This window comes from Hemiscyllium ocellatum, chromosome 9, assembly GCF_020745735.1.
Source record: "Hemiscyllium ocellatum isolate sHemOce1 chromosome 9, sHemOce1.pat.X.cur, whole genome shotgun sequence".
Taxonomy (NCBI): Eukaryota; Metazoa; Chordata; class Chondrichthyes; order Orectolobiformes; family Hemiscylliidae; genus Hemiscyllium; species Hemiscyllium ocellatum.
Window position 1 is genome coordinate 104506753 of NC_083409.1, and position 256922 is coordinate 104763674.

Sequence of the window (256922 nt, forward strand, 5' to 3'; positions counted from 1 at the left end):
AACACAGAAGATCTGGTAATTTGTTTCCCTGCTGTTTGTAGGAACTTGCTGTATGCCAATCAGCTGTCACTGCAACATTACAGCAGGGATATACTTCAAAACCACTTGCACTTATGTTGAGGTTTCACATGTACTAGAAAGACAGTCACTTTTGTAGAAACAAGTCCCCTGGTGGTGGCTAGTCCAGCTGCTAGGAAGCAGATCAGGGAACACTGTTCTTTGAAAAGTGCCATGGGCTCTCCTGCATCCTCCTGAGAGGACAAATAGGTCTCTTTCTGTCTCTTCTGAAAGACTGCACCTCCAACAGTGCAACACAGCCATCCCTCAGCACTGCACTGAAGCGACAACCGACATGATGACAGCAACTAAAAACATATTGCTATGGAGAAACTCAGCAGGTTTGGCAGCTGCTGGGGAGAAGATTTGAGTTAATGTTTGTATTCTAAAGTCCAAAGTCAGAAATTTGTTGATTAGCTCAGTTTCTCTCTCCTCTGATCCTATCAGGCCTGTTAAGTTTCTCTAGTACATTCTGATTTTATTTTGGATTTCCAGCATCTACATATTATGCAGAAAACTCAATGCAATAGCATTTTAATCCATAATAGAGTCATGGAGATATACAGTCCAACCCATCCATGCTGACCAGATATCCCAACCCAATCTAGTCCCACCTACCAGCACCCTCCAAACCCTTTTTATTCAAATACCCATCCAAATACCTTTTAAATGTTGTAATTGTACCAGCCTCCACCACATCCTCTGGCAGCTCATTCCACACACGTAGCACCCTCTGCGTGAAAAGGTTGCCCTTTAGGTCTCTTTTATATCTTTCCCCTCTCACCCTAAACCTATGCCCTCTAGTTCTGGACTGCCCCCACCCCAGGTAAAAGACCTTGTCTGCTTATCCCCTCATGCCCCTCATAATTTTGTAAATCTCTATAAGGTCACCCCTCAGTCTCCGATGCTCCAGGGAAAACAACCTCAACCTATTCAGCCTCTCCCTATAGCTCAAACCCTCCAACCCTGGCAACATCCTTGTAAATCTTTTCTGAACCCTTTCAAGTTTCACAACATCGTTCCGATAGGAAGGAGAGCAGAACTGCATGCAATATTCCAACAGTGGCCTAACCAATGTCCTGTACAGCTGCAAATGACCTCCCAACTCCTGTACTCAATGCTCTGACCAATAAAGGAAAGCATACCAAACGCCTTCTTCACGATCCTATCTACCTGCGACTCCACTTTCAAGGAGCTATGAACCTGCACTCCAAGGTCTCTTTGTTCAGCAACACTCCCCAGGACCTTACCATTCAGTGTATAAGTCCTGCTAAGATTTGCCTTCCCAAAATGCAGCACCTCGCCTTTATCTGAATTAAACTCCACCTCTGCATTGAGGTTGCTATCCATTGAGCCACGGTTGACACACAGGAAAATTGTAGGAATTGATACTTCTGCATCCAACTTCTCCAATAGGAAAATATCTTACCTGATATTCTTACTAATATGGCACCTATTCCTTTTAATGAACAACCCATTTCACAGAGTTTCAGAATATTTCAATAACACAGTGAACACTTTCAATTCTAAGTTCGCATTGTGTTGCTATGAGTGGCTGCTAGAGCCTTATGTTCTGATTAAGTCAGCAATTAGGCACTGGATAAGATCATAAACTGAGAGCCAAGGCTCAAACTCTGAGCATTTCAGAATCTAGTTTTACAAGCTGGTAATCTGAAACTGATTGAACTGACTGTGCTGAGGCTGAATCATTAAAGAATCTTTATTGTAAGGCTTTTCTTTTAGTTGGTTCCAAATTATCTGCCTCGCACTTCACATTTACTTGATAGATCCGAGTATAAGAACTGACACCCTATAATTGATGGCTGATCAAGGTTTCTATATCGTATTGGTGTAATCGATAAATGGATAGAGCATCGATTTGTGAGCACTGACCTTGTAAGAGTGGTTCTGGTCTTGGTTGAAATGAGCGATTGCTGTGGAAGATTGGCTACAGCATCAGTCAGAACCTCAGGACATTCAACAGCATATTATAACAAATAAAACACTTCTCAAGTGTAGTCACTGCTACCTTGGAAGATAGTGGCGTCATGATAATATCATTCAATAAGTAATCCCAAAGACAGACGAATGCCTTGAGGCTGTGGGCATGAATCCCACCACCGCAACTGGTTGGAATTTGAATACGAATTAATAAATCTGGAATATAAAGTTAACCTCAGTGATGATGACCATGAAACGATCATTGATTGGCCGTCCAGGACAAAGTAGCTGCTTGATTGGCACTTCACCCACAACCAGCCACTCCCTCCACCATCAACGTTCAGTAGCAGCAGTGTGTACGATCTACAAGATGCACTGCAGAAATTCACCAAAGATTTCAGACAGCACCTTCCAAACCAACAAGCACTTCCATCTTGAAGGACAAGGGAAGAAGATACATGGGAACACCACTGCCTTCAAGTTCCCCTCCAAGCCACTCACCATCCTGACATGGAAATATATCGGTGTTCCTTCAGTGTTGCTGGCTCAAACTCCTGGAATTCCCTCCCTAACATCATTGCTGGATGGCAGTGGCTCAAGAAGGCAGCTCAGCGCCACTTTCTTAAGGGCAACTAGGGATGGACAATAAATGCTGGCTCAGCCACCTATGCCCACATCCCAGAAATGAATTAATTAAAAAAAACATCAGATTCACTAATGGTCTTTGGGGAAGGAAATCTGCCACTATTACCTCAGCGATGGCCACTTAAGTGCCTTCTGAGATGGCACGACAAGCCATTCTGTTCAAAGGCAATTAGAGATGGACAGCATCCCATGATAAAGAGGCCAGAGGAAAATGTGGCATCCAGTTGCACATAGGAAGATCCTTCTGACCAGAAGTGATCATGACCAGTTTACCTGTCTTAGTGATGTTTGTTAATGAATAATCATTGTCCAAAAAAAACCTCTCTAGCTGTTCTTCAAAATAGAGCCACAGGATTGTTTATGGACAAAGAAACCGCAGATGCTGGATTCCAAGGTAGACAAGCGGGAGGCTGGAAGAGCCAGGGAACATCAGGAGGTGGATGTTTCATTATGTCCAGCTGAGAAGTGGATGGGTGTTAGTTTAATGTCTTATCCAAAAGCTTGCGCCATCAACAGAGCAGCACTCCTTCAGTTTGTACTGAAGTATCAACAGGTTGTTAAACTCAAATTGAGGATTATCAGATCAGCCATGATCACATTGAAAGGTAGAGAAGACTCAATGGGATGAATGGGCTACTTCTGCTCCTGTATCTTATGGTCTAATGGTCTAATCCCTGAGTTGAACACAAACTCACAATTTTCAGAGGTGAGAGTGCCCACACTGAGCAACAATGAAAATTTACTGATTCACATCCATTATGGGCACTACCCTCCTAGAGCCCATGATAACTGAAATTGTTCTCAGGTGCTACCCCTTTCCCTTTCAAATCTGCTGTCATCTTTGATACCCTCAAAAACAACTCATAGCTCTGTCTTGGAAAAACAGCACCCAATCTCAATTTCCTCTCCAAAATCCGTAAGTTCAGAGTTGCCCTGTCAAAATCCATGATCTTACTTCCCACAACACTATATTTGAATCTCTCCAATCAGATTCCCATACCAGTCTTTGAATCTCACGGCAAATTCTGTGTCCTAGCCTCCAACACCATCCCTATCCTTGATAACTCTCTGGAATCCTTGTTCAGCCATTGGTGTCAGAATAGACTCTGAGATGAGCTCTCCATATTTTCATGCCATCTATCTATTTCCACCTTCATCATGTTGGTATATTTGCTGCTGAAACTTCATCCGCACCTTTGTGTGTACTAGCCTTGACCACCTTGGCTCAGTGGTCAGCACTGCTGCCTCATAGTGCTAGGGACCTGGGTTCAATTCCAGCCTCGGGTGACTGTCTGTATAGAGTTTGCCCATTCTCCTTGTGTCTGTGAGGGTTTCATCCCACGGTCCATAGATGAATTGGTCATGCTAAATTATTCAGAGATGTGTGGGTTAGGTGCATTAATCAGGGATAAATGTAGAGTAATAGGGTAGGGGAATGGGTCTGGATGGGTTACTTTTCAGAGGGTTAGTATGGACTTGTTGGGCTGAAGGGCCTGTTTCTACACTGTAGGGATTCTATATTCCAAGGCCCATCTGGCTGGCTCCCAGTCGTCCATCTTTGTAACTTTGAGCCCAGCCAAAGTTGAACTCTCTAGATCCTAATTTGCACTGAGTCCCATTCTTCCACCATCTCTGCACACGCTGACCTGAGTTGCCTCGTGATCTAGTCCATGGCTTAATTTTAAAATTCTCGTCCATTCATGCAAACCCCTTCTCCATGGTCTCACTGTAATCTCTTCCGTCCCTTGAGCATTCAAGAGCTCAGTAATTCTCCAATTCACTTCTCATGCATGTACACAAATTTATTCAATCCAGCTGAGAAAAGTTTGGTTAGACCACATTTGGAGAATTGCGTGCAGTTCTGGTTGCCATAATATAGGAAGGATATGGAACTTATGCCCAGGGTGCAAATGAGGTTGATCAGGATGTTGCCTGGATTGGAGTGTATTAGCTCCAAAGAGAGATTGGACAAACTTGGATTGTTTTTACGAGAACATAGGAGGCTGAGGATAGCAGTATATAAAATGATGAGAGGTATGGATAGGTTGGATAGTCAGACTCTTTTTTTTTCCCAGGTGTAAATGTCAAATACTAGGGGGCATAAGGTGAGAGGGTAAGGTTTAAAGGAGATGTGCGAGGCAAGTGTTTTAGGCAGAGGATCGTAGGCGCCTGGAATGTGCTTCCAAGTGGTAGAAGCAGTTATGATTGCAAAGTTTAAGAGGCTTTAAGAGAGACACATGAACAGTAGGGAATAGAGGGATATGGACCATGTGCAGGCAGATGGGATTAGTATAGAATGGCATCATGGTTGGCATTGACGTGGTGGGCTGAAGGGCCTATTCCTGTGCTGTACTATGTTCTATCATTGCTGACTCTGCCTTCAACTGCCTGGCTCCAGAGTTCTGGAATTCCCTTTCCAACTTCATAAATTTCTCCTCCTTTAAAATGTACCTACGTTTTAAGTGAAACTTTTGATCATCTGTCTGAATTCTTCTTTACGTGGTTTTGAACCTGGTTTTGTTTGTTAACACACTTGTGACAACATCTTGGTCCATTTTACTATGGTGAAAGTGTTAAATAAATGCAAGTTGTTGTTGTGAAAGCATCAAACTTCTCCAATCCTCAACTAGCAAGTATTTTTAGAATTTTAAAAAAACTCTTTTTTTTGTATTTAGTTAATTTGCTCTTGTTAATAAGATGTCAAAGTGTAGACTACTTTATAGTAGAAAGAATGTTACACCATAAATTCAGCAGAGGGATAGCCTAGTGACATATTAACCCAGAGACCCAGGTAATACTCTGGGTTAGGGTTTAAATTGAGCCAGGTTCAAATCCTGCCTTAGCAGATGGTGGAATGCAAATTCAATTTTAAAAATCCAGAATGATGCGTCTGGTGATGAAGCTGCTGATTATCAGGAAAAGCTGTCCAGTTCACTAATGCTCTTTAGGGAAGGAAACTGCTGTCCTACATGTGACACCAGACCACTGCAATGTATTTGACTCTTAACTGCCCTCTGGGCAATTAAGGATTGGCAATAGTTAGGAAGGCAAATGCACTAGTCAGGAGTTAGAAAGGCAAATGCAATGATGGCATTTACTTTGAGAGGACTTGAATTTTGAGAAGATTTGTAGCTCAGGTTGAGTTTCTGGATGTAGGTTTGCTCGCTGAGCTGGAAGGTTCATTTTCTGATGTTTCATCACCATACTAGGTAACGTCTTCAGTGAGCCTCCGGACAAAGCACTGCTGACGTTTCCTGCTTTCTATTTATATGTTTGGGTTTCTTTGGGTTGGTGATGTCATTTCCTGTGGTGATGTCATTTCCTATGGTGATGCCATTTCCTCAGGAGGTGGTAAATGGTGTCCAAATCAATGTGTTTGTTGATAGAGTAATGGGTCTATCTGACTAGTCCTGGAACATTAGAATTGTTTTCTCTGGCTTGTCTCCTTCCTTACAATGCTCATTAAAACCTTCCACTTTTGACCAATAGTCACTCACCCTAATAGCCTTCAGGGCTGGTAACAAGTTATCACCAAAAATGCCCTTGTGAAGTACCTTGGAACATCTTACTACTGTCACTATGTCAATGTAACTTGTAATTAAAAGATGATGTGAAAATGGGACATATTTACATTTGTTTCTAAAGCCATTTTGGTGATTGCTGTGGATGCAAAGATTAGATGGATTGGAGGAGCAAATTACTACAGATGCTGGAATCTGTACTGAAACCACAAAATGCTGGAGATCCAAGCAGGACAGACAACATCCATGGAGAAAAAGCAAGGTAACACTTTGAGTTTAGATGACTCTATCCCAGGATTGACCATGCTAAATTGAAGCATCCATAGATGTGCAGGTCAGGTGGGTCGACTATGAAAAATCTGTGGTTACGGGGATAGATTGGGATGCTCTTCGGAGGGTCAGTGCAAACTCAGTGGGCCAAATGGCCTCTATCTGCATTTTAGTGATTTGATGATTCAAAGATGTGGGAGTTTTCCCGGGCAGCCATAGTACAGAAGGCAACAGCAAACCACATTGCCATGCTTGATTATGGTTGAAAAGTATGGTTCGACCCTGATCTCCAGCATCTGCAGTCCTGACTTTCTCCAAGTGTAATCATAGACCAACTTAAATCATGGATGCTCACAGTTGCCAATGCCCTCTTAAGGCATAGTACTTGAAGAGACAGAAAAGGAATTATTGTAGCAGAGAGATTCTGGCGTTTTGTTTTGTCGGTACATCTCTGGCTCAGTTAAAGGAGAGAGAAATATGTGCACTTTGGGAAACAGACAATTGGTGAGCAATTTGTTTTGAATTGACCTAGATACAGTGACATTGGGAGATACATCTGCAACTTGCAGCTGCCAGGAAAGAAAAAATCATCTTGAAAAGGTCTCTAATTGCAAAGTTGGCTAAAAAACACAATGATAAACTTGACAATCTAGATGTTGTACTCCACGTTTCTGATCTAGAAGATAGGACAGAGACAACAAAATGCTGACTTCAATTAACCCTGAACTAACCTGGGAATTCTTCAATAATAGTGAAGCTACCAAATCAGAACTGAAAAATATCACACACAACTGCTCTGTTGACCTAGTTACTTTGACAGGAGTAATATCTTCAATAGGGGAGAAGTTACACTTAAATTCTTTCAGTATGCATCCAATACCATTCAAAGGACTTATTTTGCAGACAAATGCAACAAAGGAACTCAATGCAATCCCCTCATGATCATAAAAGTTATCAGAATTAATTTATGATACAGAAAATAACAGGAACCTCCTAGTGCATACTACTTAAAATATTCAAAATATCATGGAGAGCCAAGATATTAATGTGTTGCTTTGAAAATGGAAAACTCTCAGGGAATGATGGATGAACTAAACGGAACAAACTGGAAAATGTTACTGGAAGATTTCACAGTTGCGCAGAAATGCTTCGGGTTTAAACTGTGATGTTATAAGCACGTACAACCTACAGCAACTTTTTCTAAACCAATAATTCCCAAAACAGAAAAACAGGACAACAGAAGAAGGCATCACAGTCTGTACAAAGTTTACGGGAGAAATGGGGAGAAAGACCTTTCGGATGAGAATAAGAATTTGCTGAGCTGGGTTAAAAAGACAGATAGAAATGCAACAAATGGTCAAGAGATGAGAGCGGCCAAAGGCATTTTAAAAAATCTTCTAACAGTGCAATAAATAAAGAACAAGTAAAGCCAGAGTTGGGTGTTAGAGAAAGTTAAATCAAAGTCAAGAACTATTCATAAGAAAGAATAACATTAAGGTACCCAATTTCTCCTGTGAAACAAATATCGCTGATAATGTTAAAGTTGATGTTACAGATTGTATGTGCAGATGATTGGACGTTGACTGATATGGTCTCAGTTGTGTTGCAGGTTAATATCCCATTGTGATTTACAGTGTGGGATATGATTATGATTCTGAGGAGTTAATGTTGAGCTGTGTTGAACTCTACCCAACTCCCTATGAAGCATAGAACTCTTGCCTCTACCCAGACTGTGTCTTTGAACGGAGGCAAGAGTTCTATGCTTCATAGGGAACAGATGTATTCTGCACAGCTCCTGAAGACTCTTAGCAATTATGTCTTGTACTTTAATTTGTACTTATCACTGTCATCTAACAATCCAACTTGTTAATGAAAACAAGTGAGTCTTCATCATAGAATCCCTACTTTATGGAAACAGGCCATTCATCCCATCAGGACCACACTGCCCCTCCAAAGAGCATCCTGGCCAGACCCACCCCTCTACCCTATCCCTGCAACCCTGCATTCCCACAGCCAATCCTCCTAACCTGCATATCTTTGGACTGATGTGGAGATGCCAGTATTGGAATGGGGTGGACAAGGTTAGAAGTCACGCGACACCAGATTATAGTCCAACAGGTTTATTTCAAATCTCAAGCTTCTGGAGTATTAGGTGAAGATTTCAAATAAGTCTGTTGGACTATAACCTGGTGTTGTGTGACTTCTGACCTCACGTTTGCACTGTGGGAGGAAACTAGAACACTTGGAGGAAATCCACACAGAAACAGGGAGAGCACAGGAACTCCACGCAGCCAGTCACCCGAGGCTGGAATTGAACTGAGGTGCTGTGAGACAGCGGTGCTAACCACAAGTCACTGTACCGCTCAATAGATCCACCAATGTTCTAACCTCTGCCACTGTTACTTAGACAGGCCCTAGTATAAACAAAGGAGAACTGATGGAAGTAACAACCACAAACAACCACACCTTGTAACCCATTTGAAAGAGAGGACACATACCACAAGACACCAACAGTGACCATCAGGCCAATATGAATGAGAGCAGTAACATATATTTGAATTTCACACAGAGGCACCTACTTTCAGGAGGGAATGCCAGAAGAATTTTTTTTGGGGTTTATCACTTTGAAAGCACTGCCACTTTAAAAAGGTACCGACAGTCAATCAGCAACTGAAATGCAATTACCAATAAGAGTGCTCAGTGTCAGTGTAGAAGCAGGGAAAAAAAACCAAACTCTCATCAAGAGGTTGGTAAGAGGTGCAGGAGGAAGAATGTGGCCGAGAAAAAGAAAGAATCAAAGCAGTTACACTGAGAAAGAAAACAGAGGCCTGAGTGAAGGAGGTTCTTGAGCATGAAGAGAATGGTTTGTAAGTTAAATATTCCATGGGAAAAGGGGAGAACTTTGCAAAATAAATGGTGCAAAGACCAGAACTAGAAAGCAAGGTAGTGTAAACAATCCTCAAGAATTTAGCACAGAGTGTAAAAGGACTGACCGAGAAATACTGTACCGATTCTACCAAGGTCGAAAGTAGTTGCATTTACATCATCACTAATGAATTCAGGAATACAAGTTTTCAGTTTTGAAATGATACAGATTTGTAACGACTTTACTGTAATAGGCAATGAAAGGAGAACTGAGTCACTGGTATGGAATAACAAAGCCTCACAGGAACAAGCAATGCCCAGCATGAAAAAAATAATGCTGCATCTATTGGTCCAGGAATACAGAAACTTCACTATTGTTGAAAGCCCCTATGTTGTCAAAGCTATTTTTCTTGCCCTCATCAGAACAATTCATGAGAATATCAGTTGAAGGGGAAACAATTAAACACTGAAACAATGCAATATATCCACATGTTCTTTGTGCCCTGCAAACAAGATTCTGTGCCTCAATATATATAAAAGCCATATTTGTCCAAAGTGGAAATAGTTTCAGGGCCACAGGGAAAAGGGCACACTAGACCCTTCTACAAGAGTCAGCATAAATAAAATGGGCCAAATGGTTTCCTGCTGTTTTGTCATAATTCTATGACGTGCAACTTCTGCCTCTCAATCAGGATGAAGTCCCGCCTCAGAGCTCTATCCCACCAATCTGTTTGATCCATAGTTCACCAGTCCCAGGCGTGTCAAAAGCTTCATTAGACAGATCTAGGGCACAATGTGGTACCCAGAGTTCACCTCCTGGGAGTTTCAGGAGAGGGTAGAGGCTGAGGACCACAAGACAGAGCAGAAGGGGGAATGCGATTGGGAATGGGAATGTTCAGGCACAGCCCACTGATGCAGGGGAAGCACCTGCAAGTTTCAGACTTTATGGGCGGTGCCAATGTTTAAAAAGAGGCACCATTTCCCTCCTGAAGAACTGAACTTCTTCAGGCTCCTTTTGTCCTCCCATCAGCCTCTGAATTGAGGCTGAGCCAGAAACTGGCTCTTTATTGGTCATAGATTGGCTACTTAAGGACCTCAGCTGGGGTCATTAGGGAAGGTGAAATAGCCTAGGCCTCACACACCCCACCATAACGTTGAGGAGAGGTCATGAGCAATTGGCAGCCAGATGTGAAGGAAGGCCGTTTGAGGAACTTTGCAAACCAATCCCTTTCTGCAAGTCTACTGGAACATAACATTTTGCTTTCAAGTGCCTTCAATTGATCTTGAAACTCAAAGGCTTCTAAGAGGATGAAATACTACCAGCTGAGCCATGGCCATGGGATATAGTGCAGGTATGATGGGTTGATTGGCCCCGTTCTGTGCCATAATAATCCTGGGATGTAAAGTCAGAAGACAAGACCGGAACAGGCAGCACAAGGTGATGGCCTCCTGGAATCTCGATGGTGTACCCAGCTGTTATACCATCAGCCTCAGGATTTCCCCACACCTGGTGTAAGGTAAACAGCTGCCAAAAGTTTCAGGGAGTCAGACTTTGTTAAATCACACTTCAGGGGGCCTACAGAAGGGGAATTACAACTGTCTCCATCGTAACAAGTACCGTCAGTGAATAATCAAGTTCTGCTTGGCTTAGGTTTGGGCAGTGTAGTCACATCTGGGTTTGATAAGCCTCTCCATAACAGTAATCCCACCTAGAATCAGGAGCATTATGAAAGTTAAATAGGTTAGATTCCTCAAAATAACATCTCTTGCAAATATTCTTCTGCCCTCACAGATTTCGATGTTGGCAATTGTTTCAAATTGTTCCTTATAAATAGGGTATAGCTATGCTAGTGGATGAATAATTTAGATAGAGTGATTTACAATCGCTCTGTGGGTGTCTGAGGTGTTTGAAAAGTTCACATAAAAATATCTGGACATTATAAGGCTGTTGGATTGTTGTAAAACTAGTCCAACACCTCCACAAATGACCTGGAGGGCAAGAAATCTGCCATCCTAACCTGATCTGTCCTAGATGTGAGTTCAGTTCCAATGAACTACTTGGCAAGGCACTTCACCATCTCCATGAACTGCAACAGTTCAAAAAGGACAATTCAGGATGGTCAATAAATGTCAGTCAAGGTGACATCCTGAAGATGAATTTTAAAAATGTTACTTCAATACTCTACGTGAAGCATTTTGCGATGTCATATGCACTTATGTAATTACAAATATAGCTAACTAAAAAATGTTAATATAGCAATTATTAAGTAGGCGATTAGGGATAATTAGTTCATTAATTCACTGATCTTTGCTAGTAATTGCACAATGTTTAGCATTGTTTGGGATTCCTCAGTTACTGAAGCAGTCTATGTCCACATGCAGTAAGACCTGGACAAAACCCAGGCTTGGACTAATAAATGGCAAGTAACACGTTCTGCACACATGTTCCAGGCAGTTCCCACCTTCAACAAGAAAGAATCTAACCATTACCCCTGATGTTTGATGGCATTACCATTGCTGAAACCTTCCACTATCAACATCCTGAAGGCTACCATTAACCAGCAACTGAATTGGATCTGTTCTGTAAACGCATTGGCTACAAAATTGGATCAAAGGCTAGGAATCCTGTAGTAAGTAACTTACCTCCTGACTCCCCAGAGTCTGTCCACTATCTACAAGGCACAAGTAAGGAGTGTGATAGAATACCCACCACTTTTCCCTGGATGAATGCAACACCAAAAACACTCGAGAAGCTCAGCACCATCCCAGGTTCATTGCTAATCCCGTTGATAAGCACCACATCCACCACTTTCAACATGCATTCCCTCAACTAACACACATTGGAGCAATGTTTGCCATCAACAAGATGTGAGCAAACGTCCTTCAACAGCACTTTCCAAATCCTTAACCTCTACCATCTTGAAGGAAATGGGCAGCAGATACACAGGAACACCACGTCCGAGCCAAATACTATTCTGACTTGGAAACATCATTACTTCAGGATTGCTGGGTCAAAATCCTGGAATTCCCTACCTAAGAGCACACTAAGTGTCCCCTAAACCCCAAGGACTGTTGTGTTTTAAGAAGGTGGCTCTCCCACATCTTTTGCAGGGCAGTTAGAGATGGGTAATAAATGCTGACTTAGCCAGAAACACACAAGTTACATGTATGAATAAATTGGAAACATAGACTGGGTAGGTCTAAAGGGGGAATGGGTGGGACTGGTATGTGGAAGGAGCAGTAAGACTGAGTCGTTAAAAAATTCTATCCATAATGAAAGGTGTCTTTGATTTTTATTTCACTGGCTGATTTGGATCCAAATTGGCAAAATACACTGATGGGGCAGTGTGGACTGAAATTGTGGTTGTGTAGAATTCCATACTTCCACACTTGTGAACAGATGTGGGTGAACGTTATTCTTGTGTTAATAATCTAGAATCGAAAAGTATGGTGCTGGAAAAACACAGCCAGTCAGGCAGCACCTGAGGAGCAGGATAGTCAACATTTGGAGGAACTCTTCATTCCTGATGAAGAGCTTATGCTCAAAACGTCGACCCCCCTGCTCCTCAGATGCTGCCTGATCTGCTGTGCTTTTCCAGCACCACACTCTTCGACTCTGATCTCCAGCATCTGCAGTCCTCACTTCCTCCTTAATAATCTAGAAGTTAGGAAGTGATGTTCATGGGTTGGCAGATGAATGTTTGTTCCTGGTACCACACTTTCTTGGCCACCATATCCTTGCTATTACTAAGATTGCTGAATTGTTGAATATAGCCTGTCTCCACTCCGTTCTAGCTCTTCTCCCACAGCAACCTTTATTCTTGCCTTTGCTACTTCCAGACTTGACTTTTCAATGCACTCCTGACCAGCCTTCCAATTTCCAGCCTTCAACTCAAGTTTCAACTCAACCCTCTTATTACCCACAAGCAGACTAACACCAACTCTAGTTCACCCATCACCCTCTCTTCCCCAATCCCATTACCACTGCACTACTTTGTCTCCCATTCCAGCAACACCTTGGTTTAAAAATTCTGATCCTAGTGTTTCAGTTTCTCCACTGGGTCACCCTGTCCTATCTCTACAACGTCCTTCAACTCTACCATCGTGTAATCCTCCAGTTCTGGTCTCTTACACATCTCCAACCCTCCACTATTGGCGCTAATGCCCTTCAGCTGCCAATTCTAATATCTTGCTGGTGGATTTTACATTATTACACACGCATGAAGCATTTTAGCATGCTAAATATGACATAGGAATGCTGCTATTACTGAATAAATTGACATTTTTTTGTTGTTTTGTAATTGCCAGTTTAGAAAAAAGTTGAATGAAACTTATAGCTCCCTGGTGAATTCTCCACGGCAACACCTCAGTCAGTCAAAATCAATTTGCCAAAAAATTAGCACTATTTTTGCTTGTAGTATAAATTGTCGTTTCCTTTGAAACTTGGCATTCTTGCATCTGTCCTGATGAGTGTGAGATGAAAAGGTCAGACAGTATGCCTCCTTCTTCAAGCAACATTCAAGTTCTGCACTTCCAAAAGGCAGGTTGCTATTATGTTTATGTGTATGAACACTATCTAAGTTTATATACCCTGCATCAAATCAGTAAACAACATTGTTGGATGAACCCAATGACTAATTGTGTGTAAGTGTTACCAACAGCGCTCTCACCATCAGTCAGGATGTGAAAAAGTCTTCACCAAAATCTTATAATACCTTTGCACAAAGCAACCAGAGGAATTCTTACTCATTACATTGGGTATTCTGAAATAACACGCATATTGCAAACAAACTTTAACCACATATTAATCAATCCAAACTTGCATCCCCATTCTAAGTGATTAAAGACTGAACAGCAATGTAGGTTTGTTCTGCATATCAGATCAGTTTTAGGACACTTTGATCTTTTATGATAAATTCTGTGTCCTGTGATGCTGCCCCATTAACTTCTTGATGAAGGAAGCAGTGCTCCAAAAGCTTGTACTTTCAAATAAACCTGTTGGACGATAACCTGGTGTTGTGTGATTTTTATCTACTGTAGTCTAGAAATTGTTAATATTGATACTGATGGGTCAGCACATTAATGTGTTGCGATGACATTTCACCTCATACTATTTTAACACAGATTTTGAAAACATCTTTCATGAAGGTGGGCATCACTGGCATGGCCAGTATTTATTTCCCATCCCTAAATGCCCTTTGAGGAGTTGAACCATTTTAGATTCCTGAAGAAGGGCTTATACCCAAAACGTCGAATTTCCTGTTCCTTGGATGCTGCCTGACCTGCTGCACTTTTCCAGCAACACATTTTCAGCTCTGATCTCCAGCATCTGCTGTCCTCACTTTCTCCTCAACCATTTTAGATAGCCTGACTTTCTATTGACACGTAGAATTGAACAATCTGTATAATTGTGACTCAGTGTTCAGAGTTCTGTTGGGTACTTGTGTGCACCTTAAACATTAAAGTACAGTACCTGCTCGGTCACTTCTGAATTTTATATCCATTGGGCATGCAGTTCATTCAAGCACTTTTGCAGATTACCCCAACGAATTAGGGGCATGAAGATTCCTAGCCAATAAAGGTTTGCCTTCTGCCAACCTCATAGTCATATAATGTGATGATAATGGAGTTGTTGATTAAATATAGCAATCAATCTCGATCAATGAGTCCACATTGATCCAGACATGGCATAAGGAGCTGCTCAATCATAGAGGAGATGGCACTGTTGTCCTTCGAGAGGAGTTGAGTGGAGATTTGATTGAGATATTCCAAATCATGCGGGATCTGGATAAAGGAGTTGAAACATTTCCCTCCAATGGAAAGCTGAAAAACAAATGGAACAGGCCTGAACAATGCCCATCTACTATAGAAACATTTGAACAACAGGTAAAGCTGTCTCATGCTGCTACTTGGCAAAAAATCCGCAAGTGTTTTCTTCAAAAATGCTTTGCCGACCTCACTAGTGAATGAAGTGGTCCTTTAGTTTCATTGCTGGTGTGTTGACAGATATGTAAACCAATGACCAGCAGACCATATGCAACAGCATGCCATTTGACCATTCTCAGCAGGAAGCATGCTGATGGCGTTCAACCAGCCTATGTTTGCAAACCTCAGAACAGAAAATCTACTATTGAATGTGATTCTGTCACTGGACACCATTTATTAACTAATCTGGGCTCTACTGTGAATTAGACAGGAAACCACATTGTGATTCATGTTCGGGTTTGCAATGGGATGCATTTATATGGGCTAGAAGCTTCATATACCAACACACAGAGGCTATGAAAACTGCCAATTTCTGCTGCATTCTCATTGCAACATCCTGGCTAATCACCATCAAGCTGTTTGGTCTGTGAATTAAAATTGAGTTAACTGCCAGTCAGAACTCCCTTCCTGTGCTATATAACTGCTGTCTCTTTTTTTCAAGTCTATCGATATAGTCCTGTTGAGTGCAAGAACAAGTTTTGACTTCTTGTTTCCTTTTGGCAGTACTTAAGTTCTGCACCATCAAAAATATTTTTTTAATTAAAAAGTCTTAGGAGACATGGGAAGAAACATTTTTCATTCAGCGAGGGTTTGGGAATGTACAACCTGAGACTGTGGTGCAGCTCTGGTGAAATTGAGGCATTCACTGGAGAGTTGGCTAATTGGACAGCATTGTGGCTCAGTGGTTAGCACTGCTGTCTTACTGCTGGGTTCACTTCCAGCCTCAGGTGACTGTCTGTGTGGAGTTTGCACATTGTCCCCGTGTGGGTTTCCCCTGTGTGCTCAAGTTTCGTCCTACAGTCCAAAGATGTGAAGGTTTAGATGGATTCGTCACATTAAATTGCCCATAGTGTCCAGGGATGTATAGGTTAAGTGGATTAGCCATGGGAAGTGTGAGGTTACAAAGACAGGGTGGGTCTGGGGTGTTCTTTGGAGAGCAGGTGTGGAGTTGTTGGGCTAAGTAGTCTGTTTTCACACTATAGGGATTTTATTCAATTACCTGAAAATGAACAAGATGCAGGGCTAAGGACTGGAGGGAGAAGAGTGGATGAAAGTGTAGTCGCAGGTAGATAGGATAGTGAAGAATGCGTTTGGTATGGTTTCCTTTATTGGTCAGAGTATTGAGTACGGCGTTGGGAGGTCATGTTGCAGCTTTACAGGACATTGGTTAGGCCACTGTTGGAATATTGCCTGCAATTCTGGTCTCCTTCCTATCGGAAAGATGTTGTGAAACTTGAAAGGGTTCAGAAAAGATTTACAAGGATGTTGCCAGGGTTGGAGGATTTGAGTTACAGGAAGAGGCTGAACAGGCTGGGGCTGCTTTCCCTGGACCATCGGAGGCTGAGGGGTGACCTTATAGTGGTTTACAAAATTATGAGGGGCATGGATCGGATAAATAGACAAAGTCTTTTCTGTGGGGTGCGGAAGTCCAGAACTAGAGGGCATAGGTTTAGGGTGAGAGGGGAAAGATATAAAAGAGACCTAAGGGGCAACCTTTTCACGCAGAGGGTGGTACATGTATGGAATGAACAGCCAGAGGATGTGGTGGAGGCTGGTACAATTGCAACATTTAATAGGTATTTGGATGGGTATATGACTAGGAAGGGCTTGGAAAGATATGGGCCGGGTGCTGGCAGGTGGGACTAGATTAGGTTGGGATATCTGGTCGGCATGGGCGGGTTGGACTGTAGGGTCTGTTTCAGTGCTGTACATCTTGATGACTCTATAATTGCTTCTTCAGACAATGGACTGAATGGCCACCTTCTGTGCTTTAACAATTCTCCAAATGATCGCTTTCTCCCAATCACCTGACATTCAACATGTGCCATGTTCCAACTCATTCACTGATGGGGTAACTTTGACGTTGAATGATAGCGTAAGCTGAAATTATCAGTCTGCTCACCTTAAACATCTCTCCACACTTCAATTTTCATTGACTGCTAGAGAATAAAAAATCATGAGAGGCACTTAAAGGACTATTGAGCTAAAATCACCCATTTTATAATCTCTGCCAAAGGAAAAACTTTCCACTGTGCTGCATTAACATCTGCGAGATATTTACCTTAAATCGAGATACAATCAACTGAACCGTATAAATTTCTTGCGGCTACTGCTTAACTGTTGGTCATTGACCCATCTAAAATACATAGCCCCATCTCGAAACACTTAGCAATTGTGTGATAAATCCTCTGCTATTATATGGAGCCACTACTAAGCTGTAGGCAGATTTTAGTCTACCATTATAGAGTCTTATTGTACAAAACAAGGCCATTCAGCCCATCAATTCTCAGGAAAAGTCATGATTCAGTCCTGCTCCCATTGCTCTTTCCCATAGCCATTGAATGTTTTCTTTTTTAAGTATTTGCCCAATTACATTTTGGAAATTACCACTGAATCAACTTCCACCAATTTCAGGCAGCTTACCATAAATCATAATACCACAAGTTGTGACGGGTATCTTATAATCCATTCGAGGATTCAGAATTGCTGTAAAAACATACACTTTTACATGCATGCCTCGGTCCAGAGCTATCAGGGACCCTCCCATATTCCTTCCATCATACTTGTTTTCAAGAGTGTGATGCTGGAAGAGGTAGTATCTGAGGAGCAGGAGAATTGTCATTTGGAGCATAAGCCCTTCATCAGGAGTGAGACTTCTTTCTTGATGAAGGGCTTATGCACGAAATGTCTATTCTCCTGCTCCTCGGATGCTGCCTAACCTGCTGTGCTTTTCCAACACCAATTCTTGACTCTGATTTCCAGCATCTGCAGTGCTCACTTTTATCATACTCAGCTTAGATTAGATTAGCCCTTTGGCCCAACAAGTCCACACTGACCGCCGAAGCGCAACCCACTCAGGCCCCTACATTTACCCCTTCACCTAACACTACAGGCAATTTAGCATGGCCAGTTCACCTGACCTGCACATTTTTGGACTGTGGGAGGAAACCGGAGCAAGCCCACGCAGAGAATGTGCAAACTCCACACAGACAGTCGTCTGAGGCAGGAATTGAACCTGGGTGTCTGGTACTGTGAGGCAGCAGTGCTAACTGCTGTGCCACCATGCCGCCCACTAGCTTGTCATGTTGAGGTTGTACCGGACATTGGTGAGGCCTCTTTTGGAGTGCTGTGTCCAGTTCTGGTCACCCGGTTATGGGAAGGATATCATTAAGCTCGAGAGGGTTTGGAAAGGATTTACCAGGATGTTGACAGGAATGGAGGATTTGAGTTATAAGGAGTGGCTGGATAGGCTGGGACCTTTTTCACTGGATCGTAGAAGGTTGAGAGGTCCCCTTATAGAGGTTTATAAAATCATGGGGGGTATAGATAAGGTGACTTGCAGGTGTCCTTTCCATAGGGTGAGGGATTTCAAGACTATTTCAAGGCATATTTTGAAGGTGAGAGGTTTAAAAAGGATGCAAGGGGTAACTTTTTTACGCAGAGACTGGTTCATGTGTGGAATGAACTTCCAGAGGAAGTGACGGATGTGTGTACAGTTGGAACATTTAAAAGACATTTGAACAAGTTCCTGCATAAGAATTGTTTGGAACGATATGGGCCAACTGCAGGTAGATTGGACTGGCTTGTTTGGGAATATGGTCAGTGTGGACTGATTGCACCAAAGGGTCTGCTTCTGTGCTATATATGCACAGTGTATGACTCTATAACTCTATACAACTGACCAGGAACCTCTCCTGCCATCACTGATTGCTCTTGGTGCATGTCGGAAGGATTTGCAGGTCGACGGTCAAGCTAGTGGGTGGCACGGTGGCACAGTAGTTAGCACTGCTGCCTCACAGCGCCTGAGACCCGGTTTCAATTCCCGCCTCAGGCGACTGTCTGTGTAGAGTTTGCACGTTCTGCGTGGGTTTCCTCTGGGTGCTCCGGTTTCCTCCCGCAGTCCAAAGATGTGCGGGTCAGGTGAATTGGTCATGCTAAATTGCCCGTAGTGTTAGGTAAGGGGCAAATGTAGGGGTATGGGTGGGTTGCGCTTCGGTGTGGACTTGTTGGGCCGAAGGGCCTGTTTCCACATTGTAAGTAATCTAATCTAATCTGTTTGTCCAGGTTACTTTCAAGTTTTTGAGTGTAACTCCAATGGGAGCACCTGGCTCAGAAGCAGGGACACTACCCATTGCAAAACAAAATGACGTGCAGCTATTCACGAAAACAAAGACCAAAGTATTGCCACTAAACATCAAGCATCAGTGCCAAGTAAAAAGTGTTGGAGAAACTCAGCAGGTCTGGCAACATCTGAGGCCAGAGAAATAGAGTTAACATTTCAAGTCCGGTATTCTTCTGAACAAATCTGGATTTCAGATTTCCAGCATTCATAGTATTTTGCTTTCATCTAAGCAATGAAGTTTATAAAATCAAGAGGGACGTGGATAGGATAAATAGTCAAGGTCTTTTCCCCAGGAAAGAGGAGTCCAGAACTAGAAGGCATAGGTTTAAGGTGAGAGGGGAAAGATTTAAAAGGGACCTAAGGGGCAACTTTATGTTGCATGTATGTATGTAATGAGCTGCCAGAGGACGTGATGGAGTCTGATACAATTACAACATTTAAAAGGCATATGGATGGGTATAGGAATGGGAAAGGGTTGGAGGGAAATGGATCAAATGCTGGCAAACGGGATGAGATTAATTTGGAATATCTGGTCAGCATGGATGAATTGGACCGATCTGGATGACTCTATGACTCTACCACTATCAATTTTGGTGGCTGACGTTAATCAAATGTTTAATGAAGGGTAATACTCTGACTGAAGCAGATGCAAGTCCTATTCCTGAACCCTGAAAACACGCTCCAGACTAACAGGCCAGTGCAGTACTGAGGGAATGCTGCGCTGTTGAAGTGAGGTCTTTGTAGATAAAACATTCTCAGAGTAAGAGATCCCACAAATCTGCCTTGAACAAGTGTTGAGGGAAATTCTACCTGGTAACCTGGCCTCTCCAATCACCTTGAACAAAAATAGATCATCTCATCACTCCCATCTAACTGTTTATGGGAGCTCCCGTCTTTGCTAAAAATAGTCATGTTGTCCCAGAGGGCTGTCCTTTCTGTCCTTGGAGAGAGACTGCTGGGGATAAATTTAACCTGAGAGTCATCACACCTCAGGGGAAAGGAGGGGAGGCAAGGACTGACATAATCTTAGTCAATAGCAGGAATTGAGCCTGTGTGTTGGTGTTGCTCTACATTGACAACTGAGTCATCCAGCAAACCAGCTCCAAAGGTAAAGTTACACAAGAACATAAGAAATAGGAGCAGCAGGAAGTGATGGTCTAGTGATACTATCACCGGACTGTTAATCCTGTGACCCAGATAATGTTCTGGGGACCCAGGTTCAATGGTGGAATTTGAATTTTTTTTTAAATCTGGAATTAAGAGTCTAAAGATGACCATGAATCCATTGTCCATTGTTGGGAAAAATCCATCTGGTTCACTGGTGTCCTTCAGGGAAGGAAGCTGCCATCCTTGCCTGGTCTGGCCTATATTTGACTCCAGGTTCACAGCAAAGTGGTTGACTCTTACCTGCCCTCTGGGCAATAAATGCTGCCGAGTTAGTGATACCCTCAACGCATAAAGGAGTAAAGGAGTTGATCACCTGGCCCCTCAAGCCTGCTCTGTCACTCAATAAGATCAAGGCTGGTCTTTTTGTGGTCTCAGCTCCACTGACCTGCCCACTCACCATAACCATTAATTCCTTTACTGTTCAAAAATCTATCTATCTTTGCCTTAAATATATTCAACAAGATAGCCTCAACTGCTTCACTAGGCAACATCCAAGGAGCAGCAAAATCGACATTTCGGTCAAAAGCCCTTCATCAGGAATAAAGGCAGAGAGCCTGAAGCCTCGAGAGATAAGCTAGAGGAGGGTGGGGGTGGGGAGAAAGTAGCATAGAGTACAATGGGTGAGTGGGGGAGGGGATGAAGGTGATAGGTCAGGGAGGAGAGGGTGGAGTGGATAGGTGGAAAAGGAGATAGGCAGGTCGGACAAGTCTGGACAAGTCATGGGGACAGTGCTGAGCTGGAAGTTTGGAACTAGGGTGAGGTGGGGAAAGGGGAAATGAGGAAACTGGTGAAGTCCACATTGATGCCCTGGGGTTGAAGTATTCCGAGGCAGAAGATGAGGCGTTCTTCCTCCAGGCATCTGGTGGTGAGGGAGTGGCGGTGAAGGAGGCCCAGGACCTCCATGTCCTCAGCAGAGTGGGAAGGGCAGTTGAAATGTTGGGCCACGGGCCAGTGTGGTTGATTGGTGTGGGTGTCCCGGAGATGTTCCCTAAAGCGCTCTGCTAAGAGGCGCCCAGTCTCCCCAATGCAGAGGAGACCACATCGGGAGCAACGGATACAATAAATGATATTGGTGGATGTGCAGGTAAAACTTTGATGGATGTGGAAGGCTCCTTTAGGGCCTTGGATAGAGGTGAGGGAGGAGGTGTGGGAACAGGTTTTACAGTTCCTGCGGTGGCAGAGGAAGGTGCCAGGATGGGAGGGTGAGTCGTAGGGGGGTTGTATTGGACTCCATCACGTCCTCTGGCAGCTCATTACATACATTCATGCAACATAAAGTTGCCCCTCAGGCCCCTTTTAACCCCAGGGCATCAGTGTGGACTTCAACAGTTTCCTCATTTCCCCTTCCCCCACCTCACCCTAGTTCCAAACTTCCAGCTCAGCACTGTCCCCATGACTTGTCCTACCTGCCTATCTCCTTTTCCACCTATCCACTCCACCCTCCTCCCTGACCTATCACCTTCATCCCCTCTCCCACTCACCCATTGTACTCTATGCTATTTTCTCCCCACCCCCACCCTCCTCTAGCTTATCTCTCCACACTTCAGGCTCTCTGCCTTTATTCCTGATGAAGGGCTTTTGCCCGAAACGTCGATTTCGCTGCTCCTTGGATGCTGCCTGAACTGCTGTGCTCTTCCAGCACCACTGATCCAGAATCTGGTTTCCAGCATCTGCAGTCATTGTTTTTACCTTGTTGCTTCACTAGGCAAGAAATTCCACAGGTTTACAATCCTTCACATGAAGAAGTTCCTCCTCAAGTGCTGCACTTGGAATATTGTGTGCAGTTCTGGTCGCCCCATTCCAGGAAGGATGTGGAAGCATTGGAAAAGGTGCAGAGGAGATTTACCAGGATGTTGCCTGGTCTGGAGGGAAGGTCTTATGAGGAAAGGCTGAAAGACCTGAACCTGTTCTCATTGGCAAGAAGAAGGCTAAGAGGGGATTTGATAGAGACATACAAGATGATCAGAGGATTAGATAGGGTAGACAGTGTAAGTCTTTTTCCTTGGATGTTGACATCAGCGTGTACAAGGGGCCATAACTACAAATTGAGGGGTGACAGATTTAAGACAGATGTCAGAGGCAGATTTGTTACTCAGAGAATAGTAAGGCATGGAATGCCCTGCCTGCCAATGTAATTAACTCAGCCACATTAGGGAAGTTTAAATAATCCTTGAATAAGCACTTGGATGATGATGGGATAGTGTAGGGGAATGGGCTTAGATTAGTTCATTGCAACATTGAGGGCTGAAGGGCCTGTTCTGTGCTGTATGATTCTATGTTCTATATTCAACTCAGTTTTAAATCTACTCCCCCTTATTTTGAGGCTATGCCCCTCCCCTCCCCCGTTCTAGATTCACTCACCTTTGGAAACATCCTCCCTGCTTCTACCTTATCTATTCCCTTCGTAACTGTATATGTTTCTATAAGATTCCCCTCTCATTCTTCTAAACTCCAATGAGTACAGCCCCAGGCTATTCAATCTCTTTTCATAAGCCAACCCTCTCAACTCCGAAGTCAGCCTAGTGAACCTCCTCTGCCCTCCTCTACTATTCCTAACAAGCCATAAAGCTGCTCTCCAATAGAGTCATACAGCTCAGAAGCAGACCCTTCGATCTAACCAGTCCACGCTGAACATAATCTCAACCTAAACTAGTCCCACCTGCCTACTCCTGGCCCGTATCCCTCCAAACCTTTCCTATTCATGGATTCATCCAAATGCCTTTTAAACATTGTAATTGTACCCACATCCACCCCTTCCTCAGGAAGTTCATTCCACACATGCGTAAAAATTTTGCCCCTCATAACTTTTTAAAATCTCTCTCCTCTCACCTTAAAAATGTGCCCCCAGTCTGGAAGTCCCTCATCCTCGGGAAAAGACAATTACTATTATCTCTATCTATACCCATTGCATTTGGAGGTGCCAGTGCTGGACTGGGGGTGGACAAAGTTAAAAATCAGTTGAAAATGTGTTGCTGGTTAAAGCACAGCAGGTCAGGCAGCATCCAAGGAATAGGAAATTCGACGTTTCGGGCATAAGCCCTTCATCAGGAATGAGGAGAGGGTGCCAGGCAGGCAGGCAGGTTAAAAATCACACAACACCAGGTTATAGTCCAACAGGTTTATTTGGAAGCACTAGCTTTCGGAGACGCTGCTCCTTCATCAGGTGGTTGTGGAGTATAAGATCGTAAGGCACAGAATTTATAGCAAAAGTTTACAGTGTGATGTAACTGAAATTATATATTGCAAAAACCCCTGGATTGTTTGTTAAATCTCTCATCCTTGAGAATGACCAGTTCGTTCACACGTAAATCCCAGAACCTTTTTAAAAGATGATGTGAACTTTAACAAGAGGTGTCATGTCATCTCAGATAATGCCCTTATGATTTTCTAACCCTCTATAAGGTCACCCCTCAATCTCCTATAATCCAGAAAAAAAAATCCCAGCCTACCCAGCCTTTCTTCATAACTCCAACCTTCTATACCCTGCAACATCCTGTTAAATCTGAACCCTCTCCAGCTTAATCAAACCCTGTCACTGGAGACAGCTGGGGGTTTAACCTGAGGGTCACCACTTCTCAGGGGAGGGGGGTGGGGGGGTCCAGGAGTCAGCAATCCCCAGGACAAGAGTGACCACAATCCAGCAATCTTGAATTGGCTGTGAGGTTGCTCCGAAGGACGCTACACAAATGCAGGTTCTTCGCAACCACGAGTGTGACAGGGGGACGGTGGTGTGATTCCATTGGATTTATGAATTTCTCCTCCCATGAGGCAGTAATCCGAGCTGGGTCCGGTGGCATCGTTGGAGGGAGGGGATGGTAGGAAGTTGAGCAATTGAGCGACCATGTGCTAGCGAATATATTTCAGGCGACAGCTGGAGGAGCTATGCCCCGGATTGCCTGGAATGCGGTAGACGGTGAGCGAACGGGACTTTTATGGAAACTTGCTACGGGGGAGACGTAATTTTACCCAAACGGCATTGAGCCTGGTCAAGTGGTGGTTCCAGTCCGGTCCATGTAGCAGCTTCGCTCCCCTTTTGTTGTGAGAACTTCCGCGGATTAACCAGCTCCTACAGAAGACCCATCCCTGAGAGGTTCCAAACTCATCCCCGGAGCAAGGTAAAGTCATTTTCAAAGCAGCGGGAGAAACTGGGGCTCTGTAATGCAGAGTGTGAGAGAGGTGATGGAATAAGCATTAAAAAGGCAGTTCACACATCTGTGTGTGTGTGTGTGTGCTGGGGGGGGAGGGTATGGTCCTGAGGGGTGGTTACAATGAGTGGGTGAGTGAGGATAGAAATCTCCTTGGGTTCTGTCTGGAGGAGTCTGTATTCCCCTGTCCCTCAGTGTGGAAGGGGAGAGAGCTGCAGCCCCAGTATCTAGCCCGCAGTGCCTGGACTGTACACCCTCTCACTCACAGTCTCACACTCAGTCACAGACACGCACTCATTCACACACACACACCATCAGACACACAGTCACAGTATGAAATACACACAGGAAGAGCGACACACTCACAGACACACATGCAGTCAGAGACACACGCACACACACACATATCAGAGACACACACAGAGGTACACCCACGGTCAGAGACACACTCACAGGCAGGGAGACACACTCAGACACAGACACACACCCATAAAAATGCACCCACTCCAGTCAAAGATACATATACACAGACTGACATACACACAGAGCCCCACATGCAGTCACACGCAAACACATGGAGACACGAAGAAACGTACACGCAGACATTGATACACGCAGACACACTGAGACACACGCAGACACACTGAGATACACTGAGACACACAGACACACACACACTGAGATACACGCAGACACGGATACACTCAGACACGGATACACAGACACAGTGAGATACACACAGATACGGATACACAGACACACTGAGACACACACAGACACACTGAGATACACACAGATACGGATACACAGACAAACTGAGACACACTCAGATACGGATACACACAGAGACACACTCAGACACGGATACACAGACACACTGAGATACACACAGACACACTGAGACACACTCAGATACGGATACACACTGAGACACACTCAGACACGGATACACAGAAACACTGAGATACACACAGACACACTGAGACACGCTCAGACACGGATACACACAGAAACAACAAAGACACAACTTTCTGCAGACATCCGCACAGTCAGGAACAGACGATACGAGGCACACGGGAATACACACACACTCAGAGAGCCGCACTTTATTTGAAAATTCTCATCTCTCGTCAGCAGCCCCACCGATCTGGTGTGTGGCACTTTGGAAACCTGCTGGGAGGGGTTAAAGTCCGGTCTTGAGGTTTCACCTCATTCCCCCCCCCCCCCAGTCTCTGTTTTGAAGGGAATCCGACGAGTTTCAGGGTTGGAGGTTGCTGCCCGCTCTGTCCCATGTTTGGTTAGTGAGTTTCCCCGGTCACTGATTGACAGCTCCACAACTCTCCTTCCCCAAGTCTCATGGAACGGCTTCGTTTATTGTACAAGCTATCTTTGACTGAGTCTGCTCACTCCGAAGTGAGTCGCTCAATTTGAGCTTTGCAAAATGAATGAAAAACGTGCATTTATGTAGCACCCTTCATGTCCCAAACAGTATTAGGGTCAATTAAGGTTTTATTTTGAGCTGTTTTCAGTGTTATAATGTGGTACTCCACAAGTTCCCATTAACTAACACCATGTTATCCTAACCTGATCATCTGTTTTTAGTTTAATGATTCTGGTTAAGAGATGGAAGTTAGCTAGGATACCCCACATTCCCACCCCCCACCCCATTCTCCTTTCATGCGAGGCCATGGAGAAGACAGGACCTTGATTTAACATCCCATTTCAGAGTGAGCACTTCCGACAATGTGGTACCCCCTCAGTGTGCCAGACTGGGTGATGTGCCCAGAGGCAGGGCACTGGCAACCCAGCCAAGTAAATGTGAAGACAGAAACATACAATCCAAGTGCGGATTGGTTTCGTTTTAATGTCTTTCTCGAATATCAGAGCTATTTTTGGCTGACTGGTTTCTGAAGATGTTTTGAAGTAACCGGAATGTGAATTAGCTTTATTGTTACATGTACTCAACTGAGTATGTGAAAAGTTTACAAGTCGCGCTAAGCCATCTTAGCTACAAAGGTTACTAAGTGCAGTTTCACTAGTTACAGAACTTACAAAAATGGGGAAGTTAAGAAGTCCAGCATTGCGGGGTTTCAGAACAAATTATAAACCAGAGAAAAGAAAAACATTCAGAAGAACAGTCTTCCAACCCGGTATATGCTGGCACCCAGCCTCCTGTCCGCACTGGGCTGTGACTGGAGACTGTACTGGGCTTTACCTCAGGGTTCACAAGGCCAAGGGGTAAAGGGAGGAGAAGAAACAAATGCAATAACTATCAGCAGAGGGAAAGTGCTAGGGAGACTCATGGGGCTGAAGCTTGATAAATCCCGTGGACCTGATGGGAGGTTTCCCAGAATATTAAAGGAGCACTGACTCCCACAACTACTTCAAGTACACCTCCTCTCACCCACCTTCCTGCAAACATGCTATCCCATGTTCTCAAGTCCCCCGCTTCCATTGCATCTGCTCCCAGGATGAGGCATTCTATTCCAGGACATCCCAGTATCCTCCTATTTGAGGGACCATTGTTTCTCCCTCTTGGTAATTAAGAATGCCTTCAAATGCATTTCCTCCATCTCTCGCACTTCTGCCCTCAAACCCCCTCCCCAAAACAACAATAAGGATCGTCCCCTTAGTCCTCACATACCACCCCATCGACCTCCGAATCCAACGCATCATCCGCCAACGTTTCAGTCGACTACAACCAACAAAATGATATTTCCTTCTCCGCCCCTTTCAGCAGGGACTGTTCACTCTGCGATTCCCTCATCAACTCCATACACCCCACCAACTTCTCCCCCACACCTTTCCCTGCAACTGCAAGAGGTGCAATGCTTGTCCCCCCACCTCCCCTCTCACCTCCGTCCAAGGCCCCAAACAATCCTTCCAGGTCCATCAGAGATTCACCTGCACTTCATCCAACCTAATCCGTTGTATCAGTTGCCCCCGATGTGTTCTCTATATCGAGGAGACCAAACGCAGACTCGGGGACAGATTTGTGGAGCATCTGTGCTCTGCACACACCAACCAACCCGCCCTTCTGGTTGCAATCCATTTTAATTTCGGGGCGGCACGGTGGCACAGTGGTTAGCACTGCTGCCTCACAGCGCCAGGGACCTGGGTTCAATTCCCGCCTCAGGCGACTGACTGTGTGGAGTTTGCACGTTCTCCCCGTGTCTGCGTGGGTTTCCTCCGGGTGCTCCGGTTTCCTCCCACCCTCCAAAGATGTGCGGGTCAGGTGAATTGGTCATGCTAAATTGCCCGTAGTGTTAGGTAAGGGGTATATGTAGGGGTATGGGTGGGTTGCGCTTCGGCGGGTCGGTGTGGACTTGTTGGGCCGAAGGGCCTGTTTCCACACTGTAAATCTAATCTAATCTAAAAAAAATCTAATCTAATTCCCCTCCCACCCAGCCACTGGTGACATATCCATCCTTGGCCTCCTCCACTGTCAGAGTGAGGCCAAACGGAAACTGGAGGAAATATACCTGATATTTCCCTTTGGGAGCTTAGGAACCAATGGCCTCAAAATCAACCTTACCAGCTTCAAAATCCCTCCAACCCCAGCCTTATCCCATGTCCAGCCCTCCCCCTGCTCCTTGTCTCCCTGACCTGACCTGTCCCATCTTCCTATTCACCTCTCCGTTCGACCCTTCCCACTGACCAATCACTATAACCCCCTACCTGCATCCACCTATCATCATCCTACCTACCCTTACCCCAGCCCCACCCCCCCCCCCCCCCCACCTCCCATTTACATCTGGGCTCCCTTCCCTTCCCCAGTGTTGACAAAGGGTTTAGGCTGAAACGTTGACTTACTTGCTCCTCGGCTGCTGTCTGACCTGCTGTGCTTTTCCAGCTCCACATCTATTGACTCTTACCTGTACCTGCAGTCCTTACTGTCTCCTAACTACAGCGAGAGTGGATACACGGGTAATAGTCTTCCAGGAATCCTTAGATTCTGGAAGAGTCCCAGATGACTGGAAAATTCCAGTGTAACACCTCTATTTATAAAGGGAAGGATGCAAAAAGCAGATAACAATGGACCAGTTAGCTTATTATGCTATTGTATAAATATTAAGAGCTGAAAGTATGTTGCTGGAAAAGCGCAGCAGGTCAGGCAGCATCCAAGGGACACGGGATTCGACGTTTTGGGCATAAGCCCTTCATCAGGAAGGGCTTATGCCCGAAATGTCGAATCTCCTGTCCCTTGGATGCTGCCTGACCTGCTGCGCTTTTCCAGCAACACACTTTCAGCTCTGATCTCCAGCATCTGCAGTCCTCACTTTCTCCTATAAATATTAAGAGTTCATTATAAAAGGTGTAAATGACAGAGCGTTTAAAAATACAGCTTGCTCTGCGAGTGCACATTTCGTTAGTGGAAATTCACTGATTAACGAATTGGGCACACAGTTTCTAACATGCAAACTTTTAAAACGTGTGTTGGCTGTAATGCAATTACATCTCTAACACCTTAAGCGCTATTGCTAAAGCACAATTTGTCAAAACACGGGGTTGGACAAGAATGCAGCCGTCACGTTATTGAAGAACTATCTCTACATAATATTACCAAGCAGAGTCAGCATGGCTTCACCAAACAGAGGAGGAATCATGCCTGACACATTTACTAGAATTCTTTGAGGAGGTAATAAGTAGGTTACATAAAGGAGAAGGAGTTGATTTAATATATTTAGATTTTCAGAAGGTGTTTGATAAGGTACTGCACATTAGTGACTTAATATGACAACAGCCATTATGTTGGAGACGGTGCATTAGGAAGGAGAGAGGATTGGTTATCTAATAGAAGGAAGAGAGTTGAGACAAGGGAGGCATTTTCAGGATGGCAACCTGGAATAGTGGACTCCCACAGGGGTCAGAGCTAGGTCACAATTGTGTACAATATATATTAATGACTTGGATGAGGTAAGTGATTATTGTTGTCTTATTTGCAATGATAAAAACAAGTGGAATGCAAGTGATTAGGATAACACAGGTTCTGCAGAGGGATGTAGACAGATTAGGTGAATGGGTAGAAGTCTTAGCTAGTGGAATATAATGTGGAAAAATGTGAAGTTATGCACTTTGACGGGAAGAATAGAGACACTGAATATTATTTAAGTGGAGAAAGACTGCAGACAGCTACAGAATGAAGGGATTTTGAAATCTTTGTGGATGAATCACAATAAGCTAACACTCAGGTCCAGTATGTAATAGGAAAGGTAAATGAAATATTGGCCTTCATTTCAATGGCAATAGAGGACAAAAAATTGCCAAAACAAGTCAAACCAGAGGTGGAAAACTATCAGCAGTTTTGCCCCTTATCTGAGGAAGACTATCTTGGCAATGGAGACAGTTCAGAGAAGGTTCACTGGGCTGATATGAGGTATAGAGGGACTGTCTTACGAAGAGAGATGGAGAGAGGTTGGCCCTGGACTCATTGGAATATGGAAGAATGAAAGGCAACTTTATTGAAACATAAAACATTCTTAAGGGACTTGACAGGGTGGATGCAGAATTGTTCTTTCCTCTTGTGGGGAAGTCTAGGACTAGACGGCATAATAAAGCATTGTCCATTTAAGACAGAGATGAGGAGGAATTTCTTCTCTGAGAGGGCTGTGAACCTGCGGAATTGTGTACCACGGAGAGGGCTGCCAAGGCTGGATCATTAAGAATACTCAAGGCTGAGTTAGATAGATTTTTAATCAGTGAGATAATCCAGGGTTAAGGGGAAACAGCAGGAAAGTGGAGTTGAGGATTATCAGATCAGCCGTGATCTCAGTGAATGGCAGACCAGGCTTGATGGGCTGAACGGCCTACTTTTTCTCCGACCTATTATGGACCTGGGAAACTAGATTTTGGTGAAAAGTCCTGATCATTTTCTTTGAAGTGGTTCTGGGTTAAGACTCCTGAGAAGGCAGTCCATCAGATCTCACCAGGTTTTTTAGTTGAAGCTGTGCTGCTTATAGCCTTTTGATGTACAAAATTGTTCTAACAACAACTTGGACTTGTTCGGCACCTGTTAATACGAACATACAAAACCGGCATGGAGGGAAAGGCTAGCTTGTCCATCCAACCTGTCCCTGTTCCGGAGCCATTGTGGCTAAATTCTTTCCATTCATTGGTTCCCACACATCCACTCCACTGTTGTACCTCCTCAGGTTCCAGCTCATAATCAAAAACAATGAGGAAAGCCAGGCTTGATAAAGAGGGTAAATTACTCTGCAAATTCTTCTTCAACTTCCTCAGGGAATCAGGACTTGACCTATGGATCAGATGTTACCTTTAACATAGAGGGGATAATCCAAGGTACTACATAGGAACATTATCAAAGATAATTTCACTGGTTCCATAGTGAGGTAGGTGACTAAGTGTTTGGTTTAAACTGTAGCAAAATGAGAGAGCGGTTGGATGGTGGAGTTGTTAATGGTGGGAATTCAAAACCTTTTGACCTGGATGGCATAGCCACCAGTAATGGGCTGAAGGATGCTGAAGATGTACTGAGGTTAGATTTGAAGAAATGTTGCAACCCTTGGGAGGGTTGCAGGTCTACAGGAGGTTACAGAATCAAGGGGAGGCCACAAAGCGAATTGAACATTGAGGGAAGAATTTTAAACCTGAGGTCTCACCGGACTGAAAGCACAGGGGGATGGGACAATGAGACCTGGCCCAGTGAGGATTGGGACTGACTCAGGTCTACAGACAGTGAAGTCTGGAGAGAGTAAAAACATAGTTATGGTGAAAAGAGGCAAAATAGAGACAAGAGATTGGAGGGAGGAATGAGCGCTTAGCAGTGGAGGGAAATTTTCGGAAGGTGTGCATGAAATCATAGTAATTCTTGGGAGATGCCTCAGGAAAATTTCTGTCATAATCTCTGTGATATAAATAGATGCTCTGAATATTTTATTAGCTGACCAACAGTGACATCCGTCATTGCATAGAAAAAGAGAAACAACTGAGGTGCAATTACTTGTAATACACAGTTGTTACCAGTACAGTTACTTGAAGTACATTGAGGAGCGCAGGAGGGAATGCCAGGTGCAGCACTAGGCATACCTGAAAATGAGGTGCCAACCTGGTGAAGCTACCAAACAGGACTATTTCCGTGCCAAACAGCATTAGCAACTGATTGTTAGAGATCAGATCTAAGCTCTGCAGACCTACCACATCAGTTGTGAATGGTGGCGGACAATTAAACAACTCACTGGAGGAGGAGGCTCCACAAATATCCCCATCCTCAACGATGGAGGAACCGAACACATCAGTGCGAAAGATAAGGCTGAAGCATTCACAATAATCTATCTCAGTCTCCTCCAGTGGTCCCCAGCATCATACATAACAGGATTCACCCAGTTCGATTCACTCCATGTGATATCAAGAAATGATTGGAGACACTGGATACTGCAAAAGCTTTGGTTCCTGACAATATTCAAGCAATAGTACTGAAGACTTCTGCACCAGAACTTGCTGCTCCCCTAGCTAAGCTATTCCAGTACAGTTACGACACTGGCATCTATCTGATAATGGGGAAATTTGCCCAGTTATGTCCTGTACATAAAACAGTAGGGCAAATCCAACACAATGAATTACTGCCTTATCAGTCTCCTATCGATCATCAGTAAACTGATGAAGGGTGTCATCATCAGTGCAATTAACATAGAACATTACAGTGCAGTACAGACCCTTCAGCCCTCGATGTTGTGCTGATTAAGCAGCACCTACTCAGCAGTAACCTGCTCAGTGATGCCCTGTTTGGGTTCTGCCAGGGCCACTCAGCTCCTGACCTCATTACAGCCTTGGTTCAAACATGGACAAAAGAGCTGAATTCCCGAGGGGAGATTGACAGCCCTGACATCAAGGCTACATTTGACCGAGTGTGGCATTAAGGAGTCCTTGCAAAACTGGCTGTTGCTGGTCAATCATCTCTGCTCCAGGACATTTCCCAGGAGTTCCTCTGGGTAGTGTTTTCTCTTAGCCATCTTCAGCTTATTCATCAATGACCTTCCCTCCATGAGGATGTTTGATGATAATTACACAATGTTCAGCACCGTTCATGATTCCTCAGAGACTGAAGTAGCCTGTGTCCAAAAGCAGCAAGTCCTGGACAATATCCAGCTGCCAAAAAGTGGCAAGTAATATTCACAACACACAAGTGCCAAAAAATGACCATCTCCGACAAGAGAGAATCAAATAGTCACCCCTTGCCAATTCATTGGCTTTACCATTACTAAATCCCACTATCAATATCCTGGTGGTTATCATTGATAAGAAGCTGAACTGCATCTAGAAATATGACAGTTAGTAACTCATCTCCTGACTTCCCAAAGCCTGTCCATTATCTACAAGTTGTAAGTCATGCATGTGATTGAATACTCCTGACTTGCCTGGATGGGTGCAGCTCCAACAACAGTCAAGGAGTTTGACACCATCCAGGACAAAGCAGCCCACTTGATTGTCTCCACATGATGAACATCCATTTCCTCCATCACCAATGCTCAGTAGCAGCAATGTGTACCATCTACAAGATGAACTACAGACGTTCATCAAGGGTCCTTGGACAGCACCTTTCAAACCCCCGACCACTTCCACCTGGAAGGACAAGGGCAGCAGGTACATGAGGGCACCACCACACAAACATTTCTCTCCAAGCCACTAACCTTCCTGAATTGGAAATATATCAGCTTTCCTTCACTGTCGCTGTCAAAATCCTGAAATTCCCCCCCTAATGGCTTTGTGGGTCAACCCAAGCAGCAGTTCAAGAAGGCAGCTCACCCCCACCTTCTCAAGGGCCAACTAGGGATGGGCAATAAATACTGGCCCAACCAGTGACACCCACATCCCATAAACAAATTTTAAAACATATTTATAGTGACAAAAGAATTGAAGGTATGTCCATAGAAAGGAATGTGGAAAGAAGTAAGTGGTATTTGTAAATAGGTGTGCCAGAGAAAAGATGGTCTCCACTGAGGTATAATAAAGGAATTACTCAGGACATATTGGAGTAAAGAATGACCAGAGTCTTGGTACTGGTTAGTTAGAAAGCTAATTGTAAAGAGCAAGATAGGTCCAAAAATGAAATCTGTCCAGTACTGTACATCTAGAGGTATAGAGTCATACAGTATAGAAACAGACTGTTTCATCCAACTCTTCCATGTTGACCACGTTTCCCAAATTGTACTAGCCCCACTTGCTTGCATTTGGCCCATATCCCTCTAAACCTTTCCTATTCATGTACCTGTCCAAACATTTTTTAAATGTTATAACTGTACCTGCATCTACACTTTGTGTACCTGTTCATTCCATGTACGCACCACCCTCTAAGTGAAAAAAATTACCCTTAGGTCCCTTCTAAATCTTTCTCCCCTCACCTTAAAAATATGCTCTCTAGGTTTGAACTCCCTGACCCCAGGGAAAAGACTTTGCTATTCATTTTATCAATGCCCTTCATAATTTTATAAACTTCCATAAGGTCACCCCTAAACATCCTACACTCCAGTGAAAAAACAGCCCAGCCTCTCCTTATAACTCAAACCCTCCAGCCCTGGCAACATGCTTGTAAATCCCTTCTGAACCCTCTCCAACCACCATTTTCCTGCCATCTTATGTTCACAGCTGAAAATGTGTTGCTGGAAAAGTGCAGCAGGTCAGGCAACATCCAAGGAACAGGAAATTCAACGTTTCGGGCATAAGCCCTTCTTCAGGAAGGGCTTATGCCTGAAACGTCGAATTTCCGATTCCTGAAGAAGGGCTTATGCCCAAAACGTCGAATTTCCTGTTCCGTGGATGCTGTCTGACCTGTTGCGCTTTTCCAGCAACACATTTTCAGCTCTGATCTCCAGCATCTGCAGACCTCACTTTCTCCTCGAAGATCTTATGTTCACACCCAAATCTACAGTTCCAGTGATTGAAAGCTTTCCCATTTATTAATGAAAGCATATCTTCTGCCAGTCTCATAACTTCAAAAGTAGATCGGCAGTTTTTGGCACCAAATTCTTAAGAACATTATTGTTCCTTTGCACCCACAAGTTATATGAGTAGACAATGAATGTGAAGTTTACTTGTCCCAGTAAGCTGGTTTGTTTGAACCTTCTGTGATGTACAACACTGTTTTAATCTGGACCAGGCTGTTCATTTATAAGTGCAAATTTTAGCGTGTTGCCCAAAGTTTGTTTTGCAACAGAGCAGTGCTTTTCACTGTTCCTTTGCAGATCCTTTTGCAAAATTTGTTTAACTTTTATGTTGAACAGAAACACTGTGCATTAAAGACTGTCACCGCTCATCAAACACAAGTCAGTCACCAAAAGATTTGCGTTTTGAGGTCCCTCTTGCAAAGCTCAACTTGAAAAAAAATGAGGAACTGGCATTCACATAGCAACTATCACACTTGGTAAAAATAAACTACTGCAGACGTTGGACATCTGAGCAGTAGTGGGAGAATCTCAGCAGGTCTGGCAGCATCTGTAGAGAGAGAGAGAGAAACAGAGTTAATGTTTTGGGTCCAGTGACTATTTTTCAGAACTAGTATTTACATAGCAACGATCACACACTTTGAGATGTGCCAAGGAGGTTGCTTTATAGGCAAATATGGCAGCCATTTTGTGCACAGCATAGTTCCACAAAATGACTGGGTAATCTGTTATTGGTGGATTGATTTGAGGTATAAATGTTGGCCAGATAATTCTCTGTGATAAAAACCAAAGTAACTGCGGATGCTGGAAATCAGAAACAAAAACAGAAATTGCTGGAAAAGCTCAGCAGGTCTGGCAGCATCTGTGCAGAGAAATCGGATTGAGTGGCCCTTCCTCAGAACTTAAACTCTCCATTTTTGATGTTGGTCAGGACGCCAGGGAGAGTTTCTCTGCTGTTCTTCCAATTGTATTGTCTGGTCTTTGGGCAAGAAACTCCCATCAGGCAGTGCTGCACTCCCCTGGTACTATGTAGTCGATGTTAGTCCTGAGTTCTGTGTAGAAGACTCTGATTTGGAGCTCCACAGAGTTGAGGCAACCTTTAATTGATCTGAATGACCTGCTGATTCAAGGTATAATTGCAGATCTGTGCATACATTAGCTTATCTCAAGGGCTGGCACACAGACCAGAGTTGGATTTAGTGGAAAAGGGGAAGGGATTCCCACTGACATCTGATGGACAGTAAACCTACTCGGATGTCAATTGAGGACATGATTGCAGTGGACTGTGATGCCTTTCCAGTCAAGTAAGCTGCTGAAACACAACGCCTAGGCTCATAGATACATAAAAGTCACGAGGAAGGGGTAGAAATGGGTGGGGGGTACGGGAGGAGCTCTGAGGACTGATTCTATAACCAAAAAACCCGAGGAGAAGTGGGGGTTGGTATGTTATTTTTCATTCTCAGGATGGGGGCATCATTGTCCAGGTCAGTATTTATTGCCCATCCCTAATTGCCCCCAGGACTTTTAAGAGTCAATCACATTGCTGTGGGTCTGGAGTCACATGTAGGCCAGACCAGGTAAGGATGGCAGTTTTCTTCCCTAAAGGACATTAGTGAACCCGATGAGTTTTTCCTGACAAGTGATAATGATTTCATGGTCATCATTAGACACCTAATTCCAGATTTTTTTATCAAATTTAAATTCCACCATCTGCCGTGGTGGGATTCAAATCCTGGTCTTTCTGGCTTGATAGTTTAGCGATAATACCATAAGGCCATCATCTGCCCATTGCTAATCACAAAGTGATGGACCTTTTGCCAAAATGTTGAATGTTCCAGCTAAACTTTAATCTGATGTGTCTGGGAAGAGACTCCAACAACCATTTTTAATTCACTGATGGGATATATTGGCTTGGCCAGCATTTATTACCTATCCCTAATTGCCCACATTGCTGTGGGTCTGGAGTCACATGTAGGCCAGACCAGGTAAGGACAGTTCTGGGGAAAGGTCACTGGACTCAAAACGTTAACTCTGTTTCTCTCTCCACAGATGTTGCCCGAGCTGCTGAGTTTCTCCAGCAATTTCTGTTTTTGGTCCTTTCAGATCTCTAGCAACCGCCGTTCTTTGTTTTATTATAAGGATGGTAAATTTCCTTCCCTAAAGGACATTATTGGAGCAGATGGTTTTTTAAAAGTAACTAACAATGGTCACATGGTTACCATTAGACCAGATTTTAACTGAGTTCCAGTTTCAGCATCTGGGATCAAATTCATGTCTCCACCACATTAGGATAAAGGCAAAACACCATGGATGCTGGGAAATCTGAAACACAGAGAACGTTGGGGAAGCTCAACAGATCTGGCAGCATTCAAGGAGAGAAAACAAAGTTAATGTTTCAAATCCAGTTCAGATCCAATTTGACTAAGAGCTGAACTGAAGAAGAGTTGTATCAGACTCAAAGGTGTTTCTCCCTCCAAACTCTCCACCAGACCTACTGAGTTTCTCCAGTATTCTCTGTATTTGTCTCCAAAACATTAGCCTGGAGTTCCGGGTTACCATTACATCACCAGCTCACATTTAACTTACACTTGTCTAGTGCCCCCCAATGTAGTAAAACATCCCAAAATGCTGCTCGGGTATATAATCAGACAGCATTTGTTACTGGGCCATTTTAGGAGATAGCAGGATGGTTGAATGAATTCCTATGCTAAAGAGAAAGGTTTTGAGGAGCATATGAAAGGAGGAAGGTAGAGAGCTGGTGGGACATTGAGAGAGAATTCCAGATCTGAGGGCTGAAGCAGCTCAAAGCAGGGTCACCAATGGAAGGGAGAAAGAAATTGGGCATGTTCAGAATTGGAGGAACACAGAGTTCTTGGTGGCTTGTAGGGCTGGCCGAGGTTACAAACATCAGCAGGGCCGAGCCAATAGAGGAACATTCACAAGAGGGCAAGAATTTTAATGTTTAAGTATCACTGGACAAGGAGCCAAAATGTGAAACAAATGTTACGTTCCTGAAAACAAACATTTGTAAATAATCTGCTGACGTCTTATGACTTTGCTGCTCATTTAAGTTGACTGGTGTCATGAGAGAAATGAATAGCAGCAATGTCAGGTCCCAATCTGTACCAGGGTCAACATTCCTATCAGACACATGTCACTGCCCTTCTCTATCAGCTTTCCAGAATAGTCTGTGTGTCTGAATATAATTCTGTTAGACACGATCAGTTAACTGACATGTCAGGAAATCTTGACTTTCAGCTGTGCACGTTACTCTGATGTTTTATTGACGTGAAGCCCGTAATCATTTTAAATTGAGTTCATGTTCTGATTAAAAGTAAATCTAAAGGGAATATCAATCTGCGCTGGTAATAGGGTACTTCAGATAGATTCCAGACCATCGGTTTTTCTAACAAGGCACTCAGATGTTAGGAGAATTAGACCTTGTGTGTAAAGGACAGCATTGTTCAGGATGTAATTGAACTAGTTGGCTGGTCTGAATTAGAAGTTGTTTTTTATTTTCAGTAGTTTCACAGAGTTAGAAACTTTCCCAAATGGATTGAAAAGTTAACCTCTTGAACCTGTCTTATGCTTTATCATAGGGCTTTTGCCCGAAACATCGATTTTCCTGCTCCTTGGATGCTGCTTGACCTGCTGTGCTTTTCCATCACCGCTCTAATCCAGAGTTATGCACTATTGTACCCTATCTCCATTTACATGCCAGGGTTCTGTAACTCTCAAATCATGAAACAAGATTTGTTAATCTTATAGAGTCATACGGAAACAGACCCTTCAGCCCAACTCGTCCACACCAACCAGAAATCACAACCTGACCTCGTCTCATTTGATAACATTTGGCCCATATCCCTCCAAACCCTTCATATTCATATATCCATCTGGATACCTTGTGAATGTTGTAGATAATTCCTCTGTCAGCTCATTCCATACAAGCACCCACCTCTGGGTGAAAGTTACCCCTCGGGTCCCTTTCCTTTCTCACCTTAAACCTATGCCATCTTTTGGACTTACCCACCCAAGGAAAAAGACCTTGGCTTTTCACTCTATCCATGCCCCTCATGATTTTATAAATCTCTGTAAGGTCACTCCTCAGCCTCTGATACTCCAAGAGAAAAGCCCCAGCTTATTCAGCCTCTCGCTATACCTCAAACCCTCCAACCCTGGCAACATCCTTGTAAATCTTATCTGCACCCTCTCAAGTTTAACAACATTCTTCCTATAGAATGGCAACTAGACTTTTAGCCTTCTAAAAGTGGCCTCACTAATGCCCTGTACAGCCACAACAAGACCTTGCAATTCCTACACTCAGTGTTCTGACCAATGAAGTAGAGTGTACCAAACACCTTCTTCACCAGGAGAAAGTGAGGACTGCAGATGCTGGAGATCAGAGTTGAAAGTGCGGTGCTAGAAAAGCACAGCAGGTCAGGCAGTGTCTGAGGAGCAGGAGAATCTACGTTTCAGGCATAAGCCTTTCTTCAATTTCTGATGAAGGGCTTATGCCCGAAACGCCAATTCTCCTGCTCCTCAGATCTGCCTGACCTGCTGTGCTTTTCCAGTACCACTCTTGACCTTCTTCACCAAACTGTCTACCTGCGACTCCACTTTCAAAGAACTACGAGCCTGCACCCCTGGGTCTCTTTATTTGGCAACACTCCCTAGGGCCCTACCATTCATTTTTTATAACTCCTGCCCTGGTTTGCCTTTCCAAATTGCAAAACCTCACATTTATCTAAATTAAACTCCTCAGACCATTGGCTCACCCGATCAAGGTCTGTTTGTAATCTGAGGTAACGTTCTTCGCTGTCCACTATACCTCCAATTTTAGTGTCATCTGCAAATTTTCTAACCAAGCCTATATTCACATCCAAATCATTGCCATTTATATAAATAACAAAAAGCGTGGACCCAGCACTTCATTGTCACCTAACACCCAGTCTCAATACCTTTTTCACAGCATTGCTATGACACAGAAGGCCATTTAGCCCATCGTGCCTGTACCAGCTTTATAAATGAACAGTCCGCCTGGTGTCATTCTCTTGCACTTTCCCTGTAACCCTCCACATTCATTTTTTTTCAGATTAGCTTTTGAAAGCCTCACTTTGAGCTTGCTTCCACCACACTCTGAAGCAGCGCTTTCTAAATCACAACCAAATTTCAATGAGAAACAATTCTCCTCTTATCATCTTTGTTTCTTTTGCAAATAATCTGTGCCTTTTGGGTTCTTAATCCTTTGACACATGTGAACAGTTTCTCCTTATTGACTGTCCAAACCTTTTGTGATGTTAAACCCTTCATGGAGGCTCAGGACAGAATGAGTCCTTTAACATTCCTTGAAGAAAGAATTTAAATTTTCACTCATCTTTGTAGGAAGTCCTTCCTGAAATTACCTTGAATGAACTTCCTCCGCCAGAGGTTAATAATTTGATTCTATTTTGCCCTGTCATAAATAGAATAAGCACCTTCTTCACTGGGAGAAAGTGAGGACTGCAGGGTATATATGCAGAAGTTTATCTCAACTTGATCTATCATTTGGGTAACTTGATCGATCTCACATTTTAAATATCACATCGGCTAAAATTGCTAAGCTATATTTGAAACATAAACGTAAGAAAAAGCGATTCACTTTCTGTTGGTTCCCTGATTTCTGATAAGTTGCACTCCTGTCTCACTTGGATGAACAGGAGCTAGAAATTTATAAGCATCCACCTATCGATAGGAATATTGACCAGTAATCTGCCCCCAGTAGAGCTGAAAATGTACTTCCTAGATCATAATCTGTTGTGTGGAACTTTAGAGAGTCAGACTGGTTAAACTGATCTTGGTGCATGAATCAGAGAAAGTCAATGCGCAGCTTCAGCAAGTAATCAGGAAAGCGAATAAAATGTTATGGTTTATTGCAAGAGTAGGGAGGCTATGCTTTGGAAACATCAATTTTCCTGCTCCTCGGATGCTGCCTGACATGCTGTGCTTTTCCAGCACCACTCTAATCTAGACTCTGGTTTCTAGCATCTGCAGTCCTCACTTTCGCCTATGCTTTGGATATGCAGACCATTGGTGAGACTGTATCTGGAATACTGTGTACAGAACTGGTCAGCGTACTTACAGAAGGATATCAACGCAATGGAAGCAGTCCAGAGAAGGTTTACTAGATCAATTTATGCAATGAGTGTGTTTCCTTATGAGGAAAGTTTAGGCCTGTATCCTCTGGAGGTTAGAAGATTCAGAGATGACTTAAGTAAAACATATCAGATCCTGAGGGGACTTGACCAGGGGATGTCAAAGGGGTGTTTCATTTTGTGGAAGAATCTAGAATTAGGGTCATAGTTTAAAAAAAGAAGGTGATTATTTAAAATAACGATGAGTATTTTGGCTGGTCAGGGGCAAGTAACATTTGCGCCACCTAAGTGCTGGACAATGACAATCTTCAACCATTTCTTCTTGACATTCAATAACCATCATTGACTCCCCACTGTCAACACCCTGGTGGTGACCATGGACCAGAACATTAATTCAACTGGCCATATAAATCCTATGCCTACAAGAACATGTCAGAGGCTGAGAATTCTGGTGAAAGTAATTTCCCAAAGTTCTGCAAAGTGCAAGTCAGGGATGTGATACTTCTTTGAATGAGAGCAATTTCAACAACACTCAAGGAGCTTGACGTCTGACAAGACGTAACAGTCCTCTTCATTCACCTTCTTAAACTCCTCCCCTGGCAAATACATACACTGTAAAAACTTGTCAAGAGGCTTCCAGTGGCACCTTCCAGATCCAAAAACTTTATTGACTGGAAGAACAAGGACAGCAAATACATGGGAACACCATTGCCTGCAAGTTCCCCTCCAAGGCATACACCTTCCTGACTTGAAAATATATCGCTGAATATAGTTTCCTGGTCTGAATTGTGAAACAATATGGGTGTACCTACACCACATTGGCAGCAATGTTTGATAAAATGCCTTATGAAGATCTTTGTAAGGGCAATTAGGGATGAACAACAAATCCTGGCCTTGCCTGCGATGCCTCCATCTCATGAACAGCTTAGAAAATGAAAGAACTGTAGAGTTAACACTGGCCAAAAATACAAAGGAGGATAGTAAAGCTTTTTTTGGGTATGTGAAATGGAAAAAAATGGTTAAGACTAAAATTGGGCCCTTGAAGACAAAAACAGGGGAATATATTATGGGGAACAAAGAAATGGCAGAAGACTTGTATTGGTTCTTCAGCTTTGTGTTCACTGGGGAAGACACAAGCATTCTCCCAGAGGTAACAGTGGCTGAAGGACCTGAACTGAAGGGAATTTATATTTGCCAGGAATTGGTGTTGGAGAGACTGTTAGGTCTGAAGGCTGATAAGTCCTCAGGACCTGATGGTCTACATCCCAGGATACTGAAGGAGGTGGCTGTAGAAATCGGGGATGCATTGGTGATTATTTTCCAGAGTTTGATAGATTCGGGATCAGTTCCTGTGGATTGGAGGGTGGCTAATGTTGTGCCACTTTTTAAGAAAGGAGCGAGAGAGAAAGCAGGAAATTATAGACCAGTTAGTCTGACCTCAGTGGTGGGAAAGATGCTGGAGTCTATTATAAAGGATGAAATTACGATGCATCTGGATGGCGGTAACAGGATAGGTCAGAGTCAGCATGGATTTATGAAGGGGAAATCATGCTTGACTAATGGTCTGGAATTTTTTGAAGATGTAACTCTGAAGATGGACGAGGGAGATCCAGTAGATGTAGTGTACCTGGACTTTCAGAAAACCTTTGATAAAGTCCCACATAGGAGGTTAGTGAGCAAAGTTAGGGTGCATGGTACTGGGGGCAAAGTACTGACTTGGATTGAAAATTGGTTGGCTGACAGGAAACAAAGAGTAGTGATAAACGGCTCCTTTCGGAATGGCAGGCAGTGACCAGTGGGGTACCGCAGGGATCAGTGCTGGGACCACAGCTTTTTACAATATATATTAATGATATAGAAGATGGTATTAATAGTAACATTAGCAAATTTGCTGATGATACAAAGCTGGGTGGCAGGGTGAAATGTAAGGAGGATGTTAGGAGATTACAGGGTGACCTGGACAGGTTAGGTGAGTGGACAGATGCATGGCAGATGCAGTTTAATGTGGATAAATGTATGGTTATCCACTTTGGTGGCAAAAACAGGAAGGCAGATTACTACCTAAATGGAGTCAAGTTAGGTAAAAGGGCAGTACAAAGAAACCTGGGTGTTCTTGTACACCAGTCAATGAAGGCAAGCATGCAAGTACAGCAGGTAGTGAAGAAAGCTAATAGCATGCTGGCCGTCATAACAAGAGGGATTGAGTATAAAAGCAAAGAGGTTCTTCTGCAGCTATACAGGGTCCTGGTGAGACCTCACCTGGAATATTGTGTGCAGTTCTGGTCTCCAAATTTGAGGAAAGACATTCTGGCTATGGAGGGAGTGCAGCGTAGGTTCACGAGGTCAATTCCTGGAATGGCGGGACTATCTTATGTTGAAAGATTGGAGCGACTGGGCTTATATACCCTTGAGTTTAGAAGACTGAGAGGGGATCTGATTGAGATGTATAAGATTATTAAAGGATTGGACACTCTGGAGGCAGGAAACATTTTTCCGCTGATGGGCGAATCCCGAACCAGAGGACACAGCTTAAAAATAAGGGGTAGACCATTTAGGACAGAGGTGAGGAGAAACTTCTTCACCCAGAGAGTGGTGGGAGTTTGGAATGCTCTGCCCAGAAGGCAGTGGAGGCCCAGTCTCTGGATTCATTTAAGAAAGAGCTGGATAGAGCTCTCAAGGATAGTGGAGTCAAGGGTTATGGAGATAAGGCAGGAACTGATTGAGGATGATCAGCCATGATCATAATGAATGGTGGTGCAGGCTTGAAGGGCAGAATGGCCTACTCCTGCACCTATTGTCTATTATGTGCAGATATGATTGCATTAGGAGCAGTTCAGACTAGATTCACTTGACTCATTCCTGGAATGAAGGATTTATCTTATGAAGAAAGACTGAACAGGTTGGCCCTGCACCATTGGAGTTTAGAAAAATGAGAGATAATTTTATTGAAATATAACCTGAGGGGACTTGACAGGGCGGGTACTATTTTCTCTTTTGGGGGAAGACTAGGACTCGGGGAAACAGCTTGAGAGTAAGGCATCTGCCCTTTAAGATGAAGATGAGGAGAATCATTTCTGTCCGAGACCAGAAAGATAGGAGCAGAAACCAGCCATTCAATCCACCAAATCTGTTCCTCCATTCAATGAGATTATGGCTGACCATATCGTTTTCAAGTCCACATTCCTATGTTTTCCCCACAAACCTTGATTTCCTTCCTGATTAAAAATCAGGCCACCTCACCCTTAAATATACTTAAAGCCCCATCCTCAATAATCATTTTGTGGCAAAGACTTCCACAGATTTGGGTTGTTTATCCGTGGAATTCTGTTACCCAGCAATCAATAGGGGCTGAGCGACTCATTGATTTTATTTGAGCTTGAGTTAGAGTTTTGATAGTCTTGGATTATGGGGAGGGGGTAGACAGATGAGAGTGGAGTTGAGACCAGAACTAAATGTCTGACAGAGAAAGTCAAACTGATACACCATGTCTGCACCCCCCTCCCCCCCTCCAAACCCCTAATGTCTGTGTCTAATGACTCTACACCAGTCATCTCTCTCAGGTCTGGTTGGATATAGCAACTTTCACATTTAATGTCTAGACACTGTAATTATCCCTTGCAGCAGCCACGTATTTGGTATCTGATGATGGAACAGTGAGGCAACGACCCTCTTGAACAGTATTAACTCTTGAGTGCCTTTAACATCAGGTGAACACTTCAGTGTTCAAGAACTGTGAGGTGATTTTCCCCCCTTCAGGGACCTGGTGATGCTAGGCCTCAGTACTTTCCCTGTCGCTTGCTTCCTCAGTGCTCAGCAACTCTGGGATAGATCTGGGTCAAATTAATTGCAATCCAGTGTGCCAGGCTAGAAAAGAATTTGTGTCCAGGTTAGTTGAGAGCTACAATTATTTTGCTTTAGTTTAGATTGGCTGACTGATACTTTGTACTGAGACTTGCAAGATTCATTAAGTTGGTGAAATTGCCTCTCTGTGTCAATGTCATGGTTGACAGTCCATAACACCATAAGATAAAGGAGCAAAATTATGACATTCAATTCATTATTTCTCTATTTTCTAACTTATTCCTGCATTTTGCAATACTGGACTTTTTATCTCTTTATTTTTCCCTAAGATCTTGTACTGAAGGACTGTAGCTAGGTATCTTTATACCTAAGATTAGATTACTTACAGTGTGGAAACAGGCCCTTCGGCCCAACAAGTCCACACCGACCTGCCGAAGCGCAACCCACCCATACCCCTACATTTACCCCTTACCTAACACTACGGGCAATTTAGCATGGCCAATTCACCTGACCCGCACATCTTTGGACTGTGGGAGGAAGCCGGAGCACACCCACGCAGACACGGGGAGAACGTGCAAACTCCACACAGTCAGTCGCCTGAGTCGGGAATTGAACCCGGGTCTCAGGCGCTGTGAGGCAGCAGTGCTAACCACTGTGCTAAGATGACACTATAAGTGAGAATTTGTAAACTTTCATTGTATTCACCTGAGAATGTGTGACAATAAAGCTCATTTAACCATTTAACCCCATTCAGCCCATTGAGTCTGCTCTGCCATTCCATCATGACTGACATATTTCTCAACCCCATTCTCCTGCCTTCTTTCCATAACCTTTTCTCTTACTAATCAAGAACCTATCTATCTCTGTCTTAAATACAGCCTCCACAGCCCTCTGTAGCAATGATAGAGGTTATATAGGTGAGTGTATAAGATCGTGATCTAGCCATGATGCTCCAGCCATTGGGAGTGGTGGACATAAGCAAATTACTGCGGATGCTGGAATCTGAAACCAAAAGAGAAAATGCTGGAAAATCTCAGCAGGTCTGGCAGCATCTGTAAGGAGAGAAAAGAGCTGACGTTTCGAGTCTAACTGACCCTTTGTCAAAGCTTTGTCAAAACGTCAGCTCTTTTCTCTCCGTACAGATGCTGCCAGACCCTGCTGAGATTTTCCAGCATTTTCTCTTTTGGTTTCTGGAGTGTTAGACAGGCTGGAAGGGCTTGCTGCTCGCTTTTATTTCTTTATGCACGCTGTGATATTCAGACTTGATGCTGACACCGTAGTTCAAGGTTTTAGTTTAGTAAAAGCAAAATACTGCAGATACTGGAGAAACACAGCAATTCTGGCAGCATGGGCAGGTGATAGCCTTGTGGTATTATCACTAGACTATTAACCCAGGTAACCAGGCAATGTTCTGGGGCTGGAAGTTCAAATCTTACCATGGCAGATGGTAAAACCTAAATTCAAGCTGTTGTTGATTTTCAGGGGAAAACCCATTTGGTTCTCTAATGCCCCATAGGGTAAGGAAACTACCATCCCTACCTGGTCTGGCCTGCATGTGACTCCAAACCCATGACAATGTGGCTGACTCTTAACTGTCCTCTGGGCAATTAGGGATGGACAGTAAATGCTGGTGCAGATAGCAGCACTTGAATCCTGTGAGCTGAAGATTGAGAAAATAAATCTGTGGAGAGAGGATACAGAGCTAATTTGTGGGTCGGATCGGACTCTTCTTGTCTTGAAAATGCTGTGGGAGGGGGAGTGAGAGTCCCCATTGGGAGTAAATGTGTCCACTCCGCTGAGAGCAAAGCCAACAAGACAAGGGGTGAGGGTGGGGGTAGGGGGCGGTTGGAGTTGAGGATTTGTTGTAAATGAAATGGAGGACAGAAGTCATGCTCTGAAGCTATAGTTAACTTTGAGTCCTAATTCTATGAAGTACCTCAATGGAAAATGAGGTGCTCTTCCTCCAGCCTGAGGTGAACCTTGTTTGAACACAGCAGCTCCTGCACTGGACCCCACTGTCCATTGCCCATCAGGATGGTCTAAGGCTCTCTACAATCTTCCTTGAAAAGAGACCTGAAAGTCCCCATTCACTACAACCCTCCTTCACCCTCAGCTGAGCTCATCCTCACTTTGAACAACTTCTTTTTTAACTTGAACTCCAACTTGCTCTCTGTCTGTTTAACTTGTCTCACTTTCTCCAAGTCAAAGATGCGGCCGTAGGTACCTGCATGGATCCCAGCTGTACCCATCTCCCTCCTGGTGTACGTTGTTCCAGTTTGACCTGAGGCCCCTCCCTCAACTCTTTCTCCAATATGTCAATGACATCATTGGTGCTACATTTCATCTAGAACTGGAAAATTCCATCCCTCTCGTACCGTCATCTGGTCCATCTCTGATTCTTCTCTTCCTTGATTTCACCATTTCCATTTCTGCTGATAGACTGACCACCAATATCCATTACAAACTCACTTATTGGCACAGTTAGCTTGGCCATAATTCCTCACACCCTGCTTCCTGCAAAAACCTCATTCCATTCTCCAGGTTGTTCTATCTCTGTCTCACCTTTTATTTACTTCATACTGTCACATGTACCTAGGTACAGTGAAAAGTGTTCTAATGTTCCAATGACATCTGTTCCAATGATTCCATCTCTCACTAAGGTGCTTCTAATGCATGTTCCTTTTTCCTCAGCCAAGGACTCCCCCTACTGTGAGAGACAGAATCTTCAGCCATATAAAGCCCATTTCCTCTCAACATTAAGTACAATGACTTCAGAGCATGAATGCTGTCCTCCATTTTGATTACAACTCCATTGACTGCACCTCACATTGTGTCTTGGTGTTTCCTGCCAAAAGACTGAACACATTTTCTATTTTCACACTTGCTACTTGCACCTATTTTACATCTCAATCATTCCTTTATCCCCATTATTACTTGTTTTGACTTTTGCTCTGGACAGCTTCACCATCTGTTCCACCTGTTCCTCTTGGGGAAAAACAAGACACTACTTTCCAGCCCCTCTCCGTTCTAATAAAGAATCATTTCAGAGTCAAAACTTTAACAGTGTTATATTTTACTTACATTTCTAGTATGTTGCTGTGGAGACAGGATTCAATACATATATGGATGTGATAACTCCTATAATGTCTCTGAGGAATCACTAATTATCCTCACCGTGGACCTCACTGAGAACGGGTTCCCTTGATGACAGGCAATGGTCTACCCAGCTGGAACTCATCACCTGAGCCCTTCACTTTCTCGTTTGTACAGTGATCAGTCTCAGGATCTCCATCTGACCAGGGTTCAGTTCCCCAATTGGAATGCACCATTTAGCGCCATCTTGTGGTGCAGCGGTAGTGTCCCTACTGCTGGGTGAGGAGGATATTTCTGAGCAGGTTAGTTAAAAAATAGTTTAAATTTTAAAATTAAAAGCATACCCAGGGGCCCTCTGTGGCCCAGTGGTAGTGTCCCTACTGCTGGACAAGGTTCAAGTCTCACCTGCACCAGAAATGTGTAATAATATCTCTGAACAGGTTGATTAAAAAAAAGGTTACATTTTTAAAAAACTCACAAGCAACTCTTGTGGTGCAATGGTTTTGTCCCTCTCCCTGGACCAAGAGATCTGGGTTCAAGCCCTCCCTGCTCAAGACATATGTGATAACATCTCTGATCAGATGGATTAGAAAAATAGGTTTAAAAAGAAAGTCATGGTTTTTTTGGTGGTGGGGAAAATAAAACATTATTTTATGTGTGATGTCACTTCCAAATACAATAAAACCTGATAAAACAGACCCATCTCTAGGGTCAGAACTACTTGTCCCAGGCTAGGACTAGCCCACATATACCATGAGAGGTGACTCTAATTTGGTGTTTGACAATAAACAATGTAACTTTCCACTGGGATCCCTCAGTGATTACAGTAGGTAAACCTCTGAGGTAAGCAACAAGCATTTCCCATCTGTAGAAGGAACTAGAATGAGAGCGCTTGGTTTAAAGTAATGCACAAAAGAAACAAGGATGATGGGAGGAAAACCTATCGTATGGTTATGAAATGTGGCGAAGGCAGGTTCAAATGAGGCATTCAACAGGGCACTGGATAATTATTTGTGCAGAGATGGCATACAACAGGAAAAGTTGGAGCTTATCCAATAAATGATTGTTTGCAGACTCTTGTGAATTGTCGTGAGATCAACCAGGCGGGTCTCATAGAATATGAGTTCCCTGATTGTGGCTGTTAATCTGATCCAATCAGGGAGTTCTGGCTGACAGATATGAACAGGACTGTCAGAGGTTTTGTTCACTCTGAGATCCGGCTCTGAGGGTGTTGGACCAGTGTCAAGCACTATACCCATGTAAATAAATGGGCACTTGCTGATGGGATACTGGCCTCTGTGGAATTATTTAAAAGACCGTAACAGTTCTGTGGAACTGTGACCTCATTAGAGAAGTTTATACCTTGTACAGCTCAGAGTATCCTGCTCTGTAACCTCACCATAATTTATAGAATGTTAAGTGGTGTGGTCAGCTGATTTATGGTGCAGAGTGATACCAACACTTCATGTTCAATTCCACACTGAATAATGGAAAGATTCTCCTTTTCAACCTCTCCAATCACCTGAGGTGCGGTTACCCTCAGGTTAAACTATCCGTGGTTATCTCTCGCTAATGAGAGAGTGGGACTATGGCAACTTTACCTTTACCAGGTGGGCTAACCTGTGCTTCTGTTATTTACTCATGCGATGTGGGCATTTCTGGCTGGGCCAGCATTTATTGCCCATCCCTAATTGCCCAGAGGGCAGTTAAGTGTCATCCACATTGTTGTGGGTCTGGAGTCACAGGTAAGCCAGACCAGGTAAGGATAGCAGTTTCCTTCCTTAAAGGACATTAGTGAACCAGGTGGATTTTTCCTGATAATTGACACATTAAACCCTTAAATCCAGATTCTTTATTGAATTTAAATTCCACCATCTGCCATGGCAGGATTTGAACCTGGGCCCCCAGAACATGAGCTGAGTTTCTGGATTAAGAGTCTGGCAATAATACCACTGGGGCTGTTGCCTACCGTTTTGAGGGCCTGTACTGAAATGGTTACTGTCAGAAGGCCTGTTCAGTTCTGAAGATTACAGGTTGATCAGTTGCTGATTCAGAAAATCACTGGATATACCAAAGTCTCACCTTATGGTCAAATGATATCTAGAAGTTTAGGAGTTAAAATTGCTTTTCCAGTACTGTGACCAGACAGCTGAAAAACTGAGCAAATCATTCCTGCTCACCAGAAAAACAAGGAAGGAATTAATAACATTTGGCAAATCTGACATTTTTAAACTATTTGTTTTCAGAATATGGGCATGGCCAGAATTTATCATCCTTAACTGATCCAAGTTATGAAACTGCCATGATGGAATTTAATTACACATCATGGATTATTGGTCCAGGTCTTTTTAGAATAGTAGACCAGTCACAAAACCACCACACTGCTATTCCTGAACAATGAGATTTGATTATAGGATTGTTTGTCTTTCCAACCCAAAAATATTCTGTTGTATTTTGGAGTAGCAGCAGCCAACAAGAGCTCATAAACAGATGTGAAGCAACATAAGAAAATTTGCTTTATCAGGTTAGTTGAGGGTTAGATTTTAACAGGATGCATCTTCACTATTTCAGTGGGTTCCACTCTCACATTAGAAAGAGAAAGGGGGAACTGGTGGAGGTTAACCTGAGGGTCAGCACATCTCACGCTTTTTTTAATTCACTCATGGGGTCAGGGTATCTCTGGCCAGCCCACCATTTATTGCCCATCCCTAATTTCTCAGAGGGCAGTTAAGAGTCAGCCACATTGCTATGGGTCTGGAGTCACATACAAGACTGGCTAAGGACGCAGTTTCCTTCACTAAAGGACATTTGTGAACCAGGTGTGTTTTTCCAACAAATAGATAACAATTCATGGTCACCAGTAGACCTTTAATTCTAGATTCTTTATTGAATTCAAATTCTACTATTTGCCCAATGGGATTTGAACCAATGTCCCCAGAACATTAGCTGAGTTTCTGGATTAATTATCTAGTGGCTTTACCACTGGACCATTGCCTGCTCTGAAGTGAGATAACAAACAGATAACCTGCTTTATCAAATTAGTTGAGGGTTTGGTTTTAACAGGATACCTGTTCTGAATTTCAGTAGTCCTACTCTCATATTAGAAAGAGAGAGAACTAATGGGGGTTTAACCTGAGGGTCACCACACCTCAAGTGAAGGGAGAGGTTGAGAAGAGATCTCTCAAGATAACCTCAGTCAGTGCAGGAATTGACTCCATGCTGTTGGCATCATTCTATACTGCATACCCCCATCCAGCCAACTGAACTAACCAATTCCCACTTCACTATAATACCTTGGGTTCATTTACATTCACCTGAAAATGTGGACAAATCTTTAATTTTAAAATCTTAGTTAAAAAAAAAACGCACATCTAACAGTGCAACATTCCCTTGGCACTCATTGAATTTTTGGTCTAGACGTTGTGAGCTGAGACTTGAATTCACCACCTTCTGTTGAAAAATGTGGTGCTGGAAAAACACAGCAGGCCAGGCAGCATCCGAGGAGCAGGAGATTCGACGTTTCAGGCATAAGCCCTTCTTCAAGAATGAGGCTGGTGTGCCAAGCGTTCTGAGATAAAGGGTAGGAGGGAGGGAATTTGGGGGAGGGGCACTGGGAATGCGATAGGTGGAAGGAGATGAGGGTGAGGGCGATAGGCCGGAGAGGGGGTGGGGGCGGAGAGGTCGGGAAGAAGATTACAGGTCAAGAGGGCGGTGCTGAATCCGGAGGTTGGGACTGAGATAAGGTGGGGGGAAGGGGAAATGGGGAAGCTGGAGAAATCTACATTCATCCCGTGTGATTGGAGGGTTCCTAGGGGGAAGATGAGGGGCTCTTCCACCAGGCGTCATGTGGTCAGGATCTGGTGATGGAGGAGGCCAAGGACCTGCATGTCCTTGGCAGAGTGGGAGGGGGAGTTAAAGTGTTCAGCCACGGGGCGGTTGGGTTGGTTGGTGCGGGTGTCCCAGATGAAGGGCTTATGCCCGAAATGTCGAATTTCCTGTTCCTTGGATGCTGCCTGACCTGCTGCGCTTTTCCAGCAAAACATTTTCAGCTTCAGAAGGTAAGGTAAACCTATTTGAACTGCTGCAGACCTTCTGGTACAGGTACATCCACAATGTTGAATGGCAGGCCCAGCTCCATTCCTGTTCCTTATTTGTATGTATGTTTATATTTACCAAACCTTTGATGATGCCTTTTATTTGCAAACAGGAAGTTGTTTTTATTTAACACAGCAAATCATCTCCTGGGACTTAACAGGAGCATGAACAAACAGTAAAAATTGACATGAGATGATAATGTTGTAGAACAGAGAGACCTAGGGATTCTGGTCTATAATTTGTTGAAATTTGTGTCACAAGTTGACAGGATAGTTAAGAAGACATTTATCATGCTCGCCTTTATTGCTCAGAACTTTGAGTATAGGAGTTGGGACGTCATGTTGAGGTTGTACAGGACATTGGTGAGGCCTCTTTTGTGTTCTGTTCTGGGAATGGGAAGGCTATTATTAAGATAGAGAGGGTTCAGAAGAGAGTTACCAGGATGCGGCTGGGTATGGAAGATGTGAGTTATAAAGAAAGGCTGGATACATGGAAGTTTTTTTTCACTGAAGTATCGGAGATTGAGAAGTGACCTTATAGAAGTTTATAAAATCATAAGGGGTACAGATAACGTTAATGGTCTTTTCACTAGGATGGGGGATTTCAATACTAGGGGACACATTTTTAAGGTGAGAGGAGAGAGATTTAAAAAAGATATGAGAGACAAATGTTTTACACAGAGGGTGGTTCGTGTGTGGAACGAACTTCCTGAGGAAGTGGCGGATGCGGACACAGTTACAATATTTAAAAGGCACTTAAATAAGGACATGATTTGGAAAGGTTTGGAGGGATATGGGCAGGTGAGACTAGTTTAGCTTGGGATTATGTTCAGCATGGACTGGTTAGATCAAAGGGTCTAAAATCTGATTGAAGATTTGTAGCTCGGGTATCCGTTGTTGTGGTTCTGCTCGCCGAGCTGGAAGTTTTTGCTGCAAACGTTTCGTTCCCTGGCTAGGGAACATCATCAGTGCTGTTGGAGCCTCGTGTGAAGCGCTGCTTTGATGTTTCTTCCAGTATTTATAGTGGTTTGTTCTTGCTGCTTCCGGGTGTCAGTTTCAGCTGCAGTGATTTGTATGTGGGGTCCAGGTCGATGTGTCTGTTGATGGATGTTCTTGCCGTTTCCGGGTGTCAGTTTCAGCTGTAGTGGTTTGTATATGGTGTCCAGGTCAATGTGTCTGTTGATGGAGTTTGGGGATGAATGCCATGCTTCTAGGAATTCTCTGGCTGTTCTCTGTCTGGCTTGTCCTATGATAGTGGTGTTTTCCCAGTCAAATTCATGTTGCTGGTTGTCTGAGTGTATGGCTACTAGAGATAGCTGGTTGTGTTGTAGTACTCAGACCCATAGTATCATTACCAGGGACACCAGCATACAAACTGGCCAAAGAACTACAACAAAAACTGAAACACCTAGTCAGCGGATCCAAACACTCCATACAATCAACACAGGAATTCTTGGACATCATCAGGAATACACACATAGACAAAGAAGAAACCATGGTATCATTCGACGTGACGGCACTGTTCACTTCAATTGACAAAACCCTAGCCAGAGAAACAATAGCCAACCTACTGGACATACATAACAGAACACAGGAGGCCGAACCTATCAACAAGGACGGCATACTTAAACTACTGGACCTGTGCCTCACCACACACTTTACATTCAACAATCAGATATACGAACAAATCAACGGAACACCCATGGGATCACCAATCTCGGGACTCATAGCAGAGGCAGTTATGCAAAGGTTAGAACATACAGCCATACCACAAATCCAACCCAAACTCTGGATCAGATATGTTGATGTCACCTTTGTAATCATCAAAAACACAGAAATAGAAAAATCACACCGAATCATCAACACCACACTCACAGGAATCCGATTCACACGAGAAGAGGAAAAGGATAGCCAACTCCCATTCCTAGACGTGTTAGTAGAGAGAACACCCAACGGAGAATTCACCACAAGGGTACACAGGAAACCAACACACACAGACCAAGTCTTAAACTATGAAAGTAACCACCCCAACACACACAAACGAAGCTGCATCAGGACACTATTCAAAAGGGCCACAACACACTGCAGTACACCAGAACTGCGAAAAGAGGAAGAGGAACATCTATACAAGGTATTCGCCAAAAACGGATACCCACGCAACTTTATCACCAGATGCCTAAGAGATAGACCGAGGAACGAGGACATGCCACAACCAAAAGGACTAGCCACACTACCATACGTCAGGAGCGTCTCAGAACTGACAGCCAGACTACTGCGACCCTTAGGACTCATAACAGCACACAAGCCAACATCCACGCTCAGACAACAACTCACTAGAACAAAGGACCCAATACCCAGCATGAGCCAAACTAACATAGTTTACAAAATACCATGCAAGGACTGCACAAAACACTATATAGGACATACAGGAAGACAGCTAACAATCCGCATCCATGAACATCAGCTAGCCACAAAACGACACGACCAGCTATCTCTAGTAGCCATACACTCAGACAACCAGCAACATGAATTTGACTGGGAAAACACCACTATCATAGGACAAGCCAGACAGAGAACAGCCAGAGAATTCCTAGAAGCATGGCATTCATCCCCAAACTCCATCAACAGACACATTGACCTGGACACCATATACAAACCACTACAGCTGAAACTGACACCCGGAAACGGCAAGAACATCCATCAACAGACACATCGACCTGGACCCCACATACAAATCACTGCAGCTGAAACTGACACCCGGAAGCGGCAAGAACAAACCACTATAAATACCGGAAGAAACATCAAAGCAGCGCTTCACACGAGGCTCCAACAGCGCTGATGATGTTCCCTAGCCAGGGAACGAAACGTTTGCAGCAAAAACTTCCAGCTCGGCGAGCAGAACCACAATATCGAAGGGTCTGTTTTCATGCTGTAAGACACTATGATTTTATGGAATATTAAGATAAGTGACCAGAGGATTAGTCAAGAAGATCAGTCCAAAGGAGTGAGAAGACAGGGTGGTTTTTAAAAGGAATTCTTGAACGTCTGGTCTTGACATTTGAAGGCCAGTGGTGCACAAGGGAATGACATTGCAGGAGCACAGAAACTTCAAGTGGGCTGTGGGACCAAAGGAGATTACAGAGGGATGAAGGGCTGAGGGATTGGAGGGGAAGGATGGGAGTTTTAAATTCAAGGTGCTCATGCACCTTACATAAATGAACGTCAGAGATGAGAGGATGGGTGAACAGGGCTGAGAATCCCTACAGGGAGAAAGTGAGGACTGCAGATGCTGGAGATCAGAGCTGAAAAATGTGTTGCTGGAAAAGTGCAGCAGGTCAGGCAGCATCCCAGGAGCAGGAGAATCGGGCATAAGCCCTTCTTCAGGAATGAGGAGGGTGTGCCAAGCAGGCTAAGATAAAAGGTAGGGAGGAGGGACTTGGGGGAGGGGCGTTGGGAATGTGATAGGTGGAAGGAGGTTAAGGTGAGGGTGATAGGCCGGAGAGGGGGTGGGGGCGGAGAGGTTAGGAAGAAGATTACAGGTCAAGAAGGCGGTGCTGAGTCCGAGGGTTGGGACTGAGATAAGGTGGGGGGAGGGGAAATGAGAAAGCTGGAGAAATCTGCATTCATCCCTTGTGGTTGGAGGATTCCTAGGCGGAAGATGAGGCGCTCTTCCTCCAGGCATTGTATTGCCACGGTCTGGCGATGGAGGAGGCCAAAGACCTGCATGTCCTTGGCGGAGTGGGAGGGGGAGTTAAAGTGTTCAGCCACGGGGCGGTTGGGTTGGTTGGTGCGGGTGTCCCAGAGGTGAGGAAAAAGGAACACACATTAAAAGCACCTTAGTGAGAGATGGAATCATTGGAACAGATGTCATTGAAACGTTCCGCAAGTAGGCGGCCTGTCTCTCCAATGTAAGGGAGGCCACATCGGGTGCAGTGGATATGTAATTGATGTGTGTGGAGTTGAAGGTGAATTTGTAATGGATATGGAAGGATCCCTTGAGGCCTTGGAGGGAAGTAAGGGGGAAGGTGTGGGCGCAAGTTTCGCATTTCTTGCAGTTGCAGGGGAAGGTGCTGAGAGTGGAGGTTGGGTTGGTGGGGGGTGTGGACCTGACGAGGGAGTCACGGAGGGAGTGGTCTTTTTGGAACGCTGGTAGGGGAGGGGAGAGAAATATATCCTTGGTGATGGGGTCTGTTTGGAGGTGACGGAAATGACGAAGGATGATACAATGTATATGGAGGTTGGTGAGGACCAATGGGGTTCTGTCCTGATGGCGATTGGAGGGGCGGGGTTCAAGGGGGGAGGAGCGGGAAGTGGAGGAGATGCGGTGGAGAGCATCGTCAACCACGTCTGAGGGGAAATTGCAGCCTTTGAAGAAGGAGGCCATCTGGGTTGTTCGGTATTGGATTTGGTCCTCCTGGGAGCAGATGCGGCGGAGGCGAAGGAATTGGGAATATGGATGGCATTTTTACAGGGGGCAGGGTGGGAGGAGGTGTAATCTAGGTAGCTATGGGAGTCGGTCGGTTTATAGTAAATGTCCGTGTTGAGTCGGTCGCCCGAGATAGAAATGGAGAGGGGAGGGAGGAGTCTGAGACAGTCCAGGTAAATTTGAGGTCGGGGTGGAAGGTGTTAGTAAAGTGGATGAACTGTTCAACCTCCTCGTGAGAGCATGAGGTAGCGCCGATACAGTCATCGATGTAGCGGCAGAAAAGGTGGGGGGTGGTGCCAGTGTAGCTGCGGACTCCCCGGTCCTCACCTACCACCCCACCAACCTCCAGATACATCGTATCATCCAAACAGAGGAGGCTGAAGAAATAACATTCTAACTAGGTATCTCTAGTAGTTGCAATAGGGATGGGTGGAAGAATATCATCTCACGACCTACAGCGGACACTGTCAATAATGTGGGCTAAAGAAAGTATCAGTCAAATTGATCTAACTGAAGATTCAGCCCAGTACCTTCCAGGAGTAGTATTTTTGGAACCAGGTAGTAACTAAGTACATGTGATAATATGTAGGGCAATGTCTAATATTAGCAATTATGCCTCATCATTTCTAATTAGCAATTAGAAAGGGAGGTATACAAGGATTCAGCTCCATCTGTGTCAGTCTAAAATTAGTACAGGTATATCAAGAAGTGATGCAAAACCTTCTGCAAATACTCTTAATCCCCTCAATGCAAACTAAGATACTGGACCCCGGAAATGTTGGTGATGTTCGCAGGTATAGGTTTAACACATTAGCAGTAGAGATGACTGTGAATTAGGAGATTGTGGATTTGAGCCCCACTGGAGATTTGAGTCCACTGGGGAGGCAATGGCTTCGTGGTAGTATCACCGGACTGTTGATCCAGCGACCCAGGTACATGTAATGGGTTTGAATCCTGCCATGGCAGGTGATGGAATTTTGATTCAATAAATATTTGGAGTTAGGAGTCTAATAATAACCAGGAATCTATTCTTGGGAAAATCCCATCTAGTTCATTAATGTACTTCCTTACCTGGTCTGGACTACATGTGACTCCAGACCCACAGCAATGTGGGTGAAACTTAACTGCCCTCTGGGCAATTAGGGATAGACAGTAAATGCTAGCTTGGCTCGCAGCACCCTCATTTTATGAATGAATTATAATTATAGGCTTGTACATGGCCGCAGTTCTCTTGTGGTGCTGCACAGTTGGAGGTGCTGTTTTTCAGGTGAGATGTCAAAGTAGGGCTGTGAGTGACTGTTCAGGCAGGCTGTAATAGAATCCACAGCATTAGCTGAGGAATGGGTGAAACTCCCAGGTGTCCTGGCTAAGAATCCTCCCTGCACTGGGGCAGGCCCAGTTGCCTTTTATCTTGTTCGAGTTTGTGGCACCTTGCTCCATGCAAATTCATTCATTATTGGCTAGACCAGTGTTTATTGCCATCCCTAATTGCCCAGAGTCACCCACATTACCAGGGTCTGGAGTCACATGTAGACCAGACCAGGTAAGGGTGGCAGTTCCCTTCCTTCCAGGGGATTAATGAACCAGATGGGTTTTCTTTTACAATAATCAATCTGTGGTCATCTTTAGAGTCTTAATTCCAGATTTTTATTCCACCATCCACCATGGCATGATTAAAAGTCTGGTCCCCTGAGCATTCTGAGGGTCTCTGGATTAACAGTCCAGCCACAATGCCACTGAGACAGTGACATCATTCAGCTGTGGGGACAGTCTGAGGCTGTGATGAGGTGGTGTGGAAATCCCATGTTGATTCTATCATTCTTTGTCCAATATTTCAATGGAGACAAACTCATTTATAATTTACCAGTGGGTACCAATGTGGTTAGCTCAGTTGGCTGGATGGCTGGCTTGCAACAGTGATGCCAACAGTGTGGGTTCAATTCGTGCACTGTCTGAGGTTAGCATAAAGGACTCTCTTCTCTTCCCCTTACACTGAGGTTAAACCACCAGCAGTCATCTCAGTCTAGGGAGAAAGCAGTCCTGTTTTATGGTAAGACTATGGACTTACATTTAATAACAATGAATATCAAATAATTGTATATTAATATCGCAAACAACAGCTTCAGTTTCTGGGATTGTTTTTCCAGAGCACTAATTTCTTTGAATGACATGCCACCATGGAATGACAAGTATCAAACTCTTGCTGCACAGCCTAACTGAATGCAGTGTGCTTTATTGTCTATGATACATTCTGCATCATTTTGTGCATGGTATTGTGGCCTGTTGAACGTGACCTAATATGTGTAATATACAATGGTAGCAGGGTCATTTGAGACATTACAGGAGTGTTGTGGGTGCCCTTTTGCAAGTTTCCCCCTGCCCATGTCAGGGTCCCATGTTTAGAGTTACGAGACAAGGCCAGTGATGGAGCAAGCGAATATTTAGTGCTAATGGCTGTTATGACCAGGGTCTGGAGGAATGCATTGACTTCCCTCTTTTCAATCCTGTCAGTCAGATTCAACACGCAGCTAATTCACAATCTAGTTTAAACATAGATCAAAGATTCTGTTGAGTGAAAGAACCAGGAATTTTATTACTTACTGACCAACAGGGTGAAGTGGTGGTGGTGGGGTGCTGCAGTGATAATGTCACTGGGCAGTAATCCGAAGGTTAATGTTCTGGGGATGTGGGGATTGAGAGATTGTCTTATGAGCAAAGGTTAAACAGGTTGGGACTCCACTCACTGGAGTTGAGAAGAATGAGAGGTGATCACACTGAACCATACCGGATTCTTAAGGAGCCTGACAGAGTAAAAGCTGAGAGGATGTTTCTCTTCACAGGAGAGTCTCGGACCAGAGGGTACAGTCTCAAAATTAACGAGTGCTAATTTAAGACTCAACTAAGGAGGAATTTCCTCTTTCTGTGTATCTTTGGATCTCCTTACCACAGAGAGCTGTGGGGGCAGAGTCCTTGTGTATATTTAAGGCTGAGATGGATAGATCCCTGATCTGTAGGGTTATGTGGAAAGAGCAGGAAATTGGACATGAGGATTGTGTGATCAGCCATGACCTTATTGAATGGTGCAGGAGGCTTAAGGAGCTGAATGGCCTCTTCCTGTTCCTGTTTCTTATCATCTTATGGGTTTAAACTCTACCGTTGAAGATGATGGAACTTGTGTTTTAAAGAAGAGCTGGAATAAACACCATATAACTATTGTCGGTGGGTCTTTTTTAAAAGATCTGGTTGATTAATGTCCTTTAGGGAAGGAAATGTGCCATCCTTACCTTGTTTGGCCGACATGTGACTCCAGACTCTCACCAATGTGGATCACTTTTAGCTGCGCTCTAGACAATAAATGTCAGCCCATGTCCCACGAATAAATAACCCCAATAAAAATAATGAAGTGTGGCATCAAACACCTGCATCAAATTTTAAAAAGAGACAGCATCTAGTACAGAAAGGCAATTGAAGATTATCTAAGTTAAACGTGGAGTGCTTGAATACAAAGTTCAACCTAAGACCATAGCGATAGAGTCATACAGCCATACAGCATCGAAACAGACCTTTCAGTCCAACCAGTCCATGCTGACCATAACCCCAAACTAAACTAATCCCAATTGCCTGCACTTGGCCTATATCCCTCCAAACATTTCTTATTCATGTACTTACTTAATATCTTTTAAACATTGTAACTGAATCTACCACTTCCTCTTGAAGTTCATTCCACACACGAACCACTCTTTGTGTAAAAAAATTGCCCCTCATGTCTTTTTTACATCTTTCTCCTTTCACCTTAAAAACGTGCTCCCTAGTCTTGAAATCCCCCACCCGAAGGAAAAGACATCTGTCATTCACCTTATCTGTACCCCTCATGATTTTATGAACCTCAGTAAGGTCACCTCTCAACCTCCTGCGCTCCAGTGAAAAAACGTCCCAGAGTATTCAGCCCCTCCTTAAACTCAAACCCTGTAATTGATGATTTGCATCCTCAGCATAGCATAATTAGTAATTATTTTTGAGTTTTTGGTAATTAGATTTTCCTCCAGTTTACTTTATCATCAAGTATCACCCTTCAAGAGAGATTAAGAGAAACAGAGGAAGACAGCAAACCCTTCATGTTCTGAATTGCTCTTTGCTTCTATCTACCTCTCTCTCTGCCTAAAAGCTGTGGCCTGAAACACAGTTCCTTTGTGTATTCCCATGGTTGACTTAATTCCACCCTCTCCATCAACTTTGATCATTGATCATTTGCAGGCAACGTTCATCCCAAAATGCATAACTTCCAGAAAGTTTCAAATCAAACATGAGCTCTGATTGACTGGTGTGAGCCATTTTGCTGACATCAATTTCAGTTCAAATTGGATCTTGCTTATTGATGGTTCCAGAACTGGCTCAACCCGCGCTCATGCTGACTATCTTAAATCATTGTTGTTCCTTCTCTTCAGAATATGAAAGGGTACGGGTAATATAATTACATGATGGAAGTTGAAAATTGATACAATTATCATAACAAGGTAGAAGAGTTAGAACCTTGAGATAATGGCAGCTTACAGACCGAGGATCCTTCAGGAAGTGACATGAAGAAACCATCTCACGTAGTCTTTTCCTGAACTATTACTGCTCATTAAAGTTGAAAGGGGAGTTGTGTACAAGCAACTGAAGAAGAAAGGACAAGACGGCAGAGTGTGGAAGAACAAGCATGGGGACCTGCCCTTGGGAGATGACATGGTGATATAACATTGGGTCCTAATGGTGCAGTGTGACAATGAGTGACCTTTGTGCCTATTGTGAAGGACTGACTGTGATTTAATTCCAGGATGTGGAGGTGCCGGTGTTGGACTAGGGTGGACAAAAATCATACAACACCAGGTTATAGTCCAGCAGGTTTATTTGGAAGCACTAGCTTTTGGAGCACTGCTTCTTCATCAGGTGGTTGTGGAAGAAGATCATAAGACACCAAATTTATAGTAAAAGATCTTATGAAGGAGCAGCGCTAGTGCTTCCAGATATTCCGGTTGGACTATAACCTAGTGTTGTGTGGTTTTTAACTAATTCCAGGATGTAATTGGTGTGGCGTGTCATGCTGTCTGTGACCAGTAGATTGTGTCACTAAGGATTTGATGACTACTCCCTAACAGAAGTGTGAGAAAAGAACATAAAATTGTTTCCTTCTGTCATAACCTCAGCAATTCTCAAGCACATTATAGCCAATAAAATATTTATAAAGCAGAGTCACTGTTGTTTTATAGGAAACAATTTGTACACAGCAAGCTCTGACAAATAGCAATGTGATAATGACCAAATAATCTATTTTTTATGATGTTCATTGAGGTATTAATATCAGCCTAGACATCAGTGGGGATGTCCTTTTCTTCTGTTCCTACAACTTCATTTACACCCATCTCAGAGAGATGTCAAGAGTTTCGGTTTACCAGCCAGTGAGCCAATGGGATACAAAATTGGCGTAAAGGCGGGAGACAGAGGGTGGTGGTAGAGGGTTGTTTTTCAGGTTGAGGCCTGTGACCAGTGGTGTTCCACAGGGATTGGTGCCAGGCCCACTGTTTTTTTGTCATTGACATGAATGATCTGGATGTGAATATAGAAAGCATAGTTAGTAAGTTTGCAGCTGACAGCAAAGTTGTTGATGTAGCGGAGCATGAGGAAGGTTGCCTCAGAGTACAACAAGGCCTTGATCAGATGGGCCAATGGGCCGAGGAGAAGCAGATGGAGTTCAATTTAGATAAATGTGAGGTGTTGCATTTTTGGTAATACAAACCAGGGCAGGACTTATACCATTAATGGTAGGGCCCTAGGGAGTGTTGTCAAACAATGATCTAGGGGTGCAGGTGCATAGCTCCTTGAAAGTGGAGTTGCAGGTAGACAGGGTGGTGAACAATGCATTTGGTATGCTTGTCTTTATTGGTCAGAGCATTGAGCACAGGAGTTGGGATGCCATCTTGTGGCTGTGCAGGACATTGGTGAGGCCACATTTAGAATACGGTGTACAATTCTGGTCACCCTTCTGTAGGAAATATGTTGTTAAATTTGGGAGGGTGCAGAAAAGATTTACAAGTGTGTTGCCAGGGCTGAAGGGTTTAAGTTTAGGGAGAGGCTGAATAGGCTGGTGCTGTTTTCTCTTAAATGTCAGAGGCTAAGGTGTGACTTATAGAGGTTTATAAACTCCTGAGGGGCATGGAGATGGTGAATAGCCAGGTCTTTTATGCAAGGTAGGGGAATCCAAAATGAGAAGGTATAGGTTTAAAGTGAGAGGGGTAAGATTTAAAATGGACCCGAAGGGCAACTTTTTCATGTCGATGGTGGTACATATATGGAACGAGCTGCCAGAGGAAGTATCTACCACATTTGAAAGGCATCTGGATGGGTATATAAAGAGGAAGGGTTTAGAGGGATATGGGCCAAGTGCTGGCAAAAGGGACTAGGTCAGATTGAGATATCTGGTTGGCATGATCGAGTTGGACCTAAGGATCTGTTTCTGTGCTACGTGATGCTATGCCTCTATGATCTGAAAGTCGGTACCTCTAACAGTGCAGCACTCCCTCAATTTGGCAGTGTGGTGTCAGTATAAAACCAGAACATTAGAGCATAGTACAGGCTCTTCAGGCCTCGATATTGCGCTGACCTGTGGAACCAATCTGAAGCCCATCTAACCTGCACTATTCCATTCTCGTCCATGTGCCTATCCAATGACCATTTAAATGCCCTTAAAGTTTGTGAGTCTACTACTGTTGCAGGCAGCACATTCCATGCCCTTACTACTCTCTGAGTATAGAAACTACCTTAGACATCCGACCTATATTGATCACCCATCAATTTAAAGCTATGCCCCCTTGTGATATCCATTGTCATTCTTGGAAAAAGGCTCTCCCTGTCCACCCTCTCTAACCCTCTGATTATCTGATATGTCTCAATTAAGTCACCTCTCAACCTTCTTCTCTTGAACGAAAACAGCCTCAAGTCCCTCAGCCTTTCCTTGCAAGACCTTTCCTCCATACCAGGAAACATCCTAGTAAATCTCATCTGAACCCTTTCCAAAGCTCCCACATCATTCCTATAATGCAGTGACCAGAACTGTACACAGTATGGCAAATGTGGCTGCACCAGAGTTTTGTACAGCTGAAGCATGATCTTATGGTTCCGAAACTCAATCCCTCTACCAATAAAGGCTAACACAATGTATGCCTTCTTAACAACCCTATCAGAGCTGGAAATGTGTTGCTGGAAAAGCGGAGCAGGTCAGGCAGCATCCAAGGAGCAGGAGAGTCGACTCTCCTGCTCCTTGGATGCTGCCTGACCTGCTGCGCTTTTCCAGCAACACATTTTCAGCTCTGATCTCCAACATCTGCAGTCCTCACTTTCTCCTAACAACCCTGTCAACCTAGGTTGCAACTTTCAAGGATCTGTGTACCTGGACACCAAGACCTCTCTGCTCATCTACACTACCAAGAATCTTCCCATTAGACCAATACTCTGCATTCCTGTTACTCCTTCCAAAGTGAATCACCACACACTTACATTGATCTCTGTTTGCCACCTCTCACCCCAGCTCTGCAGCTTATCCATGTCCCTCTGTAACCTACAACATCATTTGTCACTATCCACAACTCTACTAACCTTAGTGTCATCTGCAAATATATTAACCCATCCTTCTATTCCCTCATCCAATCATAAAAATGACAAACAGGGACCCAAAACAGATCCATGCAGTACCCCACTAGTAACTGAACTGCAGGATGAATATTTCCCATCAACCACCACCCTCTGTCTTCTTTCAGCTAGCCAATTTCTGATCCAAGCCATTAAATCATCCTCAATCCCATGCCTTTGTACATTCTGAAATAGCCTACTGTGGGGAACGTTACTGAACACCTTACTGAAATCCATATACACCACATCAACTGCTTTACCCTCATCCACCTGTATGGTCACCTTCTTAAAGTCTAAACTGCAGAGGGAGAATTGGACCCACTTGAACCTATTTCTCGGAGATAGGAATGATACCTACTGCGCCATGACTGGCACTGTTTATTGTCTCATTGGTCGGACAACCGCAGTCAAAAAGAAAGGTTAATCAGTAAAAGATATAACGTCCAAAAGAAGTGTGTTAAATGATTCTCAAACAAACTACCAAATATTTTGCTTTTGATTGGTCATAAACTATCAAGGGGCGGTAATATTATGCACTTGCACGGGCCACAGGTCTTATGAGCACCTTTGACTTTGCAAACTTACAAAACAGTTCTACTTCAACCATGTCCAACACTGAACTGCAGTAGGTGCTTATCCTCCTGTTATCACTTCCTGCTATATTTACTAATCAGCACTGGTTCCCTGACTAGCAGCACCCGGAATTTAAAATTCTCAAGCGTGTTCCAAATCCTTCCCAATCTGTAACCTCACCTAGTCCTTTGAAATCTCCACATTCCTCTAATCCTGACTTGTTGCACATTCGGGATTTCCTCTACCCCGTTGTTAGCGGCGTTGTTTTCAGCTAAAACTCCAACATTCCATCTCTGAAGCTCCAGAATCCTCCAACGGTCCAGACTCAAGGGCTGGTTGCGCTATAGTAGGTAGCCATTTGGCCCATCGTGCCTGTTCTGGTTCTCCGCAAGAGCAACCTAACCCCTCCTGTGATCCTGCTCTTTCCTCAAAGCCCTGCACTTTTATTGGATCCCAATTCCCATCTGAGAATGAGGAAACTGAATCGGTCTCCACCACATGATTAGGCAAAGTCCAAATCCAAGTCACGTACTGTGCAAAAAAGATTTGCTTCGTGTTCCGATTTGCTCCTTCGCTTTCACATTATTTCAGTATTTATCTGGGAAATGGGAGGTTTCTCACTCACAGTGTGGGATAGATACTGCGCATGGACAATAAGTAACATGTCTAAATAGGGACTAGGAATCGGCATAGGCTTGGTGGGTTGAAGAGCCATTTCTAGTGCTGCATTACATTGTATTGTATCGTGGTCTGGGTCTCGCAGTTTCTCTTTCTCTCTCTCTCATACACACTGTGTGTTTCTATCTCTGTCTTTCTCTATCTCTCTCGTTGTGTGTGTGTGTCTCTCTCTCTCTCTCTCTTTCTGTCTGTCTGCCTCTCTCTCTCTGACCACAATGTTGTTCACCTGTCCTGTATCACTTGCTGATGCTGAACGTTTGCAATATAAACGCAAATTTAGGAAAAATTCAACAGGTCTGGCAGCAGTGGTGGAGAGTGAAATACAATTAATAGTTCAGGTCAGTGATCTTCCATCAGATCTCCTTATGTGCTTTGCATCAAATTTTCTTGAATAATTGCCCCTCTGGAACAATTTGGGGTGTTTTTATTAGGTCCAAAAGTGATATAGAAGTGAAAGTTGTTGCCTTTAATTTACAGGAAGACCACAGCAATGGTTTGGTTATTGAGAGTCTAGACAAGACCAGGCTTAGCTATGACAGCCTACCCTGGCCGGGGAACTGGGCACACCCTCCATATCCCACAACAGCAGGTTTCAGAGTCAAATCTGCTCCACATCTCCTCCCCTTCCCCACCCCCTGTCCTGCTCCCAAGGATATCTTTAACGTCAACATTAGGGTTTGGGATGACGCAGTGGTTAGCACTGCTGCCTCACAGCACCAGAGCCTTGGGTTCGACTCCCACCTCAGGTGACTGTGTGGAGTTTGCACATTCTCCCTATGTCTATGTGGGTTTCCTCCCACACTCCAAAGATGTACAGGTTTGGTGAATTAGTCAAAACTAAACTTCCCATAGTGTTAGGTGCATTAGTCAGAGTGGAAATGGGTCTGGGTGGGTTACTCTGTGGAGGGTTGGTGTCATGATTTGGAGATGTCGGTGTTGGACTGGGGTGTACAAAGTTAAAAATCACACCACACCAGGTTATAGTCCAACAGGTTTAATTGGAAGCACACTAGCTTTCGGAGCGACGCTCCTTCATCAGGTGATAGAGTTGGTGTGGACTTGTTGGGCCAAATGGCCTGTTTCCATCCTGTAGGAAATCTAATAACCTGGCTGGAGTATTTGGTTATGGGGGTGGGAATACAATATTGCATTTGCGTAATGAATGCAGTCAGCATTTTTTTAATGTTAGGCCAGCATTTATTATCCCATCTCTAATTGCCCAGAGGGCAGTTAAGAGGCAACCACATTGCTGTGGGTCTGGAGTCACATGCAGACCAGACCAGGTAAAGATGGCAGTTTCCCTGCCTGAGGGACATTAGGGAACCAGATGGGTTTTTCGGACAGTGGTTTCATGGTCGCCATAAGTGGGATTTTTAAAAATTGATTTATTGCTGTGATTTGAACCTGGATCCCCAGAACATTATCTGAGTCTTCGGATTAACAGTCCAGCGATAAAACCATCATTCCATTGTCTCCCCAACTTCTGGACAAGGACGTAAAAGTTAGGGAAACAGTATCATGATTACCAGCTGATAGAAAAACTAGATGAGTCAGATCCCAGAGTGAAACAGACATTTTATGTTTGAACTTTGACTATTGTGCTGGTCAGTGACTGTGTGCGCTTACAAGAAGCTGCTAAGGTATTTTAACATCAAAAACTGTTTATTACACAAAAGCAAAGATAAAATAAACACAAATCTGACTAGGACAATTATCTGCTCCGTATGTGCTCCCAGGAGGACCAGTTCCACCACAGAACACCCCAGATGGCCTCCTTATTTAGAGATCGCAATTTCCCTTCCCACGTGGTTAAAGATGCCCTCCAACGCATCTCGTCCACATTCCGCACCTCCGCCCTCAGACCCCACCCCTCCAACCATAACAAGGACAGAACGCCCCTGGTGCTCACCTTCCACCCTACCAACCTTCGCATAAACCAAATCATCCGCCGACATTTCCGCCACCTCCAAAAAGGCCCCCCCACCAGGGATATATTTCCCTCCCCACCCCTTTCCACCTTCCGCAAAGACCGTTCCCTCTGTGACTACCTGGTCAGGTCCACGCCCCCCTACAACCCACCCTCCCATCCTGGCACCTTCCCCTGCCACCACAGGAACTGTAAAACCTGCGCCCCCACCTCCTCCCTCGCCACCATCCAAGGACCTAAAGGAGCCTTCCACATCCATCAAAGTTTTACCTGCACATCCACCAATATCATTTATTGTATCCGTTGCTCCCGATGCGGTCTCCTCTACATTGGGGAGACTGGGCGCCTCCTAGCAGATCGCTTTAGGGAACATCTCCGGGACACACGCATCAATCAACCACACCGCCCCGTGGCCCAACATTTCAACTCCCCCTCCCACTCTGCCGAGGACATGGAGGTCCTGGGCCTCCTTCACCACCGCTCCCCCACCACCAGACACCTGGAGGAAGAACGCCTCATCTTCTGCCTCGGAACACTTCAACCCCAGGGCATCAATGTGGACTTCAACAGTTTCCTCATTTCCCCTTCCCCCACCTCATCCTAGTTCCAAACTTCCAGCTCAGCACTGTCCCCATGACTTGTCCTACCTGTCTATCTTCTTTTCCACCTATCCACTCCACCCTCTCCTCCCTGACCTATCACCTTCATCCCCTCCCCCACTCACCTATTGTACTCTATGCTACTTTTTCCCCACCCCCACCCTCCTCTAGCTTATCTCTCCACGCTTCAGGCTCACTGCCTTTATTCCTGAAGAGCTTTTGCCTGAAACATCTATTTTACTGCTCCTCGGACGCTGCCTGAACTGCTGTGCTCTTCCAGCACCACTGATCCAGAATCTGGTTTCCAGCATCTGCAGTCATTGTTTTCAACCAATTATCTGCTAAGTCAAATTTGCAGTAACCAGCAACACAGAATAATTCAGCCCTTTTCCCCAAATTCAGCCCATCCTTTACGGGACACTCATCCCCAAGTAAATTACCATTGCTACTTTCACTTTAATTTTTTGTTTTATGCAACCATTTCCTTTTGATGACTTTCTACATACTTACCAGGTGTGATTCTTTCTGTCTTTCCTAGAGACACACAATCACAGACTGACTCACTGACCTTTCTGACTGACTGTAAGAAATGTGCAGGGCTTTTTCCAAGCTGTCCTCATACAACTTTGGATTTCTTTCCAGGGCTGATGGCCCGCTGATAATAAAACACTGCTTTTCTGCTGGTTTGGGTCTCAACTCCTCTGGACCGAACATGCTGGTTTCCCTCTGTAGGTTGGATAAACCTAACTTAGCCAACACTTCAGCAGTTATCTCCTCAGGTAGCTTAGTTATTTAGCTTAAGTCACATTCTTTCTGGGTGAAATAACTCCACAGAGGCCAGTATCCCATCACTGTCACTCTTTATTTACACATGGAGAGTCCTTGAAGCTGATTGAGAGCTGTCTCTGAGGGAGCTCTGAGTGAACAGAACCTGTGACACAGATGTTTTTTTTAAACCCCCACACTACCACCCAACTGCAGTAGTGCTTATTTTTCCCCAGCACCCATGTTTGTGTGTGCAGGTGTGAGACACAGTGAGAGACACAAGGTGTACGAATCTTTATTCAATTTCCACCGCCAGGAAGAAAGGAAACACCCGAGTGGCCAAGGACAAGCAGTGCCCTTCACATCAAAGGGCAATGCTGTGTGATCAAACAGTGAAGGGGAGGGCAGGGATTAAATCAAAATAGAGTTGGAGGGGGAAATGATGCACTCCACTCCCTGCGGCACCCACCTCTCCCTGAACAACTCCAGGGTGTTGGTGGATACCGCATGCTCCTTCTCCAAGGATACCCGGGATCTAACGTAACCGCGGAAGAGGGGCAGGCAGTCGGCCCTAACGACCCCCTCCACGGCCCGCTGCCTGGACCTGTTTATGGCCAGTTTGGCCAGGCCCAGGAGCAGACCCACGAGGAGGTCTTCAGACCTGCCCTCCCTCCTCCGTACCGGGTGCCCGAAGATCAGGAGCATGGGACTGAAGCGCAACCAAAAGCAGAGGAGGAGGTTTTTAAGAAAATCAAAAAGGGAGTGCAAACGCCTACACCCAATATACATGTGGTCCACGGACCCCACAGAACAAGAAATTCGGCTGGGAGTCCATGAACCAATCGCAATCTGCGGTTGCAGGGGACCACTGCATGCAGCACCCTCCACCCCAGATCCCTGAGAGAAAGGGGAGGACTCCACTAGGGATCTCCACCGGCCGGTAGCAAATGGACATGCCAAGGCATGGCCAGATGGTGGATGAGGGAGAAGAGGCGGACGGTGTGCAGCAGCAGTCAATACAGGGCCTGCCTTTTTACATCCTTAAAAAAAAGGGGCAAAATGAAAATTCCAGAGGCGGCTCAAGTTGTGGGGCACAGGCTCCCGCAGGAAGTATGGGACCTTAGGGCCAATGTGAAATTCTGTCCGGGCTGGGGTGAGCGTGGACGGGATCCCACCGCACACCTGAGCATCCTCCAACTGGTGCTCTACGTCGGGTCCGAGCACCGCCGTTTTAAGGCGTCGGATGGCGGTGGCCACGTACCAGACGTCTACCGCTTCCCTACAGCTGGCAATGTCCAGCCCAGGCCCCCGGCACCTAGCACGTCCCCAACACTGGTCACCATCGCCGCCACGGCCCTCCCCTCCGACAGCCACTCGAACCCGCGAGCACGGAGGTGCGGATTCCTGAGCAACGGCTCCCTGATGACAGCCGCTACTCCTGCCGGAGGGTAGGCGCGGCGCGATTCAACCATGTTCCAGACAGTGATCAGGTCCTGGTAAAAGACAGGCAGCGTCTTGAGGGCGACCTCCAAACCGTCAAGGTCGATGGACAGGAGCTGTGTGTCGTAGTTGAGATTACGCACCTGGTGGGAAAAAAATACATCGCCAGGGCGCACCACCTAGGAGGAGGCTCGACGTAAAGGTATCACTGCAAGGTCTGAAGGCGGAACGTTGCAACCTGGGTGCGGATGCACACCAGCGACTGACCGCCCTCCTCAATAGGGAGGCTCAGAACCTGCGCAGCGACCCAGTGCATCTTTTTGTCCCAGAAGAAGTCGACCTGGATGTCAGCGACAAAACCAGGGGGAGGGACCAAAGTGACCAGCCGGTACCACAGCATGGCGGCCACCAGCTGGTTTATGACCAGCACTCGGCTCCTGTAAGATAGCATTCGGAGCAGTCCTGTCCAGCGGCCTCGGCGAGCCGAGACTTTGAACCCAAATGCCCGCAGAGTCCCGAGCAGGTACTCGTGATCGACCCTGTCGAACGCCTTCTCCTGGTCGAGAGACAGGAAGGGGCTTGGCAGACCAGCCCGTTGACAGAAATGGATCAGGTCCCGGACCAGGTGGACGTTGTCGTGTATCGTCTGGCCCGGGACCGTGTAGGACTGGTCCGGGTGAATCATGTGGGCCAGCACGGAAGCCAGGCGAGAAGACAACACCCTGGCGAAGATTTTGTAGTCCGTGCTGAGGGGGGAGACCGGACGCCAGTTCTTCAAAGAACGAGGTCTCCCTTCTTTGCCAGCAGCACGATGACCGCCCTGCGCCAAGAAAGGGGCAGCTCTCTGGCATTTAGATACCCCCCAGGATGTCCCAGAATGCCCTGAAGAACTCCACAGTCAGCCCGTCTAGCCCCGGTGACTTGTCCCTCGAGAGCCGGTCAAGGGCGCCGGTCAGCTCCTCTAAGGTGACAGGAGCGTCAAGCCTTCCGGCGTCCTCCGGACCGAGCTGCGGCAGGTCCTCCCACAGAACTCTGCGAGCATCCTCGCTGGACGGATCCGGAGAGAGTAATAGTTCCGGATGTGGGCCCTGATACCCTCCGGATCCGAGACGAGGGACCCGTCGTCAGCCAGCAGCACAAGGAGCTGCTGACGGGTGCCACGCCTTTTTTCCAGCGAGCAGAAGAAGGGGGAGCCGCGGTCCAGGTCTTAGAGGAGCTGGATCCTCGACCTCATGTCCCGGAGCGCGGCCTTCTTCTCTTCGTACATCCCGCGCAGGGCCGGGTCCGCGTCGGGCTGACCGAGGCGTGACTCCAGGTCGAGCCTCTCCCTCTCCAACTACCCGATCCTGGATTTCCGCCTCTTTGTCGACCCCCTCGCCTACCCCTGACAGAAGACACAGACGTGAGCCTTACCCATGTCCCACCATAGCCTCAGGGAGGGGAAGCTTCCCCGCTTCCTTCTCCAGCCGGCCCAGAAACGACGAAACGAGTTCCGGAACCGCTCGTCCTCCAGCAGCAGGTTGTTAAAGTGCCAGTACGCGGAGCCCAACCTGGCGCCGAACGGAAGGAGTTCCGCCCACACCAGGTGATGGTCCGTGCACAACACCTGCCGCGTGGAGGCTTTCGGAAAACAGGAGGCATACGCCCACGAAACGTACAGGCGGTCGATTCTGGACGCTCTGACCCCAGGCCTCACGAAGGTGAAGGCGATGGAGTCAGGATGGAGATTCCGCCAGACGTCCACCAGGTCGAAGGACTTGAACAAGTCCCCCAACCTCCTGCCCGACACCGAACTCGTGCGGGCACTGCCGTGGTTGTTGTCCTCGAGGACGCAGTTAAAATCCCCCCTGAGGGCGACGCACTGGCGCTCATCGATGGAGGCAAGATGAGTGGACACTTCTCCAAAGAAGCTTGCTTGCCTCGGCCCGGCCAGGGGAGCGTAGACATTCACCAAGGGAAACACCGCGCCCCCCAGCCGAACCGTCAGGTGAAGCAAACAGCCTGGCATGGGCTCCCTGACCTCTAAGATCTCCGGCTGAAAATGCGGGGCCAACAAGATGGCCACCCCGCCTGATCTGTGGGTGAGGTGACTCATGTAGGTGGGGAGGGTGGGGAGGGTCAGTCATGTCACTTCCTGCCCCACCCCTGGTTTATCAGGTGATGGTGGGCGGGGCAGGGGCCCAGTTCCCTCTCCGGGACCTGGAGACACGGTTGCCGCAGGAGGTGAGGCAGCGGTGGTTCACCCCAGGTTAGTGCCAGGGTGTGGCGGGGCTTGGGGGCCCCCGGGCCAGGTGTTGTGGCACCAGGAACAGGCATTGAAGCCCCAGGGGTTTCTGTAACGGGGCGGGGATTGGGTGTGGGGTCAGTGGGTTCAGCGGGGCTAGGGTCAGGTACGGGTTTGCGGGTTTGGGGAGGGGTCGGGGTTCCCGCACCGGTGCGACGCTGGCACGGTCACAGGGGCATTGTTGTGCCGGGTGGGGCAGGTCATGGGCTAGGTGTAGGGGAAGGTGACAGGGTGGTCTTCCCTGGGCGCTTTCCGATGGGTTGGATGCTCATCCCCCTCCCTGCCAGAGGCTGAGGCATTGGAAACCTTTGGCTTAGCCCCCACTGCTGAGGCTTGTGGTGTTGACTTCGGGGGAGGGGGAGTGGGTGCGGTAGCGCCGCCCTCAGCCATTGGTAGGGGCTGGGCAGCCTTCTGGGTGGGACAGTTTTTTCTAATGTGCCACACCTCGCAGCACATGTGGCACCGCACGCCGTCTGTCGTCCAGAAGACACGGTAGGCCGCGCCCTCATGGAGGAGGGTAAAGGAGCCCTCGGTGACCTCCTCCCGGGCCAAGCAAATAAACACCTGGCGTCAGAAGGAGTATATGTGCCGGAGGGCAGGGTCCTTAAGACCGAGCAGGAGTGGTTGGACACCTGACTGGATCTCCCCCAAGGTGTTGAGATGGGGAAGAAGGAGCTCACTGGCAATGAAGGACGGGATGTTGGAGATCACGACCCTCTGGGCCATAACCTCCAAAGGGTCGACGGACAGATGTGTCCCACCCACAGTGAGCTCCTTCTCCACGACCAGGTGGACCGCCTGCTTGGTCTTCAGGAAGAATACGGCCTTCCCGTACATGCGGGCCGCAGCGACGATGGCCAGTGGGCCGACCACACTAGCCATGGCCTTGCTGCAGGCCTCGATGGTCATACTGGGGTGGGGATAGGCCTTGACCTCCAGACATTTAGTCAGGTGACTGAAGGGGGTTGCGGTTACAGCAGGGTTTGGGACAGCTGAGCCTAAGGCAGCGGCTACCGCAGCGTAGGTGCAGCTAGGCCCTGCAACCTTCAGGCTCGCCATACTCTGCTGCTGGATGTTGGTAGGCCTCAGGCTGCTGGATGTTGGTCAGCCTCAGGCAGCAGCGGTGGAGATCCTGGGGAGATGCCCAAGGCGAGTTGGCCAAGGAGAATCCCAGGCAGCAATGGTGGAGACCGGCCTCAGGCAACAGCAGCGGTGGAGGCAGGCCTTGGGCGAGTCCCAGGTAGGCCCTTGGTCGCAGCAGTGGGGGTAGACCTGTTGGGGAGGGTCCCCAAGGCAAGTCCCAGGCAGCAGCAGTGGAGGTGGGCCTCTAACAGCAGCAGCAGCAGTGGTGGAGGTCCTGGGAGGGGCCCAAGATGAGTCCCAGGCAGCAGCAGTGAGGTAGGCCCCAAGCAGTAACAGCTGAGGCAGGTCAGGATGGTGTCCCGGGCAGCAGCAGTGAGGTAGGACCCAAGCAGTAACAGCTGAGGCAGGTCAGGATGGGGTCCGGACAGCAGCAGTGGAGTGGGCCCCAAGTCAGCAGCAACACTCCTTTGACCTGGGTGAGGCCCACGCTGCAACTCCAAACGCAGGCCCAGGACTCAAAGCTCTCACCTCCTCCTGCCTCTGCTTCCTCCTCCCTCTTATAGCTCTCTGGATGTGGGGCAGTTGGTCCAGGGACAGTCCCCTTCCTCCTCGATACAGTCAAGGAGGAGAGTCCTTGCACACGCCTTAAAAGGCAGCTCTCAGAGTGAACAGAACCTCTGACACACCTGTTTTGATTGGACCAGGTTTGGGCTCTCTGATTGGACCAGTTTAACAGCCCCAATCAGGGAACTCATATTCATGAGCTCCACCTGCCTGACCTTGTTCCAATCACCACACTAAGAAATGCTGTTAACAATGTCTTGGGTGCTGTAGAGTCCGTGGACCATGTGTATATTGGGTGTGGGCGTTTGCACTCCCTTTTTGATTTTCTGAAAAACCTTCTCCTCTGCTTTTGGTTGCACTTCAGTCCCACGCTCCTGATCTTCGGGCACCCGGTGCGGAGGAGGGAGGGCAGGTCTGAAGACCTCCTCGTGGGTCTGCTCCTGGGCCTGGCCAAACTGGCCATAAACAGGTCCAGGCAGCGGGCCGTGGAGGGGGTCGTTAGGGCCGACTGCCTGCCCCTCTTCCGCGGTTACGTTAGGGCCCGGGTGTCCTTGGAGAAGGAGCACGCGGTGTCCACCAACACCCTGGAGTTGTTCAGGGAGAGGTGGGCGCCGCAGGGAGTGGAGTGCATCATTTCCCCCTCCAACTCTATTTTGATTTAGTCCCTGCCCTCCCCTTCACTGTTTTGATCACACAGCATTGCCCTTTGATGTGAAGGGCACTGCTCGTCACAGGCCACTCGGGTGTTTTCCTACTTTTCCTGGTGGTGGAAATTAAATAAAGATTTGTGCACTTTGTCTCTCACTGTGTCTCACAAAAAAAAACAATGTCTTGGGTGCTGTAGAGTCCGTGGACCATGTGTATATTGGGTGTGGGCGTTTGCACTCCCTTTTTGATTTTCTTAAAAACCTCCTCCTCTGCTTTTGGTTGCATTTCAGTCCCACGCTCCTGATCTTCGGGCAACCGGTGCGGAGGAGGGAGGGCAGGTCTGAAGACCTCCTCATGGGTCTGCTCCTGGGCATGGCCAAACTGGCCATAAACAGGTCCAGGCAGCGGGCCATGGAGGGGGTCGTTAGGGCCGACTGCCTGCCCCTCTTCCGCGGTTACGTTAGGGCCCGGGTGTCCTTGGAGAAGGAGCACGCGGTGTCCACCAACACCCTGGAGTTGTTCAGGGAGAGGTGGGCGCCGCAGGGAGTGGAGTGCATCATTTCCCCCTCCAACTCTATATTGATTTAGTCCCTGCCCTCCCCTTCACTGTTTGTTCACACAGCATTGCCCTTTGATGTGAAGGGCACTGCTTGTCACAGGCCACTCGGGTGTTTTCCTATTTTCCTGGTGGTGAAAATTAAATAAAGGTTCGTGCACTTTGTGTCTCCCACCTACACACACACACACACACACACACACACCATGGGTGCTGGGGAAAACATAAGCACTACCGCACTCGGTGGTAGTGTGGGGGTTAATTTAAAAAACAAAAAAAATAAAAAAATATAATCAGATTAGGATTGCCCTTTGATGTGAAGGGCACTGCTTGTCACAGAAAAAAAAAGAAGAAAAAAAAAACAATGTCTTGCATCTGCTGGATTGGTAAGAAGAGGCAGAAAGAGAAATGGAGAGACAAAGCTACAGACTTAGAGAGAGAAAGACTGAGGGGAAGAGAAATAGTGGGACAGACGCAAATATAGTGGCATGGCAGATAAGTTCTGTCACTGGAAACATTTGGTCCAGTTCATGATTGACGGTCAATGATGAGACATGCCACGAATCACTTCTAGTACAAAAGTGTGATTTTTAAAAATGAGCCCGGTATTTATAGTGTGACATGTTTTTAAAAAATGAGCCCAGTATTTATAGTGTGACATGTTTTTTAAAAATGAGCCCAGTGTTTATAATGTTAAAACGCAAGGCATTGAGAAAATCAATTCATGTAATCAACTGTTATTTGAATTGGCTTTGACCTTTGCCCCGAGAGCTTCAGGTCAGCTTAAGCTACTTATCGATTCTTGAACTATTGCGAGTCACTGACCCACATTGCTGTTTACTGCTAGTTCCTCATAATGCTGAGAAGGTGGTGTTTTTTTGAGCCATTTGTTTGTCACAAGTGAGCGTGAGTTGGCTTGGCCATGTTAGCTAACAGCCAGTTATGTTGATGTAGGTATGGAGTCAGCTGTAGGCCAGACCAGGTAAGGATGGCACGTTCAAGATTAGAGTGGTGCTGGAAAAGCACAGCAGGTCCGGCAGCATCAGAGGAGCAGGAAAATTGACATTTTGGGCAAAAGCCCTTCATCAGGATTGAGGCTGGAGGGCTCGGGTGAAGAGGTAAATGGGAGGGGGTGGAGCTGGGGAGAAGGTAGTTGAGAGTGCAATAGGTGGATGGGGGTGAGGGTAAAGATGATAGGTCAGAGAGGACGGTGGAGCGGAGTGGTGGGAAGGAAGATTGACAGGTGGTCAATCCATCCATGAAGCTTCCAACCTCATTCCTGATGAAGGGCTCCTGCCCGAAACGTTGATTTTCCTGCTTCTTGGATGCTGCCTGAGCTACTGTGCTTTTCCAGCAACACTCTAATCTTTAATCTAATCTCCAGCACCTGCAGTCCTCATGTTTTGCCTAAGGATGGCAGGTTGCCTTGTTCCGAGGGTAGTGAGCCAGTCAAATTTTTCACCACAATCCAACAGCTTCGTGGTCACTCAGGCAGCTTTTATTTCTAGGTTTTGGAAACTTGAATTTGAATTTTCAGAGCCACAGGGAACTTGACCTCATGTCATCTTTGAGATGACTCATCCAGTAGTGTGGCCTCTAACCTCCTGTACTCTGGGGCTTTAGGTGGACGTTTAAAATGGGGACAAGTGCTGAAGGGTAATGGAGTAATTTTGATTTCTATTTAGGCGAGGAACGTGGCTGAAAGCAATTAAACTGAAATCAGATCCCGTAAGAGCCAGGAGCGACCATGACTGACGTGGCACAGAAAGCCAAGGTGAGTCCAGAAAGGCTGCATGTGAGCTAAAGTTGAAAATGTGTTGCTGGTTAAAGCACAGCAGGTTAGGGGATGCTGCCTAACCTGCTGTGCTTTAACCAGCAACACATTTTCAACTGTGATCTCCAGCATCTGCAGACCTCATTTTTTACCCTGCATGTGAGCTAAACTCAGGGTTTGTATCTCCTGCTCAAAAAGAATGAAATAAATTTCTTCTGAAATCCTAGTGGGATTGAAGTTGTACAGTGATATATGGCCTTGAACATGGCTGCATCTGCATGAATGTTTGCCAATCCATCCACTGAGTAAAGGCGTTAACCTGGAATTGAAGGAACATGTTTGTCACTGAGCAACAGATCCATCCTTTAATTCAGCTGTAGTTTTAGGGGCATGTGTTGGAAGATATAACAGGGAAAGGTGGGACTTCTCTAACAGAGTTGGTACAGACATGATGGGTCGAATAGCTCTCTTTTACACCATAATAGTTAGTTCTGTGATTCTGGGAAGGTGACCGACATAGATAGAAGCAATACCGCACTAGTACAGTAGGAGGCACCCTCTCCTCTTCAAAAGGAATATGGGCTGTGGAGAAAGAGAAATGATATTGTTGGCATCCAGTAGGGTCCCAATTGGCATTGCCAACCAACATCCCTCAGTCAGACCAACACAAAATGTTCAACCATAAGTCACAAGAAGACACTGATAAAAATATGGGCCACATGAAGTTGTATGGACATAAATAATGCAACACAGTCTGGTATTATTAATTTCCCTCACTAATCCTTAAATTATTTAGTGTTCTAATGATAAGAGCCTGTTCAGGGTTTGAAGCACACCTGCCTTATTCTGCAAATGATTTAGGCTCTCTAATCCTAGCCTAACCATTTGCTCTGCTGAGGACATTTGGTGTGTAATATTTCACAAGATAATGATACTCGGTGCGTCACTGTTATGTAGGATGAGAGGGTGAAGAGGGAAATATCCCATTATCATCCAGACTCACTCCCAAGAACAACTTGAGGAGATCTTTGCCGGAGGAACCTGTGGGTTTAGGTTGTGTTGTGATGAACAGATTGATCCTCCTCCTGTTTGGACGTGGGGGCAGGAGGTCCTATGCGATGACGTGATCCGGAGTGTGTGAATTTGCTTCCTTTATTTTCCCTTCTCTGCCGCCGCCATGTCTCATCATTAACGCATTGGAACCCAAGTGTGAAGTAGCACAATGGACAGCTTTCCTTCATTCGGAAAGACCAGTAGCAAGCTTCTCCCAATCATCAATCTCAATTCTGACATGCTTCAAGGAGAGTCTTGAGTGTCTTTGCCCCCATCCCCCACCTTACCCTACCTCGGAAAACTGGCCATTTGGGATTTGGGACAATGAGTCTCAACCATCTGGGTCCAATCTGTTTTTGTTGTGGAGGGTTTTTTTTCCCTGGTGTTTTGCCTGAATGCTTGTGGAGATGTCCTCATAAAGGGCATTAGTTTTCCTTCCACTGAATGCGGCCGAGGTACTGCTGCTGGAGTTGCTCCAGCATCTTCATGTGCCACCGATACACAGCCCAGGAGTGTGATGAGAACACAAGAACTTCCATTGTCTTCTGGAGATCTTGGCTGTCATGTTGGTCCTCCCATTCACTAGCAACCTATTTGAGAGAGGGAAGGACTCAGTATTTTCCAGGGTTTCACCCTCAATACAAAGGTGGAATATCTGGATGACCAGATGTGGGTTGATATGAGGTTTCTTTATGGCAACTTCCAAGGGCAGCACCCGTTTCAATTCTGGAGAATTGAAGAGATTGAGAGGGGTTTACAAATCTGATGCAAAGTGAGTGATGTCAGTGCAGTCACTTATGATCTGTAGGTAACACATATTGACGGGTTGTTGGTTTAATTTTGGAATGAAGGTGATTGAGGTTACATTATTTCATCTCAACAATGTCTCATACTGACAGAAGAGGAGTGTGATATATTTTGAGATGAGTTGCCATTGTCAGGACAAATGAATTGAGTATGAAGCCCATCACCAGGGCCAACTAGAGGGAGGAGGTGTGGGCTGGGATGAAGATGGTGCTAATTGTCAGGCTCCATGAATTTGATATAGGGGGTGGGTGTTGGGGTGGAATGGAGGGTGTGGGGTGCGGTGGTGACTTAGACTCACATAGCGACGCTCCCCCTCCCACATCTGTACACATCTATCCGCCATTACAAAGGCCTCCAAGCCCTCCACTTCTTCCTCTCATGTGACCCAACCCAGTACCCTTCCACTGACACTCTCATTTGACTGGAGAATTGGTCCTCACCCTTAACAACTTCTCCTTCAAATCCTCCCACTTCCTTCAAACCAAAGGGGTAGCGATGCGCACCCGCATGGGCCCTAGCTATGTCTGCCTCTTCGTTGGGTACGTGGAACAGTCTATCTTCTGCAGCTACACCAGCACCATTCCCCACCTTCATTCTATCTCATGCTCCCATGAGGAGTTGAACAGTTCGTCAACTTTACCAACACCTTCTACCTCGACCTCAAGTTCACCTGGACCATCTCAGACATCACCCTCCCCTTCCTAGACCTCTCCATCTCCATTTCCGGCGACCAGCCAAATAAAGAAATCTACCACAAACCCACCGACTCCCACAACTATCGGGAATACTCCTCTTTTCTTGTATTCCCAAATCCTCCGCTTCTGCTGCATCTGCTCCGAAGGAGATCAGTTCCACCATGGAACATCCCAGATGGCCTCCTTCTTCAAAGATCATAATTTCCCCTCCCACGTAGTCACCAACATTCTCCAGCACATTTCCTCCACTTCCCACACTTGAACCCCATCCTCCAATCGCAACAATTCCCCTGCTCCTCACCTTCCACCCCACCAACCTCGAGATACATTGCATCATCCTCCGCCATTTTTGCCACCCACAAACATACCCCACCACTAGGGATATCTTTCCCTCCCCACCCCAATCTGCGTTTCGGAGAGACCATTCACTCCATGACTCCCTTGTCAGATCCACGCAGCCCCCCCCCCCCACACCAAACCCACCCTCCCCTCCTGGCACCTTCCCCTGCCACTGCAAATCCTGCACCCACACCTCCCCCCACCGTCACCTCCATCCAAGGCCCCAAAGGATCCTTCCACATCTGACAGAGATTGACCTGCACATCCAAACACCTCATCTACTGTATCTGTTGCACCTGATGTGGCCTCCTCCACATTGTGGAGACAGGATGTCTACTTGCAGATCATTTCAGAGAACAACGCTGGGACACCCTCAGCCACCAACCCCACCGCCCTGTGGCTGAACACTTCAATTCCCCCTCCCACTCCATCAAGGACATGTAGGTCCTGGGCCTCCTCCATCGCCAAATCCTAACCACCGATGCCTGGAGGAAGAACGGCTCATCGTCCGCCTTGGGACCCTCCAACCAGACAGGATCAATGTGGATTTTACCAGTTTCTTCATTGCACCTCCACCCACCTTATCCCAGTCCCAACCTTCCAACTCCCACAACTATCGGGACTACTCCTCTTCCCACTCTGCCTCTTGTATTCCCAAATCCTCCGCTTCTGCTGCATCTGCTCCGAAGGGGATCAGTTCCACCATGGAACATCCCAGATGGCCTCCTTCTTCAAAGATCATAATTTCCCCTCCCACGTAGTCAACAAAGCCCTCCAGCACATATGGGCGGCTCAGTGGCACAGTGGTTAGCACCGCTGCCTCACAGCGCCAGAGACCCGGGTTCAATTCCCGCCTCAGGCGACTGGCTGTGTGGAGTTTGCACGTTCTCCCTGTGTCTGCGTGGGCTTCCTCCCACAGTCCAAAGATGTGCGGGTCAGGTGAACTGGCCATGCTAAATTGCCCGTAGTGTTAGGTAAGGGGTATGGGTGAGTTGCGCTTCAGCGGGTCAGTGTGGACGTGTTGGGCCGAAGAGCCTGTTTCCACACTGTAAGTAATCTAATCTAACTCAGCACTGCACTCTTGAATGGTCCTACCTATCCATCTTCCTTCTCATCTATCCGCTCCACCTTCCTCTCCAACCTTCATCTGCCTATCACATTCCCAGCTACTTTCTCCCACCCACTCCCTCCCATTTATCTCTCAGCACCCTACCCCCCCAGCCCACAAGCCTCATTCCTGATGAAGGGTTTCTGCCTGAAACGTCGACTCCCCTGCTCCTCGGATGCTGTCTGACCTGCTGTGCTTTTCCAACACCACACTCTCGACTCTAATCTCCAGCATGTGCAGTCCTCGCTTTCTCCCCCTCCCATGAGGCCACCTCAGGGGGTAGTGAGTGAAAATAATCTAGAGTGGAGGATGGATGGAGACCCCTGAGGTACTGAGAAGTAGGAAGGGGCTGTGCTGAGTTTGTTGTTAGCCTCGACTGGGGAGGGTATGGTGGGGTATGTGGTAATGGCTGGGGAGGGGAAAGTGGAATGCTCGAGGATCATTAGGGTGGAAAAAGGGGATTTTGGGGTGGTGGAAGAATGGGAAGGGGAAACAGGTAAGTGAAGAGGTGTGAAGAGGTAAGAAGAGGGTTCCAAGGGGTAAGGAGGAAAAGGAAAGGGACCTTCAAGGTGGGGAAGGAGCAAGTCTGGACTATGGAAGATGAGGAGGAGGGAGAATGGGGTTATGAGGGGGGAGAATGGGGTTGCGAGGGGGGAGAATGGGGTTGTGAGTCATAGAGCTGTACAGCATGGAAACAGCCTAACTCATCCACGCCGCCCAGATATCCCAACCCAATCTAGTCCCACCTGCCAGCACCCAGCTCATATCCCTCCAAACCCTTCCTATTCATATACCCATCCAAATGCCTCTTAAATGTTGCAATTGTACCAGCCTCCACCACTCTGGCAGCTCATTCCATACACGTACCCCCTCTGCGTGAAAACGTTGCCCCTTAGGTCTCTTTTATATCTTTCGCCCCTCACCCTAAACTATACTCCAAGGAAAAGACTTTGTCTATTTACCCTATCTATGCCCCTCATTATTAAATAATCCTCTATGGGGGCTGTCGGGACGGGGGGGGGGAGGAATGGAGCTGTGTGGGTGAGAATGGGGCTGTGGGGGGAGGGAATGGGCATGTGTGTGGGGGGAGGGAATGGGCCTGTGTGTGTGGGGGGAGGGAATGGGCATGTGTGTGTGGGGGGAGGGAATGGGCCTGTGTGTGTGGGGGGAGGGAATGGGCCTGTGTGTGTGGGGGGAGGGAATGGGGCTGTGTGTGTGGGGGGAGAATGGGGCTGTGTGTGGGGGGGGAGAATGGGGCTGTGGGGGGAGGGAATGGGCATGTGTGTGGGGGGAGAATGGGCTGTGGAGAGTGAATGGGGCAGTGGGGGGGATAAAATGGGGGGATAGAATGGGGGTGTGGGGGGAGGGAATTGGGCAGTTGGGGGGGGAGGGAATGGGGCAGTGGGTGGGGGAGGGAATGGGGCAGTGGGTGGGGGAAGGAATGGGGCAGTGGGTGGGGGTGGGGAATGGGGCACTGGGTGGGGGTGGGGAATGGGGCTGTGGGGGTGGGGAATGGGGCTATGGGGGAGTAGAATGAAGCCGTGGGGGGGTGGGAATGGGGTTGGGGGAGAGAGAATGGGACTGTCAGGGGAGAAGGAATGGGGCTGTCAGGGGGGAAGGAATGGGGCTGTCGGGGGGAGGGAATGGGGCAGTGGGGGGGATAGAATTGGGCTGTTGGGGAGAGAATGGGGCTGTTGGGGGGGAGAGAATGGGGCTGTTGGGGGGGAGGGAATGGGGTGTGGGTGGGGGAGGGAATGGGGCAGTGGGCGGGGGAGAGAATGGGGCTGTGGGAGGAGAATGAAGCTGTGGGGGGAGGGGGGGGGGAATGGGGTTGTTCCTCTCGACACTTTAGCACCAATGTCTCCGTTTGCAAGTAAGTTGCTTTTTTAAGAAGAAATAAATACTTTCCTTAGTTAATGTTTTGGATCTAGTGGCCTTTCCTCAGAACAGGACATTAGACCTGAAACGTTAACTCTGATTTCTCTTGAAAATGCTGCCAGACCTGTTGGGCTTTTCCAGCAATTTCTGTTTCTGTTTCTGATTTCCAAGCATTCGCAGGCTTGTATCTTTCCTTAGTCTTGTTCTCCCACAGCAATAACTTTCAATGAAGTGGTTTAGAGAATGATGTTTTCCTGAATAGAAGCCAGTGTATCGCGTAGGGTCTCTCAAACACATTAGTCTCTCGTTTTCAGTCACATTCCGTGGGCTCTACACGGTCAGCCTTTTCCAAGATGGTGGGTAGTGTACTTCACCACGTTAGTGCAGTCTGTGTTCACCACAGTGAAAGCTAAGATGCCTATTCCATGCCTGAAAAATATTTATGCTGCAACTCTTCTTTCTAGGACATTCCTGCATCATTTATATCATTGCTGTTTGTGGGTACTTGCTGTGTTCAAATTGGCCAATACATTTCCCACATCATGATGGTAACTACACTTTAAGATCTCTTTGTCACTGGAAAGTGGTCAGGGACATTGTGAAACCTTTGTCACACGTTCGCATTTGTCCCACTATAGAATATCGTATCCAGTCCTGGTCATTTGAGAAAGACGTTAAAGCCTTGATGAGTGTGTGGAGGAAATTTACCAGGGGCTTTGCTGGTGTGTAATGGAACTGTTTAATATGATGAGAGGTTTTGATGTCAGACATGGAGAGAGACAGCATTTACCTTGAGGAAGATTAGTAACCAGTGGATATAATAATTAATTTAAAATAGGTAATTCTATAAGGGAGATGGGAACATCTTTACAGAATGAGCTGCTACGATTTGGAATGTGATAGTGGTGGTAAGAGCAGATTCACTTGTAGTTTTCAAGGGGCCACTGGGTAGGAGGTTGAAAAGAAAGGTTTTACAGGGCTTGGAGGAACACAGCAGACGAGCAAGTGGCTCTTTTGAAGAGAAGGTACAAATACCGATTGGGCAAAAGTGAGGACTGCAGATGCTGGAGATCAGAGTCTAGATTAGAGTGGTGTTGGAAAAGCACGGCCGGTCAGGCAGCATCCGAGGAGCAGGAAAGTCGACGTTTCAGGCAAAAGCCCTTCATCAGATACCGATTGGCCTGTAGTGGTGCTGGTCTCACACACTAGCCGTTGTTCTTTATTCACTTGCAGGACATGGATGTGGCTGGCTGGCCCAGCATTTATTGCTTGTCCCTTGAGAAGGTGGGGGTGAGCTGCCTTTTTGAATCGCTGCAGTCCATGTGCTGTGGGTAAGCCCACAATGCCATGAGGGAGGGAGTTCAGGGACCTGCAAAGGAAGGAAATGGAGATGAAGCAAGAGGGGAACCATTGAGAGGTGGAAGGCTTAGATTATTTGATCATGTGTTTGCGTAGCCCCCACTGTCCAGTCTCATAGGTGAGGACATTCAATGCTTTATATACAATTCTTGCCTGGTCTTGCACATAGTCTTTCCACAGCTTCCTGTTCAGGACCTTGACAAGTAGATTCCTGAAGAACCCCTGCAAATATCATCAATAAACTGGATAATTTGAAGAATGCTGAACCAACAGGAATGACAATCTCCAGCTCAACACTAAGCCCAGCAACCACTGCCCTTGACATCAAAGGGCAAATGTTTAAGCCACTCCTGCCGCTTTCCTCTGGTCAATATCGAACAGAAGTGCAAACACTGAAAATAAATGGGCTGATGTTAAAATGAATACTTGCCATGGAATGATTGCTTTATGTCGTTGGTTTGTGAATGGATTAACAAGACAGCTGAAGACACAAACTTCAAAGTTAGTTTGAGTGACTCTGGTCCTGGTGTGTCTGTGGTTGGAGATGTCATTAATGTCTGATGGGTTTTGATCTGCCCTCATGATTGGCTTTTTTACATTCGGTAGGGGTGGTATTTATGTTAGCTCCGATATCATAACAATGAGACGTGAGTAACATGGTACAGACTGATTCGGTAAATGTTTATTACAGCTTCTGGTGTCTACATATTACAATCAAAGGCACTATTATGTCTGAGCTGAGATGAAACAATTCAGTTACAAACTGCAAATATCTACACACACTCAGAAGCCCCCTCACTGCAAAATATTAGCACGTTCCCCAAGAACCCCTTGTGGAGACCTTTGGCAAACTGCAGTTGCAGAAATCACTGAACGAACATCATAATGACGATGGTTCAACAAGCAGAAGTAAAGGGAGGGTAAAATTCTGGAGAGGCTGTGCTGCCAGTCCCAGACATGCAGGAAATTAAACACTTGTAATCATTGACAGATACCTTAGCATTCCCTCATGGATTAGTTTGATAATGTGTGAGTTGGACGACTAATTAAACACTAACTATGCATCCATTTGTACTTGGTGCCATCACCATGGATGCTCTCTCTCCAATCTCACCTGATGCTGTGTGCCTGATTCTCTTGTAATTTCCTTGGGCTCATTGCTTCCTTTGTGCATGTCGCATGCTTCTTTTTATACTCACTTTCTCTAATTTAAGTAAGCAGTATTCAAATTGAGTCCAAGAGTGTGGTGCTGGAAAAGCACAGCTGGTCAGGCAGCATCTGGGGAGCAGGAGAGTCATTTCCTGATGAAGAGTTTATGCTCAAAATGTCGACTCCTGTGCTCCTCAGATGCTGACTGACCAGCTGTGCTTTTCCAGCACCACACTCTTGGACTCTGATCTCCAGAATCTGCAGTCCTCACTTCCTCCTAGTATTTAAATTGAAGCATCATTCAAGATGAACAGGAATTTTTTTTTCCCTTAATGTGATGAGGGTGTCGCTGGCCAGGCAGTATTTACTGTCCATCCCTAATTGCCCAGAGGGCAGTCAAGAGTCATCTACATTGCTGTAGGTCTGGAGTCACATGTAGGCCAGACCAGGTAAGGAGGCAACTTCCTTCCCTAAAGGACATTAGTGAACCTGATGGGTTTTCCCGACCATTGACAACGGATTATGGTCATTGTTGAATTCTTAATTCTAGATATTTATTTAACTCAAATTCTCTCATCTGCTGTGGTGGGATTTGAACCCAGGTCTCCAGTTCAGTGATAATATCACTAGGCCATCACCCTCTCGGTTTTGGAATGAATGGATGGATGGCACCCTGCTTTAATACAATCGGGGGTAAGGGAGATGCAAACAGGAGGTGAAGTGTTGTTCTTTGTAATTTTTTCAAAAATTCATTAATGGGATGAGGACATCCTGGTCATACCAGCATTTATTGCCCATCCCCAAATGTCCAGAGGGCAGTTAAGAGTCAACCACATTGTTGGGGGTTTGGAGGCCAGACTAGGTAAGGAAGTCAATTTCCTTCCCTAAAGGACATTAGTGAACCTCATGGGTTTTTTCGACCATTGACGATGGATTCATGGTCATCATTAGATTCTGAATTCAAGATTTCTTTTTTACTGAATTCAAATTCCATGGAGGGACTTGAACCTGGGTCCCCTGAACATTATCTGGCTCTTTGGATCAAGAAGCAGGCGATTCTACTCCTCGGCCATCACCTCCAATATTAGCATCAACAGTATCTGAACATTGCTTTTCTGTCTTATTTCCATCAAGTCATGAATTTTAAAAAAAAAGAACTTAACCTACAAATTACACCAAACAATGCTAGATATACGAACCTTGGCAGAAATGTTCAGGGGATCTCAATGGATTTGTAGTTAATTATTGAAAATGTGAAAGATACTTAAGTCATTCCTTAAATTCTCTACCATCTGGTTAATGATTTTCATCAGCTTACATCTTTTTGTTAAGTTCTTTCATCTATCTCTTTCTTTCCCCCTTTCTTTCTCTATCTCTCTTTTGTTTCTAACCTACATAGATGCTTCTATCTACATCTAAACCCGTTCATAAATCATACGTGCCAAAGCTGGCAAGGGGTGATGTTAAGACTAAGTTCGAAGCCATGCAAAAAGCGCGCGAGGAAAGGAGCAAGTGGAGATCCGGAGAAGAAAGGAAAAGGAGAAATGAACAGTATAAGAAGGAGAAGGAATGGACAAAGATAAAACAGGAGGTCGCTTAGTTTATAAGTCATATTTGTTTTACCCCTTCAGATCAACAGAAGCTTGTTGCTCATTTATACTGACAAGGCTACCAACAGATTTGGGGGCAAAAATAGAAATTGTTGGAAAATCTCTGCAGGTATGGCAGCAGCTGTGGAAAGGAAAAAAGAGTTAATGTTTGAGTGACCCTTCCTCAGAACTGCCAGCAATTTCTGTTTTTGTTTCTGATTTACAGCATCTGCAGTTTTTGTTTAGTTTTTAATGGATCTGGGGAAACTGGTTAATTGATTCTCAAGACATGCTCATGATTTAGCATTAGAGGATTGCGAAGCTTTGGAACTCTCTATCCAAGGGAGCTCAGTTTAAAGCAAATTTTAAATGGAAGTCAATATGTTTTTATGTTCTTGGGGAATTAAGGAAATCTGGGACTGTGCAGGAAGATGGAGTGAGGTAGAAGATCAGCTGTGATTTTATTGAATAATAGAGTGGACCCGAAAGGCCAGAGGCCTAATTCATCTCCCAATTCTGACATTTACTCAGATCGTGTTACTCATAACATTACCAATGTGGTAAAAGCCTCAAAGCAAACGATCAAGTGTGTCCACCCTCAGGTTTGTTCTGCCTGATTCTTTCTTTCCCAATACTCTCTCCAATCCAATGTCAGCTTCAGTTCTCCCGGTCACCCTCCTTACATTGCGTTATGGTTTTGTAACAGAGTTGATAGTTTCTTGCTGCTGCTGCTAGATGTAAGTAGATTTAATGTTGCAAAAATAAGAGAGATGCTGAATCTGTTTTTCCTTTATTTAATTTCAGCTAAGGGAACTACTTGCTTCAGATGATGAAGAGGAGAACAAATCGAATGAACTGAAGAAGGCATATGTCCCCAAAATGACAGGTAGCAGCAACTGAAATCGATCTCACCCAAACTTTCACTGCTCCCTTCAGGCATCAGAACTTGGGAATGAAAAAGAAAAATGAGCCTGTGCCTTCCTGTGTCCACAGGGACCGTCAAGGGCAAGTTCGAGGAAATGGAAAAGGTAAGGCAAGAGGAAGAGAAGAAAAGAATGGAGGAAGAGCGGCAGAGAAGGATTCATCAGGACATCCTGGAGAAGAGGAAGCTACAACGTGAACTTGCAAGAAAGGCTGCAGAGGTACGAAGGCATTTCCCAAATCACTTTTTAAAAAAACTAACATTAAAGTTTGAATCTTAGGAATGCTAATCTGGAATCCACTTTGCACAATATTGGAATTCTCTTCCTATTTCCTTCATTAGAACACCACTACAGTATTCTAATGACTTATTCATATCTTGAAACATATAGTTCTGTTGGAACAAGTGGGGGAATAAATACAGTCTTTGACCATAAAAGCAGGAGTAAGCCATTCAGCCCTCGAGCCTGTGCTGTCATTCCATAATGGATGTGTTTGCTGACATCAGTGGGAAATGTAGAGTTACAGGGATAGGATGGGTTGGGTGGAATGCTCTTCAGAGGGTCAATGTGGGTTCGATGGGCCGAGTGGCCGACTTCCACACTGTAGGGATTCTATGATTATTGCCAACTGCACACAATATTAAGATGACATTTTTTTGGGAGTTAAAATAAAATTTGTCCTTTGTTTAATACTTTATTTCTGCAACCCGATGTCCGGTTCATTAAAATTGTACCATTAATTTACTTTTGTAAACACTGCTCACTGTATTTGAGAGAGATATTGCTGCAAATGCATATGCACCTGACTGTTGGCAAATGCAGCCTGATTTTAAATCTACCTTCCTGCCCACTCCTGATAACCTTTCACTTTAATTAACATGAATCTGTCTCTGCCTTAAAAATATTCAAGGACCCTGCTTCCAGCAGAAAGAGAATCTGTCCCATTTTTTTCCCCCATTTTCTTGGCGTTGACCTGTCTGTATCTCATATTCTATTTATCCTTCTTGACTCCATTTCCTTTTAAAAGCTTTTCCCGGATAAAGTCGATCACTCTCAGGTTTTTTAAATCCTCTGTTGAGATCCAGCCTCAGTACAATGATTTCTGAGGGGCAGAATGGCCTTCTCCTGCTCCTAGCTCTTATGTCCTTTATGACTTCAGCTACCCATCTGTATACCCACATATTTTCAGTACCATCCCTGAAAATCTTACTGTGAGCTTTCAATAACATAGTCAGTAGAACAAATTCTCTAGTTGCAGTCCAGCCAAAAATCAATACAGAATTATATAACCTTTCCAAATCTATCCCTTGAGGAATAATGCTTCAATCTGATCCAAAGAAAGGATGGTGTCTGGCAGTGCAGCAGCTTCTCAGCCCTGTACTGATTTGCCAACTTACATTTGCTTAGGTTTCTGGATTGGGACTTGAATCCCCTGACAGAGTTAAGTGTTACACCCTGAGCCAAATGGAAGGGGGCCAGCGAACTCAACAAGGAGAGGTTAGACAGAAAATGGGCAGTACACAGAAAGCAGAAAAACGGAAATTGGCAAGAGTACTGAGGTAGACAATGGGCAGGTGATGGCCTAGTGATAATATTGCTGGACCATTAATTCAGAGACCCAGGTAATATTCTGGGAACCTGGGTTCAAATCATACCATGGTGGACTCTAAATTCAATAATAATACGAGTCTACTGATAACCAAGAATCATTGTTGATTATCAGGGGAAAAACACATCTGGTTCACTAATGTCCTTTAGAGAAGGAAACTGCAATCCTTACCTAGCTTGGCCTACATGTGACTCCAGACCCACAGCAATGTGACTGACTGTTATGGTTCTGTTCGCCAAGCTGGGAGTTTTTGTTGCAAACGTTTTGTCCCCTTTCTAGGTGACAGCCTCTGTGCTTGGGAGCCTCCTGTGAAGCACTTCTGTGCTGATTCCTCCGGCATTTATAGTGGTTTGAATCTGCCGCTTACAGTTGTCAGTTGCTGTCCGCTGCAGTGGCCGGTATATAGGGTCTAGGTCGATGTGTCTGTTGATAGAATTTGTGGATGAGTGCCATACCTCTAGGAATTCCCTGGCTGTTCTCTGTTTAGCTTGCCCTATAATTGTGGTGTTGTCCCAATCGAATTCATGTTGTTTATCATCTGAGTGTATGGCTACTAGGGATAGCTGGTCATGTCGTTTCGTGGCTAGTTGGTGTTCATGGATGCGGGTTGTTAGCTGTCTTCCTGTTTGTCCTACATACACTACATGAGGAGGGACAATTGGCTCCTTCATTTTTAACATCATCTCAGTCAGTTGCAACAATTACCTTTCAATTTAGGTTGAACATACAGCTATCACACTTCAGTTAAAACATTATTCACGAAAATATGCAGTGGTCAATCACCCTGCCAGTCTGATCTACTTGGTCCTCCTCCCTCTCTGTCAACAGTACAAGATATATCATTTTCCACCTCCTTTTAATTCTACAGTAATCATATTCCACTCAACATCTGAACTGTTTTTACCTCTCCCTCTCTCTCTGTTGAGTTTCTCTAGCATTTTTCTTTTTATTTGAGCCAATTACCTAGAATAAAAGAAAGATTTAAGAATTTGACAATTTGAATGAAAGAAGGAAGAATTTTGTTACTCTAGAAAAATAATAAAAACTCACACACCAACAAACACAGGTAACAATTGTAAAAAGGAGAACATTGGTACAGACAGAGAGGAATATATCACTTATAACTCCAAAGTATTTCAGATGCTAGATTTGAAACATGAAGTCACGATTGATTAATTATTGACATGAATCAGTATCATGAGCAGATTGTGAAGATATCTTGAGTTTTTAGTCAATGGTTGTTTACCCAGGTTGCTTTTCCATTGCGTGCTGTTTTTCAAGAGGACAGGCACAGGAGAGGGAAAGTTCCAGTTCTTGCCACAAATTAGTTTTCCTTCTTCTCTGCTCTGTTGTACAAAAGCAGCTGCTGAAAATTAGTTCAGTGTGTATTCAAGGGTTTAGCTCCATTGTCTTTCTAAGGCAAATTCTTTAGCTCCCAGTATATGAAATAATCATATCTGTGAATTAAACAGAAGATGTGAATTTCTTAATGCTCAGATTCCTGAGTAAACTTAAGTTAAAAAATTAGCAACGCAATCTTCAACATTAGGTAAGATTTTGTAATTGGATATTTGCTGGATGGTCCTGAGTGTGTAAAGAATTACTCTGTCAACCAATGTAGGATTATCAAGGAGGCTTCCAGTGTACTAGACACTAGGTGTATTAATAGTGTAGGAATTTTAACTGAGATGATTCTCAAATACATCAACATTATCGTGAACAAATAATCTGTTGTAGTTTTGCAAAGAATAAACACTAGTGAGGAAACTGGAGAGATTATTCTTCTGGTCCCCCATAAGCTGGGGGAGTGACTGCAGACTAGATGAGGTGATGGTGTAGTGGTAATATCACTAGAGTATTACTGCAGAGAGCCAGTTGATGTTTTGGAGACCTGGATTCAACCGATGGTGGAATTTGAATCTAATCAATAATCTGCAATGACCATGAATCTATTGACAATTATCAGGAATTCTACATCTGGTTCACTGATATCCTTTAGGGAAGGAAATCTGCCAACTTGGTCTGGCCAACATGTGAATCCAGACCCACAGCAATGTGGTAGCCTGTCATGGATGGACAATAAATACTGGTCCAGCCAGCAATGCCCTTATCTCATGAATGAATAAAAAAACACCTACAGCTGCCTGTGTTTGAGGGAAAAGGGGTGCAGTGGTCAGAATGAGAAAATGACATCTAATTTACAGTAGCAAAGTCTCCCACTGTCCTCGTGTTGTGCTACTTGGGATGACATATGACAAGTATGATTATATACATGTGCCAGATAATGACCATCTCCAGCAAAGGAGAAGCTAACCACCTCCCCTTGCTATTCACTATCATTACTGTCACTGAATTCCTCAACATCCTGGGTGTTACCATGGACCAGAAACTGAACTGGACTAACTGTCTAAATACTGTGGCTACAAGAGCAGGACAGATGCTGAGAATTCTGCAATAAGGAACTTATCTCCTGACTCCCCAGACCCCATCCACCATCTACAAGGCACAAGTCAGGAGTGTGATGAATATTCTCCACTTGTCTGGATAGGGGCTGCTCCAATAACACTCAAGAAGCTTGACACCATCCAGGGCAAAGCCGCCCACTTGATTGACACCACATCCATAAATATTCACTCCTTGCATCACTGACGCTTAGCAGCAGGTGTGTATTATCTCCATGGTGAACTGCAGAAATTCAAAGATCCTCTGACAGCACCTTTCAAATCTACAAACACCGAGAATAATAAGGAACCTCAATCCCTGGAAGTTCCCTGCCAAATCACTCACCATCCTGACTTGGAAATATATCGCCGTTCCTTCACTGTTGCTGGCCCAGGGACTCCCTTGCCAAGAGCAGAGTTTGTGGATTATTAGGCTGCAGCGACTCAAGGAGGCAGTTCACCACCATCACCTCCAGCACAGTTAGGAATGGGACATAAATGCTGGCCTAGACAGCTATGTCCAAATCCTGTGAATGAATAATAAAAAAACAAAGTGACCTGAGAAAAAGGTCTTTCGTGCGAGATTTACCTCACAATCATATCGCTTATTTTCCACATTGTTGCTCCTTGATTGTGGGCAGATTTTCCCATTAAAAATGCTGCCGGCTGGGACACACTTCAACTTTTCAAATTGAAGCAACTAAATGTCTGACTAATGCATCCCATCTGGAATCTTTTATTTTAAACTGGTTAAGCTCTAAGACAGATTAATATGCCACAGAAAAAGGCAAAAAATGTTGTGAATGAAGTAGAGCATCACAAGGTTAAAACTAAAAGGTCGTTATTTCAGAGAAGCATAGATTATTTTCAGTAAAGGCACAAGGTACTTGGCTCATAAGGTGTTGCCAACATCACCAGCTTCTCCAATTCCACTCATTTCCCAAATACTTTTAACAACTCAATTTTTAAGCAATTATCTAACTCCTTTCTAAAGGATTCTTGTGGCTATGTGGTAGTGTCAATTAGATTAGATTAGATTAGATTACTTACAGTGTGGAAACAGGCCCTTTGGCCCAACAAGCCCCCATCGACCTGCCAAAGCGCAACCCACCCATACCCCTACATTTACCCCTTACCTAACACTACGGGCAATTTAGCATGGCCAATTCACCTGACCCGCGCATCTTTGGACTGTGGGAGGAAACCGGAGTACCCCACGCAGACACGGGGAGAACGTGCAAACTCCACACAGTCAGTCGCCTGAGGTGGGAATTGAACCCGGTCTCTGGCGCTGTGAGGCAGCAGTGCTAACCACTGTGCCATCATCCATACCTCTGAGCTAGACAGTCTGTATTCAGATCCTTGGAGAAGAGTTGTAACATTCTCAACAGGCTGGTTAAAATTATCTAAAACCCAAATTACATCCTTTTAGCTCTTGTGGCACAGTGGCAGTGCCCCTATCTCTGAGCCAGGAGGCCTGTGCTCTGGGCAAAAGTGAGGACTGCAAATGCTGGAAATCAGAGTAGAAAAGTGTGGAGCTGGAATAGCACAGCTGGTCAGGCAGCATCCAAGGAGCAGGAGAGTCAATGTTTCGAGCATTCCTATTGAAGAGCTTATGCGTGAAACGTCAATTTTCCTGCTCATCGGATGCTGCCTGATCGGCTGTGCTTTTCCAGCACCACTCTAATTTAGAATGATAGAATCCCTACATGGCAGGTAGAGGCCATTCAGCCCATCATGTCTGCGCCAAACCTCCAAGCAACATCCTACCCTATACCCATAGCCGCACGTTTACCAGGGCTATCCCACCAAGCCTGCACATCCCTGGACACTATTGGCAATTTAGCACGGCCACTCCACCTAACTTGTGCATCTTGGGACAGAGAGGAAGCTGGAGAACCCAGAGAAAACCTATGTAAATATGAGGAGAACATAGAACATTGCAACGCAGTATAGGCCCTTTGGCCCTCGATGTTGCGCCGACCTGCCATACCAATCTGAAGCTCATCTAACCTACACTAGTCCATGTACGTCCATATGCTTGTCCAATGATGACTTAAATGTACTTAAAGTTGGCGAATCTACTACCGTTGCAGGCAAAGCATTCCATACCCTTACTACTCTGAGTAAAGAAACTACCTCTGACATCTGTCCTATATCTATCACCCTCAATTTAAAGCTATGCCCCCTCGTGCTCGCTGTCACCATACTTGGAAAAAGGTTCTTCCTGTCCACCCTATCTAACCCTCTGATTATCTTATGTCTCTATTAAATCACCTCTCAACCTTCTTCTAACGAAAACAGCCTCAAGTCCCTCAGCCTTTCCTCATAAGACCTTCCCTCCATACCAGGCAACAGCCTAGTAAACCTCCTCTGCACCCTTTGCAAAGCTTCCACATACTTCTTACAATGCGGTGACCAGAACACCAGAGTTTTGTACAGCTGTAGCATAACCTCATGGTTCCGGAACACGATCCCTCGCTTAATAAAAGCTAAAACACTGTATGCCTTCTTAACAATCTGTCAGCCTGGGTGGCAACTTTCAAGGATCTGTGTACATGGACACTGAGATCTCTCTGCTCATCTACACCACCACCAAGAATCTTACCATTAGCCCAGTACTTTGTATTCCAGTTACTCCGATCAAAGTGTATCACCTCACACTTGTCCACATTAAACTCCATTTGCCACCTCTCAGCCCAGCTCTGCAGCTTACCTATGTCTCTCTGTAACCTACAACATCCTTCGTCACTATCCACAACTCCACCGACCTTAGTGTCATCTGCAAATTTAGTAACCCACCCTTCTACGACCTCATCCAGGTCATTTATAAAAATAACGAACAGCAGTGGACCCAACACCGACCCTTGCGGTACACCACTATTAACTGGAATTCATGATGAACATTTCCCATCAACCACCACCCTCTGTCTTCTTTCAACAAGCCAATTACTGATCCAAACTGCTATATCTTCCACAATCCCAATCCTCCGCATTTTGTACAAAAGCCTACTATGGGGAACTTTATTGAATGCCTTGCTGAAATCCATATACACCACATCAACTGGTGGAGAATTTGCAAACTCCACACAGATGTTCACCTGAGGGTGGAATTGAACCCAGATCCCTGGTGCTGAGAGATAGCAGTGCTAACCACTCATAGGGAGTAGTTAGCACTGGAGTCTGAGATCCTGCCCATCCCTCATCCCTGCTTCATCACCAGCCACTACCCCATTCCCTATTAAGCTCAGAGGAAGCTTAATAGGAACCAGCACCTCTCACACACAGCTCTCTGGACTGTGGGAGGAAACCAGAGCACCCAGAGGAAGCCCACACAGACACAGGGAGAATATGCAAAGTCCACACAGACTGTTACTCAAGGGAGGAATCAAGCCTGTGCCCCCAGCACTGTGAGGCAGCAGTGCTAACACTGAGCCAGCTTACCACCTGAGATTTTACCTTCAGCTATGGGAATTCCCAAACTTGGGTCAGTTCAGCAATACTACTCTCACCTCAGGGCCAACAAATTGCAGGTTCAAACCCTCCCTTGGTATTTTTCCGAACAGACATCAGGGAGTTTGACCCAGTACCACCCCTCCCCTGCCCTGAGCCAACACTTTTAAAAACAGACAAGCTGGGATGTTTGTGGAACCTTGCTGCACACAAATTGGCTGCTCACACATCTTCCAAACCCACGACCATTCCCATCGAGGGGGACCAGGAGCAATAGATCCATGGGATCACCACCAGCTGCAGGTTCCCTCCAGTCCACACATCATCCTGACTTTGGAACTATGTCTTTGTTCCTTCACATTTTTGTAAGGTCAGAAACCTAGAACTTGCTTCCTAGCATCACAGTGGGTTATCCATACCCCAAGGACAGCGGCTCACTACTCATGAGTGGCACGGTGGCTCAATGATTAACACTGCTGCCAAACAGCGCTAGAGAGCTGGGTTCGATCCCATCCTGGGGCTACTTTGTGGAGTTTGCATGTTCTCCCTGTATCTTGTGGGTTCCTCTGGGTGCTCCAGTTTCCTCCCACAGTCCAAAGATGTGCAAGTAAGATGGATTAGCCATGGGAAATACTGGATTATGGGAATGGAGTGGGTCAGGGTGCAATGCTCTTAATGGGGTCGATGTGGACTCAATGGGCAGAATAGCCTACTTCCACACGGTAAGGATGCTATGATTCTCCAGTGCAATTAAGGCTGGCCCAGCCAGCGACATTCCATTCCATGATTGAAGGGAGAGACTGCAGAAGTTGTAGTTCCCATAGAGAGAGTGTGAAGACTGTAGAATGAGCTGATGGAGATCAGCATCAGCTCCATGATGGTAAATCATCAAAACAATCATTTCTGTTGAAGCAATAATGAGAGAACACTAATTTCAGACAGTCGCAATAAGAGTTGGAAAGTTACAAACTCCTTTTAGGATGTGGAATTCTCTGCCACAAATCAATGCTGAAGCAGAACCTACAAATTCTCCTATCAGGGAATCTGATATCTTCTCAAATCAACCTGAGCAGTGATGTTATTGTACACTGCAGGGCAAGGGAAGGGTAGTAGAAATACATTGGTATAAGTAGTAAAGTCACTGGGTGAGTCATCTGGAGATCCTAATGCCTGGACACACAGGTTCAAATCCCAACAGAGCAGCTGATGAAATGTTTAAATTCAACTAATAATCCTGGAATTATATGGCTAGGGTCATTAATGGTGACTAAGACAACAAACCTCAACGATTGCAAAACCCCATCCAGCTCAGAACCTTTAGGGAAGAACATCTGCTATCTCTACCTGGTCTGGCCCACGTGTAATTCCAGTAATGTGGCTGATCGTTAAGCTCTCTCTAATAGGCCTGGCAAGCCATCTTTAAGACACGTTTAGGAATGAGGCATCAAATGTGGAGGAACACTCACTTTAGATCCTCCCTATGGGTTGGTGGGGGAGGGGGCCAATGTAACGGATGGCACGGTGGCTGAATGGTTAGAACTGCTGCCTCACAGTGCCAGGGACCCAGGTTCGATTCCCACATCGGGTGACTTTCAGTGTGGAGTTTGCACATTCTCCCTGTAGTGTTGGGTGCATTAGTCAGGGCTAAATAACGGGTAGGGGCATGGATCTGGGTGGGTTACTCTTCGGAGGGTCGGTGTGGACTTGTTGGGCCGAAAGGTCTATTCCATACTGTAGGGATTCTAATCTAATCATATCTTGGGGTTTATGGAGGCTACAAATGTCAGAACAGTAAGGTCATAGACTTGTCGTTAGGTTATGTGTTGACTGCACGGCTCAAACATTAACAGGGATGGGGTGAAAGATGTTGGTTTGGGTGAATCTAGACTTTCCATCAATCTGGAGATAAACATTTGCTTTACCTTTGGTGACAGCAGGCAGGGCCACAATGGATCTCAAAGGCAGGAGTGCAGGAGGGAGCAGACCCTGAGATGTTGTCACTGGGCAGATTGGAGATGGGATCACTAACCACTCAGAATTGGTGACATGAATCTGGTCGCCACCCCCCAAAAACAACCACAGGAGATATTTGGGAAATGTTGGTTTCAAAACTAATATAAGCACTACTCTTCCACCAAAGGAAAAGGAGGAGGAGGAGACAGAGGACCCAGCTGTCTGCAAGAGTGAAACCATCCCTGGGAAATTAAAACTCAGCTTTGAAGAAATAGAGAGGCGAAGACAGGACGAGGAAAAGAGGAAAGTCGAGGAGGAAGCAAGACGGCGCATTGAGGAGGAAAAGGCAGCCTTTGCTGAAGCACGCAAGGTTGGAACTTAACACTCCACCTTTCACACACTCTACAATACCATCTCAGCCTCCTGATTTCAGTTTTAAACACCAAACATCTGCTCAATATCATCAAAATAAAAAGCAAATGCTGGAGAAACTCAGCAGGTCTGGCAGCAGCTGTCGAGAGAGAAACAGGGTCGATGTTTTGCTTCCGGTATGATTCTCCATCAGACCTGCTCAGTTTCTCCAGTATTCGCTGTATTTTGTTTTGCTTTCCATTATGAACCCAGTGACATTGCTGTAACACCTTTTTTTTATATAGATATTTTAATTGGAAATTTAACATTTTTACAAGTTTACAAAAATAAACAAAACTCTCAAGTACATTGATATACAATTAAATCTTAAATAAATAATAACCAAAATTTAACAAAAGAAAAATACCGAAAAAAAACAAAACTCAACTAACTACTAATCTAACCTACAACTAACCAGAGTGTATAATTAAGTCTCTTACATTATTCAAATAAGAGAAAGAGAAAAAAAAACGGATAACACAGAAATTGGGTAGTGAGATACATGCTCGGAATGTGTTAACATCAAATGTAACAAAACCCGTATTCATGCGGGATTCCTCTCCCAAGGGGCCCTAGACCAGCCAGGTTCGCCATCGCAATTAAATGAAAGCCCTTGTTAGGATAGCCGAAATATCTGTATTTATGTAATTCAAGAAAGGCTGCCATATTTTATGAAATAATTCGGTCTTTCGGTGCACCATATTTGTTAGGAAGTCAAGGGGAATACATTCCATCATTAATCTGTGCTAATTTGAACGTCCAGAGGGGCCCTCAGCCACCCAGTTCATCAAAATATTTTTCCTTGCACAGAAAGAGAGAATAGAAAATAATCTCTTCCCGTGCATATCCAGGGAGGGTAAGTTCGAAAAGCCCAAAAGGAGAGATACAGGGTCCACTTTAATTTCCGTTCCTAAAATTTCTGTCAGGGCACTTGCTACTTTAGTCCAGTATCTACGGATCTTATGACAGATCTATAGGCAATGTACAAGTGTGCCCACCTCTATTTTATATTTGGGACACATTGGAGATGCTCCTGCCTTAAATTTTGCCAATCGATCCGGTGCTATATGGGCTCTATGAAGTATCTTCAGCTGGATAGCCTGAGTTCTGTTGCAGATGGTGATTCTTCTGGCATTTTCCCAAATGTCATTCCACGTTTCTATAGAGATTTCTAGCCCCAAATCCTGATCCCATGTTTTAAGCAGATTGTCCATATCTCCCGATACTTCATCAAGTAGTAAATGATAAATAGTACTGACGGAAGATACCCCCATTGGTCGTAGCACTCTACATTCTCTATCTTATTTATAAAGATTTATCTCTATCTGATTTACGGGTGGCACAGTGGTTAGCACTGCTGCCTCACAGCACTGGAGACCCGGGTGCAATTCCTGCCTCAGGCGACTGACTGTGTGGAGTTTGCACATCTCCCCGTGTCTGCGTGGGTTTCCTCCGGGTGCTCCGGTTTCCTCCCACAGTCCAAAAACGTGCAGTTTAGGTGAATTGACCATGCTAAATTGCCCGTAGTGTTAGGTGAAGGGATAAATGTAGGGAATGGGTCTGGGTGGGTTGCAGGTCGCTGTGGACTTGTTGGGCCGAAGGGCCTGTTTCCACACTGTAAGTAATCTAAAGTAAGCTAAGCTAAAGACTATCTAATAATGTAGTCTTCTTCTGTATATAATCTCAAATTTGGAAGTATCGAAAGAGGTCTCCATTAGGTAATCCAAATTTCTGACGCAGCTGTTCAAAAGACATCAGGACTTCTTTAAATAGGTCCCCTAGATATGAGATACCCCTGGATCTCTAGAGTTTAAAAGTGGCATCTGTAAACCCCAGTTGAAATCCCCATGCTCCCACTATTGGAGCATAGGGGGATGTTTTATGTGAGTTGCCCTCATTTCGCCGCATTATATTCCAAGCTTTAATTGTGTTTAGTATTATAGGGTTTTTACAGTGATCCGTAATGATTTTCCTCTTGTCTGAAAATAAAAGGTTAATAAGTGGGCATTTTACTTGAGAAGTCTCGATGTCCAGCCAGATTGATTGCGGATCAGACAAGACCCAATCAGCTATGTAACTTAATAGGGAACTTAACTGATATTTCCTAAAATCTGGGAAGTCCAATCCTCCCCTTGCCTGTGGAAGCTGTAGCTGCTTCAGCTTAATGAGGGGCTATGATTCTAGATAAAGGAACCCAACCAGCCATATAATTCACATAGTGCCAACCTTGGCAGCATCACCGGGAGCATTCTCATAGGGTATAGGAGACGGGGCAGGACATTCATTTTAATTACTGCTATTCTACCCAGCCAGGAAATTGGAAGGTCTCCCCATCGCTGGAGGTCCTGCCTTATCCTTTCCAGTAAATGCACAAAGTTAGCCTTGTATAACTGACCAAATACTGGGGCAATAAAAATGCCTAAATATAAGAAACCCTCCAGGGACCACCGAAAGGGAAAGTGGGATCCGTCCACCAAGTGGGGTATCATAGCCAGGCCACCCGTTGGCATAGCCTCCAATTTTGAGAAATTAATTTTATAGCCTGAGAATGTGCTAAATGTATTAATAACATGGATTAAGCGAGGCACGGACCTCAGAGGAATAGAAGAACATCATCTGCATAAAGGGTAATTTTAAGTTTACCTGTACCAATCCTCGGGGCCATTATATTAGGATCAGCCCATATAGCTTCTACTAGTGGTTCAATTATTAGCATAAATAACAATGGCGAGAGAGGACATCCCTGACGGCAGCCCCTATCCACACTGAAGCTATCCGAACCTAATCCATTGGTAACCACAACTGCTTTGGGATCACTATACAATGTTGAGACCCATTTGGTAAACACCTTTCCAATGTGTAGAACAAATATGACCATTCAACCCTATCGAATGCTTTTCCGCGTCTAATGAGACTACTCCTCCTGGTATCTTTCCCTGATGGCAGGCTTGAATCATATTCAAAACCCTTCTAATATTATTGGATGATCGTCCGGCCCTTAATAAACCCTGTCTGATCCTCCTTTATGATATGTGGCAATATCCTTTCTAGTCTCAATGCTAATGTTTTAGAAAGGATTTTAAAATCTACATTTAGCAAGGATATTGTTCTGTATGACGCACAATCTTCTGGGTCCTTTCCTTTTTTAAGGATAAGAGAGATATTTGCCTCTTTCAACGAAGGCGGGAGACAGCCATGACTCAAACATGTCCATAAGTGGACCAGCCAATATTCCTGTAAATTCTTTATAGAATTCAGCTTGAAAGCCATCTGGGCCCGGTGCCTTACCGCTCTGAAGTTGCCTGTTTGCGTCAAGTATTTCTTGGGCAGTAAGGGGAGCATTTAAGACTGATACCTGTTCCGGAGTTAGGTCTGGAAAGGTCAAATTTATAAAAAATGATTGCATCCTCCTAGTCCTGTCTTCATAATCCTGCGATTTATATAAATCAGAATAAAATTTTCTAAAGATTGCGTTAATCCTTTTATGATCATGAGTCAAAATACCCGTGCTTTCCTTGATAGACGTGATAGTTTGAGGGGCCTTTTTTTCTTTGCAAGAAATGCTAAGTATCTACCCGGTTTGTCGCCAAATTCATATAACCTTTGTTTTGCAAATAATATTTCCCTCTTAGCTGTTTGGGTAAACATGGTGTTTAGAGCTGTCCTAAGGGCCGTAATTCTTTGCAATTTGGTAATAGAAGGTCGATCAGCATACGTTGTTTCAGCTGCTTTTAAGTGAGCTTTGAGCAGATGCTGTTGTTCTCCCTTTAATTTTTTCTGGGTCGCTGAGTAGGAGATGATCAAAACTCGCGCGTAAGCTTTGATGGTCTCCCACATCATTGATGGGTTGCTAGCCATACCTGAATTAATTTCTAAAGAAGTTTTAAATTCTTGAGAGACGTACTTTACAAATTTACTATCTTTCATCAGGAAGGGGTCCATACGCCAATGCCGAGGGGATGTCCCATTGATCCTCGCCTTGATTTCCATATATACAGCAGCATGATCGGAAATTGCTATACTACCTATTTTACAGGATGATATGGAATTTTTAAAAATCGAGGGGGCAAAAAACATATCAATTCTGGTATAACATTTATGTGAATTGGAGTAAAAAGAAAAATCTCTGCCCCGTGGATGAAGACATCTCCATACATCTACTAATCCTAATTCTTTGTTCAGATCCACCAATTGTCTAGATCTGGGAGATACTCCTGCAGTACTCTTGGGAATCCTATCTATTTCCGGATCTAAAATACAATTAAAGTCTCCCCCTATAATTGTATGACAAGCTCCGAGAGCCATCAATTTTGAGAAGGCTTCCGTTACAAATTTAAAAGGATGTGCCGGGGGGCAATACAAATTTAAAATCCCATATTCTTCTCCATTTATTAGGGCTTTAATCAGAATATATCGTCCAGATTCATCTTTGATCTGATTTTGGATTTTGAGAGGGAAGTTCTTCCAAATAAGAATAACAACTCCCCTGCTTTTTGAGCTAAAAGAAGAAAAAAAAAAGGCCTGATCAAATCCACCCTGTCGTAATTTCAAGTGTTCTTTATCTAACAAGTGTGTCTCCTGTAGGAGAGCTATATCAACCCTTTCTTTCTTGAGATTTGATAATATTTTCTTCCTTTTGACTGGCAAATTATTCCCCTTAACATTCCAGGTGCACCACTTTACCGACTGATCAACCATCATCATCCGGGCAAATCCGAGACCCCTTGGGAGCGGAAACCCTATCCAGAACATCCCGAGCATAGAGCATATAAAATTCACAAAATAAAGGCTCTCTAATACATTCACAACAGTATAATAAAAAACTAAATAAAATTTCTAAATAAAAAAAATACGTATTTAAATGGAGATTATCCCCCTTGTTCCCGGGGGTATCACTTCTTTTCCAAAGGTCCATCGTATCCTCTCCCAACCAGTGCCCCACCCTTGACCCAGGCGCTCCTCAATAGAGTTAACAGTGAGCACCCCCCCACCGCCCCCCCCCCCCCCAAACCAACACCTGGATATATTTGGTAATGTTAATACCATGTATAAACATAATTAACTATAAAATTACAACCTCAAAAAGTAATAATTAAATGTAATAATACAAAATGACAAGGGAGAACAACCCCGCTCTTAGAAACAGAGGTAAAATAGAATAAGGTAACCACCTCCCCCCCACCAACATTAACTAGACCACCCGGCCTATATATATATATATAATAATTAAAAAAAACAAGCAGGGCAGAAAATCATTAATTCGAGAACAAATAAATAAATCCCTCTCCCCACCCCCCAAGATAATATTAAACAGTAAGGTAAAAAAAAGAAAAGGGGAGGATATAAACCGGAGTGGGGGCGGGGTGAAGGCAAACCAACATCAATTATCTCTTACAATTTATCTGAGAGTGTCCAAAAATTCCTTAGTTAAACATGGATCCTTCATGGTTAAAGCGTAGCGTCGCTGGGTAGCGTAAGGAGTACTGAATATTTAAGTCCCTTAAACACTTCTTTGCCTCATCGAATGCCTTCCTCTTTAGGACCAGAGCTGGGGAAAAGTCCTGGAATAACATGATCTTGGATCCTTTATAGATCATGGCTTGGGGATCTTTTCCAAGATTTCTAGAGGCTTCTAGGAGTATCTGCCTCTCCCTAAAGCTCTGCAGCCGGAACAGGACCAGGCAGGGGCGCTGGTTCGAGCCGGGCCCGCGTATTGTGACCCGGTAGGCCCATTCTACCCTTACCTGGCCTGATCCAGCCTCCAGATTTAACAGTTGTGGCAGCCACTGTTCGAGGAACGCTGTAAGCCGGCATTCTTCTTCCCCTTCGGGAAGGCCCAGCAAATGAATATTTTTTCGACAACCTCGAAGTTTGGTTCTCTAAGGTCCGGACTCGCTGTTCGAGAGTCCAGACCTGAGCCATGGCCGATTGCGCTGTAGTTTCAGAGGTCGCGGCCTTTTAGCTCCGCCCCTCCGACTCGGCACTCGATTTCCTTAATGTCTCGGTCGTGCTTTTGCAGCGCGGCCGAGAGTGAGTCCCATCGACTTTGGGATTCTTCAATAAAAGCATCGATCTTCGCATCCAGTTTGGAGATGATTTCCACGAGGCTCGCCACTGTAGGCAAGTCCCCCGGGGCAGCTGCGGAGGCCTCTGCTGCAGCTGGAGAGGGTGGGGGAGGGGTTCCTGCTTGCTGAGAGCTGCGGGCTCCCTTCCCTTTAGTCATTTTTACTGATGATTAAATTGTTTAAATTCAATACTAAGAACTAATTAAACAGCTATTTTAAATGATTTGGTGAGTGTGGTGGAGGTGGGTGATCCACTTTGCCCAAGTCTTGGGAGGAGCACTATAGACTCAGACTTGCTGGGTCGCCGCCATCTTGGATTCCTCCTGCCATAACACATTAACCAATCACATATCCCAACCCTTTTGCTTTATTTATTCATATAGGTTTTCTGTGCATATATCACCACCCATATAGAATAGAATCCCTACAGAATTTTTATAGAATCCCTCCAATGTGGAAACAGGCCCTTCAGCCCAACAAGTCCACACCAACCCTCTGAAGAGTATCTCATCCAGACCCATTCCCCAACCCTATTACTCTATATTTACCCCAGACTAATGCACCTAACCTACACATCCCTGAACAGTATTGACAATTTAACACAGCCAACTCACCTAACCTGCACATCTTTGGACTGTGGGTGGAAAACAGAATACCCAGAGGAAACCCACGCAGACACGGGGAGAATGTGCAAACTCCACACAGTCACCCGAGGGTGGAATTGAACCCAATTCGCTGGCGCTGTGAGGCAGCAGTGCTATTCACTGAGCCACCGTGCTCCTTGGGTGACTGTGTGGAGTTTGCACATCCTCCCTGTGATTGCATGGGTGCTCCATTTTCCTCCCACAGTCCAAAGATGTGCAGGTTAGGTGGATTGGCCATGCTAAAATTGTCCATAGTGTGCAGCGATGTGCAGGCTAGGTGGGTTAGCCGTGGGAAATGCAGGGTTACAGGGATAGAGCAGGGTAGGTTGCTCTTCGGACAGTTGGCATGGACTTGAAGGGCCGAATGGCCTGCTCCTACACTGTAGAGATTCTATAATTCCACATTTAACAGCTTTATCTGCCTGTCCTACAACTTCCAAAACATTACTAAGAATTACTAATAAGAACTTAGTGATACACTGAAAATCTGTCAGGCAAAAAATTAAGGGCATTCAAAATGTAGCTGGACACTAAATAGGGGCAGGGATGTAATTTGGATGCTCCAAGAATGGCCTTCATACAACTGAAAGGCCCAACTTGTTTTCTGTTCCTTGCTTTCTCTAACGGTGTAATTTATTGGCTCCATTTAACCCAGTATTTAGCTGAAGATGAGGAAGATCTACCCAGTCTCAGCATGGCTCAGAAAGACCCAGCACGGCCTGGGAAACTGAAGCTCAGCTTTGAAGAGCTGGAGAGGCAGCGGCAGGAGGAGGAACAGCGCAGAGCCGAGGAAGATGCTCGCAAGCGCCTGGAGGAAGAGAGGAAACAATTTGCTGAAGCCCGCAGAAACATGGTAAGTTCCTCAAGAAAAGTACTCACTGATGTTGGTTTTAAGAAAAAAACTTTCACCCGCCAAAACATCAATGGCAGCTTATCCCCCCATGGCAGCAAAAATTTCTGGATGTTTGCTCGAACAGAGTTAGGCCAACCGATTTGGAAAAACCACCCCTGCTCATCCTGATAATGAACCCCAATCTGTAGTGTGTGTCACTGGATGGTTACTAAGTTCCATCTCTGCCTTGCTTCTCTTCCCAGAGCCCCAATGATCAATACTTCTGACAGCAAAACAGGGAAATCTGTCTCTATTCAATGCGACACAAGCCAGGTGCGTGTTGGGATACTCTCCACACTGGAGTGCAGCTCCAACATGCTGAACACCATCCAGTACTCCCAACATCCATTCCCTGTTACACAGTGGCAGCAGTGTTACCATCTACAAGGCACACTGCAGCAACTCGCAAACGATCCTTCAATAGCACTTTCCAAGCCCACAACATCTTCCACCTGGAAGGACAAGGACAGCACATGAATGGGAACACCACACCCTGCATGTTCCCCTCCAAATCACCCACAATCCTGACTTGGAAGTATATACCCATTCCTTCACTGTTGGGAGTCAAAATCCTGAAACTCCCTCCCCAACAGTATTGTGGGTGTACCTACACCAGCTGGACAGCAGCAGTTCAAGATGGCATCTCACCACCACCATCTCAAGGGCAGGCAGTGGCCTAGTGGTATTATTGCTGAACTATTATTCCAGAGACCCAGATAATGTTCTGGGTACCTGAGTTCAAATCTCACCAATGGCAAATGGTGGAATTTGAATTCAATAAAGAATCTGGAATTAAGAATCTAATGATGACAATTAAGCCATTGTCGATTATCAGAAACACCCAGCTGGTTCACTGATGTTCTTGAGGGAAGGAAACGGCCATCCTTACCTGGTCTGGCCTACATGTGACTCCAGACACACAGCAGTGTGGTTGACTCTGAATTGCCCTCTGAGCAATCAGGGACGGGCAATAAATGCTGGCCCAGCAGCAGCTCATTCACCCTGCAAGTGAATATAAAACAAAACCAGCCCTGATCTCATTGAATGCAGGGGAGAACTCAAAGGTCTGAATGGACTAGATTAGATTACTTACAGTGTGGAAAACAGGCCCTTCAGCCCAATACCAACCCGCCGAAGCGCAACCCACCCAGATCCATTCTCCTATATTTACCCCTAACATTACGGGCAATTTAACATGGCCAATTCACCTAACCTGCACATTTTTGGACTGTGGGAGGAAACCCACAAAGACACGGGGAGAACGTGCAAACCCTACACAGTCAGTCGCCTGAGGCGGGAATTGAACCCAGTCTCTGGCACTACTCCTGCTTATTTTCTTCTGTTCATGTGTAAGAAGGGCCACACGTGAACTTTTGTCCAAAACAAAGGCAGTTAATGAGTTTTATGGAGTGAATTAAAATAGTGAATAGCATGGGTAAAATAAAACCAGATTATATTAATCTACAACCACAGAAAAGGCATTTAAATGATTAAGTCATTGTAAGAAAAACAGTAAGAAATTCCTTGTCACAGAGTTTTGCAGATCCACAAAATCAGTGAAGTAAATCCCAGTTGCAGTTGCCCTGTGTGAAATTACCTAATTGATTGATTGATTGTTGTGACTTGTACCAAGGCAGAGTGAAAAGTGTTGCTTTGCATGCTGCACAGACAGATCGTACCATATAAAGTGCCTCAGGGTCGACTGTCTCCATTCTTGCTGGTCAACACATTGACAGCATAAAGGAACTTTCATTTATAAAGCGACATTCATGATCATAGGACATCTCAAAGCACTATAGGACCAAGTTGCAAAGTAGGGAAAGTAGCAACCAATATACTTGCAGCAGGCTCCCTCAAAGAGCATTGAGATAATGACCAGCTGATTCAACACAGCCCTCAACTTTAAAAATGGGATTAAGCTGGAATTTAAGTTCTTGCTGTTAAAAAAACAAGAGCTGGATCACATTTATTTTTTGTTAGAAGCCACAGGTTATATTCCAACAAGTTTATTTGAAATCACAAGTTTTTGGAGCGCTTCTCCTTCATCACTTCACCTGAAGGGGCAGTGTTCCAAAAGTTTATAATTTCAAATAATCCTGTTGGACTATAACCTGGAGTCATGTGACTTTTGACCTTGCCCACCCCAGTCCAATACTGGCACCATTAGATCATTTATCTTTTGGAAAACATAGAACAGTACAGCACAGTACAAGCTCTTCGGCCCGAGATGTTGTCCTGGCCTTCTATCCTACTCTAACATCAAACGAACCTATATTGTACTAACTTTTATGCGCCTATCCAAGAGTCGCTTAATTGGCCCTAATGTATCGGATTCTGCTGCCACCACTGACAGTGCATTCCACGCACCCACCACTCTCTGTGTAAAGAACTTACCTCTGACATCTCCCCTAAACCTTCCTCCAATCATCTTAAAATTATGTCCCCTTGTGATAGACATTTCCGCCATGACAAAAAGTCTCTATCCACTCTATGCCTCTTGACATCTTGTACACTTCTATCAACTCACCTCTCATCCTTCTTCACTCCAATGAGAAAAGCCCTAGCTCCTTCAACCTTTCTTCATAAGGCAGGCCCTCCAGTCCAGGCAGCATCCTGATAAAGCTCCTCTGCACCCTCCCTAAAGCTTCCACATCTTTCCTGTAATGAAATGACCAGAACTGAACACAGTATTCCAAGTGTGATCTAACCAGTAATTATACAGTTGCAGCATAACCTTGCAGCTCTTAAACTCAATCCCCCTGCTAATGAAAGCCAATACACCATACATCTTCTTAATAACCCTATCAACGTGGGTGGCAACTTTGAGGCATCTATGGACATGGACCCCAAGATCCCTCTGTTCCTCCACACTGCCTAGAATTCTGCCTTTAGTCCTGTAATCTGCATTCAAATTCAACCTTCCAAAATGATTGACTTCACACTTTTCCAGGTTGAACTCCATCTGCTACTTGTCAACCTAGTTCCGCATCCTGTCAATGTGCCATTGCAACCTACAACAGCCCTCCACACTATCTATAAGTCCACCAATGTTCGTGTCATTGGCAAACTTACTAGCCCACCCTTCGATATCCTCATCCAAGTCATTTATAAAAATCACAAAGAGCAAAGGTCCCAGAACCGATTCCTACGGAACACCAAGCTCCAGGCTGAATACTTTCCATCTACCATCATCCCCCTGTCTTCTATAGGCCAGCCAACTCTGTATCTAGACAGCCAGATTTCCCTGGATCCCATGCCTCCTTACTTTCTGAATGAGCCTACCTTGGGGAACCTCACCAAACACCTTGCTAAAATCCATGTACACCACATCCACTGTTCTACCTTCATCAATATGTTTTGTCACATCCTCAAAGAATGACCTGCCCCTCACAAAGCCATGCTGACTATTTAATCAAACTATGGTTTTCCAAGTAATCATAAATCCTGTCTCTCAGAATGCTCTCCAATACCTTGTGCACCACAGACCTAAAACTGACTGGTCTGTCATTCCCAGGATTATCCCAATTCCCTTTCTTGAACAAGGGAATGGCATTTACCTCCCTCCAATCATCTGGCACTACTCCAGTGGACATTGAGGATGCAAAGATCATCACCAAAGGTGCAGCAATCTCTTCTCTTGCTTCCGTAGTAACCTAGGGTATATCCCGTCTGGCCCAGGGGATTTATCTATCCTTATGTTTTTCAAAATTTTCAGCACCTCCTCCTTTCTAACATCAATCTGTTTGAGTACGTCAGTCTGTTTCACGCTGTCCTCAGAAACATCAATGTCCCTCTCAGTTGTGAATATTGAGGTCCCTCTCAATACTGAAATGAAGTATTCATTAAGGACCATTATTATCCGCATACCTGGTAGGACAAGCTCAAGATTCACAAAGAAGACACAAACTCAGAATCCATTTGAAATGGCCTCAAACCAGGTAACTATGGGACAAACAGCTGGTTGAGATTATGAGCTCTGTTGTTTTAGTGAGGAGTTTATCACATTTAGTTCATGGTCAGTGAGTATGAGCATCACTGTTCTGTCAATGAGTTGGAGACAGCGCTGGGCTTACATCAAACAAACTATTTGAGAGCAAACAATACGATTCTCCCCAAACCACAGGAAACAGAACCTGTGGCTGTAACTATAGAAACCCTCTGGATTTAAAGTGGAATTGCAGTTTCCACAAAATACAAGTAGAAGATAGATACAAAACCAAAATTAATGTTGCCTCTTCAAAAATTTGCTGACTCACAAAATCAATCAAATGAGTCTCCGCTGCAAAACAGAATAACCTCCCTGTGTGATTGACGGAACATTACCCAGCATTCTTACTGGGGTTTGTGGTCATGATATTAGCAGCCTCTATGTTAACATCTCAATGACATGGGAGCAGTCAAAACACAGACAGTACTATGCCATAATTTCAAGGTCACAGGACATTGGGATGCCCAGGAGTTATGTTTTCTCCAATTTGTCATCCCCTGTCTATATGCCACAGACACAATAGGCCTTTGGGACGTCTTCACTCTTGTTTAGCTCCAGAACGAATTAAGGAAGGTAACCACTCAAATTTGGAAGGAAGAGACAAATTGGAGGGGTCCAAGGTAGTGGGTCCCCCGTGACAGCCTAATTTGGATAGAACAGAGAACAGGATGAGGCCTTCAGCCCACCATGATACCAAGCTAAACTCATCCCATCTGCTTGCATATGGTCCCTATTCCCTGCCTGTTTATGTGCCTGTCTAATTGCCTGTTAAACTTTGTGACCGTATCAGCTTCTTCTACCTCTTCTGACAGCACATTCCAGGTAGCTACTCCCTTCTGCATATATTTTTTAAAAATTCCTTACACATCTCCTTTAACCCTACCCTCTCTCACCGTAAACCAGTATTCCCCAGTAATTGACATTTCCACCCTGGGAGAAAAGACTCAGATCCTCTCTACTCTGTCCATTCCTCTTTTAATTTTATACACTTCTGTCAGGTCGCCCATCAACCTCCGACACTCTAGTGAAAACAATCTAAGTTTATCCAACCTCTCCTTGGAACTAATACACTCCAATCCAGACGACATCCTGATAAACGAAGAACATTACAGCAAAGTACAGGTCCTTGAGCCTTGGATGTTGCACCAACCTTTGGAACCAATTTGAAGGCCATCTTCCCTACACTAGTCCATTTTCATCCATATGTCTATCTAATGACAATTTAAATCCTCTTAAAGTTGGCGAGTCTACTACTGTTGCAGGCAGGGCATTCTATGCCCTTCCTACTCTCTGACATCTGTCCCATATCTATCACCCCTCAATTTAAAGCTATGTCCCCCTCATGGTAGCAATCACCATCTAAGGCAAAAGACTCTCACTGTCCACTCTATCTAACCCTCTGTATGTCTTGTATCTTGTATGTCTCAATTAAGTCATTTCTCAACCATCTTCTCTCTAACGAAAACAGCCTCAAGTCCTTCAGCCTTTCCTCATAAGACCTTTCCTCCATATCAGGCAACATCCCAGTAAATCTCCTCTGAACCCTTTCCAAACTTCCATTCCTTTTCTTACACTTTGACTGAAGACTAAATCCATTCCCTACTAATTACTTAAGGAGTATTTTAAGTTATGGTATGCCCTTACCCACAGACAGCAGCAAACACAATGGACTCAACACTGCTGAACAGAATATTGTTATATCATCTGTCACCAATGACAGCAGGATCTTGTTTAAGCACTACAAAAATGATTTGCAAAGAATACAAGCAAAATAGTTTCCCAATTATCATATTAGTCAGCTGTGCTGAGACAGAGGTCTGAGTTAATGAGCTATCAAAATCTGTGGAATGTTTACATGGTATTCAAAAACTAGAATTCCAAATGGATCAATTCTTTGTAAGGGACATAAAACTTCAGGTGATGATGGGAAAGGACAAGTACCAAGCCCAGAGTAAGAATAAATTGTTGGAGAAACTCCGAATTCAATGGATTAAAAATGGATCCAGGGCAGATGAATTAGAATCAGAAGTTGAAAGGAAAACTGTAATTGAGCAATGGGCATGCTTTATATGAAGAGTAGTCAAGGAATATTCTCACAAAGAGGAAAAATAGGGCAAGCAAATGCATAGCTCCATGGAGATCATACAAGGAAAATGGAAGATGCAGAAGGCAAAAGTGCATTATGACAGTCTGGGCAGATAATACAAGTGTGAATCAGACTGAGTAGAGAAGGTTCAGAGGATATGTGAAAAGGTAAATAAGGGAAACAAAGAGATAGTATGAGAAGAGACTGGCAGCTAACATAAAAGTGAATCCAAAAGTCTTCTTCATAGATTAGATTAGATTAGATTACTTACAGTGTGGAAACAGGCCCTTCGACCCAACAAGTCCACACCGACCTGCCGAAGCACAACCCACCCATACCCCTACATATACCCCTTACCTTTCACTACGGGCAATTTAGCATGGCCAATTTACCTGGCCCGCACATCTTTGGACTGTGGGAGGAAACCGGAACACCCGGAGGAAACCCACGCAGACACGGGGAGAACGTGCAAACTCCACACAGTCGGTCACCTGAGGCGGGAATTGAACCCAGGTCTCTGGCGCTGTGAGGCAGCAGTGCTAACCACTTCTACAAGGATATAAATAGTCAAAGGATGATAAGAGCAGTAGTAGATCTGAATGTGGATCAAAAATGTGGATTTCTCCGTTGAGGCAAGGAGCATAGCTGAGATATTCAATAAATACGTTGCAAACAATTTTACTAAGGAAGAAAATACTTCCTAGGTCATAGTAAAAGAGTGACAGTTCAGACACTTGAAAAGTGTAGAAATGATATGGAAGTACTTAAAGTTGGTAACACGTTGGGTACAGATAAGATGCTTCCAAAAATACTGAATGATGTGAGAGTGAGTATTCTGAACACATAGGCTAGAAAAATGTGGCCATTCTTAAGACTTGGGGGTAGTCCCTAAGGATTTGCAATATGGAAAACTTACAGCCATGTTCAAAATGGATTTAAAGATATTCTCACCAAATACAGTCAAGTGTTGGGGAAGATGTTTGAAATGATTATTGGGATAAAATTAATGGTTGCTTGGGCAAATGTTATTAAATTAAGGACAAATCCTGTTGAACTAACTTGCTGGAATTTTGTAAAGAGGTAACAGAGAGGGTTGTTGAGTGCACTGCTGTTGATGCGATGTACAAAGATGTGAAAAAAATACTTTTGATACAGTGTCACATAATAGACTTTGCAGTATAGTTAGAAATCACGGAATAAAAAGACTGGAAGCAGCGTGGATACAAAATTGGATGAGTGACAGGAAACAGTGAAGAACAGTTGTTTCCAGACTGAAAGAGGCTTTATAGTGGGCTTATCAGCAAATGACCTTAAGACTCCTGTGCTTCCTGATGTTTCTTCATGACGGTGACCTTGGTTTACAGACAGAATTTCAAAATTTATAGATGACAAGAAGCTCAGAGGTATTGTGAACGATGAGGATAGTTTTGAACTTCAAAAGGACACAAATTGATGAAATGGTTGGACAAATAACAGATTACTTTTGGGACAAAGAACAGAGACAATGTAAAATGAAGGGCACATTAAATAGGTTGCAGGAGCAAAGGGACCTAGATGTATATGCACATAACTCACAGTCACATCATAAAAACAGAACAGGTTGATAAAGCATTTAGCATCTTGGGCTTTATCAACAGGGGCTCAGAATACAAACGTAAGGAAGTTTAAACACTGGATAATGAGCTCAACCTGGAGTATTGTGTCCAGTTCTGGTCACTACAATTTGGTGAAGATATTAGAGATGCTGCATCATAACTTTATGAGAATGTTTCCAGGGATGAAGAACCTCAGTTTTGAAGATAGATTGGAAGAGTTTAAGCATTAGATTGAGAGTGCTAAGATGGATTTAGGAAGATTATCATATGAAGCATAATAGAAATGGGAAACACCTGATGAAGGGCTTATGCTCGAAACGTCGAATTCTCTATTCCTGAGATGCTGCCTGGCCTGCTGTGCTTTGACCAGCAACACATTTGCAGCAACACTCTACTGAAAGCTATTGAGGCTAGGACCAATTGACTATTTCACAACCAAGATAGCGGGCAATGATATTAAGGGTAAGGCAGGGCAGGATGGGAGTTGAACCAAGTTAAGATACAGGTCAGTCATAAACTAATTGAACAGTGGAACAGACTGGAGAGGTTAAGTTGAAAAACTGGGGGGATAAAATGAAGAGGTAACATTCTTAATCAAACTGTCACCTTGTGTAAAGTTGTGAACCAGGTGTATTCACGTTTATGATTCATGAAGTCATTGTAATATTTGATAATTTTTTCTAATCACACAATATAACACCTTTGACATTAGTGGTTCCATTGATTAAAATGATATTTTTGGCTGTTGAAGTTATCCAATCTCCTAATTATTTTTTAAGAGTCCTGACCAGGATAGCATTCAGAAGGAATATGCAAGTTCACACAACGAGGATTATGGACCTGATGAAGTAAGGCATAATTCATTAAAAAGTACAAATACTGTGTAAACAAGAATGTTAATGTCAACCCAGCACCTCACCTTAGCTTACCACACTTGCACCTAAGGCTATTTCAGTATGGTTCAAACATCACAGAGCTTTAAGTTTGTATGTATGCTGGTTATGAATTGGGCACAATGAGAGCCAGAGAGAAGATCTCAAAGGCAAACTGTTGCAGGCAATAAGTGGCCAAACACTGGCTTTACAAAACATATAGAAACAATGTCCTGGGAAAGATGGCTGCTCCACCAAACCTGCACCACATTCACAATGCCTGGAGTATAGTGACCGGATACATCCAACCTCAAACACCTCCCACCATCTAATCACTGGGGAAAGATTAAAAAAAAGCTAAAACTCTGGCCAGTAAAATATATTGAGAAATTCCTCATCAACACACACTTCAAATTCCATTGACCTTTTGTTAAATTTCTATTCTTTTTTAGGAAAAAAGGAATTTTGCAGTTGTAAAGTTATAGAAGAGTGGTGTAAGGTGAACACAAACAAGATAGAACAGTGTAAAAAAATCACACAGCACCGGGTTATAGTCCAACAGGTTTAATTGGAAGCACACTAGCTTTCGGAGCGACACTCTTTCATCAGGTGATCACCTGTTGGACTATAACCTGGTGTTGTGTGATTTTTAACTTTGTACACCCCAGTCCGACATCGGCATCTCCAAATCAAGATAGAACTGAGTTATAATGCTGCTAGTGCAATTGAGAAGTATACAGGCACAAACAGTAAATGCCTGCATAGATTGTCTTCATGGCTGTGGGACCACATATCAGTGGGAGTGAAGGGTAGTATTTCTCAGCAAAAGTAGACCTTCAAAATTGTATGGTCAACCCTTAATAAAATTTGACTTGATGTAAAGTTTAATGTGAGCTGTTGCATTTTCGTAAGGCAAATCAGGGAAGGATTTATACAGTTAATGGTAGGGCCTTGTGAAGTACTGATGAACAAAGAGACTTAGTGGTGCAGGTGCATAGATCCTTGACAGTGGAGTCGCAGGTAGACAGGATGAAGAATTGAGAGGTCATGTTGCAACTGTACAAGACTTTGGTGAGGCCACTTATAGAATACTCCTTTAATTCTGATCACTCTTCTATCAGAAAGATGAAACTTGAGAGGGTGAAGAAAAAGATTTCCAACGATGTTGCCGGAACTGGAATGTTTGACTGAACATCCTGTGGCTTTTTTTCCTCTTGAGTGTCAGAGGCTGAGGGAGACTTTATAGTAGTTTGTGAAATCAGGAAAGGGGCATGGATGGAGTAAATAGCGAAAGTCTTTTCATCATGGTGGGGGAATCCAAAACTAGAGGGCATATATTTAAGGTGAGAAGGGAAAGATTTAAAAAGGACTTGAGGGGTAACATTTTCATGAAGAAGGTGGTGTGTGTATGGAATGAGCTGCTGGAAAATGGTGGAGGTTGGTGCAACTACAGCACTTAAAGGGCATCTGGGTGGGTATATGAAGGGTTTAAGAGGGATATGGGCCAACTGCTGGCAAATGGGAATAGGTCAGATTGGGATATCTGGTAGGCACGGATGAGTTGTTTCCCTGCTGTATTGACTCTATTCCATTGATTTGGCCACCTATGCTCACAAGATGCCAAACAAGAGGTTGCCTTTGGGTGAACAGGGAAGAGTTTGCTGTTCTGATGAATGAATATTACAATTTCTGATAGAGATTTTGGATAAAGCTTGTCTTGTCCACCCCTGCTCCCCCACCTTCCCCCCCCCCCCCACCAAAAAAAAAGATGTCTGATGAAGAACCAACCGATGCCAAGAGAACATCTTTGGATGTCAATGACGTGCTCTGTCCAGGCAAATTGGAAATCAATTTCGAAGAGCTTTTGAAACAAAAGATGGAGGATGAGAAAAGGCGGACGGAAGAGGAGCGAAGGCAGAAACTGGAACAGGAGAAACAGGAATTTGAACAACAACGACAAGAAATGGGAGAGGTAGGTGAGGCATCCCTTACAACCAGATTATTTTCCATGAAGGTCGGAGCACATCTAGCTTCTGTTATTAGCTCATTAGTCAATACTCCCACTTCTGAAGTTGTGTATCCAAGTCCCAACCCATAAACCTGAGCACAAAATCTCATGCTGATGGGGTGCTGCAGTGTTGGATGTGCCACCTTTTTGACGTTAAACCAAGGTTGTTGTCTGCCCACTTGTGGACCTGATCAATATTGTGCCCTCAACTGAGAGCATGGTACTCTTACAGCTCCAGTAATGTAGAGTGCTGCATAGATCTCCCAGAGAACGGAAGTTCAAATCCACTTTGGAAGTTCGAGAATTTGAATTCAGTTTTTCTTTGTTGAAACCTGGGCATAAAAGCTGGTATCAGATTATACAGACAGTCCCCAGGTAGTAAATGTGTTCTGTTCTTCACATTGATTAGATTAGATTTGATTACTTACAGTGTGGAAACAGGCCCTTTGGCCCAACAAGTCCACTCGGACCTGCCGAAGCGCAACCCACCCCTGCCCCTACATTTACCCCTTCACCTAACACTACGGGCAATTTTGCATGGCCAATTCACCTAACCTGCACATATTTGGATTGTGGGAGGAAACTGGAGCACCCGAAGGAAACCCATTGGTTTGTACAAAAGGCAGAATACAATGCAGATCAATATAAAATAATCATTCATATGTACAGGAGATGTTTGTATGTCAGATCTTTAAAATCGTATCCCTGTATAAAAACCCCATTCATAAGCTGAACATTCATAAATAAGGGACCTCCTGATTATTCACATCTTGAAAGGGAGGAATCCTTGCATCTGGCTAAATATCCCAAATAATATAGTTAATTCTTAAACTCTCAAGCCACTCAGTTGCATACAACTGAAGATGAGCAAAAATTTCCACCTTTCAATAATCTCCACATGCAGAGAAAAACAATTGGTTAAAACAGAGGTACCCACTTTGCAAGGGGGGAGGGGGTGGAAATTGAAGCTTCTTGTTGTGTATATGCACCCCCCTCCTCCCAAACTCCAATTCTCTGCTCTTGACTCCTCTCAGGATGAAATCAATGAGAGCACTGAAGTTGTGAGTACAGAGTATGAAGAGCTGATGAGGCTAAAAAGAACAGGTTCCATTCAAGCCAAAAACTTAAAGTCAAAGTTTGAAAAGATTGGCAAGCTTTCCGAGGAGGAAATACAGAGGAAGATCGAAGATGAAAGGGCCAAGAGGAGAGCGGAGGATCTAGAGATAAAGGAAAGAGAGTCTGAACGATTCAAAGAGGTAACTTTTCTTCTCATAGAAAACTAGTTGAACATAGAACATTACAGCACATACATGCCCGTCAGCCCTCGATGTTGTGCTGATCTTTTATCCTACTCTAAGATCAGACTAACCTACATTTTATTATCATCCACGTGCCTATCCAAGTGTCACATAAATGTCCCTAATGTATCTGACTCTACCACCACTGCTGTCAGTGCATTCCACACACCCATCACACTCTGTGTAAAGAACATCTCACCTAAACCTTCCTTCAATCACCTTAAAATTATGCCCCCTTGTGATAGCCATTCCTGCCCTGGGAAAAAGTCTCTGACTATCCACTCTATCTATGCCTGTCATCATCTTGTACACCTCTGTCAAGTCACTTCTTGTCCTTCTTCGCTCCAATGAAAAAAGCCCTAGCTCCTTGATCTTTCTTCATAAGACATGCCCTCTGGTTCATGCAGCATCCTGGTAAATCTCCAAAGCTCTCTAAAGCTTCCACATCCTTCCTATAATGAGGCAACCAGAAATGGACACAATATTCCAAGTGTGGTCTAACCAGGGCTGTACAGAGCTGCAGCATAACCCCGCGGCTCATAAATTCAATCCCCCACTAATGAAAGCCAACACACCATACACCTTCTTAACAACCCGATCAACTTGTGTGGCAACTTTGAGGAATCTATGGATGTGGACTCCAAGATCCCTCTGATCCTCCATACTGCCAAGAATCCTGCTGTTAACCCTGTAATTCTGCACACAAATTCCACCTTCCAAAATTAATCACTTCACACTTGATTGACTTGATTGGAAGAAGCTTGAGTGGTAGATTTGAGGGATAATTCTATTCTGCGCAATGCGCAAGGGGCAATTTTCCTGCATCTGGATCGAGAGACTGTAGGCTCAAGTCTGACTGCAGGAACTAAATTCCCAATTTGGGTTGGAATGCAATTGTGTCAGAAGTAGTGTTGCATCCCACGGAGTGGTTTGATTCTAAAATAGGAGGTCAAGAAAGTGAGGTTTAATCTTTTCATTCCCATTACAAAATACCAGGGCAGTACATGAGGATCAGAGTCCTTTAAGCGTCCCAGGCAACATCCCTTTCTCAGCTAATATCATCAAAATAATGCCAACTGGCTACTACCCTCACATTTTTTTATTTTCATTGGATGCAGACATCACTGGCCAGCATTTGTTGTACATTTCTCATTGGCTCTTGAACTCAGTGAATCTCTCAATCATCTCAGAGGGCAATTAAGAGCCAAACACATTTGTAGTGATTGGAACTATGGCCATGTGGGTCTCATTGATTATGAGATCCTCAATTGGAGGTGTTAACCTGAGCCAATCAGGGAGCTCTGGCTGACAGGAAAAAAAAAGGAGATTCAGAGATTCTTCAATCTAAGGACTGGTTGTGAGCTATCTGGTCATAACCTATGTACACCGCACATGTAAATAAAGGGTGACTTGGTGACAGGATACTGGCTTTTGTGCAATTATTTCAACATTGCTGTGGGTCAGGTGTCATACGTAGACCAGGTAAGAATGGAAGATTTCCTTTCATAAAGGATATTCATGAACCAGATCAGTTTCTACAACAATTGATGACAATTGGTCACCATCACTGAGATTAGCTTTAAATTCCAAATTTATTGATTAAGTTTATATTCCACCAGTCACTATGGTGCCTGGGCCCCTGGTCCAGTGGCATTACCACTATGCCATTACTTCTTCCTTCACACCATTTGCCAACAAAATAAGCCACGGTATTTCTTTAAACAAATTAACCGAGGAAAAGCAACTGTTGAAATGCACATCTTTCTCAAAATTGGTGGTGATGTATTCTATCGTTTTTAAACTGCCTCTGATGTCTGGGGTTCAGTGGGTCACAATCTGCTTCTGGGTCAGAAGGTTGTAGATTGAAATTCCTCCCCAGACAATTGAACAGATAGCCTTTTATATCACTCCACACAGAACTGAGGGAATGCTGCACTGTCTGTAGTACATATGAAGTGTTCAGGTGGGTGAAAAAGATCTTACAAAGCTGTTTTGAAGAACAGGTTAGTTGAACCCCATGATCTGGCCAATATTTTTCTCTTGGCCAATGTTTCACAGATTGTTTTTTATCTCATGGCTGTTTATGGGAACTTGCTGGATGTAAACTTAGAATTTTCTAACACAGAGTGCTCTGTCTTTAAGTATCTTTAAGATTTCTCATCATCAGTGGTGTACATGGTTATGGGTCAGGTGGTTGAAGTGCTTGATCATATCAAATGGCAGAGCAGGCTGAATGGGCTGAACGGCCTACCTCTATTTCCTTGGCATGACAACACTGCTTCCATTTGGAAAATATTTCACTTGATTGTTAACTTGTTTGGAGGACATCATAAAGTTGACAGATGCAACAAAAATGAAAGTCTTCAATGCATTGTTCAGCAGTACAGAAGGGAGAGTTAAATCATATAATCAAATCCACGTTGAGTTTGAAAAGAATTTATTGGTGCCTTCGTCAATTTTGGAGCAGATTGTCTATTTGGCTCAGGTCATTGAAGAACGTATAGCACAGAAGATAGTCCTTCCATCAATCATGATCATGTCGATCCAAAGCAACCTCCTAATTATTCTAGTATAATTTTCCAGCACTTGGTTTCAATTCAAACTCAATCATTGTACTAATGGTTGAGATGGGTTGGATGGTTCAACTAATTATTCAAATTATATCAAAGAATGTTTGGCATGCTTGCCTTCATTGATTGGAGCATTGAGTCCAGGACTTGGGACATCATGTTATGGCTATATAAGACATTGGGAAGGCCACATTTGAAGTACTACATATAATTCTAGTCACCCTGCCACAGAAAGGATGTTGTTCAGCCCAGAAAGGGTGAGACTAAGATTTACAAGGACATAACTGAGACGAGAGGGCTTGAGTTATAAGGAGAGACTAGATCAGCTGGGACTTCTTTCCCTGGAACAAAGGTGGTTGAAGGGTGATGTATAGAGTTATATAAAATCATAAGGGGCATATATAAGGTGAATAGCCAAGGTCTTTTCTCCACTGTCTGGGAATCCAAAACTAGATGGCATAGGTTTAAGGTGAGAGGGAAAGATTTAAAGGGACGTAAGGTGCTTTTTTTTCACGCAAAGGGTCATGCGTGTGTACAAGATGCCAGACGAAGTGGTTGCAGTTGGCACAATTCAAGCATTTTAAAGACATTCGGACAGGTACATGGATAGGAAAGGTTTAGCAGCAAATGGGATTAGTTCAGTTTAGGAAACCTGGTCAGCATGGATGGGTTGGGCTGAAGGGTCTGCTTCCATGCTGTATGACTCTAACTCTATGACCCTACAACAGTGAAGACGGTAAGTAAATGACTGAATACAATTTTCCATGTATTCTGGTGTTGGCTGGACTTGCACATGAGGACTGTGCAGAATCCACCCACTCCCGCAGCTCATTCCAAGGGAATTGCTCAAGAAATTGAATTTTCTGACTGGCCAATCCCCAGCATTGTGAATTCTCTAAGACTTTGGAGTGTTCCAACTGCATTCCACTCAATAGTTACCCAGGAAAGATTAGAGAATTTAAAACCTACAGTGACCCATGGGGGTGGGGGAGGGGGTGACTCCCTGACTCGCTCTCCATCCCCATTCCAGAGTAGATCTCCTAGACCTGCTACTCTACCACTCTCCTACCTCCCAAACCCCAGTCCAACCTATCACTCAGGAATAGAAATACGAAAAGCTTTTGACAAAAGGAAAACATGGAACAAGTTGGTGTAACTAACACTTCTTGTACATGGATCTGAAAGGGTTAATACTGAGGCGTGCCAGAAATAACACCAACACTGATGTCACATGGGCCTGTGGGCAGAATATTTTCCAATCCTGAAGGAGTGATACTGAATATCTGATCCTCTTCAAAAGCACAGGAACAATTTATCTGTAAATTATTCCTAAAATGTAACAATACATACGAGAGATAATGGCCTAGTGGTATTATTGCTAGACTGTTAATCTAGAAACCCCAGATTATGTTCTGGGGACCCACGTTTGAATCTCTCCGAGGCAGATGGTGGAATTTAAATTCAATTTTAATCTGGAATTAAGGACTTAATGACCATGGGAGTGTTGCCAGTTATCAGGGAAAAATCCATCTGGTTCACGAATGGCCTTACCTGGTTTGGCCTATGTGTGACTCACAGCAATGTGATTAACTCTGAACTAGCATCTGGCCAGTTAGGGATGGGAAGTAAATGTTGGCCTCATCAGCGACATACACATTCCATCTGTGAATAAAAAAAATCAACTTTTTGCTCTACACAAGTGCCTCTTCTGGTTAGACCAGTAAGTGGTTCTTGGAATCCCCATCGTGCAGAAAGAGGCCTTTCCACCCATCGAATTTGCACTGAACCTCTGAACAGCATCCCACCCAGATCCAGCCCCAGCTGCTATCCATATATCCCCACATTTATCATTGCTAATCCTTGAACCTGCCCTTCTCTGGGCGTTACAGGGGAATTTAGCATGGCTAATCCACCTAACCTGCACAGTGTCTTTGGAGGAAACCCACACAGACATGGGGAGAATGTGCAGACTGCACACAGCTCTCACCCAAGACTGGAATCGAACCTGGACCCCTGGCACTGTGGAGCAGCAGTGCTAACTATAAAATTATTTTCCCATCAATCTGCTTAGCGATGTTATACACACCTCTGGAAGCAGGTGGGACTTGAACCCATGTCTCCTTGTTGAGGAGGTTGGGACACCGCCCTACACCACATGATCCTTAACAATATCATTTGGCCATTACCTCCGCACATGGTTTTCTCCACTACATTAAACTAAGTAGGCCTTGTAGATCCCTATACTTAGAAGATGGTAACAGCAAACCTTCTCCAGGCCGAGATGCAGACTCAATTTAACTGGACATACACCCACTTTCCTTTATGTAGGACATTCAGTTGATACTAACAGAGACCAATGCAGGATAACATCCAGTTCAGGTCACCTATGAAATTGGCAGGATCCCCAGGAGGGAGCAGAGAAGATTTACCAGAATGGTACCAGAAGTGAGGGATTACAGCAACATGGGGTTATGTTGGAGAAGCTGCAGTGAGGAACACTGGAATAGGAGTAAGCTGTTCAGTCTCTCAAGGCCACTGTGCTACACAATACAATTTTCCGCATGTCCCATGTCTCTTTACATTATTGATAATCCTTGCTGAGGATGGTGGAGGCAGGGACATCAATAATTTCAATAGAAAATTGAATGGAGATTAGAGGGATATAAACTTCCATGGGTAAAGGGACAGAACAGAGGAAATGGGACTGGCTGGATTACTCTACAGAGAGTCAGCATGGACTCAGTTGAATAGCCACCTTCTGTGCTATAATGAGTCTGAGTTTTCAAAAACGATTGACAGACACGGTCAGATTTAACTATGATACACCATCTACTTTGTGCCACAACTGTGCGCTTGTAATGATAAGTCAATCTTGTGGTGGAATCTCGGGAAAACAAATTGACTATTTTAAAACTAATCAATAAATGTATTTCTGTATCCGACCATAGTGCATCACACGATGTGTGATGGAAATCTGAATTTTAAAAATCCAATACTCTCTAAATACTGAAACTTTCACCAATGTGATTTTATTAGGCTAGTTATGAAAGCATATAGATCAAAGGCAGATAAATAGAGTTAACACGTAATCTAACCGAGGGGTCAAAAGTCACATGACACTAAGGTTTTATCCAACAGGTTTATTTGAAATCATAAATTTTCGGGGTAATGTTCCTTTGCAGCAAAAGGGAACAGCAAACGAGTTTAAAGGCAGGGAGATCAAAAGATCATACAACTGGTGTAAGTGGAGTGTCAAATTATAAGTCTCTGTAGGTGATCAAGACAGTTACTTTGCCTAACGCTCTGCAGAGACTCATTATCTGACATTCTACTCTCACTAATTGTATGATCTTGATCTCTCAACCTATAAAGTCTATGTGCTCTTCTCTCTCACTGCACCTGATGAAGGGGTTGTGCTCTGAAAGCTTGTGATTTAAAATAAACCTAATGGACTACAAACCTGGTATTGTGTGACTTCTGACTTTGTCCACCCCAGTCCAACACCAGCACCTCCAAATCATAACCGTAGGTTGGAACTGACGGGGGACAGAGGACCCGCTCATATGCATGTATCAGCTTCAGTTACTACTTCAAAGCTATTTTTAACAAGGTTTTTTTAAAAATTAGTTCATTCATGGAATGTGACCGTTCAATATTTATTGTCCATTCCTAATGACTTTGTGGAAGGTGGTAGTGGAGAGCTGTCTTACTGTTAGGGAGTTCCAGGATTTTGCACTAGCGACAATGGAAGGAATGACATTATAGTTCCAATCAGGATGATGTGTGGCTTGTGAGAAACTGAAAAGGTTTGGAAATTTTTCACACACTCACTATCTTTGGACATGATTTTGCGAATCCAAAATCACCCTGGTTTCTAAGATTTAAAGCATCCATCAGTTGTGTTGTACAGTGCTGCAGAAATTCCCGCTGCTATTGGTAATCCTTTCCCCTTGTTTAATTTTGTAATCTCATAAGAGGAGGAACAGAATATGGAAACTTCAGTGCTTTGAATATCTGGGTTCCTTTGTTCAGTGCCAAAACCATTGAATGTAGGGAAGCGTTATCTGCATTATCAACAAAATTGTAGGAATGGGTTTTCAATTATGTAATAGGTTCTGATCAGAAGGAATTATTTGCTTCCCCCTTGTGTTTTTGCTTGAGGGAAGTGGAATGCTGGCCTTGAAATTCAAGCAGGAATTCTAATGGCACATTCAATATGCCTACAGTATTAAAAACTTGAAGATGTCTTGAAACGGTTAAAGGTGGATAAATCCTCAGGACCTGATCAGGTGTACCCGAGAACTCTGTGGGAAGCTAGAGAAGTGATTGCTGGGCCTCTTGCTGAGATATTTGTATCATCGATAGTCACAGCTGAGGTGCCGGAAGACTGGAGGTTGGCAAACATGGTGCCACTGTTTAAGAAGGGCGGTAAAGACAAGCCAGGGAACTATAGACCGGTGAGCCTGACCTCGTTGGTGGGCAAGTTGTTGGAGGGAATCCTGAGGGACAGGATGCACATGTATTTGGAATGGCAAGGACTGATTTGGGATAGTCAACATGGCTTTGTGTGGGGGAAATCATGTCTCACAAACTTGATTTGAGTTTTTCTGAAGAAGTAACAAAGATGACTGATGAGGGCAAAGCAATAGATGTGATCTATATGGACTTCAGTAAGGCGTTCGACAAGATTCCCCATGGGAGACTGATTAGCAAGGTTAGATCTCACGGAATACAGGGAGTACTCGCTATTTGGATACAGAACTGGCTCAAAGGTAGAAGACAGAGGGTGGTGGAGGGTGGTGTTTTTCAGACCGGAGGCCTGTGACGAGTGGAGTGCCACAAGGATTGGTGCTGGGCCCTCTACTTTTTGTCATTTACATAAATAATTTGGATGCGAGCATAAGAGGTACAGTTAATAAGTTTGCAGATGACACCAAAATTGGAGGTGTAGTGGAAGGCGAAGAGGGTTACCTCAGATTACAACAGGATCTGGGCCAGATGTAAATGGACTGAGAAGAAGCAGGTGGAGTTTAATTCAGATAAATGAGAGGTGCTGCATTTGGGAAAGCAAATCTTAGCAGGACATATACACTTAATGGTAAGGTCCTAGGGAGTGTTGCTGAATAGAGAGACTTTGGAGTGCAGGTTCATAGCTCCTTGAAAGTGGAGTCGCAGGTAGATAGGATAGTGAAGGTGGTGTTTGGTATGCTTTCCTTCATTGGTCAGAGTATTGAGTACAGGAGTTGGGAGGTCATGTTGCAACTGTACAGGACATTGGTGAGGCCACTGTTGGAATATTGCGTGCAATTCTGGTCTCTTTCTTATTGGAAAGATGTTGTGAAACTTGAAAGGGTTCAGAAAAGATTTACAAGGATGATGTCAGGGTTGGAGGATTTGAGCTACTGGGAGAGGCTGAACAGGCTGGGGCTGTCTGTCTTCCCTGGAGTGTCGGAGGCTGAGGGGTGACCTTATAGAGGTTTACAAAATTATGAGGGGCATGGATAGGATAAATAGACAAAGTATTTCCTCTGGGGTCGGGGAGTCCAGAACTAGAGGGCATAGGTTTAGGGTGAGGGGGTAAAGATACAAAAGAGACCTAAGAGGCAACGTTTTCATGCAGAGGGTGGTACATGTATGGAATGAGCTGCCAGAGGATGTGGTGGAGGCTGGTACAATTGCAACATTTAAGAGGTATTTGGATGAGTATATGAATAGGAAAGGTTTGGAGGGATATGGGCCAGGTGCTGGCAGGTGGGATTAGTTTGGGTTGGGACATCTGGTCGACATGGACAGGTTGGAGCGAAGGGTCTGTTTCCATGCTGTACATCTCTATGACTCTAATTAATGAGCAGAGTGCAGCCAAACCGCTACTCTAACATTTTCCAGTGATGGCATTCCATATATTGTTACATTTGCTGACACTGGATATTTCAGGGAAAGGTTCAGTCCTAAGTGTCAATGCCATAGGAGGTGAATTACTGAGCAATGATTTTATACTCAAGTTGGGAGTTTATTAGTAGTTGCAGTGCCTCGATTCATAAACTTTAGTATACAAGTCAAAATCTTATCATTTCAAGTTGAGGAGCTGAACTCAACTTAATATGTGGAATACAAATACAAAAGCTGATGGAGAGTTGCTTTTATTTTTTTAAAACCCCTAAGAATTTGTATTTAAGAATCTTACTATGTGGCAACTTGTAAACTTTTCACTGTACTCATACGAATACATGACAATGAAGCTAATTTAGCTAAAAAGACAACCAGCCTATAAACTTCACTGGTTTAAGTGAACTGAAGGAGAGAGTTAGACAAGTGTTTTAAACACTACGTGGGACTTTAAGAGTAAACCAGGCAGCCCACATCTCAGACACTGATCATATAATGTCGTGGTTCCAAAACAAACAAAAGTTTGTCATGAGACATTAAGACTTTGACAATTCTAATATTCTGGGATTTTCTGCTCATTCTTGACTGAATGTAGGACAGGTGGCATGATAAATCAGGAGTGGGGCTGCAGGGTTATGGTGATATACAGCTGGGTATCCTACCCTTTTTCATGATGATGTCCCCAAGAGGTAGCAGAGAGTTGAGAAGTAGCTAATACCCAAACATAGATTCCTTGGGAGACAGCTGCAAATGTGTTGCTGGTCAAAGCACAGCAGGCCAGGCAGCATCTCAGGAATAGAGAATTCGACGTTTCGAGCATAAGCCCTTGTTCCTGATGAAGGGCTTATGCTCGAAACGTCGAATTCTCGATTCCTGAGATGCTGCCTGGCCTGCTGTGCTTTGACCAGCAACACATTTGCAGCTGTGATCTCCAGCATCTGCAGACCTCATTTTTTACTCCTTGGGAGACAGCAGAGGTAACCGTGAGGTGAGTTAAGACAACCCATTGCGATTGGGCTCTGGAAATAAGTGAATAGTTCAGAATGAGGCCAAGCTACTGGTGTAAGAGAATGGTTAACTGTGTCCAAGAACAATACAGCACAGGAGCAGGCCCTCTGACCATCCAAACCTGTGAGAAACATTTTGCTCTTCCATACTATAACTACCTTCACTTACAAGATCTGTATCCCTCTTTCCTATTCATGTATTCATCCAGGTACTTCCTGAATGCAGTTGTGTCAAAAGCTTGATTTTTAAAAATATAGTTTATATTCTTGGGAAACACTGGCAATATCACTATTTGTTGCCAATTTGAACTGAGTGGCTCGCTAAATTAATACAAAGGACAAGAATCAGTCAGATTACTGTAACTTCTGGGCCCCTGGAATCTACTTAGCCCAGGCTCCAGTTTGACATCCTTCTGACAATTCCCTTGATACTAATTTCCCCTCAAATTCTTTTTACAGCATCCATTTTTAGATTAGATTACTTACAGTGTGGAAACAGGCCCTTCGGCCCAACAAGTCCACACCGACCCGCCGAAGTGCAACCCACCCATACCCCTACATTTCCCCTTACCTAACACTACGGGCAATTTAGCATGGCCAATTCACCTGACCCGCACATCTTTGGACTGTGGGAGAAAACCGGAGCACCCGGAGGAAACCCACGCAGACACAGGGAGAATGTGCAAACTCCACACAGTCAGTCACCTGAGTCGGGAATTGAACCCGGGTCTCAGGTGCTGTGAGGCAGCAGTGCTAACCACCGTGCCGCCCACATTTTAATCATGAATGCTTAACTCTTCACTCTGCTAGCCAACTACCGGCCCACCCTCTCTCCTTTTGACTTGAGACTAATTTCTAACAGCATTCTCAGTTCTGTTGGAGAATGCAAAGGTTATACATATTCCATTATTGTTTTCTTGAAAACAACCATTAGTGAATTGGAATAGCTGCTACTGATGATGGCTGGTCTGTGGCTGTGACACTAATGAAGACTGCAATTGAACAGCATGGAACAACAATAAAATGGACTGGATTGGTTCTTTTTGTGAACAGAACAGCTTGTCAACTTTCCACATTGTCACCTAAATACCAGTGTTGCAAATGTACTGGAACAATTGGACTGTAATTCACTTAGATCTGAAGCACAAGTCTGAAGTTCATTGCAAGTATTTAAGTCTTGTGTTTTGCACTGTGCTAGACTCCATTATTCTGGGTGGGGCTGATTGTGGCACCTAACCCTCTGGTTAGTTATTTGTTCACCCACCATTTGTAACTGAATGCAGCACAACTGCATAGCTTTGATGGAATGGAGTAATTACTTAGCTTTATCCTGCAACACAGCCATTTTGGTTGAGAAAAGAACATGATGCTGCTCTGTGGTCCAGGCAGATAATGTGGTGAATGACTAAGTCACCTGTCTGCTAAAAATCAATTAGGCTTTATTAAGCCTAACACCTACCTCATGCTTTTTAACTACTGTTTAAATGAAGCCTGGCACATTGAATGTCTTCTGCACAAATGTCACCTATTTGTGTACCCCATTCTGGAGTCTGTGAGGATAGTCATAACTTGCAATCAGTGAGAGAGAGGTGGTGACATTGCGTCATGTCAGTTAACTAGCCCAGGCTTCAAATGGCTTTTGTTCTGGGGACATGGACTCAAATCCCACCAAGACACAGTAATATTGAATTGAATAAAGATCTGGATTTGAAAAGCTTGTCTAAGGTTGAATATGTAACCATTGTCAACTGTGATAAATACCCTAAACTAATGTCCTTTAGGGAAGCAAATCTCCTGTCCTTACCTTTGCTGCGGCCCGGAGTCACATGTTGCCGAGAAATCTGGTTGGCTCTTAATGAGGTGGACAGGAAGGATATGGAAGAAACCACTGTTGGAAGTATTGTCTTTAAACAAGGCCCCGAAATACCCCAGCGTCACCCTAATTTTTAAAAGGAGCATTTCCCTGGCACTACTTAGATAGTTATCGCTCAACTTTAGATTTGCTAGTCATTAAACCATAACCATATATGATCTTGTGCTAAGGTTGGCTGTTATATTTGCAGTTGGAAAATTAATTTCAAAATCACTACTTAACAGCTGGAATGGGCAGATGACTTGCTTGAGGGAATGTTGGACATGCAAGACTTGTACAGGTTGGAATCTAAAAGACAATTTGATTTCAACATATCCTGATGGCTCCTGATAGTGTGCATGCAGAAAAGATATTTTCCACCTGTGCAAGAATCCAGAAGAAGGAATCACAAGTTCCAAAGTAAAGGAGTGTCCATTTAAAACAGATGAGGAGAAATTCTGAGGATTGAGCATCTTTAGAAATAATTTTGCTACATTTTGAAGAGAGCCTTCAAGGCAGAATGATTTGTGGTAAGCAGGGGGATGAAAGTATTGCTGTCTACTTCCCTTAAACCTGAGTAATCAGGTCAACTGTGATCCTATCAAAAGAGAACGCCTGCTCGAGGGGATAAGTAGCTTATTCTGGCTCTGAATTCCTGCATTTGTTTGTTCATGGTCATGGAAGGAGTAGCATACATAAAGTATTTCCTTCCTCCCAACCATTTCTTGGCTATTGTTTTGTTCAGCTTGTAATATCTTAATTTAAAATCAACAGTCACAGATTCAATTGTTTTATACTTGCAGGAAGAAATAGAAGAGGTCACAAAGGAGCCAAAAAGAGATGATGCTCCATTTACACACAAAGTTGACATGCGAGCTCGCTTTGAGCAAATGGCTAAAGCAAGAGAAGATGAAGAAAGGAGAAGAATTGAAGAGCAAAAGCTTCAAAGGATGCAATTTGAACAGAAAGAAATTGATGCAGCACTGCAAAAGGTATGTACAGGTTGGAATCTAATGAAACTCTGGCTGCCTTGTTACTGACCGGACACAATTGTCTAACTTAACTATAAAACTCTTGCAACATTTAAGTGGGTTGATAGGGTAGATAGAGAATATTTTTATCCATTTGTGATGACCAAAACTATGAACCAGTTGAGTCACAAAAAGTTGAATGAAAACTCTAATCTTGTTCCAAAATATGAAACTGGTTACCACATGGAATTATTGAAACTGTATTTATTAAGGGAAAAGGGAAGATAGACAAGGACAAAAGGTAAAAGCAGCCGTGCTGTGGTCAGAGAGGATTTGAAAATTTATGTTCAAGGCTCTGACAGCATTTATTCACTACTGCATCTAACACTAGCTAGCTAGGATACATAGCTAGTGTTAGATGCAGTAGTGAACAAATGCTACCAGGGCCTTGAACATAAATTGTCAAATCCTCTCTGACCACAGCAGGACAGCTATTGCAGAACAATAATTCGAGAAGGATGGTTGAAAGGTTTTTTTGGTGATTGGATGCCTGTGTTCAATAACTCAGTTTGCTGCTGGGTCCTTTGCTTGTTACTGTGTGTTTTAATGAGCTAGATGGAAATGTAGAAGGTATGACCGATAAGTTTATAGATGACAAAAATGGGTGGTGCGCTAAATAGTGAGGAAAGCTAATGGGCTGAAGAGTGGCAAATGGAACTTAGTCCTGAAAAATGTTAGTCTTGAAAAATGTGAAGATGTATTTTTGGGAAGAATATACAATGAATGAACGGTAACAATCGAGCAAATACTGAGCATCAAGGGAACCTTGGTGTTCAGGTCCATAGATCCTTGAAGGCAACATTACAAGTAGAGGTGGTGGTGGTTTAGAAGGCATATGGGATATTTACCTTTATTAGTCAAGGCAATGAATACAAGAGCAAGGTGGTTATGAAGCTGTATATAATATTAGTTAGACTACAGCTTAAGTAGTGAGTGCAGTTCTGGTTGCCACATGAAAGGAAGTTTATGAATGCACAAGAGAGGATGTAGAAAAGATTTTACTAGGCGAGAGGGATTCAGCTAGACTAGATGGGCTGGGGTTATTTTTCCAAGAGCAGAGAAGGCTGCAAGGGGTTCTGAGTGACTGTACAATATTTGAGGTACACATACAAATTTGGAAGGGAAAAACCTTCCAAGGGGGAAGCATTTTAAGGTAAGGATAAGGCCTTCAGAGTACCAGAAACACTCAGCCAAAAAAAAAGGTTGGCAGACGTGGGAACCTTCAAGACATTTAACAACTTTTCAGGGGACTTCTTGAAAAACCATAGCATACAAGGTTATGGGCCAAGGGCTGAAAATGGGATTTTAACAGCTGGATAACTAATGACTTGTGGTCAGGATGGGCCAAAGGATCTCTTTTTGTGATGGAAAGCATTTTTAACTTAAACAGAAGGACGATTTAACCTTCTAATTCCTAACTTGCAGAAAGGGGATGAAGAGGAGGAGGAGGAAGGCAGCATTGTTAACGGATCAGCCTGTGAGGATGACAAAGATGAACTCATTCGGTCTGGTGCTCCATGGTTCAAGAAACCCCTGAAGAATACATCCGTTGTGGATGGAGAGCCTGTCAGGTTCACTGTGAAAATCATGGGAGAACCCACACCAGGGGTCACGTGGTGGTTTGAGGGTGAAATGTTGCAAGACTGCGAGGACTATCAATACATTGAAAGAGGAGAAACTTACTGCCTTTACCTCCCTGAAACCTTCCCTGAAGATGAAGGAGAATACATGTGCAAAGCTGTCAACACCAAAGGAACAGCTGCTAGCACTTGTATTCTCACCATTGAAAGTAAGAATTAAGTTTTGTACAAAGACACTTTTTCTAAAGGCAAGAAATTTGTGAACTCATCTACACACACCCCAAGTTAAAACTAATGCTTAAACTTGCAGCTTTTTTTTCAATGGCAACTAATTTCTTGAATTTTCTCTTTTCTTTTAGCTGATGACTACTAAATCTGCTGGAATTTCCTTTCTGTCTTCAACCTTTACTACATCCATCTTTCCCCTATGATGGGGCCAAAAATTTTAAAATGCTCCTACCCTTGGAAAATTTGCTGTAGTGTTGATCGTCATTCCTCTCATGGTTATTTCATAGCCTAGAAATCTGCATGAGGCTTACATACTGGTTTTATTTGGTCAGTTTTAGTCCTTTACAATGATCTTGTGATGTTATTTAACAGATGCTATTGTATCTGCACATTATTGTTAATAGCAGAGCCCACTTATACATCAGCCTGTGTCTATGAAACTATGAATTTCAAAAATTTTAACCTAAGGTTAACCTATTTATCAATCACTACTTGGGTCAACAAGCAAAATGTTGCTTTTAAAATCATTGTTAGAATTGTCCATCATGAAAACTCAAACTTGGCATACAGAAGTTTTTAGTGTTTTTATTAAAAAATGAAATGCAACATGAAAACTACTTGTTGTTTAAATTCAAATCAGTAATTTGGGTTTGTCAGCATATAGAAAACGTGTCTTATTTAATCACTTGCATAGATTGCCATGAAGCCTTACATACAAATTGGACTATGGACAAAAATGCTCTTTCACGCAACTTGGCAATGGGCCCAAGAGGGCCTATGTTAAGACAATTTGTGGTCCTCAAATGCTCTTCATGCAGAATGTACTTTTTTGTAAGCTGAACTCCTGCGCTACTGTATTTTCAGATACATTTAAAATAGACTTTGAAACAAAATAATATGCCTCTTATTCTTACTGTGTTTCAATGACATAAATTAGTGCTTGCAAAACAGTTGACTTGCACCTTTGGTGGCATTGATATATTCCAGCAGCACCTACAGGATCAGCGCGAACCCAAGAGCTTTCACAATCTGCTTTGATCAGTGCAATACACTGACACAGCCAAAATAATGACCACTGCGCACACATGGAAGGGAAAGGCAGACAACAACAAAAAGAGTGATCTTTTGATTCTTGCTGTAACAGCTACAGTTTAATAAAAACTTGCAGAACAAGTTCTTTGTAAATTAATATTGAGGTCATTCATCCTCCCCCAACACTGTAATAAAGGGTCTAATTTCATCTTGTATTCATGACCACAGTAAACCTGGCTCTCTAAGTGAATAACATCGAAATCCCTACTCGGTGTCTTACTTCTGCTTTCTTAATAACTGCACTCTCTTAGATGGTAGCATCAAAATCCACCAGCTGTATCTTTTGGAAGTAAAGGGTAAAGAGGATGGTAATAATATCACATTCAAGTATGACACCACATCATGCTCTTCTAACTGTTCTATCAACATCCCTCATCACTGGGTTAAACTGGAACTCTGAGCAATGTCACTGTGGGTACACCTTCATCAAACATACTGCATAATTTTGAGGTGGTGGCTCACCAGCACCTTTAAGGTTAAACAGATATACTGGCTCTATAAGTCATGGTCGTACCCACTCCTTTCACCATTTGGGCTCTTTTGCATCTATCTGGAGGAGGGGACAAGGCCAGTTTTAACATCTTGTGAAAGACGACATCTGAAAGGACAGCACTCCCTTAGCACCACAGAGAACTAAGCTTTTATCTATATTCAAATATTTATTTTATATATGCAACCTGATCTTTTCTGACAAGGTTGATGATAGATTTTGGCCAGAATAAAATGAATCCTTTGCCTTCACTCTAACACTGAACTAAAAGGTCAGAGAAATTAGTGTCCGCTAAGATCACATTCAGGTCTCAAGGGGGTCCCAAGAACCACAAGCTTTTGACTGGGTGACTGAATGTGCTTGCGTTGTGCAATAAGCTAACTCATTTCACGGCAGGTAGGTGGCAAAATAGCCTCTGCAGTCCTGAACTAAGGTAGGAAAAAGTGTAATTAGATTTTCCACTCAGATCCCTTGACACCAAGTTAATATTGTGCTATTTCCAAACTTAAATGGCGAAAACAGCCAGGTACCAGAGCGTCATATACGTTAGTAAAATTGTCTTCAAGAGGGAGTGGAAAATAAAAGTGTATTTTGGTTTGCAATCATTTTTAACAGGGTGCAAAGTAACATGGAACTGACGCCTCCTCATAACCAACAAAACGTATATGGATATACATGGAATAGTGTAGGTGGGATGGGCTTCAGATTAGTATGACAGGGCGACGCAACATCGAGGGCCAAAAGACCTGTACTGCGCTGTAATGTTCTATATGCCTGAAACCCAATCTTGCCACACCCATATTTAATGGACACAGTAATCAAAAAACAATTTGTGCATCTCAAACTTTATTTATAATTTCAAAATCTTTACATTTTAATTCACACTAATATCATATTACATTATCAGAAAAACAAAAAAACGAGTGCCAACACATCCGGATCATTCTTAAGCAGCATATTTTTTCCCGTCAGTGAGGTTACCTTATACTTCAGCTCCAAATCTGTATATCCCTTTCTCCAATCACTGCAAGCCCATAATCTGCTCAGTAGTCTTCTCCAGCAATGCACATTTTCTGAAGAAATTTTTTCTTCGAGATAATAGCTAATCCATCTCAAAAGCCACGTGTAAAAGAAACATGCAAAAGAAACATGCAGGAAACCTATCTAGCAGTGCCAATATTAAAAAAAACTGAACAGGAACAACAGCAAAAACTTGCAGTCAAATCCTGATATGCACTTTCCTCTAACTGCAGCACAGATTGTCTGTTTTAGCATTCTACATTGTGTTAACTGAGACTGTTCCCTGGAGAATCTAACTATACAATTTCAGTACAGTTGGCTTTTAAACATTCGCTTCTGCAGATTTTTCTGAATCAAAAGCTTCTCAGCATTTTAAAAAGCAAGCAAAATAAATGCATCCAACATTATTTTAGGGAAGCAAATCCTGGAATTTTAGAAGTCTGACTCTCACGTACGCACAGATACAAGATTACAAGCAGGCTCATTAGAAATGGAAACAATTATTCCTTACTAACTCTGGGGATTCATATATTTATAGAAAACAAGATAGAAGATGATTAAACTATGCTTTGCACTTCAATTCTACTCAATTGGTTTGAAACATGGTATCAAAATTATAATGAATGTACATTTGAGAGTCCTTCATTGACAGGTAATTTAATTCAAGACGATATGTTAAACTGTGTATTTTCTGTAGGAGAGTCAAAAAAGGCGAAAAGAAACAAATGACTAAACAGGGATACCTAGCAATGAACACATTAAGTTTAGCAGTACTAAATGGATGTCCTAAAGTCCCAGCGTGCAGAATATGCTTGTTTTCGCATTTGTATGCATATAGAAACAAGTGCATGATCCAAAGACTCTGACAACATGCCTCCCACTTCAAATAACAGTTTGTGCAAAATACTTAATTTCCCATGTATGAATGACATGTGTCACTCAAAAAGCATTACCTTATATAGAGAGCCCTTGTATGGTTTATGTTCATCAGTTCAAAGGATGAACGCAAAGAAGTCCTCCACAGTGGTAGAAACTATCTCAGGACCTGTTCCTATGACCTATGAATCGGGTGCTGGCAGCTAGCTCTTCAGCACTGTATAAGAACGAAGGCACCATCTTTAAAGTACTTTGAAAAAAAAAGCCAAAAGATAAGCAAGTTGGCTTTTTGCATAATAATCTCCCAAGAATTTGATGAAAACACAAAGGCAATTAACCTCTAGAAATGCAAGATTCACTCTTGAAAAAGGGCACATGAATTGCACTGAATCACAGCTCACAAAACACTTGGAATTCTAATCTGATCCTGAAGCAACATATTTTATGCGTTTTAATATGGTAAATAGACCACAAAACTGCCAGAATACAATAATTCAACATGAATAAACCAGACCAAAAACAACACACCTCACATCCTTTAAGATACAATTTATCAGCCTGAAGACAGATATTTTAACCCTCTTCCCTGGCTATTTCCCAAAAACAGCCTCAAGCTCCCATGATCTCAATAGCAAAACAAAACCCAACTAGCTGTTGCACAGTGTATGAGCAAAATATGTAAGCTTCCTTCTTTGTAGTTATACTAAAAATCTGATGTATACCCAGTAGTATAAATAAGTTGTTACTTTTGGAAATTGTGCATGAGAAAACAGACGCATTAGGAAGAGTGGCCAAAATGACAGAGGGTTAAAAATAAGACAAGGTGTATCAATCTATGCCAACACAGAGATAGTTTATCCTACAAGAACAAATTCTACAGCTTTTCCTTTGCCAGATATCTAAAAATATACAGTAAAATATTAGCTATTTATTCAACAAAGATGCCTTCACAACAACTGATGCAGGTCAAATCTGTATACATATACACTTGACTAATTACGGTCTAAATGAAAGAAATCAGATATCTAACACAAACTAAGATCTAAACAAATGTTTGCTGGAACAATTAAATTGTGCACAACATTTGAAGTTTATTTGCTTGAAAAAAATGACCAGTCATTGCTGCTGCAAATGAATAATTATTTAAAATGAGAATTGTCCAACCCACACATCTAAAATACGTGGTTGTATGCAAAAAAGCCCTACCTTCATTCAAACCCAGAAAAAGTTAAGATCATATGTCAATGCTGAATGCATCTGAAAAGGCAGTTTAATGCTTCAGGTGTATGCCAGAAGTTTTAACCTGGCTTTTTTTTTTAAGATGCAGGCTGACCCCCTTTTCTAAGAATGTTTGAGCTTGAAATTTACCGCAGTTCAATTTCTTTTTTGTTGACTCATCTTGATTTGATTGTCTAGAGAAACAAATTATGGAATATTTGGCTGATCAGACTGACATTTAATTCTTATTTGTACAGTAACGTTGAGTTTCATACAAATAATGCATTTATAAAGAGGGCCAATGATTGATCAATTTATTTTTACAGCCTGAAATAATACACCTTCATTCTTGCTTACCTTTAGTGTACTGCAGCAGAACTTAAGATTCAAGGTCTGGGTGGCACTGTGAAGTATAAAAATTGCACTTCATTTGCAATGAGCTGCGACTTCACATGGTACAAGAAAACTATACCAACAGCCTCCATTTGAAACATTTCTTCATAAACTAAGTAATACTAATATTTTTGGTAGATAGCAATGTAAGCTGAAAAAGTCATTTCTGGATTTTTCATTTCAAAGATGAGGGAGCTTTCTTATTAGACAAAATTAGGTTTTTAATAAATTCAGCAATATCTAAAATGTTTCTTACAATCTACGAAGCCTAAAAGAACACTACATGCTTCAATTATGGACTGCAATAAGCTTAATGGTCTTCAAAAGATCTGCGCTATTCAAAAGACATCTTCCTATATGCTTCATTACTATATATAAATAAATAAACAAATAGAGTAATTTCCTTTGCTAGAAGAATTACAAACTGCACTGAACAAATTTGTTCTGCAAAAGAGGTTTGTTTTAATGCATTTTAGGCTGAAGTGCACTGTAAACAGTACAAATATGGGGAAGAAGGGTATCAATCTCATCATCCAGCAACTTTTACTGACTATTGAAATAACCAACAGTGCACCTACTCAGCCCAATTACATTAAAATAAGCATAGCTTTTCAGACAGCAATAAAAATACCAAGTCCCTACCACATCCTCAAACTTGAAAATGGTAAACAAATAAAATAATTCATTAAGAAATCTTCATTTGCAATATATCCTATATATATATATATAGTATATATGACAGCAAAGCATTCTAATTCACTGATCAAACACATTTTCAAACAAGTGGCATTACTGGCTGGGTTCCCTACAAAGTAATATAGCATCTCAATTACATCAAAGTTTAGTGTGTGCTGTGTGCGCGGGGTATGGGGGTGGGGGAAGAGGAGGGAGGGGAGAAGAGGAGGAGGGGAGGAGAAAGCAGATGATGTGGGTCAATTATGTGACATTAAATTGGTTGTATCTTATTAAAGATACCAGCAGCACTAAAGTAGTGATAGTTGCTAATCAAAGGGGAGGGCAGGAGTGGTACAGTCCACAATTAACTGCTAAGCCAGATAATATAATAAGGCAACAAGCAGCACAATGAGGGAGTGAATGTTTCATGGGATATTTGTTCATGTTGGCAATCCCACTAAAAACTGTATGATGCAAATAAGCAATTACCCATAACAGGAAAAATCCGTCCAAAAAGCATCAGTTAAAGAAGTTTAAATGCTCATGTTTTCAGAATAATACTGTAGCAGTCATGTAACAAAAGTACAGATTGGTCTTGCAGGCATTAAATCTTTGAAGTGACTCAAGAGTCACAGTCACCTGTGTAAATGTAGAAATTGACAGCTCAGGCAGAGAAATATAAATTCCACATGCACTACAAATCAATTTTGAACTAGTGGCAGTCTAAGGCAGATATCCAAAGCCGCCAAAACAAATGCAACAACTTTGATATAGAATTAGACTGTGGGAGGTGATGGTCATCCTCACCTTGGGATCCAGGACTGTTGCTGACCAATGTTAAGGAGTCTGGATCATCCAAACTTTTGAACTGGCACGTGTTATCCCGGTGAAGATTTTGTCATGACTAATTCAATTTGGCCTGGATTTTGTCTGCAAGGTCAGTGCTTAGGTCTATAATCTGACAAAGAATAAAAGCCTAAATTTAAAAGTGAACAGAAAAATAATCCTACGAAATGTGTCCACCATCCTACAGAACAGTAATCAAGACAAAAATATCCCTGATCATTCATGATTCTCATTTTATCACATTGACTTCACATGGAGCTTGAATCTTGGTCATTTCATTAGGCAAATGGGGAGAAGGGAGGAATGGCACTTGCACATAAATCAAATTAAGTATTTAGCTGCACATAGGTATTTGTAGCTACATCTTGCCTCGAAAGGATCAACTCCACCTAGCTAATACACCAAACAATAGGCAAATACATTAGTTACAATCATTGCACCTTGATCAACCAAAGACATAATTGCAAACATGGAACACTTTCCTGTGGGCTAAGTAAAACTGTTGCAGTTTAACTTACCCCATCCCCAGCTCAACCCCTTAATTCTGACTGCAACGCAGATCATATGTTGAAAATTTCTTAATTAGTTACGATCATTGCTACAGAAACAGACGTCTTTTCCACAAACATTCATCATTTACTGAACCAAGCATGACCGCAAAGATGCAGAATTAGATCTCATGGACAATGCAATTCACTTAAGAGCAAAGAAAACATTCTATGTATTAAATTAAAAAACTCGAGAAAATCAAATCATCATCCTGTATGAAACAGCTCAGCATGTCTACAGATTCAAACCTACAGTTTACAGCAATTCATAAAGTAGATAATTAAGCTTAAACAAGGCACAATTGACTAAATTCCCAACAAAAAGCAGAAAATAAGCAGTTTTTCCACAAAAACTAAATGGATAGATGAGCAAGTATTCAAACTTTCCAGATGAATGATTACAATTTTATGGATTTGAAAGGTCAGCCATGACAGGAAGTTTTTGGGCAGTGTTGGTTAGAGAAGATGCAAACCTATTGTGAAGAAATATCACAACAGACTATTGCCCATGTACTACACAAGAGTCCAATGTCTTTTAGATAATTTTCAAAGAATATGTTATAGTTAAAGCTAAGTGAAACAAGCCTGTAAGATCAAGTGTTTAGCTATAAATTTTCAGGTCATCATCTCATTCAAATGATTAAATGGCAGTCATTTGGGCCTCACTCAAGGTCTTTAACCCTTGGCCTTGTTATGTTACTTCCTACCTTGAGGAGATTTCTCAAAGCCTTAGCTTCTTGACCAAGATTTGATGAATACCCAAACTTATTCCACCATTTCCAATGTTTATCTGTGAAGCACACTGGGCTGTTTTCTAATTTATAATGTGCTATTAAAGTGAAACTGTTCCAGGCTCGGTGCTTAACATGACTTATGTCTCTGCCCAATACACATTTAATCCATGGAATCAAACATCATTATGACAGACAGTGTAGAGATTAGGCAAGTGTGTAATCAAAGCAAAGGAAGTACTTGGTACCACAATGACTATTCACCCCAAAATACAAGAACTGAAATAAAAGTAATCTAATTTCATTAGTAACAAAAATCTTAAGATGAGATTTGATTGCAGAATCAAATTACTCACCAGAAGTCAGGATAGCTTGGAGTTGGGATTTTGTTTAATAGAAAGAGCAAAATTCAACATGAAGCTTCAATCTTTGAATTGAAAATATTTAAAATTGAAAATTGAAAAATTTTTGGCAAATCTACATTAGATTCTTAGCCACAGATCATTGAATTGCAAGTTAGTCTATGCCGATTTGAGTGATCTCAAATCAGCAGCAGCACATTATGGTATCATTAAAATTATATAAGACAACATTGTTAGTGTTTGAATATTGTCCAATTATCTGGAAAATGTGCCTTGGCACCTGAACTCTGGCTTTATGCAACAATATGTTCCATAGTTCAATAACTTGCTGCTGCTTTCTAGCACTGTTGACAGAGAATGGCAACCTAGAGAAGCTCACTAAGTCAATAGTTTTGTAAAAGAAGAAAATCATTTGGGATCATTAAAAATTGCACAGATTTTGAAATATTATACAAACAAACCCATCATTTATATTAATTTAAGTTTTAACTAACATTATCACATCCTTTTCCTAACATTTTGAAGAATGGATGCACACGAAATTAGGATTTATGCTTGCTTTCCAAGTCACTTTAGTTGGAATTAAAAGTTTTAAAGGTAAAGTTACGGAATAGTCACAATACAAATAGCACATCTTAGCCTGCAAGTTATATTAAACTGCGTCATACTTTTACAGTGAACACTGTCCTGGACTGGAAACCAAATATGCATTAACTTGGCATACAAAGTGTCTCAAAACTGAAGTTTATGATAAGAGAAATCTCCTGCACAAAACAAACCCCAACTCTTACCATTTTCACAAGTACTCAGGTCAATATTTAATTCATTACAGACAAATGACTTCGCCTTACTAAACATTAGCCTAGGGAAGCTGAAAAATGTGTTGCTGGAAAAGCGCAGGAGGTCAGGCAGCATCCAAGGAGCAGGAGAATCGACATTTCGGGCATAAGCCCTTCTACAGCAACACACTTTTCAGCTCTGATCTCCAGCATCTGCAGTTCTCACTTTCTCATTAGCCTTGGGAAGGAAAGGGGCTCCAACATCTCTCCATTTCTAACTGGCCATCCCCAGCACCCATGGATTTACAGTTGTTTGGTTCTGCATGGTGGACTGCCCCATTATACTATTTGCTAACATGAAAACAAGCAGTTTATCTTTAGCCTGCTTGAGAATACCAAGCCTTAAAATAAAAGCTGTGGTGTCACAGGTATATTTACACCAGTATTGTTGCACTATCCATATAGTGACAGGAACAGAAGAGATTATCAATAATTAGACTGACTGCATTTTAAGCTTCTTATATTTTTAAATAATTAGAAACTCCAACAACAGAAATTTTATCTCTAGCACAAGCTTGAATTTAACCTTAGCAGCCACTAAAGGATTCCTCAGTAAATGTCTCAACCATAAGGTTCAAAGGGCATCTTGGTACTTCAGATTTAAAATGTCCAGAATATATTTAGGCAGAAAATGATAAAATTTTCATAGAATCCATTAAATTCAATTTGAATTTATATTAACCAAAGTCATGAGGAATGGCTTGTGTTCCATAATTCTTTGATACTTACTGTTTTTAAGCAAAGGAAATTGCAACCAACAAGGTTATAGTTTTGCGAAAACTCTAAAGGACTGAAATCCTTCAGGATAGAGATCAGGAAGTGCAATGGAATGATCCATCTCACCATAGACCAAGGTACCCACACCAATAATGATGGGTGAATATTTTGTGGCTCAGTTTAAAATCGCAGTGGTGAAAATTGAGCCAATAGATCCAAATATCTAAACTTCCCCAGATATGCATTCAATTTCAATGCTGTGACATTTCCCCAACAATTTCCCCAGGATTTTAAACATTTAGTCTATGACCAGATCTGTAGCAGAATTGATAGGTACGTCAGCCTGAAGCAAAACAGGAACATAACTTCAAAGCCCAAATGAACCCTTGCAAGAGATCATCTCTAATGTTATCCAAAACATTAAAAAACATTTGAATTTAGTGTTAATGCACAGACATCGAGCAAAGTACTGCTTCATGACATACAAATGTTGAGACAAACTGTGCTGGTTAATTCAAAAACCATTTCAACAGTCACAGCACATTGAACAGAATTTCAATTAAATTGTCCCTCAACAAATCAACTGTAACATTTACTTCAAATATACCTTCAAAGCATGAATTGGAAAGTCATTGTCCATTCAACATTAGCACAATGTAACTTGCTACAACTCAACGTTTCCCCAGTTGAAAACAGTATTTTATACTATTAAAATCAAATACTATAATACAGCAAACTTGACACTGGTCGCCTGCAAATTTATCCTCACAATGCATATCTGTCTTGAGGAAGGGTCACCAGACTTGAAACGATAACTTTGATTTCTCTTCACAGATGCTGCCAGATCTGAGCTTTTCCAGCAACTTCTGCTTTTGTTTCTGATTTACAGTATTCACACCTCTTTTGGATTTACATAAATATCTGTCAGCTTTAATGGTGTAGTGGCTTCCTGGCCCACAGGACTGTACTAAGCCAAACAGTTATTTACAACCTATGAATACAGACTATTAGCAGTTTGACAGCTAATTTCTGTGACCCCCTTTGGAAGGGTTAGGGAGAAGACAGACAAGGGAGAATATTTTCTGCTCTTAACTGTAAAGCAGTGACTGCCGTTGGCAGTGAAGAAATGGGAATATAAATGGGCTTGGTTGAAATATCCACTACGTAACTGGGGAACAACCTTCAGACAAGTTATTATTGAACTATAATTCTCTGGGAACAATATCAGTCAGATGGCTACCATCAGTCCAGGAAATTCACCCTAAGTTGAATCTTCTTTAAAATAGACAAATGCAGAAAAGCAAAAAGAAAAATTGACTTCCCTGTTTCCCTTATTCTTACAAGATAAGAATCACCAAACCAGTTGGACACAATGAACTTAGGAAGACCAATGATGAATGTAATTATTGGTTCGGTCTGGAGGTCAGTTAGTGACAAAATTATGTCTTTTTATTAGGATTCAGATGCATCCTTAAGATATATTGATTACATCATTCAGTGGACATACGTTTTTGGTCAGGTGTCATTACTCACCATGATTTTTTTGTCAACGTTAAACTCTTCATGTACAAATGACATCGCCTTACGAATCCTTGTTGTTAAATGTTAAAAGCTTCTTGGGGTGCTCAATGAAATCCACAGCAAGACAACGTTATCTGCCCATTGTGAAAAGTTTATTGTAGGGCACAACTTCTAAAATTAAGTTGAGCTGAGATTGTCAGTTTGACTATGTGACAAAAGGACCTGAAATGGACAAGGACATCAATGAAAATGGGAAAAGGGTTGCTGTACTGTTGTCCATTGTTGCAATTGTGAAGTCTTCAATAAAGATAGCGAAACAGGGTGAAGTGTAAATTTGAATGCAATACTGGGAAATGTTTTAAATGTGTTTTCAAAGCTACATCTACCTATATAAAAAGACAGTGGCATATATGATTGCAAACCAAGTATGGACAGCCTTGTTTGGGTACATCCCCAAATTAAGAACACAATCACATAACCTTCATTAGAAAATAACATGTATAAACTATCTACTTCAAAACTTAGATTATTTACACCATAAAATTTCACAATTCTCTTTCTTCATTTTTGTTAGAAATACGATTAAAAAACCTTCAGTCTCGATTCTTAACATTCGGCTTCAGGACAGAGCTTCATGCACAAACAAGACTAACATTAAGAATTAACCTGCAGATGTCTTGTGGTTCTTGGTCACAGTACTCATTCGGCTCTCCACACCTAAAAACAAGCAGCCTGCAACACCTGGACAACTGACCACCTTTTTTGTGGCTCTCCAGAGACAGAAGGCTTTCCTTAATGTTTACAAATTTCAGTTCTGTGAACATGTGCCAGCTGTAAAACTAAGTTACAATAATGGACACTAACTAAATTCAATTATGTGGACAGAACAATAATTCACTGTTTCAAATATCAAACAATTTTTTTCTTCTATGTGAATCAATTGAAAAGCATTCAAAACAACATAGAGATGTGGCATACAAAAGTTGCTCCTCTTAAGAGTTTAGGATAGCTGCTCAGAACAATGTTATCCATGTCAGAAATTGCAACACTCCATTCTCTCACCCAGCAAAATAAATTCAATGCCCAAAAGGTTTGTACAGTTTCCAACTTAAGTAATTTCTAGTACAATTCACAGCAAAAAGTCAACTTTGCTATTTAAAACATAATGCGCTCATTTAAAAATGCAAAATAATTTCCATTTGACACATCAACATAAACAGCAGATATTCATATCCATTTATTCAGTTGAACGTCAAGGCAATGAAATACAACACACTCCTAGCCTACCTACCTTCAATCTAACCAAATTCCAAATGGTTCAAGTAAATCTAAAAAGAAAACTACCACAGTATCATCTAAAAAAGGCTTTCCATTCTGCATTCCTCAAACATTATTTAATACAGTTTAGGAAATACTTACCCATAAAGGCTTTCATCAAAAAAAAAATCAGTAAAACTAATAAGTATAGTATCCTATCAGTTTAATTCCTACAAGCATGACATGCTAAGTACATGATCAGGACATTTCTGCATTGTTATTCATATTTCAATGTATCTCTTGACAAAGAAAAGAGAGTACATGGGCAAAAACAATTTCAAGTGTTATCGCACAGTAGGTCATCTCTATTTCGCAAGGTTTTAGGGTACTTACAGTGCAAAGCTCCTTGAAGGAACAGAATCAAGGATGGTGCACAGCATACGCCAGGTTACCCTTACAGAGCTAGCTCTACATTGGCTGGAACACACCTGTACTTCAATAAATACAGTGGCAAAGAGAGACTGCAAATGCATTCATCTTTTGCATAATTAAACTGAGCAACTACCAAAATATTCAAATGTAAGCAAGGGGAAAAAATCTATTTTGCACAGAAACAATCATTTTCAAATTGAGGGAAAAATATGCAGAAGCAATTCAGATAATCTTTCAGGATTTTAAAATCGAAAATTCCAACTAAATAATGTGAAAAATAAAACAGCTGAAGCAGATCACAATGCATTAGAAAAACAATTCCATAGTCAATTTGAGGACCTACTTAATCATTAACGAATACTTAGACTGATAACCTTACCATCAGCTTTCCTAAACTCCTTCTGTCAGAAAGAAGTGTTATGGGGCACTATTTTACATGGCAAAAACTGCAGACCATATAAACAAACTGACAAAATGCCTCAAAATTTGTCAGACATATAGCATAAAATTGCAAACAAAAGCTAAGGATGCCAGCCAAAAAATTAAATTACATTTATCTTCATATGTTGTTATAGAAATATTATGCAAAAGATATACTGCTTGCAACTTTGCATTATGCATCATTACTAATGAGCTAAATTGAAATCTTGATGGCTTCAGGAACGTGGACTATAGCAGCTATTTGGATCTGAATTGAATTATGCACAAAGTCTCAGCATGACCCAAGAGAAAATTCCACAACTCAGAACGTGTTGTAAAAGGTTACAATTAGGTGCAAACATCATACTATGTATTTACCCATAGATCCAACTTACCCACAAAACAAGGGTTTTCATTTTATTTATTGTCAAGCACAAACAAGCATTTTCTTTTAAAAGTGAACAGGTATACAATGGAATTAATACATTTTACAACAGAAGCACGTCACTATAGTGACTGAATAGAAATTGAAATACATATGCTGGAATGTTCAAACTATTGTGTTTCACTAAAAGCAAACCAAATTTGCATTTCTACACAAAATAATGGTTATCAAGTTCGCTACCTCTTAAGTATGACAATTGCAAGAAACACTATTTTTTTAAACCAAAAAACAAAATTAAGATCTTCATCAAGCCGTCTGCATCCATTAATTTTACAAAGGCTTTTCCCCAAATGACGCAAATATCTCCACTTCACATTACTGGGCCTGCACAAAAGAAATACATAGAAATACACAAGTGGTTACCAACATGAAACAGTTCAAGGTCATCGAGTGTGGACAGGATCCTCTATCTGTGAAAGGAAAAGTTAAACCTAAGAGCCAACAGCTGCTCTTCACTTTTTGCATTTCCTGTTGGGGTTGGAACTTTATGTAAGAACAGCCATTCAAATAATAAGCCATTCAATGCTCTTCAAATGTGTTCTTCTGAATGTAGTATAAAGTTAACTTTCAAGTGTACGAGGGTATTGATATGCAGTGTGCATACTATTAATTTCATCACTTTGCAAGTTATCAATGAATCTCACTGAAGTTATGTAGGGATACATCAAGCTTTATTTCATGCCGAATCAAAAGCACACTTTCAACCGTGAATCTTTTATTTACTGGAATTTACCTGTGGGGGGGGTTGTTGCGCTGGCGGATGCTGGGGAATTCCTTGGGAGTTCGTCTGACTGTAATAAGCTGCTTGCTGTCTGTAATACTCAGCCCACGCAGCACTGTAGTCTGGCTGCCCACCTGGCTGAGCTGCCGTACTAGAAGCTTGAGCTGCCTGACCTGAAACAAACAAGTAGGATTGAATCATTGATCAAGTTCAGAAAACTCAAACACACTTGAATCATGCTTTTCAAATACATACATACTTTGTTTCTTGTAGTATTCTTCCCAAGCTTTTGTATAATCCTGTTGTGCTCCTTGTGGTTGTCCCTGTTGACCTAAACAAAAGATGGTTAACATTTTGTGAAATAAATCTTAAGTATTGAATGTTTAGGAAAACATTTAATTTCAGTCTTCAAAGTAATAGATTCCAACAAACACATGGTTATACTTTACTCATTCACCTAATATACAGAAACTGCTAGATAAACTCAGCAGGTGTGCCAGCTACCTGTGGAGAGAAAGCAGAATTAACATTTCTAGTCCAGTAACCCTTCATGACAGAAATGGTAACTCAGCCTTAACAGATACTGCCAACAAGCTCAGTTTCTCCAGCAATTTCTGTTTAAGATCTTCAGCATTTGCAGTTCTATGTTTTGTATCACTCATTCCCCTAGCCGGGTATTTATTTCAGCGCGAAGTCCTTTCCTTAAAATTCAGGCTGCTTAAAATTGTTCTTTAGAACATCTTAAAACCATGACTGCAACAACGTGTATTAGGACTATTCAAAAATTTACTTTAAATTTGCAATTTCTAATTGTTGAGAATTGTACTGGAATGATGAATCAATATATTTGAATATAAATGCACAGGATTGATATGTCATCTGCTTTTTGTGCAACAGGATTTTCTTTGGGGTGCTATGAGCAAAGATGCGATTCAACACCAGATGATGAGCAGTGGCACAAAGATTTGCAAAACTCCACCGTTAAGTAGGACAACAAACAAAGTCAATCATGCTGTTGGCCAATGCTATTTTAAAAGCATACCATGTCCACTTGTAAAGGGACGGGGCTTCTCTACCACCTACCTTACAATCCAGCACAAAGCGCATTCTATACTTTAATTTTACAATTACAATGATTTTTACAATTGCAGCTTTCCCATCTTGTCTGTTATGAGTGTCCTTACTATCAACCTTAAACTTTGACAATCCAACCTAAAGTACTTACCTAATTTCTTGTAATATTCTTCCCAGGCTTTGGTATAATCAGTCTGAGGAGGTTGGGCTGGGTTGGGTTGGTTTGGATCAGCTGCTGATAAAAGTACAGAGCCATGATTATCATATTAACAACAAGGATATTAATTCCCAGAGGGAAGAAAGGAGGTTGACAGTTTATAACAATAGGAAACCTAGAAGCTGCTAGAAGAGATTTTCTAACCCTCTGTGGAAAGTGATTCAGGCACATTATGCCACTGATTTAAGAAACAGGGATAATAACCACTAATACTAGTTTCCAAAAGTCACCAGCTTATGAAATTTCTTTTGGGGTAAGATGCAAGCTTAGTTCTCGAAGGTTTTTTACAACTGCAGTAAATAACTCTGTCAGTGTCGCCAGAAGCTCTGATAAAATACTCAATGATTTACCCGGTGCAGAATTTGGGGTACTGCCCTGACCAGTGCTTGAAGGTGCAGGTGGCTGCTGTGCTTGTTGCTGATAATACTGAGCGTAATATGCTGCCCATGCAGCTGTATTTGCATCTCCAGCTTTATCTACAACAGATTAAAAAAATTACATTACTGCTAGCACTCAAACACTGTAGATAAAATTGTATTCAATAACTTGAACATAACAGTAAACTCTGGGGATCATTTTCTTTTCCTCTTCTTCTGAAATGTCAAATCCTGCTTGTACATGATTCCACAAGTGCAAGCTACTCTCCAGGATACCATCCAACTGGTCAGTCAGCAAGCATGAGTCTCAACAGTGTAAAGATTGTTCAGCTCGTTAGCTAAGGAGGAAATCTCAGTTAAAGCCAACCCTGACCTCAACTGACACTGGGACTTGCATGCTTCTGAAACAGGGATTACTAGATGTCAATTAAGGGTGGGAAACTTAACGGATACCACCTCATGTATCCTGGATAAGATCAGCCAAATCTCAAGGGCAACTAATGATGGGAAATAAATACTGGCCGAGCCAGCGCTAACCACGTCCCACGAATGAACAAATGTTAAGACACCAGGAATCAAACCTGGGCCCCGTGGGTCTATATGGTCCCAAAAACAGAATGTATTTATTAAAACAAAAATGAGCTACTGAAGAACTCAGTGGATTACTTTTAAAAGTTTGCATGCAAAATATATTTTTTAAAGTGGTCTTACTTGGATCTGGTTGGCTCTGTTGCTGCCAGGGCTGATAGGTATTCCCCCATCCTTGTGGAGCATATGGTGCTGGTGGACCACTGCAGAGGTTGAGAGATTACGTCATGGCAACATAGTACATATTGTAGTCAACTTTAAAACAATTGTGCTGTGTAAAATCAATTTACTTACTGTTGAGGAGGACCAGGTGGGCCTGGATTATAGGGCCCTGGATTATAGGGCCCCATAGGAGTTCCAGGGCCTGGAGGAGCAGGGGGCCCATGAGGGCCAGGAGGCAAGTGTGGTCCATGAGGACCATGGGGACCAGGTGGCCCAGGAGGACCAGTAGGAGCCTAAATGCACAAACATACATTGTGAAATATAATCAGGTGTACAAAAAGGTAAGTTCCTGCTAAGAGATCACCAGACTTCAAAACAAAAGCAAACATATAACAATTCTCCACGGAGTTAAGTCGCGTAGAAGATATATTTTAATGCAAGTATTCAACGGGCATTCTGCCACAAGAATTGGAGGAGTTTCCTGTTTGGTGCCTCACGCTTACTCCATCATTCAATGAAATGTTGGCTATGACGTGACCTTAAATCAACATTCTGCCTGCACCATAACACAACTATCTTGTTCATCAAAAATCTCAGTCTTCTATATAACTAATGTCCCAGCATCAATTACTCGGTGAAAGAGAATTTCACAGACTCAAAGAATCCTCAGGAAAACATAACCTCTGCACCGGAGACTGAACTGGGAAACGCCTAATTTTTGATACGTGCTCCCGTTTCTATGCTGAGCTGCAAGTGAGAACATAATTTCACCTTCCACGTTGTCAAATCCCCTCAGAAATGAACTTGTTTCAATAAGGTCCCCTCTCATTCCAAGTTCCAACTTAGCCAACTTGTTTTTCACAAGAAAAACACTTTATCCCAGAAATGAGGCTTCCTTCAAAATAAATTTCCAGACCAATAAAACAAAGATCCACACAGAAATGGAATCAACCTTATATTTGACAATGCCCTTGCTGCATTCAATGTGATAAAAATATCATTTTAGTTTTCAATATTAAGAAAGCTAGAAGTGTAATCCTAATTTTCAGACACTTGCTTTGGATTATGACAAAAATTAGGAGATTAAAAACCCATTTTTGAGAAGTCCACGATGTTACAGCAGCTAACTTGAAAATTAACAATGCATTCAGTAAACAGATTTCATCACCATACTGTCACACTGGATGCTATAGGACAGTGCGCTATCAGGCATGAGGACACTGTATGCTGGAACCATTGATCCCATTAAGGCTCAGTGAATTCACTGACTGGTAAACATCTTGTATTTACATAGGTACTACAAATACCACAAAAAAAGTCTGAAACTGAGCCACAGGAGGAAGTCGGAAGGAAGAAAATCAAAATCTTGGTCCAAAAGGCAGGTTTTACAAAGCCATGAATAAGTTAAGCATCAGATGAACAGAGGCACGGCAGAATTAAGTGAATTCAAAGATAAGGCCTAATGATGATATTCATCTCAGGATCATGTTACTTGGGTTGCGAAATGTTCGAGCCTCAGACCCTAGCAAGGGTGAGGGACAGAGTTATGATTAGTGAATCAAATCTACAGTCAAGATTAAAGACAGTGGATTCTGTCTTCAAAATATTTACTTAATGGAGGAAATTGCTTCACATTAAGTCTGGATCACATGCAAGTAATTTGCTAAGTCTAAGACAGTGGAAGAGTTGATTTTGAGGGACGGTGGTGAATTGGAAGTCAGGATGAACATTCTTTCAAAATCTGGCACTATCATAAAATGGCGCTACCCTCTCCAATCACTTTAAAAGGGACTTTCTGGATAAGCAGGTCAGGTTGCAAGAAATCACTCCCTGCTAACCAACAAGAATACAACAAATTCCTGGCAAAAGTAATAACCATGGTGTGCTACATAAATTCCAACAGGTTTATTTGGAAGAACTAGCTTTCGGAGTGCTGCTCCTTCATCAGGTGGTTGTGGATCTTATACTCCACAACAGTCTGATGAAGGAGCAGCACTCCATAAGCTAGTGCTTTCAAATAAACCTGTTGGACTATAACCAGGTGTTTTGTGATTTTTAATTTTGTACACCCCAGTTTAACACCTGCACCTCCAAATCATACATACATTCCATCAACTTGGTTTACTTTTACACAACAGACATCAAGATTCTTCATTTTAACTTTCCATTCTACATTGGTAATGGTCCAATTCACTCCATCTCTGCCCATGATTGAACATCAGAACATATGACAAAGACATGACTAAATTATATGCCTCTCAAGCTTGTTCTGTCATAGAAAAAAATTCATGATTTTCTGTCCCAACTCCACTTTCCCACGCATTCCACACTTGCCTCAATTCCAAAAGGCTACAAATCTGTACCCAAGTCTTAAATATTCTTTGCAATTTCAAAGAATCATACCAGTGAATTAAGAAATTTCTCAACTCAGCTTCAATTAATTCACCATTAATTTGAGAATGCTTGCCTTCTAGTTTCCTCAGTATCAACTCTTAAGATGTTTCAGAACCCCTCTCATTTTGATGAGATATAAACTTCAAGGAGTGAAGGACCAGTTCACAGCCTTTCATAAAGAACAACTCTCTGTACCCAGAATAAAGGCAATGAACTGTCATTGCACCACCTCCAATGCAAGCATAATTCCCAGAAATATGAACAAAACAGCAGACTGTACTGCAGTATTGTCTCACCATAGTCTTAGTGTTTGTAGCATGGCTTGCTTTTTCAAGTACTCCAATCCCCTTGAAATAAAGATTTGCCTTAAAATACTAACGTACCTCCATGCTAACATTTTTCTTTGTAGAAGTAATCCAACTGTTCTGAACATCAACATCTTTCAAAAATGTTCTGCTTTTCTATGCTAAGTGAATAACCTCACATTTGATCACAATTTACTCTATCAGCCATTGTTACAGAAAGTCAAGCGCTCTGTGTATATTTCGGTGCAGTTTCAAATGCACGAATGAATGATGTCACAACATCCCAGATTCTTGAAGTGCTATCCAATAGGTTAGCTACCAACCATATGCAGAACTTGGAAATTTAGATGATGTTGACTATATTTTTCTGCTACTAAGTTTAAAACAAAGTTAGTGATGCACACTTTTAGGCAGGTGATATTCTTAAAAATTAAATTACATGTGCATGTGTACTTGCACCTTTTGTGCGTGTTTTTGGCACCATGTCTCAATATGCCAATTAGATGGTTTTAAGACTTACCCCAATCTTCTCTTCAATAAGTTGTCGAGCATAATCAATCTGCTGAGTTGATCCACGAATAATAAACATTTTAAAGTTGGGATCAGCATTTGGAGGTGGGTTTCTCTGAAGCTCAATCCTTGCCCCTGACTGTTGGCTAATTGCCTTTACGGTCTCACCACCTAAAGCAGAGATTTTCAGAAATTTGTGAACACTGATACCAATTGGGTCTTTAGTTAATTCTTTATGAACAAACAAACATTCGGTCTTAATACTTTTCAGTCACAATCAAAGACTGCTGGGAACTGCCACAGGACAGCAGAGTGGCTCAACAGTTAGCACTGGTGCCTTTCAGCGCCAAAGACCTGGATTCAATTCCACCTGCGGGCAACTATGTGTGGAGTTTGCGCATTCTCTCAGAGTCTGCAAGAGTTTCCGCCAGATGCACCTGTTTCCTCCCGCAAGCCAAAGATGTGCAGGCTACTTGGATTAACCATAGAAAATGCGGGGTTACAGGGATAGGGTAGCAGGCTGGGACTCGGTGGCATGCTCTTTGGAGGGTTGTTGTGGCCTCGATGTCCGGAATGGGCTGCTTCTACCCTGTCGAGGATTCTATGAAAGTTGCATTCTTTCCTTGGTCAGATATAACAGAGGTTAGTCTCAGAATAAAGCCTTCTGATACTTCGTCCAAATTATCCACCTGTACTCTAACCTCTGATGTCCAAATTTCCTCTCCACTATTCCCACACAGCAGTCAAATAGACCGTTACCCCTTCTTAACATACAAAACACTTGGCATTCTGAATGACGTCTGATTACTTTTTCTCACTAATCTATTTCAATATGACCCATGTTCCACCCCTCACCAATGCTGGAAAACAAAACCTTTTTACATCAATAGTTCAGACATGGAATTAGCCATGACATCAGCAATTCAGCATAGACGCTGCTTTGGGGAATCTAGCTAATTCCATAAGGATGAAAAAAAACTAGAACAAACATCATTAAAATTAGATGCAGTAATATCATAAGCATCATTTGTGGGACACAAACACACTTATTAGGTTGAATGGCCTCAGTGAGATGTAAACACAATGCAATTAGAAAGACTTAACATTATTTGAGCAATTCTGTAAAACAGGAAAATACCAGGACACTCTCTGCACATGGCTGCAACTGTATTTTAAATGAAACTAGAAACAGAGTAATTTTGCACAACACATTACCTTTGCCAATGATTATCCCAGTCTTGCTGCTCGGTACCGTGAAAGTGAACTCTTGAAGTCCACCAGGAGGGCCCATATTCCAATTTGCTTGGCCTCTCCCTCTTCCTCTGCCTGGCCCAGGACCACCAGGACCTGGAGGCATTCCAGCCTAAAAATGAGGGTGAAAAAAACTTCTGAACTATTCTTTACGGGATGGTTCCAACTGGCGAACAACACAAAAAAGTTTCCTAACTATCAACGTTCAATACAAGGTAGGAAAACAGCAAAATGTCAGTGAAGCACAATTATGACAAACATTTAAACCGACATGCTTAAAAGAAAGCATTTGTAACCTAACCTCCACACTTCGTAGGAGGTCTGTAAGTATTTCTGCAGCGTGCTGACATCTGTCGGGAGGGCCCAAGATCTGAGCTATCCTTTCTGGCGTCGTCCCGTCATCTTGTGATAAAAAAATTATTGGGAGGATTTTTTTTGGAAAGTTAAGAAAAGTATAAAATTTAAATGACTCAAATTGAAATGGGTTAGTCTTTAATAAATTCACCTGGCTTGAACTGAATCCTCACACCAGCATCGTTCTGTATCTTCTTAATCATTTCTCCGCTTCTCCCTATTACAATACCAACAGCAAAGCGAGGTACAGGGACCTAACAGTAAACATAATTAGTATATATTGTACTTTGACAGAGACACCCTACGGCAAGACCAATGGCAATATGAATAATATTGTTTTTGCAGGCACACCTGGCAATGAACTCAACCTGATGATAAATGAAAATTAAATAAAAACCAATCAAAAATAAACAGATCACTGCATTTCAGCACTTCTCTGCTGAAGGGGTTGAAATAAAAAGTATTCAACCTTCAACTTATTTAATTTGCTGGTCAGTATGGCTTGCACTTACATCCAATGCTTCATTTGTTCCTCCTAAACGGGATCCGTACTCATTACGCTGCTCTCTAAAACCACCCTGCTCTCGGTCACGAATTAGGTCCATCACCATATCCTTGGCTTGCTAAATCACACAATGGAAAAATACTTGTACTCAATTTTTCTGATATTAGTAACACTTATGATGACGTAAGTTGGCAAAAACAATCATCCTACCTGTACTTTAAATGGATCTCCAGTGATGCGGAGGGGTTTATCTGATCCTGTTGGCTGAGGTCCATCTTGAATCATCACCATCTTGACTCCCGCACGCTCCTATTTTACAATAAAACAACTCCATGTACTCACCTTTGCATGTTGAACCAAGTACCATACCTCAGTACTTACAAAACAAGGTAAAAACAATGAACATAATTCTTACTTGCAGTTGCTTGATTGTTTCTCCACCTTTCCCAATTACAAGTCCAGCTTTGCTCGCAGGAATCATAATCTCCTGCACTGAAGTACCTGGTCCATCTCCATGATGCGTACCGGGACCAATTCGGCCTCTTTCAACAATTTGATCAAGTAACCTCTTTGCAGCTCTATATAAACAAATACATTAAAAAGGTAGTTTTAAGTATACCTGAAATGAGAATGGTGGGTGAATGGGGAGAAGAAAAATACAAATATTAATTACTTCCCTATACACTACCAGACTTGAATATAAATTCAGAGTGCTAACTGTAATTGGACTACTTGTGCTTAAACCACACAGGTACACAAATGATCATTCTGCATTGTATTTATCCTAGGGTAGGTGCTATGGTACGCCATACACAGAAATCACTCAACATTTTAAATATACTTACACAATGGAATCAGGACTTCCTGTCAGCATGCAAGATCTTTCTGGTAAACCACCACTGTCTGAAAATCAAATTTATGTTATGTCAGAGCATATCGAGCTAGAACACAATCATAACTGGAGCTTGAACACCAGCAGGAAAACAAAGTAGATATTAATGGTAAATTACTTTGACTCATGGAATATAGGAAGTGGAGTTCTACTATAGAGATCACTGCTGCTTACCATTTATAGAAATAATCTGGTCAAATTCAAGTACAAGACCAACATTTTAAATTACACCGACTCAAGGTATAATAGCTCATAAGCAAGGCAACAAAAATCAATATGTTACTAAGAACTTTAACATATGTGTAACTGTATCAAGCATATTAAAAGCTGTAAATCACATGATGGGGTTTACTTCCAGAGGAAGAGAATTTGAAGCAGGATCTCTGTTGTGACTTCTTCTGAAAAGTGCAGAGATCCATAGCCAACAATAAAAGATTGGCACTAATTAATCCCAATAAGGCGTTCAGGAAAACTTTTCTTCCTCAGAGTATTGATAATTTATTTGATGGACTTGAGAGGGCGAATTCAGTTGCAATTCCCCACAGGTAACAGGAGTAAGCTACTTTCTAGGATCACTGCAGTCAACAGTGGTGTGAGTTGAGTAGATACATCACGCTGTTGACAGGAAAGGAGTCAATTTTGAATGATGAAACTGGGATTGAGTTCCAAGTCAGGGTAGTGTGGGCCGCTTGGAGGTAAACCTGCAGCATTTGTTGCTCTTGTCCGTCCAGGTGTAGGGGTCATTGTTTTGGAAGTGCTGTGAAAAACAGTTTTAATAAGTTGCTGCACTGAATTTGCAGATGGTATAAATCACTGCTACCATGCGTCAATGGTAGAGGATCAAATGATGAAAGCTGTGGATTAGCTGACAATCAAATGGATGGGAATATGGTGCTGGAAAAGCACATCAGGACAAGCACCACTCTTGACTCTGATTTCCAGCATCTGCAGTCCTCGCTTTCTCGCAATATGTTCTAAATGGATGGCATTGGCTTGGATGGTATCAAACCTCCTGAATTGTTAACTACTCAAACAGAGTTTTCAAGGTGTTAGATATTGCTCATAGGGCTGAAGGGTATAAAGTGGTCAATCATGATCATATTGAATTGCAGAGCGGGTTCAGAGGGCTGAATGGCCTACTTCTTTTCCCATTTTCTGTTTCCCAAGTGTTGTTCAAATTGCATTCCGCCAGACAAGTGGGAATAATCTTAAATATTCCTGACCTTGTAGATGGTGGACAGGGTTTGAGAGTCATAAGGCAAGTGACCTAGTCAGAGAAACCTGAGTTTCTCACAGGCTTTTCAATAGTATGTGCCTGTCCCGTTCAGTTTCTCAATGTTGATAGGAGTGTTGGAACGCCACTGAACTTCAAGAGGATATCACGTTTTCTCTTGTGAGAGATGGTCATTATCTGGCACTTACGTGGTATGAATGTTACTTGCCATGCATCAAGTCAACCCTAAATTTTCTATGGATTTTGCTCTAAGTGGACAACTACCCGATTGGCTTTTATTTAATTTTCATTGTGTGCACTGTTTTTATTCATATCTGCCATTGGTCTTGTCAGTAGGGACTCTGTGACAGTGTCACGAATAGTGGTGGACATTGTGCAATCAGGCAACATTCCCACTTTTAATTTCAATCAAGAATCAGCTGAAGCCAGTTGGTCTTCAGACATTACCCTGACGAGTTCCTCCAGTCATGTTGCAGGACTGACATGACTAACCTCCAACAATCAAGATAAACCTCCACTCTGCTTGATATGACTCCAACCTGTGGTGCCTCCTATTTATGAAACATCCTACTGAGCCTAGTTTTGGTGGGGCTTCAACAGCATCTTTCACCACTTTGGGAATGAGAACAGGCTAATGGGGCAGCAGGTGGCTGGCTGGAGTTTGTCCTAGCTTTTGTGGACAGGAAAGTCCAGGATACCTTTTTAGTGCTAGGCAGACACCAGTGTTGTTTTAACAGAACAGCTCTACTCTGCATGCAAACTGGTCCTAGAGCACAAGATTTCAATATTTCTCTTGCCATCACACACAGAACTAATAGAATTAGATTGCATGTATGCAAAGGAAGCTGAAGTACATGTAGTGTGTGAGTCTGTGTAATAAGTAGACAGAACCAAATGAGGAGAAAGTGAGGACTGCAGATGCTGGAGATCAGAGCTGAAAATGTGTTGCTGGAAAAGCGCAGCAGGTCAGGCAGCATCCAAGGAACAGGAGATTTGACGTTTCGGGCAAAAGCCCTTCTTCAGGAAATGAGGCAACTGATCAGGTGAAATGAGGCAAAGTACAAAACTGGTCATGCAGAAGGTAATCAATACACACCTATTAAACTGAATGGTCCAATTTTTTGATAACACAATTAGAAATTCATATAAATCCAAGGCATCAAACTATCCTTGAATCAAGGGGCAACAAAATAAGACCTTGATTTAACAAGACCAAAATTAGTACACATAGAATAAACTAACTGCACATGGTTCTAATTCTAGACTACGGTCTCCTTTCATGTGTTTCATACCTATTTCAGATCCACTTCCTGTAAAATAAGATGCAAATAATCCAATCAAAGCACAAACTCAAAGATTAAAACTATCTTACCAGGAGCGATCTGTACTTTGCACCCAGACTCTTGTTGAATGCGTGAGATTTGTTCTCCACCTCGACCAATTACTGCAATTAAAAATATCACAAATATGCTGATTTTCAAACCAAACAGAACTATCAAATATGCTGGCAAACAGTTTCACAAGCATAGTCAATTCAGCAAAAAACAAGCCAGCAATTGCCATCTCTTTGAATCTATTACTGAGAGCACAGGTTCCCAAACTATGTCGTGAATGAGATGAAAATTTTGGGATCACAAGCTCTGAGGTATAATGGCTGTGTAGCAACGGGCCACTTTGATAGTTCTGATTGGGGACTAAGGGTCTGTTGGATCTCCATTTGAGTGCACTGAGTTTGACTAAGTGATGATCACCAAGAGATCATCAAAGCGAATGTTCCCTGTTTACTGGTACCTCTACATCAAAGTTAAATTCAAAAACCCATTCCCTGGGATTACATTATTTACCTATTATGCACTTCTATACACAATACAGGAATGAATCATAGAATCCCTACAGTGAGGCCCTTCAGCCCAGTAAGTCCACACCGACCCTCGGAACAGTAACCCACCCAGTCCCATTTCCCTACCCATTTCTCTACGTTTATCCCAGACTAATGACCTCACCTACACATCCCTGAACACTATGGGCAACTTAGCAAAGCCAAATCACCTAACCTGCATATCTTTGAATGAATAATCATGCCACAGATCAAAGAGTTGTACATCAGACACAAAACATGAGCATTCAGGTGCAGCAGCTAGTTATCACGACAAATGGAACTTCAGCTGACCGCCACTGGAATCAATCCCTCCAAACACCAGCTCTTACAACTCTGGGGTCAAATTAATGAGTACAGCGACCAGAGAGCGAGACAGTCAGGAAAGAGAATGGGTGTGAACAGAGCAGGGAGAAAGAAAAGTACAAGAGCAAGTGAAATTCAAAATTGCAAACCCAGGAATCACAACGGTCATGAGGTGGTCAGAATGAAAAACACTGATTTTCTTATGGAAATTAAGCATACATTTCAGATCCAGATAAACAGCAGTGCATTATCCGAATCACTTAAACACAAATCATTTGCTAAAAGAACAGTTTATTCTTCTCTGCATCATCAGAAAAAATGACGCTTCACTTGAGGATTGGTTAACAAAGGGAGTGTCTGGATTAAAGGGTCTTTTTCAGGTTGGAAATGTACAGTTTCACAATGATCAGTTCTATCTGTATTAGTGACTTGGAGGAGGGGCAGAATGTAATGTATCTAAATCTTCTGACAATATAAAAGCAGATCGGAGGGCACATATTGTTGAGGACACCTGGAATCTCCAAGGAGATATGGATAGCTTAAATGTCCAAAACATTGTTGATAGAGTTTAATGAAGGAAAACTTGAGGTCATACATTTGGCAGGAAAATGAAATGTCAGACTATTATTTAAATAGAGAAACTCCAAAGGCTCCATTGTATATGAGACACAAAGACATGAGCAGGTGGTTAACAGAACAAATGGAACTTCAGCTGTTACTGCTAAGTAGTTAGAAGTTTAAAAGCAGGAAAGACTTCTTACACATACAGGGTGTTGGTGATAATGCACCTGGGGTTTGGTACTGTACTAAATGAAAAGGAGAAACTGATATTGGTGACTGTACTAAAGAGGCTCACTAGGCTGATTCCTGGGGTTCAGGGGTTAACCTATTGTGAATGACAATGCTGGTTATGCCTTACCACTATTAATTTCACTATTCCTAGAACATGTTAAGATTAACAAGGAGGAGACATTAGATGTTTTAACAGACACCAACGTGCATAAATCCTCAGGGCCTGATGAGATTATCCCAGGTTGCTACGAGAGGCAAGGGGCCCTGATAGAGGTGTTCATACTTGGCTGGCAATACGTGAAATGTCAGATGAGTGAAAGATAGCTAATGTGGTTCCTTTGTTCAACAAAAACAGCAGGGATAGGCCAGGTAATTGCAAATCAGTTAGTGCGACACCAGTGGCAGGAAAGGCACTGGTTTCTGAAGGAAGCTCTTATCTAACTAATTTAATAAGAGTTTATTTGAACCAAATGACCAAATATATTGATGAATGCAGTGCAGTTGATGTAGATTACATGGACTTTAGGAAGGATTTTAAAACAAAGGTCACACATGGAAAGCTGCTCCAACTGTTAAGAGCCCAAGAATCCAAGGCATGTTAGTGAACTGAATCCAAAACTGGCTTACAAGCAATGGGCTGTTTTTCTAATTGGAAGCCTGTGACCAGCTGTAATCCAAAGGGAACAGGAACCCTCCTTTGTTTGTTATGCACATTAATGACTTGGTACAAATGCCAATGGGATACAGAAGAACCTCAATTAACCGAAGGACATGGGCAGGGAGTATTTCCTTCAATTAATCAAATGCGGGATAACAGTTTAACCAAACATTGGGACCTTGCAATCTTGTTCAGATAATCCAAAGCCGGATAATCAAGGTTCATCTGTAATTAGTAAATCTGCAGATTAGATAAATTGGTCAAGGTGTTGATAGTGATGAAAATGGTCTCAGATGACACTGATTGGGCAATTGTGGTCACTGCACTATGGGAAAGATGTGATTGCACCTGACTGGGTGAAGAGGAGATTCATCTGGAATGAAACATCTCCATTTTGAGCTAGGCGAGTATGTGGGTGGGTAGATTTACAATATTGAGAGGCATAGACTGGAGATTGAGAGTCTCTTCTCCAAAGCAGGTGTGCCTAAGAACAGAGGGCCTAAGTTTAAGGTGAGGATTAAGTACTTTGGAGGAGATCTGGAAAATAATTTTTTCTCACACTGTGGGGTAAAATATGAAATGCGCTGCCTGGTAGTCTCAATATTTAAGATGAACCACTTAAAAAGCCAGGGCATAGTATGCTGTACACAAGGGCAGGGACAGGCCTGTTTCTCTGCTGTATAACTCAGTTTAGAAGCATGAGGGGTGGTCTTATTGTGACAATACTGCTCCTTTAACAAGGTCATGATGTCCTTGATTTTTTTCCCCCAAAGTGGTCATTAAAGAGACAGTCTCTGAAAAGTCTAAGTTGAAGGGCTTTAGAGCTAGTCTGATCATAGCTAACAGATACTGCCAGAGACAAAAGGCTTTCAAGTTTAAAAAGAACACTTGCACAATGAAAGGGGAGTGGCCAGTTGTCCCAGCTCAGCTTTTCTCTGATTTAGTTTTAGTACAGTAGTGATTCTAAAGCTGCTGAGCCCAGATAAGCAGGTTCCTGCTGGTACTCTCTCTCTCTCTCTCTGACATCTCTCCAAAGACCCTGTGAGTGATTTTACCTTTTGTGCCAAGGGGTTTTTAATGGGGATTGTTGCAAGTATTTGGATCAGCATCATTAAGTTTGGATAACCTATCCATAAACCCAACAGATTAAGTTATTCTACATTCTGTTCTCTTGTTTGTATTTCATTCAGTAATTTATATTAGATTATTTAGATTACTTACAATGTGGAAACAAGCCCTTCAACCCAACAAATCCACACCGACCCGCCGAAGCGCAATCCACCCAGACCCACTCCCCCAGATTTACCCCTTCACCTAACACTACAGACAATTCAGCATGGCCAATTCACCTAATCTGCACATTTTTGGATTGTGGGAGGAAACCCACACAGACACGGGGAGAATGTGCAAACTACACACAGTCGCTGGATGTGGGAATTGAACCCAGGTCTCTGGCACTGTGAGATAGCAGTGCTAACCACTGTGCCACCCACAATCTTGTAAATAAATTCTGTTTTGTTTAAAAATAAGTGGCTTGACCAACATCTTCACTCCTGGAATATCTGATTTTCATCTGCTTAAAACTACTGGTAAAGTTAGGCTCTCGGTTACTTTCTTGAAATGTTTTGAGGGGTTTGGCTTGGTCCTTAACATTATAGAAATTTACAAGATTCTGAGGAGGTTTGACAGGGCGGATGTTGAGGTGTTTTCACCGGTGGGGAAATCTCAGACTAAGGGAAATAAATACAGAATAAGAGGAAATGCATTTAAAACTGAGATTTGAAAGAATGTCTCCCAGAGGATAGCAAATATCTGAAATTTTCTACCTTCGAAGGTTGTGGAGTCTAGAAAATATTTAAAGACTTAAACAAATTTCTGATATATCAAGGAGTTGACAGCTTTGCTGAACTGGTACAAAACAGGGATTCAGGCCTGGAGCAGATCAACCATGACCAACAAGGCAGGACTGAAGAGTGAAGTGGTCTGCTCTTGCTCAAATTTCTTATGTTCTGGCAAGTATATCCATCTGGTCCTAATGCTACTTTTTACACAATTGCTCAAACCTTCTTTCAATTTACAGAAAACAATCAAGTTTTTCCTTAATTATACTGAAATGAGTCATATACCAAACACAATGTAGTTAGGCAAGGCCCAAAGCAGAGAGGTTTGACTGTCTGCATCGAGTTAGCTGATCCCACTTGTGCCAATGCTACATTAGGAGATGAAACAAGTAATCCCAGTGACTCTTACTAGGAGTTGGATGTGTGCAGGTCATGTAAGGACGGTGCAAGGCTTTGCCTGAATTTGGTTCAGCTTGCCCGATATGTCGATTTTCCTGCTCCTCGGATGCTGCCTGACCTGCTGTGCTTTTCCAGCACTACTCTAATCTAGACTCGATGACGTTAGACTGGGAATAGTGGTAGAGTGTTAACTTGGACACAGGTTGACAACACTGACTAAATAACATACTAGAGTCAGAGTCACAGAGATGTACAACATGGAAACAAACCCTTCAGTCCAACCAGTCCATGCCGACCAGATATCCCAACCCAATCTAATCCCACCTGCCAGCACCCGGTCCATATCCCTCCAAACCCTTCCTACTCATATACTCATCCAGATGTCTTTTAAATGTTACAATTGTATCAGCCTCCACCACTTCCGCTGACAGCTCATTCCATATATGTACCACCCTCTGCGTGAAAAAGTTGCCCTTAGGTCTCTTTTATATCTTATCCCTCTCACCCTAAACCTGTGCCCTCTAGTTCTGGACTCCCTGACCCCGGGGAAAAGACTTCGTCCATTTATCCTATCCATGCCCCTCAATTTTGCAAACCTCTACAAGGTCACCCCTCATCCTCCGACACTCCAGGAAAAACAGCCCCAGCCTGTTCAGCCTTTCCCCGTAGCTCAAATCCTCCAACTCTGGCAACATCGTTATAAATCTTTTCTGAACCCTTTCAAGTTTCACAACATCTTTCCGATAGGAAAGGGACCAGATTTACACACAATATTCAAATAGTGGCCTAACCAATGACCTGTACAGCCACAACATGACCTCTCAATTCCTGTACTCGATACTCTGACCAATAAAGGAAAACATAGCAAATGCCTTCTTCACTATCCTATCTACCTGCGACTCCACTTTCAAGGAACTACGAACCTGCATTCCAAGGTCTCTTTGTTCAGCAACACTCCCAGGACCTTACCATTAAGTGTAGACGTCCTGCTAAAATTTGCTCTCCCAAAATGCAGCACCTTGCATTTATCTAAATTAAACTCCATCTGCCACTTCTCAGCCCATTGGCCCATCGGCCCATCTGGTCCAGATCCTGTTGTAATCTGAGGTAACCCTCTTCGCTGTCCACAACACCTCCAATTTTGGTGTCATCTTCAAGCTTACTAACTGTATCTCTTATGCTCGTATCCAAATCATTTATGTAAATGACAAAAAGTAGAGGGGTCAGCACAGATCCTTGTGGCACTCCACTGGTCACAGGCCTCCAGTCTGAAAAACAACCCTCCCCAACCACCCTCTGTCTTCTACCTTTGAGCCAGTTCTGAATGCAAAAGTGGCAAGAAATATTCTCAACAGAATAAAAAGGCAAATGAAACCAGTGGAGGCAAACAGAATGGTCTTCCAGGCAAAAGGTATATGAAGAGGCAAATGATTTTTACTTTCTAACAAACCAACTATTCGAACAGTACAGTGTTTAAGCATGTAGAGTTGATAGCAGCCTGTTTATTCTTTATGGAAAAACACCCCAATGTGCTTTTCAAAGACAGTGGTCAAAAACATGAAAGTGAAGCTCAAGGTGTATGTTAGGAAAAGTGACAAAAACTTCAGAGAGGTAGTTTTTAAGAAGGTCTTCAAGCTGACTAACGCGAAGAAAGAGTGGTGCACTGAATGAAGTGTAAGAAGGTTCTTACACCCGGGAACTATCCAGCAGAAGGCTCCACCAAATATAATTTTTAAACAAGGCACAGGGAGTAAAGGATGGGAACAGAACTCAATGTAGGCTCCTTAAAGGCAAAGGGCTGGTCATAAAATAATCAAAACATGAATCTGGAAATAACAAAAGTGCTGACAGCTTCAGCAGCATCTGAGCAGGCACAGATGCTGTCACAGGGATCAAAATTCAGTGTGCATGATGGAGGATGTTTAGGGGAAAATCAGCCAAAGTATGCGGGTGGGAAGGTTCACCACAGTCTTTATTGAAAGTATGGAGTGCAGCACAAGCTAAAGCTGGTTTTTCCCAAAGGTATCTGAGGTTGGTCAAACAGATGTTGACAGCAGTAAAAAGCAGTAAATGTTCAAGAGTCAAAGTAACATCATTGGTGTACACAAATATAAATGGAATAAAATAATGTGTTTACTTACTGAATCCAACCATACCGTCAGGTACTTTGTATTCCTCCGTGGCAATTGCCCTATGTATAAAAAGAGTTCAGAAATTATCTAACACTAACTGGCACAATTGGAGGTTTCTTCAGTCCCATTCTTCCATTCCCACTGCCCTCGCACTAAAGTCCTGGGCCTTTGGCTGCTCACAGCATTGACCAATTGCTACCACTAGATGGACATCAGTTAATACAAATTAAATGCAATTTTTACAGCACATTGTACTTTCTTTATATTTGTACATTTGTTAAATGATATTTCATGTTGGCGTTCAGAATTGTAACGAATTTCAACTGACAATGCTTCCATTTGTTTCTGCTCAAGTCCCACAGTACACTGCAGTATAGATGTCCTTATTTAATAGTTATGGTTGTATTGCAGAACATCAGAGTTTTAAATGAATAGCCTTTAAATAAGGCAAACACAGAAATAATGCTGGAGAAACTTAGCAAAGCTTGCAGCATCTATGGAAGTAAAAACAGAGTTTTCATTTTGAGTCTAGTATGATTTTTTCCAGAACAAAGTATTGGAAAATAGTCTTTTATACTGTTATGAAGAATAAATATGTTAAAATAAGCATTATTTTCATTAGGAATCAATGTTAAAACCAAAGTTAAGTTCCTGAGCACAGTTTTGCTTTGGAAAAACAATGAAAATTATTATACTGTAAGACGCATGAGCAATTCTGCAATATCCTCACTGAAATTACAAAAGAGATCATTAAATATTCTGAACATTACAACATTGGCAATATCTTAAAAATAAAATCAGCCAACAATCACCAGTCTTTCTCAAACAGTCCCTCTCACTTGAGATTAACATGTTACTGTTCCAGCTGGTGGATTCCACGTGGTCGACAGGTCCAGTGCATCATCTGCATTCTTAGCCACAAGACCAGTATCACCATATTTTGATGCCCTCCCAAATCATTTGCACCATCCACTTTGATGAGCTGGGAGATGGTACAGTGGAGGCAGTAGGCAATTACTGAGTGTTTCTGACTGATGTTCAGAAGGGATTGCAGTATTAAACTAAAGGCATCGAATAATAGAATTTAAAATGGCTCCTCTAACATTTTATCAATGGCTTTAAAATGGCTCCTGAGCCCACCCTGCAATCTGAGATTTTAAACTGCCTCCAGTGCTTCGTTTCCAGCAGTGAGGTACAACAGTTTTCTCACCAAAGCCAGTCCTCAGGCAAGGAAAGCTTCAGTGAAGAAAGCAAGCTGCTTGACTTCACAAGCTTTGTACAAGTTCCTCAACTATTGCACAGGTAAAGAACTACACAATACCATCAAGAATTATTTTTAAAAAGCTAAACAGCACTTCCTGTGTCACGACAGACAAACAAATTAAAATGAGTTACTTCAATACCTGCTCAGAGTAACTCAATTCCAGTTTTAACAAAATCACATGGAAACCTATGATTCACCTCAAGTAGTTTCTCTAAAGAACAAAGCTATGATGTTTAAGTGAGGACAGATTGCATTGTAATTTAGTTGGAAGGAACATGCATTGGTGTTACCAATTTTAGGACAGTAAAGCTACAGATTCAATCTGGCAAATACACTACTTACTCTGCACACATTTAATATTTTACATATATTTCATGGTACATTTTTTTGGCCAACTCTTGACTATTCTTTGACTTGAGTACATTTTCAGACCATTTCAGAGGACATTTAAAAGTCAACCAGATTGCAGTGGGTCTACAGTCACATTTGTCAGACCACGCAATGATAGAACGACCTTCCCTGAATTATCGATGAGTTTCACGATCATTAATTTGATCAGCTGGAATTTGAAACATGAATCCAGAACACCAGCCTCAGGATCGAGTGACAGGCCAACCAAACCATCACCTTCCCAAGCTTATTAGAACGGGCTGTGAAACAAGCACATTGGTCTACTCATCTCTAACCCCATTTCATAAGAAATACTTGGTCTTCACCCTCCATGGAAAATAAATCAAATTTCCCAGTTACATACTTATAATGCTAGTCAAACACCAAACAAACCTGTACGTGCACATTTTAGAAAGTGTGGCTGGGGCCTATTACATAAAACCATAGAACACTATCGGTGCAGAAGTGTTTTTTATGTCTATCAAGTCCAGACCAACTTTGCAGGAGCAAGTCAGCTGATTCCACACCCCTGCCATTTCCTCATAAGGCTACAAACGTTCTCCCTCTATCACAGAATCCAGACAGTGTGAAAACAGGCCATTTGACCCAACAAGTCCACACTGACCCTCCAAAGAGTATCCCACCCAGACCCATTCCCCTACCATATTACTCTACACTTCCCATGACTAATGCACCAACCAACACATCCCTGAACACTATGGGCAATTTAGCATGGCCAATTCACCTAAACTGCACATCTTCAGGTGCTTCGCCAACTTCCCTTGGAATAGCTCCATTCTCTCTCCCTTCACTATAACCTTAGAGGAACATTCTAGGGGCACCAAAGGTTTCCTCATACTGCTTGTGACTCTTAATCATCTACAATCAGCTCTTGTTTTCAGCTCTAGTAAAAATGGCGAATTTCACATACCTACTTTGTTGAGATCCCTCAGATTTGAGCATCTCCAATAGCTTATAACGCGTACAGACAATTACAGTCCCTGGCTTGGAACCATTGTTTTCTATTCTTTACTGTGTCAAGATTTCATACTTTTCTAATGTTAAGTGCCTAGAAATGTCCGCAATGCCTCAGTCGAAGCGAAGCTGATGTTTTACAAAGGTCCACCATAATTTTCACATGCTGCCTTAACCATGGTCTCAATCTGCCCTCACACCTTCAATAAATGTGCATATGCAACCCCAGAAGACTATGTCAGTACCCATCTTTGGAATAATGCCCAGGTTACCCTGGAAATTAGAAGTAGCATTTCAAGTGGTGCTCACAACAAACAGGATGCTGCTATCAAGCCAAAAAGATATTCTACCTGTCATACAAATCAGTGTTGTAGTACAGGAATTTCAATTGCTTTGTTATGCTCGGTACATAAGCCTATGTTCCAAAGACTGGCACATCATATCAAACAGCCAATAGCTTGAGCTGCTCCCAATAAGATACTGAACATGCCCAGCCAGCCACCCACACTTGCAAAACTCTCAAGTTACCAACATCAGACATGACTTTACAATCGGGACACAATTTGCAGGGTAACCCAGTGTTCAAAGAATTACGGCGACAAACAAATTAGGATCGCCCACTGGGCTTGCAGTATGTGCACTTGCATACAGTGGAAGCTACATATTAACATTTGGGCCCTGTGCTTTGTGAAGAAAATGTACATGCACTGCGCTGTTTCAACTCATCATGCTAAGTGACAGCCATTTGCTGGTTCATTTGTCAAGTTAATGTTGAGGGTCAACTTGTCTGGTTTATAATTTGAATAAGCCTGGCAGTAAATTTAAACATCATTAATGGCGCATACTCAGTGGTACTGCCTGTACAATCAGAATCCACTTGCTATTAAAACAGCAGTCTCCTCTCGTCTATGAATGCTGATTTTTCCCTTAAATTGGTATTCTTGTGTGTTGTTCTGATGAGTGCAAAATGAAAGGTTTTGGCAACTTTTCTTTTAAATCAGCCATGCCACAATTTCTTGATAACCAAACAACTTTTTAAGTTAATAAATGTCTTCCCTACCTCTGTTGATGCATTGCAGCTAGCTGTGCTCCAAATGCTTGGAAGAAAAAAAACAAGTATTAACCAATAATCTGATGGCTGAACATTATAAAAACTTAGAATGAAAGTTTATAATAAAAACTTATTAAAAGTGACAAAATGCACAGCATGAAAAAGTTAAAATTACGTTTATAAAGATTTTAACGAATGCTAGACACAGAATTTACAATAGAATCAAACCATTTGATGAAACTGCTTATTAAGTGGTTATGCTCCACATGAGCCCCCTCCCGCCATATCTAATCTAACCCTGTTGGTACACTGTTCCAGTCTTTCAGCCTCCTTTGGTTAAACTTACCCTCAACTATGTTTATCCTATTGACCTTAATTACTCAATTTAGTACATACTACAGCTGTAACCACTTGCTCGAATCTTGGGGATATATTCATTCTTGCTACCAGTTGCACCACTTCTGTTTCTTACATATTCCCCTCCATTTGGCAAATTTCCAATAAAGCCAAGAGACACCCTGCATTTGCACATGGGCACCTTGTCAAGTAGACATATGAATACCAATATTTCTAGATTTCAATATTTCAAAACTGTTATTCACCTGCTCACAGCAAATGGGTATAAAGAGAATTAATAAGCAGCTGAGGATGGGTCATCAAGATCAACCTTTAGGTTAATGAGCTAAGGAAACCTAGGTCATACAGTGGAAACAAACTCCATGAAACTCTCTGTTGACAAGATAGTTGCTGTTTGTGGGATGCTATTGTGCTGCTATTTCTCTAAAACTGACTTGCGGTCATAAACGCTGTTGTACAAGGTGGCTTTTTTCTATGAACCAGGATATCAATCAATAAATCATGAAGGCTTAAAAATTTAGACAAATTTTGTTCAAGGCAGAAGGCAAAATCAGGCTCATAAAATGATTTTGGAATCAATCTCTTGAGCACGTTTCTCCTTATTCTGGAAATAGGAATTCAGGCCAAGTGACCTGAATTTTTGAAACAAATTTCATTTTCGAAGACAAAACAAGTCATTCCCATAAGCAGAAAATTACCTCTCATCTTTTCACAAACTTCATAATCATTTTTGTTAATATCAAATGTTATTTCCATTTTTTTTAAAAATAAAGAGCAATCAAGCTGCAATGGTCAGATTGACGCGAGCTTAACACACTAGGTTTAGGGAAGCAAGACTTCATGGAAATAGTGTCTTTCAAATACTTAAATTACCTACTCACTGGAAAAAATCTATGATGAGAATAAATAACCAGCTGAGGATGGCTCAATTTTAAATTAATGAGCAAAGAAAACCCAGGTGATACTGATTGTGGAAAACAAACTTCACCTTAAGATCATGTTATGATGTCTAAAGTTGTTTAATAGTTAGTTAATATTAAATTATTTTGATTGGTTTCCAGGATTTCTAGTTTTTATTCTATTTATCATCTCGATATGACTGACAGAAGGAATGACCCAACCATGTGGATGATGCTGTTGAAACAATGTTATCCGTTTTAGAAGAACATTGTCTCAATTTATGCCAACCAAACGTGAACAGTTTCAACTGACTAACAGGAAAGCACAAGACAACCAATGCACATGGCATCTGTGCTGGCTAAGCTCCATCAACTTTGTAGCAAATCAAATCTGGTTCACAAAATTAAGTAATTTGAATAAAGCTAAAATTGTTTGGGATACATGCAAGCAAGTGCATTTCATAACTTGTGCTCATACAACAGAAGAGTGATTAGTCATACAAGTCTTTTTTTTTTAAATTACAAGTGGGAAAAGAGCTATCTCAAAGTCGCTAAAATGGAAGAGCCAGAAAAGCACTACTTACGATCATTCTGAGCAACTTTCTTGGTATCTGGTTGATCTGCAAAACAAAGAATTTTCTCAATTGATGCATCTAACTATTCCACCAAACCAAAGAAAATAATCATTGTGAAGCAGCCCTGTCAATTTTCATCTTTCAGAAAGCAGGATTAACAGAGGAAGGATGTTCCTGATGACAGGGAAGTTCAGAAAAAGTGGTCATAGTTTAAGATAAGGAATAGGCCATTAATGGCTGAGCTGAGGAAAGACTGCTTCACGCACAATAGTGAATCTGTGAAACTGTCTTCTACAGAAAATGGTTGAGGTCAAATATTTAATGTTTTCAAGAAGTTGGACACTGTTCTTCAGGATAAAAGAAGTAAAGGTTACAGGGAGAAAGCAAAAACTAGGTGTGGAGTTGAGTGATCATACTGAACTGTGGAGCAGACTCAATGGGTCACAAGGCATACTCCAGTTTTCTTTGTTGTTACATGAACTAAAAAAAAAGAATTTTGTAATCAAAATTATTACATTTGCAGTACATTTGGAAAACACAACATTCCAAGCAACATCAAAAGTTAGGACTGACGCAAAATTAGATTCCTGGCCCGAACTTGAAGAGTTATGCTTGAAATTCAGTGTCAGCGCAGAAGAGCAGTCTGTAAACAAACTGTAGCGTCGTCAGCAGATCCGCATTTTTTTTAAAAGCTAAGAAGGAAATTCTCATATCCACACTTTACTGGACAGGCACAACAGTCCACCAATACAGTTGAGTTCATTTCTATAAAGCTTTCTCCTATATCCTCTGTACAATTTCTAATGATCAGCAAAAAGCTGTGCTGACAAATCAGCACACTAACCAGGAACCAAAATCACATCCATATTTCTCCATTAAATCTCGTTCCTTCTGGTTAGTTTAAATATTGCAGTTTGCAAAGAACTCTCAATTAATGTCTCCTATGGCTGTTAATTGTGACAGAATTCCAGGGTTATGGGGGGCAGAGGAAAGTGGAATGAAGACTACAACCAGGTCAACCTTGACCTCACTGAATGGCAGAACAGAGTCAAAGAGCTGAATGGCCAAATGCTGGTCCTAAGTTGAATGTTTTAACTCTGTAGTTCAATCAAAGTTTGTGTAAAGGAGAAACACTGTCCTACTTAGAAAATATGTTTGCAAATGTACTCCTGCACAAAAATTGCTCAAACTAGAATAAAAGCCATTCTGTGTCTTATATTTTGTAAAGACAAGATAACATTCTCAGACTAATAGAAGAAAATGAAGTTTAAACCACTTCACATGCCAGAAGACGACAATATCAAATGACCTTATCCCCTTAAATCATGTCATACATACATGTCAACATGGCACCAACTCTTCAAAAATTAAGCAAAAATGTGGATGGTGACTTCATTATTTTGCTTGTGTATTACCTGTCAATATCACAACACCAAATAAACCTCTTCTCATTTCCACCTTCTTATAAATCAGGACTGTGCAAGATCTGTTTTTAATTATACACAAGCAGCTGTTTTCTACCTTTGAAAAAAAAATGCTCCCTACTTGCTCACGTTCAGATTTGTTGAATAATCATTTCAAAACATTTAAAAATTGTTACAACTTTCAGGTCAAGTGTCATGAAGAGTCTGCTCAAGGTCAAAGTTGAAAAGCCGCTTAGCAAAATGAAAAATCTGCAACATTTTGCACCATTCCTGAAACTGACCCGAAAAAGCTCTAGAGTGAAGAATGAACAAAGAGCCATTATGACATAGAAGAACATGAGAGTTCTATTTTGCTCTGTTCTTGACCTGACCTAAAACAATCTTTAAAATGAGAATTAAACAGGGGCTATTAACGCACTGAACAAAGAAAAAGTCAGCCACTGTTTAGAGATTTCTGAATAAATGTTCTTTGAAAACATTAAACAGGACATGAAATTGCATTTTCATATACTTAAGCAAAGTAAAATGACCATTTTGAGCTGGTGCTACTGAGATATTCTGTTTCTCTCATTTTTATCAAACTCTTTAGAGCTATTATAGTTCATACCATAAAAGAAGCACTTATTGTCATACAATGAGTTTGAACCGTTATATTTTAACTACCTATTATGTATCCAACTTATCTTTTATTTCTTCAGAAAAAAATTCCTCCTGGTGTATTAAACAGACAGTACCTTATATTGGAATGTCTAACTCTAGATTCATGCCACAGGGCAAACAAACTCTGCATCCACCCTGTCAAGCCTAATAATCTTTAACATTTCAAGAAAATCACCTCATATTTTGAAATATCAATAGGTACAAGCCCAACATACTCAACTGCTTCTCATAAAAAAATTCAGCCATGCCATGACTAATTCAATTTGATACTACACAAACTTCCACAGTTAACCATGCCAAGAATCCTTTTTCCTGACCAAGGTATATTTTTCTTGAGTCGTATGCCTGCCATTATTCATCAACTTGTCTTTTCTGCTTAAGTTCTTTCACACATCACTCCAGCAAACTCTACTCATCCCGTATTTAGGTTAGGACTGTTATTTCCCTCCCTAGTATCTCATTCTGAAACTCAATGCTAAATTCTACCATGTTCTGACCACTGATCCCTGGAAGATCTTTTAGATTAGATTAGACTTACAGTATGGAAACAGGCCCTTCGGCCCAACAAGTCCACACCGACCCGCCGAAGCGCAACCCACCCATACCCCTACATTTACCCCTTACCTAACACTACGGGCAATTTAGCTTGGCCAATTCACCTGACCCGCACATCTTTGGACTGTGGAAGGAAACCGGAGCACCCGGAGGAAACCCACGCAGACACGGGGAGAACGTGCAAACTTCACACAGTCAGTCGCCTGAGTCGGGAATTGAACCCGGGTCTACAGGCGCTGTGAGGCAGCAGTGCTAACCACTGTGCCACCGTGCCGCCCTTAGAATAGTGGCCTTTGTGCAGTTATTTCATATCCCCTTCCTGGACCTATTCCTGCCAGCTTGCACTCGAGCCAACTTATTAAACCTACCTTATTACATATTACCAGCTCCAAAATAGTTTAACTCTTGGTTGAATCCGAGACAATCTCAAACTGTGCCAAAAACATACTTTTTTTTTCCCCCAGGGACTACTTCTGCCAATTTGATTTTCCTGATCCATATGAAGATTGAAGTTACCTATGATACCCTTTTAGCATGGCCTCATTATCTCATGATTCACTGTCCAAGAGTACAGCTACTGTTACAGGGCCTATGGTCTATCAAAGGTCTCTTCTTCCCCTTTGTTATTTATAACCTCCAGCCGTTTGGATTCCAAATCATCTGACCCAAGGATAGTTTCTGTGGATTATGGGTAATCCAAGATGGAGGATGGGAACAATTTCTGGCTGTAACACGCTGCTGTTTTTGGAGTTATTTTAGGTGTTGGGAGGTGGTTTCCTCAAATTCCAGGAGCAGCAATTACTATTTTACAAGCTGTTGCATTGCTTTGGAACTCTGGAGGAAAAACAAAGTCAAAACAACAGCACTTTTAAAAGGGAGAGGAACAGACAAAGGCAGCACATAGTGAGGTCAGTGCAGGAGTGAGAGAGAGAGAGAGAGAGAGAGAGAGAGAGAGAGAGAAAGAAACCTACACTGCTAACTGACAGTGAACCTGCGCAGTACTGCCTTTGCTGCTGAATTCATGTATCGCTGGACATCAGTGTGCGCCTGGGAAAATTATCAAATAGTGAAATTCACAACTGATCTTGGAGGAACCTGTTTGAGAAAGGTCACAGCAGAAAGACAGATAAGTGAATATTTTTAGGTGTGGCCTGGGGAGTCTGCAATAGTGAATAGGGTGGGTTCTTTCTTGATTATATGGTTTATTGAGATATGTCTCTTGATTAAAATTAAAAATATAATCCAAAAGTATTAAGTTAGTCTGGAACAGTATTTTGTAGAGAAATAAGATGGGGCTATTTTCTAGGTCTGCGGATTGGAAGAAGCATAAACAGCCCTGAGTAGAGTGAGATGCTCTTCTTGTCAGATGTGAGCGCTTAGGGAGAGTTTACATGTTACTAAGGATTATATCTGCAATAAATGCTGTTGGCTGCGAATCCTATCAGATCCAAAGGAACAGTTGGAACAACAGTTAGAGGGCAACAAGGAACATTCAAGAGCAAGGGGGTGTGATGGATGGCAGTTATAGGATAGGAGAAAAGTCGCAGATACAGTTACACAGATGGGTTAACTCTAGGAAAGGTAAGAGGGAAAGACAGGTAGTGCAGGAGTCTTCTGTGGGTATCCCCATTTCAAACAAACATGTTGTCTATGAAAATGTAGAGGGTGATGGATTCTCAGGGGAAAGTACCATGAACAGCCAAGTTTCTGGTACTCTGATGGGCTCTAATGCAATGAGGGGTATGTCGGGTTCCAAGAGATGGATTGTGTCAGGGGACTCCCTAGTCCAAAGCACAAACAGGCGCTTCTGTGGACAGCAGCAAAATCTCAATGGTGTTGCTTCCGTGGTGCCAGGATCAATGATGTCTCAGAGGGTGCAGAATGTTCTCATGGAGGGAGACAGCCCAGCATGACATAGGAAGGGAAAAGGTTGAGATTCTGAAGGGAGAATATAGTGAGTTAGGCAGAAATTTAAAAAGGAGGTCCTCGAGGGTAGTATCTGGATTACTGTCGGTGCTACGAGCTAGTGAGGGCAGGAATAGGAGGATAGAGCAGATGAATGCATGGCTGAGGAGCTGTGTATGGGAGAAGGATTCACATTTTTGGATCATTGGAATCTCTTCTGTATAAGGACGCATTGCACCTAAATTGGAAGGGGACTAATTTACTGACAGGGAGATTTGCTCAAGCTGCTCGGGAGAATTTAAACTAGCATGATGGGAGTGTGGGTCCCAGGGAATTAGTGAGGAAAGAGATCAATCAGAGACTGGTACAATTGAGAAAAGCAGCGAGCCACACAGTCAGGGCTGGGAGGGACAAAGCAGAGAACAATGTACGACTGATAAATTAAACTGCATTTATTTCAATGCAAGGGGCCTAACAAGGAAGGAAGATAAACTCAGGACATGGTTAGGAACATGGGACTGGGATATCACAGCAATTACAGAAAAATGGCTCAGGGATGAACAGTACTGGTAGTTAATGTTCCAAGATATAAATGTTCTAGGGAGGCAAGAGAGGAGGGGGAGTGGTACTTTTGATAAAGGATAGAATTACAGCTGTACTGAGAGGGAGTATTCCCAGAAATACATCCAGGGAATTATTTGGGTGAAACTGAGAAAAAAAAGGGGTGATCGCCTTATTGGGATTGTAATATAGACCTCCTAATAGTCAATGGGAAATTCAGAAACAAATTTGTAAAAATATCTCAGTTACCTGTAAGAATAATAGGGTGGTTATGGTAGGGGATTTTAACTTTCCAAATATAGACTGGGACTGCTATAGAGTTAAGGGTTTAGATGGAGAGGAATTTGTTAAGCATGTACAAGAAACTGTTCTGATTCAGTCTGTGGAAGATGCAAAGCTTGACTTACTCTTGGGAAATAAGGCAGAGCAGGTGACTGAGGAGTCAGTGGAAGAGCACTTTGGGGCCAGGGACCATTCTATTAATTTTAAAATAGTGATGGAAAAAGATGGAACAGATCTAAAAGTTGAAGTTCTAAATTGGAGAAAGGCCAATTTTGATGGTATCAGGCTAGAACATTCAAAAGCTGACTGGGGGCAGATGTTCACAGGTAAAGGGATGGCCAGAAAATGGGATGCCTTCAGAAATAAGACAACACGAGTGCAGAGACAGTATATTCCTGTTAGGGTGAAAGGAAGAGCTGGTAGGTATGGAGAATGCTGGATGACAAAAGAAATTGAGGGTTGGGTTAAGAAAAAGGAAGAAGCATATGTCAGGTAAAGACAGGATAGGTCAAGTGAATCCTTAAATGTGTATAAAGGCATTAACAAGTATACTTAAGAGGGAAATCAGGAGGGCAAAAAGGGGACATGAAATAGTTTTGGCAAATAGGGTAAAGAAGAATCCAGGGTATTTCCAAATACATTAAGGACAAAACGGTAACTAGGGAGCAAATACAGCCCCTCAAAAATCAGCAAGGCTGCCTTTGTGTGGAACATCAGGAGACGGGGGAAGAGTATTTTGCATCAGTATTTACTGTGGAAAAGGATGTGGAATATATAGAATCTAGGTAAATAGATGCTGACACCTTGCAAAATGTCCATCTTGCAGAGAAGGAAGTGCTGGATGTCTTGAAACGCATAAAAGTGGATAAATTCCCAGGACTTGATCAGTGTACCCGAGAACTCTATTATCGATAGTCATAGTTGACGCGCTGGAAGACCGAATAATGGCTATCACGGTGCCACTGTTTAAGAAAGGTGCTCAGGACAAGCCAGGGAACTACAGGCCAGTGAGCTGGACGTTGGTGGTGGGCAAGTTGTTGGAGGGAATCCTGAGGGACAGGATGTACATGTATTTGGAAAGGCAAGGATTGATTCGGGATAGTCAACAAGGCTTTGTGCGTGGGAAATTATGTCTCACAAACTTGATTGAGTTTTTTGAAGAGGTAACTAAGAAGATTGATGAGGGCAGAGCAGTAGATGTGATCTATTATGGACTTTAGTAAAGCGTTTGACAAAATACCCCATGGGAGACTGATTAGCAAGGTTAGATCTCACGGAGTACAGGGAGAACTCGCCATTTGGATACAGAACTGGCTCAAAGGTAGGAGACAGTGGGTGGTGGAGGAGGGTTGTTTTTCAGGCTGGAGGCCTGTGACCAGTGGAGTGCCACAAGGATCGGTGCTGGGACCTCTATTTTTTGTCATTTACATAAATGATTTGGATGCGAGCATAAAGAGGTACAATTAGTAACTATGCAGATGACACCAAAATTGGAGGTGTAGTGGACAGCGAAGAGGGTTACCTCAGATTATAACAGGATCTTGATCAGATGGGCCAATGGGCTGAGAAGAGGCAGATGGAGTTTAATTCAGATAAATGTGAGATGCTGCATTTTGGGAAAGCAAATCTTAGCAGGACGTTATATACTTAATGGTAAGGTCCTAGGAAGTGTTGCTGAACAAAGAGACCCTCCCACTCCACCAAGGACATGCAGGTCCTTGGACTCCTCCATCACCAGAACATAACAACACGACGGCTGGAGGAAGAGCGCCTCATCTTCCGCCTGGGAACCCTCCAACCACAAGGGATGAACTCAGATTTCTCCAGTTTCCTCAATTCCCCTCTCCCCACCTTGTCTCAGTTGATTCCCTCAAACTCAGCACCGCCCTCCTAACCTGCAATCTTCTTCCTGACCTCTCCGCGCCCCCTCCACTCCAGCCTATCACCCTCACCTTGACCTCCTTCCACCTATCACATCTCCATCGCCCCTCCCCCAAGTCCCTCCTCCCTACCTTTTATCTTAGCACACACTCCTCATTCCTGATGAAGGGCTCTGGCCCGAAACGTCGAATTTCCTGTTCCTTGGATGCTGCCTGACCTGCTGTGCTTTAACCAGCAACACATTTTCAGCTCTGATCTCCAGCATCTGCAGACTTCACTTTTTACAAGAGTTGGGAGGTCATGTTGCGACTGTACAGGTCATTGGTTAGGCCACTATTGGAATATTGCGTGCAATTCTGGTCTCCTTCCTATCGGAAAGATGTTGTGAAACTTGAAAGGGTTCAGAAAAGATTTACAAGGATGTTGCCAGGATTGGAGGATTTGAGCTATAGAGAGAGAGGCTGAACAGGCTAGGGCTGTTTTCCCTGGAGTGTCGGAGGCTGAGGGGTGATTTTATAGAGGTTTACAAAATTATGAGGGGAATGAATAGGATGAATAAACAAAGTCTTTTCCCTGGGATCGGGGAATCCAGAATTACAGGGCATAGGTTTAGGGTGAGGAGGGAAAGATATAAAAGAGACCTAAGGGGCAACATTTTCACGCAGAGGGTGGTACATGTATGGAATGAGCTGCCAGAGGATGTGGTGGAGGCTGGTACAATTGCAACATTTAAGAGGTATTTGGATGAGTATATGAATAGGAAGGATTTGGAGGGATATGGACCGGGTGCTGGCAGGTGGGACTAGATTGGGTTGGGATATCTGGTCGGCGTGGACAGGTTTGACCGAAGGCTGTTTCCATGCTGTACATCTCTATGACTATACACTTAATAGTAAGGTCCTAGGTAGTGTTGCTGAACAAAGAGACCTTGGAGTGCAAGTTCAGAGCTCCTTGAAAATAGAGTCACAGGTAGATAGGACAGTGAAGAAGGCTTTCCTTTATTGGTCAGAGTACTGAGTACAGAAGTTGGGAGGTCATGTTACGGCTGTATAGGACATTGGTTTGGTCACTTTTGGAATACTGCATGCAATTCTGGTCTCCTTCCTATCGGAAAGATGTTGTGAAACTTGAAAGGGTTCAGAAATGATTTACAATGATGTTGCCAGAGTTGTAGGATTTGAGCTATATGGAGAGGTTGAATAGGCTGGGGCTGTTTTCCCTGAAGTGTCAGAGGCTGAGGGGCGACCTTATAGAGGTCTATAAAATCATGAGAGGCACGGATAGGATAAACTGACAAGGTCCTTTCCCTGGGGTAGTCCAGAAGTAAAGGGCAAGAGGCGCAAGATTTAAGAGACCTAACAGGCAACTTTTTCACCCAGAGGGTGGTACGGGTATGGAATGAGCTGACAGAGGAAGTGGTGGAGGCTAGCACAATTGCAACATTTAAAAGGCATCTGGATGGATATATGAATAGGAAGGGTTTTCAAGGGATATGGGCCAGCTGCTGGCAGGTGAGACTAAATTGGGTTGGGATATCTGGTCGGCATCGATGAGTTGGATCGAAGGGTCTGTTTCCATGCTGTATATCTCTATGACTCTATCATATGTATTTCCATCTTATGAATAAAGTATGCCCAGCTCCCCTTTCTCTCTGGCTGTCATTCTGAAAATGCACATATCCTAAAAATTATTTCCCAGATCTGATCTCCTTGTAATCATGTCTCCCTGTTGGTTACAAACTGATATCCATTAACCACTACTCGTACCAGGAAGTTATTTGTTTTGCAAATGTACATTTAAGTAGGGAGCGTTTGACTTTGCCCTTTTTCCATATTTGATCCTTTTTTTAAAAAAGATGTTTGTACACCAACATAAATGTATCCATACTTTAGGCATAATAAGTAAATTCTGAGAACACACCTCCATCTTCCAGCGGCCTTTTCTGTCCACCATATCCATAGTCTGACGTATTTACTGTGGTAGCTGTGTCCCCACCAATTTTTGCTGCAATCTGTGGAAAAAACATAACTGCAGAGTTGTATTTTTAGGTCATAAGTATACAAAATCCTCCAGTCCCTACCTCACACCACAGCTCTGCAGACATTCCAAAACAAAGCAACTTGTTTGTTCTATTTCAATGAAACTGGCTTAGGATTATGCGAAAAAAAAGTGGACACTGCCATTGACACACTCACTCCACAAATAAAAATGTTAAGCTGCAGAGGTAGGAGGAAATGAGGGAAAAGAAAATATACAATGGATAAGAAGGAATTTATCCCTTTCACTTTTGCCTTACTTCTGATGTTATTTGTGCTCAAAGCTAAACAATTAATAATGGACCTTTCTCACAGCACAGTTTGAATTTCAAAAATTAGAAATTGCTAGAACTCAGGAAGTCTGACAGCATCTGTGGAGAGGAAACAGTTAATGCTCCTGGTCTCTTCCTGCTTTGAAAAAGAATCGCTGGTGCCAAAACGGCAATTTCCAACAATCGCTGATCTCGAGCATCCACGGTTCTTGGATGTTGCGCTTCAATTTCTGTTGCTCGGTACCTGTGAAAACCCCTGTAAATGATGAAATTTGCACGTGCGGAGCCTATTTATAAACAGGTTAAAAATTGCGGATATTCAATTTGGGTCCATGGATATTAATTTTAGTTGTTAGCTTACTTTTTGTCATGGATAACAAATTTGCAATTTGTGATTTAGAGAATAAAGTGGATTTACTGTTATATTCATGATTATTCAAGGTTTGCGTGAAGATTTGTACCTCAGGTGCCAGTCGCCATAGTTGTGGGTATGTTCGCTGAGCTGGGAGGTTGATTTGCAGAAGTTTCATCCCCTTTCTAGGTGAAACCTTTGGTGCTTTGGAGCCTGCTGCATACCCACAACTACAGCAATTCATGATTATTGTTAGGAATATCCAAAGGCATTGGCAATTGCTACGGGACAGAACAATCCACTTTGATTAAGATATGAGGTAGAAATCCATGTTCCAAAATTGATAGTCTTTCCTTTTGATCTGGCTAAAGAAATCTTACCGACCATAGTCTGATACTTCAATGGAGATTTAATGCAACATTAACTGAGACATTCCTTAATTTCTTCTAACAATTTTGAAGACATTTACATATCCATTTTTGGACAAATACTTACATTCTACACAATAATTCTAATGCATCATCAAAATGTTCAGAATAGGACATATTCTCAGATTAGTAGGAAAGGTGTACATTGAAAAACCACTTCAGAACAGTCACATCAGACATGAAATATTAAGTCTATTTCTCTATCTACAAATTCTACTGGACTTGCTGAGTACTTCAAACATTTTCTGTTTTTATTACAGAACCATGGCTATTTCCAGCAGGCTAACGCTATCAGTGATTCTCCTCAAAATCTGCAACTCTGAAAATCAAACTAATGGCTTTTCTTGACTCCTCAGTACCATATCACTAAACTGTACTATAAAATATACAGTACATAGAACATTGAACAGAACAGCACAGAACAGGCCCTTTGGCCCTCGATGTTCCATCAACCTGTGAACAAATCTGAGCCCATCACTCTATACTATCCCATCATCCATACGCTTAACCAAACTGTTTAAATGCCCCTAGTGTTGCTGAGTTGACTACATTGATAGGCAGTACATTCCACACCTTTACCACTCTGAGTAAAGAGCCTGCCCCCTGACATCTATCATCCTTCAATTTGTAGCAATGTCCCCTCGTACAAGCAGATGTCATCATCCTTGGGAAAAGACTCACCATCCACCCTATTTAATGCTTTGATCACCTCTTACGTCTCAATTAAATCCCCTCTTAGCCGCCTTCTCTCCAATGAGAATTGACACAAGTCCCTTAGACTTTCCTCATAAGATCTTTGTTCCAGACCAGGCAACATCCTGGTAAATATCCTCTGCACCTTTTCCAATGCTTCCACATCCTTTTTGTAATGTCATGTCCCCTCCTTGTTCTTCTTAACTCTCTTTAAATCCTTCCTAGCTACGCTAACACTCCATCGCCTTATCTGATCTATCTCACTTCAATGTCACACAAGCCTCCCTCTTCTGCTTAACAAGAAATACCATTTTTTAAGTAAACCACGGTTCCCTAATCACTTCCTCCCTGCATGATAGGGACATACCTATCAAAAACACACAATATCTGTTCCTTAAACCAGCTCCACATTTCGACTGTCCCATCTCCTGCATTTTGCTGCCCGCTTCTCAGCCTCTTAAGTCTTGCCTAATCGCATTATAATTGCCCTTTCCCCATTGTTAATTCTTGCCACGTAACATGTATCTACCCCTTCCCATCACTCAACTACATAATCAAGTTATGGTTACTCTCTCCAACGTGCTCACCTATCACTGAATCAAGCACCTGGCCTGGCTCATCAAGTACCAGATCCAGTATGGCCTCACCTCTTGACAGCCCTTTGACACACTGTCAGGAAACCCTTCTGCACACATTGGACTGAATCCGCTCCATCTGACATACTAGAGTTATAGAATTTCCAGTCCATATTGGGGAAGTCAAAGCCCCCATTATGACCACCCTGTTCCTTTCACTGCTGCCCAGAATCGATTTGGCAATCCTCTCCTCCACATCCCTGGAAATTTGTAGAGGCCTATAAAAAAACTCCCAGCAGCGTGACTCTTCCTCTCCTGTTTCTAACCTCAGCACATACCACCTCAGTAGATGAAACCTCATCAAACATTCTTTCAGCGAACCATTATACTGTCCTTGACTAACAAAGACACGCTCCCCTCTTTACCACCTTCCCTGAAATTAATGAAAGGTCTAAATCCTGGAACCTGCAATAACCATTTCCTGACCTTGCATTATCCATGTCTCAGAAATGGCCACAACATCAAAGTCCCAGGTACATATCCACGCTGCAAGCTCACCTACCTTATTCCAGATACTCCTAGCATTGAAGTAGACACCCTTCAAACCAGCTTGCTGTCTGCCAGCTGTCTGTCCTTGTTTTCTCTACTCATTCTCCTGTGTACCGGAACTACAACACAGGTTCCCATTCCTCAGCTGAGCTAGTTTAAACCCACCCAAATAGCACTCGCAAATTTCTCATCCAGGATATTAGTACCCCTCTGGTTCAAGTGAAGACCGTCCTGTTTACAGAGAGCCCACCTTCCCCAGAATGAGCCCCAATTATCCATAAACCGGAAACCTTCCCTCCTGCATCATCCCTGCAGTCACATGTTCAGCTGATATCTTTCCCTGTTCTTCGCCTCACTATCACGTGGCACGGGTAACAATCCAGAGGCAACAACTTTGTTCTCCTCTTAGCTTCCACAGTAGCTCCCCGAAATCCTACCTTACATCCCTATCCCTCTTTCCATCTATCGCGTTGGTACGTTTGTGGAATAAGACTTGTGGCTGGTCACCCTCTCAATTCAGGACCCCAAAGACACAATCCAAGACATCACAGACCCTGGCACTGGGAGGCAACACACCAACTGTGAGTCTCTTCCATTCCCAACAAACCTCCTATCTGACCCTCTAACTATGGAGTCCCCAATGACTAACATGCTCCTCCTTTTCCCCTTACCTTCTGTGCAACAGGGACAGACTGTGCCAGAAACCTACTCCCCAGTGCATGCCCCGATAAGTCGTTCCCTCCAACAGTACCCAAAACAGAGAATTACCACAGGGGATCCCTGCACTGACTGTGTTTTCCCCCTTCTAACAGTTACCCAGCTTTCTTCATGTCTAGGAGTAACTACTTTCCTGTAACTCTTATCTATCACAGACTCTGCCTCCCAAATGATCTGAAGTTCATCCAGCTCCCCAACGTGGTCTTGGAGAAGCGAGAGTTGGGTGCACTTCCCGCAGATGTACTTGGATGGAACAGTAATGGCGTTGCTCACCCCAAACATTATGCAGAAGGAACATTCCTCTCCCTGCACTGCCATTCCTGCTAGCACCCTTATCAGAAAGTTAAAAAACAGGGAAGCTTACATGATGTGTCCCTTGTGTATAAGGTTAGAGGTGGAGGATAGGTGGGAGGCCCTACAAGGATTGGGTCTCCGGTTTAGAAAACACTCACTCATATAGCTGGGGGGGGGGGGGGGGGGGGAGAGTCCCTCCTTTCCCAGAAATCTCTGCTCTCCAAAGTGCTGTTGCTGCTTAAAGTTTTAAATCAGTGACTCACCTTTCCCAACTCCTGGCTCATTCTGGGTTACAATTCTGTTTCTGCATTTCATCACCCAATGCCAGTAAATCATAAAAGCACATATCTAAACTTCAGCCTTCCACACCATCAATTTGCTCAAATTAAGCATTAAGTTTCAAACCAAGATATTGTCAAAAGATGCCATGGATTATGGAAACTTTAATCCATCCGTGTAGCTGTGCATTGAGATTTAAGTCTGACCCATGTTTAAAATTTACTCCCCACGGGAAACTTTGTATTCAAGCATTGTTTCACGTGAGAGCATTTTCAAAAAAAAATCAGAATAGAACAGCTAACATTTGTCCTTATTTTAAAAAAACAAATTCAGAAGCCTGCTGTGTACATAGAAGGTTAAAGAGGATGAGAGAAGGTCAATGTGGATTACCAGTATGGTGTCAGGCAACTTTAATATTCAAAAATGGTAATAGTAACATGTACTCAGTCGGCCTGGCTGTCTCTGTAGATTGAGCAACGGTCAACATTTCAGGCTTATGATTAGAACTGAAAAGTATCTCTCTGCACAGATGTAGTCTGACCGCTTGAACGTTTTCTATATTACCTGTTTTTAACTCAGGTCTCCAATCTTTTTTTTCACATTTAGAATTCTAATACATTCTCGCCTTCTTTGACAGCTTATAGAAACAGCTGCTTTGGACATATAGTCAAGTAACGGCATTAAGTCAAGAAAGTCAAAAATTCTCAACATAAAACTTACTGAAGGTACTGAATATTTGGATTCATAGAGTCTGATTAGATTAGATTCCCTGTAGCGGGGAAACAGGCCCTTCGACCCAAAACGTCCACACCTGCCCGCCGAAGAGTAACTCACCCAGGCCCATTTCTCTCTGACTAACGCACCTAACCTATGGGCAATTGAGCATGGCCAATTTACCTGAACTGCTTTGGACTGTGGGAGGAAACCGGAGCACCCGGAGGAAACCCACACAGACACCGGGAGAATGTGCAAACTCCACACAGATAGTCACACGAGGCTGGAATCAAACCTGGGACCCTGGTGCTGTGAGGCAACAATGCTAACCACTGAGCCACTGTTCTGCCCCAGAGTCACAGAAACAGACCCTCGGTCCAACCCATCCATGCCGACCAGAGAGCCTAACCTAATCTAGTTCCATTTCCCATATCCCTCTAAACCTTTCCTATTTATATGCCCATCCAGATGCCTTCTAAATGCTGTAATTGGAGCAGCTTCCACCACTTCCTCTGGCAGCGCATTCCATACACGCATCACCCTCTGCGTGAAAGTTAGCCCCTTAGGTTCCTTTTAAATCTTTACCTTCTTACCCTAAACCTATGCCCTCTAGTTCTGGACTCCCCACTCTAGGGAAAAAGACTTTGTCTATTTATCCTATCCATGTCCCTCATTATGTTATAAACCTCTATAAGGTCATCCTTTAGCCTCCGACGCTCCAGGCAAAACAGCACCAACCTACTCAGCCTCTCTGTATAGCTCAAATCCTACAACCCATGGCAAGATCAGATTGTACTGAGGTAAATATTGTCTGAAATCTTTCAAGTTTGCCAACATTCTTACGATTGGTAGGAGACCAGAGTTGCATGCAATATTCCAAAAATGGCCTGACCAATGTCCTGTACAGCCACAATATAACCTCCCAACTCCTATAGTCAGTGCTCTGACCAATAAAGAAAAGCATACCAAATGCCTTCTTCACTACCCTACCTGCCTGAGACTCCATTTTCAAGGAACTATGAACCTACACTCCAAGGTCTTTGTTCAACAACACTCCCCTGGATCTTACCATTGAGTGTATAAACCCTGATCTAATTTGCTTTTCCAAAATGCAGCACCTCTCATTTATCTCAATTAAACTCCATCTGCCACTCAGATTGAACAAGATTAGATTGTACTGAGGTAACCTTCTTTGCTGTCCACTACACATCCAATATCGGCATCATCTGCAAAATTATTAACTTCTACCTCCTATGTTCACATCCAAATCATTTATATAAATAACAAAAAATGACTTACATTTTATTGTGGAGAAACTGTTAAGGTGTCAGTTTTTTGCACTGCAAATACCCACCTGCTGTTTTGTTATGTCAAAACATTTAGTCTCAGATATGGTGACAGACGAACTAATCATTGAACATTTAAGTGAACTTAAACCCACCTGAAAATACAGCTTTCAGATAAATCAAGTGTAACTGGCTTTATCATAAAGTAAGGGGTTTCAATCTTGTCACAAACCTTTCAAGACTATTCTCAGTTGCTGAGTAACATGTCTTGGTTTAGAAGGATACCATGCACTTGACTCAAGAAGAGAATGCAGTACTGAGGTAGATTAGAGTATACGGCAAATTTTCAGATCTTAGGGCCGTGGCAGATGTAAACAGAGCCTTCACTCATGCAGCGAACATAACCAAAAATGCTAAGTCTAAAAAAAAGGGATACTGGATTGGAAGAGGTTACAGTGCCAAACAGGGAGCAAGGGGATGGAGATATTTGAAGAGAGATTAGAATTTTAAGACAAAGGCATCACTTTTCCAGCAAGCAATATACGGTCAGCAAATACATGGCTGACTGGTGAACAGGACTTCGTCAAGAGTTGGAATACAGGCAAGATATCAGGCAACTTCAAATTTGTGGAGGGCATAATTTGGGAAATTGGCCAGATATGTATAGAAACAGTTATGTGCAGAGTCAACAAAGACATGGATGATTATTTCAGCAGATGAGTGGAGTCAGACAAAATGAAATAGATCAAATCAGAATCATTTTGTAACAATGACTAGATGTGGGTTGAAGCTCATCTCAGGGTAAATGCAACAAGGTAAAAGTGGCTGTTTAGGGAAGAAGCATGAGAGTGAGGGTGGGTCTTAGAGTGGGTGATGATTCAGTGAATGAGATTGAACCAGTCACAGACCTCCTCGCTTCCCTAAAAAACCTACCTAAGAAGAACCAGTTACGAAGGAAGTGGAAAAATGTTCAGATTGCTGCCATGAACAGAACTCTTAAGCAACGGGAGGCAGTACCAACAAGCAAGCACCATTCACGATATCAGCCACCTTGGGAACTGGGTGGTCAAGAATTCAGTGGGGGCAGGATTGAATGGGTAGGTTGAGGGGTTTACGCACAGGCTAAGCTCATTTTGTGCATGAAGGGAGATCAGAAACAAAACAGAGAAAGACATAACTTTGCAGAGAAACCATGAGACCCAGCAGGCTAGAGGGAGCAAAGCAGTAGGCAATAATTTATCTTAACGAATTTTAACACAAGACATAGATTAAAAGAGTGCATGGCCTCTTTCACTTGAAGGAGACAAAAATGGTTATGAGCAAAAATATGTAAATTAGGGAATTTTATCACAGTGAACAGCTGCAAAAATGCTGGGACTGTTGTATTTCAACTATCGGTCTCTCATGTCTTGGGTTGTTTAATTTGAAAAAATAATAATTTTAAACAATACAATACAATCAAAGAACCAAAAGAAACAGGCTTCTAGTTACTGAGGTAGAGAGAGTGGTGAAGGCAGCCTTTGGTATGCTTTCCTTTGTTGGTGAGACTATAGAGTATAGGAGATAAGAGGTCATGTTGTGGCTGTCCAGAACTAGACGGAATAGGTTTAGGGGGAAATGGGAAAGATATAAAAGAGAACTAAGGGGCAACTTTTTCACGCAGAGTATGTATGTGTTATGAAAGGAGCTGCCAGAGGAAGTGGAGGAGGCTGGTACAATTATAGCATTAAGACGACAACTGAATGGGTTATATGAATAGGAAGTGTTTCGAGGGATATGGGCCAAGTGCCGGCAAATGGAACTAGATTAGGTTAGGCTCTCTGGTCAGCATGGATGGGTTGGACCAAGGGTCTGTTTCTGTGCTGTATGACTAAGGAAGGGGCAAAATAACAAGCGACTGCCGGCAATTTAAAACAAACTGCTGGGAAAAAGGAGTCGAGAGATCACAAAATTCAATTCTGGAATTAGCTGTTAAAACAAACCTAATCATATTTCCAAGATTGACTCATGTCTCACAAACTTGATTGAGTTTTTTTTTGAAGTAGTAACAGAGAGGATTGATGAGGGCAGAGTGGTAGATGCGATCTATATGGACTTCAGTAAGGCGTTCGTCAAGGTTCCCCATGGGAGACTAGTTAGCAAGGTTAGATCTCATGGAATACAAGGGGAGAACTCACCATTTGGATACAGAACTGGCTCAAAAGGTAGAAGACAGAGGATGTTGGTGGAGGGTTGTTTTACAGACTGAAGGCCTGTGACCAGGGAAGTGCCACAAGGATCGGTGCTGGGTCAACACCTTTTCATCATTTATATAAGTGATTTGAACATGTGCACAAGAGGTTTATTTAGAAAGTTTTCTGATGAGTTGTAGCAGACAGCGAAGAAGGTTACCTCAGATTACAACGGGATCTTGATCAGATGGGTCAATGGGCAGAGAAGTGGCAGATGGAATTCAATTTAGATAAATGCGATGTGCTGCATTTTGGGAAAGCAAATCTTAGCAGGACTTATACACGTAATGGTAAGGTCCTAGGGAGTGTTGCTGAACAAAGAGACCTTGGAGTGCAGGTTCATAGCTTCTTGAAAGTGGAGATAGGGTAGTGAAGGCGGCGTTTGGTATGCTTTCCTTTATTGAGTATAGGAGTTGGGAGGTGATGTTGTGGCTGTACAGGTCATTGCTTAGTCCACTGCTGGAATATTGAATGCAATCGGAAAGATGTTGTCAAACTTGAATGTGTTCAGAAAAGATTTACAAGGATGTTGCCAGGTTTGGAAGATTTGAACTATAGGAAGAGGTTGAATAGTCTAGGGCTGTTTTCTCTGGAGTGTCGGAGACTGAGGAGTCACCTTATAGAGGTTTATAAAATTATGAGGGACATGGATAGGATAAATGGACAGTCGTTTCCCTGGGGTGGGGGAGTCCAGAACTAGAGGGGCATAGGTTTAGGGTTAGAGGGGCATAGGTTTAGGGTGAGAAGGGAAAGATATAAAAGAGACCCAAGGGGCAGATATAGGGATAAGAGTTGGTATGAACACTGATTGGCAAGGAGTTTAACGCTTGCTCAAGTATCCACAATCTGATTTCTTACACACTAATACATCTCAGTTGAGTAGTAGTCAAGAGAAAGCAGAGGAATATTTCTGATCAAGTGGTTCAGATTTGAAAGACACAAATTCGTATCGGATTTACAGATTTAATTTTGTGTTCACTTGACTATGAAATGTTGAGCTTCATTTGGCATGAGGATACAACTTACGCAACAATTCCACATTGCTGCATTGAAACAGGAGCACCTCGAATCTGCTCTGCCTTCCTTCATGGCTGATCTGGCCTCTGATCGAATTTCCCACCCTTGATCTCTCTATAACCTTTTGTTTTAAATAAATGCCTTTTTCTTTGTTAAAGTTTAAAGCAGCATCAGCACGGGGAGGTGAGGAGAAAATTATTTCTGAATCAGTAAATAGCTCAATTAGAAAACTTTCACCTGCACGCACCCCCTTCTTTTCACTATTTGTAACACTTTCGTGCCGAGTTTTCTTCATAATCCATCACTGGGTCTCAAATCTGGTTGCAATTAGCAAAACATGGGATTTTTTAAAAAACTTGCGTTGTGGGGAAATGGAGAGAAAGAGGAGGGGGGAAAAAAGATCGCCGTAGCCCACTTTACTTCAGAGGGGAGAGGCTGCTTTCTCCTTTAAGTCAGGAGAGTACTGCACGAAGTCATGAAATGGGACATCAGTATTCGAGCAGAGGCAGAGAGGGCGATTATAACAAAGAGTTGAGAGAGGGGGAGGGGGCAACATGTGCTGGAGAAATCCAGGTCGGAGAACGGGAATATCGGATCTGAAACAGGCTGAGAATATAATAGGAGAACGGGGGAGGGGGAGAAGAGAGAGAGAGAGAAAGGAAGAAAGAGGCGGGACTCAATTTGACAAAGAAGCCCCGCCAGATGAGCGGGCGCCGGGGACAGAAGGGAATCAACTGGTCGGCCGCTTCCCATTCTCCCACTCACTCCACTTTACAACCGATCGGTGCCGGCTGAGACACCGCGGCCCGAGACTCTCCCCCTCGTTCAGTCGCCCCACAACCGGAGACACTTCAGCACGACGCCCCACCCCCACCCCCGGGGCCGGGGCCTTCTACCCGCCCCGCCAGCCCAGGCCTGCCCGCCTGCCCGCGATCCGGGGCTGAGGTAAACGGCGAGCGCGGCGCTCTCCCACCTGCCTCGCCCGCTGAAGGGCGTCGGCGAAAGCGTCGTTCTTGAAGCCGCCGGCACCTCCAGCCCCGGCGCCGCCGCCGCCGCCACCTGCCGCTCCTCCGCCCCCGCCGCCGCCAGCTGCAGCGCCAGCACCGCCGCTTGCTCCTCCCGCTCCGCCGCCACCGCCGCTAGCACCACCGCTTAACGTGCTGGGAGGCGCCACTGCTGAATATTCGGCCATCTTTTTCTGGGTGGTTTTTTTCTCTCTTCTCTGTGAGAGGAAACGAGGCCTCGGCACGGACCCGGGGGGAACTAGTCCAAAATGGCCGACACACCGAAGAAGGCAGGGCGGAGAAGCCGCGGACTAACTCTCGCGATACTTCGGACCCGGGCTCGGGACCAACGGCAAAGGGGGCGTGGCCAGTGCTGAACGTAGCCGCGTCAGCGCGAATGGGGCGCGGCCAGAACTGGGCGTGGTTTCATCGCGGTGTGGGCGGGGCTAGTCTGAAATGGGCGTCACTTAAAACATTGAACAGCCCAGCACATTGCAGACTCTTCGGCCCGCAATGTTGTGTCGACCTGTGGAACCAATCTGAAGCCCATCTAACCTACACTATTCCATTGTTGTCTATATGTTTATCCAATAACCATGTAAACCATAAAGGGCGGCACGGTGGCACAGTGGTTAGCACTGCTGCCTCACAGCACCAGAGACCCGGGTTCAATTCCTGACTCAGGCGACTGACTGCGTGGAGTTTGCATGTTCTCCCCGTGTCTGCATGGGTTTCCTCCGGGTTATCCAGTTTCCTCCCACAGTCCAAAGATGTGCAGCTCAGGTGAATTGGCCATGCTAAATTGCCCGTAGTGTTAGGTAAAGGGGTAAATGCAGGGGAATGGGTGGGTTGCACTTTGGCGGGTCGGTGTGGACTTGTTGGGCTGAAGGGCCTGTTTACACACTGTAAGTAATCTAATCTAAATGCCTTAAAGTTGGTGAGCCTACTACTGTCACAGGCAAGGTGTTCCACACCCCACTGTTCTCTGAGTAAAGAAACTGTCATTTCTCATCACCCCTCAATTTAAAGCTATGTCCCCTTGTGCTAGCCATCACCATCCGAGGCAAAAGGCTCTCACTGTCCACGATATCTAACCCTCTGATTATCTTATATGTCTCAATGAAGTCACCTCTCCACATTCTCTCTAATAAAGTCCCTCAGCTATTCCTCATATGACCTTTCCTCCATACCAGGCAACATCCTCGTAAATCCCCTCTGAACCCTTTCCAAAGCTTCCACATCCTTTCTACATGCAGTAACCAGAAGTGTACACAATACTCCAAGTACAGTCGCACCAGAATTGTGTACACGCGCAGCATGATCTCATGGCTCCAAAACTCAATCCCTCTACCAATAAAATCTAACACACTGTACGCCTTCTTAACAACCCTATTGACCTGGGTGGCAACTTTCAGGGATCTATGTACGTAGACACCAAAATCTCTCTGCTCAGTTACACTACCAAGAATCTTACCATTACCCTCTTTATTCCTGTTGCTCCTTCCAAAGTGAATCACCTCACATTTTTCCACATTAAACTGAATTTGCATCTCTCAGCTCAGCTCTGCAGCTTATCTATGTCCCTCTGTAACTTACAATATCCTTTAGCACTATCCACAACTCCACTGACTTTAGTGTCATCTGCAAATTTACTAACAAGTGGGAGATGGCATGGGGTAGGGTGACACTAGGCACATGGACACACAAGATGGCCACTGAACCATAAGTTGGCCACAAGATGGCCGCCAGATCACAATATGGAGAGAGACAGCAGAGCAAACATAGATACTGCCTGGGGCCACCAGAATGCCAATACAATGCACTCACAACCTAGCTTAAGGCAGGTAGAGGAGAGAATGCACATGAGTAGAGTATACTTCCCACCTACGTCTCTGGGTCCAGCCAACATCTTTGATAGAAATGCTAACTTTTTGAAACGGACTCTATGCAAAGTGTTAATAAGGGCTGAAGAAGGGCTTATGACCAAAACGTTGATTCTCCTGTTCCTTGGATGCTGCCTGACCTGCTGTGCTTTTCCAGCAACACATTTTCAGCTCTGATCTCCAGCATCTGCAGTCCTCACTTTCTCCGCAAAGTGCTAATAGTCAGGACTGCAGTAATTGTCCTTCTCAGGAAGAGCAATTAGCACCCATTACTACAGCAATGGACTTCGCGCAGACATCGAAACTGACAATGTCTGCACTGAAACTGACAATGACCACACTGAAATTAACAAAGGTTGTGCTGGAACTGACAATGACTGCATCGAAATGATCATCGATTATCCAATGTTTACAATAAACAAACTATGTTACAGAGACAAGAACCTCATCACTGACCTATTATATTACAAAATGTATAAAAGTATCTTGACATGTGCTCCGGGTTGAGAGTAGACTTGCAGCTGACCACTGCGCTGTTGGTGTCTTTTTCTCCCCGGAATTCCAGTATTTCCTTGAAAAATAAACTCTGTCGTTGAACCACAATTCTGATTCTGAGGCTGGTGATTTTCCCCACAACATAACCCACCCTTCTATGCCCTCATTTAGGTCATTTATAAAAATGACAAACAGTAGTGGCTCCAAAACAGATCCTTGCAGTACATGATTGGTAACTGAACTCCAGGTTGAACATTTCCCATCAACCAGCACCAAACCCCTCCTGTTTGTATGCCACTGTGTCACCGACTCTGATGGGTCTTCTTTCAGCTACCCAACTTCAGATCCAAAATGTTAAATCACTCTCAATCTCATGCATCCATATTTTCTGCAACAGCCTACCGTGGGGAACTTTATCAAACCCCTTACTGAAATCCATATGCACCAAATCAACTGCTTTACCCTCATCCACCTATTTGGTCACCATCTCAAAGAACTCAATAAGGTTTGTGAGGCACAACCTAACCTTCACAAAACCATGCTGACTATCCCTAATCAATGTATTCCTCTATGGATGATTATAAATCCTATCTCTGATAAACTTTTTCAACACTTTACCTACAACTGAAGTAAGGCTCACAGGTCTGCAAATACCAGGATTGTCTCTACTTCCCATCTTGAACAAGTGGACAACATCTGCTATTCTCCAGTCTTCTGGCACTATTCCTGCAGACAATGATGACATAAAGATCAAAGCCAAAGGCTCTGCAATCTCTTCTCTGGCTTCCCAGAGAATCATAGGATAAATCCCATTCCATTCCATCCAGGGGATTTATCTATTTTCACACTTTCCAGAATTGCTAACATCTCCTCCTTGTGAACGTCAATCCCATCTAGGCTAGTAGCCTGTATCTCAGTATTCTCCTCGACAACATTGTCTTTTTCTAGTGTGAATACTGACAAAAAGTATTCATTTAGCGCTACCCCTACCTCCTTGGACTCCACGAGCAACTTCCCACTACTATTCTTGATTGGCCGTAATCTCACTCTCATTATTCTTTCATTCCTGATATACCTATAGAAAGCTTTAGGGTTTTCCTTGATCCTACCTGCTGATGACTTCTCATGTCCCCTTTTGGTTCTTCTTAGCTCTCTCTTCATGGGGTGGGTGTGGTTTTCCAGTGAAGTGGGGGGCTAGCCTGAAAGAGGCGTGGTTTTCTCAGTGAAGGTTTCTAATCAGAAATGGGGGTGGTTTCATCACAATGTGGAGGGGACTAGTGTAAAATGGGTGTGGTTTCTTCATGTGGGTGGGACTAGTGATGGGCGGGGCTCAGTGTCCCCAGGAGGTGTAGGAATAGGAGTAGGCCATTCAGACCGTTGAGCCTGCTCCACCATTCAATGCCTATTTCAATACCTTTGGTCCATTTCTCTTGGACATCACAGCGGGTCAGACAGCATCGATGGAGAGAGAGCATGCTAACATTTTGAGTCTACACCCCATGGCTCCACAGTTGACCTGCTGTGATCTCCAACGTTTATTATTTTCAGTACAGATTCCAGCACCTGCAATGATTTGTTCCTCCCTAATACCTTTGCTTAACAAAAATTTACCTGTCTTAGATTTAAAACTAAGGACTGATCCAAATCCTCTACTGTTTATGGAAGAGCACTCCAAACCTCTGTTTGTAGAAGCTCTGGTCCTCATTCTCATTCTATGGTTCCGAGTTCTAGAATCTCCAACGTGTAGAATCAGTTTATCTTTACAGACCGTTTTTTTTCCTGTTAATAGCTTGAAGACTTAAACTTCTAAATTTGAGAGAAAACAGGCCAAATTTGTATAAGCTTCCCACATAGTTGTAGTCTACCTATACAGTACTCCCTCCAATATGTCCCTCCTAAAGTGTGGTGCCCAGATCTGCTCTCAGTACATTGGTGAGGCTACATATGTATTTTGTGGACTGTGGTAGGCAGGCCAGCTCAGGTATGACAAGAAAGATAGCCTCAAAGCTTTGCAGGGCAATACCACACTGTCAGGAAGTTAACGAACAAATATTTACTGCAAATAATAACACAGTGAGAAAGGGGAAAGGATAGAAAATCTAAGTGAGAAGGAAGACTAAGACAGCATGGCATGGGAATACTGAGGAGATGAGGCAGAATGTGAGAGGAGTGAGGGACTTTGGAGAGAGAGCAAAATGGAGCGGGAGATAGATTGGAGTGTTGACTCATAGTCAATTAGGTAATATCCCAGAAACCATTACTATTCTTACTACATCCTGACCCACTGGGAATAGAGGCCACTGGGAATCAGAGTTGGTGGCACAGTGGTATACAAACAGGAGGAGTTTGGTCTGGGAGTCCTTGATTATGGACCTTTTCAAGTCCAATGACAACAGGTCAAATGTAAGCAAAGAAACATCCTGTTGATATCCTCCAACTACCTCCCCCCCTTCTGTCAGCTGATGATCCTCCATGTTGAATACCACTTTGAAGAATTCAGTGAGGGTGGGTAAGCTGTTGAAGGTGGGGAAGCCTCTGAGAGCAGGCGATTGAATGTGTGTGTGAGTGAGTGAGACACAGCCATACACACACATACTCCCCACCTCCTTCCCCACAAAAATAATTCACAAAGTAAGCCATGGAAGGAGCAAACCCCAGGCAGGAAGTCTGCCAATGCCAGCTAGTGGTGTGCCCCATCAGAGGCAAACCAAACAAGAACAATTCCTTAGGTTGGCCACAATTTTCAGACAAGTTTATTTCTCTTTCCCTTGCATTAACATTGAACATAGAACAGTGCAGCATAGGAACAGGCCCTTCAGCCCATCACCACACTTGTGCTGACCATAATGCCATTCCAAATTAATCCCATTTGCCTACACATTTCCCAAATGAAGAGGTAAAATAGCCTTTATTATTAAGCTGTTTTGAATTGTCAATTTTTAACATGTCAATTGTCAACTAATTTCTATTAGTTATTACACCTGGTTCTATGAGCTAATAAGGGCAGGAATAGGAGGGTAGACCAGATGAGTGCATGGCTGAGGAGCTGGTGTATGGGAGAAAGATTCACAGTTTTGAATCATTGGAATCTCTTTTGGGGTAGAAGTGACCTGTACAAGAAGGACGGATGGCACCTAAATTGGAAGGGGGCTAATATACTGGCAGGGAGATTTGCTTGAGCTGCTCAGGAGGATTTAATCTAGTAAGGTGGGGGTGGGGGGGGACACAGGGAGATAGTGAGGAAAGAGATCAATCTGAGACTGGTGCAGTTGAGAACAGAAGTGAGTCAAACAGTCAGGGCAGGCAAGGACAAGATAGGACTAATAAATTAAACTGCATTTATTTCAAAGCAAGGAGCCTAACAGGGAAGGCAGATGAACTCAGGGCATAGTTAGGAACATGGGACTGGGATATCATAGCAATTACAGAAACATGGCTCAGGGATGGGCAGGACTGGCAGCTTAATGTTCCAGGATACAAATGCTATAGGAAGGATAGAAAGGGAGGCAAGAGAGGAGGGCGGGTGACATTTTTGATAAGGGATAGCATTACAGCTGTACTGAGGGAGGATATTCTCAGAAATACATCCAGGGAAGTTATTTGGGTGGAACTGAGAAGTAAGAAAGGGATGACCACCTTATTGGGATCATATTATCAACCCCCTAATAGTCAGAGGGAAATTGAGAAACAAACGTGTAAGGAGATCTCAGCTATCTGTAAGAATAAAAGGGTGTTTATGATTAGATTAGATTGTGATTAAATTACTTACAGTGATGGTAGGGGATTTTAACTTTCCAAACATAGACTGGGACTGCCATAGTATTAAGGGTTTAGATGGAGAGAAATTTCTTAAGTGTGTACAAGAAACCTTTCTCATTCAGTATGTGGATGTACCTACTAGAGAAGTTGCAAAACTTGACCTACTCTTGGGAAATAAGGCAGGGCAGGTGACTGAGGTGTCAGTGGGGGAGCACTTTGGGGCCAGCGACCATAATTCTATTAGATTTTAAATAGTGATGAGAAAGGATAGGCCAGATCTAAAAGTTGAAGTTCTAAACAGGAGAAAGGTCAATTTTGACGGTATTTGGCAAGAACTTTCAAAAGCTGATTGGGGGCAGATGTTCGCAGGTAAAGGAATGGCTGGAAAATGGGAAGCCTTCAGAAATGAGATAATGAGAATCCAGAGAAAGTATATTCCTGTCAGGGTGAAAGGAAAGGCTGGTAGGTATAGGGAATGCTGGATGACTAAAGAAATTGAGGGTTTGGTTCAGAAAAAGAAGGAAGCATATGTCAGGTACAGACAGGATAGATCGCGTGAATCCTTAGAAGAGTATAAAGGAAGTAGGAGTATACTTAAGAGGGAAATCCGGAGGGCAAAAATGGGACATGAGGTAGCTTTGGGAAATATAATTAAGGAGAATCCAAAGGGTTTTTACAAATATATTAAGGACAAAAGGGTAACTAGGGAGAGAATAGGGCCCCTCAAAGATGAGCAAGGTGGCCTTTGTGTGGAGCCATGGAAAATGAGGGAGATACGAAACGAATATTTTGCATCAGTATTTATTGTGGAAAAGGACGTGGAAGATATAGACTGTAGGGAAATAGATGGTGACATGTTGCAAAATGTCCAGATTACAGAGGAGGAAGTGCTGGATGCCTTGAAACAGTTAAAGGTCGATAAATCCCCAGGACCTGATCAGGTGTACCCGAGGACTCTATGGGAAGCTAGAGAAGTGATTGCAGGGCCTCTTGCTGAGATATTTGTATCATCGATAGTCACAGGTGAGGTGCCGGAAGATTGGAGGTTGGCTGATGTGGTGCCACTGTTTCAAGAAGGATGGTAAGGACAAGCCAGGGAACTATAGACCGGTGAGCCTGACGTCGGTGGTGGGCAAGTTGTTGGAGGGAATCCTGAGGGACAGAATGTACATGTATTTGGAAAGGCGAGGACTGATTCGGGATAGTCAACATGACTTTGTGCGTGGGAAATCATGTCTCACAAACTAGATTGAGTTTTTTGAAGAAGTAACAGAGGATTGATGAGGGCAGAGCAGTAGATGTGGTCTATATAGACTTCAGTAAGGCGTTCGACAAGGTTCCCCATGGGAGACTGATTAGCAAGATTAGATCTCATGGAATACAGGGAGAACTCGCCATTTGGATACAGAACTGGCTCAAAGGTAGAAGACAGAGGGTGGTAGTGTAGGGTTGTTTTTCAGACTGGTGGCCTGAGACCAGTGGAGTTCCACAAGGATCGGTGCTGGGTCCTCCACTTTTTGTCATTTTTATAAATGATTTGGATGCGGGCATAAGAGGTATGGTTAGTAAGTTTGCAGATGATACCAAAATTGAAGGTGTAGATGACAGCGAAGAGGGTTACCTCAGATAACAACAGGAGTTTGACCAGATGGGCCAATGGGCTGAGAAGTGGCAGATGAAGTTTAATTCAGATGAATGTGAGGTGCTGCATTTTGGGAAAGCAAATCTTAGCAGGACTTATACACTGAATGGTAAGGTCCCAGGGCGTGTTGCTGAACAAAGAGACCTTGGAGTGCAGGTTCATAGCTCCTTGAAAGTGGAGTCACAGGTAGATAGGATAGTGAATGCGGCATTTGGTATGCTTTCCTTTATTGGTCAGAGTATTGAGTACAGGAGTTGGGAGGTTATGTTACGGCTGTCCAGGTCATTGGTTAGACAGCAATTGGTTAAACCAACATTGGTCACTGTTGGAATATTGTGTGCAGTTGTGGTCTCCTTCCTATTGGAAAGATGTTGTAAAACTTGAAAGAGTTCAGAAAAGATTTACAAGGATGTTACCAGGGTTGGAGGATTTGAGCTATAGGGAGAGGCTGAACAGGCTGGGGCTGTTTTCCCTGGAGTGTCGGAGGCTGAGGGGTGACCTTATAGAGGTTTACAAAATCATGAGGGGCATGGATCGGATAAATGGACAAAGTCTTTTCCCTGGGGTCAGGGAGTCCAGAACTAGAGGGCATAGGTTTAGGGTGAGAGAGGGAAGATATAATAGAGACATAAGGGGCAACGTTTTCACACAGAGGGTGGTGTGTGTGTGGAATGAGCTGCCAGAGGATGTGGTGGAGGCTGGTACAATTGCAATATTTAAAAGGCATTTGGATGGGTACATGAACAGGAAGGGTTTGGAGGGATATGGGCCAGGTGTTGGCAGGTGGGACTAGATTGGGTTGGGATATCTGGTCGGCATGGATGCGTTGGACCAAAAGGTCTGTTTGCATGCTGAAGACCTCTATGACTCTCTGACTCTATTCATTTAAATTATTAGACGCAGACTTTGGAATAGTAGTTTGCTATTCGGACCACTGAATTTGCTTTGCTATGCAACAAGATCATCATTGATCTATTGATCTTGAACTTTTTTGAAATAAAATTCACATTGTGACGACCCTTAATCTTTCTGAAATTTGCTCACCATCTGTCTTCTTTCCAGCCCTTATCTCTGCCTTTGGTTTTTGTTCCATGGCACCTGGGATTTCAATATCATTCATCCTCTAATCATCCCATGATCTTTCCTCCTGTTACTTTTGATCCCTCCCACCTTGTGCGACAGTCCAAAACCCATCACTTTGCAACCTCTTCCTTCAGTTTCATAGTCATTTCTCCCACTTTCTCCCTGCCCCTCTTGCACTGCTCATATTCTCATTTTGGCTCTCACTCTCCCCTTCTCTCTCTCACACCTTCCTCTCCCTCTCTTTCTCTAACTCCTCCCACTCTGTCATTTGCATTGTGCAAGCTTAAACTCTTGAGATAAAAATTCATGAGGTGTTGTGCTCCAAACCCTCCACCAATGCCTTCTATCGTCCCACTAGCAAACAGTTCATGTTGAAATCAAATCGACCTACTCTTTTCTGGGGAAATTTAAATGCATTTCGGTAAAAGGCAATCTCTTTTTAAAATTCTTCTCCATTTAACCACATTCCATGAGGAGACAGGGTTCAAACTGGACATGCCACAGGAATCCCGGGTTTTCTGCGGCTGTGATGGAGGAAGGTGATTGTAAGGGCCTGCAGTGGCTGCAGCACTGTGGTTGATGTCTGTTCCCCTTGGCTGCAGTGGCCGTGGCTTTATTAAAGGTAGGAGAAAGTGAGGACTGCAGATGCTGGAGATCAGAGCTGAAAATGTGTTGCTGGAAAAGTGCAGCAGGTCAGGCAGCAAACAAAGAGCAGGAGAATCGACATTTCAGGTATGAAGAAGGCCCGAGTAAGGCCTAAAGAAGCCATTCCTGAAGAAGGGCTCATGCCAGAAACGTCGATTCTCCTGCTCTTTGGATGCTGCCTGACCTGCTGCGCTTTTCCAGCAACACATTTATTAAAGGTAGGTCTGGTCAGTTCCTCTGGCGATGATTTTGGTTTGCTCCTTGTGGCTATGGCGACAATGTGGCGGGTTCAGGTGGTGACTGAAGTGGCAAAAACTTGAGTGACGGCTTCAGTGCCAGAGACTTGCTGGGTTGGGTCTGTCCCTCCAGGCTATGGCAGCAATGCAGTGGCTTCAGTGTTGGCTTTGCTGGTGGGTTCAGTCCCGAAATCTTTGCTTTGGTGGCCTCAGGGGCGGCTTCAGCAGCGGAAATCCGTAGCCACTCCATAAACATAGGAGCCGCAGTGGGAACAAAAGATGAACTTTGTCTCAATTACTTCTTTTTATAATTTCTGGAATTAAAGTGGCGACTCATACACATATTTTCATAAATACAAGAGGTGATAACTTGCTATACTATTCTAGCTAATCGGAGTACAGGTTAAGGGAAAGCTGATCAATGCCAAAGGCTTTCAGGAAAGAAAGATTTGCTGGGTTCACCTGACGGTTTATCAGATTTCACGACCACCGCCCCCAACCCACCATTCCCCGCATCCCACTATTCCCCCAACTCATCCCATTCCCCCAACCCACCATTCCCCCAACCCCCATTTCCCCAACCCACCCCATTCCCCACAACCCACCGTTCCCCACAACCCACTGTTCCCCACAACCCACTATTCCCCCAACCAGTGTTGTCTGATTTACTCCCACACCCCTAACTCTGATTGCCTTCTCTGCCATAATCCAAGTCTCATTTCATGCCCCTCCTCCCTAATTTAGGAAAGTTCCTGAAAACCTTCCAATACCAGATCCGGCCTACATACTCTTCTCCAGAGTGCCCGGCGTTAAGCTGAGAGAAACCAATCATGTTATGATGCTTATTGTTCCTCCAATCATAGACCAGTCGACCTCTGCATTCACTGATGATGTGTGCAGAGTCTGTTGTCTTTTGTGTTGTGACTGTGTCTCTGTGTCTGGTTAAGGGGCTCTTTGTTCTAATTCTTGATTATAGCTTTGACATTATAGCTTAGATATTAGATCTTATACTCCACAACCATCTAAAGGAGCAGTGCTCCGAAAGCTAGTGTTTCCAAATAAACCTGTTGGAATATAACCTGGAGTTATGTGATTTTTAACTTTGTAAAACCATTCTGATAAGGTAGCAGTGCTCTGATCAAGAATTTGAGTTCTTGGCCGATTTTTGCCCAAAACATCGATTTTCCTGCTCCTCGGATGCTGCTTTTCCAGCACCACTCTAATTTTGACATATGCTCAAGTCCATCAAGTGAGGATACAATCCTCAACTTTCTAACACAGGCAGCAAACTTACTACCTAATGTTCGATAACACCCTCAGAGCTCTCTCCGGTGTCCTATCAGAGCTTAGTTCTTTTCACATATTATGTGGGTTTAATATCATTCAGCATTTGAATTCCAATGTAAGCAGTCATGAGCATTTATTTGAGTGAGTTAGTCATGTTACTATGGAGATGCTTGGAAATTATGCATATGCACACTCAGCAATAAGAAATCATATACATAATTTCAAGGCAGCTCGGTTAGTTGGCATGCCTGTGAGTCCGGATGTTTTGTGTTCAAGTGCCTCTCTACAGAATTGAGGGAGCATTGAAACATAGAAATGTGGAAAATAAGTGCAGGTGTAGGCCATTCGGCCCTTTGATCTGCACCACCACTCAATGTGATCATGGCTGATCATCCAATCTCAGTAAGCCACTCTCATGTTCTCTCCATATCCCTTGATCCCTTTTGCTGCAAGGGCTCATCCAGCACCCTCTTGAATATATCTAACGTACAGGCCCCAAGAGTTTTCTGTGGTAGAAACTTCCACAACTCTAAGAGTGAAGGAATTCTTCATCATCTCAGTCCTGAATTCATCTCAGCCCTTATTCTTGGACTGCGACCCCTTATTCTGGACTTCCCCAACATTGGGAACAGTCTTCCTGCATCTAGCTTTGGATGAGGCACTGGTCTGAGTTAAACTGACACCCTATCTTCCTGGTTCATTGTTCACGTGGATGTTAAACACCTCAGCCACTGGGTGTAAGAGAGCAGCCTTCTCCTGCTCTCCAGGTCAATATTTCTGACTCAATCCAAAAACAGATTCAGTGGGCATTCGTCCACTGTGACGAAAGGTGCTGTGTGCAAAATAATTGCTGCTCTTTCCTCCTTAACAACAGTTAAAATAATTAGATTTGAAACAACTTGTATTAAAAAAATGAGGTGATACATAAATGCAAGTCTTTGATTAAATAGTTTATTGAATGTGTTTTCTTTAATTGCTTTTAAACTGCAGGAGAATGAAGCCTTATGGAGCAAGGCACTGTTTTGTAATCATAGAATCCCTACAGTGTGGAAACAGGCCCTTCAGCCCAACAAATCTACACCAACCCTCTGAAGAGTAACCCTCCCAGACAATCTATTCCCTTACTTACCTCTGACTAATGCGTCAAACCTACACATGCCTGAACACTCTGGACAATTTTGCATGGCCAATTCATCTAACACGCACATGTTTGGACTGTGGGAGGAAACTAGAGCATCCAGAGGAAACCCGCACAGACATGGGGAGAATATGCAAACTCCACACAGACAACTGCCCCAGGCCAGAATCAAACCTGGGTCCCTGGCAATGTGAGGCAGCAGTGCTAACCACTGAGCCATCGTGCCACCCCATAATAGAGACAGAAAAAGAATTAAGTCAATGATTTTCGTGAGAACATCATGGGCACTGGTCTGCAACATTAACTCTGTTTCCCTCACCACAGATTGTACCTAACCTGCTGAATGTTTCCAGCATTTTCAAATTGAATTGCAGATTTCCAGTATTCACTATTGTTGTGATTGAGTCCAGGAGGACTTCATTGACCATGAGGTTCTTGATTGGGGTGGTTAATCTGGGCAAAGCTATAACTGACTGGTAAAACCAGGATTTTTCACCCTCCAACTCAATTTTGATTTGATCCCTGCCCTCCCCTTCACTGTCTGATCACGCAGCGTTGCCCTTTGACGTGAAGGGCACTGCTTGTCACTGGCCATTTGGGTGTTTTTATTCTCCCTGGTGGTGGGAATTGAATAAAGATTTGTACACCTCATGTCTTTCACTGTGTCTCACACCTGCACACGCACAACGTGGGTGCTGGGGAAAATAAAGCTCTATCACTGTTAGGCAGCAGTGTGGATACAAAAAAAAAAGAAAAAATATATAACCAGGGGTTCAGGTATGTTTGGGCTTGGGTGTAAAAAAAGAAAAACAGAAAAAATATAAACTGGAGAAAAAAAAACTTACCAGGAGATTTCCCCCTCCGATCCTATTTTGATTTAATCCTTGCCCTCCTCTTCACTTTTTTGATCACGCAGCATTGCCCTTTGATGTGAAGGGCACTGCTAGTCACTGGCCACTCAGACATTTCCTTTCGTCCTGGTGGGGGAATAGGCATAAAGATTTTTGTGCGATTCCCAATGAAGGGCTCTGGCCTGAAACATCGATTTTCCTGCTCCTCAGATGCTGCCTGACCTGCTGTGCTTTTCCAGCAACACACTCTCAACTCTGATCTCCAGCATCTGCAGTCCTCACTGTCTCCCATAAAGATTTCTGCACTTGTTGTTCTTCACTGTGTCCTCCAGCTGCACAGACTCGACATGGGTGCTGGGGAATAAATAAAGCACTATGCCTGATTGGTGGCCGTGTGGGGATTTAAAGAAAGACAGGAAAAGAGAAAGAAAAATATATAACCAAGAGATTACAATCTCCTCAGTTGAGGACTGACTCTGAGCTGGCTGTTCACAGCCTGTGTACTGTGCACTTGTAGGTAAAGGGTGATTTGGTGATGCTGGCCTCAGTGGAGTTATTTCATGAGGGAAGGTCATTGATGAAGTTGCTGAAATTGATTGCGCACAGATGATTGCCCTGAAGAACTCTTGCAATAAAAGAGTCCCTACAGTGTGGAAACAGTTCTTTTGGCCCGACAAGTCTACACCAACCCTCCAAACAGCAACCCACCCAGACCTATTCCCCTACGTCTACCCCGACTAATGCATCTAACCTACACATCCTGAACACTATGAGCAATTTAGCATGGCCAATTCACCCAACCTGCACATCTTTGGATTGTGGGAAGAAAGGAGAAAGTGAGGACTGCAGATGCTGGAGATCAGAGCTGAAAATGTGTTGCTGGAAAAGCACAGCAGGTCAGGCAGCATCCAAGGAACAGGAAATTCGACGTTTCAGGCATAAGCCTGATTCCTGATGAAGGGCTTATGCCCGAAACGTCAAATTTCCTGTTCCTTGGATGCTGCCTGACCTGCTGCGCTTTTCCAGCAACACATTTTCAGCATTGTGGGAAGAAACCTGAGCACTCAGAGAAAACCCATGCAGACACGGAGAGAACGTGCGAACTCTACACAGACACTTGCCCGAGGTGGGGAGCGAACTCAAGTTCCTGGTGCTGTGAGGCAGCAGTGCGAACCACTGAGCCACCGTACCACAATGCTCCTTACCTGAGATGATTAGCCTCCAAGAACCACAGCCATCTTAATTTGTGCCAGGTACTTAGTGCATAGAATTCCCCTTAATTGCCATTGACCTTAATAAATAAAAAATAAAAAAACATATATCACCAGGAGAATCGCGTCAGTTGAAGACTGTTCTCCAAGCCGGCTGGTCACAGCCCAGTGTACAGTGCACAGTAAATAAAGGGTGGCTTGGTGATGGGACACTGGCCCCTGTGCAGTTATTTCAACTGGACTTTGCTTTTGAAGCAATTTATAGTCCCTTGCTAAGTGTTACTATTCTCACCGAATATGCTATGAAGATTTAATACATCATTGTCTCAGTTGTTTTGATCCCAGAAATTTGGAAACGCATTGCTGCAAGCCAATTGAAAACCGAAACACAAAGGTTTCTAATCTCATAACTTCTGGAGCTGATCGACAGCGACTTCAGGATGACCACTCCCTCCATTGTCACTGATCCTCTGCTCCTAAAGTGATGACAGTATAACTCGCATAGCTTGGGGGAAAGGATCTTGCAAAAGTCATGAACACACACTTGGCCACACTCAGCTGATCCTGAACGGCATTTTCTGTTCGTATTTGTTAATAGGCCACAATATAAAACAGAAAGTGCCACAAATACTCAGCAAGTGGAGACAGAAGCAAAATTAATTTGGCCTTTTGCCAATTAATAGGCCAGTGTACAATATAGTTTTGGCTTTATGTCAATGTACACTCAGGTTGTGTACCTTGGATGAGGGGTAAGCTTAAATAAATGTTGACATGTGTTGCCGATCTCACTTAGCTCCAGTGTTTACAGTCGTGACAAATTAAGAAATAAAAACATTGATTGTTTTCTTAAAAAATATAGCGAGAGACTCCATCCCTCTCTCTGGCAAATGTTCATGGACCTGGGAGTTCTTGTATACAAGTCATAGAACGTCAACATGCAAATACAACTGGCAAATAATATGTTCACACTTATTACAAAAGTATTGCAATTAGAGAGTATAATTGGTGAGACCACACCTGGAGCACTGTGTGTGTTTTTGGCCTCCTTAGCTCAGGATGGATATGGATGTAGGTTTCCTTGCTGAGCTTCATCCGGAGGCTCACTGAAGATGTTACCTAGTACGGTGACGAAACATCTGAAAATGAACCTTCCAACTCAGCGAGCAAACCTACATCCAGAACCTCAACCTGAGCTACAAATCTCAAAACTCGCTCAGGATTGATATACTTGATTCGGAGGGATTAGAATAAAGGTCCATGTGATTGCTTCTCACCAAGAAGAGAGTCACAGGGGTCCCCCCAATTTTTTTTTAGATTAGATTACTTACAGTGTGAAAACAGGCCCTATGGCCCAACAAGTCCACACTGACCCTCCGAAGAGCAACCCACCCAGACCCATTCCCCTATATTTACCCCTTCACCTAACACTACGGGCAATTTAGCATGGCCAATTCACCTAACCTGCACAGCTTTAGACTGTGGGAGGAAACCGGAGCACCCGGAAGAAACCCACACAGACACGGGGAGAATGTGCAAACTCCACACAGACAGTTGCCCGAGGCGGGATTTGAACCCAGGTCTCTGGCGCTGTGAGGCAGCAGTGCTACCAGCTGTGCCACCCGGGTAAATTTTGCTTGCTGATTGGTTTTCCGCTTGGAGACTGGTGAAGACAATGGCTGCTCAAGAGAATGCAGCTAGAGCCATGTCTGTAAAGACATTATGAGCGACTCAGCTGTACAGGAAGGTAGGAAGACGAGTGGAAGAGCATATGTGATAGAATATTGCAGGCAGTTGTGCTGCAATAAACATGACTTCAGTTGTGCTGCCTCTCTGCTTAAGCTGACAAGTGGTAAGTAGGTCTTCTGCTATAACACGCATCTTATTAGCACAAATTGGCTTCACACGATTGTTGAATTGTGGACATTGTTTGGATTATGTGAGCTTTCTACTGAATGGGTCCAGCAACTTTCTATCAGTGATCCTCTCCAGTACAATTTTCAATAGCACGAGTTTGCAGAGGAACACAACTGTTGTTTTATAGCAGAATGATTTGTAACTTTTTCACCACACAAACACCAGGCAATGATCATCTCCAGTAAGAGACAATCTTCTTAAAACTTTTTTAAAAAATTCATTCACAGACTGAGGGCATCGCTGGCTAGGCCAACCCTAATTGCCCAGAGGGCAACTAAGAGTCAACTAGGGCTGCTTGATGGCTCAGTGGTTAGCACTGCTGCCTCACAGCACCAGGGACCAGGGTTCAATTCCCGCCTCGGGCAAATGTCTGTGTGGAGTTTGCACATTTTCCGTGCGTCTGTGTGCGTTTCCACAGGGTGCTCTGGTTTCCTCCCACAATCCAAAGATGCGCAGGTTAGGTGAATTGGCCATGCTAAATTGCCCGTGGTGTTAGTTGTACTAGCCAGGGGTAAATGTAGGGGAATGGGTCTGGTTGGGTTGCTCTTCGGAAGGTCAGTGTGGACTTGTTGGGCCAAAGGGCCTGTTTCCACACTGTAGGGAATCTAATCTAATCTATTCGAATCAAATTGCTGTGGGTCTGGAGTCATATGTAGGATCACCTTCATCCCCTCCCCCACTCACTTATTGTACTCTATGCTACTCTCTCCCCACCCCCACCTCCTCTAGCTTATCTCTCCACGCTTCATGCTCTCTGCCTTTATTCCTGATGAAGGGCTTTTGCCCGAAATATCGATTTCGCTGCTCCTTGGATGCTGCCTGAACTGCTGTGCTCTTCCAGCACCACTAATCCAGAATCTGGTTTCCAGCATCTGCAGTCATTATTTTTACCTCATATGTAGTCCAGACCAAGTAAGGATGGCAGTTTGGACTTCACTAAAGGACTTGCATAAATCAGATGGATTTTTCCCCCAACAATCGACAGTGAATTCAAGGTCATCATTAGACTCTTAATTTCAGATTATTATTGAATTCAAGCCAAACTGAGATTCATATCCAGTCCCCATAGAACATTCCTGAGTCTCTGGATAAACAGTCCAGCAATAATACTGCTAAGCCATCACTTCCTCCTGATAGTCAATTATATTGCTATCGCTGAGTCTTCCACTATCAACATCCTGGGGGTTACCATTGAACAGAATCACATCCGGACACACCATATCAATACAGTGGCTATAAGAGGGGGTCAGAGGCTAACAATACTATGGCAAGTAATTTACCTCCTGACTCCTCCATAAGACTATAAGACATAGGAGCATAAATTAGGTCATTTGGTCCATCGAGTCTGCTCTGCTATCCAATCTTGGTTGTTAAGTTTCCCAATCCTCTGCTCCTGTTTTCTCCCCATAATCCTTGATCCCCCTGACAATCAAGAACCTATCTATCTCAGTATTTAATATACTCAATGATCTGGCCTCCACAGCCTTTTGTTGCAATGAATTTCACAGATTCTCCACTCTCTGGCTGAAAACGTTTCTCCTTATCTATGTTCTAAAAGGTCTTTTTCCTCTAAGGCTGTGCCCTTGGGCCCTCAGTCTCTCCTGCTAATGGAAACATCTTCCAATGTCCACTTTGTCCAGGCCATTCAGTATTCTGTAAGTTTCAATTAGATCCCCCCTATCCTTCTAAACTGCACTGAATATAGACCCAGAATCTTCAAACATTCCTCATATGTTAAGCCGCTAATTCCTGGCATCATTCTCATGAACCTCCTCTGGACCCCTGGAGGGCCAGCAGATCCTTTCTGAGGTATGGTGGCAAATATTGTGCACAATACCCTCAATATGGTCTGACCAGAGCCTTATAAAACCTCAGAAGTACATCCCTGATTTTATAGTCTAGTCCTCTTGAAATAGATGCCAACATTGTATTTGCTTTCCTAACTACCAACTCAATCTGCAAGTTTACTGAAGTGATTCCTGGACTAGAACTCCCAAGTCCCTTTGCACTTCAGAGTTTTGAATTTTCTTCCATTTGGAAAACAGTCCATGCCTCTATTCTTTCTACCAAAGTGCATGACCTCACATTTACCCACATTGTGTTCCAACTGCCATTTCTTTGCCCACTCTCCTAACCTGTCCAAATCCTTCCACAGCCTCCCTGCCTCCTCAATACTACCTGCCTCTCCATCTATCTTTGTATCATCTGTAAATTAAGCTTGAATACTATCAGTTCCTTCATATAGATCATTAATGTACAAAATGAAAAGTTGTAGTGCCAACACTGACCCTTGCGGAGCACCACTTATCACCGGCTGCCATCCTGAGAAAGACTCTTTTATCCACACTCTCTGCTTTCTGCCAGAGAGCCAATTCCCTATCCATGCTCGCACCTTGCCTCTAACATCAGGGGCCCCTATCTAACTCAGCAGCCTCCTGTGCAGCACCTTGTCAAAGGCCTTCTGGAAGTCCAGGCAGATAACATCCATTGGCACTCCTTTGTTTAACTTGCTCATTACCTCTTCAAAGAATTCTAACAGATTTGTCAGACATAACTCCCCCCCCCCCAACTTTGATGAAACCATACTGACTTTGCCCTATTTTACAATGCACTTCCCCAAGTATTCAGAAATCTCATCCTCCACAATGGACTCCAAAATCTTACAAGTGACTGAGGTCAGGCTAATTGGCCTGTAGTTTGCTGGGGTTTTTTTTTGCCTTACTCCCTTTTTAAACTGGAGTAACATTAGCAATTTTCTAATCTCTAGGACCTTCCCTGACACCCTGATTCCTGGAAGATCAACACTAACACCTCCATTTTCTCTTAAGCTATCTCCTTAAGAAGGCTGGGGTGTAGACCATCTGATCCATGTGATTTATCCACCTTCAGACCTTGCAGTTTTTCTAGCACCCTCTCCTTGGTGATGGCCACCATATTCACCTCTTCCCCTGATTCTCTTGAATTTTTGGGATGTTACTTGTGTCTTCCACTGTGATGATTGACACAAAGTGCTTGTTCAGTTCCTCAGCCATTTCTTTGTTCCTCATTTCTATTTTGCCAGGGTCATTTTCCAATAGCCCAATGTCCTCTTTTGCCCTTTAGATTTGTAAGTCTAAGTCTGGATATTGTTCAGGTCTTTCAGCATTTGAGCACTGATATGGAGGGATTGGCTCATGAAGAAATGTTGGACAGGTTAGGCTTGTATCTGCTGGTGTTTGGAAGAGTTAGAGGTAATTTTATTAATACATGTAAGGAAGATGTAGTATGAATTCTTCCTCTTCTGGAAGAATCCAGAATTAGCATGGTAGTGGTGGTGGGGGTTGGGGAATGTTTAAAGGTAAGGAGTTACCTATTTAAAAAAAATGAATCGGAACTGATTGATTGATTTATTTATTGGCACATGCATCTTGTTACAAAATGCAGTGAAAAGTTTTGTATATAGTATCGCCACTCTCTGGAGCCACCTTAAAACACAGAAAATAATGCAAAACATAGAATGTAAAGGCAGAAAAAGTCCAACTTTACAGTCCTTCTTGTTAAGTGCTCCATCATGGGGCCATGGGCCTGGTGGCCAGGTATGGGTTCCCTTCACTGCGCCTGTGGCACTGGAATAAAGGCCACCACTCTTTGATGCCATCTTGCCTCCACCGACTATGAGTCATAAAGTAGTCGAGATGTACAGCACGGAATCAGGCCCTTCAGTCCAACTTGTCCATGCTGGCCAGATATCCTAACCTAATCTAGTCTCATTTGCCCGTCCCTATTCCTCTAGACCCTTTCTATTCATATACCCATCCAGATGCCTTTTAAATGTTGTAATCGTACCAGCCTCCACTACTTCCTCTGACAGCTCATTCCATACACACACCACCCTCAGTGTGAAAATGTTGTCCCTTAGGTCCCTTTTAAATCTTTCCCCTCTCACCCTGAACCCTCTAGTTCTGGAATCCCCCCACCCCAGGGAAAGAAACCTTGTCTATTTACCCAATCCATGCCCCTAATGATTTTATAAACCTCTATAAGCTCATCCCTCAGCCTTTGACATTCCAGGGAAATGATCCCGGCTTATTTGTTCCCTCCTTATAGTTCAAATCCTACAAGCCTGGCAACATCATCGTAAATCTTTTCTGAAGCATTTCAAGTTTCAGAACATCCTTCCTATAGCAGGGAGACCAGAATTGCACACAATATTCCAAAATTGACCTAACCAATGTCCTGTACAGTCACAACATGACCTCCCAACTCCTATACACAATGGACTGACCTGTGTAGGCAAACATACCAAATGCCTTCTTTACTGTACAATCTACCTGTGATCCCACTTTCAAGGAGCTATGAACCTCCAAGGTCTCTTTGTTCAGCAACACTCCCCAGGACCTTACCACTGAGTATATACATCCTGCCCTGATTTGCTTTTCCAAAATGCAGCACCTCACATTTATCCAAATTAAACTCCATCTGCCGCTCCTCAGCCATTGGCCCATCTGATCAAGTTCTCGTTGTACTCTGAGATAACCTTCTTCGCTGTCCATAACACCTTTTGTGTTATCTGCAAACTTACTAAACATATGTTGGCATCCAAATCATTTATATAAACGACAAAAAGCCTTTGTTTATTGTGGGTAATCCAAGATAGAGGGTGGGAAAAAGTTGTTCCTTTTTTGAGGTATTTTCAGTGTTGGAGCAGATTTCCTCAAATTGTTGGAACAGTAATTACTGTTTTATAAGCTGTTGCGTTGTTTTGGAACTTTGGGGTAAAAAGATCAAAACAACGCCACTTTAGGAAGGAGGAAGAGAGACAAAGCCTGCAACTACATGGGCAGTGATTCAAGTCGAGAAATAAATCTGCGCAGCTGTGTGTCCAAGCAGTTGATGTAAGATATAAATTAAATTAGAACTATTCCTGAGAAATATCTCTTCCTAAAACAAACTTCTGAACTTCAAACAGACACCTTCAGTTTAGCAACAAACGCTGGGCATACTTAACCCAAAAGAGAAAATGCTGGAAAATCTCAGCAGGTCTGGCAGCATCTGTAAGGGGAGAAAAGAGCTGATACTTCCTGTGTCAGCCTCCCGTTGGAAGTTATTAGAGCCGGGCAGTGTCAGCAGTGCTGGAGGTTAATCCCCGCAGCTTCTCCTCGCTCTCCACTCCAGATGAAAATTAAACAGCAAACTTGCACAAATGTGCAGTAGTAATTCCTCTGCTTTCTCTTCCTTAGGATTTTAAAGATGCATAGCTGCAATCCATCAGGACCAAAGGTTTTATCATCTTCTTTAGTTTTGATGAGTTCATTTAATAAATGAACTTTATATTTATCTTACCTAATTACTTATCATTCAACTTCATGTCTATCTGTTCTATCTTCATGGTAAATACCAATTCAATTGGGGCGGCACGGTGGCTAAGACTGCTGCCTCACAGCACCAGGGTCCCAGGTTCAATCCCAGCCTCGGGCGTCTGTCTGTGTGGAGTTTGCACATTTTCCCTGTGTCTGTGTGGGTTTCCTCTGGGTGTTCTGGTTTCCTCCCACAGTCCAAAGATGAGCAGGTCAGGTGAATTGGCCATGCTAAATTGCTCGTAGTGTTAGGTGCATTAGTCAGAGGGAAATGGGTCTGGGTGGGTTATTCTCTGGAGGCTCGGTGTGGACTGGTTGGGCCAAAGGGCTTGTTCCACACTGTAGGGAATCTAATCTAATGAACATTTCTCCCATCACTTTAATAATATGTATGGCACTATCCCAGCCCAGGTCTGTAAAAGTCCTCCCTGGACCTCGCCAATGCAGATGGCAATGATGCCACCAAGCGCAAACCCATCTCCTCCACCTCCACACCACCAAGAACCCAAACTTGCCTCTGCAGCAGCAGCCCTAAGTCGAAATGAAGACCACCTCGACAATGCAGAAACTTAAAGGAATCCAAACTCACCTGTGACACTGCCAGACTGAATCATCGTAGACTCCCTACAGTATGGAAACAGGCCATTCGGCCCAACATGTCCATACCGACCCATTCTGCTACCCTATTACTCTACATTTACACCTAACATTCCTGAACACTCTGGGAAATTTAGCATGGCCAATTCACCCAACTTGCACATCTTTGGATTGTGGGAGGAAACCGGAGTTACCAGAGAAAACCCACGCAGGTATAATTCAAAATAATGTATATTTTGGGGTGGAAAAGGGTGACCTTTGATCTAACTCCATTCATTACTACAATTACCCGAACAGCAAATGAGATGCTAGGAGACTCAGGGTCAAGTCCCACCTTGCTCCAGGAGTGTGTAATAACATCTCTTAAAGGGATGATTGGAAAATACCAATACAAATATACAGGGCTCTTATGATGCAATGATAGTGTCCCTACCCATGAACCAGTAGACCAGGTTCAAGTCCCACCTTGTTCTCAGAGATGTGTAACAACATCTTAATGGAGTGATTGGAAAATATCAAACAAATGTACAGGGCTCTTCCAATGCAATGGTATTGTACTTACCTGTGAGCCAGTAGACCTGGGATTGAAATCCCACCTTGTTATCAGAAATGTGTAACAACATCTCTTAATGGAGTGATTGGAAGACATTACAAATGTAGAGGGCTATTCTAATGCAGTGGTAGTCTACAGTTCTGGTCACCACATTACCAAAAGGATGTGGACGCTTTGGAAAGGGTGCAGAGAAGGTTTACGAGGATGTTGCCTGGTCTGGAAGGTGCTGGCTATGAAGAGCGGTTGAGTAGGTTAGGTTTGTTTTCATTAGAAAAAAAGGAGATTGAGGGGGGACCTGATTGAGGTTTACAAAATCATGAAGGGTATAGACAGGATGGAGACAAGCTTTTTCCCAGGGTGAGGGATTCAATAACGAGAGGCCACCCTTTCAATGTGAGAGGTGGAAATTTTAAAGGGGATATACGCGGCAAATACTTTACACAGAGGGTGGTGGGTGTTTGGAATGTGTTGCCAGCAGAGGTAGTAGAGACAGGCACGGTGGATTCATTTAAGATGCGTCTGCACAGATGCATGAGTAGGTGGGGAGCAGAGGGATACAGATGCTCAGGAATTGGGCGACAGGCTTTGACAGTAGATTAGGATCGGCTCAGGCTTGGAGGGCCGAAGGGCCTGTTCCTGGGCTGTAAATTTTCTTTGTTCTTCTTTGTTCTTTCTTTGTAGTGTCTCTACCTCTGGGCCAGTAGACCTGGGATTGAAATCCCACCTTGTCCTCAGAATTATGTAACAACATCTCTCAATGGAGTGATTGGAAAACACCATTACAAATGTAGAGGGCTATTCTGATGTAGTGGTGGTGTCCTTGCCTTTGATCCATGAGACACTGGTTGAAGTCCCACTTTACTCCGGGTGAGTGTAACAACATCTCTGAACAGATTGATTGGAAAAGGTCTACCTGACGAACATGCCAGACAGCAGGAAGGAGGTGATGTCCCACAGCGGGTGCCTTCCCAGGCCAGCTGTGACTGGGGGATCTCCCACAGCTCCAGGGTCACTATGAGAAAACCTGCAGGAGCTCCCAGTCACAACTGGCCTCTGCAGACACCCCATTGTGTTCCCGCCCCGGCCCTTTTCCCAAACAAAAAGGAAATACGGTCCTGAGGAGCATAATTTGACCTTTTAAGCACTTCTTTCGGGGAGAAACGCAATTTGGAAGGAATGCCGAAAAGTTTGCGTCAGTGGGGAGGTGGGGAAATGACGTTGTTGCTGCATGTTCTGGAAGGAGCTGGCGTTTTCCCAGGAGCCTGGCGGGGAAGGGTTTTATATAGAGGCCGCTGCAGACAGTGAGCGAGTCAGTGACACAGTGAGAGAGAGAGAGTTGCTGCTGCTGCCTGAGCAATACAGTGTCTGTGTGGGTACAACAAACAGCCAGCTCTAACCCCACCATCCTCCCTGTGCAGCCATGGGCAAGGACTATTACAGCATCCTGGGCTTGCAGAAAGGAGCTTCCGAGGAAGACATCAAGAAGGCTTATCGGAAACAAGCCCTGAGGTGGCACCCGGACAAGAATAAAGCCGCGAACGCCGAGGAGAAGTTCAAAGAAGTGGCCGAAGCTTACGAGGTCCTGAGTGACCCCAAGAAGAGAGAGATCTATGACCAGTTTGGGGAGGAAGGTGAGTGTGGAATATTAAAACCAAAGCCACCGCCCTGTGTGGGGAATGAGAGGCCAGTCTGTAGGTGGAAGGGCTTGACATGAATGAGCTATTGCTGCATTCTCACCCCTCCACCACCCCGTTTGCTATTTCCTTCTCGCGGAGTTGACATATACACCCCCACACCAGCAAGCTGTCAGTCCAGGCACTGAAAGAACTTGCCCTCCCCATCAAGGACAGCTGCCGTTTTCCGAAGCGATCAGTCTCTGTCCTCCCTCCCACTTCATTGGAAAGCCCAGTCTGGGTTTTCTGATCTGGTATTCCCTCAACCTCTGGAGAATGTGAATGATAGAACAGGTTGGAAGGGGCTAAGTGGCCTTCTCTTCGTATGTAATGGCAGCAAGTCAGAGTTTGAGTGGCAGTGATCATAAATCCAAATACTCATGGGGTGCGGGGTGGGTGGCTGTGTGTCTTTGAATGTACTGCACTTTAAATAGAACATTTCTTTGAACGAAATGGATATTCAATAGCTCCATGGATTTTGCAGCATGGACTTGGGTCCCTAGGGCTCTTCATGTGTGCTCTGCTATTCAGTTGACTGTTTCAATCTGTAACTCCACTCTCAGGAATACTGTAGCACTGAAGGGGGCTGTTCTACCCTCATATTTGAGTGAGCTCTTTTGGAGAGGGATCTATTTTCTCCCACTCTTTCCCCACAACCCTGCACTTCCCCCTCCTAATATGGGAGAGATGTTGGTGCTCATGATGCTTTCACTGGACCAGAAATCCAGATGCCCAGGCTACTGGTTGGGAGAGGGGTGGGGTGGGGTGGGTGGCATGGGTACAAATGCCAGCATTGAGGGATACGGGCCAGGTGCTGGCAGGTGGGAATAGATTGGGCTGGGATATCTGGTTGGCATGGACGAGTTGGGACTGGAGGGTCTGTTTCTGTGCTGTACATCTCTGTGTCCATTGGTGGAGTTTAAATTCAAATTAAAAGATCATTGATTTTTGTAATCATCCACCAGGTTCACATCAACGCTTAGGGAAGGAAACTGCCATCCTTACCCAGTATGGTATACATGTGACTCCAGACCCACAGTAATGTGTTGACTCTGAAATGGCCTAGCAAACCATGCAGAGCAAGGATGTTTGGGGGATGGGTGACAAATTCTGGCCTTTGATAAACAAAACAAAATATCATTTTATACTATTCCAACCAATCTTGCTCCACAATTCAGTTGGATCATTGGTCTCTGCCCCATGGAGCCCCCTTTTTCCTGTATCTCCAAGTGCTCCTCTGTTACTTGAAGCTGTATCGATCACAGTGAGTAGAATTCCAATTGACTTCCAAAGCTAACTTCCTCTTGTTAGTGAGGGTGTCAGGGGATGTGTTTTGCCACAGGCTGGTAGTACGTGTCCTTTAACAAGCACAGAGAACGCTGGAGATGCTCAGCAGATCTGTGGAGAGAGAAATGTTTACACGTCTGTTGTAACCCTTCAGAATTGGTAAACATACTCCCTTTTCCTCATCCAGGGCTGAAAGGAGGAGCTGGTGGTCCCGATGAACAAGGAGGAACATTCCGCTACACCTTCCATGGAGACCCTCATGCCACCTTTGCAGCATTCTTTGGGGGTGCCAACCCCTTTGAGATGTTCTTCGGCAGGAGGATGGCAAATGGACACCAGGAAGAGGGCATGGATGTGGACTCTGACCCCTTTGCCCAGTTTTCAGGCTTCAGCATGAATGGCTTCCCGAGGGACAGGCATGGCGGAGGACTGATGGGACAGATGCGGCGCAGGCAAGACCCGCCCATCATCCATGAGCTGCGGGTGTCCCTGGAGGAGATCTTTAATGGCTCTACCAAGAGGATGAAGATCTCCAGGAAGCGGCTGAACCCAGATGGTAGGACCATCAGGATGGAGGACAAGATACTGACTATCGAAATTAAAAAGGGCTGGAAAGAGGGAACCAAAATCACATTCCCAAAAGAAGGGGACGAAACACCAAACACTATCCCAGCAGATGTGGTTTTTGTACTCAAAGACAAGCCTCACTCCCACTTTAAGAGAGATGGATCGAATATTATCTACAATGCCCGCGTCAGCCTGAGGGAGGTATGTATACTTTTAGATCATTTTATAAAGTTTGTACTTTGTTTCATTTCCGTTTTCCTGTCTATTGGATAAACTACGGTTAAAATAAGAAATGATTTCCTCCATCCCTACAACGAGGCCTCTCTGTCAACCCTGAGATTACGTGGCTTCTCCAGTTCTGGCCTCTTTTGCATTTTCTAATCAACCTGTTCGGGGATGTTATTATACATCTCTGGACTCAGTGGGTCTTGAACTTGGGCCTCCTGTCTCAGAGATAGAAACTCTACCGTTGTATCACAAGGGCTCTATCTGGTCAACTTTTGATTTTTCTTTGTAAACTATTACCTCAGGCTTCTTTTGAATCCCCAGTTTTCACTGCCTTCAGCTGCTTTGAGGTTAAACCTCTCCACCTCTTCACTACTTAAACCTCTTCACCTCTGACTGAGCATTTGGTCTCCTGTACAGTTATCTGGTTTGGTGTCAGGTTTTGACTGAATACTGCTGTGAAGCACCTTGGAATGTTCCAATTCTTTTTAATAGGCTCTATGTAAATGAAAAGTTTGTTGTTCCCGTCAACAATTCCAGCACCTTTTTTTATGAAAACCTGTTGGCGAGATATGATCAAGGTCTTGGCCATCTACTAGTGCCCCTGGCCCTCTGTAACCAGCTGGAGGACACTATGAGGATTGAACAGGCTGTCTCTCCAAACTGGAATCCAAAAGCAAGTATCCAGTCATGTTGATAATTCTCCCATTCATCTCTTGGTTAGTCAAAGGCCTATATTTGAAAATTCTCCTGAGTGATGTTCTGTGGCGCAAAAACAGACAGTTTTAGAGAGCTATAAATAATGAATTCAAGTTGATTTTATTTTTGGAAATTTTTTTTTATGACATACCAGTAGTTATAACCCTTCTCACAGCAGACCTGCTTTTATATCTGGCCTTCTCTGACAGCTCATCTATAAATGAGTCATAGAGACCAGAATATCCTGAAATTGATATGACCAATTGTGCTGAACGAGCTGGAGTAGTAATCAAGACATTATGATCTTCAGGATTAGGAAGGGACAGCAGGAATAATTTTTCAATTTTCTGCTTTGTTCAGAAATTTTTGCCTGTCTTGGTCATATACTAGCAGTTTTGGATGTTGCTACATGTGATTTTCAGATTTGGAAATGTTCTATTATTGTAGGGGATCTGGGGAAGAGGTTACATTCACAGTTTAAGTAACAATGCATGTGCTAGGAAATAAAACAGACTTGATGCTGAATGAACCTTTTCCCAACTTTCTCATGCTATTAATACATAAGGTAAAATTTGTTCAACATTCAAATTAAGACAGAAAAATAAAGAAGGTCAACAGCGGACTGTGTCACTCAGAGAGCAATGCTACAATATCAACAATGGGAGTTATAAATTTACAATGATCAAGGACTGAGGGAACATGCATTTTTTATAGTGCCTACTATCAGATGTCCTTAGCATGTTATGACTAATGAAGCACCTTTTAAGTGTAGTCATTTCTGTACTGTAGGAACCATGACAGCCAATTGGTTCACAGCAGGATCCCAGGGACAATACTGAGTCAAACAGACGCTTCGATCCAACCAGTCCATGCCGACCATAATCCCAAACTAAGCATAATTCCACCTACCTGCTCCTGGCCCATGCACCCCCAAAGCTTTCCTATTCATGTACTTATCCAAATGCCTTTTAGACATTGTAATTAGTTAGCTAATTTGACCAGATAGTTTTGTTGTTTTTAATGGTTGTCAGTTTATGGATAAATATTGAACAGGAAAATCACACGTTGTTATTGTGAGTCTTGACAATGTCCATGCCACGGAAGTACCCATCTACTAGCCAGGTGCTTACAATGTTATTGTAAATGGTGTGGGGGAGTCTTGTCTTCTCAAGAGGGCAATGGAAACTTGGGTGCAGGATGGTACACCATGAAGATCAGAATCGGAAAACCGTAGGGAATTGGCTAAGCCCAACGAAAAGCTATCTAGTGAGGGATGCCTACTAAGGATGAGAATCTGAGCATAACTGGCACAGTAGAATTGTTGACAATATAAAAAAATGCCAAAGCAAGCACACTATCCAAAACATTTATAAATGAATGCTTGAGCGTCAGCTGGAGTATTGTGCCCAATTCTGGGCACAACGCTTTAGGAAGAATGTGAAAACCCTGGAAAGGATTCAAAGGAACTTCATAGAAATGACAACAAGAGATGAGGGATTTGGACGAACAAGAGAAGCTGGGCTTATTCTGCTGGGAGCAGAGAGGTGAAGAATAGATTTGATGGGGTTTTAAATTCTCAGCAGTTTTAAATCAATAAATAGGGCAAAATGTTTCCACTTATAGGATCAGAAATCAGCAGATGCAGATTTTGCAGTAATTTGAAAAAGGACTGTAAAGAAGATGAAAATTTATTATACACAACACAATGTTATGATCTGTATTGTATTGCCTAAAAGAGTGGCTTTTCAAAGTTAATTGGATAAATACTTGACAGGGGAAAATTCCAGAGTATGGGCTGAAGTGCAGGGGTCGTATGGCTAATTGAATAGTTCTTAAAAGATATTACAGGCATTATGGACTGATTAGCCTTGACAGTCGTCCAGTTCTGTTTGCTTGGAGCTGTTTCTTGAAGCACAGTAAGCATTTTAATTACAAGTTTGGAGACTGGCAGTGAATGCTGGCCTTGCTAGCAATATCAACATCCTGTGAAATACTTCTTTAAAAAACAAGTATGACCTTTCCATATGGTACAAAAAGATTTGCCAGAACCTTTACTGATCAAGTGAGGAGCTGTAGTTCTGCATTGCAGATCTTTGACTGTGATTGAAATATTTGTGACGAAGAAGCTAACTATCCTCTCAGAAGTTTAAGTAAAGTGGTATTCCTTTCCACCTTATCTGTGACTGGCTCTGCAGACAGGAATTGGCTAAATGGTTGGGCAAATTGCTATAATCAGTCTTGATGAAGAATTCCTTCACATTTAGGGCGGCATGGTGGCTCAGTGGTTAGCACTGCTGCCTCACAGTGCCAGGGTCCTAGGTTCGATTCCAGCCGTGAGCGACTGTCTGTGTGGAATTTGCACATTCTCCCTGTGTCTGCGTGAGGTTCCTCCGGGTGCTCCGGTTTCCTCCCACATTCCAAAGATGTGCAGGTCAGATGAATTGGCCGTGCTAAATTGTCTATAGTTGTTAGGTGCATTGGTCAGAGGGGGGTGGGTTACTCTTCGGAGGGTCGGTGTGGACTTGTTGTGCCGAAGAGCCTGTTTCCACACTGTAGGGAATCCAATCTAAATTTGTGAAAACCATATGGGACTTTCATATTGCTAGCAATACTCATGTTCATTTGACATTGTTAGCTGATTCAGCAATGTACCACATGTCAAAGCTATAGGCATCTGAACCTCAGCAATGTGTCATGGGGATTTAGACTCACCATAGGTTCAGTGAATATTGATTCACGAAATGATGAACATAGCAAATCGTGCAATCAATCAGTTTCAACAACATCAGGGATGCCCATGGTGTTGCCATGGTATCCCTACTTGGCTCACTCCTTGCAAGTATCCTTGTTGGGTTCCATGAGAAATGTAACCTTGTTGGAATGATACCTAACCACCTACCCCTTGCATATTTCTGGTACGTAGGTGATATACATCTGCTGTATTTGAATCAGCAGTTACATGTAAGAATTCCCTTGCAAGTTTTAACAGGCCTGATGCTGCACTCAAATTCACATTTGAAATGGTGTGGCTGAATGAGCTCCTTTTTCTCAATGTCCGAATTGAGAAATTGGCCAGAGGGCTCTTGATGACTGCCTGTAGATACATCGACATTTCTACGGTTCCATGTGTCGTAAAAGGAGTCTTTTTTTTCAGGCAAATTCTGAACTAGGGTTGAATTGTTCACCATGCAGACTTAGTGTGGATACGGAACATGTCAAAATCATCAAGGTGGACAACAACTGATCAGATCATTTCCCACTGTAAATTGTGCAAATTCATGAACAGCCCTAAGGTGGTCACCTCTTGGTCTTGAAAAGTGCCCAGTCCATCTCCCAATTACCATGAAAGGAGAAGTCATGTCAAGTGTTCGAGCAACAGGTGAACAGCTGTTTTAAGCTGTACTGTGCAGCACAAGTGACGTTCACCACGAATAGAATGTTGCCATCAAGCCAAAATGCTTATCACAAATGAGCAATGTTGTATGTCAATTTTGACGCCAATGTGATGCCACATATGTGGACCATACGTCTGAACAATTGGTGGATCACATCCAACAAGCAAGGTACTGACTGTACCCAGTTGGCTTGCACCTGCAAAACTCCCAACATTTTACCCAATATAAGATGTGATTTGGCAATTGGACAATTACAATTTGCTGGATAGGCCTGAATATGCAAGGAATTACGCTGACAAATGAAGTTAGGATTATCAGTTGGGCCCACCGTGTGTATTGGGAGCGGTGTCTGTTCCAACTTGAACATTGGCTGGTTCATTCACTGACAATGACGTGAACACGCAAAGTCAACTTGCCTTTTGGAAATTTAAATCAAACCTGGCAGTCAGTCAGCATTAAAGGTGCTTTCTTAAAGGTGAACACCCAACCAATCAGAGTATGTTTGCCAACCAATCAGCACTCTCCTCTCATGCTTGTAAATCTCCTTGAATTGATATTCTTGCAAACTGTCCTAATGAATGCAAGGCAAAAAGTTCACACAAAATGTCTTCTTTTTGGCAATATGACAAGTACTGTACAATGAACAGCAAGTTTAATTACAAATTTAAGTTTGATTAAGTTCAATTACTAACATTAATTCTTGTGTCCTTTATGAATGCTTTCAAAGTAAAGGTTTAAAGAAAGTTTCAGTAATGTAATACCAAGTTGTCCAAAGATCTTTGCCCCAAAATATGGAAAAGGCTGGAATTGAGTCAGTTTTTAAAACTCCATTACAATTCTGTGATTCTGCTGTTAATAACCTGGGAAGCAACTGAAAGTTATTGAGGGTGAAAGCCTCCAAGATCCAGTTCTCTGGCTGACTGAACTAACTGATCTCAGCTGAGATGCCACATTGACCTCAGCAAAGGAAATGAAAACGCCTTGTAATTATTCAGTGCATGTAATCAGCCACACCACATCTAAATTTTTGTGTGTTCACGTGCAACTTAGGCAAAACAGGATCAGGCTTAGCTGTAATGTCTTACTTATTAGAACATAGATAATAGGTAGCTCTGGAATGTTCTCTTCATCCCTCCCACCATCTGTTTAAGATGCATCTTAAAGCCGACCTCTTTGACCAAACATTTCCCATTGCGTCCTCCAATGGCTCACTGACAATTGTACATGATGACATTTCTGTGAAGTATTTTGGAAATTTTGCCAAGTTAACGGAACTATTGAAATGAAACCTATTATTGTCATTACCTGGAAATGTTGTGCATCCATGCTGCCTATATTTGTAGAAACCATTAGGGATATCTTGTGGAGATTCACTGCCGTTAATGCCTCTTGCTGGTAATAGGAAAAAATACCGAGACCATGTGGGAAAGGAGGTATACATAAATGTCAGTCAGAAGCTAGGTTCTGTCTTAGTTAACAGTAGAGGTTTCATTACACATTACTTCGTAGCTAGTTACTATCTAAGATGAGACAGTCATGGCCAATTTAAAAGTACTGAGTAGTATAAGGAGAACCCTGCGCAACTCTGATTAGCTCCTTCCAGGAGCAGTTCTTTACATCCTGATGGTTGAAGCTTGTCTTCTGATGTCCCTTTTGGGTACTAACCCATTTGTACAACAGTTGCCACTTGAAATGGCTTGGGTCCCATCTAGCTGCAATGTAAACCTCCTGTTCAGGATAGAGCTGTGACTGTGCCCGGGTACATGGTGTGCATATATTTCTCTCGTGACATGAAGAAATTTAAACATTTTGACAGTGGACAGTCTCTGCACTTGATTCAATTTTAAAACCACTTTGACATTAACTTACCTCATGTCATCTATTTTGGTCTCACTTTGAGCATTGGAAGTACCTGACGTCCAATTGCTACATTAATGACAGTCACTTTTACAAATTAACAACATTGTCAGAATTATTGGTTTAACAATCATAATTATAAACCAGAGGGCCGTGGAAGCTCACTTATTGAGTATGTTTAAAACCGTGATTGATTGAGGAATTTCTACATACCAATGACATTCAGAGGTGTGAGTAGAGCACGAGAAAATTGAGATAGGTGATCAGCCATGATCTGGAATGGTGGAGCAGGACCAAAAGGCTAAATGGCCAACTTCTGCTCCTGTGTTTCTGTCTTTCTTCACTGCAGTATTAAACCTTCTGTTAATGTACTTTATTAAACTGACTGACTTTCTCACAATAATGACCTCTTTCTTTTCCTTTTTATTGCCACTTCCCACAAGGGTAATTTTCCCCACAAAAGGGGGCTGAACCAAGCTGACATACTGCAGTAATGATGGAGTGCTGCACTGTTAGAGGTGCTGCTTTTTTTTTGATGTGTCATGAAACTGAAGCCTTTGATCGTGGCATTGGGTTTTCAAGAGTATTTAAGCTAACATACTCAATCAACCCCCATGGAAAAGGTTTTTCAGCCAGTCAGTCACTCATCTCATTGTTCTTTCTGGGATCTTGCTATGTGTAAAAGAAATGGTAAGGTGGGATTGTTCCAAGTCAGAGTGGCATTTGGCATGGAGCATAATTAGTGCTCCAGCGCATTTGCTGCCCTTGTCCTGCTAAGTGGTAGAGGTTGGAAGGTTTTATTTAAGGCTTGTTAGGCCATCTCCGTCATCAGTTAAGGAGAAACAATTTTGCTGTGGGTTTGGAGCTACTTTAATTGTGATGTTGGGATTTGAACCTAGGGTGCTAACCTGGGTATCTGGGTTACTAGTTCAATAATACCCTCACGTCACCATCTGGGTTTAGTATGAAGACTGGGCACACATGAGATCTAATGTGGGCTGCCCCTTCCGAGGAAAATTAATCAAATAAGGTAAAGCCACAATAGTGGCACGGTAGCTCAGTGGTTAGCACTGCTGCCTCCCAGTGACAGGGACCTAGGTTCAATTCCACCATCTGGCGACTGTGTGGAGTTTGCACATGCTCCCTGTGTCTGCGTGGGTTTGCTCTGGTTTCCTTCCACAATCCAAAGATTGAAGGTTAGGTGGGTTGACCATGCCAACTTGCGCATAGCGTCCAAGCATGTGCAGGTTGATTGGGTTAGCTATGGGGGAAATACAGGGTTACAGGAATAAGGTAGGGAGGTGGGGCTGGGTGGGATGCTCTTTGGAGGATCAGTGTGCACTCTATGGGCCGAATGGCCTGCTTCCACACGGTGTGGATTCTACAAACAATGTCACAGCACCATCAGTAATCTTTCAACTAATTCCATTTCCCTTTTGTCATTCCAGGCTTTATGTGGTTGTGTCGTACATGTGCCTACCATGGAAGGCAGATCGATCCCACTAGCAACTCAGGACGTGATCAAACCAGGGTCAAGGAAGAGGATAAGCAGCAGGGGATTACCGTTCCCTAAAAACCCAGACCGCCGAGGAGACCTGATTGTGGAATTTGAAGTAATTTTCCCAGACTTTATATCCACGTCGTCCAAAGAAGTGCTGAAAAGACATTTACCCACATCGTAAATGTCAGGACTGGACTTCAGCAGAAGTATCACTCCACTGTATATAGTGAACTAACTGCTTTGCAGTGTTGTGCTTGGGCCATGTGCGTGTTCTGGGAAGAAATATCAATGCATGTTTTGGGAGGTCTCTCAAACAGCAATAATCTTTTGCCGTGGTTCTTAAAGCAGAGACCGAAGCTTTTTACCATATCCTTTTCAGGGCAGTCGTTGACCTTTTGTACTTTTTTTATTTAGCAAATTGTTTTCTTTCCTCTCGTGTAAATATAAAATGTTGCCCAACAAACAGCAAATCGTATTCTTGGCAAAAGAGGAAATTGATACTCAGAGGCTGGTTCAAAGCTTACACTTGAGGACTAGCTCAAAGTCAAAATAGCCTGGGTTCAGATTGCAGTTTGCGATGTTCACCAAAAAGTGTATTTTCACCAGATTAACACTCACTTATAAATATCGCACAAACTTTAAGAAGTTCAGCATCATGCAATTTGACTGTCTGTGTCTATGCACTGTTAGATTAGTTCATTGTTATTTTGAACTCCACTGAGATTCTCTTGTGTGCATTTGGTGGGCATGTAAAATCTTGCTGTGATGCCCACTCGAACTGTGAACAATGTCCAGTGTTGTAATTGATTTTCTTTATTCCCCATCCAAATGTGGATGGTGTTTGCAAGGATCACTGAGTGATGAAGCATTAGAATGAAGTACTGTTGTTATAGTTATGTTGGAAGAGGAGGTAGCTATTTGGGGTGATTAACTGCATTGGAGCAACGTCAGGGTACTGGCTCACATCCAATTTTATTTGTAGCTTCACAAAAACAGTAACAGAAGTGATCAAACAGAAGTAACAGTATTTATAAAAATCTAAAATCAAAATGTTTTTGCTCCTTGTATGATAAAATGTACTGTCTGAACAATAATGCTTTTATTTTGTTAAAATGATAAATACATGAACAAAGTTAATACCTGACATCCAGTGTATTGTCTGTTTTTGTTAGTGTGTTGTCCAGTGATGTTAGACAATAATTTTCATTCTGTTTCTCAAAATATTAAATGTAGACTTTGCTGAATTGAAGGTTAATGCACGTCAGTAAGGTCAGGAATGACGAGCGGACAGAATTTAATGAGCATTACAGGACAGACTTTTGGATGAGCTTAAGTTTATTAAAGGTCAATAGTGCAATCTACTTAGCAGGTTGCAAATAACTGTGGATGCAAATGGGAAAGTTACATTTTTACTGAAATAAGAGAACAGTGTGAAAATTAGATTTCATTCTTTCAAGGAAAAATAGTTAAGAAAGAAAGAGTTTGCATTATGATCACACCTTCGCACCCTCAGACTGTCTCACAACCAATAAAGAACTTATGAAGTAAATCCATAACTACACACAAAGCAGCCATTTTAGACACAGCAATAGATAATGACCAGACTTTTTATTATTCCTTCATGATATGTGGGCATTGTCGGCTCTGCCAACATTTAATGTCACCCCTAATTGTTGTCCTTCTTGAACTGTTACAGTCTTTGGGTTGTAGAGACACCCACAATGCCGTTAGGGAGAGAATGCCAGAATTATGACCCAGTGACAGTGAAGGAACAGTGACATTTCCGTGCCAGGATGGTGAGTGGTTTGGAGGGGAACCTGCAGGCAGTGGTGTTCCCACATATCTGCTGCCCTTGTCCTTCTAGGTGGCAGATGTTGCGAATTTGGATGGTGCTGTCTGAGGATCTTTGTTGAATTGTCACAGTTCTTCTTGTAGATAGTACTCACAGCTGTAACTGGAGGGAGTAAGTTCTATGAGGCCATTAATCAGCTATTACAAAGCTCCCATGCTGGCAATGAATAATTCAAATTAGAAATGCAGGGGAGTTGACTGTGTGCTGTACAGGTCACTTTGCCCTGAAATAAATCCAACCTCTCCTCAGAAGTAGCAGTATGAAAGAGGAGCTGTTTCACTGAATTACAATGCAGGTTGCAACAATGATAGATTTAGTATTATGGAGATGAAGTTAATTACCCAGGTGGTTCATGAATGGCCTTTAGGAAAAATAACATCTGGCATCCTGCTCTGGTCTACATGTGACGCCACGTACCCTAACTCCCAGACCCATAGCAATGTAGTTGATTCTTAGCTGCCCTTTGAAATGGCCAAATAAGACATTCAGTTCAAGGATGGCCCTGCTAGTGACATCCATATTCCTGGACCGTTCAGGTGATGGTTCAACTCTCATGCCTTTGTAGATCTGTTTGTTATTTGACAGTTTTCAGGAAGATTAATTGTGACTCATTGCACTAAAATATTATTATTTAGAACTTCAACTAAAATAATTTATTTCTTACGCACTGAATGTTGGCATTGCTCGCTGTGTCAGCATTTATTGTTCATCCATAGTTTAGATTTCCTACAGTGTGGAAACGGGCCCTTCGGCCTAACCAGTCCACATCGACCCTCCGAAGAATAACCCACCCAGACCCATTTCCCTCTGAATGATGCACCTGACACTATAGGCAATTTAGCATGGTCAATTCACCTGACCTGTACATCTTTTGTGACTGGGGGGGAAACCGGAGCACCCGGAGGAAACCCACGCAGACACGGGGAGAATGTGCAAACTCCACACAGACAACCGCCGAGGTTGGAATCGAACCTGGGACCCTGGTGCACTGAGCCACCGTGCCCTTGAGAAGGTGGTGGTGAGCTGCCTTCTTGAACTGCTGCAGTCCATGTGCTGCAGGTAGACCACATGCTGTTAGGGAGGGACTTCTAGGATTTTGACCCAGCAACAGTGAAGGAATGGCGATATGGTTCCAAGTCAAGATGGTGAGTGTCTTGGAAGGGAACTTGCAAGAAATGATGTTCCCATGGAATTACTGCTCTTGATCTTCCAGGTGGTCGTCAATGTGGCTTTGAAAGGTGCTGTCTAACAGTCTTTGGTCAATGTCTGTGGTGCATCATGTAGATGGACACAATGCTGCTACTGAGTCTCGGTAATGGAGTGAGTGAATAATTGTGAGATATTGTGTCAATCAAGTAGGCTGCTCTGTCTTATATGTGTCAAGCTTCTTAAGTTTTGTTGGAGTTGTGTCGAGACTGAGGTGCTGGAAAAGCACAGCAGGTCAGGCAGCATCTGAGGAGCAGGAGAATTGATGTTTTAGACATGAGCCCTTCATCAGGAATGAGGCTTGTAGGCTGGGGGTGCTGAGAGATAAATGGGAGGGGGTTGGGTTTGGAGGGAAGACAGCTGAAAATGCGATAGGTAGATGAAGATGGGGGAGAAGGTGATAGGCCAGAGAAGAGGTTGGAGTGGATAGATAGTAAAGGTGATGGACAGGTCAAGAGGCCGGTGCTGAGTTGGACGCTTGGGACGGTGATAATGAGAGGGGGAGGTGTAATGAGGAAACTGGTGAAATCCACATTGATCCCGTGTGGTTGCAGGGCCCCAAGGCAGAATCAAATTGTTTGAAAACTGGCATTTATGACGTTGGAAACTTCTGGAGGAGGCAGAGATGAATCATCAGTCAGCACCTCTTGCTGAATATAGTTTCAAATGCTTCAGAATTATCTTTTGCATTGATGAGCTGCTCTCCCCCACCATCCACAGGGGATATTTATGTAACCACCTCCTCCAGGAAGTTGTTGAATTGTCTACCATCATTTACTAGTTGATCTGACAGGACTGCAGAGCTTCGATCTGATACATTTGTTGTGGAATTACTAAAGCCTGCCCCTACTTGCCAATTATGCTGTTTGGCATACAATTAATCTTTTCTTGTAGCTTCACCAGCTTGACTCATTTTGCAGTATGCTTGGTGTAGCTCTTGACGTGCCCTCCCACATTCTTCATTGAAAGAGGATTGTTCCCTGGCCTGATGATAATGGAGTTGGGTGTAGGCCCAGCCATGTGGTTTACCACTTCCCCATTTCAGTAGGCAATGTGGGCCTAGGCAAAATAAATGCATTGTGTAGCATTGATAGCTCACAGGTGTATCGAGTGGAGTTGAGGATTATCAGATAAGCCATGATCTCCGCACATGGCAGAGCAGATTTGATGGGCTGAATGGCCTACTTCTGCTCCTACATCTAATGTCCTCTCAAACTTGGTGGGAAGGTAGGTAGGAGAGATAGCACTTCATATCAGGTAAACAAAGCATCTTGTGTTGCAGCTCATGGACACTGGTTGGATTTGGTTAATAATTGTGTTGTGTTTATTGAAGTGGAGGACAGGTCAACTATTTAAAATAAAAATTCACAGTCAGCAGCTGTATTTTTAAAAAGCATTAAGTCTTGGTTCCAGAAAATTCTAAATCGGATTTCAAGCATAACTGTGATGCCTGTTTACTGATGTGTCACAGATTATTATTATCTCAGGAATTAATCAGTCTTATTATAAATAGTCCAGAAGTGGGTTCGATTGCAATAAGAGAATCTTGTTTTTATTTCCTAACAGTTTTTAGGATTTTTCTCCTTTGTGTGAATCAGTTACAGAAACAAAAACAGATAATTTGTTTTGGAAAATTAAATGTTTGTCTATTCGTTTTTCGATAACAAGAACCTACAGTTAGAAAGTTCATTAACAAAGTGAAACATCACAAAGAAGCTTCACTGAGCTAGAAAGAGAAAGAAAATACACATCACATCAAGGAAGAAGAGATTAGGAGGGGAAATCCAAAAGATTTGTTTGAAGAGATGGATTTTCATCAAGGTCGGAAAGGGGGACAGGGACGCTTGCAGCCTTTCTTTGTAAGATTCCATAGCAGAATTTGAAAACAAATCAGAATTTCTTGTATCTCAGCCAACATTCCTCCTTACCCAACATCACATACATAAACATCAGATGAGACTGGTCATTCATTTCCGCACTTGTCATGGGAAATTTTAAAAGAAAATTATTCTGGAGATGATGGAGTTATTAGCAATGCCAGTATTTATTACCTCCCATTGAGAAGGTGGTGGTGAGTTTTGATTTAAATCACAATAGTCCATGTGGTGAAGGTACTCCCTCTGTGTCGTTCAATAGGCACCTACAGTGTTTTGGAATGTTGCGTGACTTGCCGGGGTTGGGGGGAAGAGAACTGGACAGACAACCGCATTGCAGTCACATCATTGTATTCCTCAGCCAGAGACCCAGATTAATACTCTGGAACGTGGGTTCACAGGGTAAAAAATGAGGTCTGCAGATGCTGAAGATCACAGTTGAAAATGCGTTGCTGGTTAAAGCACAGCAGGTTAGGCAGCATCCAAGGAATAGGAAATTCGACGTTTCGGGCATAAGCCCTTCATCAGGAATTCCTGATGAAGGGCTTATGCCCGAAACGTCGAATTTCCTATTCCTTGGATGCTGCCTAACCTGCTGTGCTTTAACCAGCGACGCATTTTCAAACGTGGGTTCACATCCCAACATGGCAACAGCGGAATCTAAATTCCGTAAGTAAATGTGGAAACTGAAGTTAGTCTCAGTAATGGCGAGTATCAGAAAACAAAGACCAGCAAGGATGTAATTAAAAGGTCAGAAAATCCTGGTGCCAAATAGGTTTTGAGCAGAGACAAAAAAAACTTGCAGATGCTGGAATCCAAGGTGGACTAGCAGGAGGCTGGACGAACACAACGAGCCAGGCAGCATCAGGAGGGGGAGAAATCAATGTTTTGGATTTAACCCTTCTTCAGAGTAGGATTTGGGCAGCAAATGTTTTGCTGAAATGCACAGAACATGGAGGATGAGAGGCCTACAGGGCACATGTTTATAGAATGACAGGAGTGTTAAGATGCAGAAAGATGTTGAAATAACTCGAGAGAGGCTGGTAACCCGTCACCAAGTCACCCTTTCTTTACATGTCGAGAGTCCTTGACATTGATCCAGCTCCCTCAGAGTCCACAGGATATTTAACACAGAAAAAGTGAGGGCTGCAGATGCTAGAGATCAGAGTATGGTGCTGGAAAAGCACAACAGGCCATTGAGCATCCGAGGAGCAGGAGAATTGATGTTTCGGGCATAAGCCCTGCATCAGAATATTTGACAGGCCTGTATCTTTCTGTCAGCCAAGGCTCCCTGATTGGGGCTGTTAATCTGATCCAATCTGGGAATACATATTTTATGAGGTCCACCTGGCTGACTTCATTACAATATCTGGGCCTCTATCTTCTCTAAAAGAATAGTGCGAGAAGACTGGCGGATACCAAATGTCCCCTTGTTCGAGAAGGGGAATAGAGATAATCCTGGTAATTATAGACCAGTGAGCCTTACCTTAGTTGTGGGTAAAGTCTTGGAAAAGGTTATAAGAGATAGGATTTATAATCATCTAGAGAGGAATAAGTTGATTAGAGATAGTCAATATGGTTTTGTGAAGGGTAGGTTGTGCCTCAGAAACCTTATTGAGTTCTTTGAGAAGGTGACCAAACAAGTGGATGAGGGTAAAGTGGTTGATGTGGTGTATACAGGATTTCAGTAAGGTTCCCCACGGTGGGCTATTGCACAAAATATGGAGGCATGGGACTGAGAGTGATTTAGCGGTTTGGATCAGAAATTGGCTAGCTGAAAGAAGACAGAGGGTGGTGATTGATGGGAAATATTCACCATTGAGTTCAGTTACTAGTTGTGTACCACAAGGATCTGTTTTGGAGCCACTGCTGTTTGTCATTTTATAAATGACCTAGATGAGGGCATAGAAGGATGGGTTAGTAAATTTATGGATGATACTAAGGTCAGTGGAGTTGTGGATAGTGCTGAAGGGACATAGATAAGCTGTAGAGCTTGGCTGAGAGGTGGCAAATGGAGTTTAATGTCGAAAAGTGTGAGGTGATTCACTTTGGAAGGAGCAACAGAAATAATGAGTACTGGGCTAGTGGTAAGATTCTTGGTAGTGTAGATGAGCAGGAGAATCTCAGTGTCCATGCACATAGATCCCGAAAGTTGCCACCCAGGTTGATAGGGTTGTTAAGAAGGCATACGGTGTGTTAGCTTTTATTAGTAGAGGGATTGAGTTTCAGAGCCGCGAGGTCAGCTGCAGCTATACAAAACTCTGGAATAGCTGCGTGCAGTTCTGGTCACTGCATTATAGGAAGCATGTGAAAGCTTTGGAAAGGGTGCAGAGGAGATTTACTAATATGTTGCCTGGTATGGAGCGAAGGTCTTATGAGGACATGCTGAGGGACTTGAGGCCATTTCCATTAGAGAAAAGAAGGTTGTGAGGCGACTTAATTGAGGCATATAAAATAATCAGAGGGTTAGATAGAGTGGACAGTGAAAGTCTTTTGCCTCGGATGGAGATGGCTAGCACGAGGGGACACAGCTTTAAATTGAGGGGTGATAGATATAGGACAGATGTCAGAGGTAGTTTCTTTACTCAGAGAGTAGTGGGGGCACGGGACACACTGCCTGCAATAGTAGTAGACTCGCCAACTTTAAGGGCATTTAAATGGTCATCGGATAAATATATGGATGAAAATGGGCAAAATGTGAGGACTGCAGATGCTGGAAACCAGAGTCTAGATTAGCGTGGTGCTGGAAAAACACAGCAGGTCAGGCAGCATCTGAGGAGCAAGAAAATCAATGTTTCGGGCAAAAGCCCTTCATCAGGAATGGAATGGAATAGTGTAGGTTAGATGGGCTTCAGATTCGTTCTACTGGTCGGCTCAACATCGAGGGCCCAAGGCCTGTACTGTGCTGTAATATTTTATACTCTACTACAGATGTCATTCGTGCCATCTCAATGGAGTCACCCTTTCATCAAACACTCAGAGTGTCCAGCTTTTATTTTGATAGGGAGTGTGAGAAGGGTTGTTGACCAGCTCATCTAAAACAATAGGATTTTGCTATTCTCCCACACACTGTAGAGAAAGCAAACTGCACCAATTGCCAACATGGAAGTCAGAGCGGGTGCCTGGCAGCTCCAGGTCGCTGTTTGCTCCTCTGGGCCTCTATCCTGGAAGCAGTCACAATGACAGCAGCTGTCTGCACCCAGCCTCCATGGGGATTGACATTGGACATACAACAGCCTCAGCATATCATGACACAGGTGAAATTGAGGACTGCAGATGCTAGACATTAGAGTCAAGATTAGAGTGGAGCTGGAAAAACACAGCAGGTCAGGCAGCATCCGAGGAGCAGGAAAATCGGCGTTTCAGGCAGGGGCCCTTCATCAGGAATGAGGCTTCAAGCCTGGGGGGTGGAGAGATAAATGGGAGGGTGTGGGGCTGGGAAAAAGGTGGTTGAGATTGCAATGGATGGATGTAGGATAGTGTAAAGGTGATAGAGGAGGGTGGAGTGGATAGGTGAGAAGGAAGATTAACGGGTGGGTCAGGTCATGAGGATGGAACTGAGCTGGAAGTAAGGCAGGGGGTGGGGAAATGAGGAACACATCTGTGCCATGTTAAATAAAGTTCTGCACTTCAATGCACTTCAACTGAGGAGGTTGAACAGTTCATCCACTTTACCAACACCTTCCACCCCGTCCTCAAATTCACCTGGACCGTCTCAGACTCCTCCCTCCCCTTCCTAGACCTTTTCATTTCTATCTCGGGCGACTGAATCAACACGGACATCTACTATAAACCGACTGACTCCCACAGCTACCTAGACTACAGCTCCTCCCACCCTGCCCCCTGTAAAAACGCCATCCCATATTCCCAATTCCTTCGTCTCCGCCGCATCTGCTCCCAGGAGGACTAGTTCCAATACTGTACAGCCCAGATGGCCTCCTTCTTCAAGGACTGCAGATTCCCCCCAGACGTGATTGACGATGCCCTCCACCGCTTCTCCTCCACTTCCCGCTCCTCCGCCCTTGAGTCCCGCCCCTCCAACCGCCACCAGGACAGAACCCCACTGGTTCTCACCTACCAGCCCACCAACCTCCGTATACAGCATATCATCCACCGTCATTTCAGCCACCTCCAAACGGACCCCACCACCAGGGACATATTTCCCTCCCCTTCCCTATCAGCGTTCCGAAAAGACCACTCCCTCCATGACTCCCTCGTCAGGTCCACACCCCCCACCAACCCAACCTCCACTCCCGGCACCTTCCCCTGCAACCGCAAGAAATGCAAAACTTGCACCCACACCTCCTCCCTTACTTCTCTCCAAGGCCCCAAGGGATCCTTCCATATCCGCCACAAATTCACCTGCACCTCCACACACATCATCTATTGCATCCGCTGCACCCGATGTGGCCTCCTCTATATTGGGGAGACAGGCCGCCAACTTGCGGAACGTTTCAGAGAACACCTCTGGGACACCCGGACCAACCAACCCAACCACCCCGTGGCTCAACACTTTAACTCCTCCTTCCACTCCACCAAGGACATGCAGGTCCTTGGACTCCTTCATCGCCAGACCATAACAACACGACGGTTGGAGGAAGAGCGCCTCATCTTCCGCCTGGGAACCCTCCAACCACAAGGGAGGAACTCAGATTTCTCCAGTTTCCTCATTTCCCCTCCCCCCACCTTGTCTCAGTCGAATCCCTCAAACTCAGCACCGCCTTCCTAACCTGCAATCTTCTTCCTGACCTCTCCGCCCGCACCCCACTCCGGCCTATCACCCTCACCTTGACCTCCTTCCACCTATCGCATCTTCATCGCCCCTCCCCCAAGTCCCTCCTCCCTACCTTTTATCTTAGCCTGCTGGACACACTTTCCTCATTCCTGAAGAAGGGCTTATGCCTGAAACGTCGAATTTCCTGTTCCTTGGATGCCGCCTGACCTGCTGCGCTTTTCCAGCAACACATTTTCAGCATTTATCATGCTTGCCTTCATTCCTTAGACCTTTTGAGTACAGGAGTTGAGATTGTTCAGGATATTGGTGAGACCTCTTCTGGAGTACTATGTGCAATTCTGGTCACCTTGTTATCAGAAGGATAATTGGAGAGGGTTCGAAAAGATTTACCAGGATGTTGCTGGGAATGGAGGGTTTGAGATACCAAGATAGGCTGGGACCTTTTTCACTGGAGCACAGGAGGTTGAGGGTCACCTGATATAAGTTTATAAAATCATGAGGGGCACAGATAAGGTGAATGGCAAAGATCTTTTCCTGAAGGTGAGGGAATTTAAAACAAGGGGGCATTTTTTAAGGTAAGAGGAGAAAGTTTTATAAAGGACATGAGGGGCAACTTTTTTTTTGAACACAGATGGTGGTTCTTTCATGAAATGAACTTGCAAAGAAAGTGGTGGATGCAGGTATTGTCAGGATGTTTAAAAGACATTTGGATAAGTTCATGAAGAGGAAAGGTTTAGAGGGATGTGCGCCAAATGCAGGCAGGACTAGTTTAGTTTGAGAACACGGTGGGTGTGAACTAGTTGGACTTCTGGTCTGTTTCCATGCTGTACGACTCTACAACTCTATTTACCAGTTAGAAATAGAGTTCTAACAAGTATGATTTAGAGATGCTCGTATTGGACTGGGGTGTACAAAGTTAAAAATCACACCACACCAGGTTATATTCCAACAGGTTTAATTGGAAGCAGTAGTTTTCAGAATGCTGCTCCTTCATCAGGTAGTTGTGAAGTACACATTTGTAAGACACAGAATTTATAGCAAAGGTTACAGTGTGATATAACTGAAATTATACAAGTATGTCACTGTGCAGAACAGATCCCTCTGGTGGGGAGGTAGATGCAGATTAGACAGTCTGGCTACCTCCAATCTAATTCCAATGCTTCCTTTCTTCTTTGTGTTCATTACAACAAACAGTCTTACGTTGGTTATGCAATGTCATTACAGTTTTAAAACTTCCACATATTGGCAATGATAATGTAACTGCTGAAGATTACTTCACGGGAACAGTGTGTGGAGATAAGTTAAAAAAACCAAAGATAGACTTGCAGTTATACCAGACTCCGTATACTCCAATAAAATGTTTGGTTATTGTTATGATGTAGGATATGAAGCAGTACATGTGCACATAGAAAGTTTCTAAAAATATTGTGATAATGACCAGATAATTGGTGGCAGTGATGTTGTTTTGACCATAAGATCAGAAGCAGAATTAGGCCATTCAGCCCACTGAGTTTGCTCTGCCATTCGAGCATGGCTGGTGTGTTTCTCAATCCCATTCTCCTGCCTTCTCCCGGTAACTCTTGTTCCTCTTACCAATCCAAAACTTATCTATCTCGGTCTAAAATACACTCAATAACTTGGCCTCCACAGTCGCCTGCGATAACGAGTTCCACAGATTCGCCACCCTCTGGCTAAAGAAATTCCTCTTCATTTCAGTTTGAAAGGGTTGTTTCCTTCACTCCAAGGCTGTGCCCTTGGGTCCTAGTCTCTCTTACATCTTCTCTATCCAGGCTTCTCAGTATTCTCCAAGTTTCAATAAGATCCTTCCCTCATCCTTCTAAACTCCAATCAATATACAGACCCAGAGTCCTCAACTGCTCCTCATGTGCCAAGCACTTCATCCCTGGAACCATTCTTGCAAATTTCTTCTAGACCCCCTCTAAGGCCAGCACATCCTTCCTTGGATATGGGTCCCAAAATTACTCACAATATTTCAAATTATGCAACCTTACAAAGCCCAGCAGTACATATTTGCTCTACTACTCTAGTTCTCTTGAAATGAATGTTTACATTGCATTTGGCTTCCTAACTGCCAATTACACTTGCATGTTAACCTTAAGAAAATCCTGATCTAAGATTTCTAAGTCCCATTGTGCTTTAGATTTCTGAAGCCTTTCCCCATTGAAAAATAGTCAATGCCTCTAACCTTCCTACTCATGTGGACAACTTCACACTTTCTTACATTGAATTCCATCTGTCAGTTCTTTGCCCACTCTCCTAGCCTATCCAAATCATTTTGAAGCCTCTACATTTCCTCAACACTAGCTGTCTTTCCACCTATCTTTGTGAGGTCTGCAAACTCAGCAACAATGTTCCTTCGTTCTTTTGTCCAGATTGTTAATACATAACATGAATAGAGTAGTCCTAACATGGACGCATTCGGTCCAACCTGTCCATGCCGATCAGATATCCCAACACAATCTAGTCCCACCTGCCAGCACCCGACCCATATCCCTGCAAACCCTTCCTGTTCATATTCCCATCCAGATGCCTTTTAAATGCTGCAATTGTACTAGCCTTCACCACTTCCTCTGGCAGCCCATTCCAGACACACACACCACCCTCTGAATGAAAAAGCTGCTCCTTACGTCTCTTTTATATCTTTTCTCTCTCACCCGAAACTTACGCCATCTAGTTCTGGACTCCCTCACCCCAAGGAAAAGACCTTGTCTATTTACTCAATCCATGCCCCTCATGATTTTATAAACCTCTATAAGGCCACTTCTCAGCCTCCGACGCTCCAGGGAAAACAGCCCCAGCCTATTCAATCTCTCCCTATAGCTCAAATCCTCCAACCCTGGCAACATCCTTGTAAATCTTCTCTGAACCTTTTCTAGTTTCACAACATCCTTCCAATAGGAAGGAGACTAGAATTGCATGCAATATTCCAAAAATGGCCCAGCCAATGTCCTGTACAGCTGCAACATGACCTCCCAACTCTTGTACTCAATACTCTGACCAATAAGGGAGCGCACACCAAATGCCTGCTTCACTATTTTATCTACCTGTGACTCTATTTTAAAGAAGCTATGAACCTGGACTCCAAGATCTCTTTGTTCAGCAACACTCCCTAGAATCTTACCATTAAGTGTACAAGTCCTGCTCTGATTTGCCTTTCCAAAATGCACCACCTCGCATTTATTTAAATTAAACACCATCTGCCACTTCTCAGCCCATTGGCTCATCTGATCAAGATCCCATTGTAACCCCAAGTAACCTTCTTTGCTGTCCACTACACCTCCAATTTTGGTGTCATCTGCAAAGTCACTAACTATACATCCTATATTAATTTCCAAATCATTTATATAAATGACGAAAAGTAGTGGACCCAGCACCAATCCTAGTGGCACTCCACTGGTCACAGGCTTCCAATCTGAAAAACAACCCTCCACCACCACTCTCTCTCTTCTACCTTTGAGCCAGTTCTGTATCCAAATGGTTAGTTCTTCCAGTATTCCATGAGATATAGAGCCCTTCTTTCCTGAAGAAGGACTTATGCCCGAAACGTCGAATCTCCTGTTCCTTGGATGCTGCCTGACCTGCTGCGCTTTTCCAGCAACACATTTTCAGCTCTGATCTCCAGCATCTGCAGTCCTCACTTTCTCCTTCCATGAGATATAACCTTGCTAACCAGTCTCCCATAGGGAATCTTGTCAAACACCTTAATAAAGTCCATATCGATCACGTCTCCCACTCTGCCCTCATCAATCCTCTTTTTTACTTTTTCAAAAAACTCAAGTTTGTGAGATATGATTTCCCACGCACAAATCAGTCCTTGCCTTTCCAAATACACATACATCCTGTCCCTCACGATTCCCTCTAACAACTTGTCCACCACTGACGCTAGGCTCACTGGTCTATAGTTCCCTGGGTTGTCCTTACCACCTTTCTTAAATAGTGGCACCACGTTAGCCAATGTCCAGTCTTCCGGCACGCCAAAAATTTTTTAAGCAAATACAAGCTTTGGAGGAAGCCTTAACACACTCTGCAATGCTTGTGAAGCCACGTCAAGAGACCTCTCTTAATAAAGGGACCAGTTCTTCCTTCATATTTGATATCACAGTCAGTCATGCCCACAAGACAACCCCCAGTCACTCCCCCATAGTCACATGCCACGCAAGACACAATGTAGTAATTTGATTATTTTTCAGAAACAATGTGACTTAGATCGTTCCTTAATTGCAGGATCTGGTGCAAATTTTTTTTTAAACTGCAGGGTGTGGTTAGAATCTTAACTGCACTGATTCTGGATAGTAGGTGATGGCAATGTAATTCTTTTCATTCTATCTGCAAGATAGAGAAACATACCACCCTAACCCCGAGACATCCAATTTATTGAAGGTCAGCAGAGTAAATTAACCCCTCAACATCCCATTACCTCCTTTTATCACTCCATGATAACCACCCAAATGGAGAGGGGGGGGGAGGAGAAGGTGAGAAAGGTGCTATCAGCTTGTCCATAAGAGTCTAACAGCCAGTGCTTAAGCAAGTTATTGACACACAACATATAAACTTTATAACAACAAAATTACTGATCCATGCAGTATAAAGGATCTGCAGGATCCTCCTATGTGAAGGAAAAGTATTCACCAGTAAAGTTCTTAAATCCACAGTCCTTAGTGACCACTCCACTCCCTCTACGTTGAATGGAAATGAGCTAGTTCTCCAAAATCTCCTTGGATAAGGGCAGTTAAAAACTCAACAAAACTGACGGGACGTCTATCTTTACGGAGATGCTTCAGATGGAGGATACCAGTGCATCAGAGTGTGAAGTGCAGCAGCAGGCTAGGTGGATGCACCATTCTTTGCTGCTTCTGCTCCCGCTGCTGCTGTCAAATGTAACAAAGTTGTGGCTGTTTTGATGTTAGTTTGATCAGCGAACCTTCATATTTCTTAAATGATCAAAAGAGAAGGCAAAGCTCACATGATTTCATATCCATAAGAAGGCCACTGACAAAATATTTATGGACTTCTTCTTCACCATTGTTAGCTTCTTCACTTTTCGTGCTCATAACTGGGGAGCTGATTGAATCCATTGCATCAGGTTGTGGAAGGATGGGCAGTGGTCCGAAGGCGTGCTTTACCAGTGAATGAAGAAACTCTAGACATTATGTTCACTGATGAAAGTATCTTTGCATTTCCTCTCCCATTCCTTCCTTACCAAGGTGGGTATCAGTATGAAGACAGTCACACATTTAGCTACACTAAATTGTGTCTGCCTATTTCAAAATTCTCAGTACTCTTGAAGTCTGTTACTCTGTTCACTATTTATGTCATGATCAAGTTTTATACAATCCATAAACTTCTAAATTGTACTGCCTAAACAATTCAGTCATTTATAAACAATAATCAATGGCCCTAAAACCAAACCCTTGAGGGACCCCATTCAGGTTTATTCAAAAATTATTTTCCTTTGACAAATTAATACTTCTGTTATGAAGGTGTAGAGGTGTACTGCACCTTTAAGAGCATTGAAAAGCCAGCAGAACTACCTGACACAGTAAAGTGTTCTGAACAAGTTAACAATGTAACATTTGGTCAAACAGTTAGAGTAGATGGGTTGCCTGGATACAAAACAAATTCAAATTCGGCCAATCAGTTTAAATTATGCCCAAAGATACCAAACTCCAATCAAGTTTGAATTTAGTACTTTGACAATATTAAAACCAATGAAATGATCCGACGATTTGAGGTATAAATATTAGTCATTTACCCAGAGTGGCAATGAGAACTGCCGGAATACCAAGAGATGTAAGCTGCTCGTAAGAACTCTCTGAGAGGTACCTGCCTGGAGAAGGAGTTTGCACAGAAAAAGAAACATTGACACCAGCCTGGAGGGAAAATCTACAGAGGAAGATACAAAGCTAAGATTCAACAGCTGGCTGGTTTTAAAATTGGAATTTTTTATAAATCTTAATCAGGGGTTTTAATCGGACCAGTGTTGTAGAGGGGGAGGTAAAAGATAGGTTTAGAGAAAGGAGCTGTAAATAGTTGTTAGTTAATATTCCCTGTTAGGCTTTAAGAATAAAGTACTTAATTTTTTTGTACTTTAAGTAGTTACTTTAGGATAGTTCCTTGCCTCTCAAATTTTAACAGATTACAGCACGGGGTGAATCTTTTTGTGTTGCTGGTTTAAATTAGCAGAGGGGTTTACCTTGTGTTATAATACTTGGCGAATGTGAAAGCTATCAGGAAAAGTATTTCACAGTTCCTGATTGCTAAATAAGTTTTTCTTTAACTTCTGTTACTATTGCCTTTATGCTTAGTTGTAATAAAGTTTAGTTTCAAGTCTTCTACTTTTCTGATCACTTAAGCAAAGCTTTACCAGCAGTATTCACACAGACTACTAGACAATTTTTAAACAGCTGAGATCCATTCAAACCGAACCGATAGCCCATTCCTGGACTCACTGCATTGTGTCCTGTCCAAAATTACAGTAAGCACTATATTAATTAAGTTCTTGTGTCATCTCACACACAAAGTTCTAATTCTAAAACGTTGGAAATAATTGAGAGAAATAATATGTTTTACATTGAATATGAAACCAATACACAATAATTTCAATTTTCTTTACCAAGTACTAATAGCTAATAGCATTGTGTAAACTTATAGAAAATGGAAATAAATAGTCAGTTAAAAAAAAAGCAGGGCGGCACGGTGGCACAGTGGTTAGCACTGCTGCCTCACAGTGCCAGGGACCCGGGTTCAATTCCAGCCTCAGGCAACCGTCTGTGTGGAGTTTGCACATTCTCTCCATGTCTGCGTGGGTTTCCTCCAAGTGCTCCGGTTTCCTCCCACAATCCAAAGATGTACAGGTTAGGGTGAATTGGCCATGCTAAATTACCCACAGTGTTCAGGGATGCGTAGGTTAGTCAGGGGTAAGTGTAGAGTAATAGGGCAGGGGAATAGGTTTGGGTGGGATACTCTTCAGAGGGTCGGTGTAGACTTGGGCTGGAGGGCCTGTTTCCACACTGTAGGGATGCTATGGAAAGCAACATATGAATATTTTCTGAACAGCTGCAATTTAAATTGACATGTATGAACTGAAACTTAAAATTAAATATTCCGTTTCTATTAGTATTGGTAGCAAAGCATCAGGTATAGACGCTTGGCAAATGGGACTGACTCAGAGGTCTTTTGATGCAGATGTGCGAACACCCATGCACCTTCCATATCGGTTTTTCTGGATCAGGTGCATCCCCCATAAATGCTGCACAGTGACAATGTCTGGTATGCCTGTTGTTTTTGAGGGAGGATTAACTTAGTGCCTGCCACTTCACAGAGGGCAGCACATTTGATTATGGTCAATTGCTTGGGGAGGAGAATGGCTTTGAGGAGATTTCGAACATATAGTGAGTTCAGAATAGGCGCCCCTGAGGTGTTCAGAAATCCACATTGTGACCATAGCTGGTCATTGGTGTCATTATTTTGAAATATTATTGGCAGACCAGACACGTCAGAAGGTGCCTCCATTTTATTCTCACTCGATAGGGCTTTTCCTGTTTTCCTCTCCTCATATTATAATCCTCACACTGACTCTTCAGCATCTCCCAAGACTTAGGGTTTCCCTCGTTATCACACACTTTAATCCCTCTTTGATGTGCATTATTCTCCCAGCTGGCCAGTTCAGATTTGTTCATTATTTCCTCAGCAGTCTTTCCCCATGCAGGTGTTAAAAGTTTTCCATTTAGTCACTGTATTACATTTCCAAATGGCCTCCTCTGCTTTTAAATATTTATCTATATCCCAAGTTCCTCCTCACGGCCAAACTTCATTTCCCAACTTTATATTTAAGCATCCTAATAAGCACCTGAACCTTTCCTCATTTTGGCGCTCATCCTGGCATAACCGAAGCAAAGGGGTTCTGATCCCTGACTTATCCAACGTTTGCCCCATTTTTAAAGTCTCAACTTCCTAACTTATCTCTATATACTAGTCCCGTGTCATCAGTCTCCATACCCACTTCAGGGTCCTGACCGTCCCATGGGGGATTCCCCCTCTTAACAACTGGTCTAAGGCAGGGTGATTGAGACAGACACAGTAGTTATCCTTTATCTTATGCACTATGTTGCAGGACCTCAAAACCTGCTATTAGAAGACTCTAACCTCCGGATCCGAGAACTTACAGTTCTGAGGACTCTAACCTCTGAATTCTGGGGCACTTTAAACTCCCTTTCCAGTGAACGTATGATTCTGAAAGCGAACTTGTTGGCATGCAAGTGCATAAGTTACCTCAGAGATTGCGTTAGTCCCAGGGAATGAGGGGTTGACTGAGTGATAGGTTAGTGAGAGAGATCGAGGTAAATCTTACCTCGTGGGCCCATCCATCTCACACAACCGGCAATCAGGCGATTATTTATTCAGTCTGCCGAGAAACGTGGCACTACCATCTTGAGATTCTTACACACTTGATGCAACTGCAATACGCCACCTTCTGTGGACAGCCAAAATTTAATTAGCAAGTACAAGCTTTGGAGGAAGCCTTAATACTCATTGTAATGCTTGTGAAGCCATGTCAAGAGATCTCTCTTAACAAAGGGACCAGTTCTTCCTTTATATTTTACATCACAGTCAGTCATGCCCACAAGACAACCCCCAGCCACTCCCCCATAGTCACATGCCAGACAAGACACAATGTAGTGATTTGATTATTTCCAGAAACAATGTGATTTAGATCATTCCTTAATGGCAAGAGTTGGTGTATTTTTTTTCAACTGCAGGGTGTGGTTAGAATCTTAACTGCAATGTTCTTATTGATTCTGTTGTTGTGGTTCTGTTCACCGAGCTGGGAATTTGTGTTGCAGACGTTTCGTCCCCTGTCTAGGTGACATCCTCAGTGCTTGGGAGCCTCCTGTGAAGCGCTTCTGTGATCTTTCCTCCGGCATTTGTAGTGGTCTGAATCTGCTGCTTCCGGTTGTCAGTTCCAGCTGTCCGCTGCAGTGGCCGGTATATTGGGTCCAGGTCGGTGTGCTTATTGATAGAATCTGTGGATGAGTGCCATGCCTCTAAGAATTCCCTGGCTGTTCTCTATTTGGCTTGTCCTATAATAGTAGTGTTGTCCCAGTTGAATTCATGTTGCTTGTCATCTGCGTGTGTGGGTACTAAGGATAGCTGGTCGTGTCGTTTCATGGCTAGTTGGTGTTCATGGATACGGATCGTTAGCTGTCTTCCTGTTTGTCCTATGTAGTGTTTTGTGCAGTCCTTGCAAGGGATTTTGTACACTACATTGGTTTTGCTCATGCTGGGTATCGGGTCCTTCGTTCTGGTGAGTTGTTGTCCGAGAATGGCTGTTGGTTTGTGTGCTGTTATGAGTCCTAGTGTTCGCAGTAGTCTGGCTGTCAGTTCAGAAATGTTCTTGATGAATGGTAAAGTGGCTAGTCCTTTGGGGTGTGGCATGTCCTCATTCCGTTGTCTTTCCCTTAGGCATCTGTTGATGAAATTGTGGGGTATCCATTTTTGGCAAATACATTGTATAGGTGTTCTTCTTCCTCTTTTTGCAATTCTGGTGTACTGCAGTGTGTTGTGGCCCTTTTGAACAGTGTCTTGATGCAACTTTTTTTTGTGTGTGTTGGGGTGGTTGCTTTCTTAGGTCAGGACTTGGTCTGTGTGTGTATGGCTTTCCTATATACCTTTGTGGTGAATTCTACATTCGGTGTTCTCTGTACCATCACGTCTAGGAATGGGAGTTGGTTGTCCTTTTCTTCCTCTCTAGTGAATCGAATTCCTGTGAGTGTGGCGTTGATGATCCGGTGTGTGTTCTCTATTTCTGTGTTTTGAATGGTTACAAAGGTGTCATCCACATATCTGACCCAGAGTTTGGGTTGAATTTGCGGTAAGACTGTTTGTTTTAATCTTTGCATTACCACTTCTGCTGTGAGCCCAGAGATGGGTGAGCCCATGGATGTGCCATTGATTTGTTCATATATTTGGTTGTTGAATGTGAAGTGTGTTGTGATGCACAGGTCTAGTAGTTTGAGTATGCCGTCTTTGTTGATAGGTTCAACATCCTGTTGTCTGTTCTGTATGTCCAGCAGGTTGGCTATTGTTTCTCTGGCTAGGGTTTTGTCGATAGAGGTGAACAGTGCCGTTACATCGAATGTGACCATAGTTTCTTCCTTGTCTATGTGTATATTTCTGATGATGTCCAAGAATTCCTGTGTTGACTGTATAGAGTGTCTGGATCCGCTGATCAGGTGTTTCAATTTCTGCTGTAGCTCTTTAGCCAGTTTGTGTGATGGTGTCCCTGGTAGTGATACTATGGGTCTGAGTGGGATGTCTGGTTTGTGCACTTTAGGTAGTCCATAGAATCTGGGGGTGTTGTTGCTTTCAGGTTTCATTCTCTGTAAGTCACACCTGGTTATCTGTCCGTTTTTTTGTAGGTTCCTCAGTGTGTTGTTTATCCTATTGGTGAGCTGTGGGGTGGGGTCACACTCCCTCTTTTGGTAGATGCAAGTAGTAGTTGTTATTTTTGGATGTACTCTGCTTTGTCCAGGATGACCATCATTCTGCCTTTGTCTTCTGGTAGTATGATTATGTTCTTATCGTTTCTTAGTGCTTTTAGTGCTTCCCTCTCCTTGGTGTTGAGGTTATATGTTTGTCTTTTCTTTGTTATCGGGGTATGATACTTTGTCTCACTGTTTGTTGTATCTCTTCTGTCAGTCCATTGTTTCTGAGTGTGCATTCTAGTGCTGCTAGGAAGTCTGCTGTCTTGGCGTCCCTGTGGTTGTAGTTGAGTCCCTTGGCCAGTATTGTTCTTTCCATGTCTGTGAGAGAGGTTTCTCACCCAGGGATGTGTTGTGGTATTCTCTCTGTCATGTGTTAGTTTGGCCATTTTTTCTTTTAGTGCCCTTTTTTTGCGGTGTGTGGTCCTGTTCTGTCCTATGGTGACGGCCTGTTCTGTGGTCCGGGTCCATTCCTGACACCTGGAAGCAGCAGATTCAAACCACTACAAATGCCGGAGGAAACACCACAGAAGCGCTTCACAGGAGGCTCCCAAGCACTGAGGATGTCACCTAGACAGGGGATGAAACGTCTGCAACACAAATTCCCAGCTCGGAGAACAGAAACACAACAACAAGCACCCGAGCTACAAATCTTCGCACAAACTTTGAATCTTATTGATTCTGAATAGTAGGCGATGGCAATGTAATTTTACTCTGAATAAAATATTTTTAATCATTCTACCTGCAAGACAGAGAAACATACCACTCTACACCCCAGAACATCCAATTTCTTGAAGGTCAGCAGAGCAAATTAACCCCGTATCATCTCACTCTGGGACCGTCTTTGTCTCCAGTGATTCCTGAAAGATCTCCACTACAATCTTCGAGGAAAAAGTGAAGTCTGCAGATGCTGGAGTATCAGAGCTGAAAATGTGTTGCTGGAAAAGTGCAGCAGGTCAGGCAGCATCCAAGGAACAGGAAATTCGATGTTTCGGGCATAAGCCCCTCATCATTCCTGATGAAGGGCTTATGCACGAAACATCGAATTTCCTGTTCCTTGGATACTACCTGACCTGCTGCGCTTTTCCAGCAACACATTTTCAGCTCCACTACAATCTCCTCAGTTATCTCCTTCAGAACTCTAGGGTATAGTCCACCTGGTCTGGTGATTTAAGCACCTTCAGCTTTTTCAGCTTCCCCAGCACCACCTCCTTAGTGATGACCACAACACTCACTACACTACAGTCAATGACTTGGACAAGGAAGTGGAAGGATGGGTTAGTAATTTTGCCGATGACATGAAGGTTGGTGGAGTGGTGCAGAGTGTGGAAGGCTGTTGTAGGTTGCAATGGGACATTGATTGGATGCAGAGCTGGGCTGATGGAGTTCAACCTGGAAAAGTGTGATGTCATTCATTTTGGAAGGTTGAATTTGAAAGAAGGGTTAAAGACAGGATTCTTGGCAGTGTGGAGGAACAGAAGGATCTTGGGGTCTTTGTCTGTAGATCCCTCAAAGTTGCCACCAAAGTCGATAGGATTGTAGGAAGGCATGTGGTGTGTTGGTGTTCATTAGCAGGAAGATTGAGTTGAAGAGCCGCAAGGTTCTGCTGCAGCTCCTAGAGCCCTGGTTAGGCCACACTTGGAACGTTGTGTTCAGTTCCGGTTACCTCATTATAGGAAGGATGTGGAAGCTATAGAGAGGGTGCAGAGGAGATTTAACAGGATGCTGCATGGACTGGAGGGCATGTCTAATGGAGGAAGATTGAGGGAGTTAGGGTGTTTCTCATTGGAGTGAATGGTGAGAGGTGACTTGATAGAGGTGTACAAGATGATGAGAGGCATAGAGTCAATAGTCAGGGACTTTCTCCCAGGGCAGAAATGGCTATCATGATGGGACATAATTTTAAGGTGATTGGAGGAAAGTTTAGGGGAGATGTCAGAGGTCGGCTCATTACATAGAGTGGTAGGTATGTGGAATGCACTGCCTGCGGTGGTAATAAAGTCAGAGACATTAGGGACATTTAAGTGACTCTTGGATAGGCACATGGATGATAGTAAAATGAAGGGTATGTAGGTTAGTCTGATCTTAGGAGGATAAAAGATCAGTACAACATCAAGGGCCAACAGGCCTGTACTGTTCGATGTTCTATGTTCTTACCTGTGCCCCCTGACTTTAGAAGTTTTGGTATGCTACCGGTATCTTCCACTGTGAAAACTGATGCAAAGTATCTATTCAGTTCCTTGGTCATATCTTTTTCCCTCATCACAACTTCTTTAGCCTCATTTTACAGCGGTCCAATGACCACTCTACCCCCTCTCTTATATATCCAAAAAAGAAACACTTGCAATCTTCTTTTATAGTACGAGCAGCTTTCCTTCATATTTCACCTTCTGTCCATGTTAATTTTTTTGTTGTCCCCTGCTGTTTTTAATGGCTTCCCAATCCTGTGACTACCCACTAATCTTTACCACATTGAATGCTTTCATGCTGTTCCTGACTTCCCTGTGAGCCATGGTTGCTTCATTCTCTCCTTAGTCTGTTTCTTCTTCCTTGGTATGCCTCTTGAATTATCCCCCGAAACTTCTGTCATTTCTGCTCCACCATCTTCCCTGCTAGATTCCCATTCCAATCAACTCTGGCCAGCTGCTCCTTCATGTCTTAGTTGTTCCCTTTACTCCATTGTAATATCACTACGTGATTCCAGCTTCTCCCTCTGAAACTGCGGGGTGAATTCTATCACATTGTGGTCACTGCCCTGAGGGCTTCCTTCACCTTAGCTACCGAAGCATGTCCGACTGTTTACATATCACCACCCACCCCACCAACCTATCACCATTACACCCCTCATCTGCATCCACCTATCGCCTTCCCAGCTACCTTCCTCCAGCCCCACCCCACACCCTCCTATTTGTCTCTCAACCACCAATCCCCTCCCCCCCCACCACATTCCTGACGAAAGTCCTATGCCAGAAACGTTGACTCGCTTGCTGCTCAGAGGCTGCCTGACCTGCTGTGTGTTGCCAGTGCCGCACGTTTTGACTCTGACTCTTCAACATCCGTAGTCCTCACTTTCTCCTACATCACCAAGTCAGCATGGTTTCACTAAGAGGAGGTCATGCCTGACAAATCTGCTCAAATTCTTTTTGGAAGTAACAAGTAGATTAGACCATGGAGAGCCAATGGATGTTACCTACCTGGATTCCAAGAAGGCTTCTGACAAGGTGCTGCACAGGAGGCTACTGAGTAAGATAAGGACCTATAGTGTTAGAGGCAAGGTACTAGCATGGATAGAAGCTTGACTGTCTGGTAGAAAGCAGAGAGTGGGGATGAAAGGATCCTTCTCAGGATGGCAGCTGGTGACAACTGGTGTTCCACAAGGCTCAGTATTGCAGCCATAACTTTTCACTTCATACATTACTGATCTAAATGAAAGGAACTGAGGGCATTCTGGCTGGGTTTGCAGACGATACAAAAATAGGTAGAGGGACAGGTAACATTGGGCGGCTAGGAGGCTGTAGGATTTGGACAGGTTAGCAGAGTGGGCAAAGAAGAGGCAAATGGAATACAATGTGGGAAGGCGTGAGGTAATGCACTTTGGTAGGAAAAATAGAGGCATGGACTATTTTCTAAATGGGGAGAAAATTCAGAAATCTGAAATGCAAAGAGATGTGGGAGTTCTAGTCCATGATTCTCTCAAGGTAAACTTACAGGTTGAGTTAGTAAGGAAGTCAAATGCATGGTGGCATTTATTTTGCGAGGACTTGAATATAAAAGCAGGGATGTACTTCTGATGCTCTGGTCAGACCACATTTAGAGCTTTGTGCACAGTTTTGGGCCCCATATCTCAAGAAGAATGCACTGGCTCTGGAACGTGTTCAGTGGAGGTTCACGAGAATGGTCCCAGAATGACAAGCTTAACATAAGAGGAACGTTTGAGCACTCTGGGTCTACAGTCTATCGAATTGAGAAGGATAAGAGGAATTTAGTTGAAACATACAGAATACTGAATGGCCTGGACAGAGTGGAGGTTGTGAAGATGTTACCATTGATGTGAGACTAGGACCTGTGGCACAGCCTTACAGTAAAGGGAAGACCTTTTCGAACCGAGAGAAGGACAGAGAGTCATGAATCGATGAAATTCATTCTACAGAAGGCCGTGGATGCCAGGGTCAATGAGTATATTTAAAACTCAGATAGATAAGGTCTTGGAGATCAAGGGTAAAAGGGAGAATGGGGCTGAGTAACTTATCAGACTTGATTGAATGGCGGAGCACACTTGATGGGCTGAATGGCCTAATTTTTGTTCCCATGTCTTATGGTCTTAATTGTCTTTTCCCTAGTGGGCTCCACCACAAGCAGCTTCAAATTCTTTTTCTTGAGATCTGCTACCAACCTGATTTTCCCAGTCCACCTGCATAGTGTGAACCCCATGATTATTGTAACAGAGCATTCCTTACATGCCTTTTCTATCTCCTGATTTTTCTTCCCCACATCTTGACAATTGCTCAGAAGCTTGTATATAACTCCCGTCTTTTGCAGTCCTTCAACCCTACCCATCCAGGCTCCAAACCTTCCAACTCTATTTCAATTCTTGCTATTGATTTAATTTCACTACTTACTGACAAGACAACCTTGCCTCCTCTGCCTGTCCAGTCCACAGGACATGTATCTTTGAATATTTAAGTTCCCAGCCTTGATCAACTTGCAGCTACGTTTTTGAGCTAAGTATTGACCAGAACTCATCTGTTCTTCTTCAGCATTGTGCTCTGGGATCTTTACAGTCACCTGACGGGCCTTGGTTTAATGCCTCCCATGAAGCTCAATACCTCTGACTGAACACTCTCTTTGTATGTCTGCATCAAGGTCTGAAAAGGGTTAATACTAAGGACTACCTTTAGCACTGCTTACTATGATTAGATTAGATTCCCAAAGTATGGAAATAAAGATTAACCCACCCAAACCCATTTCCATATCCTATATTTACCCCTGACTAACACACCTAACACTATGGGTAAATTAGCATGGCCCATTGTGGGAGGAAACTGTAGCACCTGGAAGAAACCCACACAGACACGGGGAGAATGTCTGTGTGGACATTGCACAGTCGCCCGAGGCGGGAATCGAACCCGGGTCCTAGGTGCTGTGAGGCAGTGGTGCTAACCACTGAACCACCATGCCGCCCCACGATGTCACACGAATCTGGTGGAAGAATAGCTGAGGATGCTGAAGGAATGCAGCTCCCCGTTCATGTCCTCCTCATGGTCATTGTAACAATGTCTATTGTTATCAGTGTAACTTGTACTTTTTTGCTGACATGAAACAAATTATATACTTTAAGACAAGAGTCTATTCTCATTCAACTACCAACTAGGATAATGGTGGCAGAGTAGGCAATGTCTGGGCTCCTCTGCCTGGGTTTCTCCACTTTTTCTATTCTTTCTTTTTCCCCCCTTCTTTTCTCAGTTTTTTTTCTTAGTTTTTGCTTAAACCTATCTTTTAACGAGAACTCTTTATGAGGAAGGAGGCTTCGATGGGGTCAGGAGTCATGGTGTCTTCAGAGACAGCGTGGCTAAACAGTTGGCCAGCCTGTAAAACCTGGAGTGGGATGTTGGCGGTGATGGCATGGTGTGGGCTGGTGTAGCCTGGAGCAGGGATCCTGGTGAAGGCATGGTGTAGCCCACAGTGGGACTCTGGTGGTTACATGGTGTGGGCTGGTGTAGGCCACAGTGGGACTCTGGTGATCATGATTTGGAGATGCCGCTGTTGGACTGGGGTGTACAAAGTTAAAAATCACACAACACCAGGTTATAGTCCAACAGGTTTAATTGGAAGCACTAGCTTTCGGGGCGTTGCTCACAACCACCTAATGAAGGAGTGGCACTCCAAAAGCTAGTGCTTCCAATTAAACCTGGTGTTGTGTGATTTTTAACTTGTAACTCTGGTGGTTACATGGTATGGGCTGGTGTAGCCTGGAGTGAGACACTGGCAGCGGCAAAGAAAGTGTTGGACTCGCTTTGAGTTATCTTTCTTTATTTTGTTTTAAGATAATGTGAATGGTGCCAATGCATGGTGGTGGTATAGACTTTTCACTGTATTTTCTATTGAATACACATGACAATAAACAATACAATACAATTCAGTTCAGCTCAGCTCAAAGGTTTTCTTCTTCCACACCAGATGGGGCGGCACGGTGTCACAGTGGTTAGCACTGCTGCCTCACAGCGCCAGGGACCTGGGTTCAATTCCTGCCTCAGGCAACTGACTGTGTGGAGTTTGCACGTTCTCCCCGTGTCTGCGTGGGTTTCCTCCAGGTGCTCCGGTTTCCTCCCACAGTCCAAAGATGTGCGGGTCAGGTGAATTGTTAGGTAAGGGGTATGGGTGGGTTGCGCTTCGGTGGGTCGGTGTGGACTTGTTGGGCTGGGATTAGTAATCTAATCTAAATTAAGTGAGCCCTGTAGACCTCTACCCAAAAAGAAACTAATGGCAATGAACCTATCCCATGGTAAGAAATGGTGCAGACCCAAACAACACAATTGCCTTTCATGAGGATTACTCATGCAATGGGTACTGCACCAAATGCCAGCCTAGATTATGCAATCCCAGTTTCAGAAATGGGACTTGAATCTCCAACCTTTTGACTCTGGCTGGAGTGCTCCCCACTGAGCTACGGCTGACATGAGTCATAAAGTCAAAGAAATGTACAACATGGAAACAGACCCTTCGTTGAAAAACGTGGTGTTGGAAAAACACAGCAGGCCAGGCAGCATCTGAGGAGCAGGAGAATCGATGTTTTGGGCATAAGCCCTTCTTCAGGAATGAGGTTGGTGTGCCAAGTGGGCTGAGATAAAAAAGGTAGGGGGGGGAGGGGCGCTGGGAATACGAGAGGTGGAAGGAGGTGAGGGTGAGGGTGATAGGCCATGGAGGGGGTGGGGGCGGAGAGGTCGGGAAGAAGATTGCAGGTCAAGGGGGCGGTGCTGAGTCCGAGGGTTCGGACTGAGATAAGGTGGGGGGAGGGGAAATAAGGAAGCTGAAGAAATCTACATTCATCCCGTGTGGTTAGAGGGTTCCTAGGCGGAAGATGAGGCGTTCTTCCTCCAGGCGTTGTGTGGCCAGGATCTGGCGATGGAGGAGGCCAAGGACCTGCATGTTCAGCCATGGGGCGGTGGGGTTGTTTGGTGCGGGTGTCCTAGAGGTCTTCCCTGAAACGTTCCGCAAGTAGGCGGCCCCTCTCCCCAATGTAGAGGAGACCACATCGGGTGTAGCAGATACAGTAAATCCCTGAAATGTTCAGCAAGTAGGCGGCATGTCTCCCCAATGTAGACGAGGCCACATCGGGTGCAGCGGAACATTTCAGGGATTGGGGAGACAGGTCGCCTACTTGCGGAACGTTTCAGGGATTTACTGTATTCGCTGCACCTGATGTGGTCTCCTCTACAATGCACAAAGCCAATTTGACTACCCCCTATCAGTCTTTGCCTTTCCAAATACCTGTTAATCCTGTCCCTCAGAATTCCCTGCAACAACTTGACCAACACCGACATCAGGCTCACTGATCTATAGTTCACTGGCTTGTCCTTACCTCCTTTCTTACATAACTATACCACGTTATCCAACCTCCAGTCTTCTGGCAACTCACCTGTGACTATCGATGATACAAATATCTCAGCAACTGGCCCAGCAATCACTTCCCTAGCTTCTCACAGAGTTCTAGGGCACACCTGATCAGGTTCTGGGGATTTACCCATATTTATGCACTTCATGACATCCATCACTTCCTTTTCTGCAAGATGGACATTTTTCAGGATGTCACTATCTATTTACCCACATCCTATACCTTCCATGTCCTTCTCCACAGTTACACTGATGCAAAATACTCGTTTAGTATTTCTCCCATCTCCTTGCAACTCCACATAAAGGCTGCCTTGCTGATCTTTGAGGGGACTTCTTCTCTCTCTAGTTACCCTTTTGTCCTTATTGTATTTGTAAAGACCCTTTGGATTCTCCATTACCCTATTTGCCAAAGCTACCTCATGTCCCCTTTTTGCCCTCTGATTTCCCTCTTATATATACTTTATATTCTTCTAAGACTCTGGTGTCTTGATTTTTCTGAGAAATTATCTGCTGAGCAGCCAAATCAAGCAGACTGTGATAGTCCAAAGGTCATCCTAGGTTGGTACTGACTTTATCTGTGTTGAACTGATGGTACGAGAGCTGCAATAACACATACCTTCCTCCTGTTAAGGTGATCAATGTTCCTGCTCCATATTGCTGTCCTGTGGTCCTGATTCAAGATTTCGGGAATCACTAACCTGATTTCATCCGGTGATCCTGCTTCCACTGCCTCCAAGTTCACAGTCTCCAAATCCTCCACAGCTCGTCTTCTACCTCCTTCCCAAAATGCAAAAGCAGGAGTGCCCAGGCAGACCCATTGGTTTTGCATGTTCCTGCCCCACAGACCTCATCAATTCCTACCTCGACTCCCCTTGCCCAGTCCCTTCTCACTTACATCTGCAATTCCTCTGATGTTTTATATCAGTTTCAGAATTTCCAGTTTGTGGGTTCCAGCTGCCTACTTTTTACCATGGACATGCAATCTCTTCACACGTCCATCCCTCTTCAGGATGGTCTCAGAGAGCTCCACTTCTTTCTGACAAAAGAAAGGCCTGAATCATCCCCATCCACAAGCCTTCTCTGCCTGGCTGTCCTCGTCTTCATTCTGAACAACTTCTCTTTAAACTCCTCTCACTTTCTTCAGGTCAAAGGGGTGGTCAGGGATATCTCTATGGGGCCCAGTTATGCCTGTTTCTTTGTGGGCTATATGGACATTCCTTGTTCCAGCCCTATTGCAGACCCCACCCACAACTCTTTTTCTGGTATGTTGATGATATCATCAGAGCCGCTTCCCTTTCTCATCCAAAATCAGAAAAGTTTGTCAATTTTCCCTCTAACTTCCATCCTGCTCTAACCTTCACATGGTTCATGTCTGACACCTCCCCTCCCTTTCTTGATATCTCTGTTATATCTCTGGGATAGACTGGCCACCAAAATACACTACAAAGCAATCGACTCCCACAGTTACCTTGACTATACATCTTCACACTTTGTTTCCTGTAAAGACCCAGTTTCTCCATCTCCATTGCATTTTCTTCTGACACCAACTTTGACAAGGAGGCATCCAAAATGCCCCCCTTCTTCCTCAACCGAGGATTCCACTGCAACATAGTTGATGGAGCTCTCAGCTACAGTTCAACCTTCACCCCTGTCTTCTCTCCCACAACAACAATAGGGCCCTCTTAGCCTTCACCTACCATCCCACCAGCATCCACATTCAGCGGATCATTAGCCACCACCAGACAAATATTCACCTGATTTTCCTTGCCAGCCTTCTGCAAGGACTGTTTCCTCTGGAACATCCTGGTGTACACCTCTTTTCACTTCCAACATCCCCCATAGCCCCACGGCACATTCCCCTGCAACCGCAGAAGGTGTATCATCTGCCCATTTATCTTCTCCCTTGTCAGCATCCAGGGGCCCAAACCCATCTTTGAGGTGAAGCAGCCTACTCAATGTAATCTATGGTTCCACTGCTCACAACGTAGTCTCCTATACAAAGCATAGACTGGGAGATTGCTTCACAGAACACTTAGATTCTGTCTGCAGAAAAGACCCGAGCTTCCAGTTACCTGACACGTCAACACACCACCCTGTTCCCTGTTCAACATCTGTCTCAGCCTTGCTGCATGTCCCAGTGACGTTGAGCGCAAGCTGGAAGAACAACATCTCACCTGAGGAACAAGTTGATTAGCGATAGTCAACACAGTTTTGTGAAGGGTATGTCGTGCCTCACAAACCTTATTGAGTTCTTTGAGAAGGTGACCAACCAGGTGGATGAGGATAAAGCAGTTAATGTGGCGTAGCTGGATTTCAGTAAGGCATTTGATGAGGTGCTCCATGGAAGGCTATTGCACTAAAACGGAGGCATGGGATGGAGGTTGATTTCGCGATTTGCATCAGCGATTGGCTAGCTGAAAGATAATAGAGGGTGATGGTTGATGGGAAATGTTCATTCTGGAGTTTAGTTACTCGTGGGGTACTGCAAGGATCTGTTTTGGGTCCACTGTTGTTTGTCATTTATATAAATGATGAGGGCATAAAAGGATGGGTTATTAAATTCGCAGGTGACACTAAGGTGGATAGTAATGAAGGATGTTGTAGGTTACAGAGAGACATAGATAAGCTGCAAAGCTGGGCTGAGAGGTGGCAAATGGAGTTTAATGCGGAAAAGTGTGAGGCTATTCACTTTGGAAGGAGTAACAGGATGCAGAGTACTGGGCTAATGGTAAGATTCTTGGTTGGGTAGATGAGCAGAGAGATCTGTGTCCAGGTATATAGATCTTTGAAAGTTCCCACCCAGGTTGATAGGGTTGTTAAGAAAGCATAGTGTGTGTTAGCTTTTATTGGTCGAGGGACTGAGTTTCAGAACCTGAGATCATGCTGCAGCTGTACAAAACTCTGGTGCAGCCACATTTGGAGAATTGTGTAAAGTTCTGGTCATAGGAAGGATGTGAAAGCTTTGGAAAGGTTCAGAGGAGATTTACTAAGATGTACCTAATATGGAGGGAAGGTCTTACGAGGAAAGGCTGAGAGATTTGAGGCAGTTTTTGATCGAGAGAAGAAGGTTGAGAGGCGACTTAATTGAGACACATAAAATAATCAGAGAGTTAGATAGGTTGGACAGTGAGAGCCTTTTTCCTCAGATGGCGATGGCCAGCACAAGGAGACACAGCTTTAAATTGAGGGGTGATAGATATAGGACAGATGTCAGAGGTAGTTTCTTTACTCAGAGAGTAGGAGGAGCGTGGAACACACTGCCTGCAACAGGAGTAGACTCGCTAACTTTAAGGGCATTTAACTGGTCATTGGACAGGCATATAGATGAGAATGAAGTAGTGTAGGTTAGATGGGGTTCAAATTGGTTCCACAGTTCAGCGCTGTTATGTTCTATTTTCCACGTAGGAACACTAAAGCCTTCAGGACTCAATATCAAGTTCAACAATTTTAGGGCGTAAGGCACCTTCTCCTGTGTCCTTACCCTAGCTTCCACATCCTCCGCGCCTACTTCTTCAACCAGGATTCTCGCCCACCCTCTGACGACCCCTTCTCCCGCCTCCAACCCACCCCATCCACCTGGACACCCCGTACTGGCCTCTTACCCACCCTCGATCTCTTCACAGCCAAATGCTGCCGCGACATTGACCGCCTCAACCTGTCCACCCCTCTTACCCACTCCAACCTCTCACCCTCACAACGTGCAGCCCTCCACTCCAACCCAACCTCACTATCAAACCGGCAGACAAGGGAGGCGTGGTAGTAGAGGCGCACCGATCTTTACACTGCTGAGGCTAAACGCCAGCTCGCGGACACCTCCTCCTACTGCCCCCTTGACCATAACCTCACCTCCCACCATCATCTCCCAGACCATCCATAACCTCATCACCTCAGGGGATCTCCCATCCTCCGCCTCCAACCTCACAGTCCCACAACCCTGCACCGCCCATTTCTACCTCCTGCCCAAAATCCACAAACCTGACTGCCCCGGCCGACCCATCGTCTCAGCCAGCTCCTGCCCCACCGAACTCATCTTTACATACCTCGACATGGTCCTGTCCCCCTTAGTTTAAGAACTCCCCACCTACGTTTGGGACACCACCCACGCCCTCCATCATTTTCACTTCCCCGGCCCCAACGCCTTATCTTCACCATGGACATCCAGTCCCTATACACCTCCATTCCCCCATCACAAGGGCCTCAAAGCCCTCCGCTTCTTCCTTTCCTGCCAAACCAACCAGTACCCTTCCACTGACACCCTCCGACTGACTGAACCGGTCCTCACTCTGAATAACTTTTCTTTCCAACCCTCTCACTTCCTCCAAACCAAAGGAGTTGCCATGGACACCCGCATGGGTCCCAGCTATGCCTGCCTCTTCGTCGGATATGTTGAACAGTCCATCTTTCGCAGTTACACTGGCACCACCCCCCACCTTTTCCTCCATTACATCGATGACCGTATCGGTGCTACCTCGTGCTCCCACAAGGAGGTTGAGCAGTTCATCCACTTTACTAACACCTTCCATCCCGACCTCAAATTTACCTGGACTGTCTCAGAATCCTCCCTCCCCATTTCTATCTCGGGCGACCGACTCAACACGGACATTTACTACAAACCGACTGACTCCTACAGCTACCTAGATTACACCTCCTCCCACCCTGCCCCCTGTAAAATCACCATCCCATATTCCCAATTCCTTTGCCTCCGCCACATCTGCTCCCAGGAGGACCAATTCCAATACCGAACAACCCAGATGGCCTCCTTCTTCAAAGACTGCAATTTCCCCCCAGATGTGATCGACAATGCCCTCCACTGCATCTCCTCCACTTCCCGCTCATCCGCCCTTGAAACCCGCCCCTCCAATCACCACCATGACAGAACCCCACTGGTCGTCACCTACCACCCCAGCAACCTCCAGATACATCGTATCATCCTTCGTCATTTCTGCCACCTCCAAACAGACCCCACCACCAAAGATATATTTCCCTCCCCTCCCCTATCAGCATTCTGGAAAGACCACTCCCTCCGCGACTCCCCCACTAGGTGCACACCCCCCACCAACCCAACCTCCATTCCCAGCACCTTCCCCTGCAACTGCAAGAAATGCAAAACTTGCGCCCACGCCTCCCCCTCTCACTTCCCTCCAAGTCCCCAAGCGATCCTTCCATATCCGCCACAAATTCACTTGCACCTCCACACACATCATTTACTGCATCTACTGCATCCAATGTGGCCTCCTTTACATTGGCGAGACAGGCTGCCTACTTGCGGAACGTTTCAGAGAAACCTCTGGGACACCTGCCCCAACCAACCCAACCGCCCCGTGGCTGAACACTTGAACTCCCCCTCCCACTCTGCCAAGGACATGCATGTCTTTGGCCTCCTCCATCGCCAAACCATGACAACATGTCGCCTGGAGGATGAGCGCCTCATCTTCTGCCTAGGAACCTTCCAACCACACCGGATGAATGCAGATTTTTCCAGCTTCCTCATTTCCCCTCCCCCATCTTATCTCAGTCCCAATCCTTGGACTCAGCATCGCCTTCTTGACCTGCAATCTTCTTCCCGACCTCTCTGCCCCAACTCCCTCTCTGGCCTATCACCCTCACCTTAAATCCTTCCACCTATTGCATTCCCAACACCCCTCCCCCAAATTCCCTCCTCCCTATCTTTTATCTTAGCCTGCTTGGCACACCCTCCTCATTTCTGAAGAAGGGCCTATGCCCGAAACATCAATTCTCCTGCTCCTTAGATGCTATCTGACCTGCTGCGCTTTTCCAGCAACACATTTTTCAGCTTTTTAATCACATGGTCTGCTTTTATAACCATCCATTATTACACACTAAGAGTCCCCATTGGCAGCCATTCATTCTCCTAGGTTGACTATTCTCCATTTCTTTGGAGATCCTTTTGCTCTTCTCTCTCTTTAGGCTCTGCCTCTATCTATCATTTAATCCTTACCTTCTCCTTCCACAATATCTTAGCTAAGAAAATTTTTGTTTTTGCAATCATCAGTTCTGAAGAAGGGTCATTGGACCCAAAGCAACAACTCTGGTTTCTCTCCACAGAGCTACTGAGATTTTCCAGCAATTTCTGCCTTTGTTGGCAAGGAAGTTTCAGTCGCTTGGTTCCTGGGATAGTCACAGTTCCCCCATCAGTAGAAAGTAAGCAGCTTTGGCATTCACTCTAAAGTTGACAGGCCTCATTATAAATATGCAAAATTCTTAAGATTATTTTTAAAACTGATGCTGGAAAGCATAACACTGGGACTTATACATTCAGGATTCTTAAAACATTTGTTGACAGGATGTGAAAACTCTACACACTGGATAGGCCAGCATTTACTGCTGATCCCTAACTGTCCTCCAGAAGGTGGTGGTGAGCAATCATTATTGAATGAGGAAGTAGATGAAAGGAATCAATTGATCTTCTCCTGTTATGTTATGTATATTGATAAATAGTTTAATCAAAATAAACAATTCAGAATCTTTTTCTCTTAAAAATTATTGTTCACACTTAAATTTAA

At 43.5% G+C, this 256922-nt stretch overlaps 3 protein-coding genes across 10 annotated transcripts; 2 read left to right on the forward strand and 1 right to left on the reverse strand.

Annotated features, from left to right (window-relative positions):
• The first annotated feature begins 24393 nt into the window (after positions 1–24393).
• Positions 24394–131984, forward strand: nexn (nexilin (F actin binding protein)). 7 transcript variants are annotated; one of them, XM_060829991.1, is made up of 13 exons: positions 24394–24689; positions 76631–76719; positions 86507–86698; positions 87501–87582; positions 87690–87838; positions 97263–97445; positions 104851–105048; positions 113536–113604; positions 115397–115600; positions 116671–116892; positions 129053–129241; positions 130706–131069; positions 131220–131984. In XM_060829991.1, the coding sequence occupies exons 2-13, from the start codon at positions 76693–76695 to the stop codon at positions 131231–131233; spliced, it is 1893 nt and encodes a 630-aa protein (XP_060685974.1). In that variant the 5' UTR covers positions 24394–24689; positions 76631–76692; the 3' UTR covers positions 131234–131984. The 7 variants fall into 7 exon arrangements, with proteins under 7 accessions (XP_060685974.1, XP_060685978.1, XP_060685977.1 ...); XM_060829995.1 differs by lacking the exon at positions 113536–113604; XM_060829994.1 differs by lacking the exon at positions 76631–76719.
• A 12964-nt stretch (positions 131985–144948) lies between these two features.
• Positions 144949–189091, reverse strand: fubp1 (far upstream element (FUSE) binding protein 1). Of its 2 annotated transcripts, none has more exons than XM_060830632.1 (21): positions 188754–189091; positions 178258–178348; positions 169079–169114; positions 167248–167284; positions 163568–163617; positions 156927–156998; positions 154274–154331; positions 153844–154006; positions 153639–153737; positions 153436–153546; positions 153075–153177; positions 152871–152971; positions 152534–152681; positions 151329–151489; positions 148242–148402; positions 148071–148150; positions 147333–147458; positions 146917–146997; positions 145951–146022; positions 145704–145864; positions 144949–145294 (listed from the first exon to the last, which is right to left on the reverse strand). In XM_060830632.1, exons 1-21 carry the CDS (start codon positions 188970–188972, stop codon positions 145286–145288), a joined length of 2139 nt encoding a protein of 712 aa, XP_060686615.1. In that variant the 5' UTR covers positions 188973–189091; the 3' UTR covers positions 144949–145285. The 2 variants fall into 2 exon arrangements, with proteins under 2 accessions (XP_060686615.1, XP_060686614.1); XM_060830631.1 differs by having other exon boundaries at positions 144952–145294; positions 146917–147000; positions 188754–189090.
• A 23549-nt stretch (positions 189092–212640) lies between these two features.
• Positions 212641–223762, forward strand: dnajb4 (DnaJ heat shock protein family (Hsp40) member B4). Its single transcript, XM_060829999.1, has 3 exons — positions 212641–213045; positions 214562–215142; positions 222566–223762. Exons 1-3 carry the CDS (start codon positions 212835–212837, stop codon positions 222797–222799), a joined length of 1026 nt encoding a protein of 341 aa, XP_060685982.1. The 5' UTR covers positions 212641–212834; the 3' UTR covers positions 222800–223762.
• Positions 223763–256922: the final 33160 nt, after the last annotated feature.

Excerpts from the sequence above, each read along its gene's own strand:
- fubp1 (XM_060830631.1), bottom strand. The coding sequence starts at position 188,972 with ATGGCCGAATATTCAGCAGTGGCGCCTCCCAGCACGTTAAGCGGTGGT. Across the intron at positions 153,547-153,638 it reads GAGATCCATTTAAAGTACAG|CAAGCCAAGGATATGGTGAT; the intron begins GTAGGATGATTG and ends TGTGTGATTTAG. Across the intron at positions 147,001-147,332 it reads TACCCCAAATTCTGCACCGG|CAGCTGATCCAAACCAACCC; the intron begins GTAAATCATTGA and ends TACTTTTATCAG.
- dnajb4 (XM_060829999.1), top strand. The coding sequence starts at position 212,835 with ATGGGCAAGGACTATTACAGCATCCTGGGCTTGCAGAAAGGAGCTTCC. Across the intron at positions 213,046-214,561 it reads TGACCAGTTTGGGGAGGAAG|GGCTGAAAGGAGGAGCTGGT; the intron begins GTGAGTGTGGAA and ends TTCCTCATCCAG. Across the intron at positions 215,143-222,565 it reads CCCGCGTCAGCCTGAGGGAG|GCTTTATGTGGTTGTGTCGT; the intron begins GTATGTATACTT and ends TTGTCATTCCAG.
- nexn (XM_060829991.1), top strand. The coding sequence starts at position 76,693 with ATGACTGACGTGGCACAGAAAGCCAAG. Across the intron at positions 97,446-104,850 it reads CCTTTGCTGAAGCACGCAAG|TATTTAGCTGAAGATGAGGA; the intron begins GTTGGAACTTAA and ends CATTTAACCCAG. Across the intron at positions 116,893-129,052 it reads AGTCTGAACGATTCAAAGAG|GAAGAAATAGAAGAGGTCAC; the intron begins GTAACTTTTCTT and ends TTATACTTGCAG.